Source organism: Lagopus leucura, unplaced genomic scaffold (assembly GCF_019238085.1).
Source record: "Lagopus leucura isolate 7727_CA_CO unplaced genomic scaffold, USGS_WTPT01 Super-Scaffold_100033, whole genome shotgun sequence".
NCBI lineage: Eukaryota > Metazoa > Chordata > Aves > Galliformes > Phasianidae > Lagopus > Lagopus leucura.
The window spans coordinates 4,040,520-4,305,411 of NW_024962282.1; the positions used below are offsets into that span (position 1 = coordinate 4,040,520).

Sequence of the window (264,892 nt, forward strand, 5' to 3'; positions counted from 1 at the left end):
ACTGAATTTGCTGAGCAAGGTTCTATTCTGGCAACATCTGTAGGTCTGAGATGTAGACTTGCTTCCTTTACAGCCAGACAGAAGACTCCAGGGTTAGAATATTCATCTGTGCTCAGCTGACAAGATAATAGTTGCTCTTGAACAGCTATTTGTAAGCTGGGGAGTAAGAACTCAGTTTGGCTTCTAAGTTTCTATTCGTGCTTTGTGCTCATTGCTGTTTACTTAACCTCTTTTAGCTGGTAGATCTTTGTTTGCTTGTTTGGAATAGCAAACCTCTGGAAATACCTAAGATTATATTCTGCTCTTCCTAGATGCTTATAGCTACCCTTACAGAAGACTGAGGCAATCTGGCAGCATGAAGAGGTTAGGGGTAAAGGGATGTTACCCGTTTAATTGCTGTATGAAGTTATTCATGAGCAATCTTAGAATAAAACAAGACAATTCTTTCATGTCACATCCATAGGTAGTAAGTTCCTCTTTTTCTGGAGAACTGTAATGCTTTACAGATTTTCATTGTCTGTGCTCTTGATACTAGTCCTAGTTAGAAATGTAGTGAGTGACAAAGGTAAAATTCTTTGAGAGAGGGGAAAAAACTTTGGTCTATCTTCTAAGTCTAGGAAGTTGTGAAAAACTGCAGTTCAAAGATCAATAGTTCTAATTAGGAATGAGATTCCCATTTCCTTTTATAGTGGAAGTAAGCAAGCATAAATTATTTCTCTGGGGGGGAAAAAAATCCTTGTAAATCCAGACAGCAGTCAGACTGACATGAACTGATAATGGTAATTCTTTGAAATTAGGGTAGGTGCGTATTTCTGCACATAAAAAGAATACTTTGAAGAGGGTAGTAGTGGAGGTAACTAGAATATCATGCTGTTTTGGAGATGGCACATTAGAGCAGAAGACCACACTAATTCCATAGGGAGACCATAAGTATGACCTATCAATGAATGAAAAATCAGACAGTACATTCCCTGTAAGTTTTTCTGTCCTTGCTTTATTTGTGTTCCTCTGCAGGTACTAGCCAGAATTAAGTGCTAAAGGTAAAGTTTATACTGAAACGTACAGTTCTTTTGTGGTATTATGGATTTATTAAAAATCCTATAAATAGAAAATGTTAATTAACTCAGTCAGTAAACTTTCTTGTGGAGGTCCCGTCTGTAATCCCTGAAGGCATTCAAGATAGTGGTGATCGATCATGCACTAACCCTATATGAACTTTGATGGCATAATTTTCAAACAGCCCGAGGGAAGCCCTTTTAATCTCTGTATTTAAGACCCAGGAGTTGAAAGGAAGATAAGCCCTTTACCTTGCTTAAAGTCACATGGAAGCTTTGGCGGAAATTTTTAGCAAGATATTTTCTCCTACTCTTGGCATAAGCTAAAAGCCATAATGCTGCAATAACAATGGCACAGTAGTAGGCACACTAGGCACGTGCTAGGGTTTTGTTATAGTGGGGTGTAAGCAGTGTGATGTGTTGACAAAATATCTGTTAACATTCTTGCTTATGTCAGACCAGGCTAAGAAATGACTGAATTTTCTGTTTGTACTTCCCCTTCCATCTTTTTCTGGAATCCATTCCAGGCCCTGAAGGACTTGGCAGAGTTTTTCTGAAAGAATTTTAAGATACTGGAGTGACTGTACAATTTTAGCATGGAATTCCAGTCTTGCAGCTGTTCTGTGTGACTGTGTAGAATGGTATAACAAGTGAGAATGTGTGGTACTTTGGAATTTGCTTCTCCAACTTCCTGGGATGGGCAACAGCAGAAAACATGAACAAAAGACACTGAAACTGATCTTGTATTTTCCAATTACAAGTGCTGGAATTCAAAGCTCAGCTTATGAAAATTAAAACATATGAAAAGAGGTTTTTATTACAGAGGTTGGACTAGGCACTGTAGCCAAAGTGGGTTTTTTTTTGGTTTTTTTTTTTTTTTGAAGCAACCAGGGAAAAACGTCTGCTGGAAAAAAAAAATTGCTGTGTTCTCTGTATTAGTTCTCATTCCAGTCATTAGGACGTTGTATGGTTTAAAGATAAAGGGAGTGGGTTTTTTTTTTTAACCTCAGCAGATATTTGACAGTGCTCAAGACATTGTATTTTGCCATGCTATATTTGTGTGTCAGAATGTTCTATTCCTTAGTTTATACCTGAAATCTGAGTTGCTTTCATATTTGGGATGATAGCTAACAACTGCCATCATAACAGAATGAAGCAGGACATTCGAGACAAGGTTTTCAGTTCCTGCATATTTGTGGGTTTTGGTTGTTTTTTCGTTGTTGAACTTAATATGTGTATGGGAAAATAAGGACAAGTGGACGATGGCACCCTGGTTATGCTTTTGCTGTATTCTTATTCCTATCAATCCTACAACAACTCTGTGTGTTAGTGACACTATACAGCCAAATACATAATCAGGTATTTCATTTTACTTGGGGAGCATGAAATTATCAGATCACAGAACCAAATAGTTGTATAAACTAGAGCTTACTCTGTATTCTCCAGTTAGTTGTGTTTTAATGACTTTTTTTTTTTTTTGTGTTGTTCATGATATAAATGTTTCGTATACCAGGACAGCCTTTCTCTCCCTCTGAACCCTGTTATTCTTCCCATAAGTCATATCTTCTGTTCTCTGCTTTTAGTGCTTGCTTTGGCTGATTGCTCACCTTTTTCCTTCTGCCTCACTTGTTCTTTGGGACAAATTATGTATGTGTTCAGTAGTTACTCCATTTTCTGTTCTCTTCACTTGCTTCTAGCTTTCTTGAACAGCATTTTCCTCATCTACAGTTGCAACTAGATGAATTGGGGCCAGAAATGTAACTACTTGATGTAGTACTTAGGGCAAGTTTGAGATTTGCTACGTGAAAGAACTTGAACCAGGGAAAATTCGAAATCTGTTATTCATTTATTGAATTATTTAAATCTGCAGCATCTCATCAGTTACTCTTTAAAATCAAACAGCAGTATGAAACGAATGAATTTTTCTTCATCTATCCTCCAGTTTTTTTTTTCATTTTCCTAAGCTTCTTAGACACCAGAGAGCTTAAAATAAGTTCTTTCACTTCATCCTATGTTCTGTCACTCTATTTAGGCTGATATGAATTACCTTTACTTCAAAGGGCTTGCTCTGAGCCTCAGTATTTCCTTATTATCTTGCGGATACCTGAATTGCTTATGCAAACTCAATGCTAGGTAGTGTCTTTTTATTTGACCCTATGTTTCAGCATAAGTGTTTGTGTTACAAACACTTGTAGACTGTCAGGTAGGTGCTGTCAGCATTTTCTATTCTTGCTTGCATTCAGTAGAACTGCTACTGTTTTCTTTTTGATGCAGGTTTTGACAAGCTACTATGGTCACTATTTTTTCATTTCAAATTTGAAACGCATTTCCAAAGGTTCAGATGCCCTTTCTGTTTTTGTTATAATCCTCACTGTATATGCTCTTGTGTTTCCATCTCATTGCCTGCCTGCAACGAACATACCTGACACAGTGTGCACCAGCCTGCACACTTTATTCTTTACTCATCTGATATACTTTCCCTTTCTGTTTACCTATCTTTCAAATTGTAAATTCTTCAGAGTAAGGATGATGAACACACACATATACATTTGTATATTTATATCTGTAGTGTGTTTATACTTAGTGTGTGTGTTTATTAACAGTGGCCATTCTGCATGTGTTGTTACAACAATGCATATTGGATGCCTTTCTCCTCAGATTGAGCTCCCTTAGAGGAGGCAATTCAATGAATAACACACTATTGTCATCCTTCAAAGTTTCCAGAACTGTCAAGTTCTGGATTTCTTCTTTAAATACCACTGGCCTGTTCTGCTATATGCACATGCTCAGAGACAAAGCAGTATAGGCTTATAATGTAGCGAATGCACCAGATGAGTGCATGAGCATCACACAATTCTAATTTTCTATAATAAAAATACAGTGCAAGTTTCCATACTTCCTGTGTAATCACAACAGCTTTAATCTATGGTGGTAACCCTAGAAGAGGAAAAAAATCAGAAGTGCCATAGAAGAAATAGATAACCATGTAACTTCATGTCTTTCTTACTTCTTTCTTCCCCAGTCCAATCCTCACCCAGCAAATAATTTTGGTGTACAATTGTAGCTGCCTCCTGATTTAATAGGAGTAAGGAGTTTTTTTTTTTTTTGGGGGGGGGGGGGGGGAGGTTATTTTCAAAGTCACTTATAAGTTTAGGGTACTCTGCATTTTTTTTTTTTTAATATTTCTATATTGTCAAGAAGGAATTGCCAAGTCCTAGTGCTGTGTTCATTTCTGATTCTAATTCCTGTTACTAGTGCATTATAAAGTCATTCCATTCTGCTTCTTTTATTTAGATAAGCTCATCTCTTATCTTAGCACAGTATAATTTTATTTATATTTCCATATATGTAATATGGCATGCAGTTATTTCCATAGTTAAATGAATTATTTTTATTCAAGCTTCTAGTTAATTGTGACAGAACAGCATCTATATATTTGGAAGGAATATTACAATATCATAGTACAGTCATTATAATGATATAAAGGAAGTACATCTGAAAAGTCATAATCTACTCTTTTTTACTCAGGATTAGTTCATATATTGCTGAATGGTCTGTATAAAGTACTTATATTCTCTATGCCCCATTTTGATCATTGTATAGCACAGATAAATTAGCTAACTATTTCACGAGGATACTATAATGACTAATAAATTATTTAGGCAGCACTTTAAAGCACCGCTATAACTAGGTGATGAGTATTAATGGAGAAGATACTCAGATGCACAAATGGCAGTTGGACACTTAGCAGCCATTTCTCTCTATAAAATTTTTCCCCTGACTATTGGTGCTGTAGTATGGGAGCTGGGGAAGCCACTTAACTTCTCTGCCAAATAGAAAAAAGAATAATGTACTCAAAGGCTTTTAAGCTGCTTAGAGTTTTGAAGTTCTCAGATGCAAGGGGCATGTTATTCAGCTTATGAGAGTTCTTGAAAACATTCCACCCTGTGCTTCATCTTGAGTGACAGGGATGCTTCCTATTCTAAGCACTGACTACTTTATTGACTTAATTATATGCTATGCTCTGAAGCTTTTCTTCAAGAGAACAGGAAATGTGCTGGGTATACGAGCCATGCTGGCTGTAGATGTGACACTGATTAATTCTTCAAGTAATTTTTATGTGACATGTGCCTGCTACGCGGAAAAACTAGTGAGGTCACTCTGAAAGTAATGCCTCCTATTTATTTCTGTGTAAGACACAACAGATTCAAAGAGAAAAATAACAGTATTTGATAAAATAAATTCCCAATTGCAAAATGATGTTTTTGAACATAGTCACCACTGTTACCTATGCGTCTTTGCCAGTAATGAACAAGAGCCTGCATGCTGTGCTTATAAGTCTGCACCAGCAGAGGTGACCTTCTGTTGCACAGCTGCTATGATGGTGCTGATGAAACGTACACCCACTCACTGTGCAGAGATTCACTGATCTCCAGAAACATTCAGGAAGAGATGATGAATGGCAATGTGTGACATTTTTTTCCATATGGAGGAACTGAATCGTAGAATGACCTGGGTTGAAAAGGACCACAATTATCGTCTAGTTTCAACCTCCCTGCTATGTGCAGGGTTGCTAACCACCAGACCAGGCTGCCCAGAGCCACGTCCAGCCTGGCCTTGAATGCCTACAGGGATGGGGCATCCACAACCTCCTTGGGCAACCTGTTTCAGTGCGTCACCACCCCTCTGTGTGGAAAAACTTCCTCCTAATATCTAACCTAAATCTCCCTTGACTCAGTTTAAAACCATTCCCCCTTCTCCTATCACTATCTACCCTCGTAAACAGCCATTCCCCCTCCTGTTTATATGCTCCCTTCAAGTACTGGAAGGCTGTAATGAGGTTTCCCTGGAGCCTTCTCTTCTCCAAGCTAAACAAGCCAGTTCCCTCAACCTTTCCTGGAGAGATGCTCCAGCCCTCTGATAATCTTAGTAGCCCTCCTCTGGACCTGTTTCAAGAGCTCCATATCCTTCCTGTACTGGGGGCCCCAGGCCTGGATGCAGCACTGCAGATGGAGCCTCACAAGGTCCCCCACAAGAGGGGTATGATCAACTCCCTCTCCTGCTGGCCACCCCTTTTTTTAATGCAGCCCAGAACACAGTTGGTCTTCCAGGCTGCAAATAACACACCTTTGCTTCATATACACTTCCATGTCAGATGCCATTTTACCAGACTGCTCCTCTACTGCTATCTGTCACACAGCAACAACATGTAATGGAGTATTGGTGGGAAAGCTCAATCTCTGCTGCCATATCACCAATATCCAACTCTGATGTTGTGGGCCAACATAATAAACAGGGGGCATTAGTTTCAAAGCAGCCCTTGTACAACATCAAATGTTCTGGTTCCATTGTTTCAAAATGATCAGATAAGAAAATCAAGCCAGACATCTTATTTGAATGGGAAGTTAAAAGGATTTCTTAACTACTCACTTAAAATGCACCATATGCATGACATGGTAGCCATACCAATGCTTATTGGCTGTGTACCATGATTAAAGCTAAATAGGACAATCATCAAATGCTAAGGTCAGTTTTTCAAAAATGCCTCAGAAATGCCCAAATAATCACAATCCAAAAGGCTGGGAGCCTTTAAAAAGGGGCTAAATTAGTAGAAGCATCACTATGAGGAGACATTTCCTCAGTATGAATTTTTACTTAGACAAAATTCTACTTTGAGAAACCCATCAGAGATGTTTTCCCAGCTTAGCACAACCTTCTACCTGCTGTCTCCCCAGCATTGCTCTACATCTCCTTGTTCTCTGCAGTCTCTAAGAAAGGAAATGGAAGAAGCAAAGAGTGAGGGGCCAGTGGAAGGGGGGGGACAAGGGATGGGGACAATCACCTCCCTCTTCCTGCTGCCATCCCTCTGTTGATGCTGCCCAGAATACTGTTGGCCTTCTGGGCTGCAAGAAAACACTGCTGGCTCATGTCCAGTTTCTTATCCATCAGGACCCCCATCCATATGGTTACTCTTAATGAGTTTTTCTCTCAGTCTGTACTTATGCCTGCGATTGCCTTGACCCAAGTGCAAGACTTTGCACTTCACTTTGTTAAACCTCACGAGGCTCTCATGGGCCCACTTTTTGAGCTTGTCCAGGTCTCCCTAGATTTTGCTTTCTGGAAGTGCCCTTTCTTTGGTTTATTCTATTAGAAATGTAGATGTTTCATAATAATAAAATAACATAAATTGTGAAATTGCTGTTTTGCCAAAATGGTCAGCAATTACAAGGTATCTCTTCTGAAACAGTAAATGATTGCTAAGTCCAAACAGCTGATGTTCTTGGTCAGGGTCTTATATAACATAATTAGAGATTGAATCCCTGTGTCTGTGCTGGGTTCCTGCCCAATTAGTCCTGTGCAAAACTCTAAACAACTATTTGTGTATCATTTACAAAAATAAGCTGTAGTGGTACAACAGCAAATAACTGGAATTAGGTATGCAGACTTAATGCATTGCTGCAGAGAAATTTTTGGAAGCAGATAATTTTGGCTGTTCAGTGGTTATAGTTCACAGAAGAGTATTTATGAATTGCTTGTGATATGGATGGCAGTAATATAAGTAATCTGGCAAGTCAGTGCACATTAGAAAGCACGAAGACTAAATATAGATGAAGCACTGATCCTTTCACTAGATCATCAGTGTGTATTAGACTGGCTACTTGGAAAAAGAATTTGTAGCAAACAACAATTCATACATATTGTACTATTCTCTCTCCAAATGCACTTGGAAATGCTTCTGGGTATACAGGAGTTTCTAATTGCTTAATGAGAGAGGATTTTAATACACCCCTTTAAACAATTTGTTGGTGAGTTTCAGTGGAAGTCATTTGAATGCATAGGCTGTGTCAAATTACCAGTTTGCAGAAAACAAAAAAACAAACAAAAAAACAAAAACAAAACAAAACAAAAAAAAAAACAAACAAACAGAAAACCCTAAACTAAAATGATATTTTTCTTTCACTTCATGCAAGAAAACCGTCAGCACTGTTTGTGAAGCTGAGTACCTGTGTGAGTGAGGTGAGCAGCACTCGCCCCAAATTATCAAGTTGCCAGAACAAAATGTTTACTCGCAGAAATGTGATGTTACTCCTAGTAGGAGCTGTAAAGACAAGCAAACAGCCACCTAGCTGCCCTCTGAATGTAGCTATTGGCTGTCATACTTGCAGTTTCTAAGAGACATGGAGTTATTGGTTTTCTAATGTGCTACAGGTAGACAGAATGCAGCAATAAGAATCTACAGTGTAATTAGAAATGTATATTCTTTTTACTAAACAAGCTACATTGGATTCACATTTCAGAGCTTTTGCCTTTGGGACTCAAATGAAATAATAAATATCTAGAAGGCTGGATTAGCTAGCTTTCTCAGGGACCAGAGACTAAACATTGTATTTTTCCATGTCCTTGCAAAAATCTGTCAGTTGCCTTAAAATAGACTCTTATGCACTTTGCACATATGACACTTCACTTCCTCAACAACCTGTGTGTGGTAAAGCCCTTGTTGAAAACAAGACAAGGCTGGATGATCCGAGAATCCTTTCTAACATTTAAGAAAGAATCATTACGTGTATTGCAGTAAATTAAGCTGTCATTCCATGTTTTCCTATGTTACCATCCAGAGAACCACAGTTTCTTAATCTGTGTGTGTCTCAGACCCTTCTCCAGTAAAACTGCTTCTCATCTCTCCCTGATCTTAAGGAGTGTGTGTCTACAGCCATTACCGTATATGATTTTCCTTTCTGTTCCATAGCAAATCTTTCTGGCCAAACTAGCTACTGCAGGAGCAGTGAATCTCTGAAAAGTCTTACGTGACAACATGAATAAAACTTCAGCCCCTGCTCAATATCTGGTAGATAAAGAAATAAAGGAAAATATTTTGACCTTAGTGCCAGTCGGTGCCAAAGTGGGCTGTTACTGATCACTGAAACCTGTGTAGAAGATAAAAATGAACTCAGACCACCTGTGAAGTATAAAAAGTGTGCTACCAACAAGCTGATGGATGTTATTTCTGCCTCTGCAGAACCACATTTCATTTTCTGAAAAGCTCTTAATACTGTACATATATACAGAAAGAAAGATTAATTAGAAATGTTATCATACTGAACAATGAGAAGAACTCTTCTTTAATTCTTGTAAATCTAGAATATGTGCTCAAGGGTAATGGCTTTAAAAGAATTCAGCTCTTGAGAAATATCCATTTAGCAATAATAAATATACTGTTGCTTTCTGGATGAAGAAAAAAAATAAATTCTTGAAAACAAATGGAGTTAAAAGCAGTTGTTATGGTAACTATAGCAGTATCTTTACCTTTATTTCTGCTGCATGGTTTGGGAGGGATAAAAATCTTTTGCTCTACTGCATGTGACAGTGGGAATGGGAAACTGGGACAGCCCTTATTGCCCGGTAAATTGATGTGGGTTCTGGTAATGTGTCTCAAGTTACTACCCCTTCCCCAGGGGATAGAGCAAATCTTGTGACTCAAGATGCCAAGAACTGGCAAATACTGGTTCAGTTCCATTTCAGATATACATAAGGGCAGTCCTAGAAAAAGTGCTCAATTCTTTGTTTTTCATTCTCTCATGCATGATATTAAGGTAGCACTTAATAATATAATGCGTTACTGAGATGACAAGCAGTGCATTGGTAGCAGTACTGCTTTTCACCAAGTAGCCAGCAATCTCATTAGAGCTACTTCCTCAGTGTTGTGTCTTTTTTAACTGCACAGGTAAGAAAAATCAGTCGTAGTTGACTAGTGACTTGTATAGTTTGCCTTGGCTTTGAATGGGTAAAATAAAGAAGCATCAAAATGTCTGGGATAGCACTCTAGAAGATGTGACAGATACGATGTTGCACTGTGATTAAGTTTTCTGCATGCCAAAGCACTGATGAAGTATTGATAATAAGGACAATATAGGCTTGAAATTGACGGTGTGGCTTTGAATAAGATGTTATAGCTGTGACTGTGGTTACACTTTCTCATTTATGAGTGTGAATTTTACCTTTTGTTTGTAAGTGCATTGACTCTTTGGTGATCCCTTTCATGAAATTTTCTGTTTTGGCAGTGCTTCATAGTACATAAGAAGGGAAAGTTGGAAAACTCAAACCCTACCCTCAAAGAATAGGAAGCTGTTGTAAAAGGGTTTTCTGGAGAAGCCGCTTCTTTTAGTACATGACTTTCTTGTGGTTTACCTCAATTTGGTTATGGTTGGAATTTTTTTTCAGCACCTGGAGACTGGGTTAAGAACTTGTTCTGTTGTCAGTGATGTGCAAAGAACAATAAGGGCTGCCTATAAATTCAGGCAAACTGCACACAGATTGATTTGGAACACTATTTCCAAATTCCTCAGTACCCAGAAGGCCTGGCTGAAAGTGCATTGATGGTTTCACATACTAAGGGCTCTTATAGCAACATGCCAGCTTGGAAGGCTGTAATTTGTAGCATGGCAAAACGTAGAAGGTATCACAAATATTGTAGCATCAAAAACAAGGTTTTGCCAATCAAGTAAGTGATAACTGCATGGGGTTGTTCAGCATACGGCAGTACCTGGGTTTGTATGCATCACAAGAAATGTCTAAATGGTTGGCTTTCATGGATTTGCTCTATAGCATTTTGATGTATGCTGCAGGAGGTGAAAACACTACAACTGTACAGCTAGGTATGGTTTTTATCTGTGTTTTTTTATTACAATTTTTATAGTTCATGTACTAAAAATTTGGGTAGTATCAGAGCCTATTCTCAGATTGTTTTATAGCCATTTATAGATGCATTTTCCAGATTTCTGAAGAAAATTTGTTCCTTTTTTCTCTGCCTGTGTACTTTTATGCAAAAAAAAAAAAAAAAAAAAGTGGATATTTCCTTTTGTGATTTGGAAAGTAATTCCCCTCACTTCCAATGTCACATAGAAGTTTCAGTTGTCAGGACAGTCCAGGGAATGTGTATGTCCTCATTGCTGTCAGAAAGACCTTCAAATTTCACAACCAGAAAGCAAGTTGCTACAATGGAGGCTCTTTTTAAATGATGTGCAGATCTGTGCTTGTTTATGTTCATCCTTTCCCAGAGCTGGCATTAAAAAGTGAGGAAAGTGCACACCCATAGAATGAGGAAGTGTGATTTGCATTGTCCATTCAGCAGGAGTCCTCCTTCCTTGGTTGTGCATGTTCAGATCTTTCTTTGGCATCACTAAATACAATGCGTTGTTTTCTCTTTGGTTAATGTGCGTAGCTAAGCAAACTAAGGGCAATTCATTTTGCTGTTCTTTTTGGTTAATCAATACTCCAGAGAAAGCCCTCAGCAACCAATTTTTATGGTCAGAAGAGCGTAAGGACTTCAGTTATGGAGCAGAGTTCACTTTCTTTTCATTTTCTCACCGATTGCAGTTGTAGCAAGAAATGCTATGTGTAAGGCCTCGGTAAAGGGCATGGAAAGCTGTGCTGTGTGCTTTCACTTCTCCTTTCTCTTCCATTATTGTATTTTTCTTTCCTTTTTGTATATTTTGATGGCACAGGAGTATTGTATTTGTTCTTCATCCAGTTGATTGCTTTTAATGCAACTCTTGGCCTCGCTGTGGATTTGAAACTTTAAATTGAGGAAGTGTTTAGTGCCTAAGGAACAGTACAAATGAATCATGAACTTAGAGAGAACTCATATTCTAAGCCATTTAAGTATTCCTATCAAGGGAAGAATTGAAAGGAAATGCAAGGAGAAGAATAAGAGCGCAATCAACTACTGTACAGGAGATTTTCCAAAGAGTGCACCTGGGGGTGTTTTACTGGCAATAGTAACTGAAGAAGACTTATCAGATCGAATATGAATCACTGATGACATTTAAAAGGACTAAATAGCTGATAAAGCTGTTTTTGGTCTTACGGCTATATTGGGGAAACAACATTTGGGCTGTATTTTATATGCAGATCAGAAATACATTGTTTCAAAAGCAATGATATTTACTGATTAAATGTGCACGTTCTACATGAAAGCAATGAGTAGCAGATGGCACCAAGTACCTTAGGGTGCTTTGTACAAGTAGGATTGTAGGTAATTTAAGAACTTTAAAAATTGTTGCAACTAGTGATAAAAACTCTATTTTCTATATTATAATCTATCTATATAACAAAGCTATGACTGCCTTGGAAATAATAATCTCATTAAGTAAGTAAAGTAGCAGTAAATATGTATATTGGATTTACATACATGTGAAGATTTTCAAATAACCATTTTGGAATTTTTAGATTTACTTGTATTTAATTGGTTTTGTGATCTTTGTTGTGATACTATTCTTAATTCATTTTTCTCTCAAAATCTGTAATGTTAGATACTTTGACCAAGAAGGATCAATTGGCAAAATTGGAGGTCAAAATGCACTGTATGTAAGTGCTTAGGGAAGAAGTGGTAGTTGTGTCCAATGATATGTTGGAATCATACCATGGAGCAACCCAAATCTATGTCCCCATACCCTGGTCCTGTTCCATCCCTCCTTTGTGCAGTCTCAGCTATGCCTGAATACAGAAGGAAGTGCTGACAGATTACCCTATTGTAGATTCCTACTAGCAGCTTCACTGTTAAAAATGTAAATTGCCAGCCACAATTATAAGAGATCATAGAACTTTGACATCATTTTTTAAATTTTCAGTGAAATATATGCATCAGAGTGTTCTGCGGGGAGGTGTAAGGTGTGACATGTCAGCAAAGCTGCTGGAAAATTCAGTTTTCCTGCACCTCTGACTTGCATAGTAATCCATATTAGTCTGTTCATTCTACATTGTCCCTAACACTGACAGATGTTACATGGAGACAAAAGAAATGTACAGATCAGTAGGCCATAATTAGTAATTATAAGACAGATTTAATAACCATTTCCCCCTGGAAAGTATATGACTATTAAAATGGTCCCACAGAAATTTGCATATTAGAAAGGATGATGGCTCTCTAGCTTATCTGATTAACTGCTAATACTCCTTTTTCACAAAAGGATTTGAAAGTGGTTTCCATGAAGTGAATGATTCTTCCTTGCTTCTGCACACAATCTGAAGTCTAAGTGAATAGATGGGCTTCTGACACTACATCAGTAAACCCTGACTGCTGTAAGCATTTATATGATTTATATGACAGTATTCTTTTCAGATACTTTGAGAGGCTGAAAGCTGCATGTGACTTGATCTCTCTCAGAAAACTTCATTTAAGTATTTAATACCTGTAAGCATCACTTTTAAGAAGCAGAATTATTTAAAATTGCTGCCCTTGTGAGCAAGTACTGATTGTGAGACCAAACGGGCAAAGACATGCTATGGAAGCATACAGTGGTTTAAATATAAATTATTTTAAGCCTGCAGTATCATCTCAAATATTTCTGTCTCTGTGCTATCAAATCTGGGTGCTGAAAACTCTTCCCTTCAACTTTGTTGAATACTAAATAAAAAATGAAAATGAAAACAGTCAGATCACTCTGCTTCCCTAGGCACCATCTACCCGGGAGACACAGAGGTGGCATACATTGCATTTAATAGTAGGCAGAAAGGTTAGATAACCAATATGTGGCCAGCACTTTGAATTGAAAGTAATTTAAGTTTGGATTCAGCCTTCTTAGAATAGGGAAGAAAGACTGATTAGGAAAGAGATACCTGCTTAGAATTTGAAATGGATGCTGATGCTGTTTTTGTGGTATGCTTCTTATTTTTTTTTTTCTTGTGTGATCTCTACCCAGATAAAATAAGCTCTATAGCAAAGCATATGAGCACAGTATGATGTTGAGAAAATTAAATTCATTTTGCTAGCATGAAGGTGATCTTTCTTGATCTCTTAAGCTCCAAATGACTCCTGAATCTGACTATGTATGTTCAGCATAAAAACTCATGGCATAAGATCACTTTTGGCAACTTGCTGTGCACTGGAAAAATTAATTCATCTATTGCAGTACTTGTTTTGTACTTTTTAACTGTTTAAAAAGATGTTTTCAGCATCCAATTTGGTTAAGACCTTTCATGTAGGTTTACAGAGCACGTATGCGTTCTGAACACTACTTTAACAAATGTTTAAAGAGGTTATTTGTGGAGTTGAGCACCAGTTTTGATTTCAGGGTATTTTGGGGATCCAGTCTGACTCCTCCTTGTAGTGTGAAATTGATGCCATTCTTGAAAATCAACATATGAATCCTAATTTACACAAAATGAGGAATCATGACTGTTAATAGCAGGCACAGTTGTTTGCATAGTTTCACTACTTCCATGGAAATGCTTGGATCTGGATTTGAGAAAGAGTGTGCACAGTGACTTTCAGGTAGGGGGAAGCAGCATGAGCTTTTAATTTATGGTTTGTTATCTGTTACTCAAGATGATCAGGAGACACTTTTGGGACTATTTTTAGTTTCTCCTCTTCAATTCTTTCCAGAGAATTTGGAGCTCAAGTGGTAAAGACTTAATCTACAGCTGAACAATTTTTAGAAGAACATGGAAAATTAATAAATAAATAAAACAGTAGATAACAAAAATACGATATGCTGTAAACCCTAATTAAAAAAAAAGCTTTCTCTTTACTCTCTGCCTGGCTGAGAGGTGGCAAACCACTATAGTCTATTCAGGGTTTGAAGACTGGGGAGCAGATGTACTCAGCTGTGGATTTAAACAAGTTGCTGCCTTTAGCCAAGGGGATGCATTTTTATGTCCCAAAAGGCACAACGTCTCCTTGGATTTAGCTGAACAGTCTGACGTCTCTTTTGTGATTAAAGGTAGGAGCAAGAGACTACTGGGTAGCCGTGGAGTTGGACTAATGGGGCACCCTGGATTAGATTTCAGAAGAGGTGATGGTAGGGAAATTTCAGGTGGCAGGGAAGTTTGAGTATTGTAAAAACTTGGTGTGCTATTACTTATAGAAAATCAAGACATCCAACTTGAACACCAGGTACCAAGGATGTCAGCAGAATTTAAAGGATGGATTTAAGCTCCTAGTTCTTCCTTCAAGTCTGATCAAAGTCACCTCCTAAACTCTTGTTCAGTTTTCTTAGAATCATTTTTTCCTTTAAAAGCTGAACAGAAAGTCCACTTACCTCTGTCCTTCTGCAAGTACTATATTTTGTTTTCATATCCTGAGAAGTGTTTTGTTCTCAACTGGAAAAATCTGTCTTAGATGCTACGCACTTTACTTGAAGGTACTTCACTGGAAGTAGCACACTATGATGGGAAATATGTTTCAGTCGTGTTACAAGATGTTTTCAGACACTTTGTGACAAAGATCCTCTTCTGAGCTGCATGATGAGAGTGAATTGAGGTGAAGTAGTTGCTTAGAACAGACAGTGCAAAGCTGCATTTAGTCAATAAGCCAGAATACTTTCCATTGATGTTTCAGAATGCAGCTGTCAGTGGCACTGTTGAGCATTGTTCAGCACTCCTTAAGCGTTTTCATGCTAAAAGTGGTTGTGTGTAGAAGAGGAATTTAAAAACACTACAGCAAATCAGTAGAGAATACAGTTATTCAAGAGCAATTAATGATTGCCTCCTGAGCTAAATCATCAGCACGAGTATTTTGTATTTGTTTTGAGAAGTTATTCTAACTTACTCCTGTGGAAAACTTTTAATGGTCATTCGATGAGCAAAAGTTTAAATGTGAGAAGCTATTTTCTGCTTTTTTGTTTTGTTTTGTTTACATTTAAAGCAGAAGTGGTGTTGAAGGTATTCTGGGCAGCATCATAAATGTTCTAAGCCTTTCAGCTCAGTGTCTTGATATGTCTCTATGGTTGGATGAGAGGTGCTTCAGGGGGATCTTTTTTTTTTTTTCCTGATAAAGAGCCTGTTTGTGAATGTGTATCCACTGGTAGTGTGTGTACACGTGATATCTATCTATCTATCTATAAAAATTTCAATTATAAGTGAACAAAAACCATGTTGCATTCTCTTGATGTGTGACCTTGAATTCTCAGCAGTTCCCTTTCTCTGTAAGTGCCAGGTGGAGCAAAAGATAGCTCTGTTCTTCACTTAACTTGTTTGACAGTGCTGTTTTTTTTTCTCTTCCAAGAGAAGAGATGTGTAAAAGAAAATAACTTCTGAGACCATATGGCTGCATCACTTAATTCTTGGCATCTTTGCTGAAATGAGGGTAAGTTTATGTTACTCTACGCTGTATGAATCCTGTGCTTTTCCTCTGTGATAATGCAGTTTGCTCCTCGTTGATCTGGTCTTCGGGAGATAATTGTCAAGTTGGTCAGTAGCTAAACTTGAGAATGATTAAAAAGGTTGCATATGCCAGGTACTGAGCCCCCTCCAATCATGACCCTGCACATGCTCCAGTGTGCAAGAGGATTGGTTCACATGTGCAACAAATACCTCCTCGTGGAAAACCTCCTGTTTTCTCCTCAGGGTGAAACATAAGGTACTTCATCTTTTCCAGCTCTGGTACCCTGACACTCCAGTTATTGTTGTTCTTTTAGTGCGAGTTTGTACCCAAACCAGCCTAAGGGGCCTCTAAGTTGGTTGGAGTGCAGGTTATAAAGTTGGTCTTCATTGACTGTAATTGCTTTTGCACTGTTGGCTATGCATTTTCTCTGAAGCTAACTATATATAGCAGCATGTTGAACATTCATAATTAACACGCAACATGACAATAACCACTCATTACAAACAAGACTGCTAGCTGATTCTGAATGTAAAGCCAGTGTGCAACACCCAATTTAACAAAAAACCAAACCAAAACAAAAAACCTGTTATAAAAGAGGTTATGCTCCTTACTTCAGGCAACAAACAACAGATTAAAAAACAGAGGAGGATAAAAGAGGGAGATTTTTATATACAGAGGTCCATAATTCTAGTATTGTAGTTTAGCCTGTCATCCCAGTCTTAGCTGAGGTGCAGCAACACAACAGTGCATTGAAACCACCTTTGAAGTCTTAGTGTTGACCTAGATTCTGCCAAAAGGTAAATATTTTTGTACTAAAAATGTTATCATGGAGAGAACTAGGAATGGTATTGGAAGACTTAGCTGTTATACTTCAGTCTAAACTTCTCCTGGTTTTAAGAAGCTACCTTAATATTGTGTTCTTCTTACCTATGATGGAGACAATGTTGATACCAGGACAGGGATTGCTCTCCATGCTTTGCTCTGCTTGCCTTGGAAAGATTTGCCGTGGACACAGCTCGTGTATGTGTCTGTGTGTGTGTGTGTGTGCTTGGTGGCCTATTTCTGTGGGAACTATGACACAAGCAGCTGCTGCTGCCGCTAGGTGAGCTGCTTAGGCACCCCCCACAAGGGGCTGGAGCTCACAGCAGAGCTTCTGTGTCTAATGTCTTCATCTCAAGACTCCAGGAATAATGTTATTACTGCTTGTTTATCAGAGGCAGCAGGAGTAGCAGGAGCACTCTGCTGGGGAACAGCACTATAGAACTTTTTCAGGTAGCCCAAAGCCAATTCCTGCCTTGAGTGCTAGCCTGGTGAGTCTGAAGCACTGGCTGTTTAGTTACTTGCACAGGCAGACAATATCTGGTACAGGCTGTATATGTTAAGCATTGGCTTAGTTGGTCCTTATGTTTTAAGAAAACATAAATGATGCAAAAAGTAAATGTTTATGGCATAGCTATCTATTACCAATAGATATCTATATATCTGTGTTGGGAATCAACATTATTTCCTCTGTGATAAAAGGTGCATGTACCTCCAGGGAACAACTTGCCCCAATTGGAATTTTTCATTGCTCTGGCTCTGTTCTCTTTTCTGGTTGAAGGCAGGTCAGTGCTGAAGCTGCGGAAGCTATAGAATTGTACTTCAGTCCAGCTTGCTGAAGAACCAGTGTACCTTTTGTGTGTTTTTTTTTCATTTGGATCATGGAAAAGAAAATGTGACCCCCTCCTTGTGACTGCCTTCTATGCTGGTTTTAGTTTCTCCTGTATCTTCATTTTCCTGACTGGGGAAGTGATGGTAAGGGAGTTATATTGTTAATGGCCACAGAACTAGCATTGTCTCTGAATCCCTGGGCATGATACATGCAGAGATGCACAGCCACCATTTACTTGCCACGATTTACTCCTTTGAATTTTGGCTAAGGTAGGGCTTGGAAAACACCGATACTTGGCAGCTACTTGTCAGGATGAGACTTTAGTTAATGAAAACAGTGAGAGCACCACTTAATATCTAAGCTGATTACCCTGGAGACAGATAGAGAGTAATAAATAGTATTTGGGTTTTTTTTATTCAATAAAAGCTTGAGTTATAAATATTCTCCATTTGTTTTCTATTTACAGATGTAAAATACTTTAGGATAGCCTACCCATCACCTATCATTCAACACCTCTATAAATGCAATGAAAACATAATTGTAAAATAAAATGTCTATTTCCGGCTCACAAACCCAATTTCCACACACTCACAGAATAAAATCAAAGGGACAGAAAGGAGAGAAAGAACAGGGAGGAAAGAAACGCAGTACAGCAGGCAACAATTCAGTATTTGCTACACAGTAGCAAAAGGAATGGGTAAAAAAATGCAGTCTGTTATGATGACAAGCTTTTCAAGACATTTGTTATAGACCAGCGTTGTCCAGTGCATTTCTGGAGGACGAGTTGAAATCCAAATTCATTTTCATTGTTTTCCTGCAGTTCCAGGCAACGCTTGGATTTTCGGTTCTGGATTGGGCCTCCCTGTAAGCGTGGGGGGAAAAAAGAAGTTTGGGTTAAACACTGTGATCACTCTGCATTGCTACTGCATGACAATATAAATTAGCATTCCAGTGTCCATCTACTGAAGTGCTACTTCCACTGCTTCTGTGGAAAAACTGGGGGCAAGATAGGCAGTGGGTTGGGTCTGTTGTGAATGTTCCTTTTGTCACAGGCTGGTTTAATCTGTAAGACAGTTTAGAATGGTTGCAATTGCTTGGTTAGCATTTCAGCAAATGGAATTTCTAGAATTAAGCTGCATTTCTGGCCATGCTCATTAACAGTGGGCCAAAAGCTTTCCTGTTTGCTTTACTTGCCTAGCTTAGTGGCTATGCTGCACCACTGAAACATGGAAAAAAAGGCAAAAAAAGGAATAATGTTTTGGCTGGGGGTGTCCCATATATAAAGTGCAAAAAAAAAAAAAAAAAAAAAAAAAAAGTTTGAATACTGAGATTAATGGTCTCTTATAAACTTTTGTCGTTAGTCATCGATATCTACTCTTCATTCGTTCATCATGAATGATACTGCCATGCTAAAAGCCCTTCTCTAGCTGCTACTTGGAATGAAAATAATCTTAAATAACTGAGGTTATCACACAGTTACCAATAGACATAAAGAACAATTAAATCATTTTTCTACATTTTTTCCTTTTAGCCCTTTTTAGTTTTTTTTTTTATTATTATTATTGGTTCTTTCATACTCTGTCCTATCTAATAATGGTAACTTGTACACATTATTGTCTGGGAAGTTTCTTCCAAGATAAACAGTAGAATAATTTGCACAGTAGTCTGAAATGCTGTGTCTGTCTCTAGAGGATCTTGGACTTGCAGAATAGAGAATTACCGGCTTAATCTGCAAATCAAAGAATGGAGGGTTAGTCAGTACAACTGCATTAGTACAGCTGAAGTATAGAAAGAATACCTCAGTATTTAATTGCTTACTCGTAAGTAGAGGAAACTGTATGATTGTGATTGTGATTTTAAAAAAAGAAAAAATGAAAACCCAAAAAAGCTGAACAGTTTGTGTCAGGTCTGTGTTAAAGAAAGTCATAAGCGTGAGAGATTTCTCTTCTAATCACAGGGATATTTGCTGTATCCAATAGAAATGCTGAATTTGGTCTTCAGAGAAGGCAGGTCATTCCATTCAGTACAGGTGCTCCATTCAGACAGGTGACCTGAGGAATGTCTTCTCCTCCCATTATATCAGTAATACATTTTGAGGACTTGTTAATGAGGTAGAAACAGGTTTGAAATTTCTAAGATCTAAATATGGCTTGGAGTAGGAGAGACCATATCAGGAATAATCTGTGACATTCAAAACATGAGGCTCCCATAGATTCTCCCTGGTAGGCCTACGTGCAGAATCCAATTTAAACTGACAAGCATACTGCAGCACTCTGTAGATCAGGATCTCTGTAATGAAATGCTGAGTGAACTGTATTTTCCCACTTCTCAATAAGAATTTATTGACGCCCTTACTAATAATGGTAGTTAAATGTGGGTGTATGGTGGCAGCATAAACTCTAAGACATCCATAAGCACTATAATTGTTTGAAATAGACAAATATTTTTGGACTAACTATAATAGGAAATCAGTTAAAGCTTTTTATACTCTCTTTGTTCACTCAACCTCTACTCAAGTGACTTTTTGGCCTTGTAAAGTTCACTGAAGTTGGTGAGTTTTTCAGTTGAATTCAAGGAGCTTTGAATGAGGTCCTACAGAGGTAAAACTCCAACATAATGAATATTTTCTTACTGTCAAAAATAAACTGCTGAAGATTTTTCTATATTTTCTTTTAATTTTAGGAAAGTGTACAGTCTCAATTTTAATGAAAACTGTTGATCATAATTTTCCCCCTGCACAGTCAGTGTTCCACGGCACTCAGGCAGACCACAAATGTGGAACTGGAGATCACAACTTTCTGCCTAAACCCCAAATTTAGATCAACTTCCTTGAGCTTCTAGCTGATGCTGGAGGTGCTTGTGTTTCTATCATTAAAGTTAACTAGTTCTGTACCTGTGCCAAGCATTTACACGTATCAATTAGTCATTTTCTCGGTCATGGTGTCTAAGGCATCCTCAGCTTAGCTTTTGAAAAAAGCTATGGAATGTCTTGTCAGAAAACTAACCAACTACGGGAGTTTGGGTCCCTTCCTTGCCCGCTTTTTGGATCTGTGATATGAATGTAGGTATGGTACTCCTAGATTTTGCCTGTCATTCCCAAGACATAGATTCACAAGCATAAGTGAAAGAACAGTATTCAGTTTCTCAGTTTCACCTAAAGTGCGACAGCTAAGCAGAAATCTGTTTGCTGGTAGACCTTCTCTCCTCTCTGTCCAATGCTGTGAAATGAATTCTGTGGTATCCATCCTGAGAATAGCTTTTAAGCCGATGAGTGAAACTAGTTAGAATGCTCACATCTGGCCTTAATATGTGGCATCCATCCCTTCAGCAGCTTCTTTTCAATAGAAACTAGTGACTTCAGACAGAAAAAGGTAGAGGCAGCTCTTTTTGATGAGCTGCAAAGTGCTCTGCAGTGGCTACTGAAAATCACTGTGCTGAGAATGTTGAAGCCTCCAGCATGGAACATAAAGAGACACCAAAATTAAGCGGTGGCTAATATGTGTGAGCTGAATGTTCTAGAGAGCAGACATGCTCTTCTGTAAGATGAGATGAGAGAAACGTAAAGGCTTAAGTTCCTTTAGAAATAGAACAATTCAGCTTGTAAGAGATGTGAGGTCTTTGCAGAACTATGGCTCAATCCCTCTAAGAGCTTGCAGACTATGCAGCTTTAGTTCCTTCCAGTTAAATGTATAAATAATTTTTCTGAAGTATACTGAGAAAGGTTTACATGTAAAATTACCTCTAATTAGACTATCTTTGTTTTTCCCCCCCTTCACATGGCTAATGCAAGCCTGCTATAGTGGTATTGCTCTATTATTTGTAGGGTAATGACAGCGCACCCACTATATATTGCAAGGTATATTAGCTAATTAATGAGCTGTATAATTCATTGAAGCACATGATAGAGCAACTCCACTGAAAGCAAGTATGCAAGCAACACTCAGCAAAAGCTAATACTACATCTTGCTACTCTGACTGGTTTGGCCTCTGAATTACAGTATTACTGAGCGGCTTCAGCAACCTGTCAGCATTGTGTTTGAACGCCCAGAATCAAACAGACATAAAGGTATTCCTTTAATTAATTATTTGTAACTAGTTAGTGAAACTTGCATAAAACTCTTCACAGTCATATTTATTGCTCAGCAAAATCCTCCCTTGTGATGCTAAATCTCAGAGTAATCAAGCATGGAGGTTGTCTGCCTGTCTAGCTCCCGTTTCCCATCCTAGCTATGAACTCTACTTTCCAAGCCAAATATTCGGTAGATAAGAATAATGTTTTTTAGGATACATAAAAAAAAATTGATTCTGTAGGCTGAAACTAGTTACAGAGAAATTCTGCTCAGCTGAAGAGAAGTAGATTTAGGATCATTGATGATGAGAGGCAGCACAAGGATGGAGAGTTTCAGGTGGATAAATAAACCCAGGTCAAGTATTTTATAAAAACAGATCGAGTGTGACAGCACTACTAAGTTTAACAGAAAAATGTGATGGGCTTTGCAGTGTGGGTTGAAGCAATCCCTGTGAGAAGTACAAATGCTCTCAACTCCTGGTAGCATTAGACACACATAAAACTGATTCAGTGGTCCATAAGCATACTTTTAATGTAAACACCATTTCACATCATGGCAAATAGCTGTTGGCTTGTCAGCTAACTTAGGGTTGCGTAACACATAGTGGAATGCAATAATACTTTTGACTTCCTTTAGAATTATTGTACTTCTCATGCCCAAAAGACTGCTAAGTCTTTCACCAAAGCAGAACTTATCCAGTACTACAATGTTTAGGAGTACCACGTGCTATATCTGCAAACTACAACAGTGTGCAGTACAGGGATGAGCCAACTTCTTCAGTCAGCTGGTCCCTGTGTAGCAGCTATAAATTCTAGCATGCTATTAGAAAGAGTACCATGTTGCAAGTATGTGCTTGTGTATTTCTATGTTAAAGATGGAGTGATAAAAACCATACAAAGTAATTAGTCTTTGCTGGACTGTACTACGTTTGTTTTCTTGTTATGTTTATTGTGTGGGGGTGGAGGCGTATGTCCCAGCATCCTCTTTCCTGTCCTTGGTCTGCAGAGCAGTAGAGGACCTGTAGAATATTGGTTGTTGTGGAACTAAGCTTAGTTGGAAGATTTCACAAAGTTTCCCTAGTAGTTGAACTGCTTGTGATTCAAAGAGCTACAAATGGGACAGAATATCAGCTTTCTCTGCAAATACACGACATGTTAAATGCGATGACTTTTGCAGAGATAGTGCTTGTGCAATCTAACCTGAACCTCCTGCCCCACCATACTATTGCTGCTGCAGCGTTAGCGTTACCTACCAAGTTACACTCAGAAAAACCCTTTAAAACAAAGCAAAGACTTCTCTGACTTCATAACAAGAAAAGTGCATGAGGAAATTTCTGTAACGTATACCTTGCCAAAAGTTCTGAAGTCTCATCTCACGCTTATTTATTTCTCATACTATGTGACAGGCCTATTTACTCAGACGCCATTGTACTACTCAAGGTGTAAAATTGTTCTGATTTCTGGCTGTTTTTAATTCAAATCTACCATTGTACTTACTCTCTCAATTAATTCTTTACAGCAAGAACTAAAAGCAAATTTCTGTTTGTTGTTATTCTGAAGTCTGATTGCCAGAGTTGTGTTTTCAGATATGGACAGAGAAACACAAGGCAGGAAGGAACAGAAATTCCGCTTCACATATTTTGGGTATTTTAAAGGAAGGATTCAAATGTCGGTACCTGACATCATTAGAGTGGAATAAGTAATTCACAGCAGTTAATTGATTTGGTTAATTTAGCCACTGCTTCTGCTTGACAAAGCTGCCAGATGTGATCTGTGATATTCAGGCTTTAAAATAGATTTGATGGGTTTCGTAATCCTCAGGTTCTTGTATTGAGTTTCATATAAAAAAAAAACAACAAGCAAAACATAGGGAAAACAGGAAAGTGAGCATACTGCTTCAGACTCAACCACTGCTTCGTAGCCTAGATAAAGTTCTTAGGTTTATACAGGGTTTTGTCACCTATAAAATGAGGGATATTAAATGAATGCTGTAGGATGTCAGCATTTCAGGATATCAGACTGACAGCTCTGTTTAACAATTTACTGTAAGGTATATCTATTTCTTACACTGTTTAAATCTACTTAGTCTACTGTGTGTGTGCGTGTGCGTCTATATATACACATACACAGAAAGTAAATTCAGTCTTGTATTTTATATATGCTACTAAGATCACTGCATATGTTAGTCTCTAATTTTCTATTGGTGCTTCAGTTGGTGTACTCAAATAATTGCAGGTAGAAGCTCTGAACTTAACTGCTTTGATACATTTGAAACAAAGAATTATGATGGGTGTATATTAAAATAGGTATCTGTTCCAAGCAATGCATCATCCTCTCGCTGGGTAAATTCTTAATGATTGTTAGTAAGCCAGGTTTAGCTTAAAATAATAATAATAATAATAATAATAATAATAATAATAATAAGTTGCTAGAGCTTTAGAAGTCATTTCATCTTTTTTGTGGACACTTTGGTATGAATGTTGCTGAAGTAAGAAAGTGTTGACAGGAAGAAGTCACCAATTAATGACATGGAGCACTATGTGAATTATCTGTATCTGTATGGCTTGGAAATATTGGATACTGAGTTTACAATTTCTACTTGATGGCTATATAAGGGAAATGAGTATATATACATAATGGTATATTTAGGTAATTGCTTCATTCCTTCTGAAATCAAAAGCAGTATGACAAATTTTGTGACTCTTTGGCCAGCAGGTGCTCTGTGAAGAAGTAGACAGATAACATTTGTTGTTCAGATCTTTCAAAATGAATACCAATTAAATATTCCTCAGCAATGAATTTGGTTAGTTGTTGCTCTTCAAAGAGACCTGTTTCCTGTTATATTTGCTTTGACTATCCTGAAAATAAGGTGTACTTAACTGGTATTACATGGGTGAAACACTATACGCAGAAACCTTAAACGTTAAGGAAGTATTGTCTATCTGCTATTTATGTCACTATTTACAATTAGGCAAAGGAGAAATTTTGCCAGACATTATTTTAAAATATGAATTTATTTTTTCAACCCCAACAAAAAATTATTTGCTGTATTTAATCTCATAAACTTTTTTCTTAAGAAAAAAAGTTTTTTTTTCTCCTCCAGCACTCATGCTGTATTGTCAGGCAGCCATCTGGGTACAGGTCTTACATCCATGGTACCGAGGAGTCAGTGTTATGAAACATCCTCTGAAAATGCATCATGCAGCAGTTACATCAATTTAATCAATTTACGTCACGTTTTGTTGTGTTTTACTACTGAGACTTCTAACTGTTCAGTTTTTATATAACCATAAATGCTAGATTTTCATATTGCTGTAACAAATTTTTACTACTGCAGCTGTGACAAATGAAATGATGCAGCCTTATCTGCACATCCAAACTACATTTTAGTAACTAGTGGACTCTGTGATCGTTTTCCATTTTGTTTAAACTAGATTGGTTGCATGAATGTATAGGAGTCCAAGCACAACTATTTAAACGTGGATGTGGAAATACACCATCTTGTTAATTAAAGTATTTAAATAAGAGCAATTAAACTTGGCAGGAGGAAACGCAGCGTCATACAGAGAATGTAATTGGAATGGAAAACAAATCGCAGAAAAAACAGCATAAGAATCAGAAACAGAATGTATAGATTTAAGCCTGCCAGTAATATTTTGCAGGCATAAATCAAACTGCATCACAACATATTATGAAGACCCATCGTTAATAATTAGATTTAGAAAATACTGCAGAAAAATATATTCAAGCCCTGACTGAAACACTTTAAGCTCTTTAAGATGTGATAATTGAAAATTAATTTCACTATAGCAAATGGTGATAAAACTAAGCAAATTGAAGCAGGCTTTGGATAGAATACGTTACCTAGACTGGAAAGATCTTTAGAGATTTTTCAGAAAGTAAAAACATGTCTTTTTTGTCAGTAGTGGCCAGGAAATCTTTCTGTCATACCAGAAAAATAGGTGGCCGAAACACTAACTGTAGGTATTTATTTTTTTAAACACGGGAAAGCATTGAATAATTAATGAAAAATAGTAAAAAAAAAAAAAAAAAAGAGGGTGGTTGAAAAACAGTCTTAACAATTGCAGCAAAATGCAGGTTTTATAGCTGAAAATAGTTTGGCTTGGTTTTGGCAACAACTCCCAGTGATGATATATTTGCATTGATTGTTAGATAGTTGGGATTATCTAATAACAGTGTAGAAAAGGAAGAACTAACCTATGCTATTGATAATGAAGAGCATCACACCTGTGAATACAGCTGCTGTCCTGAATAACAAGTTGATAGGACAATTCATTTAGAAATAAATTGGATGCCTTTTTGAGAGCTGAGAGTCATAAAAGCTGACAGCAGTAAGCTCCAGGATGACATGCTGGTGGGGCATGTTGGCATCTGCTGAATGGTGAGGAATTTAAAAATATACTAAATGAAGTAAAAATTAGATTTTTTTTTTTTTAGTATGTAAATGAAAATAGTGGTATCTGATGTCTGTGCTGGAAAGCTGTGGGAACCTGGTAAATAACCTCTCTAAGGAAAAATGACTGTTAGAACTAATAATGTGCAACTATTGTGACTTCTGTGAATTTAGGAAACCTATCCAATTAATTGCCACAGGCATCAGTGCTCAGTGACTGACTAGACTTTATTTTTAATGGTCTGGGTTACTTTTAAGAGCACTGATAAAAACATTTTTATAGGCACAATGAGATCATCATTTGGACAAAACAAATGGGAGCCTTCATGAAGGGAGCACATCAGGGATCAGAAGTTACTCCCCCTCACAGTGCTACAGTGAGCTTCTGGCTCTGAAGAGAGTTCTTTTCTGGGAAACAGCAAGCATTGATCACTGCTGGAGGCAGTTTGCTGGACAAGGTAATTAATCTAGTTAATTAATTTTCTGATCTCTGATGTGTATTTCTAGGTTCTGCCTTTTTGTTCGATTTTGAAGAATTCATCATTTGCATAGATGTTGCTTTCTAAGGCCCTTTCCATGTTGCTAACTTGTGGAAAATGCTTGTTAACATCTCTTCCCTCCCAGTTACTGAGTGCACAAGATGCAGTGTGACGTTGCTAATGGAAAAAACCCTTTCACAGCATGCCACTGAAGGTCATCCTTGGGAGCACCTTACTACCTCTCGTTCTTTCTCCATTTCTCCATGTGGATGAAAATGTTCTAACAGCATAAAAAGGAAATAATGTCAAGATGAAAAGTTCACATTACTACCACTAGCTTTAGCATACGGAGATAACTAGTTAATCATCATAAACCAAATGAGAAATTCAACGCTGTTAGAAACCCCCAAGATTTTTTTTATCTTTTCCCTTGGAAAGAGATATTTGCCCTAGGCAATGTGCTGGGATGCCTATGATTTAGAGTAACTAAAACAGGAGAAAAAAGGAATTCCTGTTTTTCTCTTTTTATTTTTAAGATGCAATTCTTACTCAAATATGACCTGTTCAGGAAAAAAAGAAAAAAATTGAATGAGATTTTATTTTCTTTATGGATGGTGATATTTCACTGGTTTGGGTTTTCTAATGTGAACCCACAGTGTTCAGGGCTTTGTAACTCATTTCTACCCAGAAACGGAACTGTCTGCATTGTCATTGTATGCTTATAATTAAAGCAATGTCTAGAAACCAGGAAATAAATTGAGTGCCAAGTGAAGAAAATTAAGAAATGAATTTACACTAGTATTTCAATTGATCTGTGTATTCTAACATGGGAATTTAGGTTCCAGAAACCAGGAAGTGATTGGTTCAATAATGCAGAGGAAGAAGCTAGAATGGAGATCAGACCCCAAGAAATCCAGCCACTTCGCTGGGTAAATATGCGTTGGTTATCAGTAAAATTGTACAAAGCATTAGAGGCTTGATCATTCTCTTGCACATCTGTAATGGACCCTGCTGAAACCTTCTGCATTTTTTGGAGAGCCTATCTGGATGTCAGAAACTAGGAATATTGGGTTGGACTAGAACAAATAATTTTTTGGTAAATAACAGTGGTGTTGAATATTAACATGCTAAATATGCAAATAGGCTATCTGTTTTCAAGGAAAAACACAGTATGTGTTAGCTTTCTTTTAAATTAATTCAGCCCAAGCATCTTTAGAGCTTAAATGTAGTTCTCAAGAGAGTAAATACTGCATAATGTGATACGCTGGAAAAGACTTGAAATGCACCTACTAAAAGCTCCTTTTACTGTTGCAGTCACAAAAACTTCTGAGTGGCAAGTTCTACACCTAATTTGCAAAGACTTCAGCTTGCTGCTGAAAAATTACTCCAAATAGAAGGCTAAATATAAAGAAACAAAACCTCTTCTGTGAACTGCATCAACACTGCAAGGAGATTTAATACCATTTCAGCCTGGAGGAGGCTCAGGGGAGACTGCATTGCTCTCTTTAACTTCCTGAAGGAAGGTTGTAGTGAGCTGGGGGTCGGCCTCTTCTCTCGTGTCATTAGTGATAGGACCAGGGGGAATGGCTTCAAGCTACGGCAGGGGAGATTCAGGCTGGACATGAGGAAGTATTACTTTTCAGAAAGGGTGGTCAGGCACTGGAATGGACTGCCCAGGGAGGTGGTGGAGTCACCGAGCCTGGGGGTGTTCAAGGAAAGGCTGGATGTTGTGTTGAGGGACATGGTTTAGTGGGAGCTATTGGGAATAGGTGAACGGTTGGACTGGGTGATCTTTTAGGTCTTTTCCAACCTTGGTGATTCTATGATTCATTTACTAAAACACAGCATTATTTATATTTTTTTTCTGAATGTGACTCTTTACCCTATACATGTTTGTATTTTACCTGAAATCAAGGATTCAAAATAGAATACTTTCAGGTTTTTATATTTCTGAATAATTATATTCTGCATACATAGGACTGAATAGTTTTTAGGATTAAAGCAAGACATAATACAAGAAGTCCTGTTCTAGTGTGTTGGTTTAGTTAATTGAATAATTTAAGCATCTGGTTTTTCTTTATCTCTCCTGCAATATCAAACTCTTTTATTTTTTTAAATAAGATCACAATAACTTTGTGTCCTGAGCTGCCAGGCATTTACCACTACATAATTATATAGCTGCATAGTAATATAGCATGTCTTAATATGGCATATGCAAATTGAGTGTATTTGCATCCTGTGGGGTTTTGAAGTACAGAAGAAATTTAAAATCTTGATAAATTAATCATTTTGTTTTCTATCATACGGCCCTGATAATGGAAAAATCTAAAGAATTTCTGAGGGGTATTTGTTTCCCTAGATACAGCACTACTGCTGTTAATCCCTGTTGTACAAAGACGTCCTTGACTAATACATATAGATTGAAAATTGGGAGTGGACATCAGAAGAAAACTGTGAACTGTTTAACATCAATAACTCCTACTTTATAAACTAGGGGCATATGAAATATGAACTAAGCTAACTCTGTACATAAGCTTCCCATTTAATTCTGTGTGCAGTCTGTACTCCACATTGTTACAGATGTGGTTGTGGGTAATTATTCTAGCTAGTGGTAGTATTGCACATCTTCTTATATCATGAGATAAAGGCCAGCAAGAAAATGGAGAAAAGCTCTCCAGAAAATGCCAACGTCTGTAAGATGAACAAGATGGAAACACTTTCAGTAATTTTAAGGTACATTCTTTCTTTACAGAGCTACACTGAATATCTATTAATCTATAGAATTTCTATTATCTGTTCAACATCTATTTAAATATGATGTGGAATGCTATAAGAATTGAATACATCATTTGCTCCTTCTATCTTCTATTTATCTTCCCACTATAGCTTTTGAAAATTATTACATGGCAACTACAGTTATCAGCCACAGATTTTACTTACAGCCTCTCAAGATGGCATAAACCACTTTCTCTGAATGGGAAAATTTTCTGCAGCATGCTCTTGCACTGCCTGGAATTGCACTTCTTCATTACACGTAAAAGCAATGCAAGTATTGCAGGAAGTTGTAATTTCTAGTGGATATAAATACAGGACAGTGCTGAGCATGTGCTCTTGCACAGCTTCTCCTTCCCAGGAGTCTGTGATGACTTGCCCATCCATATAGGTTGAACCTCTGCTCACCTTTATGTAGCTGGAAATTAAATTAGCAGAGCCTGCTGTACTGAAAAGAATTCAATGTGGAACAGCCTTAGAACTATTTGTTCTATTCAACTCTGCCTCACATCCTTTCTCATAACTCTTTTCTACATAGCCCTCTCTTGACATGCTTCTCACAACAGCAAATAATGACGGCATGGCCAGTCTGGTTAGAAGGATAAAAACCAGTTCCAACCCCACTCACCTAAAGCTAAATATGCAGTTCATTAAGATACTGCAAGTTAGGGAGCAACTGTGGAAAAATATATTCCTTATGCCTTTGTTATACTGCTGGAGGGGCCCTAGTGTGCCATTAGTGTACTTTCTCAATTTTCTACGTGTGTAACTGTTGTCACCCAGGTGATGTATTCAGAGATAAATTTCATGTTGTGTTACAACTGCCTTTCTATCTGCAATAAATCTGAGAAATCAGACTAGGAACTGAGGAATTTCTTAAAAACAAATGCCTGGCTCCAGCATTTAAAATAAACTATTTCTCAGTACAAATAAAAAAGTTAATGGTATCAGATGACTGGTTCAGAATGGCACAATTTTGGCCTTATGTGCTTTTCACTGAAAAGTGTCTCAAGGACTTAAACACCTAGGGACATCAGCCTGCATGACCTACATTTCAGAGTACCTTGTCTGTCACAGGATAGACAACATAAGACAATTGGTGCAGCAGCAGTCGCAAGGATGGCAGATTTACTTAGTGTGTGGGCAGCAACTGTTGTGGACTGTAGGTTTGGACGCTCCCTGCAAGTACTGATTTACAAGGGGGAGACGGCTGCTGCCAGCACGCTGCATGTGCACCTGCTCCTTGCCATAAAGAGCTCACAGGCTACGAGCAGGATTGTTTAGTGCCAGGATGGTGTCACAACCACGGCCTTCAAACCAGGTATCATCCCAGAGTGACTGCAGTAATTACAGTAAGTAAATCTAGAAAATACTGTCATGAATAATACTGAATAGAGAACACTAAGTAGCAATTTAGTTTTTGTTTTCTTAATAGTTCTTGATGCCAGAACAGGCTTCTTGATACCATGTATAAATTTACATTGCAGTAGAATTCCCACCTCTTTGCTTCCATGTAATTCTCGCCCATAACCTCACTGCTGTGTCATTTCTGGTGATCACTCATCTGTTTGCTAAAAGACCTAGTTTTGTTCTGATTAAATGGAAAAGTGGTGAGACACATGGAACTAGGTGAACTGTCAAACCCCACTAAAACTTACAGCATGAAAGTGTTCCCCAAATAAGCACTTCCCTAGGAGGAAGAGACTTAACAGACAACATCAACAACAGAATTCTTGAACACTACCCAGTTGATGAGAGTCTGTTTAGGGCTATCTCATATAATTTGGCATAATTGCAGTTATAAACACTTGAAGAAGCCTTGGAAGCACAAATGTCACTGAAGCTTACGTTGTATTGGATCTTGTTGCATTTAGCAGCTGTACAAAGCTGCAGAGCATGGAAATTTGCTCAGATGGATCCTGAGTATACAAACACAGACCACAAGCTTTGAATGCTCAATACAATTTTCTTCTGTACAGACAAGCTACCACAAAGTCTCCCAAAGGCTCCTGTCCAGTCACCCAGCATGAAGTACCTTATCTGAAAAAATGCATTTTTCAAAAAGCTATACATCCTTCTATCAGATTTCCTCAGATCATTGCTTCACCATGGACTATCACAGTACCTCTCAGAATATTGAGTATACTTTGTAGGAAAACAAGAAAGTATCCTCATTCAAATTTTAAGATACATGTCTGGAATGCAAGGCAAATACTGACTTTTTGTGCTGATGAGGGAAATTTAGATCAGTTGGTTTATCCTGCTCTTGTTTGAAAGTCAGAGAGACTTTCTCATTTTCTTTCTGACTCATTCTCCACTTGCACTGCTGTAGTTTCAAAATTATCTATAGTATAAATGTTATTAATAACATTTGTCTGACTAGACAATCAGCAGAAGTTAAAGCATGCTTACAGATAGGAGACGGTGCTATAAACAGCTACTGCCAGCATCTACATTTTAATTTTTTCACAAATTTCAAGACTACAATCAACAGCAATACTTACAGTCCTGCTTATTTTCAGTTGTTCTGCTCATTGCATAATAGGGAACAGAAATACTGAAGCTTTCAAAATGTAATAAAATAACCTATTCTTTTCAGGCATCTTCCAGAGCATTCACAGAAATGCTTCCTTTCCCCAGACCAACCTAGAACTTTTCAAATAGAATTCATCAAGTGATTATTCTCACTGGTTTTCTTTTGGCTTACAGCGTACACCAGAGGCTGTGTACTGTGCTGTATGTTGAGAAACAACAGCATTTTAATTAGCAGGAGTATTAACAAAATCCTTTTTGAACATCAAACAATTATTTCATTTGTCTCTTTATTTATCATAAGGAAACAACTAATTAACTTTCACTTCTGGGCAGTATTTTTTTTGTAGAAGATTTAAGCACCATCTACAGAATTTAGTTTCATCTCCCACAGCAGGTGCAATGCTATTAAATGGAGTTACAGACAGAAGACTTTTTTTCATTAGTTAAATTATTACATCCTACTACTGCACACCGAATGAGCTCTAATGTACTTAGTGTGACAAAATGGCAGCAGTGTCCTGGAGTAGAAACCCTTCGCTGTCACTAATCAGCAATCATACTGAATATGTAGACACTACTGAAAAATGTTACTGAAAGGCTATCTAAAGAAATACGTTAATTCCACAATCAAAAAATGGTACCAAAAAATCAGGTACAGATACAGCCATTTTTTAGTGAAACATCCCCACCTTACCCTGATTCTGTGGTAAGATAATTGTTAAAATTTGAGAGAAGAAATGAATGAAACTTTGCCCTTAAGAGAACAGATGTGAAAGCTGGGATATCTATCCAGATAAGGCGTTCAAAGTCTGCTACATGAGAGCTCTCTTTTAAAGACAAATATCTGAGTCATGTTCAAGTATAAGCACAAACTATGTTATAGTATGCTTTACTGATCACCATCCAAATGATCTTTGCACAATTAATATACAGAGGTTAAACTGTACTACCAATGTCCCAATATACTAAGTAATAACTCATTAAATCTAAGAAAAAAAACTAATTGGCTAGCAAAAAATACCTTTGTTACAGAAGACATTAAATGCAAGGATAACAATTTTCATAATGTTGAGCCTCAGCGTAAGGGCTTAAATATCACTATGTAGGTTTTGTTGAGAAAAGAGAGCTGCGCCATGTTTCACAGAAAAGGAGCCCTCAACCAGGTGCATACAGTCAAAACCGGAGAGGAGAAAATGTGACTATTCAAACTATTTAGCTATTGAATTTTCTCCAGCAACTAAATCTAGTATTTGTTTTTAGAGAATACTGTAATCTCATTTTATTTGTCGTAAGAAACTGATATGACAGTACCTGATGTGCTAACTCTTAGTTCTTACCTTTAGAAAGTCTCACCTTGTTTTAAAAGATCAAATTTGAGTATCTTCAGCTTCTAGCCGATGGAACCTGTTTTGTCTTCAGGATAACCTGTCTCCTGTGGAAATGCTGATGTGGTTTTGAGTCACCCTGCCACATCCTCTTAGCTAAACTATCATGCTCTGTACGCATTAAATCACAAAGCATGTTCCAGCCACAGAACTAGTGGAACTTTTTCTTACAGTTCTCCCTTATATTTCTAAATCATCTGTGAAGTGTGGGCTTCAAGCCCGGGCTCAGAGTCTCACCATTCCCATCACTGTGAAATCACTTCTCAGATTTTACGTGCTTTTTTTTTTTTTTTTTTTTTTTTAAATATAAAGCAACAAAAAAAAAAAAGAAAAAAAAAGGAATTGCAAAATTTTCTCTTGACAAGATGATCAACTGCAACCCACTCTCTCCTTTTGAGGAGTTGCTACTTCCAAAAAAAAAAAACAAAAACAAACCAAAGCATTTGAATGCTTTACCTTTCCCCTTCTTAAAATAGATTAGCTTGCATTTGACTTTACAAAATCACTTATTTTTAGATTGGGATCATTCTATAACAGTAACCATCTTAGAAGTTTATTAGTAAATAATCCACTGACTTCTCTAGAAATATAATAAAAGTTTTGTATCCTGTTGAGAGTTAACATAGAAATTAAACGTAAACGCAGCTTGCCCACACTGTGCAAAAAAGCCCAACCAAACAAGGATGCTTCTGGTTTGTTGGTAAACTGATTACTCACCTTTCATATACAGAAACACAGTTTTCTGAACCTTCTGTAACGTTTGCTGAATAAGAATTACCTGAGTAAACTGCCAGTAAAGCTTCATTCTCTTGGCTTTGGCGTAATTGCATTCAATGAGCCTGGGCCTGCTGTTCACATCCACCAGGCATCTGTTGTCATCATCGTCAATAGTGGGACTCAAAACACCCACATGGAGCTGCTGATTGCTTGTGTAATAAACATTCTGCAAGAGGAAACACAAACTTGATTTGTGGCCTCTAAAAAGAAGCAGCACTTTCACCAAAAAACACGTGGCAAATATAAACGTGCTGAATAGCAGTAGGCTGACCCTATGGTTACTTTTAAATTGTTTCCATTCATACAGGAGGCAACATAACATTTTAAAATTAACAGTTAACTAACAAACATGGTTGGTAATAGTTAATTACTGAATTTAGTCTCCTATTCAGTCTTGTTTGGTCTGAGCAGATCCTGCAGGGCAGAAGCAAAATGATAGCCCTGACTGGGTGAACTACCTAAATCTGTTTGTTAGCAAAACTTTACAGAAATAGGACAACTGAATGTAATCGTGCTCAGTAGAAATAATAAGCAGGTTGCCATTTACCTTTCAGAGAGCTCAATATACCCACTAAGATCACTTCACTTATCAGTGGCGACCAGTTTAGAAAAAGAAGTGTGAAATTCTCAAATACTATGGGGACAGGCATCTTTCAGTTTATAATCAGCATGTAAAATAAACTCAAACTGAAGCTGACTGAAATGGTTATTCCTTCTAACTGAGCTATTTCAGGATATTTCTTTGCTTATCAAATACTATGGATAATATTATATTACTATAAATATAATTACTGTATATCATAGTATTACTGTATATTATAGCATCTTATCCAATAATATCACATCTTCCAGAATAGAGCCCATTATGCACAGTATTATCATTACTATGTTTATCCGATATCTGTACCACATTATAAGCACCCATCTTGTCAAAATTCTGCTTCAGCTGCTAATGATAAGTAATGATAATGGTAAGATATCAGTTTGTGTAGCTCACCAGACAGCTTTTCTGAAAACTATGAACAACCCCCAGCTCGTTTATCCCATCCCCAGAACAGGAGAGTACCCGAGTTACCATCTCACAATGTACTTGTTAGGTATACATGCGTGACTTTCTTTTAATCATCTTTTAAACTGGCCTACAGGTAAAAGTATCACATATAAAAACCATGCTTGCATTTTCTTATTTTCTATGTCGCCCTATAAAAACGAGTTTTTATTTGTAATTTAAATATGTTTTTATAAAGATGAATGTCCATAGCAGCACTTACTCAAGCTTTTAACAAATATTATTAATTATGCCAGCCAGTCTTCAGTACAAAATGGATAACAAAGCATTTTTGTTTCAAAATCTTCAGAAGACACAGGCAAAACACCTTACCAGCAATTCTGCTCCTAAAATACTGCAGCCTCATCATCAACTAAACCAACAGGATAGAAATGTTGAGATAACCCAGAAAAGTAGTAATTTTTGAACAATCACTTCAGTGCTAATTAGAGTGACTTTGAAATTTTGACTCAGACTTTGAGTTTTGTTCCGCTAGAACGGCGAATGTCTCAGTAGTCACTGTTCAAGGCACTGGAAACTCAGTAGCTAAAAATGTGCTTATTTCCACTGAAGTTAAAAATACTGGCTGTCTGCAGATGGAGACAGTCAAAGGGTCTTTGCACTTTTACTCAGGAAATGAAAGCCTCAGCCAAATACAATCACACACCAGCAGCACACACACACACACATTCCCTGCAGAGCTGCTGAATTTCCACAGAAATAACCTTGTTTTGCTACAGGTATCAGAGCAGATAATAATAAAATAAATAAAAACAACAGCAACAACAACAAAAAAAACCCCCACAAAAATAAAACAATAACACAAAAAAACCCAATTCTCTAATCTGTAATAAAATAAGCTTCCTCCTTATATTGCATTAATCAGCTACAACCCACAGCACTCTGCTATCTGTTTTTTTACCCCGTAATAGTACTGATGCACTATGCTATGTCTCCTGGGCAATGGGAAGGAAGCACCATTTTCAGGAAGTCAGGTAGGTCAAGAAAAGTGAAACTGCAAGGATTCAGTGTTCCCATCAGTTATAAACTCACAGGATTTGTGATTAGACAGGTGTCAGAGCCAAAACACAGCCTGAGTCTTACATGCTTGCACAGCTTTGACCACAGTCCCCCCAGGTGCTTTCAAGGTGGAAGAGTGTAGTTTACACACTGACAGGTTGGCTCTGGAGGCTGCTGCTTCCTTCCTGTGTTCCCTCCCCACTCAGCAGGTCCAGCTGCCTTCTAGAAACATCCTCAGGAAGCCTAGGCTGGCAGCACATTAAAGTAGTGCAAAAGAATTTGTTCAAAACAAAGATTTGGTGTTATTAGTGTAAAGGTTTGCAGCAAGTAAGGGATTAAATTAGTAGAAGCCTACATACCTGGTGCTGAAGAAAAGTACATCAGTTGCCTTCAAAGCTTGACATATATCTCTGCCAAAATCTTTCTGTTTCACTTTCTTGTGGTTTTTTTTTGTTTGTTTGTTTGTTTTTTAAATTTCAGTACAGCTTCATAACTGAATATAACTATTTTTTCTCCAGACAGTAAGAGTTGGTATAGGGGGGTTTTGTTGTTGTTGTTTTTATTTTTTTTCTGAAAAAGCTTTTCCTGCAATTTTCCTCATGCTTTGAAAACTGTATCTTCCAGCTAAAGGACCAGTTGTTCCTTAGTGACTTTTAGGAATATAAAGAAGGCTATTCTGGGCTCAGTGCTTCAGTTTCTGTTTTTATACCACCTGTTACACTCTCTGAGTATCCATATTAAGATAAAATAAATAAGACAAGCAAACAGTGATTGGTATCACATTATTAGGACTAATGAAATATTTCCCAGGTTCTCATAAGGTCAAGAGACAATTTTAGTCATGGTATGTTTGTTATCTGTTCTAAATATTTTCTGTCAAAAAAGACAGCTGAAATACGAAAACACAAATGAGAGGTAGTTAGCAGCTAGTTAACAGCTGCACAGCCTTGGACTCTCAAGACATCCTCATTTCAGGTGAACTGATTTGCTGTAAACCGTATCAGAAAATTCACTTTACAATGCTACAGTGAAAACAAAAATTTGTATACACTTCTGCTACTCAAACCAGCTCCAGAATAAAGGAGAAGAAGCTCCATCCTTTATTTACCACTGGACCAAGCACATCCTTGCTCATTTTGGGTGAAATTAAGAATTTCATCCCTCTTGATGCAAACTCATGTGCAAATCAGCATGGAAGAGCAATAGAAGAGCTCATGCCTGGAGTTGCAGTCTCCCCCGCTTAATTATTGTATTCAGAGCAAAAGTTCATTTAACTCTTCTGTTCTACTTCATCTCCTCCTTGACAAACTCTGCTTTCAAATCTTAACATCTCACTCGTGCAGCCAGTCACCTAACTGCCAAAAAAATTCACCCTGTGCTAAGCTACACTCACCAGGAAACACAAGTGCACAGCACGTGCATGTGCTGGAGAAATAACGTGGCCAGAGCAAAAAGCAGATCTATGTAAGAATGCTCAACATTAGACAAAACAATTCATGATTTACAAAGGTTAGAGCTGGCATAATGCCCACTGAATCTAGCCAACACATCTGACTGTAAATACCTCTTTGCTGATGTTAAAGCTTGTCTGACTAGATTTGGCTACTTCTGTTTACATGGCAGAACCATACAAAGCACGCTTGTGAAAACCCCAGGTAGCTCTGCAGTTCCATCATGAGGCAACAAGGCTCTGCTGCAGCAACCAGTGGCCAAAACTGGGGACACGCCTGAGTGGTACAGATCAGCCAGCAACCTGGCCAACTGGAAACTGCTGTTGTCTTCTCTAGAAAATTACCAACTGGATTTCCATTGCAAATTTCCTGTAGGGCTAGAATGATTTAGAATTTTGGTAGGATACTTACATCATATATACTTTGCTGCAGTGCTGCAATACAGAACATCCTAAATCTGCCATCAGAGCAATGAAGGCACAAGTTAACTTGGTCAAGTTTTCTGCACAGTAAAAATACTTCAAACAACACAAAATCTGCACACATACACACACACAAAAACAACAACAAACGATAGCTCAAGTGCAAGAGTAAGTAAATGAGCTTTGCTTATTAGGACACAAATATATTGTTTCATCTTCACAATGATGTGGTGTGGATTTTCTGTTGATGAGCATTTTGCCCTGACAGGTCAAATTGTTATTCCCACGGCAATTAACAGTGAAATTCCAATGACTTTAAGTGCAATGAGATTTTTGGCTCCAGGTTTATTATTAAATTTTGAAGAGCCCCCAGAGTTGATAAAGACCTCAGAGCTGAACTGGGTAGCCAGTTCCAGTAAATTATTCATAGAAGTCAGTTTATCATGTAGCAAGAAATTTAGCAAGAAGTTACAGTAAGATGTTCAACTTACCACCAGACAATTATCTGAAGGATAAATTGCCAACTCCCAATGGAATTTTAAAGCAATACACACCAATTTTCAGGCTGAAAGCCATTTGTAATCCTTATGGCAATGTTCCCAGATGAAATCGCTCTGGAGAACTGTACATGACTGTGCATTTATGATGAGCAAACGTAACGCTCACCAACAGCAATATTCGTTACCCTGCTTTTGGCATAATAACTATGAGGGATAAGAAGCCCAATTCTTTATTTCATCTTTGAGCTGTAACTTTTTTCCAATTGAATCCATTAAGTCTTTCACTGTTAGGAGTAATATATTAACATAACAGAACAAAAGTCTCACAGCAGATTCATACTGGAGTATAACTTGAGCTAAAGAGCAATCTGGTGATTCCAGTAAATCCAGACTTAGTTATGTTACCTAGTACCATTGATGCTCAAATATTTACATTGTTCCTGACTTTTTTTTTTATTCCCCAGGAGTTCTTGTAACATAAATGCATCTCAATGACAGAACCTTGTTTGCTCAATATGAAAACTCTCCACAGAATTCAAGTTCGTTATGAATAACACAAATATATCACTAGGATCAAAATCAAGTGTTTTTCTATTTATTATTCATGTGGGAAGAGCCTTCTTGCAGAAACCCTACTATAAAAATCAGTGAGTCAAGGAAGAATAGCATCCAGCAGCAGCTGCTATTTCTACAAGCTAGTAATTTCACACGGAGCAGAATTACTCTTTTTAGACACAGCTGGCATGGTATTAGAAACATGAAACTGTTGTGCAAAATTATGCTTTGGAACATACCCTTAGATACTTATACCCTTGTTACTGAGGGCATATAACAAACATCTCGTTCTGTTTATTTAATTCTCCATCTTAAATGCACAATGACCTTCACATTTTTTAGTCAAACAGTTGTGTATAAATGCCCTGATGTACTTATACACTAATTTGTAAGACCTGTTCTGTGCCACAGACACCCAAAGAGTTATCCTTTGCAGTTCCACACACATTTCACATGATGCGACTGGAGAGAGAGTCTGTGCTGTCCCATAACCACAGTCAATAGCATCACTGTGTTTTGTGCTACCATAAAAATCCTACTGTTGAAGGAGTACAAACATAAAAGCACAGGCTGAGAATTACCAAAACAATTCAGAAACGTTCAACCCTTGCCCACAGACCAGCCTTTAGAAGATTCATGTTATTTTTCTGAGGTAGGCTTTCCATGATTACAGCCTCATTATGCAACTCTGAAACAATTACAACCATATTTTATTCAAGTCAAGGTTCAGTTCACTCTGAAACTTATCTTACTGGTGAGCTGACAAATAGCTGTACACCAAAGGTAGCAACAATACCAATCAAGACTTAGACTGTAAAGCAAATAGGAAGGGAACCACTCACTACTTCACTTCACTTTAGACTTGCATCTACTGAGTTAGCCCACCAGCATACTGGTTACTTGATGCACTCACTCTTCTTCATGTGTGTACACTAATTAACTTCCAAACTCCAAGCAACAATATTTGATTACAGTAAAGCCAAGGTGCTTATGAACTTTAAATGATATAGTGTGATGCTTAAAGCCAGAAAAAAATGTTAACATATTATTTTAATAGAAAACAGACTGGAATTCAGAGCCAGACTTTGTCTTTTTAATTTAAATTCATGAACCTATAGAGCAGTGGAATACCTAATGCTGCTGTTGCCTACTCTGGTATTCTACTTTGATTTTATTTAAAACAACATCCATAATCCTTCTTTCTTAAGATCAACTTTTTAAATTGAATAGAACTGCCATTCAATGTTTTTATATATACTTTCAATACTGACTTTCATAGTTTTCTTAATGCTGGTAACTGCTGAATTAATGAGACTTCTATAAAGGAAATTTTGCTTGATTTACTCCTTAAAGCTTCTCTTTGTTTTGCTCTTATTTCTGCAGAACATCTCAATAACTTCTACCAGAAAAGAAAAAAACAAAAACAGAAAAACCATCCTATGATTTTGTCCTATCTGAATTTTCCCTTTCAGTCTCCTAAAAATTCTCTATTTACTTTTCAAAGCTTTCTTTGAAGACTCCTACATAATCTTATTTCTTAGCCTGTTTTCTCTTCCATCCACATATACTCATCTGCAGACAAATTCACTGTCCCCCTATGCACCGGGCCATCCTTGACAGTTGAGTTTTTCTCTTTTTGTAAAAGGTCAAGGTGTCGTTTACATTTCACAGTAAGTTTGTGATTAATTCCTTCAACAAATGAGGGTCTTTTGCATGGCTATTGGGTGGACAGGAGTGAGGGAAATATTTGGACACTGCAGCTTTCAGTTCCTCGGGAACTAAGGAAAGTTACCCTTGTGTACTCACCATGGAGCACGTGGAAGTATTTCTGCTTTTAAACCAAGTTAAACAAAAAAACTGAAAAAAGAATTTCTGATGTTTTAAGTAGACAACATCAAAATCAAAGCTTATAAACTAGGCTACAGGAAAAGAAAACATGCTTAGCTGTAGAGGATGTATTTCAGGCAACAAAGTCTAGCATTTCAACTGATACTTTTCAGTCTTAATTGTTGGTCTCTACGAAGAGACTCACAGAAATTCATGAAATTTTATCCAATCCAACTGTACCCTGAAAGTAAAATTTCCTTCCTGAAACATTTTTAAGCCTTCAAGATTAAATGGAGATATATACACGCAGCCTAAGTGAAATACATCTGAAAAATAGCATTTTTCCTGCCCATCAAGTATCTTGAAGTAGTGTCTCTATTGTTTGCAGGGTGGTGACAGTGAATGATAACCAGGAAGAAAGAAGTCAGCATCTAGAACTTAAATGAAAAGTCTGTAAATCTTGACCTCCTGCAAAAACTAGCATTGATCTTGGCTGTGTTCATGAATAAATTGCAAAGTTCACAAAGTTCTGCAAGGAAAATCGAAACGTGTCAGACCGAAATACTGCACTCATGCCCCAGACATTGCTTCTTCCCTCTGCTCCTCTTCTCCCCATGGTAACAGGAATGAAAAGTATAACCTGTCATATTTTCATCGCTTAATGTATTTGCAGTGTTCATGATTTTTTTTTTTTAAAGGAAAGACAGAAGGTGGCAAAAGGGAGGTGGACATCAGAATCACCTATATAAAAAGATTTCTTATCACAAGAGCTTAACAGTCACTAAAAAAACCAAAAACCTAACTAGAAACAAGCAAACAAATAAAGCTGTTGAAAAGATAGAAAACTGTTTTCATATCAAGCAGGACATTAATGCCCATGCAACTGTTCTAGCTGCAGGAACCCTTACTGTGCTTTGTTTAGTGAGCCTCAGTTCTCTTATGACTGCTACTTCTGTACTGTGCTCCTTGCTTAAATCAAGCTGTAAACCTTGGCAAGAAATGAAACAGTAAATACTCCAATATGCAAAAGCACATTGCTTGGTTGTATACAAATAGTATAGCCTCTCCCACTGCTTTCATTCATTAAGGATTGCTTTCTGGGGCCTTCAGTCACTGTGAAGACCCACATACAGAATCACACCTTGCAGGTACACAGGACAAGGAGAAGAGGCTTGGTATTTCTGAGTAAACCCTTATCCAGTGGATGAGTCAGCAAAGAAAACCAACAACTCAAAAACCGAGTTCTTTGAATGACCTTCAAGTACAACAGAGAAACCTCCAGTGAATAGCTACAAGAGCTATGCTAAACTTCAGGCTGCTAAAGTATCACTGGGCTATGAGGATAAGCTGCCTCCATCACAAAAGGCAGATTAGGTCTTAGATTTTCTGCAGCATTTTCTGCCTGTCTTGGGAGCCTTTATTTTATTATCGGAAGTAGATTATCCTACAAAGGTATCTGCAGGAGAAAGACAAAGAAAAATCCCTCTCTCTTGCTGTTTGGACTTAATATGAAAACTAGGCATGTATGTCCCTCGTAATTAAAAGTCACTGGTTATACACAATAAGACAGTTCCTTCAGGACTCTTTTTAGTAAATCAATTTTGTATAACATCTTTTTTATTGTTATGAAACAACAATTACTTCTTTTAGCAGCTTTCTAGTTTGCATATGAATAAAAACACTAAGATGATTACAATTGTCTATTATGCCATACACTGTTGAGTGATTTGTACTATTTTGCACAGCTGATTCGCCCCAGAGCTCATATATGTCACTGCATGGGCACTCTAGCACTAGACCCTTCCCTCCTTCCCAGGAGACCTTGGGCCTTGACCATAACAAGAAGAAAAGGTACCAGGGAGATACAGCACTGCAGTCCTGCACCACATACTCTTTCTCTTTCCAACCCAACAAGAAGGAAGGTAGCAACCCTCCTAATTCCTAGACTCCCAGCTCCAAGGCCCATGGCAGGCTGTGCTGAAGCTTATCAAAGAGAATATTTGGTACTCACATTGTCTTCTTTCTGCAACTAGTAGAAAGCTAGTGTAAATCCTGGAACCAACAACTATGTCTTGGGTACCCAATGTAACAAGTGATTGCAGATTGTGGGGTCTGCAGCTTCTTGTGGTGGGTTTTGAAAACCCTACCATTCTCTGGTAAACAGGTGCTGACCTCACACATTTTGAAAGGTATTGGATTTTTCCACAACAGATTTCTGCTACACTGAATCTCTGCTTACAATGAGATGACTGAACAGGAAAATCTATTTCACTGTGTAGGTTTCTCTGTATTGCACATGCTATGTTGATCTGAGTGACTATATAAGGAACTCGTGAATTACGTACAGCAAAAGCATGGAAGAGCATTTGCAGATCTAAGTTTAACTCCAAGCCACCTTAATTATGTTTAACTTTTCCCTAAGAACAAAACCAGGTTGGAATAAAATGTCCTATTTTCAGTTAACAAACTGCTTGTCCAGATACCTTTGGTATGCATCTGGAAAACAGAACTACACATTCTTTCTCATTTTGAATTTATTGTTTTCTTCCTTCTACTTGCTCCTTTCAAAACGAAACAAAACTCACCGCCATTGTCATCCTCATAAGTAAAACCACAGGGGAGCAATTTGTTAGCAAAATCCCAGTACAGCTAAGTCCATGATTTGTATTTGTCAGACTCACAGTAGAGAAGAAACTTGGAGAGTTACCAATTACACTAACATCTTATTGGAAATTCCAGATGAAATCTCAGATTCTACTTCAAGCCAACAAAGCTCTTTCCTTCGGAACTAAATTGCACCAGTCCTAAAAGCAGGTACAGTAAAATTTTATTCCTGTAACACTGAAAGAACTTGGGAGATGATTGGAAAGCTGAGGTGAGAAGCTACATCCTCATCTGAGATACAGAATCAGACTAATGTGCCTGACCCTAATACAGCATTGAACACAATCTGAACTGTTACGATCCGAATGCAGAGATTTATTGTAATTTTGTGCTTGTAGTCATTGAAGGGAAGAAAAATGCTTTGAAGTTGAGGCAGAAAAACAATCTGAGTCCATGTGGACCTATCTGTTTTTGCATCAAAAGGAAATGAAAAGCACATTCTCATATCTGATCCAGCTTTCTAGCTTTTATTTTACAAAGCCAAAGAGTAAGCTCCGCCATTTTGTATGATTAAATCTTTATGCATGCAGAACGGCTTCTAAACAGCCTTTTAATATGCATTAATAAAGGTTTTTCACTCAGTTGTTCTATCTTTGGGTAACAGGTCAAATTCTGATATCTTTCCTCTAAGCATCTTTTTATAAGTACAGAGCTCGTCTGCACAAAGGGATCTTTTTAATCAACTGATATTTCTTACATTATTTCCTTTCACTTTCTCTTGTAATACAAAATGTTTCTTATTCACAAGAGTTCTGGTCTTTATTTACATTAGGCATTTTCTTCCCTCCACAACTTAATGTTAACGAACTCATACTTGTTCAGATTCCAGCATCTAAAAATATGTATATTAAATGAGTTCTTACTTAATAAAATTACTACAGACCTTACATTCTCTATAGTGCATGGGTTACCACACTGTTTCCTGCTTGTAAAATGTATCTCTCACTCTGTAAAGCTGCATTTAAAACCTGACTCATGTTTCATGGGTGTTAGCCTTCACTTTGGCATGGACAAAACTCCTTGGGCCAGCCAGATTAGAAATTACAGCTTTTACTCATTGTCCACTGAACCTAAAGTATTCAGTTCATCCTCCACTACTACCTTGGAAGCTTCATCGCAATTACTGTATACACTACTGAACTATATAGTTGCTACTGCTTTGTTCTGAAGATGAAACACTTTTATGGGTTATTCACTTTGGTGAAAGTGAACTTGTTTGCTTAATCTGTAATTTGCTCACTTTAATCAGCTAAAAAACACGTATTAGAAATACCATGGTTACCTGACACCACGGAATGTTTTTCCTGATAGGAACTTTCCTTCAGCCTTGGCCAAACACAGTCATTGAATTCCCAGTTTCTCAGATTACAGTGTTTCTTCAAATGTTATGTGCAGTTACAAATGGAGACTGAAGTGGGCAGATTTATGTTTATTTGAAATGACGCTATAAGTTATTAAAAATATATTCGGAAACCAGAAATGGGCATTCTGCAGCAAATGGTTAAGCTATAATTATTCAGTATGAATAATTTACCACTAAAAGTGGGAAATGAGGTACTTCAGAATATTAACCATGTACATCACACATTGGGCAGATTACTTCACTTGATAGTCGATACTTAAATTTGCCTTGAGTGCTCAAGAAATTCCCAATTCTCACCGTGCATCATTATGCAAACACAACTACTCTTGTAATATGTGATACTGAATTAAAAAAGGCAGTCTTGGAAAAAAAGTGATCTGATTGTTTCACAGATTCTTTAAAAGACCGAGTTCATAGTGACGAGCAAAAGCATAAATCTGATGTTTAAATAAATCCCAATTATATTCCATCTCAGTTTTCTCTAGATTTTGACTTCACATTATTTTAACAAACTTTGTGAGTTGATAAGCTGCAGTGCTATTTTTTCCTTCCAAAATTGATGCCATCAGCAAGTGAGTCATGGAAATCTCAAAATTTTAAGGCTAATTTCTGAGTTTGGAAGCACTAAATATATATGCTGAATAGAATATTCATGCTGAACAAATCACTGCATCTTTAGCATAAAAAGAGCAGTGAAGCTCCAGTGTTCACAATCAATGCAGTACCCAGCCAAAAAAAAAGCTAATATTGTAGTAACATCTGAAAAATTTAAATGCATTCATCAACTTTTTAACTTGGTATGGACAGCCATTTGAGCAGATAGGCTTGGCATAACAGAGGTATTCCTATATACTTTGTTTAATCAACTTACAAAAAATAAAAAAGGAAGGAAGAGGCCACTGATTTCCTGAATGAAAATTACTGTTATTTCTGATCTCAAAATTCAGAGATGGAATTAAAATTCAAAAAAGGTCCTAACTCTAATCACCACTTAGTTGACATGTTAATAGATTTGATAACAAAAAAAGGACTACTGGTTGTCCGTTTTATGCTGCAGGCTATATCCTTCCACCTTCTTATCTCTAAGTTCAGTAACTTTTAATTCATTAAATTACAACTTCCAAAATGCTCTCTGTTTTGATGACTCCAACCACTACTGTCAATGCTTGTGACAGCTAATCATCTGCTTTTATATGACTAGGTATCTTATTCCTAATCTGGATCTAACTGGCTGTAATTACTAACCATTGGTTCTTGAAACAATGAAAGTCTTAGCTTATTAAAGTTTCATATTTCCTTAGAAAAGTCCTTCTACTCTGTACATGTAACCACCTTTAGACTGAAGTCAGCTCTTGCTAAGTGCAATATAACTGCTGATTCCAAATAAATTACTTGTCAAACATAGCTCTTAGCTTACAAATTGATGCTGATTTTTTTTTCCAGCTATTTGTACTATTCAATCGAGATTTTATGTGCAGAAATAATTTCTCAATATTCTTTCCACTTCCAGATTGGACAAATATAGATAATGAACAAAAGAAAAAAAAAGGGTCTTTTTCACAGAAAAACACTGGAAACAATCATTCCATAAACATTTCTGCAGAACAGCCTCCTTTGCAAATGGTGCACAATACAGGAGAGAAACTAGCTGAAATTAAATAGCTAATCAGAATTTGGATGAATGCTGTGAAAGTAATATAGCTCATATAATTACAGAGGGAGTTAAATATGCTTTCATGGGGACTGAATTTGGCTCATGAATTCTAAATGAGCCAGTGGACGACTTCAATTAATAAAACAACATAATAAAATTATGAATAAAACTAAAGAAATTGTAAAGTGGAACACTTTTGTCTACTGTATTAGTTACCCTGTCTAGTAGTTAATCACATCAGTGAAAGAATTTGAGAAACAAAACTCTTCAGACTTTCAGAACTTTGAAGTAAAAAATGATACATTACAACATGAATCAAAAGAATGTTTAAATCGACAGCCACCCAACAACTACTACATCAATCTCCAAGTGCAATACGTGTGTAACAGTAACTATATTGGTTTTCTGCAACAAATGGTTTTAAAAACTGCAGATTGAAAAAACAATTTCCAATTTAAAAAGACATCTTTATAATATGGGTAACTCTAGTAATTGCTATGTAATATACAGATCTACAACTGCGACCTACTCCAAACTAATGCACTTCAAAAATACAAAATGCTCAGTTAGTGCTAGTTTATGAGACTGTGCAGGTACTCAACAGAACTGTTTTATTTTTCCAAATGCATTAATTAAAAACATTTGCACCTTAGCAAAGAAAAGCTTCCCCCTCTTGTTTGGTTTGGTTTTTTTTTTTTTTTTTTTTTTTTTTTTTGTTTTTTTTTTTGTTCGCCCTACGTATTTTAGAGATGAAAATCAACTGAACCTCAGGAATTTTAAAATCTATTCCATCTTTCAGAGAAAAAGTGAATAGCAAATACTTCAACTCAGTACTAAAGCAGCATAAGAAATATCAACAGACTGCAGGTGTATTGCCTACGAAGAGCCACTTACTACATTTTTGTTAAAAGACAAAGAAAAAAAAGCATGATTCTACCTCCTCACAGATCACATCCTGTCCAAGGCCAGATACAGCCATCACCTCCACGTGCGGACAGGAGACACGGCTTCCAGCAGTCCTCCAGCTACTCTGCTGTCAACATTCTAGTACAAATGAAATCTCAGAGGAGCTGCTCTGTCTGGACAAGAGACACACCTGTAAGCGGAGGAAAGCAGACCGCATGCAGGGGAAGGCAGAGGGTAGTGAGAGCCTGTTCCTTGCTGCACTGCAAAGCACAGCAGGCCTGCACACATCCGTTGAAGGGATCTCAAGGTGTCTGCAGCCTTGGTAGGATCACGGCTGATGGTCTTAAGCCAAAGAACACTGCTTCACTGATGCTGAGCTCCAACTTGTATTCCTTCCTAAAGGTATCTGATCCCTCTGTGGCAACCCCTCATTACTTTCAGTAAGGGAAATACCTCTCACTGCTCCATACAGTGCTCATTTGCAAGGAGCCAGAGTGAGATTTCTGACTAGCCCAACTACAGACTCCCAGATCAACATATCAGCCAACCACTGCAGAAGTCAACAGCAGCTTTGAAAACAGAACAGCCAGCATTTTTTGGAGCTGTCAGCTCCACACACTTTGATATCAGCTCACCGGGTATAAATTACTGTAAGCCCACCTGCCAGAACCAAGCCAAGTATGAAAGGCACAGTGAGCTTTAAATGGTTCAGCACTCAGCATGAAAAACACGGGATCTGTATCCAAAATCTAGTGCCAGATTTATCATCTAGGAGCTCAGAAGTATTTCAACTTCATGTTTTCAAGTATTTTGATGTTTTAACTTCTTAAAATCCTTTTGGCCAAAAGTATCCATGAATAATTTGCATTCTACAACACAATAAGAAAAACTGCCAGAAAATGTGGGTACATTTTTACTTCCCTAATAAGAATAGTTTTGAATTATTGTATAACAACAACTCTAATCTTTTCTAAATTAAAACAGTACGTGGAAAGCTCTGATAATTTTAAATACTTGGGCACTACATCTGCTCACAACAGTTTGTTTCAATGACATTTTCAGTGCAGTTTTTTCTTACTATGGACATTCTAATCAACTAGTATTGAAAAAGTAAACTAGAGAGGAAAGTTCTTAGTGCAACCACCACAAGCACAAGCAATCACGATTACAGTTTTTCAGTGATTCAATTCAGTGATGAATTTCAACAAAATGCAAAGATGCCAAAAGAAGACCTTAAGTAGCCTGAAAGACAACTCCTTCAACATTGCACTCAACTTCTCCTCCTGAATCAGCCTCACCTTGTAAAAAATTTTGAATAAATTGTTTCCAGCCAAACTATAGAGGCAGTAGCTGTATGTTCCTCGTCTTGTATCAACAATGCTAAACTAGGATTTAATCATAAAGAAAGGCAATGGAATTCAAGATGAAGAAGATAACACCAGGGCTTAACATAAAAATTAAAACAGTGCAGAAAATATGCAAGATCGTGGTAATATGCAAACACTAAGTGAAAATGCTGCATAAAGTATTTTACAAATTCCATGAGTAATCTTCAAATGGTACAGTAATATCAATGAACCAATATTTCTTAAAAAAAAAAAAAAAACACCAAACCAAAGCAAAACCAAAAAGCTGAAAAGAACCACCAGATTTGTAAACTGCATGGAGCAACAGAAGTGCAAATTCATTCAACCTGCACTTTTCATGCACTAGTATTCTTCATGTTCCCCTGGGTACTTACAAGGTTGCTTAGTACTATCTTTTGCTGACATGATGAATTATTCTTTTCTGCAATAATGTGATGAAAGCTAAGTTTATCATGTCTAGGTAAATTACATCAGAATTTTTGCCAGCTGAAATTTCTATTGCCTCTGCAGAAATCTTCCTTCTCTACTTAGCTTGCTAACAGAACATTTTGATCATGTTTTCTGACATTACTTCTGATCAGCGTCTGCAGTGTTTCCTCCCATTAAAGAGCAACTTATGTGTCTGTATCTTTTAAGCACACCTTGTAACATACATAAAATTGTATCAGTACTCTGCTATAAAACATTAATTAGTACAGCTGGATTAGAAGAATCCTTTTTCTTTTTCTCAGATTGTCATTTCCCTTCTTTTGAAGAGTGGAGGACTGAACAGATACAACATATTCTGGATAACTGTTGTTATTCCTGCGATATGTTGTAGCCCTGAGTTCCATTTGATTTTTTCAAACAAATCATCTGTGGCACTTGCCAAGTTAGCTTTGACTTTTCTGTTGCTTCCACCTGTGCAAAAGAAGCAGTTATTTCTCAATCAAAAAATGCTTATCACTTAGCTAATTTTAATTTTAAAAGACCTCTGTTGCCTTAAAGCCTTTTTGGCTGTAGGTTTTCAAGGAATTTGATTTCTTAGTTCTTCTTTCTCATCTTAAGTATTCATTTAACTCAAAAGAATTGAACTACTTTTTGAATCCTTGCTTTTTTTTCTGTTCTGGAAACATGAATGTCAAGATTACTACTTCAAAACAGGTGACTGCTTTCAGTTCACAGATCTAGTGTAGTATTTTCTTTCTTCTTTATACACAATCACACTCAACAGAGAATCCCATAGACTAGGTAAGAATATAGATTTCAAAAGCATCTTTATACCTTCTATTTCTAGTCCACTCTATGAAATCTTTTTTTCTTCAAAACAAAAGCATTTCTTATAGTTTATAGAAATGCTGTAGACCCCAAATTAAGAAAATCAATGCTACTATTAGAAAAAAGGAACATTTTTCAAATATTTCATTTCACTATAGTTGGACTTTCAATTCCAACTGATAAGTTATCTCAATTCGTATAGACAAGCACAATATTTTACACTACATAATAAAAAAAAGAAAAGAAAAAACAGAATTATGCATTCATTTATTTCCAAAGTGAGGGATGCAGAAGATATTTCCTTTGACCCAGTTCTACACCTGTTATTTCTTTGTTTTGGTTTTCAATCACCGAAGCTGAGCACAGAAAATAACCTCATCTAGACTATGTCTGAAACCTGCAGGAGGATCCCTTGTGCTCACTCTTCTGAAAAGTGTCTTTTACTCTGTGAATGGGGAATGCCATTCATTCATTATATCTGATAAATTAATAAAATGAATACAGGTTTAGTCTCTAGTCCCACTATCATAACTATCTGTGGTCAGCTGAAAAATACAATCTATCCACTCAGACAATTGATGTAGTTATCAGAGCCATGCACGTAGTTCACAAGCCAAAAGTGCAACACCACTGGTCTTTACCACACACAAAGCTCTCTCTTCAATTTTAAGAGAACCTCCACTACATGGAAGTAGACACCACATTTGAATGACATAAGTGACACAGAAGTCTGGTAACTGGTCATGTTACCTGTATCAACATTAAGCCTCTTGAATCAAACCACAGAAAGTACAGAAATACTTTACTAATGGCGATAGTTCAGTATAAATTTTGCTCCAAAACTAGAATTGAATATTGAGAATTTTTTCCATAATTAAACTTAGAAATACATGACTAAAACAGGAAATCCTACCCATTCCAAATTCTATAGAATATCCACACAGCTAGCGAGCTGATGTACCTGCCGCACAGTCTAAAGAGGTAACAGCATTGAAAAAGCGTTTGCTGGACTTAACTCCTCAGGCATACATCAGAATAACTGCAGAGGACTAGCACCAAATTCTGCTTCCATCAAGGTCATAGTTTCTATTAACTTTATTCTGATCAAAATCAGGATTTATGAACTGAAAGAAATTATGAGAAATTTAAATAGCCTCAATAAACTACTCTGCAGGAATACCTTATATAAAACATTAATTGCCATAGCAATTAGGCCCTCTACAGAATATATTTAAAACAAAAATTTGAATTCATAAATGCTTATAATCATCCTTGCTGGCAGTTTCACTGACTCCATGAGTCATTTTATCTTCTATTACTCGTATTTTTACTGAACTGAAAAAACCCAGATTAAATCTTAGCTATTCTATTCCAGGAATGTTTACTGTGCAAATACCTCTGCTCCCAGAAAGCACATCACCTGTGCATGAAGTTAGTGCCCAGCTCTTTCCTCAAGACTTAGTGAACAGATGAAAGGAGAACAGTGAGCCTAACTAACATTGCACTGTTTCAGAATCAGGCAGTTTGTTAAGAGAAGCACAGAGTTCTACACAGGAACATATGAGACAGCAGGGAAAAAGGATGTGCAGCTGTACGAACATCAACTGGCCGCACTACAAAGCATACAGGGCTTAACATAGTGCCAAGCACAGTGTGAGCACACTGTAGCCTGCTGCATGCCCTCCTGTAAGAACCAGGCGGACCAGCTAAGCTGCCACTCTCTTGATGAAGCCACTTAGTATAAACACTGAGGTGCTCACTTCGCCTGTATGAAGAAAGAGCTATTCTCTCTGCCACACAGTGTGACTTTTCATCACAAAATATTTGGGCCAAGACATAATTGGAAGGTTTGCACTGTTCAGTTTCTGTACTTCCACACTATAAAAGAATTATCGCAAATCACATAATTGCTAAATTCAAACCATCATGTTAGTGGGTCCTTAAAAAGAAAGGGTGTTCTAAAGAGCAAATGTGAGATTGACTGCCTTGTACACAGATGTTGAATATGCCTAACATTTACCTCGAAGACAAACATAAACAGCAATCCCATTTGTGAGTGACCGACAGCTGTTAAAACAGCTGCTGTGCTGCTTTTTTACTTCTTAGTAAAGCCTCCTTCAAAGTGTTCATTATAGACATCTCATCTTCAGGGCAGTGATTTTTCAAGTTTGGAGGGTCAGTCATTGATTCAGTTCAGCAGGCTCTGTTCTGTTTGGAATTATTCCCTGACAACCACAAAAACGTGCCAGTATTGGAAGCTGCTAGATGCGGGGCCTTCTGCTCAATGACTTCCTTGCACAGAGCCCTGATACGCAGCACTTACATGCTTTACACACTCAAAAACTTGATCCTACTCGTTTCTAAGAATGTATTTGGGATCTAAAATAATTATTATGTTTTGAAACAAATTTCTGGCTGTAGGAGAAAATGAACATATATTCATCCATAACCCAGCTAAGAATCTGAATCATCACAGCTATGTGCTGCTCTTAAAAACAGAAATTCCTTTATACAAAACTACTTATGACAGCAGTATATTGTGGTGCACTGTTGGCAGCAGAACTGAAACTACCAGGGAAAATCAGGGGCAGTACTCAGGACTTTTGTGATATAATTTTTTTAAAGTAAATGGAGAGGCGTCAGGGGAAGTCTGAATTGTACTGAAGGATATAATCACATTTTATCAATTAACTTCCCGTTACAACATGGTATATAATCTTGGTCAGAGTACTTCAGATACATGGAAATCCACTCCCCTAAGAAGGCAAGGCTATTGTTTCTGTGTCCAAATTCTCTTAATGCCCATTCTGACAAAGCATGTGTTTATTTTCGCAGTGTTCTTAGCACAACGTGAATTTCATTACACACAGAAATGTCAGGAAAATTTTTCACACTGGAAGTGAATTATTACAATTAAGGTTCCAAGAAAACTTAATTTTGAGATGCTTATATTTGTAGCATCTCAATAACCTGAAGATCACATTAGTTTTACTCTAGAGATCCCTACAGTATTCTCTGAAAATAAACTGACCCCAACATATTTGCCAAGAAACCTAAATTATTTGATTAATTGATTAAGTAATTATTTGATGAATTGATTTTTTCTGGGATTTGCAAATTGAACTGATAACTGTTCACTGTTTCACTGACAGTCATTTTTAGTCCTATGTATTTTAGTAAACGAATTAACAAGTATCTGTCTACAAACACTCACCACACTAAAAAAGTACACTGAAGAAAAAATATTTTTTTATGAATACATACCTGAATAACATTTAAAAACAAGCACTCATAAATCATACAAAGAGCTTTTAGAAGTTCAAGAGAATTCTTGTAATTGCAGCTTCCAGTACTTCACATGCTGTGCTTAGAATACAACATTAAGGTTTCAGGTCAGAGCCTCATACAGTGTCAGCTGGTGCAGCTCTGCTTATTGTCATGGCTTCCTTTCCTTCCCCTTCAGTGGAGAAGCAATAATTCACACTGGATAGGGCTGTAGTCATTGGTTTCTGAGTGTCAGTTCTGCAATCTCTTGCAAGAGTATGAAAGGATATGAACTGATGTCCCTTCTCACCTGCATTTTTTTTCTAGTAATTCTTCAAATCTAGTCTTCTGACACTGGCCCTTACCTTCAATTCTTCAGAATGTATTTTATGCTGACTTTCACATCCTTGGATGAGCTTCCTGATTTAACTGCTTACCAGCTGAGAAAGATATGAGCCAGAAGAAATTGAACAAGGGAAGACATGGAACTGCCCATTTTCCCTTCAATCACAAGCACTTTTCAAGGTAAATCTGCTCCTAAAATACCAATTCATTGGCTGATGGTACTTGTTTATTACACAACAGTTATAAAGGCTATAATAATGTGGTGTTTCGTGTACAGCAAAGAAGCTTCCAAACACTCAGGAGTAGATTTAATGCATGTGACACACTGTCATCAGTCTGCCTTTAAGATTACAGGCCTGACTAAACAGTGATCTTAGACAGCACCATACATTCAGGTTCAGGCAGGTCCCAGAATTAGGAAGACAATTCACTGAAGCCTGGGGCATGTACTTTCTGCAGCTTCAAGCAATCATCTTTTCCGTGCAAAACTGGGGCACTGCTGGAAATGGACATCTCTAAGGTCTGAACATGTTACTGACAGTGGCTTTGCTCCTTCCAGTTCAAGCATTAAGAGAGTACCTAAATGCTTTCATTCATGAACCACTTAAGAAGAAAAAAATCCCCAACACCTCACATGTACTTTATGTTTTGTACTGTTCTGCCAAAACTTTTGCTCTGTCTTCCAACTTCTTCCTTTACATTTCTCTCCTCTCACCTTTTTTCTTATAGTCAGTCCACCTCCCAGTTTTCTCCTGCTTTCCTCTATCATCATATGAAAGGGGAGTTTCATCCTCACATCCCTGCAGATATCTCCATTGTACCTTCTTTGGCCAAGTACAACTGTGGGTCGCTATGCTTTACCTCCGAGCTGTTCTCATGCAAGAGTAGTGGGAATCTATTTTAACTATTGCTTTTCACTGTATTACTATTGTATGGGAACTGCTGAGTCATGGCCTGAACCTCAGGTGAGCACCTGAGGCAAGCAAGGGGTCAGCCACAGGAGCACAGGTGAAGGCAATTCTCCTGTGCTACTGGAAGGGATGGAGCCTGGCTGCACCTCTCCTACACCCATTCATGAGCTGACTGCCAGTGGGGAAGGATCTCTTCTGGAGATCCCTCCTCTGGAGTTTCATAATGAGCCCAGAATATGGGTGAGCACTCTATCTATTCTCTTTTGGTATAATAACTGTGTAGCCAAACTCTCTTGTATATTTCATAATTGTAACATAGGTACATTCATTGATTATACAACTATATTCTCAGTACTGTCTGCAACAGATGGAGTATGGGCTTCAACATTAGGTGTGCCGATACTTTTCTTCTTCACTGATGACTTTGGTGATTTCTTTCTTGTATGAAACATGCTAGAAACAAACAGCAGCCACACATACAATTCCATAACTATTACTTGATGTCAAATACCTCATCTAACCTTTTCCCCACACAAATAAGAGTACATAAACATTTGAAAGAAGGCAGAGGAAAGAAAAGGAAGTTACTGCTTACAGCAGCTTAAACAGCAAAGGTGGAAATAGATCTTGGCAGGGAGATATGGTAAGGCACATTTAAGTGCAGCTGTGCAAAGTTCTGCATGCTAGCAGCACATGCTAGCTCTTTAAGCAGCAAGTGATAGAGCTGCAACAGCAAAGTTTTGCACCAGAGCTAGTAATGGTTTCATCAAAGCCTTGACTCATGATACTCAGCATTTTTAACTGATGTGTTCCATAAAAACTGCTAGGTGGGCAAAATAATTCCCTTTATAAAGCATTTTGCCACTATTAGAATAAAGCTAGCATCTTACCAGTATCTTTTGCATTCACTAGCTGGTTCACTAAGATAAAACAAAATATTTTTTCAAATATTTCCAATATGCTAGTGGAAATGCAAATAGCTGCAGCTCTGCTTAAACAAGAAATTCTATACGTGCAATGGAAATCTCTTAAAAGCATGCAATATAGTTTTTGTTAGAGCTATCCTTATTAATACCATAATCCCTCACATAGAGAAAGACTGCGCTTCTCTTACAAAGTTCCCACTGATTACACTGATCTTGCTTGCAACGTGGGTTGCTTATAATGGATTACTTTTATTTTCATTCCTTATAAAGTAGTTAAATACACAATAGTAGGAAGTAGATAATTAATTTTGCAACTATGAAAAAAAACCAACAAAACATTTTCCCTTGCCCCCTTCTCTGTCAATTATTAGCCACCATCTCACTTACACAGACCTTCAGCTGACTTTCAAAGCTAGTTCTTGATCTAGTGAATACTAAGTCTAACTAAAGTGACTCTTTGTTGCTATTATTGTTTGCCTCTTAGCTGTAATTAAATTTTCCAATTGGATTTCGCAAATATGCCTATGGTATGTTGTTATCACAGATGATACGCCAAGAAAATGAAGAAAAATGGCTCTGGCTTCTGGGTAAAATTACACAACTCCTTAGCTTACCCTAAGGACTACCTTAAAAGCATGCTGAAGGCAAACAGTGTTTACTTCATAACTATGTGACAAATAAGACACAGTCCATGCAGTGCATGAGTCTGATGGATTGGATGTTCAAATATTTCTGTCCTCATAATTCATAATTTACTCAAGCATGATGCCACTGAGGATCAATATTAAAGGTCCTTAGTGAAGGAAGTCATTACAAAACACAATTACAGCATGTGTAACTTGGCAAGAAAGGACAGAATTCATCTGCATTTCATCAAATTCACGTTTTCAGCTCACCAGGATATCCAGGTACAGGAAAAAAGATTATTTTTTGTCCTGTGTTTATATCTGAAATGCTAGGATGATTTATTTACTGTATAGTCAAATCACATAACTAACAATTCCAAGGGTAAAACCACATTATTTAAGTGAAGTACAATAAGGGTCCTTTAGAGAAAATGATTATAAAAGGCAGTTGGAGCAAAAAATGATTCAAACTGGAGGCAATTCTGAGTCTTCAATCACTCTCACAAATGTTTTCTTCACAAATGTGTCATTTTTGCTTATATTACTTTCCAGAGTTATATAATTTGTATTTCCATCTTTGACAAGCATGTTTTAGACCATACAAAATGTTATTTTTACTGTCATATTCGCCTAGAAAAGCTTCTACCTATGCCCAGACACTTGGCTGGTTGGGGAGATGCCGTATCTTTAACCTTCCGTTTTCTAAGATATTAAGTACAACTGTTGTGCAAGACAACAGAAAGAATTCAGAGCATATTAGAATTAGTTAATTGTTCCAGCCTGACCAGTTCACTCTGTAGGGCCTTCCTACCTTCAGACAGACTGACATTTCCCCCCAGCTTGATGTTCTCTGCAAACATACTGACGGTGCACACAATCCCCTCATACAGATAAGCAATCAAGATATTAAGCAGGATGCGCCCCAATACCAACCCCTGGAGAACCAGCTGGGGCCAGTCACAAGCTGGATTTAACACCACTCCACCATCACTCTCTGGGCCTGACATTCTAACTTGTTCTTTACCCAGCAAAGGATGTACCTGTCCAAGCCACGGGTTGCCAACTTTCTCAGGAGAATGCTGTGGGAGAGAGGCTTTGCTGAAGGCTAGGTAGGTTATGTCAATAGCCTTTCCCTCATCCACCAGGTGGGCCAGTTGGTCACAGAAGGTCAGGTTGGACCTGCCTTTTATGAACACATAGCAGTTGGACCTGATCACCTGTTTGACTGCATGTACTGTGAGATTGCACTCAAGATGATCTGTTCCATAACCTTTCCTGGCACTGAGGTCAGGCTGACAGACTTGTGTTTCCCCAGATCCTCCTTACAACCTTTCTTATAGACCCTGTCCATAAGTCACGTTGGCAAGTCTCCAGTCATCTGGGATCTCTCCAGCTTACCAGGAAGAATAAAAGGACAACAACAGAGAAGGAACTTCTAAAGAAGAGATTTGACAAGAATGGGGTCTGGTTTTTGACACAGCTCTATAGTGTGAAGAAGTTGTCTGAATTTCAGATTTATGAAAATGAGATGGTAAATATACAGAATCATAGAATCACAAGGTTGGAAACGACCTATGAGATCATCTAGTATCAAGAGAAAAAATCACTTCAGATAACGTATAAATAAATTATGAATGTGCTCATGGATGCACATAAAGTACTTTAAAATGCATTGTTTCATTCATACAATACGCAGTTAAAGAAATGAATGATTTGTTTACCAACAAATACAGGTCAGTGCTGACTCTCCTATTTCTTAAATTCTTTCAAAATGAATAAACAAACTTCTTTTTCAAAGCGCTAATAGATTCTCAACTTAGAGCAGAATTAATATTCTAGACTCCTGTAAAAGAGACACTGAAGGGAATAAAGGAGGTACTTTCACAGGAAGACCATGGCAGGTACAAGATGGCTCTTCTTACACACTCTAGAAAAAGCAGCAGCAACGTATGACATCATGAAACAAACTAACCTGTGGTGTCATTCCATGGCAGATATACATGATTGGGATATTCTCTGTGTCTGGTCCTTGATCAAGGCACAAATCATTTTTCAAGGAATTCTGCAACTAAAACAAACAAAAAGAGATCAAGCAAGACATAAGACCAGAAAAAAAAAGTGCTATGATTGCATTATTTTCTTTGAAATAAAATTGTATGTATTTGTAATATGCAAAAGTAAATATAGTTGAAGTGAAACTCTTTAAAGAAAAAGCACCTGGACTAAGTATTTCCTTGTAGATTGTCTAACACTTCTAATTTCAATAATGTTTCACAATATTTCAGGGAGCATCAAAAAGCCTTCAGAGAGCAATTATCTATATAGAGAAAAATTCTTTATATAAAGTCTCTATATAAATACGTAAATATTAAGTGTTCTTCTTAAGGTATACCCTGTATACTGAGACTTTTTATTTCTTTTTTTAAACCAGCGTGCAGGTAACTGAGGTGTATAGCCATAGTTTTAAACAGACTAATAAAACTGCTTTTTAGAATATCTCGGGAGTGTCTTCTGATTTCTGGAAATAATTCAAATATCCCCTTCTGCTGACGATTAGAGACTACTGGCCAATTGGTATGCACTAGGGCTTCTTTACTCAGGGCTAACCTACCTACAGCAATCCAGCTATGAAAGGACTGCAAACTACTAGTCCCTATATATTATCTCGACAATGCTGAGACACAATTTTCTGTAAGATAAGTGCCAAATTAATGAGCACAGATAGCTAAAAGGTCTCTCTAGTCTGTGATGCCAGAGATGTGGGTTGTAAACCCATAGGCACATAAAAAGATGTACACTGCTATAAGAGAGGTTCAGAGAACACAAAGAAATTGTCTGATGGAGTCTGAGACTAAACGAGCAGTGCTGCCAGCTATGTACAAGGATCTCCTTTGAGAAAAACAACTTGATATGCTTAGAAAGTAAATCTAGAAGTGTACTAGTATGTAAGAGCCGTGGACAAGTCAGAGACTTAAGTTAGTCAGTGAATACATTTAACAATGTAAATTCATCTTCCAAAGAATTCCAGATCTTAACTCTGAACATACTAACTTCAGTAACAGACAATAAATATTAATATTAAAGACAAAATAGGCATTTGGGATCAAAAAGTGACTGGAAAAAGGGAAATATCACACCCATTTTTCAAAACAGTAGAGAGAAAGACCATGGGAACTGCTGAACAGTCAACCATACCATGCGAACCCCAAGAATTTCAACAAGGCCAAGTGCAAGGTCCTGCACGTGGGTTGGGAAGCTGCAAACATCAGACTGAAAGATGAATAGATGTAGAGCAGCTCTGAGGAGAAGGTCTTGGAGGTGTTGGTGGATGAAAAACTGGACATGAGTTGGCAGCAGGTGCGCTTGCTGCATAGAAAGCCAGCTGTATCCTGGGCTGCATAAAAACAAATGCAACCAGCAGATCCAGAGGGATCTGCCCCTGCTCCTGGTGAGGCCTCGCCTGGAGTTATTCCCCATCCCTGCAGGTGCTCAAGGCCAGCTTGAATGGGGCTACTGACAACCTGATCTAATGGGAGGTGTACAAAGTCACAAGACTCTTAGGAACCATCCCCTTCCAAAATCTGATGGCTGTGTCGAAACCCAAAATAAACTTCTGCAATGTGGTTTTAGATTACCAAGGTTTAATTGTAATTATATGGCAAAATATAACCAGATCACCAATCCATTGTGAGGGAAAGAGAAAAAAAATCCATAAATCATTAGTCATTATTGCCATCTGCTCCCTTTTAAACTTACAGCCTTACAGTAAACAGATAGGCTACTGAAACTCGGTATTTGCAAAATTATTTCAAACACAATGCTAGAATCAAGGAACCAGCCTTATGCAAAATACACTAGCTTTTGGCTCCACTGACATTATTTTTTACTAACTGTGAGGGTATTGCAGAACTCATAAATCCTCTTACCTTTGATTGTCAAGCCATTATTTCAGCAGCAACATTGTATTTTATTGTTTTCCTGACAAAAGAAGTTTTAGATTTTTTCTAATTTTGTCAGATCTGCACAATCTAGCAAGAAAATGGGCTCTGGGAGTTTCAATTTCCCAAAATCTAATCTTAACCTCTGAAATAACAAGGAGACAAATCTACATGCTTAGAGCAAACAAATCACTTTCCTCTACAGACAAAGTACGCTGTTGACTTTCTGGAAATGCCCCGCATAACTATTTCTGTGAGCTCTGGAACTGGTATCCAATGGATGTTTCATGTGAAATAGTTGAAGATAACCAATACATGTGCATCATTAAAAAAAAATAAAAATAAAAATCACCAATCAAAGCCATCCTACAATGTTTTTAAACGAAAGGCTGTATATAAAGTGTAGATATCTAAGGCTTTCTGCGCATAATTCTGTCGTATCATATTTGGCATAATCACCTACTGCATATATAGCCTAATATCATGCTAGTATACTGTGATACCTGATTTCAGTGTTTTTTGAGTAACACAAGAGGAAAATGTCACCATTTTAATTTTTTTTATTCCAGATGATCAAGCAATGCCCATTCAGATGGCTTTCGTAGCTTATCAGCATTTTAAAACTAATGGAAATACCATTAATTCAACAAAAAGATTAAGACAGCTCATGAACAGAAGCACTGATGGGTATCAGCAAGCAGAGCAGCTGACTTGCTTGGAAATATCACTCCTCCATGATAAGATGTGGTAAAAGCAGGAAAGCAGACATGAAGGAAGATGAGCGATGTAAGCAACTCTTTTATTATAAAGATTTGGGGATTGCATTTTTTTATTTTATACAGTGTTTCATAAAACTGCAGTGTATTTCATAAAACACTCTATCTATACCAATACATTGCCACAGCTGCCCACTATTTCATTTGTGATAAGACAAATAATGAAATCCAGCCTACTCCTCATATTGTATTTAGTTGATGAGGATGCTGATGGATTGCAGACAGAAAGCTGGACCGTGTGCATCATTATACAGTACCTAAATATTCATTTTCTGCTGACCAGTGAGTTCAGTACTTCTGTAATGAACTCTCCTGATTCTTTTTGGTTTGCATATTGCCAGCAAAGAACGTTCAAAGGCTGATGAAAAAATCTCAGCAGAATATAAGATCATATAGTGCCTACTTGCTGACTTCCATTTTGATATAGATGCTGCTGAATTAATTCTTAGACTCTGCAACAAGTACCTTAGCTATTCCACGCCATAAGCAGATCCACACATCTATCAGCAGCTATGCTTCTTCCTCCTTAGGCCACCATCTATTGATCATAGTACTGCTGAGGGTAACTCCATACAGACTGTGGAACAGGTTCCTTGCAGAGAAATCTGATTTTGACATTGTTCTGAGCTATTTTGGAAGGTAACCATTATCTCATGCATTTAACAATGACCTAAATTGTTGCTGGAACTGTTTTTCTGTTATCTTCAGACTGTGTGAAAAGCCAGCATTATTTCAATTGATCATCAAAGGCATCACTGAACTTCGTGGGGCACATAATCACTTCATTTGCTATAAAAGAGCAGCTGCTCTTGTGGGCTCTCAAGGGACTTCTTTTTGTGAAGGAATGTCTTAAAATCTTTCATTTGTATGTAATGTAAGTACTAAGAGTTACATTTCCTATCTAGAACTTCCACACAAAACAAATTAACATTAAAAAAAAAAACACCAAATTTAATTCATAGGAATGAATTTTTGTGAATATTACACTGAATAGAGAATGTGAAAAGGACATCCTTGCTCTACTTGCTTATTATGCACCTGTATTAACTTTCTGTGCTCATCTTCCATGTCATGTACACCTGTCCTATTCATATTGCAGGTTTTCTAGGAGTAAGAATTGTCTCTGCTTTAATTAGCACACTGCAACTCAAACACGATTTCAACACCGGCAAGGGTACTACTGTCACACAAGTAATGACAATGATAATTCCAAGATACAGACATTTAAGGCTCTGACTACAATATTAAGGAGCCTGCAGTAGAGCCTGCTTTGCTAATTCACCTGCTGATTGCACACCTTCTTACTGACATCTCCAGCATGTTTAAAAAATCATGCCTTCAATATCGAGTGGATTGTGAGCCATTAAACAAACAAACAAACAAAAAACAAGGAAGACAACAATGTACAGAATATCTCAGCATGAGCTACAGTGGAGCAGCAGCCTCTGTCAACTAACCAGCCTAAGAAATTATTTAAGTAGCGACTTCCAAGTTCATCTGGTTCTTTTACTTGGAGCCAGGCATTTTCTTCATGAATTACTTCTACTATTACTCAATTCCACCTCCCACCTTTTTAAAACAGGAAATGTAAACAAGGTTCTTACCACCCCATAGGCGACAGTATCTGAATACATTCTCATTTCTGGGTACACACTGACAAGATACCACCTAAAAGTCTTGCACTGAAGCTTCTTCCTCAGGGCCTTCCTCTCTGAAATATCACCAATATCAATTCCAGAGTCCTGTACATAAAACAAAAGGCAGAAAAAAAGCAGACAACGCATTACAATACAATTTTTTTCTGTATATTTTGACAACCCACTGCAAAGATTACTATGACCTATGATGATTACCAGCCTTTGGTCATGAATTGCTTCTGTTACCCACACACTCTGTAAATGCCCCTAGTAAGTATGATTTAGGTCACCATGGTGAGGTCTTTTACAAGTCTGCTCTGGTCAGTGGAAATACTCCTAATGACTTCAGTGGGGTTTACACCTAGCTTCCAATAAATACAACTGTTGTTTTCTAATTTCCTGGCACTTTCCAAATCCAAAAGTAATTGGCAGTTGGTAGCAAGCTGCCCTGGAAACAACCTTACTGCTGATGTCCCACTGTGGCCTAATCATTAGTATATTACACTTTCTGGCCATTTCTGAAGTCTGAGTTTATTGCTTCACTGCGAAGACCAGAAGAAGAAGCAGAGGAAGAAGCAGAGAAGAGCAGCTCACCTTTGTGAAATATCACTTACTAAATTTCTATGGTAATATAAGAAGAAAACTTGATATTTTTGTTAAAAGCAATTACAGAATGTTCTCTCCCTTAACTTCTATTCTCCTTTACATTTCTAGCTAACTAATTTCATGTGACATACTTCTTAGTAGATCATAAGATGTGAATGTCACAAAGTCCCTGTATGTAAAAATCAATACATCATCACATTAAAATCATGCAACAGAAAATTTCAGAGAGGGAACTAAGTGCAAATCCATGGCTGCTATTTGACTGAAAGTAATGCAAGACATTTTGCTCTACATTGTTCTCCATCACTTTTGCCTCAAAACAAAAACCACAGGATAAATAAACTTTCACTTTAGGGAAATCTTACAATATTTCTACTTAAGCAACAAACTCTAATGGCCATAAATATCCTGAAGCTTTTGTTAGCTACTGATATGATTTAAAAAAACAAACATTGGGATCACTGGATGACCTTGGTCACATATCAATAACATATCCTTACAAGTACCAAGCTTTCTGAGCTGCTAAAGACTTCTTATTGCATTGAGTGAACACTAATTTGAAAAAATTAGGTTTTGCTACAGAAGCATTTTCAAACTAACATGACATTGGTTTTCACATTAGCAAAGTATAATTTTAGTATAATAGGAATAAATAGGAAACCAAGATTTGGAATAAATATTATAGGGGATAATGATTCCTCTCCCCTCAAACCCAGCATCCTTCAGAGAACTTCATGGAAACTACTCCTTAATCTACTATTTTTTTCTGCCTCTAGCAAGTGACTAAACAGAGCAACATGCTGCAGAGTGCTGTAAAACTGATCCCATGCACAAATCCTATTCCATGCACTATGCTGGCTATACTTGCCAGTATATCTGCCACTTGTATGAGGGAGAGGAGGAAACAGGCACATGGCTACAGACATGCAACTTCTGACACTTCTGGCTTCCTAGGATCAGGCACTAAACTGGTCCATTGCATCTCTGCTTCTTCCTCATGCAACTCTGCATGCACCAATGCTCGTTTCTTCAGTTTATTGTACGAGGAAATAAAGAGCATCTGGGGCTTCTGTAATCACATCCTTCCATGCAGCTGGAAAAGAAAAAGAGCTTGCACATGGCATACTGGCTTTATTACCAAGAACAACTGAGTGTATTCCTTCAATGTAACAGCAGGAAAAGGGAAAAAAAAATATAACTAAGCAGAAGACTCATGCATAGCTGTCTTCTGACACTTGAACAATCTCTCCTTGGGGTTTTTATAAGTGCTTTTCCGAATCAATTTATCTAAGCAGTTACAATGTAGAAATCACCACGCTATCTGAGATCTGCATTAGAACCCTTCAGTACTTCAGAATCACACACAGGGCTCCCAAGAGGGCAGTCATAGCACACTGTCAAGTCAAATTCATTTTTATTATCATTGTAAACTTTCAAGGATTAAAATCCTTGGAAAAATTTGACTGCAGGGCTTTCACAGATCTAGGAATTCTTCCATGAGAAAAACAAAAACAGAAAACCAAACAGGCCCTGTAGCTAACATCTTGGAATAAGATATTTCATGAAAAATCACGACTGTTAAAGCTGAATTCATTTCAATTACCTACTGAGTCCATAACCAAGCACAGTTTCATCTGCTTCCAGGTAGGGAATCACTCCTAGAGTTATCCACAGTATTTAGCCATGCCATCTGCCTGTCCTCTCCACACGTCTCTCACAGTGAGATGCACCTTTTTGCCTAAACTGGAGCTATGTTTGTATAGAAGATTTTCACTTCTGTATTTCACTTTCAGTGTAATCTTAGAGCAAACAAAGATTAAGCAGAAATATTAGCACCCAGTCTGATACCTGAATTTGACCTAGTCTATTGTCTCCTGTAGCAATTTCTAAGTGGTGAGCAAACTCATGCTTTACAGGCTTATTTCGGCTGTCAAGACATGTTCCAGAATATGTTTAAAAAATATGTAGCCATGTGTCTTTGTTTTGAAATTTATTGCAATGGACTTTCTGATATGTTGGTACTGACTAGACTCTTCAAATTAACAAGTAATAATAACAATTTTGATACACATTTGTATGTAGATGTTAAAATTGCTTGCCCCTTGGTAGTACTACCTTAAAAATCTGACAGAGTTTTGTCTTTCTCTTACTGAAGACAAATTCAAAGTAAGATGTGTAACACAGATTTGATGCTTCTCTTTTCACATTTCTGCAACTATTAGGTTAAAATCTCCATGCACACTCATCAGTGAGGTTGACAACGAATTAGTTTTTAAGGATAAAGTAATTAATTCTAGAAGACACGGCTACATACATATTTACACATATATGTCAGTATATATGCTATTCTATTTTATGCCTAGACATAAGACTTACACGCATACAAAGAAATCCTAGAATAAAATCAAAACACACAGTAGGAACCAAAACTCAAAGGCTGTAAAGACAAAGCTTGCAAACACACGTCTTTGTGACTCACCTCTTGGGGTACATTCCATGCCATATAGACATGGCTCTTAAATTCATCCATCCAGACTTCAGCCACCCTCAGTGCATTTCTCCGAACGTGAGCAGTTAGATCTTCTGTGTATGGTTTATGTGCTCTTTCAATGTGAGCAATCCTGGAGCAAGGCAGAACCTCAACGCTTCCTCCACACTGCCACACCTAGGAAGAGAAAAGGCACTCTGCTAGCAAGAGGTCCCCTACACCACTGCTGTCCTTTAGAAAACTTACTGAAATTATTTCACTCTATGCTTGTTACTGTTACTGGGAATAACAGCTCAGGACTTATTTGTTGTTGTTTTACGCAGTTGTGGAGGAGATAATTATCACTACTTAAACTTCCAACAGAATTAGCTGTAAGTAGCCCCTCATCACAGTTTTCTTGGATGAATTAAGTTATCTTCAAGACAATTATTTATAATGCACCCACATATAATAGTGTCTGGGCTCACGTTTTAGTGCCTTGCAGGCATTTCTCTTAGATTATGCACAGACTCAGTGCACGCATGCACCATTCAGAATCTGGGGCTAGCCAACCTTACATTACAGGGAAACTATGCCAGGGAAGTTCTTAAGATCACCAAAGTTTCAAGGTCTGGGAAGACTATAAATATAAATATTAAATAATTATAAATAGGCCATGCTTATTTCTTTTGAGGAGGACTGTCAAAGACTAGGAAGTCTAATGAAAATGCTTTATGAACAATTTCAACAAACATTACCTTACAAATGATAATACATTTGTGATGTAGGTTAATATACCCACTCCAATGTGTTTTCCAGTTTTGACCAGTATCACAGTTGAACAAGTGTACATTAAACATCTGTATTGCATTCATTTCTAATCTCCTTTCTCTGTTCTTTCAGCTAACGAGGAAATGTATGCAGCCTTAACAGTCAGTGATGTAGTTGGAACATTTTACAAATATTTTTTGCTATGTATCTCATAATATGTAAATTTGCTAACAAGATCAAGGTAGCCCATTCTTAATTGACTAGTGTATGCTGGTCAGGAAAAAAACATTTATGTACTCAAATCATCTGATCCTGCTCCTGAACAAGTATATCAGCATTCCAGAAACAAGCATGCTCCTCTAAAAAGTGTTTGCCTTTACCGCTAGGAGAGATTCCTGAGGCTTGGTGGTCTATAACAAGAAAGCAAAAAATGAGAATGAAGGTGCTCCTCCCCTGTACAGCCCATTCAGGAATATACATTATTCTGCCTGTCTCTCAGCCGCCAGGGATTTGAGCTGGCAGATCATGTTCTGGAGCTGGTCTCATACCCATCAGGTGTGTCTGTCCTATAGGCATATGCTTTACTAAGGAGGTGCTTTGTTCAGTCATTCATTTTATATATTTAGACATCTGGCTTGAATACAGCATTTAGGCATTTGGCAGCTCCCCAGACCAAAAAATGTGGCATGGATTCAGAATGCGTACAAAGCCTTTTCTGAACTGGTGCCTAATTGCAGTCAGCATATGCTGAGAGAAGAGATAGAGCCTTGGTTTTCAAAGTGCTCTGGAAGATGAGATATCTCATAGACCTATGGCACAGTCAGGAAGGGAACTGAGATGACTGTGACATGTCTGTGTCCAGATCTTGGAAAACTGTAAGAGTAAATAAATATAAACACTACCAACAGCAGAATGAAATTGAGATGTTCATAAATACTTAAAATGAAATAGGCAATCAATTTGGCACAGGAATAAATAATCTGGAAATAGCACTTGTGTTCTTTCTAATTTTCAATCAAAATTAGCAAATCAGTTTAACAAGCTAACAAAATACTAGTTCTCAAGGGTTTAATTCTAACTGGTTCAGCTATAATTCCCTGCAAAGATTAAATGAGAAGTATCATTAGTCTTCACTCACTCAATATCTGCTTTCAATCCAAGCCATTTCTCAGTACAACACTGACGCACAACTATAAATTGTTTCAGAGTTATTCACTGTATACTGTTTAAAGCAGTTTAATAGAAGACCAGAAAGATGTAAAGATGGTAATAAACTTTGCATAGCACGAGGCAATTCACGTACCACATGCCCTGCCTACTCTGCCTAGTCTTTGCTCACTGTAACTAGGGATAGTATTACTCTAAATCCAGCATATTAACAGCAAATCTTTTGTGGGATAGTTGGAGTTATATCTAAATGCCATCTCAGCAACAAACTATGTCAAAAATTCTGTCTATAAGAAGCTGAAATAGGGTCTGAAATAAAAATTTGAAAAGTGCATTCATCTGTAACTTCAGTATTAATTCAGTAATTAGTAGAATCTAATTTGACTTTATAATGAAGCAATAGATGTTTTCAAAAACATCCTGAAATGACCAAGCCTTTCATACCATTTGTAAATAAGATTTTACCCAGTACCTGAATAAAATCCAATTAATCTAACGTAGCAGCCACCTCTTTGTCTCAGACAACTTCAGCCTTTGTTCCATTTTCAAAGACTAACTTATTGCTCTACAAGAACCATGAATTCACTTAAAAACTTAATGCTAAGAACAAGCTGTCAATACAGCTGCTGGCTGAACAGATAGGTTGCACTAAACAACTTCAAAAACAAATTGCATTATTTCTGACCAAAAACCTCCTGCAAACCATGAAATGTCATTAGCATACAGCAAAATTGGACTAGCTGTATATGCTAATAGTTTGTATATATGACGATAAATCCTGTAATTAATGATTTTATTTTTTTTTAATAGAGGAGAACATGAGTAACAAATGTGATCTGACAATATGGGAATGATAAGTTACAGTGTGGACAGTGGTTGCAGTTTTTCACAGCAGTAGGCAAGTAGTGCTGCCCCAGATGTAGGCTACAAAGCCTTGCAGAATTCTAGGAGAGCGAAAGGAGATGCAGTACTCTATAAAGGCAAAAAAGCACAAATCCTGACTTGCTCTGATAGTTAAGGACAAGCCATAGTATTTTTCTCACCCATAGGCTCTTTTTGCCCATAGCATTACAGTATGGTGATAAACATTTTTAGTCCAAATGCTTCATTGTACTTTGAGAGAGACCCGCTGCAAAGAAACGTAGGGAGTCATCAAAGTGGGTTTCCAAATAGCATGATACTCAATAGACTCTGGATTTTCAGCTCTTCAAAATGTGCACAAGATCACAGAGGTTAGCTGACCCTACTATGCTAAATAATAAACACTATAACAAGCAGGATATATCAGTACTAAACACTATCACAGGAATAACTGACTGCTGCAGAAAGTATTAGTTTCTCTTTGTTCTTCCCCAGTTATATTCATAATAAGGAAATCTCTTGCAGTTAGGCCAAGAACAACAATTAATTCATTCTTTCTTCGCTAAGACCAACTGCTCAATTCAGTCTCACCATTCCTATCTCCATTCTCCTTTTCTTGTGGCTACAACACAATAGCTGGGAACATTACACATGGTTGAAACCATCCAAAGAATGGAAGACTTTTCAAGACATTCAGAAAAGGTATAAATCTTACAACAAAAGCTGCAAGCTCAGGGTTTATTAATTAATTAATTGATTTGAACCAACATCTTTTGGCAAAAGACAATTTTTAATTTAAAAAAATATTTTAGTATTAAGAAATATATTTTCTTCAAGACAGTTCAGAACAAAGCCTTTTATAGTGGTGAGATTTCATCTAATGAAATTCTTGTAGACAAGATTGTTGTTAAAGTTAAGAAATAAGAATGGAAACTGAGGGGTCTATCTCTCACACCTTCACACATTTTTTCTGTGAATTCCACAACTTTTCTTTTGCTGCCATTAATAACCTTATTAGTATTAAATAATACTTATTAGTATTAATCTAATTAGTATTCAAGCTTTAAGCATACTGAATAGCACCTTTTCAATTCTCCAGCACTGTTATTTTATGTAACGCCTATAAATAAAGGTTTAAAATTATTGTACTTTGGCTTTTATGTGTTTATTTATTTTACAAATTAGCATCATTGACTTTAGTAGAAAGTCTAAACATAAAAGAGTTTTTACGACTTTTTGGTTTGTTTTACAATAGGCAATGGTTTGAAGTAAAACATTTTGCCTCTGAGCGTTATGTCCCTGCAGTCAGTAACATACTTAATGACAAACCCATTCATAAAGAAACTGGTAGGAAGAAGCTTGAATTTCCTAAATGATTAAAAAAGAAACGTAGCACTTTTTCCTGTTGCCCCAAAGATCATTTACCTTTGGTATCAAGAAACTGTTGGCAATAGTCTCAATATCCTGTAAATTTCTAAACACACATATACACTTTATCATCTTGATACAGTAAATGGCAATCCACATTTCATTCTGTAAAAGCACCAGTTTTCAAACTACACCACGGGGGCTCAGCTTTGCCTTAAGACAAAGTCCTGGCAAAATTGTGCGCTTTTTCCTTAAAAAACAAACAAACAAACAAACAAACAAAAACAAAATGCAATGGACTGCATTTCTGTGGAAATACTCTTAATATCATTGCTGAAGCCTCAGCAATGCAGAAAGCTAGCTTTCCTTTGGAAGATTTTCTTTGTTTTCTGCTCCGGTTGGTGTACTTTGCAAAAAGAATTCTGTTAGAAAAAGAACAAACTCCTTTTAAAGAACACACAATTTCCTTCAGCATGTCTTCAGTGTTTACCTCCAAAAGGTTGTCTGAGAAATAGCTGTATATTCTTGTATTTCCTAAGGAGGTTCATGTATTTGGAATACCTTCAATAAGGTCTTACAGAGCTTCTTTTGCTTAAAAGGATTCTGTCATCACTACCAAAGGGTAACAAAATTCCAGAGCAAAATGCAAGGTATGAAGTCACAGTAGCAGTGCCAAGGTGACTTCTAACACTTAGTACCTTGAAAGTCTAAAATCAGCAGAGCCTACCATCTGAACTAAACAAAGTGAGTGAGATATAATAGGAACATTAAAGAATGCAGAGAATCTACTTGAAAAAGGGAGGTGGAAATCTACCTCCCTTTTAAGTGCTCGGTTGTTGCAGTATATGCACAGAGATTGTTCCAGCTCTAAGCACTGCTTACTATTGATTTATTGACATCACACATTCACACGTGCACTATAATTGTGGCCCTACACCTGTGTAAATTTATGTGCACCAAGTAGCCCCACAGAGCAAACAGAAAACACATTCTTTGCATTAGAAGGGTCAGGAATGCAGATGCAGTTAGTAAAGCACTACAAAGAGAAGCAGCTGGTGGCACAGCACATCACCTGCTGAAGCTGTAAGGGACTGAAGGTGGCACTCCAGTGGGATAGCACAAGTGAGACAATGGCAGAAGCAGAAACACATCAAATTGATTCTTCAAGCATTTTTAAAGACATAAGCACTTATACATCACTATGCTGTCACACCTTACCCATTTCCATCTAAATAATGGCAGTAGTGACAGCTTTTGCATGGCCTGCAGCAAGGACCAGAGGCAGATGACATTCTTACACATGCCTAAAATAATCTGGTCAAAAGCTTTTAAAGCAAATTTCATTCATTCCCGTAAAATATTTTACTAGACAAAGAGTCTACATTTCGATGTGCTTGTGTTTTTAAATTAATATCCTTTAGAAAATCCTTTTGAATTACACTTAAACATATTTGAAATTGCATGTTTAATCAAAACAATTATAATTCCAAAGGTGATTCTTCCCCTGAATATTTAATTTGTATTTCATTATAAAATGATATAGCACTTCCCTGTTAATAGTGTTTCTTTTTCTCTCTTTAATCACTGAGTGCTCTTTTCATGTTGTGGAAGCTTAATCTAATAAAAATACAAATCCTACATGATGTTGAACAGTTTATTAGCATGTACTGCACTCACTAAATTTACACGGATCGTGCAGCTTCTCTAAGAAATGATATGACTTAGCTTGAAACCATCATTTCATTTTGACTGCAAACAAAATTTTTTAATAATTAAGTAGTTTGTTGGGATTTCTCAAAAAAGATAAAGTAATTTCTAGTTTCTGTGAAGTTCACAACAGACGAAATTAAAAAAGCTCACAGATGCCTTGAAGGAGAAAAAAATAGTCCATGTGAATTAATTATTACTATGGAAAAAAAAAAAAAGGCACTAATTACCTTTAACATATGTTTGGGGAGACAATTTAATGCAAAAAAGTAGTTGTAAATCTTGTTAATCATTTACCAACAGCCAATAATGAGGTCAGTGCTTTACAGGCAAGTACAAACAAACTACTACACCATGAGCAGGGTCTGTGAAAGTTTTGGGTCTGCGAACGTTTTGGGTCTGCATATTCGTTTTGGTATCTTAATAGCTAGTTCTCTGATAGCTGGCTGTAGACAGGATAGGGAGGATGGTCACATACAAACTACTGAAATCCATGTGCATGTGGCATACAGTGGGCTTTGAACTGGACCCTGAAAGTTTTTGGGTTGTTATGTATGTTTGGGCATCTGTCCCTGTAAAACTAAAAACTATGCTTGTATGAAATACATTAATGTTTATTTAGGTGCATCTCCATTGAAGTAAGACCAAATAACTGCAGTAGTTACAATTAGTATTCTTGGTTTTGGTTAATGTTCCCCAAATTCAGCAAGAAACCACGCACCTTTTTGCTTATCCCAATGGTCCCAGACAGGGTGCTCTCATTAAATAATTCTGCCCTAGCAGTAGAATTGAATGCAGAGCCCTGTCCGGAGTCACATAAACTCAGAACGTGAGAAATTGGAATATGGGTGGACAGTAAGAAAAAGAAAAAACACTGCTTACTCAAGCCAAGCTTCTGTTTTACTCCCAGCTTCTAGACACTGAAAGGGCTGGAGAAAACAATCATGTCCTTGGTGTACACTCCTGCAGAGCAGAAAATTGGGGTGTAACGATTTCAAGTGACTACCTACAGCCGATCTCAGAACAACACGCAGATTGTTGCACATCCGAGACTGCAGAGAAAGACTTCTTTTAAATTACTCCTGCTGTTTTACTGAAGCCCTTTGAGGTTTTTCAAGACTCTTCTACTTACCATCGTACAACCCTCTCATATTTTCAGGTAAACATACATTTGTGCACTGACAGCTTTATTCTACAGCCAAGATGATAATACAAAATGTACCCTCCCCATAATGTAGAACAACTTTTAAAAGAAAAGAAAGCCCTTTAGCATAACTAGAGCCATAGCTAGAAACTCTCAATTTGTAAAATGTAAATTACCCCTTCAATCTTACTTTTGAAGTCATCCATATTTGTTTCATAAGGCTCATTTTACATTAATAGTGCCTTTACAGAATAGCCTAATTGAAAATGTAAAGATTTTTTCCAATATTAAATTATTTGTTTTCTTCCCCTTCCAGTTAACCATTTCATTATATTCTTAGAAATTGTTGTTGTTCTGCAGGGGTTAATTTTGCACTTATCCTCATGAGCGGTAAAACTTTCACCATGCATTGTTAAACTACCTATGTTGTGTTGCTGTTTGTTAATTGCAGGAAGCTATTCTATGCCTTGCTACAGGAGATAAAACACTTCAGGAGTCACTGAAGTTGTAAGGTTTCATTCTGTTCTATTTCAAATTTGTCTATCTCATTGGCAGGCGCAGTAATTACGTGACATAAATCACAGCATTGTCAAGTTTATGTCAAGAATACAAAGTCAAATAAATCACTTTTCCCCCTAAAAGGTTAAAACAAAGCAAATTGAATAACTAGGTCCCCATTGGCCTGGTATTCACAGAGCAACATATCTCACCAACCTTCACTAATGTTTTTGCCTTTCTTTCACCAACCACAGCTGCACTCAGCTTGATCACTCTTGCTGACCTTGCAATTATCCTGAAGACTTGTAATCAGTACCAGAAGACCAAGCTGAAGGTGCTGTGATGTTTAAAGTATTTGGCTTTTTGCAGCTTCAACCCAAACACCCTAGGTCCTCACTGAATCCATCTTGGTCATCTAACCAGTTATTTTACAGTACTATTCCTTGTCCTCTAACATAGGTCTTTCTGTAATCTTTATTCTATTAGATTACTCACTCAGTCTTGCAGAACTAAGAGCTCTCAACAAAGATTAAATTCCAGGCAGATTCCCCTTCTCCCCCTATCCCCCAAATCACCTTAAAACAACAATAAACCATCTTCTCAAATTATTCCAAGAAATAATACCAGCTAAAATGTTACTTCCACCATGCTGTGACATAAGGCAAAGAGAGATATTCATGAGGCTACTTTATTATGCTCTGAATAAATTGTATATGACCTGAGTACACTGATTTATAAGTGTATATTGACTTAGAAGTGTTTTACTCCTTTCTATTCCACTGTAAACAACAATTTCCTTCCATAAAACATCCAGATGTCTATATTAAAGCTCAGCTAGTAATGTGCAGCCACACAGGCACAACGAGTGAAAAGGCATCTGTGAGAAATCCCCAAGTGCCTCTTCCCCTTACCTCACAGGGTAGAGCAGTGCGACACATTAGCTGGTGCTCTTATCAATCCTTCACTTTCCTCAGGGGAAAAAAAAAAATAAAAAAATCCACTGGAAAACCAGAAATAGTCTCTGTGTATAATTGCACATACTGTAGTTGGAGGTTACCTGCTGGGGCGCTCATGAGAAATATGGGGAAAAAAATCAGCTATTTTACAGGAGGCTTGACACAAAGAAACAAAAAAAGCCACAAAAAAAAATCAGTTCTTGTTGATGTCCCAGCTGACACCTGTCTAGACAGTTTAGAAGCAATTCCTTCCTTTATTCTCAATAGAGGCCATTTATTTTTCTGATCAAACGGCAGCCCTAAAAGTAGAGAATTTTAGTCTATTTCATCTTGGGATTCAGGATGTTAATGTGGTGAGGTCATTTCCAAAACAAAATTAACTTCACCAATGAGAAGCCACTACTGGTTATACAGAGTGCTAGGCAAGTACTTCCACTTATCTGCAATGCCAAGAATTTTTTTTTCTCTTGGTGAAAGGGTGGGCTGTGAAAAGCATTGGCTACTCCTTATAAGTAAAGTTTGGTTAGTATTTAGGATCTTTTTCTTGCAGAGTTCAGTCTAATAATGTTCTCCTTATAATTTGTAAAGTGGATGAAAACAAAAGATTTCTCTGATACATTCTAATGCAAAGGTAAAGAAAAATCACAATTTTCAAAAGGAAAATTTAAGTGTTATCGAAAAGGAGCAACTAAGAATGCTCTTCCTTCTGTATTTCTCGGTTCTCTCCTCCACACATCACCAGCCCAACATTACTGAACAGAATCCAACATCATACACTAAGGACTTCTCCTGTAAAGTGAATCATTCCCCAGTGAAAAGGGCTACAGCCTACTTATTGAAATCAATTTTAAAACATGACTTTAAAACCACAGCAAGTAATGGCAGCTGATAGTGCAAGAATGGGGGACATCTAGATTCATTTTTCTGAAGGGAATTGGGGGAAATATCCACATGGCTCTGTGGAGTGCCATGGAAGGACCCAGCAGCACGGACAAAATGGATGCTATTCAAACCCTGCTGCTCTCTCTCCATGTAAACACAGCCATATGAAAATTTTCCTAACTTTTTCTGCTCCCTCCCAGTTATTTTTACCTCTTGGCATTCCTGCCCCCCAGCTTTCCTCACACGACGGAATGTGAAGCAGCATGGCAAAACATGACTTGATTAACATGGAACATATTCCTGCGGTTAAACAAAAAAGCTGAAATGTGAAGCTTGTCCCTGAACTGCATGTGTTCAGATAGACAGGATACAGTGCAGCCTTTCAGATGGCTGCGCTGGCACAGGCCAAGCAGGGGTGTGGTACAAGCCTAACAGCAACAGGAGGGCAAGCAGGAGGAGGAAATATAAAACACCAGAGCTGTTTAATTCTAATGTGCTGAGACTACAGCCTGATTTATGCATTGTCCAAAGCTTTTCCTTAATGAAAATTGACACCTATTTATATGTAGTATGTTTATAATAATTCATGGTCTATATTAAAAGTACTGACAGGTAAAATTGCTGGAAACTTCTAAGAAAAGAAGGAAAAATTCAAAATGCTTTGAGATATAGATATTTGGGAGCAAATGCAAGTATCTGCACTCGCTCATGAGTATCAAAAAGAACACTTCTACAAGAGCATATTAATAGAAGGAGATTTCAAGTGAAAAACCATAAGGGTACACAAATACTTTGGTTTGGAAATGATTGAAAATGTCAACAAGCAATAGGCTTTTAGGCACAGAAAGGTAGAATGGGCCAACTAGCCAGCAGTCTACCATTATGATCCCAGAGGGGGATGCAGGGGAAATTTCAAAAAGGGAAAACAATTAGATAAATCTAGTTAGAGCTCAATCACCTTGCAATAAACAGAAAAACATAAAGAGGAAGTCACCACAGGCATTTAGAAAAAAATGGATTGGGTAATGGTGTGACAGGCTTCTAATGTTCTTGCTCTGCAATAAAGGGACCATATTACATAGCCAATACCCCAAAGAATTCTGGAACATTTTCTAGTCAAAAAACTCATTCCCACTTCTCTGTCCGTAAGTCTCTCTCCTTTAGTTTTCTACTCCCAGAAAAAGCATCAGGATCAGCTTCACTTCAGCTAAACAAACAAACATTTAGACCAACGGCTAATTAAGAAGGTATATTTATTATAATGCTATTTTATAACAAATCCAACTTAAAATTTCAAGTAGAGTGCCATAATCAGTTTGAACTATAAATGCAATTTTCCCTCTAGGTCATCTGATGCAGAGTCTTGATGTATCTTTCAGTGGGAGAAAGACCCATTCCTTTTCCATTAAAGAGCTATTACACTCTAACAAAATTTTCTTTTACCCATTTAACAAAGCCATTACATTCCTGTGAACATAAGTTCATCTGCATGCACAAAGTCTTTCTCGCACACATAATTACTCTAAGTCAAAGCCCTTGCTTACATTCCCTCAACTCTGATGATGACTTAGTCTGTGACCTGAGGCAAATCACTCAATATTTGTTCCTAAAAAAATGTTTGTCATAACAGAGCATTTGGAAGCTCCATCAGACACGTAGGTTGCTTTAAAAGACAAAATAATTGCTGCAGGCTTGCTCTTGATAGGAAATCTTTTGCTGGTATCTGTAGAAACTGTGACAGGCCTCTAAGATGCCTGCTGAAAACTATTCCTGAACCACCCAGTGTGGGATCTAACTGAATACATCTAATTGATTGCAATGGATTTGTAGAGGCCACTTTGTAGAAGCTTCTGTTTGCAAGTAATGCAAGTCCAAACACAGCCTGAAGGAGAGCCTGCATAAAGATTATAAATCGCAGCCTTATACTCACACTTTGTTTCTGCTATAAATTGACATTTCTTCTCTTAAATAAGCAATGTGATTCCATCTCACCGTCCAAATTTAATCTCGTCCCTTAGAAGAAAACTTAAGTCCATTTGATTGCAAATGATCACAAATAAACACAGTAAATGAATCTTTCAGTAATCTCAGACTGAGTGAGTAAGCGACTGAGCGGTTCAAAAGAGTGCTGCCAAGTCTTGCATCAAACAGCCTGCCTTTGTTTTCTTATGGATCAAATAAATAGCTTTGCAAGAAAATATCTGCTTGAGAAGAAAATACTGTGTTGCTTCTAAGATTCAAAACACATTCCTGTTTTGAAATAATTTTTCAATTCAAGGAAACGGAATTCTATTAACATTAGATTATATATGTTTAATATCTTACAAAAACTATTACAATGCCATAGACAAGGTAAAAACCTTACAAGTTAATACTCCAAATTAGAGATGAATACTGCTGAGAGGAGGAACTAATTCACATCAGAATTAAGTGAATAATCCTCCACTCTAACACCTATTTTCTATGTCTTGTTACTGCTTATCAGCAACCAATGCTTTAGATTCAGTTCCCACTAGTTGGGATGCATATGCTCATGCAATAAAATAAAGTCTCCACTGCATCAGGATCAGATTCCTAGCTCTATACAGTGAAAACTCTGCTAGTTCAACTGAAAACAAACCATTTCAAGATTTCAGAAGACACAGTGATTTCTCCTATATAATGAAAAGCCATCCTAAGTAGCTTTTGCTTCTCAGAAGAATCTCAGCCAGGAGATTAAATCTTATCTCACATTGTTGAAGATGCAGCTGCCAAAAAAGCAAACGGAGAATAAGGCTTTGCCTCTGCACATAGGCACAGAGATATCGGCTTATGCAGTCTTGTAATCGCATGATGCTCTAGGTGGTATGCCTGAGTTTGGCCAACAGTGGCTTTATTTCCTCTGGAATGAAAGTACTATAAGGACCTTGTTCAGCTTAACATGCTTAAGGTAAACAAGTAGCTCAAATGATCCTTGCTCTCGCTGCTGTTTCTGTAGTTGAATGCTACCTTTCCTCATTCTGAAAATATCTTTTCTTATACGCTTATTGCATAAAGTTTCTCAATGAAGGAATTGCTTTCCTGTACCTAAGTACTGCAAAGGGAACAGGCTGCTTGAATTCTGCTAGGAAACTCGGAACGTGGAAACAAACAAAAAAAAATCTACTCCATCAAATGAAAGAATGCAATGCACATCATCCTACTTGCCAGACAGCCTAGACACCAGGCTAGTTTGGGCACACTTGATGTCTGCTTCCCCTCCCCTACATGGTAATGTATAACACACAGCAGAACACAAGGTGAGGTCTGTTGCTTTTTAAACAAAGAAAATAGTGATGAAAAATGAAGCAAACAGAGCAACCTGAGAGCATAATCTTTAAAATGGAAACATTATTTTTTGCACTAATAAAGTACTTGCAACATAGTTTCTGTTGAATAACTACTGCCTTATTGATTCATAGCAGGCTCTGCCTCTGAAAGCAGCACAGAAAATCTAGAGGTAATTATTTGGTACTGCAGAGACAGGTGTGAAATCTCCTTCTGACCTACTTAAAGGAGATCACCAGTAAGGGTGAGTGCTAGGGATGCAAATGAATGACACAGCTGCTGACACTGCAGCAGGACATTCTGAGCAGTCATCTGTATTTTGTCAGGAAACAGTGTATGGCCACAGGTACATACCTGTGAAGTGGAGGAAGAAGCAGGTGACTGAGGATAGGAGCTTGCTTATAAAGCTTAGCAACAGAGGAAATAGTACAATGATTCTCAGAAGCTCTAATATTGTACTATACAGTTACACTCATCCTGGTATTATCTAGGATATGCTGAGAACTGTAAGAAGAGTTGGTAATAACCTGCCGAAATACCTGCTCGGAAATTTGTTTTGATAGAGCCAGGAACACAGATCCAAGTTAGGATAAAGTTAGATGAGGCAGCATACATTATGCTACCTCGCACATTACAATCTGTTACAGATAAAAGTATTTTATGTAGGTCAGGCACTGCTTCGCTGGAGACAGGGAAAAAAGCCATAAGGAAATCAGAGCCGGGCCTTATTCCAATGATCCAGTCTACTCCAAAGTTTCAAATGTGAAAAGATTTGTGTCTCCCTGGTCTTGTCTATCTAAGCACTCTTCAAGAACAACTTCTGCAAGACTAAGTATAGCAGAATAGATAACATATTTCTCACGATGCAGAACCAGATATAACTCCTTACTCTCACATGGAGACTAGTTTTGTCAGTTGAAAAAAGAAAAGTAAAATCAAAGTGACACTAATTTTCAACTCATTGCAACACTGAGCTGTGAAATCAGGTTTCAGGAATAGAATAAGGCTCTCTGGCTCTCACAGCCAAGAGAATGGTGTTATTAAAAGAAGCAGTATTGCATTTCTCTCTCCCTCTCCTTACAACTGTACTCTAATGTAACAGAATGTACCTGCACTTCTTGCAATATCATTTTATCTCTGACAGGTGGTAGGAACAGAATTGCAGAAACCCGAAAGTAAAAATGAGGGGGTTTTTTTGTTTGTTTTTCTCATAGTCTTATCAGAAAATTTTTCACTAATACATAATTATGTATTTTTATTCTGGTAACCAAAATGCACAAAATACAATGGCCCACTAACATTTCAATAGAAGGATTTAGAATATAGTTTTTATAACACACATCATTCCATTTTTCATTACCACCTATCAAGCTAGGAAATTCTTTTGTACCAAAAAAACCTGAAAGATTCTCAAATGGAACAGCACTGTACTTTTGGATGGTATTTAGTTGTGAAGAGAGATAAAAGAGGTACACAAATCACAGGAAATACTACATGCAGTACACAAATGGAAGAAGAAAATGCGCACTTGTGCAACTTCAGTATTTTAGGAGTACCTTCAATTCCCCTACAGAGGGAATGTGACATAAATGCCTGCATATTTCAGTTATCATCTGTGCAGAATTTAGCATTGTTGGCTGTATGAAAGAATACCCATTTCTGTATTTCTATCCTTTACCATATAAACTCTCTTTAAAAAATATGCAAACTTTTGCTCTTTTGAGTTATACTTCATTTTTACATGCATTCATCCCTACACTGGTGACTCCACATTTTTTTTCCTGCCTCATAATGAAGATCTGGTTGTATTTTAAATGAAAGCTACCAGTGTTAGGTGGATACAATTCTTACCCTGATTCCAAGTTCCACATTCTCTCCTCCGTATACTTCCATGCCTTCATCTAGTAAGCCAATCTCTTGGAAATATTCTCGGTCTACTATGAAGCACCCAATTAATGCAGGACTTCTGGAAGAAAAAAGCAGATTAACAGATAGAATACACATTTTCATTATTCAGAAATTGATCAAATTTATCACTGCTGGGTTCAAGAGCATGTCAGATTCTTAGGGAGGTTTTTCTCAAAGAAATTACAGCTTTGTGTTCCAATGTCTTTGACTCTGTAGTGAAATAAGCACTACTGAAGGAAAACAGATTCAAAATGACTGGACAAACACATTCACCAGAACACATAGGATTTACGTTCTCACAGTATTAGATCCAAGAGCCCCAGCTTTGTTTATGGGGCATCAGACATTGTAACCAAAATGTGGAACAGTTTGCTTCCACTAAGTTCTCAAGTTTCTTGTCTGTGATAATTAACAAGGCTACCCAATGATGCACGGTTTTGTGTGTTTGGCCAGAAATGCAGTTCATCTGCATTTAAGAAAACATTTATCTTTAAGCATATTTTAAAGAAGAGGTAATTGCTTGAATAGGAACTTCCAGGTCAGCTTCAATCCTGAATCAAGAAATGCCTAACTTACCAGTATTCTGTAACACCAGCCTATTGTGCTGAACCAAATCTAAACAAGTCACGTATCTTTACCAAACCTGTAAGCTCATTTAGGTCACGACCTGAATTAGCCAACTTCTACTAAGCAGAGCTAATATCAAGAAGGTAAGAGTTCAACTGCCGAGTTTAATTTCACCTGTAGGAAATGCAGAGGAAGAAAATGCCAGGTAGTGTCGACTTCTCACTTGTTTGCCTACTTTATAATGCATATTGACATGAAATAAAATGTATTTTCTGACTATTATGCAGCTATTTGAAACTCTGAGAACAACAGGATATTAATTAGCAGTACACCCTGCCACTTACTAGGAACACTCAAACTGCACTCATCTGCTTTCAAACACTTTACAGGATGTCTTAATCACAATCTGTACAATTCTACAGAAATATATACGTTTCTGCCTTTGATTTGAAGTGCTATAGTACATGCTTCCATGCTTCACAGCAATCAGAACTTGACCTGATCTATCTGAACTATCAGAAAGATTCTTTCTGATATATTTACAAATGAGGAAATCAACTGTTGTTTTTGTTTGTAAAGTATTTTTCAGAATACTTGCTTTTTTAAAAATAATTTTAGAGGCACATTTGAAAACATGACAGATACCATGAATACATGTAGATTTAAAAAAAATAATAATTTTCCAGCACATGCACATACTGTATCTCACTGGAGAAAAAAAAAAAAAAAAGGCTTCAGGGAAAGGGAAAGAAAGAGCTAGGAAACAAAGAAAAAAAAAACAAACAACCAAACCAAACTAAACATCCAGTATTCTTAAAGGACTTTTACTCCAAAATACAAAGTACAGAACTTTAAGATAAAATGGAACTGAAGATTTGCTCTTCATCGAGCATAACCACCTTTCCCTAAAGAATCATCATAGTTAATACATGTTTGCCTCTCCAGGAATTAGTGAAAAATTTCAAAGTATTTTCATATTACTAACACAGTTCATTAAAATGTGAAACACTTCTAATGATGTGGAAATTACCACCTCTTTATGTCTGTGGCAAACCTGTGAATGTTTGGCTACTACTTTTCAATTCCAAGTCCTGTTCAAATGACCGCCAGCTGGGTCAAAGCAGTTCAGTGTGTCTAAGCCAACAACTCCCAGAAAGAGATGTTTGTTTGAAAAGACAGAACTGCTGGATGAAAGATATCCCTTGTACAGACTGTGTGGAATAAGTTGCTACTGATGAATCCCTCATGCAGCCACTGCTATTTAAGGTTCTGCTTTGCAGCTGGTGAAATCAGTCTTCATCCTTTCATTCTGCAGAGAGCTACAGTACAGGTACTAATGACCTCCTTGATATGAATGCCTAGACAACAGAGATGCAGAGATGATTCAGAGGTGTCTATCCTCCTTCCAGAAATAAAAGTATTGTTCTCTGTTGGCCTGACTCCAGAAATGAAAAGCAAATACAGAGGTGGAGTGTATCAAAGTAAGGATTTAATAAGTCATTGATAACATGTTGTCGGTCAGTGAGAATTAACTCCTATGACGTAACAAAGCTATAAAGCTATGTGGCAGTACTATGAAGAATACAGCTGTTAGAAAGACTCTTTTACATAATGCATTTGCAAAGAAAATGTCATTACTGGCCCATTACTACTAAATCAGTAGACAACATTTGGAGACTGAAGGGCTGCTGAGCATTCAAGTCTACTCTTTCACTTTGGCTAAGTATTTAGCCCCATGCTAATAACAATGAAACCTATTTTAAAAGATCTCCTGATAAAAGTTTTCTTAATGAATGTGTAGGGAGACAAGGAGAAATGCAAGAGGACAGCTCAAGGACATCATCTAATTTAACATTACAGTCAGTAAACTTATTACATAGCTGAGACCACTCACCATCTGTCACATCTAGATGAGCATTTCCTGTGGTACACTAATCTGGGTCACAGTTGCACATTACCTTATTGGAGCAGTTGTGTTCTCCAGTTTCCACCATGACTTGGGAGGGTTCAGGTAACGACACCATAGCTCCCAGTCAAACCCTTGTGCTGAGAGGGGATATTCTTCTATTTCAAAATTATCATACTTAATGTTATCAAATGATGGAGAAATGACCCTTTTTCTGTTTTCCTTTATCCTAGAGAGCACTGGTTCAGCCCTAAAAAAGGAAAGAAAAGAAAAAGATGACTATGTCAGTAGAAGGATAGCACTGATGGACATACCAATTTACACTGTGCATTTCAGAAAGCCATTCAGAGCTCTCTTTGCTCTGAAATGGAGATAGGGCAGAGTAAGATCTGCCCCAAAATAACACACCGCGCAGTTTTATCTAGGATGCCCTGTTATTATCATTAATGTTAGCTGGAGAACTGAAGAAATTACTATCTGCATACTACAGAGCATTTACATACTTGCTACCAAGTAACAATAATTTCAGGCTTTCAGTATTATCAAGGGCATGAAGACCAGAGTTAATAATAGATTTATCCTATGGACAGCACTTCCTGCCTTTTTACAATCTTTTTAACTCAAGAAAAAAACAAAGATTATGTCTGGATCAGAAAAGCTCAAATATATTTTTTAGCTACGTGCTACTGTTGCACAGAGCAGCAATGTTGAGAAAAATGACATATCTTTGTTTACACCGTAGAACATAGAAGAAACATTATTTTTTATTAAAAGGAGGTCAATTTCCTTCAGTCCTTTGTCCATAAAGGGCATTACTGGAGGGAGCTGATTTCTGAAAAGCCAAGGCATAGAAAATAGAATTTTTTCTCAGTAGTTTTACAGGCCATTATTTGGATATTTGGAAGCTACACAAATGTTAAGCATTTTCTGTTTCCTGAGAACAATTTAAAATATTGCCCTGAGATATGAAGAGAACTCAAGAAACACAGAGGAACAAAACCTGAGTCATAAGTGTGCTGCTTCTAACTGCAGACATATCCCTCATATCTGTAACTAGCCCACCTTTCTCAGCTTCTTCATGCCAAAATTACCATTTACTTATTTATAAGAAAAAATGCAGCAATACATAATACAGATATTTCAGATACAGGAAAAAGGTGCTCACTTAGCATGCAATTTTCCCATAGAGTTAAATACATTGTAATTACACCTCTAGATAGCACACTGAAAAAATATGTGTATCTAGATTACATTACATAGCACAAATGCATTTTTCATGAATGTGCCCACCTCTGAAACTTTTTATTAGAAGTATCAGAATGCAAGCTCACCCTTTATGTGCAAGAGAAATAGCATTTAGTAATTTATAAATAGTGCTTAGAAACGTGCCTTCTTTAAAGAAGGTACAAGCAGACACATACCATCCCACATTGAATTCCACATGGGCATCAAAGAGAGCAACTACTGGTGCTGTGGCTACTCTCCATCCACTGACTCGAGATCTAATCAGCCCCTCTTGTTTGTTGTGTCGGACAACCTTGATGAAACCAGGCTTACGGGCGTTCACTTCATCAACATACTTCTTTAGTTTCTCTTTGAGTTCTTCTGCACAGAGAAAAGAATTAGATGTTAACAAGAAGCATCAGTTTGCCAACGTGTGAAAATCTGTTCCTCCAGCAAAAAAAGATTCTTCGCACAGAGGAATACTGCATGTTGATTTAACTGCTACGAGCTTTCAAGTTGTCAAATCTAAAAAGAGACAAAACAACAACAAAAAAGCCACCAACAGAAGGACCGCAAATTATATAGAAATAAAAAAATTCCACGTGTAATAATCCAGCTTAAATGATTGCCAGAATCCTGTAATTGTTGAACATTAACATAGATAAAGCCACTAGATAAAGCACTCAGTCACAGTGGACCATAGCTACATAAGTGCATATTTTGTTACCATAGCAGCAAATAAGATAACTATCTCATATTCCCAGAAAAATACGCCAAACTTACTAATACTTCAAGAAGAAGAAGAATAAAATGAATTATTTATATTTTTTCCACTGCTATTTTGGAACTTCAGCAACAACTTTCTTCCTCTACTAAGATCTTCCACAACGTCTGTTGCTTTTTTAGTAGCGTACAGACCAGCAAATACAGAAGAGGTAATCTAATCCTAATTAAAATATGATAACCTTTTTTATCAGCAGTTATTGCATCTCTGGCCTAAAGACCACTGCAAGAGGAAATACAAAAGGTAGAACTCAAATATGCTGTTCAATATTATTAACTGAAAGCACTGTTTACTCCTACTGCTTATTAGCATTTCTATGTTCTATTTACTTTAGGAGAATTCCAAGAATTCCCTCAGCACTGTTAAATGCCCTTTCATCCCAACTTCTCCATAATCCATAAATGTCTGCTGTGAGGCCAAACAATGGTCCATGGTTATGATGTTAAACTGGATATCATCAGATCCACATTCCAAACTAATGCAGTCTTGTCTTTTCTGTGAAATCTTGAGCAAGCCACAATTTCTTCATAAATTAATGAATAATCATAAATTACACAAGCCAGGTATTCTCATCTGCAGTCCTAGTCCTGATGGTTCACAAAGTGAGAGCACACATTACTTCCCAAGTGATCTTAGGAAGCAGGTTTCTCCCCAGAAACATTTGCTTCCCAGACAGCTCTGTTCCTCCCAGTCCTGCATATGTCATCTGCTAGCTACTGAGTTCCCTCTTTCTCTTTCAGTTTCTGGCCTACACCTTCCCAGACAAGCTGGTCAAGCATGGTCTAGTTGTCCTAGAGAGAGAAACTTTTTAACTCAGGCTTTCAAGGCCAAGCTATCCCTTGACTGTAGCTTGTGATGCTCTGACTAGCATAAAATAAAGAAACTTTTCATTACAGTATCCTCCTATTAGCCAGACTAAAAGGCTTATTGTTTTAACTGGCATTAACTGCACAACCTGCTTTTGGCTGCAAGCAGGGAAGACTTATGCACTGAGTCCACCAACTTCTTACCAGCAAAAGCCAATTACACTGGGAACCAGTCACTTCAAGCAGATTTGGACAATATGCACACAAGAATAGTTAATACAGCAGAAAAACAAACAAAGAAACAAACTTTTTTTTTTCAAGCCATGTTAAACATTTGTCCTTTGAAAGGAGACAGATGTTTTCTCTCTCAGTCTGACAAAGAGGAACAGACAAGTTTCACAAGGGATCCTCTAACATAAAGCTTGTTGCAACCCATAGACCTCAATCGGACTACTTCTGAGGGTTTGGAGGGGATGATGATCAAGTACAAGGATTCCTTGAATTTATCCCTCCTTGAAAGACTTGCAGACAACAACCTTGCATGATGCTTTTGCAGCTATTTGCACTGCCACTACAAAGCTGTGTGTGCCATGTACCTTTGCATAAAGGAACCATCTCGCAGCAAGTAAGAGAATACTACAGAGAAGTGCTGGTGTGTACAGTTTTTCATTAAAAATGAACAAGCAAACAAAAAAAAATTAAAATGGAATAATCTGCCATACAAGTCCATGACAGTACTTAAACTACAGCTATGTTTTAGGGATGGATTCAATACAGTCCAAGAATTTTCTACCTCACATTGTTCATTTCTTCTATCTCATATGATTGTTTTACCTATGACTGCATCATCTTGCATAAACAAGGCTCAGAAATGTATGTTAATATGAAGTCCATAGTGCAGAACATTTTCCTACTTCACACTAGATTTGCTAGGTATTGATCAATACACTTTTTCCCTTTATCAAGCCAAAAAAGCCATATTCACATCTCCATTGTGCTTGCAAAGTGTCATATTATTATTCCTTACCTCCAACACACCGAGATCTGTAGCAAGCAAAAATCCAGCAAATCAACCAGCTAAAAGCTGTTTAAATTTGAAAGAATACATTTACACTATTGAAACCATGCCTATCTGAAAACAATCAGCAACAGTTCTACATTCCCAAAATGTAACATGGTGAAGGGTGAATATCAAAACATGAAGATCAAAGTTTTATTCTCAGTGCAAGTGACTGCTCATAGTTTTACAATATCAGGAAGCTGTATTTGCCACAACAATGCAACAGCACTGCTGTCTATCTAATACATGAAAGGCAAGCAGGTTCTAATCAAAGACCTGAAAATCAGTGCTTCTGAAAGAGTCTCTGTTTTCTGTATCATGTCCGTTCTTGGCAAGTGGGCTATTCTTACTCCTGTCATATACATTTCCTAATGTGGACTGACTTCATAAGCTTGACTAAACACAAAATGTTTTCCATAGCTAGGTGTAAGTATGGAAATAAACGGAAATAGAACAGAACTCAGTCCTTGGCTTGCCACCAGCATGACTTTAGCTGCACGTTATAGCTGTGACATTTACTAGGCAGTACTTGCTCTTAATATGCACTACAGCTCTTTGCGAATTAAGAGAATAGCTGGAGACCGTCTCAGGGGAACATTATGGGCTCACCCACGGGGGAATCCTTCTCTGGACTTCATTATCAACCCCAGGAGGCTGAGGAGAGTGCTGGATCTCAGCTAAGCTTCAGTACTAGTCCACAGGAGAGAAAGCAGTATTTTGCAGCCGGGTATTTTCCAGCTTTTGTCATTCAAAACAGCTTAGCCTTGCTTTGCAAAGGCACTCCGCTGAAGGGAGCACTATGCGCGCCCCTTGTCGAACAAAGCCTATACCTATTGGGCAGACTATCCCAGAAGAAAAGAAGTTCTACTAAAAAGAACTTATCATTACAAAAATGTATCATTTTGACTCGACCACAGGATGCTGCAGATATGCAAAGGAAGCCTACCAAGTCAGTTATTACCTGCAGAACATTTGACAGGTGCTTCCTCCTCCTCCCCCTTCCCCCGTGCAGTCTGCATTTTCCTGAGCTTTAATTGAGAGATCTGAGTTCAATTGTCTTTGACAGTTTCAGAGCATTGTGCCCAACTGGAATGAATGATGGAACACTCCCTCTAGAACTGATCGTATAGTTTGTGATGGCACTGATAGTCTTCAGTTATATATTTTTAACCTATGTTCTGTTTCTTTCCACCTCAGATACACTCCATGAATAATAAACAGTCTTTTTCATTAATTATTGTGCTTCACTGCTTTATGCCACCACAGGGGGAAGAAAGGGAATGAGCAAATGTGTCATCTTCAATACACTGTTCATTCAGTTTCTAATTACAAAAACAAACAGGCATATAAAGATAGATGCATTTCCCTTTCAGCACATAATTTTTCAAATAAAGACTCAATTTGATGAAGCTGACTGGGTATCTACAACTGAAGAGAAAGAACAGCCATAGATGACATGTGCAGATCTTGTAAGTCATACACCCAATGACCTGCCTCCATAACATACAGATGTCTGTAGCACATCAGAGCTCTTCTCACAAATGCAGAGGTCATAATTACATGATATAATATTGTTTAATGCTAATGTAACTAAGTTCTAATACTTGCCAGAGGTTGGTTGTAGGTTTCTTAGAAACAATCAAAGATTTTGTTTGTCAAGTTTCTTTATTCAGCATTTCAGTACAGTGCTAATAAATTAATTCATGTTGCCTTGCCTTTTTAGGAAAGCAATTTCTTCAGAAAACGAAAGGAAAAAAGAATAGTGGATGAGGAAAGTGTTAGCAGTGCAACTGTTCAAAACTGTCCAATGCTGCATCTAGTGTAGCTCGTGTGAATGACCAGTCTGGACACAGAAGGGCGACATGGATCACAGTCCTGCCTGCTCCTTGGATGTTGGGGGATTGCAGCAGAAGTTTCATCACGTCTGCCTCAGGGAATTTCTCAGAAGAAAAGTCATCTACAGAACGTGCTTTTCATCCAGTTGCATGCAAGTGACCTAAGGTCTGTGTGCCTCCACTTCACCTCTTGCAGGAAGGTATCAGGCTAGATGCTCAAATGAAGCAAACTGTCCTGGCCCCATGGTACTCTAGCATCCTACAACAGCTGTGGATCTGCCCTAGACTTTAAGTTACTGATACAAAGTTGTGCTATTAGTAATAAATTACTGCCTCACATTCATAGAGGTCAGTTAAGCCTCTTTTTCAGTGGCCTTCCTGCTGTAAAGTGCTCCCATTCTGAGTGCTTAAATGAGTCCTCGCAGCTCTCAGAACAATTACATTTGTAAAATCTGACAAAAAATGCTTTCCTGAGACAGATGCATTTTTGGGACTTTAAAAAAAACAGTTGCTCTTTAGCTGTATGTTTGCCAAGAGAGCTAATTAAATAAATAACTAAAAACTCTCCCACATAACTACGCAGCAGTATATTTTCTAGCAGCTGAACCTCTGGTGTGGCAGAATGCTGCCATCTTGGCAAGCCTCAAGATTTTAACATGAGGTTAGAATTTATTTTTCTGTCAAACATCCAGGAATTTTCATGCCCCTTTTTAACCTTAGCTCTTGGCACAAACATGGCTCCTTCTACTAGGCTTCTGCTCCTCTTCTGCAGTCGCAAGTGAGCAGATAAATCAGCAAAAAGGCACCAATCCCAAAAAGGACCTAATTTTAAACTAAGATTTTCCATCTTCTTTATCTGATCAGTCGTTGCCCAAAATCTTAGCAGCAGGAAGATCTGCTTTCCCACTCTTCTTCTAATGATTTCAAAACCCTTAGAAAAATGAAATGTACTAACATGGATAAATTCCCCTCTGGCAAATAAGGCAAGCCTATTATACCAGGTATGCAGCAGAAAAACCTCTCTTCCCTCTTAGTCACTCTGTAGGCATATAACCTGAATTCATGACAGCAGCTAGGCATGCAAGAAAAATTGGTTGGTACACTTTATCTAATAGGATTGTACAATGTATCGTGTCCCTTATTGTGCATGCAGCTCAGTGCTTTGTTGTTTTTTTTCTTTTTCTCTGGTCCCTTATCTTTCATGCTCAAGTGATCACTTTTCTCATCTCTGTAGTAGAAGCAGATAATTCCAAATGGAAAATATTTATAACCAGATAGAGGCATGTCATTTGTAATGCACCTGTGTACATAGAATGTTTGCAACAGAGGGCAAGAATGCACAAAAATAAAAAGGGCCTGCTGCTCACACGTATTTAATAATCTCATGTTATCTGGTAATAGATAAACCACCCAAGGGAAATTAACATGATGCAAGGAATTGATTAGGACAGACCTCAGAAACAAACAACAAAAAAAAGTACAGTTCTTTTCCTCTGTCACTACACCTAGCTTGTTTTGTTGACAGAGATGTATAATACGATCTCAGAAGTCCATGCTATCCACATGTAAAACCAGATCGGGTAACAAACTTTCAAAAGTACAACCTTTGTATTCAGCAATTCAGAGCCTCCACCATTCCACTAAGATAAATGAGGGCTGCATGAATTCATTCCAGCTCAGACTCTGGACTATAACTCAAACATTTGCTCAGTCTAGCAGATGACCAGCACTGTTGGTCCCACAATAAATGCAGAAAAAAATATACATGTTTCTCCCCTTAGCCTCCTCACCCCTACATGCACGCACACAAACTTTCCTTTCCCTAGGAGAATCCAGCACATTGCTTTCAAAGGGTTTGATGGAGGCTGCTCTGACCTGTTCTTTTCAAGTCCTCTCACAAACATCATGTCTTCCATGTTTATGGAAGGAGCTTTGGTGGACACTTCACTAAATCCCCTCTTACTGTTTTATACTGTCCTGGGAATCTGATAGCATGAGAGCCACATACCAGGGACCAATTCCATTTCAAAAGAGCAACCAGAAAAGCAACAAATGCCTTACACCACAAAAGAACCTTTGTAGAAGAGACCTGTGCCAGCAGCTGTTCCTTGAGTGATCTAGCAGACATGTCTCTTTTCTACACGCTAAATGATGCACAGTTGCAACCTCTGGACAGGAACATGGGATACCACCCTCCAGATGATATTTGAGCCTGGACCAGATGATATTTGAGCCTGGATCTCCCAAATCCCAGGGCAGCACAGTAGCACTGCCTGACTTCTTTTGAGCCATGATTCTGCAGTTTCAGGTATGTTCCACATGGAGTCCAGATAACTTTGCAGATGCAAGAGCTCATTCACATCATTGGATCAAGATTAAGAGCCAGCTGATATCCAAAGCTCTTTTAATGCTAACAGAAATGCTTTACAACAAAGGAATTAAACATGGCCCTCACATGCTTGCACTGAGTATGGAGGAGAGCTTACTAAAGGCAAGCTTTGACAGAAAGAGAGGGAAGGAAAATAAATCTGCTGAAAGGTAAACATCGATTCCAGCTCTTCAATGGACACTTCTGCATGCACCACGACAGGACTTAAAACAAAAGCACAGTTACATTTCTTAGATTACAACAATCCCGAATTAGGAAGTTTACTACTGACAATAAAAGCCATTTGTGTGTGCTTAAACCAGCAACTATGCAAACAAATGCTGAAAGTAGATGAGAAGATACCAAGCACTACAAACAGCACAATTGCCACACAAACAAAGCAAGATTACAAACTCAGGTACATACCTCCTCATGGCAATATGTCAAACCCTTTCAGCAGAAAGGTGTTAGAACCCTCAAAATATCATTAAGCACAGACATATAATTATCTAACCTTAATTGTTCCACTCAATTTGTTGATTGCTGAATGCTTGAATTAATCTTAGCACAAACATTATGCACTCCATAGTGTACGCCTAGTTCCTACTGCTACTGGATATATTACAGCTGCAATAACGTGATCAGAGAATAGTTTAGTCTGGTCAGGAAAAAACACAACCACTGAAATTGAGACATTCATAATGTATGTGATGCAAGATGAACTTCTGGTGTCTGAATACAAGCTTTAAAAGGGGACCATAAAGTGAGAAGCATACAAGCAGAAAAAGCACAGGTTGGAAGTGACATAGAGCATAAAATACACTGCTGAAATTACCACCATCAAAATTCTGAAAGCTCATAATTTCATTTCTTGGTGTTCCCTGAATCATTTGTAAGACGACTTTAAACGTTAGAGAGAAATGCCTGAGAAATGCATTCTAATCCTAGCTGGACAACAGCTGTTTCCAGTAATCTAATTCTCTTTTTTTCAACTTTTTTAATATATAGTATTTAATTCTAATCTATTTCTTGGACTTGTATGGTGCAGAAAAATCACTACTAATCACTACTCAGAAAAGGAAACTAAATGCCTGAAAAAAGCCAGAGCTGACTCCATAAATCTAGAAAAACAACATTTGAAGAACATATTAGAGATACTCTATAACCACAAGACTCATCAAGCTGCCTGCTGTACTCTCCATTTGATAAATCATCATGACTTCGAGAAACTGTGTGGTGATTCACGTTATGATAACAGATACATAAGGAAAACTGCCAATTAAAACACAATAGTCCAAGTGTAACTACTTTATGATTCAGAGGAAATCAGTCACATAAGTTGCATTAAAAATTCAGTATGCAAATACAGTTAAATATGTATGGAATGGAGCTGCTTATATTCCTCTATGGATCAGACTTCACTCTGCCAGCAAGGAAGTTGAGAATAGGATTATGAAAGATTAAACAAAAAATAATCACAAAATAGAGAGGACCTGTGCAATCCATCCCCTCATTCAAAGCTGGTCCAATTAAACAATTTTAAGTATCATTAAATATCACAAATAGCATTTAAAAGGAAGCCAAGTAGCATTAGAAAAGAGTTTTGTGTTTTTGTTTTTCTTTGTTGCCATTGTTTCCCTATATACACTACACAGAAAGATGTCCTTGGGAGCAAACAGCAAAACAGCAATGCTGATGATACTACAAGAACATCCTTGAGAGTCAGGACAGCAATAAAGCTATTTCTCCTTTGAGATCTCACTCTGAGAATCAAAATACAGTTGAGAAACAACAAATCTTTCCATGGTGCTTTTTTTTTTTTTTTTTTTTTTTCCTAATTTTTTTTAACCTGATCTAAATGTAGAATTCCTGCATCTTTTGTTTTTGGTATAAATGACTTCAACCCTATTGGACACTGCTTACACATCAGATGCAAAATGCTGCATATATATTCCAAATCAGCATCTTGCCTGTCTGTGATTATGTTGTGTGTGATCTGCTACTATCTTCTTTCTCAAAGACTGATTGCAATTTGCAGAACCAGGTCACTATAAAAATGCTAATACAGCACCCAGTGCACCAAGGAGAAATGGGGAAAAAGCAAATTATACCTACATGTATTTTTTTGTTTGCTTGTTCCATTTCTATAATGGCTAATACAAACAAGATAATACCAGTTTTAAGTAACAGATTTACAGAGTGAAATATTGCAGTCATGGAAATCAGTGAGAAGCCGTTAAATGCCCTGAATACAACATCATACATGATAACAAGTGCATATATAATAGCTAGCTTAGTGTGGAAGCCAGTTTTCTCGTGCCCTCGTGCTATACCATATAGTCATGCAAAATTCTGCAAATCACAATGGATTTCATCAAGCAGTCATCACAGTCTGCTAACCTACAACAAGCAGCAGCAGGACCTCCCCCATCTCCTATATAGCAAGCAGACAAGAGCCTTCACCATGCATAGCAGAATCCTCAGGGAAATGACACAAGCTTTAAGTCGTATGATTTGAGTAGCTCAGGAGGTACAGTTTTGTGAAACTTCCAACAAAGGACAAAATCCAAGTAATTCTTACTCTTGTAAAACACCTAATCAAGTCAGAAGTGATTTGGTTTCAATATAAAGCATGAGAGTCATTCTGCTTGATTGGCTGATTGGGTTTTGCTTTTCTTTCTTTTTTTTTTTTAAATAATCAACCATGAACATTTTCCAGTTAAAGCAACAAATTCTGGCTTGCTTCTTTCCTAACATATTTGATTACTTAGGAATTACACAGCACAGGAGCTGTGCCATTTAGTAGCTGTGGAAAATCTCTAAATCTGGTAAATGTTATCTCCACGCAAAGAATTGCTTATTATAATAGTATGTGGTCCATTGCTTTCCAAACTGCAATCCTGAAAAGAACGTAATAGCATCCAATATCTAACTTCAGATAAAATATATCAGCATGTAACTGTAGTTTTAACCTGAATAAATAATTTTAAGATTTAGATTAGATATCACAGAAAATTTCTCTAACTGATAGTTTTAATGAAATGTTTAGGTTTTAATTTTCATGTAAGAATTGCTATTGATGCCCTGACTTTTTGCATCAGAAAAACCCAACAATTCAGATATTAAAAGTAACATGGATGGTAACTTGAAATTAAAATTCATAATATCATTTCAATTCAAAATACAAAGGACAACAAACTGGCTATCAGTACACCTCCCAGCAGGGAAACATTGCTCACATAAAACATTTTGTACATATATTATATCTGTGAATCGGGACATTCATGTAAAGAATTTTAAGGTCTTTCCTAGGAAATCTTATTATGAAGAACACTAAATACTGTCTGTGTCCCCAGTAACTAGCCCTGATATGGTCCTGTAGCACTGAAAACCTATCAGACTCCATTTATTATAGAGATTAAAAGTCCTGAAACTATCACCTCCCATCCAATTTTCCAGTATGCCATATGACCTCTGTGAACAAAGATTTTGCACAAGTGCAGGCTAATATCCTTGAACTGGACTTAGTTTTGCAGTGATTTGTAATCTGATTTGGAAAATAACCTGCATTTTTCACAGTAGTTATTACTTGACTTTTCAACATTTAAACCTTTTAGCATCTTCAGAGGAATGCTTCTTGCACAGCTGATGTTCATGATGAAATTACATGACTGAATTCTATCCAACTATAAACATTAAATTCTACCTTGTCTGCATTCTGCATATGTTGCACTGAAAACCCACCAGTCATGCATCTTCAAGGGCCTCACATCAACTATCTTCCCTGATACCACAGTTTACAAACTTGTAAATTATACTCTACATAGCAAACACAACCATGGTACCTGTATTAGAAAGAGTGAAGTGGCCTAAAAACCTGCAGGATAACAGAAGTCATGCCTGATGTTTTGTGAGTCAGACTCATAATGTAACTATGTGCATTTGCACATAGGAGCCAACCAGCCTCAAACATTTTTTTCCAAATTCTAACTCTCTGTCACCAGTGCTGAAGATTACAATTATAGCCACTGAGCCACACTAGAAGAAGACAAGACAGACCAAAATAACATGGGTGCAGTAGCAGGGTATACCTCTTAAAAAGTTTCTCATTATTTTTTCCTCTTCAAAAACAGTTTGTATTTCAGAACTACGTGACCTATAACCCTTAAAACACCTTAGCCTGAAATCTTAAAATAATGTTATCAAGTATATATCATCGGGATTTGCAGATTTTAAACCTAAGGCGGCAATGACAAAGAATTTCCACTATAAGGACAGTCACACTGCAATAGCATTTTTTCACTGGGAGGTTCACTCTCCAGGTTTTGATTGTATTTCCCTGATAAGATCATACTCAGCCAGGCATGTGCTAGCACTCTGGCAGCACTCAATGTCAGAGGACAGGACCTGTCTGTCAGCTGTGGTCTTCAGCATGGGAAGTCGAACAAACACTTTGCTGTTCTGGACTCACACTGTGCACCTTACAGAGAAAGGCTGAGACCTTGGATTCCCTTTGAATTGTTCAAAGAAGCTGACAGGGAGAGCATACGGGCTGCTGTGCACAGTGTGAGCTCTATGACTGAGGAAACATGCTGCAGAGCTTTGGATTAGTGGCCGTTACCTTAGATGCCACTCCTGCCTATCCCACATCCCAGCTTTCCGGCCACAAAGTGACTGACAGCAGTCCTGTCTAGCTGTGCACACTCACTGAGCTAACTTTACTTATCCAAATCATGAGGTATGGCATAAAGACCTCTGAGTTGATTCATACACAGTTATTTCAGCTCTATTTCCTTGACAAATACAGCACCATTTTAGTTTTTCATACATGTACATCATTCTTAAAATATTATTAATCATTTTCATTGAATCTGCATTTTTAACTGAAGCACTATCATTTTAATTGAAGTTACTTTTACAACTCCTCAGCATCCGGCCACCAGACATGATGGTGCTATAAATTGAGATAGGAGGAGCCACTGTGGTGAGAACTATGCAGTGTTGGAACCAAGGAAGTTGACAGGACAACTGATAATGGTTTAACACAAAAAGAGGGCAAATTTAAATAAGATATAAGGAAGAAATTCATCACTCTGAGGGTGGTGAGGCCCTGGAACACATTGTCCAGAGAAGCTGTGGATGCTTCATCCCTGCAGGAGCTCAAGGCCAGGTTAGATGGGATTTTGGGCTACCTGGTCTAGCAGAAGAGAGTCTCTGCTAGTGGCAGAGGGGTTGGAACTAGATGATGTTTAAGCTTCGTCCAATCCAAACCACTCCACAATTCTATGAAGTACAATCAGTGAGGCTCATCTCACTGCTCAAAATTAAAGAAATTATGTCACACGCAAAGATGTAGTTAATCTTTTGGTGTGTTTTAAATTTGTATCTCTGGCTTAAATTTCTAGTCACTTTAAATATTTTACCTGTGCTACAGAGATATCACTGAAGTTGGAGATTTTTCAAGCCTAACAGGACATTGCCCTGGGCAATTTCCTCCAGCTGACACCACTCTGAGCAGTAGGATGGGACCTGGCAGTCCTTTCCTATCTCAGCTATTCTGTGACTCTGTGACAGAGTTCGCATCTGCTTTGGAGAGAATGGATTAATTTTTTTTTTATGCATATATATATTCTGATAAAATCAGCAAGCATCCGCAGAACAAGTGACAAAAATTGAGCAGATGGTCTGAGAGCAATACAGGAATTAGGATGCATATGTTTTAGGCCTTGAACACTTTTGTGAGGTATCCACATCCAGTTAAAATGTCACCAAAATGAACCAAAAAAGATTTTAACAATACAAGACAATGTAAAATTTGGCCAAAAACCTAAATGCACATTTCTGAATGTGAAGAGTCAAGGTTTTAGAACTAGATACCAGAAGTTTCATTTCTAAGTTCATGCTTAGGTGACTGAAAATAAATTTTCAGATTTTCATAGATCCACAGAGATTAAACACAGCAGCATTCAGCAGAATGAATGGTTTCACAGATAGTGAGATAATAGGACAGAATCTACACTTCACTAATACTTATGTAACCCTGCATAACAGTGACTAAGTAAAACCATAAAATCCTTCCACTTGAAAACTACGTACATCAGTTAACAAATACCCATCAAGATGAAGTTGCTCCTTACTGTAAAAGTCTTCCAACAGCAATAGTTGGCTAAAGCTTTGCAATTATTTGTTTGCTGACAGTGACTGAGTAGGCATAAATGAAAAGAAACATTGTGATCTTTTCCTGAAAGAATAAGCGTTGAATGCTTTTACGTATGTTCTCCACATAAAATTCAGATGCATTGCAGAGCCTTAGTGGCATATAGGGCTGCCTCCACTTAAAACCAAGTCTCAGAAAAATTTGCTAGTGTGGACACAGTCAATGGCTCTCAATCATTTTGAACATTAAAACATTCAAGATACTAAAAATATCTCTACTTCTGACTACTGGCACAGTAACATCCACAGCACTGTTTAAGGGCTTTCAGAGAATCCAATTTTTCCATACTTGTTTAAGTCTCCAAATGCTGAGGTCAGAAACTATTTCTATTAGAATAAAATCCACCACAAGCACACAGAGTTTCATACTACTGGTCCCAACTTCCCCACCTTCCCTTCAAAAGGAATAACAGCTCCTGAAATCTTGTTATGAGGGTCAGAAACTATTAAAGATTTATCAGAATGTAAAATCCCTCCCCTGAAAATCCACATGCTGGTTAATCATTGTTTACAATCTATGCCTTAGTGTTCTTCTATTTAAAGTCCAAAATAGTTTAGCAAATATAGAATCAAAGAGAACAGCACTGAACTGACTTCAGGAGATCACCTAGTCCTTCTTCTTGCCCCAGAGCACAGGTAACTATATTGAAAATCATCCTGATACATTTTTGTTCTATCTTTTCTTAGGTTTACTCAGTAAATATTGTCAAATGTTCTTTAGAGATGGATGAAACGAAGCACACAGTAAAGACAAATAAATTAACAGTTCACATTAGTCTGGCACAGTTAAACATCACAGTCATGTATACGGAAATTAAATTTGGGTAACTGTGTTTGAAAACTTAAAAATAACTTGCCTCAGACTAACTACATACAAGAACCGTAAGGCATAAAACAATAGAACTTCAATAAAAGATGAAACTCTCCCCATAACCCTTCACTGAAAACATTTCTTTCTCAGATGCCTAAAGGCCAAGAGGAACTCTTGACTTTTTAGCATTAATAAATTATAACACATTTCAGAAGGAAAATTCATTGCTGTAACTTTGCATTTGGTATTTCAAGATCAAACTTCAATGGGGCAATAGGACGACAGCGAGCATTATCTCCCATCACCGAGCTGGAAGATCGTTCTTTGAACAGAAGTTTACTGGAAAATGCAGTATCATCCCCTGAGCAATACTGAATATCTACACCAGCTACACCAGTATGTAGGGTTATGACAGCTTCAACGATTTGGCAAGATGAATAGCAGGCTATAAACACTACACATTCATCAGTAACATTTACAAAAACAGTTTTTATACAGAGCACAGAATTGTCCAACTGCCAAACCATGGGAACACAACCACCAATCAAAAAAAGGAAAGAGCTAGTTAGAGAAAAAACATTTCAAATACTAAAGTGCAGGAAAAATACCGTTATCACGTTAAGACACAAATATATCTATTTGAACAAAAGAAGGGGGAAAAAAAATCTCTTCTATGTTTTGAATAAGAAAAAAAAAAGTCAAATATATCGCACCACCTGATTCAGGGAAAGATACGATATAGCCCATACAAATCAAACTCTGCTAAAATCAGATCACAATACTGATCCAAAGAAGAAGACTAAAGCTATTTGCATTGATTTGCCCTTCAGATAAAAAAGAATTTGGTTGCATTTTTCTCAATTATATTAAAAAGAATAGGGTTACAAGAATGTGTGGCTCACCCAGTTCAGTTTTCAGAGTACTAACAGTCTCTGATTGGATTTTCATTTTTATTTTCTAAGAATATATCAAATCTGCCATAAACTAGAAGTTCTGTGGAAGCCATGACACTGATGCTCCTACTCATAACTTGCAGTAACAAACAACATTCTCACTGATTGCAGTGGCATTAAGGAGGATGGGATCCGTTACTGCTCACACTGAGCCGAACTCTGCTAAACAGTACCTTACCCAAAGAGTTTCCAAGTGATCTCTCATAACATAATACAAATCACAAAACTATATCACACATATAGTCTTGTAAACAATTGGCTATAAACAATTAGACTTTATGATTAGTGTTCAGCCCTGAATGAATGAAAGAGGACTGTTAGAAGAGTTTTGATTAGGAAGTCAAAAGAGGACTAATTTTTAAGGGAGATGGTCTTGAGCTGACTTTTCCCAGTTTTTGCATCTGTGCCAAGAACAGTGCAATAGCAAATGATTTTACAGAAAGAAATGCCAAGCAAGCATGTTGAGGAGCCTGAAAGCTGACTGTAGGGACAGACCTGAGCATGGAGTGAAATTCCAGAAGACTTCCACAGAGGAACCATGATTTGACATGCACTGGAGAGGCATTTATTTCCCACAGAGAAAGGTATGAATGCCCTGCATGCCTCCCCAGATATCTGTATGCTATGACTCCTTCCTGTCATGGGAAGGCTCACCTGTTCCAAGCAGCTAGATCCACTCCTAGCACTTCTTGACCTCCTGCTATGCTCCGCATGCTCCTGTGCTTGCTCTTGCTATCACTGGGCAGCTCAACACTGAGGCAATGTAAATTTTATCTCTTGGGGCAAACAGACAGTTGGAAACAGAATTCTAGTGAAGTGTTGCCAAATACAATCTGAGTAATCTAGAAAACTTGACAGAGCATAGTTGATGCCTCTTACAACTAAAGAAACAGAAAATATTAGCTTGATTTGCATGATCTCCCAGAATTAATGCAAAATCCCTATAGTTAGAAATTAAAAAGTAGCAGGCTAAGATCTGTTTTATACTCCCTTCAAACTGGCCTTTCAGTCTATATAATTTGCATAATTCTCAGCTGTCACTAATCAAACCACTTTTAGGATGCCACCTAATTTCTACAAGGATTTTGTTGTTAAACAGAGTATCGCAGGCAGAGCTTACCCCTCAGTTTCAGCAGTATCTTTAAGCAAAGGATCTAAGACTCAAAAAGATGCCCCATCATTTCTAAAAGTACAGAAATAAGTATAGGAACATATTTATTTCATAGTTACTGATGTTTTTATGGGACTTTTTAGTCAGGAATACTGAGCAGATAACAGATTAATTACACAAGTAATCAATCACCTGATACTAAAAACAGTATCAAACTTTTAAAATAATACATAAAAGCAGAGGAAGCACTTTTCTCCCACCACAGACAGCACAAATCACAGGAATTTCTATATTAATGGGCGCATATGAAACTGACAGAATTGCGGATTCCACATTGATACAAACCCTTAAAAATTGCAAGAACCAGAAATCTGCCTATTTTAAGTGGAGATGGATAGGTAGGGGAAATTAAACTAGCAGAACAATTCACTCTGTCATCTAAAGCAATCTGCTGAGGTTAAGAAGTTTTTTAGTGTGGTTTGAAACTTATTTGACACAAAATCCATTTCCAGCGTAAAGACCTATGAAGTCAGGCAATATTTAGTGCAAAGTAAGTGATCATTGTTTTGGATTAAATGAATCATCTTCATTTACTGCTCGAATAGAAAGAGAAAAGGTCAACTAGACTAGCAGGGAATAGCACATCCAGAGGGCTTTGCTTCTTTCAAGAAAATAACCCTAAACATACAACACTATGCAGTACCGTAAAAAATAATTCTATCTGTTGAATATGTTTTGTCATACGCCAGGGTACATAAGATTCTATGTGTGAGACATAAATCATATAGCAGTGGTTTTCATGCGACTTTGTGTATTTTGATAATCCAGTCTCAGGAAGCCAAATGGACTACAGAATACACATTGTCTTATGCAGTTAACTGAACAGTTCCTCTGCTTTCCTTCTTCCTGATCCAAAGTTGATTGAAATATTATGCAGCAATCCACAGTTGATTAAACTCAGTTTGATGTATTGTGATCCAATAGGAATATTTTTTCTAGGGCATTTTCTTTAGCAAAGAAAGATCATTAGACCTCTTTTCCATTTTATAATAACTAAGTTTTCTCTCTCTCTGTTCCCAGGTTAGGGCCATAAAATGAAGGTTAGTTTAATAGATCACGTTATTAACTCACTTCCCGTGAGATTTTTTTTCTTTTATATATTTTTAAAAGACCTCCAACTTACTAATTTGTTGCCTTATGAAAAAAGTGATAAAAAATAACACATACTGAACATGGCTAATGTACTGAGTATGCACTCAGAACTATGACCCAGAAGGTAAGTTGTATTTAGGTTTGCACTCATTTTCCTGAAAGTCCCTGCCACTCAGTCCTGAGGATGGAAGCTCCAAGGAGCTGAAACATCCAATAAGAATTAAGATATCAGAGAGGTTCCAGGGGTATTTAGGAATACAGCTCTTTCTTTTAGCAATGATCCATTTCTAATTCAAGGAAGCTAATCTAACATTACCAAAGCATTTATCTCATTTTGCAGTAAGATTTTCTAGACTAGTTACAAGATTTTATGGATAATATTTCTACGTCATAGGAAAACCTACATCACACCACAGAATGCAACCTACTTATGAAAAAGAAAATCATAGGAGGCAAATAGGATTGTTTTTACAATTAGCCCTGGAAGCTAAAACCAGGCAAAACAACTGGGACAGTGCTGATAAAAAATGTATATATACAAGAGAGAAAAAAAAAAAACCCACAAAAAACAGCTTTTTAGATAAAACAATTTCCTCTTTTTTCCACTCATCCATTTTTAAAACTGATTTTCAACTGCTTAAACTGGGAGCGTTCATGTTCTTTAGATTTAATATCATGCCTACATTAATTTCAGCATCATTTTAAGAAAGTGAACTCAAGAAGAGTTGTTTGTGATGGAAACTTGAAAACTGTGATTATTATGCCATTCTCACCTCAGGGACTATGAACGCGCATTTGCAAAACCAACAGAAAACCCAATTCTGTGGTGTGCAGTAAAATGATAATTCCGACTGCCTAAAACTGGATTTAATGATCTGTCTTCTGCCGAACTATTCATTCCTGCACCATGCCTGCAGCTCTGTAGACTATTCCAGGCTGTTGTGCAAACATCTATGAGAGAAACAAAGTGATTCACACTCTACACAATGTATTTTCAAGGATGTAAACTTCCGGTCTTTCCTGACATCAAACTCTTTCCAGAGCTCCTACTGGAGCATATGGCAGTAGAGTTAATTATTCCCATTTCATGTGAATTCAAGAGAAGAGTGATCAGTTCAAGTGTAGTCAGCTGCATAAAGTCCTATCACATTTTAGTATCAACAGAGTATCAGATATTGTAGACCACTATGTTACTGTATAACAACTCATAGAATGGAACTAAAAATACAAATTCTCTTTATTTCATCTGACACACATCTATTCCTGTGATCTATGTGATCATGCTACTGGAATGCCATTGAAATCTACATATGATGATACTCTTTACCAAGTACTGAGGTTTCCTGGAACTTTGCTCTCTTCTGCTATTCTTCTCTTCTGGAAGACATAAGTGCTGAAGCAAATGCACAGACTAGACTAAAATTTCAAAATCCACTTATTTCAGATAGCACTAGCACTGTGTAGTTCTAAAAAAGAAAAAAAATACAAAACAACAAAACAAAACACAACATCAAAACCAAAACACCAGCAAGAAAATATTTTCAGTGTTTTTTTCTTGCCTTTAAGCTGTCTCTGGATCTGCAGAAAGGATTTTTTTTCAGTCATAAAATCTCCCTTTTTTTTTTATGGAGTCCACTATTTTTCTTTCTTATACTAGAGATAAATCATTCCCCTCTCATATGATGACGTTCCATTAACTTCAGACTACCATCTTCTTTTGCGTCTCTCAATCACTTAAGAAGCTGGCAAATGACAATTCTAAATTCCTAATCTCTCTACTGCTTTTTCTGGTGAAAAAGCTCTCCTCAAATTCCTTGTCTAATATTGAACTTGTGCTATAAAGTAGAGTTTCCAAAGATTTGTTTGTAATTGAATGAAAAATTCCAGTGTCCAGCAGTTCTCCAGATTCCCCCATCTGGAAGATAGTGTTCACACTATCTTGACAATTGAAGGTCTCAGCAAGAATCTATTTTAGACACTCCAGAAATAGATATTCTGCATCTTTAGACATTGTACTGCAGGACATGGTTTAATGGGAAATACTGATGATCAATGGATGGCAGGACTGGGTTATCTTGGATCTCTTCCAACCTTGGTGATTCTATGATTCTATCTTCTTTCACTTCTGTCCTTGTATACAATACTCAGCGTAGAGAATCATATTAATGTTATTTCTGCAATATGTTTTGTATATACATCAGAGTTACTCTCAGTACAAAATACTGTTGTGAGAAATTGAGACATTCAAGATGAAGCTGGGCAGGGGTTCCTAGCAACCAGAACTAACATTAGGAATCCTTTTTCATCCTAGGGGAGTTGGACTAGATGATCTTGAAGGGACCCTTCCAACTCAAATGATTCTATGAAAGAAGTCACACAACTTTTGCAACAGCATTTCTTAAGTTTTTCTATTTTTATGCGTAGAAAATGCGTAAATAGAAGACAGTTTCCTTTGAAAACTATGAGATGAGAGAACACATACATATACAAATTGCTACACTATAGTTTCACTTCCATTTCCAAAACTGATTGTCAAAGGCACAAAAAAGTTTCAAGAGTGCAAATATCACTAAAAAGGAAGCTTGGACAACTTATATAAGATGCAGGCTACAGGGCAGTGTTTTAAGCTTGCTCATAGAATAATTAATTTTAAAGCTATAAGGGAGACACAGGCATATATATGGCATGAGGATATAAGTAAATTTTTCGGGACTGATTGAAATGTTATTTAATAAATCTACATCCCCCCACGAATACGTTGCACTTGCTGGTGGTAATAAAAAATAGAAAGCATGTTCATGTACTGGCAAAGGAATTATCAACTTCTTTATTTTCTGGTAAATGAGCTGTCAACTTATTTTTTTATTTAAAAAGACTTCTTTGTCTTTCCAGTTTGTGTGTATGACACGTTGACTGAGTATTGAGATTAGAGAATTATCAGAAGGAATAATTGTTTCATAACAAGTAAAACTGATAGATCTGAGGTTAGCCATAGGACTACCTTTAAGCTTCATAAATCATTACCACAATTTGATTAGATATATGGTATTTTTACAGCTTCATAAAGCATTAAAGCTGTTTGAAGCTCAGCTTTAAAAAAAAAAAATTCAAATTATTTCTCCTATATGTAAATCTGTTACTATTTGTTCAGCTTGAACAGACTGGCTCAGAACATCAGACATGATTAGACAGGCACTGGGCCAAAAGACCGCGTCATTTAGCAGCAAAAGAACAATGAAGTAGCTGACAGTAAGTTATCTGGAAAGAACTGATAGCAGTTTGCAGTTACATCAAGATTTTCTGACAAATGGAAGCAGCAGTACAAAATGCAAATCCTACTGCACATAGGGAGACATCTAGACACCGTATAAGAAAAAAATGTCAAAAGAAAATAATCTGTGATCAAGTCAGTCATCAATTTTGACATTAACAGATATTGGCATTTCCCCCTCATGTTCTACAGGGCTATTTGTCGCTACACTGGATCTATCCACATGCCTGCAATTTAAATTCAATGAGACCTGTTTGGTAATATTAACTATGGAAATTGTCAAAGCATTCATAAAGGCTACAAAATCTGTTAAAGATGAAAGAATTCTTGAGAAAGGAAAAGATGAGAGAAAAATAAAAACATTTTCAATCACACAATTCTGAGATCTCTAATCATTTTAATGCTAAAAATCACAGTCACTGTACTGAGAAGAGGAACGAGGCAGCATTTACTCTAGTGTTCTCACAGTCAGAATGCCATCACTGCACAGAACATCACCTGCTATGCGCATGGGTTGATTTCCTCAGTGCTATTAGCAGAGCTTAAATACTAGCTTGTTCTTGTTAAATTTGACTTCAGTCTCAAACGCTGTGCACCATGTGTGGTTTCTGAATCACAACTGGCATAGGTGATATTTCTTTTGAATTGGCTCAATTTGTTCTTCCGAAAGATTTCGGGGTGCCATTATGCACCTATTTATCACTACACAGAAACTTCATCATCTGACAGCACGTGTGACTGCTCACACTAAGGATTGTGTCTTGAAAGGATGGCAGAACAGACCCAGGGTCTGGGGAACAAGGAAACAGTCACTGTGCATTGTTTACTCTGACCTATATAAGCACACAGTGTACGTGGAAAAGATACGTAATATAAACTGGTAAATGAAGATTCAAGCTAAAACAAAATCACAGTTAAAGAAAGGCCAGCAGAGCTTTGTTTCATTTGCAATGAAAAAAAAAAAATAAAGATATAAGAAAGTTGTTAACTTTGCAGCTGAATTCACCCACAGATTTTCTTCTCTAACTCAATATGCCAGTATTTCTGTCATATATTAGTTTAGATACTGCACTTAACTACATGCCATTAGGATTAAATAGGGTATACAGATACTGCTGAGATGACACATAAATTACTTCCTCCCACACTGAAATCAGATACATTGTTATTCCAATGTTAAAACTACCTTTCATGGCAATGGGCTTGTCTTATTAGGAAAAAAAAAAAAAAAAATTATTATCCATAAGAATGTTTGGAGTTGCATAAAATAACTTTATTTTTCTATTCTGCTGCCTACACTAAACTGCAAGGATGGAAAATACTGCTTTTAGAATGCAAGGATGGAAAATGCAGGATGCTCTGTGATCTTGGACTTCCTATACCTGAACATGACATACAGAAAAAGGTATTTACTGTACTGCAAGACTGCAAGTGTATTAGGATTGAATGAGTTAAATTGCCTTGGGGATGGAATAAAAGATAAGATGACCACATATTAACTTCCAACAATTGCTGTCTTGGGAAAATTCAGCTCATTGTATTATTTGAATCAAAACCTCGGATGACAGGAGACTGCAATAGAAGCTTTGTTGCCCACTGCTGACTTCTGATGTGGACAGAGGTTACACTATCAGTTTGCAAACACATTTAGAGTTTGCTTTTCCAATCACATAAGCAGACAGAACTAGATTGCAAATTATTAGAATAGCTGTTCTTTTGAAATGCTTCTTCCAATAGACATGAGAGTTCCCTGGGATGCACAAGAAGAGGCACACTTAGTTGCAGTAGTTATGCAGGTCCACGTCACCCTCAGAGCAATGGAGCTTTCCAGATCTTCCAGAAAATGACTGTTAAGGACCCTCCACATTAGCAACAAAGAATGCAATAGTTGCTATTACGAAACAAAGAAAATTGCATTCTGGTTACCAAATATCTTTCACATAATTATAATTACAGTGCTAGAAATTGGTTTTACCTCCAGCAAGGGATGCCATCATCCTCTTCCTAAGTGTGACTGAGTGAAAATCAACATTTGAGTCCAATACAGCACAGAGTTCAGAGATAAGAGATTTAGAAACGCTGATCCAAAAGGATACTACGTAATCATTTTTAAATGAGAGCCTCATAAAATGGAAAAACACCACCAAAATGGAGTTGGAGAAAAAAAAATTAGGAAAATGAGAGCATGGTAAAGCATACTATGGAGGAAGGAGCAGAATGCTGCTAGAAGAGTGAAAGCAGGGGTGGATGCATTGATGAATCAGAAGTTTAATTTCTGAGGCTAACAGCATAGGGGAGCTGAATGATAAGAAAAATAGAGAAGTAAAATGTACTTTGTGAAGAAGAGGAGCAAAATATTGGGGTGGAGAAGACAGGAAGTAAATAAGAAGGGAAGACACACTGGAATTTGAGAACACTGAAGAACACAAGCTCATATAAGGAATGATGAGATGTATGGAATGGATGTGAGGAAGTGAACATCTGAAAGGAGAAGTCTGCCAGGATGGAATGAAAAAAGCTGGACTGAGACCAAAGCTATATATTGCCACTGGATGAGAAACAGAAAAAAGGAACATGGGAAGAGAAAAAGACATGAAGAGTGACAAGTTAAAGCAAAAGAGTAGCAAGAATAGTTGAGAAGATAGCCTTCTTTATTGGCAGTATACTTCTCTTTTCTGCTCTGTTGCTTACTTCCTTCTGATATCACCTCTCCATCACCTCTGTCCTTTGAAGAAGCAATTGAATACAGTATCACAATGACCAACAAGAAAAAGGAGTAAACACTCTGAAGCCACTCCAGAACATAATCTCCAGGATTTGCTATCTTCATAATAATCTGAAAATCCACTAACATTAGAGGTTCCTAATTTTTGCCATTAGTTTTGAGCTGCATTATTAGACATCACTGGGGCATGAACAAATGTACAGAGATTTCACCACCTCACATCTCAAAATCAGAACAAGATTGCTCATTCTGCTAACTTCTGCTGGCTGCAGAAATAGACAACCAGAGGACTATGTTTTGCTTGTAGTTTTCTTCCTGCACCTACAGCAGATGGCACACAAACCAGACACATCTCATTCCAGTCCTAGTATCAGCAAAGGACACATAGCAGTAAACATGCACTCGAAGAATTGTCAAAATTGATTTATTCAACTCTTAGTGCTAAAGGTTATTACTATTAAAACACAAAGCAAAATCTAATCTCAAATCTTAAAATGGGCCCAACTTCCTGGTCCTCCTAGTATCTGATTCCTTCCTAGCATTAAGCAGCCATCCTTCATGAAAACATGACTGAAAATTTGCTTATAACAAAGATTTTAGAATTAAGTCCTCTAACTTGTAAGGCAAACGAATCATTACAACTACATCAAAGTCTACACAATGCATAATCCACAGCCTCAAAACGAATGCATGTCTGAATAAAGTTTGGCTTTATCCTTGTTTTTAAGTCACTTATTAGCCCTTTAATTTTCTTAGCATTGAGATAAGAGAAGAACAAGAAGCCAGACAGAAGAACTGAACTGAAACACCAGGAGACTGCTATTAACATAACTTTAAAATTATTTTTTAAATGAACACTCCTATCTAGCTGTTAGACCTGCAAGTAAGCCGTCTTCAGAGAAGGCCGTAGTAGGGAACCTAGCAAACATTTCAACAGTACTTCTGAGATTTATCACTGCTTTTGTAAAGAAAATAAACCAGGCAACCTCATATTCTCAAATATCTATTTAATGTTAACAAAGAAGAAACATGTTTCTAATGAAAATCTTGATCCTGGATGCTTTTTGAAAAGCTTTTTGTTCAGTGTTTTGAGGACAATGATGCAAAGCTCTCAAAAGTGATACAGTAGCATGTGACCACTTTCTACCTCTTTTCACTCATTACCTTCAGCACTATAAATCAAAAAATCTGACGCTCAGCAATTTCAATGCAATTCAATACCTGTATTTAAGGAAGATTCGGGACAAAGAACAATAATGGTTAAACTGAACATGTTTGAATATTTCATTCATTAGAAATGATTCAGAGAAAATGGAAGAAACTTTATGAAAGCCAAGATTCCACTACAACATTTATTAACTTTAATATGGAAAAAAAATGTTGGAGAGAATGATAATTATTGCTATAACATTAAATTTTATCATACATATTCTGGACACATTAATGCTTACTGCCTCCCCACAAAGCTGAAGACATCATAACTCACTACATAACTTCCAGATAGATTTCAAATCAGCTTAAAATACCTTCAGGATCTGCTTGATAATGCAGAAGGGCTCAATGTCAGCAAAAAAAAACCTCAAAAGCCAGGGCAGAACTCCACTGGCACAGGTCAGCAACTCGTCCTCACAGGACAGGACAAGTCAGAGGGTGAATAAAATGCTATTTCAGTCGTCTGCAGCTCAGACAAGGCTTTTTCTAAGTACATTTCTGAGGTCTAATTAACCATTGGCAGGTTTGGGATCACATCCCTGGTTCACATCCCTGAAGTGCATGAAGAACTAGGGCTTATATCGTTTGAGATAAAGGTACAGGCTTTGGCCCCATACTTGAATATATGGCTTCTGAAATCAGCCTTCCAGAATTTTAACAAGCAATCAGTTCTACCGCTGTTCTTTTCTGAAACACTCAAGATTTATTGAAATTGGGAAACAATTCGGGTGCTTGTTATTAAATTTAAAATTTGGACTGAAAAGGGGAATTTAAGCTGCTTTACCAGCATATAATGCCCTCTCAAAAGCAAGAAATCCTAGTGCCCTCTTCTAATGTCAACCACAGTACTTGTTTTTGTTTTAAACCTTTCTGCTATGCAAATCCAACCAAATAGTGCAAGAGGCTCAAAATAAAACATGATCATTTGCACTCTGCCTGATCTTTGTTCTCACTTTCTTCTTTCTAGTCACTTCCCATACTGTGATATTTCTTGTCTGTGAGATCCATGGCCACAGCCTCACTGAAAAAAATCTTACATTAAGGTATAAAAGTTGCCATCCTTGGCAAAAGCATCAGAGCAAACACAGTGCTTATAATGAGGCTTCCCACAGATCTCTGAGAATTCTGGAGCCAGATGCAGGCACAAAGCAAGCTTCGCTTGGTCAGGCCACTTCACAGAGAAACTGAGTAACAGACTTACCTTTCAAGCACTAACAGCCACAAGCTGAAGAGCTATATAAACGAACAAATACTTAAAATGACGCTAAACAAATAATTAGTTTCAGAGATGCTAAAAAGGAGGAAAAAAGCAGAAATAAAGAATATTGTAAAAGTGAATAGTACAATAAATACCTCAACATTTAAATTAATAACAGAAAAGACCCTACTCATATTTATAATCACTCCTCCTACCAAACATCTATCTCAAAATGCTATTACCAAGCCTTCAGCATAAATTCTAGGATAAAGAGAATCTAGGTAGGAATCTATTCAGTAGGAACTTTACCACTGTGGGGAAGATACAGCTGAGGAAGGTTTGGAGAAGTGCCTTAATTTCAGCTGGGATGGAACTGTTTTCTTCAGAGATGCTATGTTTTGATTCTAGGAGAAAAACAGAGTTGAAAACACACTGATGTTTATACATGCTACTAAGCAGTGTTGTACAGAGCTGACGCCATTTTCAGCTAAGGGCCCAAGGAGATGGAAGGGAACAGAATCGGGACAGCTGACTTAAACTGTCCAAAGGGATATTCCATACCATATGACATCAAGCAGAAGGAGTTTTGCAGGAGGCAGGAGTTCTCTACTGCTGCTTGAAGGGCTAGCTGGGTTTTGGTCAGGGGATGGTGAGCAATTGTTTCTGCTCCACTTGTTATAGACATTCATAGTAATTCATATAGACATTCTCAAACCACAGTTTTATCTCACCCCATGAGTTCTACTTTGTTTTTTGGTTTTTTTTTTTTTCCCCAGTTCTCACCCTCTCCCCACTAAAAGAGAGGATTGAGAGAAGGACCATGTGATGTTGAGCCACCTGCCAAGGTAAACCACAGCAAGGATCAGTAGCAAATCCTGAAATATTTTTCTAGGCAACTAAGTACCATTCTGCACAGTGTGATTTTTTTTTCAAGAATGACATACACAACCAAGACAAGGCAGCCAAACCAACAATTATTTTCCTCTCAATTACTGTCTTTCTGTTAGGGGTCAGGAATGTAAGGAAATGAGGTGCTGGAGGAGAAGAAAGGTAGTCCTGAATAAAAAGCACAGTCAATCATAAAAATACCATATTGCATAGTATGAATGCTAGTACAAACACAAGATGTGGCTGAACAGGTCTTCCTGAAAGTTTAAGTGGTCCCTGGGGTTTCTTATTTATTTCAGGTAATAAATAGTATAGAAAATAATTTTAGAAGTTTTTAGAGCAGAGTGCAAGAATCGTATTTGTTAGGCCACTAAGAAAAAGAAATTCAAACTCTAGAAACCTCTTTTTTCAGCCAAATAATTTTTCTTCATCCGTGATCATCTTATGACCAGTTTGTCTGTAAGAGGCCTCAGGCACTGCAGCGCCAATACTCAATCAAATTCACCGAGATCCCAGCATTATAATAGCTGGAGCTCTTCGAAAGATTGCAGGAAGTTTTTACAAACACATTCCAAAGCCCACGACCATGGGCTATGTATTGATATTGTATTGCTAAAATTCTTCCCAAGTGGAAAATCAAGGGCAGCAGTAGCGCATCAACAAAACCATATGTGAAATGCATTGTTGAAACAAAACAAAAATCTGCTCTCAGCTCAAAAATTTCTGAATTATGCATATGTGCATGCACACATGGCAGTTTTGTAAGTGTGGTTTTGTTTTACTTTGCTCAAAGTCTACTGCTTGAAGCAATTTTTCTTTTAATTTTTTATCACATTGCTACACCATAAATTGTGCCATAAACAAAGAATAACAACTTATAAATCCTGCATGCCAATTTACCTTCACTATTTCATGAGCAGGTGTTTCCACAACAGCTTGGGCAGCCTTCAGTAAACCTAAACAAAGCAATACTCACAGGGACTAGAATTACATTTGATAAAACCCAAATCAAATTGTTGGGTTTAGTGCATGCTTAAAGAGTCAGAGTTTTGTATTTTCCTTTGCTGATAGCCACCAGAAAAAGAAATGATGATAAGTATAGCCTGGGAAGGAGATCTTATTTAATTGTTTACAATTAAGTTTCTCTGCTATACAAATCCAACATAGATGTATGACCAGCAACAAGTCACAGGATCTAGCTTCAGGAATGACGTAACAGCTGTAAGGGTGGTAAGGATAGGGGAACCCTTTGTTCAGTGCTGTATTTCAACCGGACAAACTCAGATTTTCTTTGTATTTTAGTAGATCAGAATTACCCCCCCACAGCAAAGTCAAATCATAAAAGTCAATCTAACTATGTTTACTAACATTTCATTGGTAAAGTTACCGGAAAATAGGACTTGTAAATAATGCCCTGCATGGGCTCATTAAAAAAACAAACAAACAAACAAACAAAAAAAACTAGGCAAGCCTGGGCAATTAGAAGTAAGCAGTCCAGTCTTTCAGAACATGGACAACAAAATCTTAATATGGTAGAAAAGCAGCAAGATAAATGTTGCCAATGAAAACCTATGAACAGACAAAACAGAGAAGAGAATAAGAGAAAGAGAAAAGGTATTAGCAGTCTAAAGGAGACGTCTAAGAAACACAAGAACATGAAACCATGCAACTGAAACAGGAAGAGAAGAGAAAGCATAGAATCTTCAAAGCATACTAAAGTACCAAGAACCATAAAGCATCTTAGATCTTTGATCTGTCATTATACTCAAAATTCTGCTTACAAAACGCCTTAAACATAAAGAAACAGTATTCTATATCTGTACATTCTCTTTTTAAACATAGCCAGTTGTGTATATTTGAAGACAAAGCCCAGTTGCGATATGAGGAAAGGAGAAAACACGCTGAAAAGCTCTGAAATGTTAGTGGCATGAATAGGAACCAGACTTCAAGGATTCTTTTTCATGATCCAACTTCTATGAAAGTAAACAACAAAGGACAACCAAAATCTCTTACCATTATTACTGTTATCATCAACTAAAATAATCTCTTTGAGCAGGTGAGCTGGAGTCCGGTCAATAGCGGAATGAATAGAGCGCAGAATCACTGAGAGAGCTTCATTAACAAATATGAATACAATGCTGACCTCAGGAAGTCTGTCAGGAAACGTAAGGTTTCTGCACCTGAAGAAAAAGGTAAAAACAAAACAAAAAAAAAAAAAAACAAACAAAAAAAACAAAACAATAGTGATGTAAACTTTGGAAGTCACAACATTAACATGAATTGCTTCAGAGAAATCTACCCCCTGGTCAAGCAAGCGTCTTTTGTAGACAGTAATCACAAGATCCCTGTGCCTGCTCAGAGCACTGATAGGCAAGAAGGAGATTAATTAGTCCCCCCCCAAAAAAGTCACCTTTGAAAACAATTTCCTGAAACTATCTGCAAAGCCAAAGCATAGAATGAGCTCTCTTTTCCACTCAAGGTCCAAAACACTGAAAAATTAGCTTGCAAACCAAAGGCAAACTCTTGTTTATATGCAGTTCCCAGCTGCAGCTGTTCACATTGCCTTTCTGAACAGAACAGACAAGAATAAATAGTTTGCCCTTTAATTTGAAAAGCATATTCTTGATAGCCAAGTTAATTACTTTTGCTGTTATATCTACCAGTCAAGAAATGGAACTTCTTCAGCTCAAGAAAAACACAGTAAAAGATCCAGCTCCAAACAACACCTTTGATAAAAAAGCTCAGACAGACTGTATAGACAGAAAAAAAAAAAAAAAAAAAAGGTACAAGGATAGAAAACTTATCTGCAAGCTCTGCCAGAAAGTTTCAGCAGAAGGATGACTGCTCTCTTACCCTTTTCCTGCATTTCTATTTACTTATTCTTTCAATAAATACGTACTTTGGCCAAATAATTTTTAAGTCACACTTGAATATGACTCCTTACCTCAATTTCATGTTCAGTTACAAGACAGAGTCACTTTTTTCATTTATTTGTTTTTTAAATATCTGTAGAGTTAATGAATAGAGACAAATAGCATGTGGGCATTCTTCATCACTCTCCAGACTAACAAAAACAAAGTTCATTCAAGATAATTAATTTATAGGTATGTTTTTAAAGCTTTTAGAAAGAGTTAGTGCCCAGGACATATGACATGCAATACTATGGATGTACACACAATATTCAAACTTCTGCTGGCCAATCAATTTTCTCTATTCTAATTTGAATTTGATGGAAATCCCAGTAAAGAAGTCCTTACATGTCTTAGGTACTTTTCTCTTTGCCTCTGTATGAAAGAATTGCTTCTTGTGCTGGTACCAGGCACCACCAAGATCTCCCCAAGCCTTCTGTAGACTAAATAGTATCATCTTAATATGTACACATGAAGTTTCACCTTTTGACATATGAGGTTCCAAATCTTCTCAAGAACAGATAGTTTTCCACATCTGTCTCCTGTACCCTAAAGTGAGTATTTCAACCTCTGAAATAATTTATTAGAAGAAGGTCAGCTTCTAAGGCAAACGAACTCTTAAAGCAGTGCTTAAAAACCTGCCTAGATGACCGAGCAGGGAAAACAGGCACAAATCAACTCAGGTTCAGCGCCATCATAACTAAGAAGAATCTTTGGCAACTGTGAATTTTATGTGCCACAACAGGTAAACAAGATTTTTCACAGAGAGAGTGGTGACACGCTGGAACAAGTTGCCCAAGGAGGTTGTGGATGCCCCATCCCTGGAGGCATTCAAGGCCAGGCTGGATGTGGCTCTGGGCAGCCTGGTCTGGTGGTTGGCAACCCTGCACACAGCAGGGGGTTGAAACTAGATGATCATTCTGGTCCTATTCAATCCAGGCCATTCTATGATTCCATGATTTCCAAGGTGTATATTTCAGGTTCATAGTTGCACAAAGGTCCCTGTAATTACAATCCCATCACAATTTTTAGATGCTAAATCTCATAATTTCCAGGAGATACTAAGTCCTATTACAGACCTAAATCACCAAAGAGCAGATCTGCTCATGCATTCGTATGTGCATGCCATTCTGCATGAACAGAATAAATTGCACTGTAATCTGGATAATGTTACTTTGCACGTGTCATCTCTTACACGTAAGTCAGATGCACAAATCTGCATGGACATAATGAGTCAAACAAAATAATGACTAGCAAAATTGTAGTCTCCTTTACAAGTTCATAAAACTTGCAGATTTCTCCCTGACGTAACAACTGAAATTTCATCCAAATTTTGAAAATTAGGACTCAAAAGGAAAGCAGTATGAACTACTCAGATGTCTTAAGCATCTAGAAATAATTTTCAGTATTAGCCTATAGGGACTCTACAAAACCTGCCATTTCAGTGCTTTTAATGCAGCAAAAAATGTATAGGTACATAAAGGCACAGCAAACAAAGCTATAGTCAATCTTTTATCTATATAGCACAGGCAGTATTGATGTACAAAGAAAATAAAAAGGAAACTCTAGCAAACATGTTAAAACGTCACCTAATAGGCAAAGAGCAATAGTGATTTTGGAAAATATTTTAAATTACAATTAAAGTAGACTGAGAAAATTTCAAAGGATTTACTTCCTCAAAAACTGAATTTTGCCCTCTGTCAATAAAGCCAAGGCTGAAATATGTCAAATACACTTTTGCAAGAAAGTACAGTGACAAATTATATTTAAAAAACAAACCCTTGTTACAGAATCGACCCCCAAAAGCACTTGCCCTACCATAGATTAATGCATAAGCTGGAATGTAACAAAACTTCTTCCATCTATTTAAAAGAAATTACTTGTACTACTTTTCCTACCTGCATTCATTTACATTTTTTCATATTAAATATTAGTGGACACAACTTTCCATTGTTTGGCACCTTATACAAGACAAGAGCAGATACAAAAGTCACTTGACTCCTATTTTGCCTCAGTATACATCAAAAGATATCTGCCTATGATAAATGAGAACAGAGTTAAGCTCCCATCACATCCAATTTTTAAAAAATGCTTTACAAATGAATTCTTTTTCAATGATGGTACACTCCTAAATTGAATTCATGGTGGGTTTTTTTGTTTTGTTTTGTTCTTGTTGTTTTCTTTCTTCCCCCCCCCCCCATCAGGCACATCTATCATCTTTACTTTCAGTGTGTAAAGCTTTAAGAAAATTGCATTTTCCATTGTTACTTTCATGACAGTAAAAATTATCTCCTTTTTTTCTTCTTGCTATTATTTAAACAAATTAGAAATTGGAATTAAACATACCCAACTTAGTTTCTGCACAGAATTTGTGCAGTTTCACAAGAGCATCTGTCTTTGTGGTAAGTTTCATGAGTAATAAAATTTCTTACTTCGGGAATGAAAAAGAAATAGCTACAGGGAAGGGGCAGGTGTGTACATGTATAAAATATATTCCGAATGGAGAAAAAGGGAGGAAATTATGTGGCTCAAATTCTGGCATCCATTAAGCCCTAAGAGGTGCACAGTTGCATGGCAACCAGCAATGTACACGTTTTACAGCTCTGCCTCTGACTCATTCTGAGGCCTTGGACAAACCCCCAACTTGTCCAGGTCTCAGTCACTCCCTTTTGCAAAGTAAGGCTCACAAAGTACTAAACATACTTCAGGATGAGGATTAAGTGTATTTAAAATATAAATTCTAAATATGATTTCAAATTACAATAAAGAGTATCATCGCACTGTAGCTAAATTTACCTCTCACAACTAACCCTGCTAAATTACACCAGGCTAATAACACTAAAGTAACTGTTGTCATGGTTACCAGAAATTTAGAGAAACTCCTGGTGTTCTATTTCAAGCGTAACTCTGGCAGCTGGAGGACAGCATACATTATGAATCTTCTTTCAAATATTTGTCCATGAGAAAATTATATTCATCTTGAATACATGCATTGTGATATAGCAGTTCAGCTAATCACATTAAAATAATTTTAGCATAACTATGGAATAAGAACAACAAACAAGAATGATTCCTGTGTTAATAAATAAATTAATAATAAAAATAATAATAAAAAGTAACAATAATAATAATAATAATAAAATAAGTTATCTATTAGACCTTCTACAAATACAAACGTTACGAAAAAAGTACTTCCTGCAATTTTTTAGAACCTTTTACTTATGTGCCACATGAGTATCACAGTCACCAACAGAACATACTTTCAGTCTAAATCATTAAATTGTGTCAGAACTTCTCTTTTTTACTTTTTTCTTTTTCTTTTTTTTAAATACAGGATACAATGAAGCATATTACTAAAAAAATTGAGGTTAAGGTGTCATTTTAAGAACTTGAGGCTGACACACCTGAAGGCTGTGCTGCCATTCAGTGAGACCTGGACAGGCTAGAGAACTAGGTGGTAAGAACCCAGATGAGGTTCAACAAAAGCAAGTGTAGAGTCCTGCACCTAGGAAGGAATAATTGCATGCACCAGTACAGGTTGGGGGATGGCCTGCTGGGGAGGAGCTCTGCAGAGATGGACCTGGGTGTCCCGGAGGATGACAGGTTGGCCATGAGCCAGCAGTGTGCCCTTGTGGCCAAGAGGGCCAATGGCATCCTGGGGTGCACTAAAAAGAGCGTGGCCAGCAGGTCGAGGGGGGTGATCCTCCCCCTTTACTCTGCCCTGGTAAGGCTACATATGGAGTACTGTTCTCCAGTTCTCCAGTGTCCAGTTCTGGGCTCCCCAGTACAAAAATGACAGGGATCTATTGGAAAGAGTCCAGTGGAGGGCCACAAAGATGGTGAAGGGCCTGGAGCATCTCCCTATGAAGGCTAAGTGAACTGGGTCTGTTTAGCCTTGAGAAAAGAAGACTGAGAGGGGACCTGATCCAGGCCTATAAATATCTAAGGTGTGGGGGGCAGAGTGGCAAGGCCAGACTCTTTTCTGCAGTGTGTGGAGACAGGACAAGGAGAAACAGCCAGAAACTGCAACATAGGAAATTCTGCACAAATGCGCACAAGAACTTCTTTAGGTGAGGGTGACAGAGCGCTGGAACAGGCTGCCCAGGGAGGTGGTGGAGTCTCCTTCTCTGGAGATACTCATGACCCATTCGGACACCTACTTGTGTGACCTGGTACAGGGAACTTGCTTTGGCAGGGGGTCGGACTTGATCTCTGGAGGTTCCTTCCAGCCCCTATGATTCTGTGAACCTATGTGGCAGGATGCATTAGTTTTGTTTTTTTTTAAACTTAAAACCATTACCTTTCACTGAATAAAGCATTTAGAACAGCGAGCTGGGATCCTATGATCTCAAGAAAACCCAGTTTTTATGAACATAAGGAGAACTCTGTACACCTGTTTGGCCAAAAATTGTTAGCCTCTTATAGTACTATGACTGGGGTAATCCTGTGTAAATGTAAATGTATGTCAAGCAAAGAAAAGTCATGTTATAACGAGAGCTAAAGTGAACATGAATTACAACACCACATTTTCTTCCAGTTAAAGGAGAAAATGGAAGTGCAGAAACAAGTGTACAGCATTATTAACTTGGGTTATTATAACAACTTCGAGACTGCAGCCGATTTGCTAGTGATATTAAACACTTCTAGAAGAGCCATTTGGGCAGATGCACCAAAACACAAACCAGAATTATGGAAGGTGGCCACTGCTATGACTCAATTTGAAGAAAAGAACAACCAATGGTAGAAATGAATTAAAGAGTAGAGAATGAACCAGGTATTTTACAACAATGCTGAATAACTTGGTAATTTTAGGACTTCTATCCAAAATAATCTAATGAGAAAAGGACCAGACTTTTGTGCTCTTCATAAAGGAATCCTCTGAAATATCAAGCACCGCATGCAGTGTTTAGATTGCCTATTACAATTAGAAATAACAGAACTCTGTGAAACAAACATGGAGTCATACACATCACTAACAAAGTCCAGTCAAATAGAATTATTTCATGGATACATGATCATTTAAGCTCAATTGAAGTTAACAAATTCCTAACTTGAACCTTACAATTAGGGATCACATGTTTTTCTTACATCAGTTTTAATAAAGGAAAACCTGCAAGTTTATACAGATGCTGTTTTATATACTACATACAGGTCTGCATGTATCACCACAATACTGGCAGCAGCACAGACATTCGGACAGATGTACACATATAAACAGCTTTTGTTCTAAAAACACATCACTCTCCTCAGTGAGCAAAGGCTTCAATTTTCTCACTTCTATGAATATCCTGCATATTCCATTCCGACCCCAACTATGCTTCTCTTCAAGGCCTCTACCATTTTCCCTTGCTGAACTGAGACTCAAAGCAATACAACCTGGCATTGGTGAACCATTTGAAATAAGAAGCACTTACAAAATGATCCAAGCCTTTCTCTGCAAAGAAACAGGGCACCTTCTCTGCTTTTTCTAGTTGCCAAACAGCACTGACTCAGCTGGGAAAAGGGCACATTTGCAGCAAGCCAAATGTTGTACCACAGATTTAGCCATCTCCAAGGAGGAAAAACAATCTCACCCTTAAATTCCCCCCTTCCGGTCTTCACTTCTTCATACAAACACCATTTTTTGCAAAGGGAAAAGATCTTTGGTTGACTGTAGATAATAGTCATTGAAAAAGTTCCTTTAGCCACTCCATTCATAACAAATGTGCTCTGCAGGAGCAGAATTCTGCAACAGAATTCCTCTACTGGGGTTCCCTTATACATCTTTATTTTTCCCCACTACTCTTCACTCCCTCAACATATAAGGAAAAAACAATGTTATTGCTCTTTCACATCTCAGCTTCAAGGCACTGGATCAGGCAACAAGAAATTTACAAACCAACAAAGTAGAATCCTAAACTGCATCCACTGAAAGGAAGATTAGGTACACAGGTTTGGGATCCCTAAATAACCTACGTCTTATTAACACCTTTCTGTTTGATTTTGTTCAACATTTCACTCACGACAAGCTTTGTGGGTGCTGTCTGCCCTACTTAAGGTAATTGAGCACAACAGAACTATAATGAGTATAGAGTATTACCCCGTTCCCCTGCTCAGTAAGAACAATACTGCTTTCCTCAATGCTTCCAAACTCATTAGAGTCAGCACTTATTTGTTACCCAGACACATTATGGGCTAACAGATGGCTATATGGGTGGTAAACAGCAGTGCCCAGCTGCAGTACAAGGAAATACATGGATGCCTTGTGAGAGACAGCATCAGCAATTCTCCCCAGTGTTTTTAAGTTATGCTGATATGAGCACTGTAGACAGAATGAAGGTTACAGCTGAGTCATGTAAGTATGATGTTAAAAGGGGCTACAGTATTTCTCAGTACCAAGAGACTTTGCAGGAACACAAATTTTGACGAGAGATCTGTGACTGCTAGTTATTATTTATCAGTAAAGTCCACTACATTTTTCCTTAAAACTCTTTGATGACTGCACCTTTCTTGAGCCTATTTCTATTTTGGCTTACATGTTGTATTTGGTTCTTCAATTCAATGGTACAGTGTGTGAAGGAGGACTTTGATGTCTTTGATGTAGGATTTTAATACTAGACCAGGCTGCCAGGTTGGATGGGGCCCTGGGCAACCTGGTCTGGTATTAAATGGGGAAGTTGGTGGTCCTGCCTGTGGCAGAGGGGGTTGAAGATTTATGATCCTCGAGATCCTTTCCTACCTGGGCCATTGTGTGATTGTGTGATGTCTTAAATCACACAATTTCTTAGTAATTAAAATTAAAATTAATAGTAATTTCTTGATATTTTTTATTCTCAATATCCAGAAGTACACACTTCTAGGCTGCCTTCTAAAATGAACATTAACACTAAGGAGAAAGCTGAATAAAGTTATGGTGCTCACTTCTTAAAAAATAACAACCTAGAAAATAAGATATATAGGTCCAATTTCCCTAATCTGGGTAAATAAGAAGCTGAAACAGCATGGGCATCATGTCATCCAGATATCTCATGAGTACAGCATAGATATGCAGTCTCACATAGCTGGTACCACAGACTCAGCAATCTGCACAGACTCTTGATGTTTACTTTGTTCTATTACTCTCTCCTCCTTTCCCAATCCAAACATTCCTTTAGTGAAGCTCATTTCATTTCTCTACTACTGCTTGTCTTTTCCTCAATATTCAATCCTTAATCATATTATTGAGTATAAACACCCAAGACTCAAAACTCACACGGCTGAGAAAAGTCACCAAGGTAGCTGCCTCCTCAGTTTCACCTGCTGTATCTGTAAGAATACCACTTCCTTCAGCGAACTCCCCACAAGCCTTTGCTAGGATTCTTATGTCACGCTGCCTAAAGCAGCACTAAGCATTGTTAAATCCACACTGATGATGAGAGTTCTAGAAAGACTTCTCTAAGAGCAACTGTAGCAATGTGTTTTACTGCTTTTCAGTCAGGAATTTGATTAACTCCATCTCCACGCTACTTGCTCCGTGCTCTCTTCAGACTCCAGAAGTGACAAATGTAACTGGCTTTAAAAATAGGTGCTAGCAATCCTAGCAGCAGATAGTTGGGGTGAAGAATATACTCTTATGAGGTAAGAGTTTTCCTGAAATAGTCACATACATGCTCTCACACAGAAGAGAATTTCTATATCAGAACTGGGAATTCTTTTTTGCAGAAGCCTGACTTTCAAAATACCCTGTAACACAGCATTCCACAGAGTGCTTGCTATATATGCAACAAACAGTGGACATGCTACCTGACAATGCATTTCATTTCCTCTCAGTACTAGAATTTGCTACCTTTCAGTGTCAGATTACCCACTCGTTTCGGAACCACAATAAAGGGTAAGGGGAAAAATCTTCCTAAGCTATCATTACCAATCTGACATTTTGTATGTATGTGTCTATAAACATACTGCAATGTCTCGCATGTTTTTGGCAGACAGCTAAATAAGAATTAAAATTTTCACCTAAGTGAGGATCATGATTCCTTTTAAACTGGAATTTCTTTTAAAATACCAATCAAAATTTATTTATTTCAGATAAAGCAACTTTCCACTTTTTCTGTCTTGTTTTATACCCACAATTACAAAAAATATAGACTGAAATCATTCAGAAGAGTCAGTTCTAAAGAGATATAAGAACAGACACGCTTTTATCATTGGTATCTTGTTAGTTACAGATCTATTTTCCCTCCAAACTAGCTTACAATTAAAAAAAATAAAAAGAGACTGCCCTTACAGACAATAAGAAATTTCCTGAATAAAAAAATATAAATATTATTGCATGGACTTTCATTTCCTAAAGATTGCTATTTCAGCAAATATCTACACATATATTTTTTAAATGTGATATACCATCATATATAGTATAGATGTATTTAAAATTGCTGAACTGTTGCCTCGAATGGTGTTCCTATCTTTCTTTTCATTAGCATCACTTGATTTATGGTAAAATATACTGCTTATTAAAACATTTGCTTAGAAGTTAATGAGATCACATTTGACTTGCATTTGGGATTGACAACTTGCTAAAAAGCATGTCTTGATTACTGGTTCAATTCATTAACTGTCCACCCCATTTATTAAGGTTTGATTGTGTTTGTTCTGCTTTTTTTTTTTTTTTTTTTTTTTTTTTTTTGAGTTGCAAAATGACAGTTTTCATTCAACCCACTTCCCCAGAGCTGCTATATGTCTGTTGAAAGGAAAAGATGTACCACCATGGCTGAAAAACAGTAGTGTTAACTGTCTCTATGAACGACCCTACCAGAGCAGGACTCAAAAGCATTAGAGAAAAGGCTGTCCATTCACATGGTCCCATCCATCTCATCTTACCTAAACATTCTGAAATAACAGTGGATGCATTCACACTGCCTTACATGAGTACTTCCCAGTAGAAGAAGTGGCTTTGAGTGAAAGCTGGAAGTTCCACGGTCTTCCAGCTGATACAATTTGTCTAAAATGCATACTGCACCACCGGAGCTCACCAGTCTCATCTGCTGTCTGTTCTTTTATGAGACAGTGCTGGGCTAACAGAGTGGAATTCAAGGACCTACAATGCTCGGGTTATCTCTGACACTTACCCATTAGGTCTAAGGTCAGGCAGGCGCCTGTCCAGTGGCAGGCGATCACTCAGGTACGCATTGTAGCCGTAATACTGGAACTGTTTAAGTGCAATACGTCTGTTTTCAGGACTGAGATCCTGGCCCCAGTGAGCAAAGAGAGATGAGTCAGTGAATGCCTCAGCAGGATTTTCTTCAGGTTTTGGTGGAGCTTCTGTAACAGACAAAACAAAAAAACAATTTTAGACTTACATTCCAAGAGGTTCTAGGGCACATTCGTTTAAAAAGCATAACTAGGGCAAACACCAGGCAAAACAGCAAATGCTTCCAGTTTACTTCAGTCTGTAAGTCTTCACAAAACATGTCCTCACGTGCTTCTTTGAGTCAGTATAACTATTAGTACCTGAGGCTTAAAAGATAAAAATTCAACAAATACTTCTGTTAAAACCAATTTTCTCGTTGCAACAAAACTGAAAGCCAGAACTGATAACTCTGAATGAAATTTCAAAAATATTCTCATCAGAAAATAAGAATATATATATATTCATTCATTTATATGCAAAGATGAACAATTTAATTTCAAACAGAATTACCGTGCTAGGAAAAGGATGAAATTTTGAAGGACATAGAAAGACAGTCTGTACAGGATAGACGATAGTATATAATTGCACAAGAGGTCTGTTCAGAGTGACTGGTAGCACCATCATCTCATCTATCCATCTAGTCCCTCAGCCTTCATTCAGGTGACCATGTAATCCAGCCTAGAGAACCACTTGTCTCTGCAAACACTGTATTATATACAGTACACTGTTAAAGGAATATCAAATGTCTTACTTGGCTTTGATTTGTCATCACAGATATTTTCTGAAAGTCCTAATTATGAACAGTCTCCAACTAAATAAAGACTCATTTCACAAGAGCTGCATTCACAAATGACAACTCATTAGTACTGAACTTCAGAAAAAAAAAAGTAAATATTCAAGTAATTATCGATATTCCAACAGGCAAAACATTCACTGTTGAGTGCCAGGACAGCATCATCCTGCACACCCACAGTCACCTACAGACCTGACAGCTGGCTTAAGCTAGCTACACAGCAACACATAAAGAAAACAGTTTGTGTAGTAACAGTACATACCACTATTATAGCGACTTTCCAAGTGTGCCAAAACCACATTCTTTGATCCCTTACTAAAATGAAACCAAAACACAAAAGCATAAATTGAGCTTAAGTTGTTTGATTTCTCACAATGTTTGTTATTATCCTCTGACAATACTGACAGGAAACCAATGACACTTGCATTAGATTCCAACCTTTCTACTGTTTATTTCCACAAAGAAGTACTGCTTTACAGCCCGAATCCTGGAATCCCTGCACTTCTTCAAAGACATGCTAAATCCTCAGTCAAATGAGACAAGCCTTGCTGCCAAATAGGTAAATGTCACAGAGTAGAGATTTTTACAAGTCTGCAAAGTACATTTAAAAAAACTCAGTAAATTCAGATCACTTTTGGAAGATCCTAACTTAAGAAAGGCAGAATGATTTTAAATACCAGTCCAAAAATCATAGCAGTGGGGAAAGCTGCAGTTATCTTTCTCTATACGTTGACTACTAAGTGACCTCAACAAAAAAAAGCTTGAATTTACATAAGTAATCTTACAAACTATCTTCACATTATAAAAGATACTTTGATTAGGTGCAGCCAGTAGAAATCAATGTTGTTTAGTACTTTGTAAGAGCATATACACATATGCTAGTCAAGAAGATGTGCTATTCAAGCATTTAACTCAGGTCAACCACATACCCAATTTTCCTACTGGAACACAGCCTTCACAGCAAATGGGATTTAAGATAGGATCACATTTAAAGTCACACAAACACTATTAAATACAAATTCTACATAATGAGCTTTTCTAAAAGGTAAGTGGGTTGAGCAACCTGAGTTTTTGGGATGCTGACACTTGTACAGCAAAATAACACTGATTAGAAAAGGAATTTGATAAAGTGGGCATGCGAGAATCTAATGAGGTTTAAGAGGGCCAAGTGCAATGGTTGGGATGATCCCAGATGTGAGTACAGACTGGGAGAAGAATTCATTGAGAGCAGTCATATGGAGAAGAACTTGAGGGGGTCCTGATGGATGAGAAGCTTGACTGAGCCAGCAGCGCGCTCTTGCAGCTCAGAAGGTCAACAGTATTCTGGGCTGCATCAACAGAGGGATGGCAGCAGGAAGAGGGAGGTGATTCTCCCCCTCTATTCCACCCTTGCAAGGCCTTATTTAGAGTATTGTGTCCAAGCCTGGGTCCCCCACTACAGGAAGGATGCAGAGCTGTTGGAGCAAGTCCAGAAGAGGGCCAGAAAGATGATCAGAAGGCTGGATCACTTCCTGTGAAGAATGGTTGAGGGATTTGGGCTTGTTTAGCTTGGAGAAGAGAAGGCTCCAAGGAGACCTCACTGCAGTCTTTCAGTACTTGAAGGGAGCTTGTAAGCAGGAGGTAGACCGACTTTTTCCATGGTCTGATAGCAATAGGATAAGGGGGAATGGCTTTAAACTAAAAGAGGGGAGATTTATGTTAGATCTTTGGAAGACAGTTTTAACTCAGAGGATGATGAAGTGCTGTAAAAAATTGCCCAGAGAGGCTGTGGATGCTGCAGTCCTGGAGACAATTTAAGACCAGGTTGGATGAGATCCTGTGCAACCTGATCTAGTGGCTGGCAACTCTGCCCATGACATTGAGGGGCTCAAACTAGATGACCTGTAAGGTCCCAACCAACATAAGCCACTCTATGATATGATTCTATGAAACAAGATAGACATAAAGAAAAAGAATAAAATTGGACACATCCAGAGAATACAGGTTCTGTATGACTAAGCCACAAACATGCAATACTCACTCAGCAAGTTCAGAAACTTGAAGTTTCACATGCAGTCTTCTCTTTTCCCCAGACTTTCTACATTCATCAGCCTGAGACCCTGCCTTCTACTTATGAAAGGCTAGTAAATTAATACTCCCACAAATTCCATGGTAACTATTTCACATCTGTTAAAAATTAAGGTACAAAAGCGTCCATTTTTTCTAATGTCCACACAGAATTAACACATTCAAGGTAGAAAAGTGTACTGACAGAATTGTGCGAAGAGTTTTTCAAGCTGAGGAAGTGACAGGAACAGTCACTCCCCTGCCAAGCTGCCCATTCTGAGGTCAACACCCTTTCCTCTTCTTCCATTGCTTACAGCACTGACAGGAAAAGTGGCATTAATCTGGATTTCTCCAAATTAAGCATGTTTTTCTGAAGGCTTTAACTTTTATGTTCATATCAGTGGCAGATGACTGGCTGATATAGGATCTGCCAGTTAACAACCACATAAAAGTGCCTCCAAAAAGGTCTGAATAAAAAGTAAGACTTGCTGTAAGAACTATGCACACCCATGCATTTGTAATTGCGTATGAGGACAATTTTCCATGCATTAATGGCCATCTTGGGAATCACTGTATTCAAAGAATTACGTTCACACAGGAATCTATTACATTTTATCTACAAATTCTGTGGCCAAGAGCATTACCTCAAGTGACATATGAAACTCTTGTTGCTTTCTGATTGATAAAGTAGTCAGTAAAATCTAGGTTGCATCTGTAAGACTAAGATTTTCAAGCAATTGAAATCCATGGATGCTGTTTACAAGGTCCAAATATAAACGCTTGCCAAAACTTGAAATTAAAACTTCAAACAATGGAATTAAGCATTCATTTCTGATGACAAAGCCTTTCTTTTCTTTGACTGAAAACTCTTGGGGAAGCGCATTTGTTCAGTGTTTCACTTGACATAAAAACAATTACTATAAGACCATTAGCTGCCTTTCCACTACTCCACTAGTGTATTTTACATCTTATTCTCTGAAAACAGAGCTTGACCTGCAGTCTCCCAAGCAGTTCTTAGCACTTGCTTCTACAATTGCAGAACAATCATGGGAAACTAAGGCTCAAAGGTGAGCCAGGAAGTAGTACTGCCTGAAGCAATACTAAGGTAGGCACATTTATCTGCTCAGCTATTACTAAGAAGGAAAGATCAGTCCCATTTCTCCTGTGGGAAGAAAGCTTATCATCCACAGCACGTTTCTGTACGTGTTAACATGGGGTCTTCACTACCATGACTTTCTACATCATGCAAAAAGTTCTATACACACGTAGAAAGCTGATATAACTCTTAGCAGGCTGACACTTGGCCACTAAATTGATTTACTTAATAATTTGCTCAGAGGTCAGTTGGCTGTACACCTGGGTTGTCAGAAGCAGGAAATCAGAAGATACTGATGAAATCCAGGGTGTATATGACATGAAACCAATCCTCTCTTAGTAACAAAAGCTATTTTTACCAGTAACTGAAGCTTGAATAAACTTGCATTACCTTGCACGTGTATAATGAAACACACACCCACACTTCAAAGTTTTAACAGCTTTCTCTACTGTGCTGGGTATGAACAACAAGGTTTGGGTGGCAGGGGCTGCAGGAGTAGGAAGAGATCCAGGACTGCCCTGTGCCAGACACTCTTGGCTCTGCAGCAGATCCACCGCTGGCCAAAGATAAGCCCATCAGTGATGCTGACAGCACCTTTGAAAAAACGTATCTGAGAAAGGACAGAAAGCAACGAGGAAAAGAGAACAAGGGTACAAGAGAACAACAAAAAAAAATAAGTACTGAGAGATGACCAAGGTCAGAGAATTAGAAATTGCTCCATGGTGGAGCAGATACATCCCCACAGAATCTGCACACCATGAATAAGCTCACACCAGAGCTCAGCAAACACGTAGGTAAGAAGGTGGAGTAAAAGAAGAGAATGAAAAACAAAGAGCATGCACTGAACCTGACCTCCTGTGCTATCTGTTGAAGGGATTGAGCATAACCAGCTGTAACAAGGGAGCTGCAGAGGAGTCTTAAGAGATAAAAAAATCTGGGAAAAGGGGAAAAGAAGAAGTATTTTCCTCCAAGTATTTTAACTTGTTGTGGTCTTCGTTCTCCAATATCCAAGTCAGTAACTACACATTCACGTTAACTGGCAATAAAATAATGCTTTCTTCATAGGGTGTACAACCACACAACAAACAAACAGAAAGCAAAATGTCTATCCCTTATTGTTATCAGGAAACTGCAGACAAGCAATGTGTTAGCAGCAAGACAGACCTTATTCACTCAAAAGTCACGAATTTAATTTACTGGTCTCAGTTGCTATAGTATGCTAGTATATTCCTTTCTCCATTACTTCTTTATCATCCACGTTTGTTATTTTCTCTCAACTCACATTTGACTGTGTCACTTTTCTTAAGGCAACTAATATAGTCAGTACTCAGTACATTATGACAAAACAATCTGATAAGACAGCACGGAATTCAGAATAGGCATTCCTGAATTTACAAAGTATATTTGTGTCATCATTTGATAACAACCAATAAGGGCACAGGATTCATTCTGTCCACTGTGAAAAAACAATTATTTCTGGAGTGGTCCAGGAAAACCACTGAACTTGCAGCAGCATTCTTGTCAAAGGAAAAAAATGAAAATTACTGCATCCAGCAGTAGTACCTTTTAAGTACCTTGGCAAAGTATAATTATTTAACAACTATTTGTATACTGAAATTATTTAATTACATATGACTACTACAACTAACAAATGCATACATTACACTCAGAGTCATAAACAACATCTCTAACAGCACTGATACATCAGTTATGCAAAGATCCATCAGCTACTTTCCTTGAAAGACCCTTTAGTTTTGTTACCAGTCTAACGTTATGTTGCATCAACACAATTCCCATATATCTGCCCTGAGAATGCTGATTCTGTCCATTCATGCTTCCTTATCAAGATCTAAGATGATCAGAACTACAGTGACTGCTTCAAATTTCTGATGGCCGTAACTTATCACTTAACAATTTGCTATGTAATCACATTAACACCTAGAATGGAGAATATTAAATAGGCAAAGGATATTGATAATCTTAAGTGGTAAGTAAGGCACAATTAATAGAAAAACATCTACAAGGAATAATTTTGAAAGCAACATAGCATCTAAACCTGTGATTGTCACTAATTGTTACTATGGCTGTTTGTATTATCTATCTGTGGAAGACTTTAACCTTTAAAATACATCAACCATCCAAAATGCATTTGCAATTATCAACTACTTGGTTTACAGGACAAGTCATAAAGTCAGCCCTGAACAATAAGAGTTCATTACATCCTAAGTCTGTACATTGCATGCGCTTTATCCTCCTCTGTGTTACATAATTTGGACCATCAATTCTAGCCAGTAATAAACTTATTTTACTTTTTCTCTTATTTCTCTTCCTAAGTTGTACATTGCTTCGGTTTTCTCCACTTTATGATCAGTGCCACATTGTCCCTCTGTGATGATATATTTTTCATTTCTTCTCTCTGTGAATTTTCATTATATAAAAATATTCTTATGTATTACTATCAATTTCTACCATCACAAAGCTTTGAAGAACCTAGATCAAAACAGGCAACAGAAAATGGCAAGAGAAACATCTATCCCTAAAGACAACTGGTAAGTCTAGTGAAATGCCACACACTATAGCAACAACCAAATGAATTGCCTCTATCTAATGCTCTCAGCCATCTACCAGCACTCCTGGTTATCTGGAGAGGTCCCAGAGGATTGGAGGCCTGCTGATGCGACTCCCATCTACAAGAAGGGCCGTAAGGCGGATCCAGGGAACTACAGGCCAGTCAGCCTGACCTCGGTAGCAGGGAAAGTTATGGAGCAAATCATCTTGGGTGTGATCACACAGCATGTGTGGCATCCAGGGGATCAGGCCCAGCCAGCATGGGTTCATGAAAGGCACGCCGTGCTTGACCAACCTCATCTTCTTCTATGACTGAGTGAACAGTCTGGTAGATGAGGGAAAGGCTGTTGATGCAGTCTATCTAGACTTCAGCAAAGCCTCTGTCTCACAATATTCTGGGGAAACTGACTGCCGGTGGCCTGAACAGGTATACCCTTCTTTGGGTAAGAAACTGGCTAGTGCCCAGCATGTGGTGGCTAATGGAGCTAAGTCCAGCTGGCGACCCGTTATGAGTGGTGTCCCACCAGAGGTCGGTACTGGGGCCCACCTTAATATCTTTATTGATGACTTAGATGAAGGGATTGAGTGTACCATCAGTAAGTTTGCAGATGATGCCAAGCTAGGAGATAGTGTCAATCTGCCTGAGGGTAGGGAGGCTCTTCAGAGGGATCTAAATAAGCCAGATTGCTGGGCTGAGGTTCTACAAGGCCAAGTGCTGAGTCCTGCACTTTGGCCACAACAACCCCATGCAGCGCTATAGGTTTGGGGATGAGTGGCTGGATGACTGTGAAGAGGAAAAGAACCTGGGAGTGTTGGTTGATGCTCAGCTGAACATGAGCCAACAGTGTGCCCAGGTGGCCAAGAGGGCCAATGGCATCTTGGCCTGCATTAGAAATGGTGTAGCCAGCAGGAGCAGGGAGGTGATCATCCACCTGTACTCAGCTCTGGTGAGGCCACACCTCGAGTACTGTGTTCAGTTTTGGGCCCCTCACTACAAAAAAGACAGTGAGGCCCTGGAGTGTGTCCAGAGAAGGGCAAAGAGGGGTCTGGAGCACAAGTCTTATGAGGACTGCCTGAGGGAGCTGGGATTGTTCAGTCTGGAGAAGAGGAGGCCCAGAGGAGAACTCACTGCACTCTACAGCTTCCTGAAGGAAGGTTGTGATGAGGAGGGGTTTGGCTTCTTCTCCCAGGCAAAAAACAAGACCTGAAGAAATGGCCCCAAGTTGAACCAGAGGAGGTTTGGATTAGATATAAGGAAGAACTTTTTCTCTCAGAGTGGTCAGGCATTGGAATGGCTGCCCAGGGAGGTGGTGGAGTCGCCGTCCCCGGCAGTGTTCAAGAGGCTCCTGGATGAGGAGCTACGAGATATGGCTTAGAGGCTTGTGGTAGTAATGGTAATGGGAGGAAGGTTAGACTACATGATCTTGCAGGTCATTCTCAACCTTTCTATGATCCCAATAATAAATTCTAAAGTTTATTAAGAAATATTATTTGTTTCTAACAGCATTCAGATTTCAACTTAATTTCCTATGAAAGGTTATAACAATACCTTCTCTGAATTGTAAACCTGTTCAAACCAGAAAAGGGCTGCCACAATCATTACAAAGAATCAAACATGCTTTTTATTCCTACCAGCCTGTGAGACTAGTTTTGATTCTATTCCTTATTTGCCAGCAGGGCTTTTCACTGACGTGGCAGTTTCACATCAAAGCTTTGCCACTGTGAAAATACTTTCCATGGTATCTGAAATGTTTTCCAAAACGTACCCCATATACTTTTATATGAATTGAATAAGTGCCAGTAAGAAGAAGGGATAGACAGCAAATCAGCAAAAATGTCCCATTCAAAAATACCCATGTCAGCTAAAGGCCTACAGAAGGCATCAATAATTGAGCAAAGCTACACATGCTCAGGCATAATAGGTTGCTCACAAAAGAAAAGTTAGAGATTATGTCAGGATTTAGGCAGAATGTTCAGCAGTTAGACTTTTGGGAAGGAATAAAATCCCAAATGCTTTTAAGAAACAGAAGTGCAGTTTTGATGAAACTGAAGGAACTGAATTTCTTACACTGTTTCAGCAGCCTTCACATCCTTGAAACAATCATGAAGCAGCAACAGCAATTCTGTGTATTAGATTGTCTCTGCTGCTACTTTGGGAGCTGTTCCAGTATTTTAAGCGCAGCAGCCTAATGGCCTCAGACACTGGCTCTCAGCACTCGGAAAATATTCAGTTTCCTGCAAGCAGTGGCATTTCAGCTTTCTGTGGAAGGAAAGATCCTTCATTCTTTCCTCTTCATTTGCCCTTCATCTATTAGCCAATCTATACCCTCTGGCCACAGCCAACTCCGGCAGATCCCAGACTTGTGCTGAGTCATGGAACTTCCATAAAGATTTTAAAACTATCAAGACTTTTGCACAGAGAAAGATACACAGAACAAGGTCTCACTCTGACAACTTCTGACTTGGAAAGTTGATCCCACGTGGGTCACTGCTATAAATCCTTTACCAGATTAATATATCTCTGAAACAAAAACTTCCTTGTACTTGCAGCACAAGGAAACCCTGACAGGCAACTGCAGAAGCAAGGAGATGCATGGAGAGTAGCATACTTAGAAGATAAAAAGTTGCAATAACAAAGCTTCCCCTCAGAAAGGTTATTTTGTGTCAACTCTTACCTTAAAAAAAACACAGTGCTACTGACAAGGTGTCAACATTCATACCCTTTTGCGCAGAAAAGTGAGTTTTAGTGTTTTGAATATTCAAGTTAAGTCTTTTTGTCAGAATCTAGCTTTGTTCCCAATGAAATAACCTTAATGGAAGGGCATCTAAGGAAAAAAACGAAATATCCAAGTAGGTTAAATTCTGCTACTGCTGCTTACATCTCAGTAAGCTACACTGAAGCTGTCAGGGTTCCTCAAGAAGTCTAACAGTCCTCAAGTCTGCCAGAGAGCCTGTCCATATGGAGTATGAGTATTGCAGCCCTAATTTAAACCAAACCAAACGAGTAAACAGACAAAATGCAGAACCATCCTGTGAGGATTCAGCTCAAGATCTAATCTTTGCATATTCCAGCACACTGTAGTTAGCGTCAACACTGAACAGACAGGAAATAAAACAACAAAAACCTGGAGATTCTTTCCTGAGAACGTGTAAAGAAGCCACAATAATACTATGAATAGAACAACCAAGACGAAGCTTAGAAGATTTTAAAAATAAATGTTGAATGACAGCACATATAGCAGTGAGATTGAATTTTCAATCACAGCCTTCCACCTCATATGAGCTGATTTTTAGCATGTAACTAAAAAGGTAATAAACATCCATATGCTCACAATAGCTAAAAGAACTTCCCGAAAAAGAACTTAAATTTATAAGAGATTCCCTTTTGCACTACTGAGAACAAAAGACCCTCTGTTTTGCTTTTGGTTTTCAGTCCCTAATGGAGGACTAATAAAATCCATCCATTCAAGGTGCTCATGCTGTCTGCAACCCTCCTTGTATTGTAGCACATTCCAGAATGTCAGAAGTAGGTTACTGATTTCAAACTATTTGTAGAACAAAAATAAAAATAAGGAGATATAAAATTCAAAATCAACAACACTGAAAGTTAACTAAAAAGCATGACTATACGAAGACTGCATTGGCTTCACATAGCTAGAAAGCCAACTTCTGCCTGTACATGGTTTTGGATTATATAGAAACCTTCTTGTCTAAGTTCTTTGCAAAAACAAATTTTGTTGAACAAAACCAGCAACGGACCAACGTGGCCCAGTTTAAAGCTACAGCACTCATAGGATACGGGCTAGAATCTTTCACAACATCTTACAACCAAGCTACAAATAAATTCCAAGAAAATAATGAATCTGAATCAGGAAAAGTGCACAGGTATCTTAATCTATATAATTCTTCTCTTACAAACAAGAGTTTGTATTTGAAGCTTTACAATGATCTGAGCTTTATTCCTTAAGCAATGATTAATCAAAATACATGCTGGGATATCAAATTAATCACTGAGCATGTAAAACCTGAGCACAATCAAGGCCAGAATCCTGCAAACAGCATTATTATTTGTAGAGATTTAAAAGCTTCCTCTGATTCCTACAGACATGGGGCAGCCAGACTGCAAGGCCCTTCTTCCCTAATGAGACAAAAGGTAAAAATGTTTTTTTGCCCAAAATTTGTGTTTATAACAATGATGGAGCTTAGACAAACTAAGGAAAAATCACTTGAAGACTAATAAATAAAATCATAAAATAATAACTCATTTAAAAATGAAGTTGGTACACTGGAAACAAGCAAATAGAAACATACCCACTGAAAGTTTAACAGTAGTAATAGAAGCAGTTATCAATGACATCATAATCTGCCTTAACAAAAAGCAGATTTTTTCCCTTAGCTTACACATAGCTGTTTTTAATGTTAACTTGAATTTTTGTATCCATAGACTGTATGGAAAGCAACTGGGAATGCATTCCCAACTTCAGTTTTGTTTTTTTTTTTCCTTTTCCCCTAACTTACTTTAAATATAGTGTCCAGGAGTCCAACTACATAAATAGAAAACAGAAGTTTGCTCTTCCATTCTCAGCTCTCAATTCTATCATAGTAAAACAAAGGATCTCTGAATGAGACAGGTTTCACAGAAATGTAGGACCCAGTGCAGGAAAATGTCAGAAGGCAGCTCATATGCTAAAGATAAGTGGTGGAGATGTCAGGCTGCAAACAGCTTTCACATTTTGACAACTTGGATGTTTGCCTTTTAGTTTAAAAGCTCCATATGTTCTATATAATACATGTGAGTGCTTACCCAGAGAGGGCAGACATTAGCGTGGAGAAATTGGATTTCTTCTGACTTGCCTGTCTTTGTTAACCTAACAGTTCCTAAAAAGTTATTGCACAAAAGTTACTTTACACTGAAGAAAAACGCTTTGAGGATGACTCTCAAAACGCACTAACCGCTAGAGGTCAGTGTAAGGATCAAGAAAATCTATCTTTTAAAGAGAAATCTGAAGCCCTTAAGACTTGCTAAGAATTGTTCAAGAGCTCTCAGAACTGTAAGTAACAAACTTCTAAACTCTTAATTTTACAGTAAATTTTATTACAGTGGTTATTTCCTAAGGGTAAGAAAACACACAGGAGAAAAATAAAACCATCATGATATCGCCTAGCAAACACTAAATTACATTGTGTGTGTGCAAACAAATAATACTTTATAGCAAAAATCTTGTTAAGGGCTCTATATTCCTCCTGTATCCACCAGAATTAGCCTATACTGACCAGAAAACACTGCAAATCCTGAATGTTGTTTTCACTAGCTAACTTCTTACTACTAGTGCCCTCTAGACATAATTATGTCATGAAATGTGTGCTAGAGGATGAATCAGGCTAGACAGACTCCCATATCTTTCTGGCAAAGTTAATATAGTTATAAAACCCTGGGAAACCTGAAAATAGTGCATACATTTTTAGCACAGTAAAAAGACTATCAATGGAAATGCATATTCTGTAGTAAAATCAATTTCCTCTGATAATGCTTAGCAGACAAATGCATACACCTCTCTAACACACACCAATACTACACTTCTAAGCCATTCTGCATCCCTTAATACTTCCATAGACAAAACTTCCGTCTTCTCAAATAGTTAAATGCTGATCTTCAAAACATATAAAGTTATTGAAGTACTAAGTTCCAAATGTTCAGACTTTCTGAAATGCTTTTGAGACTGTACAAAGCAATCTCTCTCAGTATTTCTCATATTCGGAAAACACAGGTTCAGAAAAGCAACACCTAATTGATCAACTAGTACTGGTCATTTGACTAAAGCTTTAATGATTTTTGCTCAAAATGCATTCAACTTTTGCCACAGGACCCCTCAAAGAGCATGGGGGTGAGAGTTTCTGATTATCACTCCTCAGCACTCTCTGCTGTCACAGAAGGCATCATTGGAAATGCCATCAGTGGTCCCAGTGGTATGACTGAGAAACAGACAGAGCCTTCTAACAGCCTGACTCAAAGGTGACATTACATTCTGTAGATACTTCACCTTTAGAATACACAATTATTTCTTCTAAGTTAAATGATCTCATTATCCAAGCGCAGTGTCAATGGCTGCAGTATGAATTAGAACTTTTAATTCCTGTGCCATTAAAATCCTTACCTTTTTCTTTTGGTCTTTGATCAGAATAAGACGTGTTGGTCATGTAATGCCATGAGCAAATTCCAACATAACAAAACCTCTACATGCCATATCCTTCTGGAACTGGCACTGAACGTAATTCTATCTTTTCCAAAGTGCTTTCTCATGTTCCTGTACATTGTGGAACTTCTGTTTCACCATACAAAAAAGAGCTTCATTTTTTTTTAACAGAAGATTATTTTATTCTTAATAGAATGGCCAACAAGTATAAAGATTGTTTTAAATCAGGCTTATTTTGCATTTAGAACTATCAAAGTTGAAATAAGAAACAGTTCAGATTTATTTATTTTTTAATTACCATGCCATATTGACAGCTTAAGCTGTAAACAGAGAGGACAGCTGCCTGGGCTGACAGACTACCTACCTCAGCTCTCTCAAAAGCAAAGAGATAGGTTTCTCCACCAATGCTCCATTGCACAAGGACAAACAACTATTGTCTCTGCCTGAGATTCTCCTCTACGTTCCTGACATGACCTTTTTTAGGGTCTTTCCTTTCCCCTCCTCTTTCCAACAAGCAGGAGTTTTCCAAAAAGGGAAAGAAAGGGAAGAGTGATTTTGAAGAGGAGGTGCAGGAATACGCCTGTGGACCTTTCAGCAGGACTTTCAGGACAGAGTGGACAGGGGAAAAAAAAAAAAAAAGTGGCAGCCATTTCAGTGGGGCAGGATGGAGAGAGGTGGACTTCCAAGCTCCAGACCCCGTGCCGTCTATACCATTCTCAGTAGATTGATTTATATACTAGGGCAAACCAGAGCACACTCACATTTGAAAACATCTGGCAATTCCAGGAGTTAATAAGTAATGAGGTACTTGTTCATTACCTCCTCCTGTCATCATTGCTGAAAAAAATACTTGGATAAACCAGGCACTTGCATACCTCAGTTCCTAACAAGCACAGAGAGATTTAGAAAACAAGCTTGAAGGATATAAATATGTCTGGCAACAAAAAGATAGGAAGACATAAACTCAATAAATACCTATAAATATAAAGCACTCTGCAAAGTCAACAAGATAAACTAAGTTCCACAGTGAGGCTTAGGGCAAGAGACCTCTTAAAGAGATAGCAACATGAGCTCCAGTACAAACAGGGAGAAAAAAGATCCAAAAATGTATAATGACTGCAACTGCATATGTTCCTAAATTTAGACTTCTGTTTATGTGCTTGCTAAAAAAGGAATCTCATCTGCATTTAATGAATAGCAGATAACATTTTTCTTTGGGATTACTGGAGTTTGCATCGGCACAGCTGAGAGGCTTTAAAAGCTCCGTATGGTTCATGTCGTAAACCCAAGCCTGTGCCACCTAAAGTAAACACCACAGCACTTAACTATTTGAAAACTGCATTTTGCCAAAAGCCATTAGGCTATGACCTGAGTTAGAGTCGTATATACAGTTTTTAATTTTATATAAAACTGAGAGGCCACACCAAAAGCAAAGTCCACAAGAGGAAACAGATCTAATTTCCTTCTACACTCACCCAACTCAAGGCACAAAATACATTTCCTCTTTCAGTAATCACATAAAATGAGATTTTCTCTGCTTACTGGGCCGTACTGAGCTTCCTCAGATTAGTTCTCCTTCACCAACTTCCATTCAGTCCTCTGAGGGATTTCAATTTGGTCCCTTCATAAACACAAACACTTAAAAGAGAGAAGCAGCTCACCCACTCAAGACAGCTTTTTCATGTATGCTTTCTGTATTATGATAAACACTGTAAGCTGTTTCATCGCTTCCATCGGAGTGTAACACTGGCATCTAGGAAACAGCCATGTTGATAAGCAGACCTGTGTCTGACAAGGCCACAGTTTCAGAAGTACTTTGCAAACACCTGCAGGTAAAATATAATCTGCTTGTGCTTAGCTCACAGTTTCAGGATTTTTTCCTAAGATACCACATGAGACAGAGGTGAGCTTCAGTTTTAAACGTAACCAGAAGAATTCTGAACAGGGCAGTTTTCAGTGTGCATGTCTGGAAAAGTATCTTCCCACCGCATTTCCTGTTGCTTACTTCACGTCCAAAGCACTCAACATACAGCAGTGTAGTATTGCAGAATAAGCACATTTTGAAGTTTAGATTAAAGTTTAGTTAAAGATTACACTTATTATTATTCATTACCATTATTTTTAGAATAGACTCCTAGGATAGTGTGTATCGCAGGATAATACTGTATAGTGTGATAGAATACCAGAAAAATGTAAGACATCTAATTTTGAATTTGCACATTGTTTTTACGTGTTTTCATGCGTAAGAACAGATTTAATGAATCCTCAAGTTACATTCAAAATGAAATACAATGGCTTTTTTTTGTTTTGTTTGTTTTCTTCTATTTGTTCCACCTACTCAGCAGGTGCTTGAAATCTACAGAGCTTGCAGGTTAATTACTAATGAAACACTAAGGCGGGATTAGCTAATTAAGCTCCATTTGAAAAAGAACGAATGAATCATTTTACTAAAACAGACAGGATATTAACTGAAGGAAGTGAAGGAAGAAATTTTAGAAGCAGCTAGCTCCAAAGAAATCTGAGAACACTTGATGTTACTTTGGAATAGTTATTCAGCAATAAAACCAAACGATTTTCCACATCTACAATGAATATAATCTTTTTTAACAGAAAATGAATACTTTTAACAGTTTATTTCCAATTAATCTTCTCTCCTAGGACAAAGCTGTTTTATAAAATGTCAGAGTTTGAACACAGTTGGCATAGTTCAATTACAAATTAAAGGCTCCAGGAATTTTGGAAACAAATCCTAGCTTCTAGCAACATCTAAGAAATAATTTCTTACTTGGAGAATGGAACCTGGGAAATTTTCACCCAGTCTTTTTGTTGTTGTTTGGTTTTTTAGCCACAGTTGTTTTCCAAGTGCAATCTCTGAAAAACGATTTCAAGCAATTAGAAATTGGAAGGTGATTTCTCTGGCAGTAGAACTGAGGCTCATCACGTTAGTCCTATTAATCACCTACAGAGTTTAGCTGGAAAAGTTTCCTTATATTATGTTTTTCAATGTGGAAATTGCGTTTTTCACTAGGGAGAATCATTCTGTAAGCCTGCTGAAGAGGCATAGCTTTCCCCTTGATGATTTTTGCCCTTGAGCTACAGCATCTGATTTTAGAACACACAAGTGGTATTAGTCTCTCCACATTGTTCACTCAAGACTTTCTCAGTGTGATCTCAATATCAAGAGTCACGTGAATGTTGCTTCTCTGCCCTATAATGAAAGTTATTCCATAGTCATTGCCCAAAAAAGTTTAGCAGGCATACAAGAGAGCAAGAAATTTAACTCCAAGATCACTTTCACATCTTACGGTAAATAAAATAAAATAAAGAACATATCTCCTTATGAGGAGCGTAAGGCTCCCAGACAGCAAGGCCTTTGGTATGCTAGTCATGGCCAACCAACACTTTCTCAAATACTACTATAAAGACACAGAAATCAGTACCAAAGAAACTCCTACAACTGCCATCCACTGTAGTTTCAGAATAGTGGCCTGCTAAGACGTTTGGCAGAGGGGTGCTTCTGACTGTTACTAGAGCTCCTTTCTGCAAGTGCACTCATGTCAATTCAGGAGTTTAAAAATACAAGCAAGTACTAATAAGACTTTTCTCACATAACTGGCATAAGAGTAATTTAAACAGAATCAGAAAACAGTTTTGTATGATTTCTTCTTCAGTGAATCTTAAAATAGAAGGTTCTGTTGCTCCCTGTAAGCATTTGCTCTGATAAAACTTTGTTAGGTGCTTCTCTGCCCAAGATCTAGCAGCTGTGGAGCAACAGATGCCTATTTTTCCTTCATTACTTATTCAGCTTCATCTATCATCAGGATCTCCAGCTCTCTCATGCTCTTTCCATGGAACTGTAGATATCAGATTTCTTCTTATGCCCTCAGTTCCATCTACAGCCAAGGGAGGGCTTGCTAGTCATTTTCCCCACATATTCTTCAGGCTAATTTTATGGCTTATGTGTAATCAATGAATATTAAGATGTTATAATTACAAAATAAACAAGAGAGTTCGACAAAGCAGATTACGATGACAAAAAGAGAATAGATAGAAAGTTTACCCCGTCCTGGGCTCACTTATGAAACTCCAGCAGAGCAGATCTCCAGAAGAGATCCTTCCCCACTGGTAGCCAGCTCTTAAATAGGTTTAGGAGGCATGGAGCCAGGCTCCACCCCTTGCAGCAGCACAGAGAATTGCCTTCACCTGTGCTCCTGTGGCTGACTCATTGCTCACTTCAGGTGATCCATCAGAGGTTCAGGCTGTGATTCAGCAGTTCCCATACACTCTTATAAGTAGAACTTTCCATTTGTGTTCGTAACATAATTTCAGTGTTTTTCTCCTGTTCCTTCTGACATCTATAATACTTGTTACTGGCCTGCTTTTAAAATTCTGTGAGAAATTACAGAGTATAATATAATAGCATAAAAAGGAGATGGAGGTCAGTCCTTGAAAGCACCCAGAGTTGGCACCAAAGGTGGTGACGTGGCTGGAGGTGTATGCTGTGAGGAGAGGCTGAGGAAACTTTTGCCCAGCATGGAGATCTGCCAGTTGGTGACCTTTGAAGGTTCCTTCCAACTGAACTATTCTATTCTATCAGCAGATGGAGAGTGCAAAGTTATTTAGATATCAAACATTTTCCAAAAGATTAAAGAATTGCCTAGACTCCAACGCAACAAGCTACATGCAAGATAGCTTGTTGCCTCAGAAGGAAAAAAAAAAAAAAAGAGCCAATCTGACCAGAACAACAAGCACATCTCTCGCCTGCTGTATCCAGGAAACTTACATAGAGGGTAATTTTCTTCTGTTGATCCTGATAGCGCCTTTCAGCAGTGATAAAGGCAGAAGAGGATTTAATTTTCTACCTAAAATAATTCCTTTATTATCTTTGTGCAACTGAGCACTTAACAGAAAAGCCATAGCGTTCTCCCTGTGGATCCCATCTTCCCCAAAACAGGGATACTGTACTACTTTCCCAGGAGTATTAAAATAAAGCTACATTTTTGAGCTACTCAGCACCAACCATCACTGAAATACCTTAAAAAAGAAAAAAAAAAAAAAAGAAAAAACAGAAAAAACACACCTCTTTCTTCTCACTGGTGAAGACATTAAGAGCGGCCATTTTTCACAAATTCCTCTGCATCAGATAGTTTGCATCTCCAACATCTTCAATTACTTATCCATTCTCTGACAAGAATTTAATAGTGAAGATGTTTGTTTCACTGTTTCCAAGCCACCTGGTCTCTAATGCTATTTATATTACAAGGAGAAGTTTAATACAATTCTATTTCCTTAACTAGTAACAGTGGATTTGTTTTGCTCACGCAGAGAAGAACTAGATTCTCAGATCTTCAAGAGAATGGAATGTGAGGAATATTTAATATTTCAGCAGAACTCTTTTCCCTGTGAGCAGACATGCAGTCAGACATTCATTGTATTAGAGGTGGATAAAAATTTGATTCTTTGAACAGCAAATGTGTAAGCATTAACAGTAGTGTATCCATTCCTGAGAGACCTAATAATACAGTCTGTTACAAAGCAAAAAGGCTAATTTTCAATTTAGACCATGTTACACATAGATCATTCGGTTGGGCAAGATTCTTTCTTTAAAGAAAAATTTCTTCAGCACCTTCTAATGCTCACAAAATGTGTACTTCTTTGCCTAACTATAGCCCATTTTAATGCTTTTTACCCCTTTCCCTTTCTTTCTGTTTCCTTTTTCAGAAGTATGTGAGCCATCTGTGCATCTAGTATGGTCTAATAACTATCTGCAAAGCTGTTTCCCTGAAAGTGACATTACCAAAGCTGGAAGGCTGAACATTACCAGCTGCTTGCTGGAGAGCAGGCTCGCACATTACAAGGTCTCTGTGATTTGCTTGCTCACTGGCCTGTTAAGCAGACAACATAGGAAAATATCTTAAGACTCCCCAAGTCCTACATCTCTGCTCCAGTCAAACATACCTGCACATTTGTTGGTTTTAGAATACCACAGCACAGTATTTGAATTTAAACGCTAACATTCCGGACACTTAACTGAGTTTTACATCTCTCTTTTCATTGAGAGAGTATGTCCACTAGAAGTCAGACTCACATATCAAGATCTTTTTTTCCACAGACTTTTATGAATGGCACTTACCTTAAGATATCATCCAAGATACATATTTTTCATGCATGCTGCACTTGGCTCGTATCTGATTTTTTAATTTTTTTTCCATTAGGGACAAGGAGAAAAGTCCACATCTCAAAAAGGCTAACGTATGTGTTACAGTCTGTTCTTATTATGCCAGATCAATATAAACTTTTCTGAATTTTTATTGACAAGATACATTAATTTTATTTTTATGACACTTGAATAATACAGAAGCATAGTACTATTGCTTCTTTTATAAGATCAAATGTTCAAATGGAAATTCTGCATTAGATTTAGAGATTGATATTAAATACTTGATGTAATTTTTAAACTTCAGTTAGTGAATGTACAAGTGGTATATCTAAAATGAGATGCTACTTATACAGCCATACCACAGCCATACAGTAAGTGCATCTTCAGTAAACCAGACTATTTTCAGAGAAGGGTAACATTGGCATAATATTACTGACATAAAGATGACTTGAAGTTTTGTAACAACATCCAAGCGTTGCAATTGGAGTAAAGACATTTTTGACCCATCTCAGAAAATGTCTTTTCCCCTGTATTTGCAAAAATTACATAAAAATTACTCTAACCTAAATATACACAACAGATTAAGAGGAGTCTCCTATTAAAGCTTTCAGACATGAACACTTGCGGCTTCCAACCCTTAAGAAAAGCCATATTCTAGAAATCAAGATGATAACTTCTATTGAACTTGCATCTCCTATTAATAGCATTAAACCTGGTTTAAGTATCTGGATATCTCTTAATATATCTCTTACGATTTATCACTGCCAGCGAGGCTGTTATCAAAAATAGCTATTCAGATAGAGATCAACTCAGCCCTTGCTTATTTTCAAATAAATTCTGATTTATAAACTGCATCTTCAAAGCAAATACTCCTTAATAAAGAAGATGATAAAACACACAAGGATATCTGAGCATAACTCCTACATTTGCGCATGATTCCTTCTTTTAACATAAAGTAATTGTTCAGGATATCAATTAAATGAACAGCTTTATGTAAAGTATATTCAGAGTACAAAGCTGATTGAGGTGAAATACACCTGTCTCGATGAATATGAGACACACTAACAGAGGGAATACAACTGGGAACTACAGTATTACCCAAAGCTTCGGTTCACTTCTGACTATGCATCTTCCTGATGCTTAACTGGATTTCTAAAGTCTGTCTTTACATGAGCAGCTGTTTGTCCTCTAGTCTTACTTGATAGAATTAAGCACTTTGGATTAATGCTGGCTTTTTTACAGAATTTCCATTCATAAACATAGAATTCAGATTTCTTATTTAATATTTGTCATTAGAAAAGGGAAGAATGAGGAAATTAGATTTTGACATATTTGTCATATAACTTTATTTTATGTCTTCTTGCAGTGATTTCTACCTGCAAAATTTAATAGTTCATTATTATTTTATAGCCACTGAATCTCAAATAGCTGATAAAGATCATATTTCAAAACCTGTTGGCATCCATTTGCTACAGTTCTTTTGGTCCCACCTTGCACCTAAGCTACTTCCAGCTGGTCAGGGGAAGGGGGAAAGAATTAACAGTATTAAAATTGCAGGGTAGGAAACTAGCATCATATCACCCAACATCCCAAATTCTCAGGTGAATTTCCCCCCCAGTCATTATAACGTGCAATTTTTGGTAATAGTTTAACTTACATAACCATGTATGTTAGGATTCGTGTTTTTTTTTTTTTTTTCCTTCATTTTTATCTTTCCAAATATTTAAAATCATGTATTTCCCTGAAGGGAAATAGTTCTATTTCTACATCTAAAACCATTCTCTTTTATCTCAGATGGCACCCAGATTAGGGGTTAACAACACATACTAAATATAAAATAAAATATTTAAATATTAAATGAAAACAGTCTTCACACAAAGTCAAGCATATAAGCAGAGCTCATTGAGCTTGAAAACACACCTCGATTCCTTGGTCTCATTTTTCACCTGTTCTTCCCTTGAACAGCTTTGATATCAGTCACTACAATACACGAAAATATTTCTTCCATGGTACTTCCTGGACAACTAGTTCAGAGGACTGAAGGCCCCACCATGACATTTACAATTTCACTGTAATCACTCTTGATTCTCCAAGATACAGTCAAGTAAAATAAGGATTCCATTCACGGTCAGGGGGGCCATTCTGCATTATTATTCAAGATCAGTACATATGTACAAAGTTAAATCTATGGATTTATTCCCACAGACCAAGAAAACAAATGACACTAGCTGATTTAAAAATAAAAAACTGACTGTAATTTCTCTGTTGTCACAAATATCAGTTTGAACCCCAATCTTTGTCTTAACAGCAAAAGCGAGCAAAACTGTGTGCCAGGGCCAGTTGGTCTCCAACTTCCATTCAGACAAACATTTTTGATGGCAAAGCTTTCCCTTTCTGCAACTTGCTGAGTACTCAGTAGTTGATATCAAACGATTTCCATCCTCTTGTTATGTTTTCTTAATATAGTCCTAGAGTTAAATGTGTTTTTTTGAAGACTATTTGTTCCATAGAAAATTAATTAACTAGAAAATGCAACTTGTAATTCTAATTTGTAATACGTAGAAAAATATGACTATCAAGTTGCCCTTACTCCCTGCTACAGACCATTATGACCATCACCTTGCTGAATGTCAGTTTCCTGTGACATGTATTCATGCCAACACTGAAATGCAACTACTGCCGCACACTACTAGTGAGTGAAAGAGGGGAAATCAGGTGGAAAGGTATCAGAGACTGTTCTAAGCAAAGAAACTACTGTGATGAAAGACACTAAGGAAATGAAATAGATGAGAGCTATAAGAAAATATTGGGTTTTATTGTTAAAAAAAATATCTATTTTTGAGGCTACACTTATATTGGGGGCCTATTATATACCAATTTAAGTAAATATTAATTTAATGCTTAACTGATTAGGTGTAACATAATCCAATACAGTATTCTAATTAAGAAAACTGTTACCTAAGTTTTACAAAATGTAATGTGGAATAGTTAAGGTAAGATGTAACTGAGCATTTCAATCATTTCTACAACTGGAACATTTTTCCAATCAGTCAAAATTCACTGAAGGAAATACATCAATTCAAGTGCTTAGCTTATACTTGGGATTGATTATTTGGATGAAAGTTCAGAAGCTTATAGAAAAATCATTACTTTTTTCTGTAAAATTAAATATCAGACTGCTCTCCTTCATAGATGAGAGACTTCAAGAAAAGCCAATGGAAAATTACTGAGAATTTAGATCAGGTTTTAAAAATTCTGTCTTCAAATTAGGAAAGCGGTTGGCATTCCAGTCACCAGATTTATCAAGCTCATTACTTAATGAGGTCAGTCTAGGCAATAAAACCAAATTGTAAGTCAGAAGAAACAGCTTTTAAGTCAAGAATGTTCTCTGGTGACACACTATTGATGATGATCTTTACATCAATGGCTACGAGAGATGCAAAACACGTACAAGCCAAAGAGTTATCCGGAAGGTTGTAATATCAGAGGTGTACAGTACTCCACAGAATACATAGGAAAGGATTACTTGGTTCTAGCAGTTATTCTAGTGTAATTATCTATTCTGTACCTTACAAAAATTAAAGTGGCCTATAAAAATAAGTATTAAAAGCATTTTCCATGAGATTGATGATGCCATTTCTACCTCTTCTCAAGAGCTCGTAAAGAAACTTGTGAAACAATCGTCTTCCATATTGAGCAACTTGGTGATGATACTGATACATCAGCTTACTAATTAGCACATTTTGCAACTATAGTTATGTTTTGTTTCTTTTAAAACATCTTTGTACAATGGAAATACCTCTTTAGCTCTATTCTGCTCTCCACATGCAATTAAGCCATTAACAGGCTTAATAGAGAAGTGGCTAATGCCCCATGACTGTCAGTATTCAATAATGTGCTGTAACTTTTGGTTAGTCCTGAAGTAGTCAGCCAGTCGTACTTGATGATCTTTGAAGGCCCCTTCCATCTGAACTATTTTATTCTGTCCTATTGCACATTCATTAATTCTCCAGTTCATCATTAGTCTTTCCAAACAGTATTACTGTTAATTTACACTTGCCCAATTCTGACTTGAAAATTTTACTTGATGGATATTATATTCAGAAAATTGACACGTAGTGTGGAAATATTTCATATACTGTTTTAAAGATGTGACATGGTAATAAGTAAGCGAGCTCCACTGAAACAATTAGGTTTTCCTCCAAAGAGCAGAAAAGTTTCTTTGATGTCCTTTGGACATTTCAGTGAAAAGTTCTGCCTGTTCTACTTTTCCTTCCCACCTCTGAATATGTTACTAGGATGCTCTCTCTTCTGCAGGTACTATAGACCCATCTTCCCACAATTATTCCAGCTACTCTGCAGTTTCCAGTTCTACTTCACAGATGCAGTATTTATTTGCTAATAAACTTCCTTGTGCCCTAATCTGAAATTAAGTCCTCCACCAGAAGCTTATCTATTCACAACTACTATACTGTTATGTTGACCTTTTAATGGTTCTTTTCTTTCACGGTCTCATCATGTGTCCTGCTTTTGAAATGCTTCCTGCCACACCTTTGAGGGATCAAGTTCCTATTTTAATACATGCACTTGCTTTGCATACATCACTCAAAAGCATACCTATAATGCACGCAAAAAAGGTCAGTGGCATAAAAACAACACAGGAAATTGATAAAACCTCTATCACCAACACAAAGGGACCCTCTCAATATTCCAGCTTAAAGAAATTATTTTAATTCAGACAAAAGCCTAAACTCAATGCATAAATTACAAGAGGGAGAGGCAAACTGGCTTCCGTTTCCCTTCTGGCTCTGTCTCCTATGACTGCCTTTTCATTAAAGGAACCCCTAGAGAAAACAGTTGTTTGTTTGGGTTTTCTTCCAGTTCTTGTGCAGATTCTTGTCATCTGCAGTACTTCCATATATGAAAAGAAGTGCCTTTATTTCAGCTGTTCCACACGGACAAGGTGTGGCATAAAATGATGAGGATTACCAGCACAGTCCAACTTGCCAGAACACCTTGCCTTCAAACGTGAGCAGAACTTCTGGGGCACCAGTCTGAAATCTGAAAACTCAGTGCAGCTTCTTCAAACAGCCTACCAAACCTCACTTAACAGAACACAGAACTGAATAAGATGATGTATAAGACCACCACGATGCTTTTTAGAGGATCAGCTATCAATTGTTGTTGGGTGCTGTATTTTATTTTTTTAATTCATTACTTCCAGTGATTAAGAACGTAGCTTTCCAAAATTTAAGGCGAGCTTATAAACATGAAGGAACTCAGCTTTTTACATGGGTAGATAGCGACAGAACAAGGGGGAATGGTTTTAAATTAAAGGAGGGGATACTTAGATTAGATGTCAGGAGAAAGTTTTTTGCTGAGAAAGTGATGAGGTGCTGGAACAGGCTGCCCAGAGAGGCTGTGAATGCCCTGTTCCCAGGAGGTGCTAAGGCTGATGTGATGGTGTTTAAGACAAGATATGATGTGAAATTATTTGTATTTTATTTTCTGCCTAATTATTTACATAGCCATTGCTCTTGCTAGCAAACAATTCACACAACAAATGGCTTCCAAGAAGCTGCTGCCCAGCTAAAAATGACAAACTGAGAAGAAGCAACAGCACAAGGAATTTCCAGAATACACTCCTGCTTGTGAAGCTGCACCACAAACATACATCAATTTAGAAGATAAGTAGAAGAAATTGATGCAGGCTAGCAATTATTAAATCTTCCAAAATATCCTGGAGGTCAATGAAATACCCAAAGTGATTTTGAGGTAGTTTTGGCAGCTACGAAACCATCCTACAGTGAGCTGGCACAACAGCAATAGCAGTAACCACAGCAATATCAGGTTTTGACACATTTCAGCACACGCATCACCCCTTGACACAACGTCATCATTTAACAAGATTCTTATTTGCAGAAGAGAATGTTAATCAACTTTAGAGCAACTTGTGTATGTCACCTTTGTTGGACTGCATTCATTTTTGATCCTTTCAACCCATTATCTTCCCACAGTTGTAATACAAGTTTAGTGCTACAGCAGAACAACACTTTCACTTGCACATGCTAAGCTGAATTCACTTATTAACTGTGGTATTATTAAATCCTCACTGTTCAGTGACTTGATTAGGAATGCACTTTGAAAAGTGCTCAGAGGAGAAACAGATTCAAACGCTCTCTTACAGACACAAGAATCAGGACAGAAGTTTAGTTTCTCTTCATCAGATATACATGCTAGCTATCTCTATACAGCTCAACTGTACTTGTGCTCCTAATGACATCCACTGGGAGCAAGAAACGTACAATCTCATACAGTACTCCCTACAGCAAAAGAGACTAAGATATTGATTTTCTACTTCAAGCAATAGCAGATCACCTCAGTTTCCTGCCTAATTCGATCTTTAGCGTGACATAAGTGTTTGCATCTTTACAGCTATTAACCTCATCATAATAAAGCAACTAAATGTTGCTTTATTTTTCATTTTTAATAGAAAGCTCAGTGTTCCTCTAATACTTAAGCTTGTCTTTTAATGGTAAAATGTCATTCATCAGGTATTCAGGTACTGAAAAGAGTTATTCTGTTCAGGATCTATTTTGTAAAACTACAGGTAAAATTGGCAGAAGATTCACATATATTAAGTGATCAAAACACATAAATATCTCAAATGGTAGATCAACCCTTCCAAAACTGAAGTCTACAGTTGTTGCCAAGCTGATTAATATTTAGCACTTTGGTGTTGGCATTGAAAGGGAGTATGTTTAAAGAAAGTTGAAATATTTTAAATAAATACTGTTTCCATTATGGCCTGGAAGAAAGATTTTTCTAATTTAGCTTTTCTTGTTCCTAATATTTAAGTTGAAAAACTAACTCACAGACAGAAACAGAGAAGAAATACTGAAATAGTAAATGAGATACAGCCACTGAAAAGGAGGAGCCTCAAGCACAATGCAGCTGCGCTTACCTAACAGCTCTCTTCTCTATCTGTTGGACCTTGCAAGGCTGTCAAATCAAAATTGAGCAACTTCAAGAAAGATCTAACAGTCTCCTCCATACTCAGAAATCAAATTTGCATATTCACACTTCTTTGTGTGTTTGGTTAAAGCATTATCATCTGTAGTTTTAAGAAGATCAAATGGAATAACAAAGAATTCAAAAGATTTCCATCATCCCAGAGAGTTTACAAAAAGGAAAATGAGTTGTGAGTAGAGCAGGTTATGAATTATACAGTGTTTCTTGATTTCACACACTGAAGAACAACCTCAATCAGATTCCTTGACTTCTAGGAACAGAAATTCTGACTCTGCTTCTTGACAGCCACAGATGGTAGCAGACAGCCTCATCTCAGCACACTTTTCTACAAATGGATTCCTCTAGAGCACGTACCAGCTCCACCCTATCCCAAATTCCCTTACCTCAGCCAGCAAACACTGAACTATGTGCCAGACCACTGAAAACCTATACTAGGTCAGCCTCACAGTGAGAGCACACAACAGTGTTTAATAGCCTAAACTGGGACTGTAGTTCTACTCACAGCATGGCTGTGCAATATCCATTCTTACTTACAGCACCTTCTTAGTTACTATATATACACACTACCTTATTTTTATTTTTCAGAAAATAACTTCCCAGTATGTAAAGCACAATCCTTGAAAATAAAACAATTTCCATCCCCATGAGTAAACACTGGAATTTTCTGCTCTTTTTTTTTTTAGACTATTGCAGCAGTAGTGCTTTGAGCACACTTCCAACAAGGCAGTTTCCTGAACAAAGACCACAAGATACACATAGCTTCTTATTCTATTCCATACTTTCTATGGGTAAAGTATATCTATACTTTACCCATGTCTCTCTTACCAAGAAAAGAAACACCAGTAAAACACGACAGACTTAAGATATGCCCCTTCCCAAACCAATATATCATCACAACGGATCAACACTCCATAGTAACAGACATAGGAATAAGCTTGCAGAAAATGCCTCTGAAAGCTGAGCAGTGAGACTGTTCTCCATTCCCTCTCCCCACCTTTTTTTTTTTGTGTGTGTGTTAAATAATAATTCACAACTCCAGTCAGGTTGACAACTTATTGAAAATTGTTCTTTTTCAGAAAAGTGCTTATTACTGTGTACCGTCTTTATTACATTGATACTGACATTTAACACTCAATAAATCCACAGCTCTTCTGTGAAACTCTGCCTTCAGTTCAGCTCAAGACTCCTTTTCTATTAATACTTGCTGAGATTTTCCAGAGAGCAGGAGTTGGTTCCATATCTGGCACTTCATTAACATGCAAGCCACTTTCATATACTCCTTCCCCCTGGCAAGATGAAGAAAAAAAGCACAAAAAAAAATTCAACAAACCTTGTCCTAGGCATCTTTCACAAGATTTTGTAGCTCTTAACATACAAAATCAAATTGTGTGCCATTCTATTCAACTGTATTTTGCAACTTCTCCATCAATAGTCACTGTGAATTAGAAGACGAATACTGACAGCTGTTCCAAACAGATTTTCTCATGCAAGTTCATCATGAGCACCAATGAGAAATAGTCAGGGGACGCTGCTGACTGCTGGCTGTCTCTCTCCAAACAGGGTGACATAGTAAGCTCTGAGGTAAGAATTCCTACACAGAAGCAATCCTGTATGGCCCAGAAGGCACAGCATCAGCGCACAAAGGCTAGAAGGGGATCTGAGAGAGATGACTTCTACACTCAAATTCAGAATCCTTTTACCTCAAGGGAAACATTCAAATGACTTTCAAGTGGCAATAAAGCTCCTTCAACTACAGAGAGGCTTGTAGCAGAACTTGTTGCTAAGCATTCAGAATTCACCAAGATAAAAGAAAGAAGAAAACTTGGTCAAACCATTCTTTCTCAATGGATACCCTTTTTTAAGGCAGACATATAAAAGGTCAGCAGTCACAGCGATGGTGGAAGCAGTCCACTGCCTCGCACAGAGCACAAAGCAGCAGGATTCTTATTCATTTACAAAGAAATACAGTGGAATAAAAATGAGACCACTGGAGCAATGGAAGCTTCTCAGGAAATATTTCCCACATGTATTTAGGATTTGGAATATGAGTGGCTATCCACACAGAGCAGAGGTTAACAGTGTCCAAGTTGGGATCTCCACGTCAAGCTAGAACAACCCAAAAATAGCAAGTCCAAGGAGAAGAACTGGTTGTTTTTTTTTCTTTTGTTTGTTTGCTTTTTTTAAAGTAGTCCAGATGTATAATCAAAGGGCAGATAAGGATTCAAACTGAAGTTATTAGGAGTAACAGAAGCATGTTGCTAACGTGTGGAGTCAAACAGGACTGGATCACACCATAAGAAAATGCACAATCATTATTCAATTATACAGAAGAAGAGACTTAAATTTTCAGTTTCTCCGCTTACACTCCTTTGACTGCATGATTACACAGTATGGAGACTTTTTTTTTTAAATAGACGTTAGTAAATTTTCTACTATTGATTCTGAATAGATAGCTTCAGTCTCTCATCTCCTCTGTCACAAATTAGAAAACCACACTTCTAGATTCTTAGCTGTTGGATATTTGCACTGTTCCAGCAACTGAAACAGACCGCTTCCTACACAGACTACAAATGATGTGACCCTTCACACAGAGGACAACAGTGAATGAACAGTGAAATGTGACAGCTGATGAATTCCTTGGGGTTAGTTTCCTTTCCATTTCAGAAATGGAGCATATGCAGCGTTTCATGCACGCAGTGTGTAAGAAATAACAAAATCAACCTTTGTTATTTTATTGTGAGACTTCTATTACTGGCAATATTTCCTCTCTCCACAAATACCTAAATGATAACTCCAGCTTTCCTTAAGAAAAGGAAAATACCTAGCAATCTGAATGCAAAGTAAATCTGAGACTTAAGGGAAAAAGCTCACAAATGGAAAAGCATCATGAAATCTTAATGATTTTAAATCATACCTTTTTCAGCCAATCTTGTGATTCAAGAGTTTGACATAAAAATGTTTAGGATCAATAATGCTATACTTACTAATCACAATATTTCATTTTGGCATGCAACTAGCTTACATTTTACACAAAATTTGACTCTATGTTTTAAAGAAATTAAATTTAGCAATATTCCCTTTGGAAGCCATTGTTAGCACTTAGTACATTACATGGCATTAATATGCCATTACTGAGATGCATAGCAGTCACTTTCTTCCTCAGGGAGACTCTGTAATCCATTCTCTGAAACATGAGCATGAACGTAACAGAGAAGTTTTGCTTACTGAGAACTTGTGATCTCTACTATTTGTTCATTTGTCCTTGCCAAAATTATATCTTGGGAAAGGCTCAAATATTTCTTATTTCTCCATAACTGCATAATTCTTCCCTGCTCTCATCACAATAGCACCTTGCTGTGCCTTCCCCTTCTCCCTCCTTTATCCTACCTTAGTTCAAGAGGAACAATGAGGGAATCCTGGACCAAGACGACTGCAATCTTTTGCCCTCTCTGTCAGTTCCTGTCTCATTTTTTCAATACCGTGCAGTTCACAGAACACTGCGCAGGAATACTCTGATTTTCTTCCTCACTATTTGTTATTTACAGTGCAGCATTACAAGGAGTTTGTCAAACAGAGCTAAAGCCATTTTAAAACATCCCTCTGGAGAGGGGTTATAACCTGACCCAAGCCCACATAGCAATCATTATGGGACAGTGTTCAAGAGACCTGATTATTGACCGTAAGAGGAGTCCTCTATCTGTTTCAGCACACTCTCTTCTCCAGCAATCACTCAGTACTGTTTACATTTAAAATCATATTTGTCCTAAAAGGCCTAGAGGCAAATTTATCGGCTGTTTCACCACCACTGTGCTGCTGCTTTAGATGTGTTCTTGTGTTCTTCCTTTTCATTCAATTCAATTTCATAACCTCTTTACAAATACAATCATATTATCATTGCATTTAGCTACAATTTATATACATCATCTGCCTGGTATCCTAGAAATAAGAAAATGGTATGAATTACACAACTGTGTAGAAGAAAAAGATGCTTTTGAATGCAAGCAAGCTGTCATGCCACAATATCAGCAAATCCATTAAATGAATCCTTTTCAATTTTTCATCCAAAAAAAAGAAATTTGCAATAAAAAAATATCTGAAACTTGTGGGAAGTGTTGTAATTCCACCCTGTGTTAATAATTACACTGTCCTTCTCTATTTCTAATAGCTGCCTGCAGTATGCAACAAGGTATAAAGCCAGTATCTACCGGGCTCTGTACTCCTATGATCCACAGCCATAGATAGAAAACATACTGGTCAACATTAGTGCCAATAAATTAACTTATCATTTTATAATTAAAGTAATTGTTCTTGATTAAAAAAAAAAAAAAAAGGATAATATTGTCTTCAAGGAGAGAATGCATTCTATTAGCTCAAACACAGAACCAACACTAAAACACAAGAGAACATAATAAATTAGTTTGATAGCATACTATTAGCATTATTTTTCATTACCTTTAGTTTTACCTTATAAAAGCAATAATTTGTAGGTGCATCTTTCAGCAAGAGAAAGTGATTTTTAGTTTACAAAAAATGTATTAATTACAAATTTCACAGTACACATAACAAAGGCAATGTGCTAACCCTTTGCTTTGAAGTAAGACAGTCCTGGGCTCCCCAGTTCAAAAAAGACAAAGACCTCCTAGAAGGATTCCAGCAGAGAGCCACAAAGAGGATTAAGGGCTTGGAGCACCTCCTGTATGAGGAAAGGCTGAGAAACCTGGGGCTGTTCAGCCTGGGGAAAAGGAGACTGTGGCATCTGATTAAGATTTATAAATATCTAAAGGGAGGTAGGAGGCAAATGAACAAGGCCAGGTTCTTCTTGGTGCTGCATAGTGATAGGACAAGGAGTAATGGCTTGGAACTTGACCACAAGAAGTTTCATACTAACATGCAGGAGAACTTTACTGTAAGGTCATGAAGCACTGGAGTAGGTTGCCCAGAGAGGTGGTGGAATCTCCTTCTATGGAAATATTCAAGACCCTGCTAGACCTGTGCAACCTGTTGTAGGGTATCTGCTTTAGCAGGGGGATTGGACTCAATCTTCTCTGAGGTTCCTTCCAACCCCTGCAATTCTGTGATAATCAAAGAAATAGATGAATACTGATTCTTGCTCCTCATGGATAATAAAAATACTTATTTGACCAATTCATCTTGCTATCATTCAGATAGATTACTTAATACTAAAATTTGACATTTTATCAGAAGAGCATGGGTATGCTCAAGTAATCAAAAAGCTTGACTACAGAAGTCTAACATTGGGGTTCAGACTACATAGCTAGGCAGTTCAGATATCATTCCAACAGTTTTTATCTCCCCTACAGAAGGATATCCAAGAACTAAATTTTATACTTCATGTCCAGTTTCCAAGGCAGACCCTTTACAGTTATATAATTTCCATAGTTTTTGTTGTTTGTTTGTTTTTTGGTTTTGTTTTTTTGCTTTTATTAACTCTTTTAGGCTATACTGTTTGGATTGATTTTTCTAAACTATTTTCACCAAGAACTACGTAAACAAAATTTTCTTCAGGCTGCATATATGTTGCTACAAATAGTCTTTGTTGGTTCTGTCACTGCTACACATAAAGTAGTACTCACCTAAAACATGAATCTGACGCACTAAGGCTTGATTCTGGCCACCACACACATTGATGAAGCCTCCTTTTTCATAGAACATAGAAAACCATCCAAGAAATATATAAGCTGTTAATTTACCAATAGCTACAGCCTATCGTAAAACTTCCAACAGAAAAAAAATGGTTGTCAGGCAATTATGAATCACCAGAATTAATGAAAACTCTGCTGAAATACATTCAGCTGTGATAGAAATCGCTCTTGATAGAGTGAGGTCTATCGATGCAAAAAAGATGTTTAATTTGTAAACTGAAAAACATCAATTTGAGCAAAGTTTCAAACTGAAGTCAAAACTCATCCCCAGAGGGGGGGAAAAAAAAAAAAGATTCCAAATCATATCCCACACGACTGGTTGATTACTAATTGAAAATTCTACTTATTCTCAAACACTCCTTAGAGTTAAACTGCAAAAGCTGTTAAAATTCATTAAAGTTTCTGAAATTTCTGAAAGCTTCTGGCAACGTCAAAATTGACTTCTTCATAGATCTACTCACACAGTGAAAAATATTAAGAGGGAGATGTGTTAGAAGATGCCTCTATATCTATTTAAAAATACTGTAGAAGTCAGCAAAATAAATTTTTACGTGATCAGTAATCTTTAAAAGCTAAATTACAGCTACAATATGTAATGAATAGATAAAACTTTTTGAATAAGAATAAAATATAAAGAAATTATGTTACAATTGCTTGAGGAGACAGAACTATCTGATTTTATGAGATAGCTACCGAAGGCAAATCAGAAGTTTCAAAAGTCTCCTTGTCTTCTAATCTCAAAGTTTCCAAGGACCCAAAGCAGAATTTTAGTAAATTGTAGGCTTGCACATAAAACAGTATTGAGGATCTCAATACTAGTATAATGATAGAACGTCTCAATTAGGAATTATGTACTTTCTGAAGCACTGAAAACACTGCTGCAGGGTAGACATGAGCAGCATAAATTAATTTACAAGTTTTATTAAACAGCAGCATCTCTTCTATTGCCTGGTAGAAACAGTAATGCTGTGCGTTTACAAGCATGCGAAGATTCAACTTATCTGTCCTATGGATTTTTCAAGGTAATGAACCTCACAGAAAATCATCTTTTTTATTAAACAAACACATCTGCTTTGCATAAACACAAACAACTAAAGAAATAAACAAAACAATGCATGCAAAGTGAATTTGATTCTCGACACATGGATACCATATATTTCTCAGTTACTGAGAAATGGAACATCCTCTAGCTCAAATTAAATCATGAACTCTCACACACAAAGAGAAGTAAAGGAAAAGCTATTAGCAAATTTTCAGCTTACTAGTTGGGTAGCCCAGCATCTGCCAACTGGTGTTAATATCAGAGTCCACATACACTATACAGAATGTATCAACTGTATCTTTTGGAACATTTCCCTCCTTGAAAGGTCTAGGCATAACACTGCAGGTCTGTTCTTTCTCTGTAATACAATTCTAAAGATTATGTATTTTCACTAATGATTTCATCTAAAAATTTGTATTATATACGCACTGTTTTAGTCCTTTGTCTCACTTGTGGTATCTTTGTATGCTCTGAATTACCAGCTAATACCTTGCTGATATCTCAAAGCTGAACAAAGTGAACTTTGTTTGCTAGCTTAGGCAAATTCTGAGTTGCAGCTTGCAGTGCCACTTAGATCTAGCATCCTGAATATGTAAGGTTCAATTCAGTGTTGTACTTCAGTCATCAGAAATGCATTACAACTCAGACAGCCCTACTCCTGCCTTTATTTACTCTTAATACAACAGCTCTTCTTCCACCTTAAGAATGTACATAATCTTCTCTCGGGAACTTCACATAGTAAGACAAAACAAATTAATATACTACCATGATTGAGATAGATATATACTACAGTAATACTACCATGATTGAGAGTTACAATGAGTACAGTCTTCTTGTTTTCAGTTTTGCAGCCACAAGCGTAAGTACCTGAGAGTCTCCCTTGCCTAATAAACATTTCACCAAAGCAAAACTGAATTACACAGAGTTATACGGCAGACCAAGTCTGCATTCCAATAGAATATCTCCAGACAGAATCAAAATGAATCCTCTGGGGAACAACAGCTGGTAAAAAACTAATGGAATTTCACTCTCGTGGCAGAAACTTACTCAGACTGTGCCATATGACAGGAACTATGCAGACCTTAAATCCTAGCTAGCGAGACAGGTGAAAAAGAAGAATCTTTTAAGAGAATTTTCAAGTGAATCAAGTGTCAGAGTTCAGTTCTTCAGAGTGAACTGTAACTTCAGTAAATTGGAAAAGTTCACTTTTAAGATCTTTCAGACAAAACAAAACCATCTTATTTTGTCTCAACATAAATGCTACAGATAGATCTCGCTTAATCCAAATGAATGCATCTCTAGAACAGGAAGAGGGGAAGATTTTCACAATGCTACTTTTGTGATAAAGCAGCTGTTTCCTGAGGCAACCATTTTCATAAGATACTTTTTTTTTTTTCTACACCCCTTGTTCCCCCACAAAAACAAATACAACTTTCATTATGTTGAGAGGTTTTTTTGTTGTGGTTGTTATAAAAAATAAAAAAAAATAAGCTGTACTGCCTTCTTTTCATTTCATTTTCAGCAAAGAAATGGGAATATCTATTGAAGAAGCTTGAGGTTTCTGTACAGATCAGTCTATTCATCTTGGTCAGACATCAGGAATGCTGGGATTCCCAAACATAAACTGCAATGCAATCTCCAAGAAGACTAAAAAAAAAATATTGAGATAGTACAGCTTATGCTAGGAGCAAAAACTCATTGCAGCTTTTTGCATTGTCTAACTAGAAGCTTGATCTATTTCTGCTTGATAATCAATGCCAGTGTTTTTTGGCACCGAGAGTCAGATATGCAAAAACTCCAGCTCAAGTCCCAGAACTTTATTTTTATCTGCAGCAAACATAGACTGGGAAACACAAGACTCTGTTTTTATGTGACACTACTAATGCACAAAGTACATGTAACACAACAGTTTTCAGTATTTATAGATAATTATTTCAGAAAAAAATATATAAAATTCTAGTCTTGTACACTGATCTGAAAGAGGCAAAATAAGATACTTTCAGTTTGTCTTAGATGGGAAGGCCATTGGTGTGTTTGTTATAGTAGTGACTCTTACTCTACAGTTTAGTGAGATGGGGACCATTAACTATTCATAATAGAGAAATATTCATTGACAAGAGCTTTAGGAATTAAGCAGAACATCACATGATCTTCTCAGAGCTTTGAGTAAGGCATCCTTCTGAATCTCTGTATTGTAATTTCTTAGTGAGGCTGACCCAAAAGGTCAAAGCATGACAAGTATTAAAGAGGATAATTAATAGGATGCTTGGTTGTGCCTTACTTTATGTTTTACCTTACTAAAAATGTAATGTCTGAAAAAGAGGTCAGTCATAAGCAGCAATGAGGAACTAATCTGTACTCTGTGCTATGGTGCTTCAGATCAACACGGATTACATTAATCTGTGTGACCCGCCTGCAGTGATTCTTGCCACGTGACACAAAATAGTGAGTACTGGGGGTTCCTTCAAGCCTCTGCAAATTAATGCACCCACAGGAGAGGAGGGGGAAAGGCACTCACCACCTCATAAGAAATGAAACTGATGACATAAGACAGATTTCCAAGCAAAGTATATCTTACTGAATTTATATGTCACTTGGGTATGCTTGCACACAAATGCAAGCCAACAATGGCTTGCTTTTATGTCCTCCTGCATACAAGATCCCTTGGTTCTAAAGACAATTGCCATAACAAGCTTTTAAAGATGAAAACATAAAATAGCTTGTTTTCAAAGGGAAGTCTCACCTCCTTGTTGAACGGAAGCTAACTGAAGGACTTTCAAAAACAAATTTTATTCTGAAACCCCAGTGCCACTACTGAATGAACAGTAAGCACCTTTCAGAGGTGGTATGTCAGTAAACCCTTCACTGCCAAAGCTGCAAGGGAGAAAGCCACACATACAAGTGTGCTATTTGGTAGGTATAAATAGTCTTACAAGTAAATGCCATTAAAAACAGGCATAAAAAGCAGTTTACGCTTGCAGCAACGTTCTTCAGTTCCCAGTGTAAGCTTAGTTGGTTTCTCCTAGGCAAAAAGAGATGACTACCTCCTTCTTCATAGAACTCTACACAGCAAACTCTATAACCCAGCAAGTTCCTTACATATAGGTTCACGTTGCAGCGTGAGATTATGGATCTGAGTTCCCATTCTTCAGCGCTCACCAGCTCCCATCTGAAAGGGAGCTAACTGTACAATGTTCTTCCATATTCAGTTTTCTCTAGGATCTAATTCCTTGGATCTCATGTTCCAGATGAGATTTATTTTTAGGCCAGATGACATTTGTTCCAGGAGTCATGATACACAGGGAACTGAAACTACTATATTTAGTATAGTAATAAAAAAATAAATAATATTTACAGAATTTGCAGAGTTGAACACTGAGGTGTTCAGTAATATTTAGTACTGTTTGTCTTACAAGTTAAGGAACACACCTCATATTGTACCATCTATGTGGACAATGCAGGATTCTTCAGATTCAGTATTTATCGGACATCAAGAAAAAACTGGCTTTCTCAGTTTTTCCACTATATTACCCCTCAGTAACATAAGAATATAATAATCACATGAATTAGTGAGAATAAATACTTGATGAACCACTGGGGCTGAAATTCATGCGAACTGCATTCATGTTCAATCCTGTACAGTTTCCATACTTCCCCGTCTAGTTTTCCATTATTATAATTTTCAAAACTCATTATTCATATCCCAGTGCAAAGACAGACAAAAGTTTTTAGTGTGCAAAAAATGATAATGAATTATCTCCTTCAAAATACAAAGCAATAGTAAAACAAAAGACAGAAATTAACAGAACTGCCAATTTTAGAAGACCTGAATCCTGTACTGCCCTGAGATAGACAACTTGGGACCGAAAGATTCGGATGATCTCCTTTCAAACTACTCTTCCATCTAAATGAGCCTTGGAAAACATTTTGATGAGCAGAGCAGGGGGAGAATAGAATTGAGTTTATGAGTTGGCTGTCTTTCCTGCCTATAGCAGGGGGATTGGAACTAGATGATCTTAAGTGTCCTTTCCAACTCAAACCATTCTGTGAATCTAAGTTGGGATTCTTCAGGGGAAAAAAATAATTAGAGACATCTCTTCTAGTTCTCTAACTGATTTTAACATGTTTCTACATTCTTAGATTGTGCAAAGCAGTCTAATTCCTACTGATTCTTTACAGCTACACAGATAAGGGCCTGACAAGAACTTCTTCTACCTAAATAAGTAGCAGAAAAGCTACAGCATAGTAAGTAAAGGGGTTTTATATGCACTGATTAAAAATGAGCTTGATAACTGACTCATGCTCAATAAACTCACAATATGAGTAGTACACCCATCAAAAACATTTATAAAAAATATCGATGCATACATAAGTGTACTGTGCACAAAAACCTATGTGAGAATAGTACAGTACACCGGATCAAATTAATCAGAAGCAATACCTGCTAATTAGATTTCTATCTTTGTGTTAGATAAAGGATATTTTTGTGTTATGCACTTCACTGGAGTCATCTGGATTTAATCAAGCTGTTGCGAGAAGCATTAGAAGACTTTTCTCTCACCTTCTGCAGAATATGTTATTCATAAATCAGACTCATACATAAAAATGATCACATGCATTAAAAACTTTTGTTTCCAACAAACTGTCCTGTGGCCATCTGTCCAGAATACTGATTTTGGTCTAGAAAAGAAAAAGCCAATATGCTCACATCTTTCAGTTCAGTCTGTGTTAATCGTTTCCAAAGAAACTAAAGTAGGTCTGCCTTGTACAATAAATAGTAAAGGAAGTGATGCAGGAACATGACAATTGTAATGCAGCCAAGGATCACTTATGACACTTCAAATTAAGATTTCATTTAGTTAAGCACTTACGCATTTTAATAAACTGCTTTGAAAAAAAATGAAGATGTTCAGATTTCTTAGATTTTCTGACTTACCTATAAAAACATGTTGTACTTTACTGTTTTTATATATTTTGCTCCCAAAGTTTGCATTCAAGAGCCATACTAAATTCTGATGTTGAAAACTTCACAAACAGCAAATGTGCCACATGCAGTTTACTCTTCTTTTAATTAGAGACATTTACGCTTCAAAATGCTTATGTTAAAGCAACATGATTAATTTGCTTTATTAACACACTCATTTTTAATAATTGTTTCAAGAAGACAGGATTGATTACATCTACATAAATACATTTAGCATCAATTGAAATCCATCTTTAAAGGTGAAACTGAGAATGCATTTGACTATGATCTATTAAACATTTTCATGGCAGGTGCCCACACTAGCAAGCAGCAGTAGTTTTAGAAATGCCTCATCTCTCAGCCAGCTTTTGTTCATCTTTCTTTCTTTCCAAAGTAATTCTCGTTCAGACTACTCTAAAATTGTGAAATACTTTCAGATAAAAATACAACTTGGGAGAGGGTAGAGAAGAAGTGCAATGCAATCCTTACCTTTATTCTTGGATGCATGATGCAAATGCAGAATGCTGTTTGATAAATGAGTATGAGATAAACGAGGAACAAGACTCAGCACAAAAAACGCGGCTTGAGATAATATTTCAGAAAAGGAAAACAAAAAAAAAAAGTCTAAACATCAGACCAAGCAATTCAATTCATACTGCACCATCACACACTGTATTTTCTTGCTATGGAGCTAAAAAAGCACTACTATGCTCTATGGATTGCAATGGAACTACTACTATGAGCAAGCACGTATAAAAACATGTTTTCTTATTCCAGCAGTAATTTATGCTCTGTTATGATGTATACCATAACTAAAATATCTCTAAAACACTGACGTCACTGTTAGGCTGTTTAGTCTGGGGAAAAGTAGGCCGATGGGAAACCTTATTGCTCTCTTTCAATATCTGAAAGCTGCTCACAGCGAGAGCGAGGCTGGTCTCTTCTCACTGGTGACAGGACAAGGAGAAATGTCCTCCAGTTGTGCCTGAGTAAGTTCAGGTTGGATATTAGGAAAAACTTCTTTACAGAAGGGGTTGTGAAGCACTGGAATAGGCTCCCCAGGCAGGTGGTTGAGTCACCATCGCTGGATGTGTTTAAAAACACAATTTGGATGTGGTGCTCAGGGATGTGATTTAGCAGAGGGTTCTTAGGGTAGTATGGTTAGGCTGCGGTTGGACACTAAGGTCTTTTCCAACCTGACCAATTCTGTGATTCTATGCCACCAGAGTACACAGTAAGCAGCTAAGATACCCTACAACACTGGAAAGCCAGTAATATACAGTGCCTTCAAACTTTCCTTAGATGGCAGTTTAAAGGCTCAAATTTAATGGAGCTACATGCCTCAAATCAATTAATAACTTCTGAAAACTTGTACCAAAAAAATCAAACTCTCGAGGTTTAAAAATCACTATTCCAATATATTAAGGCCTCAGTCATATACTGTCATTAATAGCAGCACCAGGTATGTAACTGCTGATTAGCTTTAAGCACTTTAGGTGTAAGCCTAACTCCAGAAATTTCTACACCTGATGTCCTTTGCACCACCTGTTGTCATTTAACTCTGCCTGAAGAGACTGAATCATATGCTCTAAGAAAGTATCTGGCTAAAATAAAAGACTAATGCCCAATTACTGTATTTCAAAGGAATTTTTTTTTTTCACTTGAAAGAAAACAATGCAAATTGCTTTGATCTCCAGTCCTAGGGCTTTTCATAATTTCACCTTTTACAATCAAATCATTTTCTCCAAGAAGGCTTATTCTCCCTTCTGAAGTTCTTCAGGAAATTTACCCACGAGTGATTGGAGTCACAGCATAAGTACTCCAACAGCTCTGCATTTCCTGTTAAATAGCACTACAGTTCTATGCCATCTGAAGCAATAACAACAGAGTATGTATCCTCATCAAAATGCAGCATTTTTTTTTAACGGTAGCCTTGCTTATTAATGTCAATAATTAACTACAATAAGTTGTAAAATAGTTCAAACCATATTTTCTACCCAAGATACTGACCTACCCTATCATACTTTTAAATTTACCTTTGTACAATCAATGAATATTAACATGTTATAATTATGAAATAAACAAGTTTGCCAAAGCAGATTATGATAACAAAAGGAGAATAAATAGAAGGCTTACTCCTATCCTGGGCTCACTTACAAAACCCCAGCAGAGCAGATCTCCAGGAGAGATCCGTCCCCACTGGCAGTCAGCTCTTAAATAGTTCTAGGAGAGGTGCAGCCAGGCTCCACCCCTTCTGGCAGCACAGGAGAATTGCCTTCACCTGTGCTCCTATGACTGACTCAGTGCTCTCCTCAGGTGATCAATCAGAGGTTCAGGCTGTGACTCAGCAGTTCCATACAACCTTTTTCTCAGTATTTCTTAAATATAGCCTGAAGAAGCCTTTGTTTGTTTGTTTTTTTTAAAGTAGGCATGTGTAATTTGTGTATTAGGTCCACTAATGAATGAAAGGCAAAGAGGAATGCCGAACAACTTTGAAAAATCAAAGATGTTGTAATACACAAGGTAATTAATCCAACTTCCAAAGAAGCATGTTTCCTGAATAAACTTATGTGCATTTATGGGATATCAGATGCTATCCTGATTTAATCCCTGAAGTATAATTAGATACGACATCTAAGATCCCAGGAAAAGAACAGTTATCTCCCTATCTTTTCCCTACATATATATACATATATATATTTTTTCCTGTATATTGGTTGGGCTTGATGATCTTAAAGGTCTTTCCCAACCTAAATCATTCTATGATTCTAAGATCCTATTTAGTAGCTTGATGCTATTCATGGCACTGCAGCTTACAGAGAACCAATATCTTCATATTTCAAAAACTGTACATTTAGAGCAAGAGATAGAATTAAGTACTAGGAGAGACCATTTCCTTATCACTACTTCCCACAATGAGGCTTGCCTTCTGCGGTAAGCAGCTCTGGGTACTCTCTATCACAGAATCATTAAAGTTGGAAAAGACCCCCAAGATCACCTAGTCCAGCTGTCCACCTACTAATAACATCTGCTAACCCATATCCCTAAGTACCATATCTCCATGGCTCTTGAACACCTCCAGGAACAGTGACTCCACCATCTCCATACCTTGCCCTGATTCGATTAAATTGCAAAGCGAGTAGCTTACATTCTTCTCTGTGAGGTACAACATGGTCCACGTTACTGGATAAATCATTAGTTACTTCCACCTAAATAAATGCCTTCATGTCTCAACACACTAAGGATAGGCCAGAGGCCAGCTGTATAGAGTACTGGTGCTATACTTCATCTCAAAGAGATGGGGAACATGGAGGTCTCTCACTTTACTAAGAAATAATTTAAATAAAAACTTGGGAAAAAAAAGCAAGCCCAAAACTTACTTGCAGTGTTCCTTTAGGAAAATAATAAAAATAATATGAGATAGAAAATAACTAGAGAAAGCAGCCTAAATCTTTCTGAACATATATAGTGTATAGCATTAATATCATGCTATACAAATCTAACAGTAACAATTTTAACAATATCTTTAAGCCTCCTGCTTCCAACAAGGATGATTACAAAAAGTATTTATACATGCTTGAAAAGCAGTCAGGCACGGTAGATATGAGATTTTAACTCTGCAGAGATTTCACAGGCATATCCAAAAACCCCCACAGTTTGACTCTTCATAAAGCAGCTGCCCAAAGACACCACCAGACAAAACTCCCAGAACTGAGAACCCCTTCCTGTTAACTTTGCGCTGTATGTTTTAACCTCTACAATGATCCTCTTCCTTACCTTTGCAACAACAATGCTCAGAAATACTGTTAAGGCACAGTTGTATCTTTAGACATACTCCCTGGACCACGAGGTCCACCATGCAACTCTTAAAAATACAGTGTGCCAGCTTCAGGTTAAACATTTTTCAAGAGTCTTAAAACTTACTTGCTTAAATGTTGTCTTCAGAAATACTGTTATTTTTTTCTTTACCTCACTCCACCCATTAGAACATAAAATTCTAACTACATGGTTCCATTTTGTGCCTTTTTAAAACTAAGATAGGGTTCGAAGTCTAAAATGCCATACTTTAGCTTATTTACTATTTCTGGCATGTCCGCGTTGAACAACTTATTCACCACCAGTGCCAACATGCTGACACAATGGAATATTTTTCTGTGAAAAACAGTAAGCACTTTGTCCCCTGTGTTTATGCAATTAAGCGAATTTTTTTTTTGTTAAGAAAAGTGTGTGTTCCTTCCTATTTCTCAAATAAATGTATTATAAAAGTCACCCAACACAGCAATTCTGTTTTAGTTACAGCACTCAAATAGAGGCCAATAGGCACTAAGGAATGCCAAGCTTTAGGGAGATGAAGCTAAACACAAGCTAGCATCAGGAGAACACTGGCTGAATATCTTGAAGAATAACAAATACATCACTTTTGAAGAACTTTATATGCATACATACAGACATACCTTAATTATCTGTGCTCTGATTAAATATAACACCTAATTATTTCAGTAAGTTCTTCTCACTTTCATTTATGCTTAGTAAGATCAATATAGTTTTCTAGTACCCAGTACATTCACAACAACATGAAGCTATACTTTGATCAAGCAAGATTGCTGCTTATATTTGAAGATGGTGACAATCAAAGACCATTTTCCCTTGAAATGAACGTTGAGGATAAATAATCTGAGCCAGAACTTCAAAAGTCATCTGAGCTGATCATCCAGCTATCCCAGCATGTTCTGTGTCACGCTGAATTTCTGATAGGGTCTCAGCCATGCCCTTCCCCTTAATCTCGAGCCACTGTAATCACATTTCCGATAAGGACTGTTTAATTAGTTCTGGAAATGTTACAGAAATGTAGGGAGAGTAGGTTGGCTTATAATACTCAAGACAGAGTTATTCAGAAATAGGTATTCCCTGCATATAAACTGGCTTGCTGAAATAAGGATCTCAAAAAACAGTCTATGGAAAGCAATGCCCTGACTCCCTTAAGCTGTTTTCACATCAAAACAGCTGTTCTGTAACAGCTGAGTTGCCATCCTGGAATTATTCTGTTTTAAGTGACCTCCATAGTGCCCATCCTGCAGGAATTTTGCAGGAATTGGTCATAATGACAAACAGGACTCAAAGGCTGCTGGAAACGGAAACTCCATTTGGCCCCTTCTTTGCCCCTAGCTGAAACACAAGCATTTGCTTAAGCTTCATAAGAACAGTCCCACAGAAATCATCACTGACATGCTCAGTAACTACCTTTTTCATACATTTTCCTGCTTTATCACAGAAGTGACAAGAATGACATCTGCAGTAAAAAGCCTGAAGCTGAAACAGGACAAACAGTTGCTTGTTATTACAAAAAATATTAAAAGTAAATTAATCCACCCAACCAATTTTAAGTTGCACACTGGTTCTAGAATGATACAAATGGCAGATGGAAAATAGCCTCCATATGTTAATGACTCAAAGCATCACTGTAAACTGTCACTGCTCTAAAAACAAGTGTTATTCAGTATTATAAACAAAACAAAACAACAAAAAAAGGATTTACCATATCAAACAAGATCTTTGGTTAACCAGCTTCAGCATGCTGCCTCCAGCAACAGCAAGGAAATTTATGCTTTGGAAGAAAAACAATTTCTGCCTGTGATGTACCTAGTCAGCCTAGAGTGAACTCCCACTGACTACTGATTTCTTTCTGCAAACGGACCCTCATTCTACTGGGAAATCTTTGCAAATAGAATATACTGGGAGAGAACTACAGTGCAGGAACGTATAGTCTTTCCTCAGTCCAAGGAGTGGTCCTTCTGCATGCTGTGAGTGGAGCAGACGAAATCCAAAAAGAGAGGGTAGTGGCCCAAGACGATTTTACTGCATAGAAGGTAAAAGCATATTGAGAAGAAAAAAAATTGTATTTAGAGCAAAATTCATCCATCAGCTCTTGTCACATAAAACTTACCTATTTCAACTCAGATCGGCGAGGACTAGCTGACATCACAAGCCAAGTAAGCATTGCCAAACTCTGAGAATAAGTATCAGCACCCTTACTACCTGTGCAACACAAAATTTCTATTGCAACTCTCTAAAAACGTGCAACTATCTAAAATTTGTTTCTTATTTCAAATAAGGAATCAATTGAAATAAAACCTTCTAAACTGTTTGATTAAAAGTATTCATTAGCTTTCACTGCAACAAAGGCAAGGTCAAAACTTATATTCCCGTTTATTAGACCAGTTGACTTGTGCTTGACGTGAGGTTATGTTTAACCTCTTCCCTACGCCTGAATGGAGAAAGATGTCTTTAAAGTCTGCCTTCTAGAATACAATTTTCTATACTATAGTGCAACAAGCACATAACAATCAACTGCTTTAATGTGTGACTGATGTAATGCATGATCCTGACTGGCATTGCCTTTTAGATGTTGTAAGATTTTCACTTCTCAGTGCACATGGCAACATAAGCTGAACTAATCAGAGGGTGTTTTCATTTAATCAGCTTCACCTGGCCCAGGAAATGGCAAATATTACTACAGCTTTACCCATGCTGCACATATCTAGTTATTCAGATACAGGGCCATGGCAGCAATGCAGGCATTTAACAACACTGGGAACTCTTATTTGACACAAGCCATAAAGCACACACCAGGAGATATCCAGAACACAGATATATTCACAAAAATATTTCAATTCAAAAATACTGATTAAGCAATGTTTAAAAAAAATCCATCAAATATGAATTAAGGCCTGCAGCAATTAGGAGGATGATATATTTAGATAGCAAATAGTAATTTTGCTCTTCTAGCTATGCACAGACTGCCACTGCTGGCAGTATCTTACAAAGCTGAATCAGGTAGTTAATAAAAGAGGGGAAATGAAAATTGGCCAGCAGGGTTGCTCCTGATGATTCCATCTCAATTAGATGTAATTACTCCAAGATTCTAGCACCAAGTTTGAAGATACAGATCTCCACTAAGTGAATCCAGCAAGCTCACCAGTTTACCTTGCTCTGATGTTTTATGATGCATGCACGCTCTATGCATGAACATTTGGGTGTCTCAGGAAAAGTATCTCTTGTATGTACTGACTGCAGGAAGCTGGCTTTTACCCATGGATGGCAGATGGCATCATCAAAGCAGCACAGCTGTACTGTAAGTAACTCCTACACTAAATGAATTACTGCTAATGGGAGTCAGTCAGTATGAGGATTGAAAACAACAGAATCCAAAGATGAATGGGCAGTAGTGGGGAGGACTAGACTACGTCTCCATCGCACATCCCTGGTAAATCTGCCTAGTGTGAGTATTCCCAAGCTGAGTAGATCTCATACTACCAGCAGGAGGCAGGGCGTTCAGGAACTTTATGAGACAGGTGGGCTGGAAGTCCTAAGATATCCCGTGTTTTTTAGCAATATAGACAAGAGCAACAGAGAAACGCTGTGTCACTGCTAATGCAGCATAGGATACTTGTACTCCAATTTTAGTACTGCAAGGCATATGGAGAAAGTTCTTAACCACTGCTATGAACACAACATTCTGCTGGTCTCTCAGGTACAGAGGACACGATGCAGTTGCCTCAGTGCTACACAGTGCACCCTGCCAGCTTCCTCCCGACAAACAGCCTGTCCTTTTGCCTGCAGCATAATGCTAAGCCCCTGGCTCTCCAGGCAGAACAGCCAACATCAGCATAGAGGAATCTGCCAGTAGACTTAAAGAGAGTCTGATGTTTCCAGTGCGTCACAGAAGACCTTCTGCAACATCAAAATCCAGTTTGTATTTCCACAGAAGACAGGTTGAAAGTGAACACAATCCTCAACAGAAAACAGCAATGCCCTGCTGAGTAACATGCTCTATATGTATATGAAGCATCCTATTCAGCACAGAGATGACCCAACTCTCTGACCTGCAAGGACAGCAGTTGTTTGTTTTTGCTATTAATGCATCTGATTTCCATTTGAATTTGCAGGTTTCACCCATTCATTAGCTACTTCTAAACATGATATTAACATTGCTATTACATTATAATTTCATGTAAGTGACAGTATTTTCAAACATTAACTTGTCTAGAATCTTGAAAGTGCATTCAATTCTTGGCATACCTTAAGAATACTGGATTCTAAAACTTCTCCGTTAAGAATTTCCAGACTTAAACTTGAAGGATGAACTCATTAGAAGACTAACTGCCCTTCTAGCTACAGGAACAACATAACTTCTCCTAAGTTAAAATACAGTACATATATTGTTATTGATTATAATATTATGTTCTTCATTAAAAATGACATGCTGAAGACTTTTAAGTAGGCTGATCAAGAAATTATCTGTGATCTCTTTGTAAACCTCCACAATCACAGATGCCAAAAGACTTGCACTGATTAATCTTAACATAGTCAAGAACACCTTCAAGTTGAGCATGCATCTGAAGAACTAACCATTTCTAGCTTATAAAACGCATGAAAACAAATTCTGTACACACTGAACAAAGAGATTGCATCTTGAGAGGTTTTTCACCAAAGCTGATTGAATAAACAGAAATCCATCTAACAGAAAAAGCAGAGAGAGATCTTTTAGGAAATGGAACAGATTTTTCAAACTCCTCCTTCCCATCACTCATCTCACTGAAAGGATACAGGATTCAGTAAAGATTGAAGCTTTTTATAACAATGTGGTGTCACAAACTAGTATAAATCCAGAGTTGCTTGTCAGTGTTGTAAGTTAACATAAAAAGTTACTATTGCAACTAGAGCCTAAATCCATCCCCTACGTGACAAGGAGGTTATGCAAGGATTCAGTACTTATTAGCACTAACAAGAGGAATAGAACTGCTTCCTGGCTTTCATCTTCCCACTTGCCTCATGAAGTATGAGTAATCTAGCAGACTAGACTGGTAGAGGTCACAATTTGGAAACAGATTCTCAGGCAAAGTCAAAAACACCCTCAAAAAAACACTGAAGATGCAAAGTGTCTGGCTTCTAAGCAACCCTTGCCTACAGCAACAAACTTTGACCATTCTCTCTCCACAGGCACAAAAGACAGCATCACAGTTCTATGATAGGATAGAGCAAATTCCCCAAGGCGAACTGCCATACATTCAGCAAATACTCTAGAAATCTTACAGTCTGTTTTTCTCAATGTGCAGTACATTTTTGTGTGGTTCCACCATTCCTTACATCAAAAAATATTAACATATTAAGCACTTCTTAATGTTAAATCAAATGAAAGAATAGATCAAAGAAGAAAGTCCAATAATTCACAAGTCCTATATGCAATCCAAATGCCAATGGATCAGCACATGCCCTTAGTCCACTGCTGCAAAGAACAAGCACTGAAGACACACTGCACTATTGAGAAAAAGTACAGACTGCACATTCTTGAAGAAATGGAGGTGCATAAACTTCTTGCATTTTTTATTTTCAAACACCAGCAGCCTGAGCAAGAAAAGTCAAAATCTTCTTGAAAAACACAACAGGCCTAGAAACGAAGAATGGCTGAAGATCTTAACTACACAATATTCAGATCACCTGTATCTTCTCATACAAATCACAGGAAGCTGTTGTGCCTTAAAAGGTGATCCTATGGCTGCCCAGAATACATGTTATTTCAGTGAATCCATACACTTCCTCCTACAATTCTCTAAGCTCCCAGATTTTATACAGCTTATTTGCTTTCTGTCTACACAAAGAATAGGAAAGAAATGTGCCCTATGAAATCAAAGGTTTGATCAAATATTTGGTTAATGACCCCTACATTTCCACTTGTATGTGTGCATAAAACTAATTAATATACTATCTATTTCTTTGTATTTCTCCACAAAATTTAAAAGCTCCTTTTTTAGTCACATTGAGAAAAGGGTTAAGTAGAATTTGGCACATCGATATGAGTGCTAGGGCTGCAAACACACAAATGCATGGGTCGTTTGTGGAGTGGGGCAAATTCTCCACACTTACCTGTATGCTCTAATTTGTCTGTTTGTTATTCCAATACCCAACAAAAAATAAATAAATTATAATCTACAATCTACAATGTCATTTTGGTCATAAATTCCACAATCCGTACTTCTTGGAGATGCAGCACATATTACCTGCACAGCCAATCCCAAAGGATTTCTAGCACTGCTACAAGGAACAATCAAATCCTAAAAACAATTCCCTACAAGTACTCTAGGAGGAACATATCTGTTCACTTAGAGGTAGATAGTATTAATCAAATTATTTTCTTTTCCCAAGCTTACATAATACCTCTGAAAAATGAAGCATACCTGTGAGCTTCAACATCAAAATTGTTTAAGATTGAAAGATAAATGTAGAAATACTCATACTGGTCCTGCTCTCTTATGATACCATCTAAAAGAAACCTATGATCAAACCAGATTTTATGTGTCAAATGAGATGACAGGATAATTTTTTCAATGCTATAGCTGGTAAATATTCTAGGTGCCAAATACAATGAGTACTGATATTTGATCAGCAAGTCAACAGTTTCAATCAGTCTGGGAATAAGCTGCAGAAAGTATCAATGGTAGGTACACAGAAAGACTTCATATTGCCTCTGTCTCAGTTCTGCCAATCTTCAATGGCACGCGACCTATCAGTTGCCTGGAAAACTTTTCCATTAAAAGAGAGGAAATGAAAGCTTCTCTTTCAGATAGTGAGATTCAGTATGTGACAAGATAGCTGGGAGAACTTGAAGCATGCAGGGAAGAGCAAAAATGGCACGGAACATCAGAGGGAAGATACAAGCCACAAGCACACAGGATGATGGCTGAGAGAACTGTCAGATATAAATCATTGCTATACTGCAAGAAGGAACATGAGGGCACACAGGAGAAAAAGAACTTGAAAATCTCTAGCACTGGCCTGAGCAATAACTTTTGTAACTGTTGCTCCCTGCATCTAAATCTATGAAATAATATATGCTACCCTTGCCTCATGTCACAGCCTGCCCCATATCACAGCCCACAGATAAAGGCAATAAGAACTTTGACTAGAGTGAGGCTCCTCAGCTTATTCAGTAAGTCATTGTTTTCTCACTTATTCGAAGTCTCAATTTTATTTATAATTTTATTTATAATTTTAGTTACAATTAAAATGCAAGTGTCTATTGCCTTACACATACCTTTTTATTGGATTATAATGATCATAGAATTATTTGGGGTGGAAGGCACCTTCAAAGGTCACCTTGTCCAAGTCCCCTAGAATGAACAGAGCACCTACATCTCGATCAGGTTGCTCAGAGCCTGGTACAGCCTGACCTTGAACATCTCCAGGGACGGGGCTTTCATCACCTCTCCATGCAATCTGTTGCAGTGCCTCACCACCCTTATTGTAAAAAAAACTTCTTCCATATAACCCACCTAAATCCCCCCTCTTTTAGTTTGAAGCCATTTACCCTTGACCTGTCACAGCAGACCCTGCTAAAGACTCTATCACTTTCCTTCTTATATCCCCCATTTAGATATTGAAAGGCCACTATCAGGTCTCCAGAGAGCCTTCTCTTCTCCAGGCTGAACTGCCCAAGCTCTACTCAAGATTAAAAGAAGGGGAAAAAAAAAAAAGAAAAAAAAAATAGGAGGTGAATAAAAAGTCTGCCTCCAAATCAGGGTACCCTGGCATTAGTAGCACTACTAACGACACATCTGTATTTACAGCAATATGTCTGGGGTGAGATTACAAAGACTGCATCAAGGAATCCCCAACCTACAATTCTGAACTTCCACTGAATCTGATAAGAAAGGTCTTGCTGCAGTCAGAACTTCTACATATCTCAACAAAAAAAATCAAGAATTTGGGTAAACATAACTTTATCCACACCCAGTATCACTCTTGTTAACACTTTGATTCCCACCTTTTTACAATTTAAGAGATACAGCTGACTACTTTTACTGACTATGAAACAAGGGGTGATAGTGGGGCAGAAACAGGCAGTGACTTGTGTAGTCCTACAGTAACTCCACTCCAAAACCAAGAGAAGTCTGCCTCTATCACCTCAGTCTTTCATGTTTTAGAAATTTTGTCATATAAACTGCTAAAAATGCCTCATCAATCTGTTTCCAGGTGAAGTGATCTGGAATTAGGAAGAAAAGTTTCAGATGTGCTATCAACAGCTGCTGCTGCTATGAGGGGAGGGACATATAACCTATTTTCTTATACTAATCTAAGAACACCCTTTACCTGAGAAACACAGTACTTCAATTAAGCACAAAAAGAAATTTTCTGGGTTCTATGTATTAAGTCCCCAAACCCACCATTGACTGTTAAATTCCACTTCCTGCACAGCAGTTCTCTCATTCTACCCATGGTTACACTGAATCCCTCAACCTGCAGTGTATCTTAAGCAGTCTTTTCAAGGCTTAATCAAATCAGCCTGTAAATTCGGCATTGAACTTATTCTTTCTACTAGAGAAGCCTTTACTTAAGGGCAAAAAGCATCAAGGACTAAAGTTCAATCTAAATAATAAAAAAAACCATACCTGTCATTGGCTTTAATCATTAAGTTTCAGTCTCAAAAATGAATTTATTGATCTAAGCTTCAGACCTTCGCATCTTGTTATGTCTTTCAATGAATGAATACACAATTACCTCTCACTCATTTATACACTCTGGTAGAGGATGGTAAGGTCATCCTTTAACCTGTTTTTTAGTAAACAGACTACTCTTCATGTCTCTCACTTCAAGACACATTGCTAGTCATGACATCCAGGCCTTTCATAATCTCTTACATCAACACAGCAAATAACATTCGACAAAATCAACCTTGATATTATAGCTTCACCCTGAAGAAGAATGTTCCATAAGCAATACCTTGCATAGCAAATATCTAGCTCTTCTTGTTCCACACACCTGACCATATGTATTAAGAGAAAGTAAGAACAGACAGAAGTTTGACTTTCATTTATTTTTCCTGGTAGCACTCCAAAGTCAATGCCTGTGTTGGAAAGAAGAAAAATAAGCTGAATTCTCTACTGACCAATGCGTCTTCAAGAAAATCATTAACTAGATTTTGATTGCTGAGCATTTACTGTAGAAGGTGTGCAAGTCAGAAAAGAACAACCTCACCTGCCAAATCAGATTTTTGGCACTGTACAATACTGCCACTATAATAAGCCACAGTTGTTACTTGTGAACCCTGCAAACCTGGGTCTGGAAGTGCCTGAGACAAATGGGACAGGAAAGAAAAAAAAGAAAAAGGTGTGTATGTTGATGACTTGGTTTTCAATCCAGCAAGTTCTAGATCCAAATATAGCCACAGAGGACAGCTTACTTCATCCCCCAAGTATAAAAGCATTGGCTTCATAAGAGGCTGTATCACATGCATCAAACCAGGGACATGGAATTCAATCACAGATATTTGTCTGGGCTACTGGACAGCCTGCAGTTTGAAGTGTTCTTCCTGTGCACAAGTTCAAAAAAAGCAGAAGAGGTTCAAGAACGAAGTCATCCCACTACCGAGTTTAATACACTCTGTCAGCGTGCACAAGCCCGATAACCTGAAAGAAAAACTTGCTAATTCTGTGAAGTAAGAGCTGTGTTTTGGAAGAGGGAGCTTGGTTGACTGTCCATATACTACTTATTTAGCCATCTGCCTGTTTCAAAAGTCTCAGAACGTCTGTTTTCACAGCATTAGAAGTAATGTTTTCAGGATCTGTGCTGCATATAAAACTCAAAGATGCTGAGGTTGTGGCCTCCTAAAGTTCTGTGGTTCAAAATCATAATTCCCAATTGAGGGTAAGCAAAAACCTTCACTCTTCTTCAGATGTCCTTGCAGATGTCACCACCAAAAACACGACACAGGTGCCTCTTACTTTGCAATGTTTGCTGCAATTGGAAAGCCTCATGTGAAGAAACAGAAACGGAAGGCAGCTTCCAAATCTAGACAATTCCAAAATTTTGCTCTGTATTTAACAGCTTTCACAAAACCTATTTGTTAATCTAATAATCACAGATACACCTCCTCAAACACATTTTTTGCCTCCATAAAAAAATTTTGTGAACGCATTCAGGAAAAAAATGTCAACTTTCCGTACTTTTCATACTGGACTCTCCTGCCAGCGTGTCTAAAGCACACAGAATTCTGTGTGCTCAAAAAGTATCCTCTGTAAGAGCTGTATGCAGCAGTAACAGCATGATAATTAAGGTTCATTCCTTCTGCCACTGAGAATTACCAGATGTCACCACCAGAGGTAAAAATCAAATTATATTTAACAAGTCTAATAGCTATTGGCCTTCAAGTCACTCTTCAGTATTTTCAAGGCACACTAAACAAGAAATCTCAAGATTTTTCAATCAGGTAGTTTACAATTAGGCACACGCACAAGTTCTCTGCTGGTCAAAAGATTTCCTGCAGCCTGACATTATGTGCACGTAAATCAGAGGACCTTTCCACTATTTTCTTAATTTTACTTAAAGACATGAGCATTAAGATACTTACTTCTTCTTGAAGATGAAAACATTTGCAACACATGAAACGATATTAACTCAGTACTTGCCTTGAAATCACACATATGATGATGCAGGAACAGTTAAAGTTTGGAGTGGGACCCAACTACTTCACTATTTGCTCTCCAGTTTTCATGAATACGGTTATTCTTACAAAAAAGCAGCTTTGCTTTCACTGTAAAACTGCCTAATAGTTGTAATGAGACCCAACAAAATCTCTTCCTAATAATTCAAAAACATACCTCTTCCCTTGCAGTATTTTCCACTCTTGGAGAAATTTAAAATCCAAACTAATGGAAGGAGAGTATTGTTTTGCTGCTGTCGTTAATGCAACCTTGGAAACAAACAGCTTTTGGTCCTTTGCTTTGACTTGCATCTCTCTTATTTCCATGTAATTTCCTTACTAGCAGTTTTTCTTCTTGTTTATTAAGCATCCAGTGACAATAAACCTTTCTACAGCTTCTGATGTCTCTTAAATGCCATGTTTATAAATGTAACTGCAGGTAGAAATTACTCATGCTACCTGTCCCTTCTAATGTAAGGCTGCCCTTTAAATGTTTATTCTACCTTAAGTTCATCCATGCTCTGGAAGTTAACGAGCCCCATTCCTTTCTGCAATGTCTGTTTTTTATAGGAAGCACCTAAGGAACTTTTGTGAAGATTGGTTGTGTTTAATAAGAACCATAACCTTTTGCCAATTTGTGTGTTTTAAAACAGAGGGAGATTCTTTTCAGCAGTTGCATACAAGGTGAGATGGCATACAGACTAATTGACATGTGTTGTTTGTTTCCTATACTCAAAATACAAACAGTAATAAAATTTCAAGCATGTGACCTCTACTTCTAGGGCAATTTACTTTCAGCAGCAACACAGCATTGTACTCTATTGGGCCTACCGAACGCATGCATTCAGTAAGTATTCAGCAATGCCTGTTTAAATCTCTTGCACACAGAAGAAAGTCAAACAAGGTGGAAATTCCATTAATTTTTCTCAGCAGCAGTAACACATACACTCTCATTCCATATTTGTTGTCCAGCATCTTTGAAAAATAAAAAAAATTCAAAAACTAAATTTTTAATATCTACTTCATTTACAAACAGCATTCACTAGTACAAATGAGAACAGTAACTGCATCCACACTGGAATGTGTCGAACGGATGGAAGCAATACAGCTAGTGCTCAAGTCCATGCTCTATTTACGTGCCTGTGTGTCTCCAGGAAGGGCAAAGAGACTGTGATCCAACAATTTTACTTCATTAGTTTTTATGCAACCTTCTTTAACTATCAGAAAAGCCTTCAAGTAGAAAAATAATTCAATATCTGGGGGGATGTGAAGGGTGTTTTCTATAAGTTGTGGCCAGTACAAGGAGTCACACAGCGTGATGTTGCTCCACTGAAAGACACCAGGATTACTCGTACTTAGTACCTGCTGCACCTTGAGAAGCCGTTCATCTTCCTGCCTTCATATTAGGATTGTACTCATTGTGTATGTGCTTGGAAGGGCAAAGAAATGTCCTATAGGCTACTATGATCAAGCCTTAAGAATTCCAGTGTACTATTTAGTTGCTGTTGTAAATGAATAGGGTTTCTGAATTGTTTTGCAAGGGGACTAAGACAAGCATCAAAGAGCAGATTCAGATTGGGCATAGAACCTCCCAGTCAGCTGAATTGCCCTTATTTCCCTTAGTTCTGAATCAAAAACATGGAGACAAATTTTGATTTAAGTTACATTTGTGCAATCATATTCATTTCAGTGGTTTCACATGGAAATAATTATACTAGAATTTTGTTTTGCGCATAAAAATCTCAAAATAAATTATTTCATGTGAAGGGCAATCAAGGAAAACTCATTTTAAAGAACTATTTTGATAAGATGCTATTCTACAGGAATAACCTTACGTTCTCTGATGGTTTTTTTTCCCACTGTTATTTTGACAGACATCTTTGCAGACTGCAGGCTGCCTGAGGATACATACATCATGTGAATAACTCCACTAACATCAGAAACCTCAATGGCAAACATGTGACTAAGACAATGAAGGTACTCATTAGTAATCCATCTTTATCTTCTGGAAAGCAAAGTGTGAAAAAGCTAAACAAAAGCTCTAGCCCTTTGATGTAAATTTTAAATAAATATGACTGTATCTTTTCAGGTCGATACAAAACTATCAAGAAGGTGCTGGTCATAATGCATATCACAGAGAACTAGTGATAACGTGATGCACATCCTCCCACACATGCCAAGGTGCCTTCCTCATTTATTTAGCACTGGTGAGATTATCCTGTAAGCCAAACTGAACATCTCAGCCACAAGGCTGACAAAAGCATATTGAGAACACAAAAAAATATATATACCAAAACCAGAAAGTCCATTTTTCCCTCTCTATAGAGTACAAAAGGAAGCAAACCCATTTGCAAAAATCAAGATACAAATCACCCAAAGAAAAGGAAAAGTTACATACCTGCCAGTGTCAGAAAGACACTTTCAACTTTTAAAAGGTCCCTTGGTACTAGCTTAAATGCAAAGTTGGCAGTCTACATTGCAGCAAGAACTCCATGGGAGCCGTTATAGAGATTAATACTGCAATAATGACAAAGAAAATGAAAATGTGTTCTATGCATGTGTGTGTGAAATAAGAAAAAAAATACAGGTGCCTTGACCTGATAGATGTAATCACTCTCTGTTTTTAAGACTAGTTATGGATGCGGAATTGAGGGTTCAATATTTAATGAGTAAATCTAGCTTTGCACCTGAAATTCATCAGTCTTACTTGTACAGCGGTAACTCTCATACGCACTTGGTGCAACCTAAATCCAAGGCTATTTATAATTTATTAGAGAAGAGATTAAATTGAAACAATCTCACACACACACACACAAAAAGCAAACAACTTGCTGGAGAACAGTTTGTTGAAATCAGTAGTAATACAGTCTCAGGCCCTTTGCCCTACATACTCTTTTATCTGTCTATGACTTTCCAGGAAATACATTCTCTATCTGGTTTGCTACACTGCTGTTAGTGAAAATATATTGTTAAAGTTCATAAAAGGACCTGCTTGGTTCATGCAAAGAGCCAAAAATATATCACAAACATGAGAAAGTAAATAAAATATATAATCCATATGCAAAGGATCAATTCCACCTTCACCATCTCTTGAGAGGTGGGCATACTTAACAGAAAACTTGATTTTGCTTCAGTAATTCAGAAGATGAGTCAAGTAAAGGGTAAAGAAGAGGAATGAGTCCATAAAGAACTGAACTAATGATGTCTCAAATCCCATCACCTTCTTTTCAGTATTCGGATTCTCTAGTGATGTACAAGCTTTAGCTAAGTGTCCATACGGAGTGGCTGTAGATATAAGAAGGGTTCAGCATGAGCTCACACTACCACACAGCTTCCTGCACTAGGGCAACATTAGGAAGCATCTCATATCATCATATAATGTGTTATGTAGTTAGAGTAATATCAGCTTTACAGACTGAAAGAAAATAGCTAAGATATCTAAGATATTCTGCACCCTCTTAAACTCTGATATAGATGTCTGTTCAAGGGCACGAGGTGGTTAGAATATCTCTGTCTTCTACTTATATTTTAAGCAGATCAGAGCAACAACTCTTGAAACAGGAAACCTTAATGTACATGGTAATTGCATTTGAAAAAGTGAGATTTAAGATCAGAGCTGAAGGTTAAGTAAATGCCTTCTCTCCTCTCCAATATCCCCTATAGCTATGCCATTAACATTTTTCATTTTCCTGATGTATACAACTGGTTAAGAAAGGTATTTAAAGGTCCTGAGGCCAAGGTAAGAACAGCAAGTCAAACTTGAAGGAAAAAAAAAAAAACAGTTCAAAGGCTTGTCGCTTTCAGATGAACCTGCAGAAAATAACAAGACATTCAGCAGAGAAATCCTATTATGTTCCAACATCTTCAGTGTTCAGTGTTATCTCTAACAAGCTCCGTGTGTGCTGCTGGCTCTCATTTCCAGACTTCTCACCACTGGTGACACACGCATTGAACACTACAAAAACAACTGTTGGAAACTCAAGACTGTCAACTGCAAGCAGTAGACACTGCAATAACACTGCAGCACCTAAATATTTAGCTTAGTCTGAACCAGTTTGCAAGCAGGTAGCCCATATATTTTAGTATCACCCAGAGTCTTATCAGTCAATCAAACAATGGATTCTAAAGAAATAATGATCTGCAGTCAGCAGTGCAAAACAAACCAGCTTTCCCTAAACAAAAAGTGAATCAAAACAATTGCTAAAAACTTGAAGACATCATTTTTTAGTAGCTGAAGACATGCTGAGAAAATAATGACTTTAAGAAGCACCTTAATAAACACACAGTCTGAGAGGATGGTTTTTCATTATTTCCCTTGCTTTGGTGCTCCAGACCAGCAACCCACTCCATACATAACAGTGACAAGAAATACCTTCTGATCTTTCAAAATTTCCAGCAGAAGTACTGAAATACCATTAATGCTGCATAATTACTACATTCCAAGGGCAAAAGTCACCTAAATGGTGGACATGGATTAGTGCATGCTGGGGAAAATGCCTTGCTCTCCAGCTGCCTAACTAGCCCAATGGCTGCAGCACCACCCTCTGTGGAAAACTGCTAGCTCTGGGGTGAGACACAGCTGGGTTGGTTAAGTGGGTACAGTACATGGCTGCTTCCAAGTCATCAACAAAAAAGAGTAGGAAAGAATAAAAAATACACAGACAGGAAAAGGAAATAGGTGTATCTTGAAATCACACTAGATCTTACATTTTCTGTTTTGTCTTTGCAGACCAAAGCTAGGAATAGTGGGGAAGAGCAAAGGCGAGGACAGAGCCTTTATTAGATAAATAGGTGCTACAGGAAAAGATATCAAAGAGGAATTAACTCACTCCTCCCAGTAACACTTTGGAGAAAGGGATGAGCTTCCCCATTCGTACCTTTGTCAGCAACAGCAAAGGGTGGGGGAAAAGAGGGACCTGTGCAGACTCAGATTGCATGGAAGTATCGTGGAGACAGAAGGGGTGGCTCTAGACCCCTCTCCACCCCCCCCCCAAATTCAGGTACTCATGTACTCACATAGCTCACCCATTCGTTCAGGCTGTCACCTTGGAATTCTTCTACAAGTGGCCTCTGAAATAAGATTTTTAGTACTACAAGTCAGAAGCAAAGAAATGGAGATGCATCGGACTAATTAGACTGACTAAACACCACAAACTGGTGTCATGATAAAATCTGGTGACCTTAATAGTAACAGAAGATAAATTTCAGAACAAGCATCATTTGAAGTGCAATTAGGCTGCACGTCTCCTGCTTTTCTTAAAAATGAGCAGCACTACCCTGTTATTTCGTTTAGGCTATGGTTGCTTGTTGCCAAAACTTATCCTTGCACGGGACACACAAAGTAGGAAAAGAATTTCTGTCAATGAAAAAATCATAACATAACACCTCCTCAATTATAAATGCAGCTTTTCATTATCTCAACTGCAATAAAATGTTACAGTCAGTGCTACTTTTTCTTTCCTACACTTTGAAGTATGAAATGACACAACTTTTCTCTTCTGACTTCTGTTCCACACTTTTCTTACGTACCTAACACTGCTGTAGCTGGGCAGATTGCATGCTTACTGCAGTACTGCCCCTAAAATACATCAATCCTGTTCATTACAGTTTTCATTTATATTGTTTTTACTTCTAAGTTTAAGTTTTAGACTAATTTTTGAAAATATACATCAAAGACACCTTACTGGCACAAAAATTTGTTTTCACTGAAAGTTAAAAAATACGCACCACTTGTGAATACATACTCATAATTAACAAGCCTCTCCTAAAGTAAATCTACAATAAATTGGCATGACAACACTTTTACCTACAGTATTTTCCACAAATAGTGTCAACATAGCAAGGCTTGAATGGAAAATGGATATGAGAGGAGGGAAGTAATCTTGAAGAGATGAATGTAGCGAAGTGTAAATTCTCAGCACTTTACAAGAGGATCAAGAATTCAAAGCTAAATGTACATATGTTTCGTATCATTAGGCCATGTATGGGGATATTTATGAGCTAGATATATGCTAAGACAGTTCAGCACATTCTCTGTTTTCTAAAAGCAATAGAACTGGGAAATTCAAATCCACAAAGAAAAACAATTTTCCTCCAGGCCCTTTCATATCTTTGTGGCCTTCTGCTGGACTCTTTCCAGGAGATCCCTGTATTTTTTGTACCAGGGAGCCCAGAACTGGACACAGTGCTCCAGGTAAGGCCTCACCAGGGCAGAGTAGAGGGGGAGGATCACCTCCCATGAGCTGCTGGCCACAATCTTTTTAATGCGCCCCATTGGCTTCTCAATGAAACTACTACTTACTTCAACTTTTTTGCTATCTTTTATAAAACTGAATGTACATTTAGATTAAATATGTACAAGTGCATTACACAGTAAAAACTCAAGTAGGCTAAGTATATTCTCCACAGGAAACCTTTTAGGTTTATCGTCTCACCTAGAAAAATCTCATGGGGGGGAAATAAAAAAACCCTGATTTATCTAGTTAGTTTTCTGACTGCTCTTCTTTTTGGCAAATATGTGTCCATTCTTTCCAGCAGAGAGTAGGTTATATAAAAAGAATACGTAAAGAAATGCAATTATGAAAAGCAAAAATAATTGAAATCACAGCTGTAAAAAAAGCCATTTGAAATAAAAGTCTAACACCTAAGAAAGACTGCAGCTTAACTCCACTTACTCTACATTCCTAATCTTCAGATATATTTGAGATTCACAATTCTGACCATGTATCAGAGTACATAGTAATGTTCAAGAGTCACTGAGAAAGTAACAGCAAATCATTTTTACATAATATGAAATATCATCAAGAAAACCACACCAAGGAATGAGTCACCTTCATCTGCAAGCCATCCTCAGCTATCAAGGCTAATGTTCATTATACAAAGAAAAATACAGTATTAAAGATGTATTTGAATTATAGTTACTTTGAGCAAAACGTGAATAGGTGCAAGTCAGATTCACACGTCACAAGCATTATACTAGTGACTAAAAAGAAACCAACCAACCAAAAAAAAAAAAACCAACCAAATGATTTCTTAAATTTCCTAAATGAGATCAGTGAAGTGCATTTCTATTACCTGTTAGCAAAACTTGTACAAAATATCACTCAGAACTCATTCTGCAGCTGAGCTGCAGCACAGCTTTAGAGGTGGCTTTCCAGTCTGATTCTAGAGAACCACAGACCTCAGAATTTACTTTGCTGCATATCTTAGTTTCCATCATAATATAGTGAGAAGTCAAAATAACACAACCTTCAACGCAGCTGCTTTGATAAAACTGTCAACGCAGCATATGTACTGCTTTGCTGATATTCTTACAAAGTCAGAGATGTTGTTAATGTGCTCAAATCTTACATAACAGTCCAGAAATTATGGACTGACATGATTTCATGTTTGTGAAATTGCACCCATTCACATTAGCTCTACATTTGGCATACATCTGAATGCTGCTGTCTCATACAGCTTTCACATTTCTGCACAATTTGCCTTAAGAATATTTTCAAAATTTGATGAAGTTTCTGGGATTTATAATTCTTCAAATCCTGTCTATGTGGATCACCTAAATTTTATCACATAGAGGTAGTTTCTAGCAGCTTCAAGTTAATGAAACCTTAAAAAATATTCCTGAAATTGGTGTTGCAGACCCTATTCTTTAAGTAGAACTCAACAGGACTTGTACAACAAAGGCAAATTAAATCCGAACGGTTGGACTGGGTGATCTTTTAGGTCTTTTCCAACCTTAGTGATTCTATGATTCTATGAACTTCCTATACTTGTTTGTGGCCATTTCCCCTTGTCCTATTACCACACACTGAAGAGTCCTGCATCATCCCTTTGCCTCCTGCACCTTGGATATGTGTAGACATTGACCAGATCCTCTCTTAGTCTTCTTTTCTCAAGGCTGAACACAGGTTCAGGTTGCCTAGCCTTTCCTTATAGGAGAGGCGCTTCAGGCATTTTTAGCATACCTTTAAGTAATGAAGTGAGCAGAATCTTTCCCAAGCATCCCTAACTTGTAATTGAAATTCATTTCTGAAGCCTCAGACATAGAACTTCCGTAGATTTCCTTCGGTAGAAACTTGGGATAGATGTTGTAAGCTGAGCACAGACTGCCAGAACTAGTGAACAGTTACAGAATTATCACATATTTCACTGAACAGTTTGGAAAAGTTTAGCTGACAATACAGTTTCTCTTGCTTGCCAACTAGGCGGTGGGGGCAAGGAAACAATAGGCTGCATCTGTCCTCAAATTCATAAGTGTGGGCATCTTAGATGAAAGTCAGAGCACCTAAAATATATTTCAGCAGGAGGCTGAATTCACACAGTATTACAGTATATCTGATTTAGGTATTTACCAAGGGCATGAGCTGAGAAAAGTTCCTATTTCACACTAGTGATTTCTGCAGCTCTCATGCCCATGCAGCAGGCTTCACACTGATGAAATGTAATGAAAAGTCTAATAAGTAAAGTGCCCTGCTTGTCAAACACTATATAGCTGGTCTAGTCTGTCACCAGTCACAGTAATCCAGGGTTCTGACAGGATGTCATACCCTTGACAAAAACAGAGAGAAACAAAGAATCTCTTGGCACTTATACATCACTTGAGTAGCAAAATGCACTTTTCTATATTCCATTTCTATAATGGAATTGTACCCGTGTTGTCAGTCACAAACTTACAGATATTTGCCCTGTAGGTGGATACACAGAAAACAGTGTATTTTAAACAGCTATTATGATTAATACTTAAGAAGAGACTTGAATCTAGAATATAACAAACCCATGAGAAAAAGTAAAAGTCACACATAAGGGAGCAGCCACTGTAGGGGAAGTGCTCCAGCCCTTTGTGTCCACCTGTTTGCTGCCACAGGAATGAAACATCAGATCCAATGGATCTACAGACAGAAATGGGAATTGCGTCTCAGGAAAAGATGATAAATATTTGACAACTTCTGTAGTGCTGTGAACTCACAGGTCATGCTGATGATTACTGGAAGAATAATAGTTGGTTAGATACATCACTGTCTGGGTCTTATTTTTGAGCCTTGATATATATGAGATATATCACTGAATATATGACAATTTAGTACATAACACTATATATCTGAAATAAATTTAAAATTGCATTCAATTACTTTGGCAGACTGGATTCAATCCATTACTGTAAGGATACAGCATTTAGAAAAAGGAAACATGGCCAAAACATTTCTTCAGATTTGTCTGCATAGGCTTTTTATTTTGCTTTTAAACATAGAAAATACAGTCAATGAGAAGAATAGGCAGGCATAAAGGGTGTCAAATCCAACAGAAAGTTCCTCTTCAAAGACTTATTCTGTTACATAATTCCCATTTTAATGCCAACATAACAGGCTGTAAATACAACAAAAAGGGAGCTCATAATCAGAAGCATGAAGATATTTTCAAATGGAGGGCTGCCACTCTTTTTCCTTTTTCTCTCTCTTTTTTTTTATACCAAGTTTTTTATTTTATCTGGATGTATGCATTCACTATGCCAAGTGAGCTGAAGTAATACAGCAATTAGGAGATATTTCACTTACCACAGGAAAATTATTTGCTTTCAGGTGTCATGTCAGAAGGAGATGGGTAATAAGTGAGAGGAGAAGTGAATACCAACCTTCCCAGACTTATTTTTCCAAAGCAATGAAGATTTTCCTTTAGAAATATATGGAGTTGAGCTAGGAACTTAAGAATCTGCATAATCATTTCCCAGCAGGTAACACACTATAAAGTATTATTGAAAAATACTTAATATAAAAGTTTATTTTGTTGGAATCTCTGAAGAGCAAGTCACAGCAAAGATATATGAGAGATGTCACTATTCATAGACACATTACATATCCATAAATGAAATGAGGAAATATGTGAGAAGTTTGGTGTACATAAGTATTTGTACATATTTATATACTATATACATGTGTGCGCATAACATGAGGAAAAGTGAAACAAAACTGCAGTGCAACAAGCAGTCCTTTTCTAAGGAAAAGGCCAAGAGGTAAAAAAAAACAAGCCCCAAGAAAATCTAAAGAAAAGCCTCAGCATATTTTTTCACACCATTGCATTTGATTAGCAGTGCAAACAACTGCATGTAGAGAAAAGGCTGAATGTGGAAATCAATATTCTCAGTCAAAACAGTAAGGAGAAACTATCAGGATTACAGAATGCAGCTGAAGTACTGTATATTAATTCAGACACGCTGCTGTCAGTGTCCAGTGACACTGAAAACAAGGATTGACTTGTTTTCCTCAGCGCTGTCAAAGATTGGCTGTATTTTACCTACCACTGTGGATCTTTGGGAAATATTCTTGCAGCATATCTTTTAGTAACTCCAAATCTGAATAAGTCAGCTTTCCAGTAACTCACAGTAATAAACAGAATAATTCATTGGAATATATAATAAATATTGCTTATAACAAAACATTCTACTTATCCTGCCTGTAAGCCTGTAGTATAAATATCCTAATATTTCATTAATCAGACCACAAATTATATCATCAGCATCCTCCTCAAAAAGCAAATCCAGCTGCCATATGATTAGTTTACTCAAGATGCCAGATGGAACTTTCTATTCAATTTGCTTTCAAAGCAGTATCCTGACTCTACATGCTGCCTGGCACTTGTCAGCTTAAGTCTCATGAGAATCTCATGTGATTTCACAGAACTCCTAATGATTTCATATATGTAAGTCTCAAGGATCAATTTAAATACAGCTACAAACATACTCAGTGTATCTAGAAAGATTCACATCTCTTCAACTGCAGAAGATGACCCCTCCCCCTCTCCCCACCCCAAAAAAAAAGAACAGTTTAACTATTTCAATTAATCTTTTCTGTCCTCAGAAGCTGAAAAAACACTGCTTACAACACAAAAGTGATTTGGCTAAGTCAGAACATGTTATTACAATGGTATTTTGGAAAGAAAAGTAGGGGTCTCAATGAATTGAAAAACTACTCCAGTTTCATTAACATCAGGATACAGGTTGAAAGGGACTTTGTTTCTGGTTTTGTTTCATTTTTAAACATTGGTCTAATAATGGTTGCCTTTCAAGTTTGTTGTGCATACTCTCATTACTACTAAAGAAGAACAAACAAAAAGAACAAACAAATTTTCATCTCTTGCCTACTCACTCCACTCCTCTTCCTTTTTTTTCCCCTACCAATATTTTGAAATAATACAGCAGTCAAGAAGGCTAGCAGTAGGAAGTTAAATAATGCAAAGTATAGAAGTCCTTTTCTCCTTAAGTCTGCAAATGAACTGTTTTGCACTTTTTCAGATGAAAAAGTTGGTTATGTTATAAGGCAATATTATAAAACAGCTTCCATTATCACAGTCAACTACAGAGAGCAATTCTGGCTACATTCTTTCCCTTGGCTTATTTGACACTTCCTTGTTTTTGTGCTTGGCATCATTTTGATTTGTTCGATAACAATGCTCTTCTCTCTCATCTTGAGGGGGCAGGATACAACGCCCTGCCTTCATTCCTATCTGAGCAAACATTCAGAGCTTTAGTAACACTGAAGAAAAAGAGATGCTCCAAGCCTTGGCGCTCTTAAATAACTGTAAATTGTAAATACAATCCCAGTTGTCCCTACATGATAGCTGCCATTTTCTCATGCTCATCTCTTTGAGTCATGAGCTGTCAGTGTTATACAACAGGACTTCCCAGGTTATTCAACAAGACCTGGACAAACTGGAGAGCTGGACAGAGAGGAACCTGAGGAGGTTCAGCAATAGCAAGTGCAGAGTCCTGCACCTGGGAAAGAACAACTGTGTGCATCGGTACATCTTAAGGGCTGACCTTCTGGAGAGGAGCTCTACAGAGAAGGATTTGGGCATCCTCATGGACAACAGGTTGGCTGCAAGCCAGCAGTGTGCTCTTGTGGCCAAGAGGGCCCATGGGATTCTGGGGTGCAAATGAAAAGAACACGGCCAGCAGGTGGAAGGGAGTGATACTTCCCCTCTGATCTGCCCTGGTGAGGCCAAATCTGGAATATTGTGTCGACTCGCTAATAAGTAGTATTTCTCTGCCATTACTTGCACTGCATTGCCACCCTTTGTTGGCAGTTAACCTGATTTCATAGATTTTTTTAAAAAGAATACATACATGAACATACTAGAATTTCCATGTCAGTTCTAAACTACTCAGATAGAGCTTCTGAAAGCAGAACAAGGATTAATTTCTCCAGTAGCAGACACTGTACTCCTCTTGGCCTCCCTCAAATGTACAACTGAGTCTTTTCTTCCAGGTGATACTGCCACAAGAAAATGACTGTAAATCGGTGCAGACCTAAACTGGTGGAATGAGGCTGAAAAATAACAAACTTAGTTCACTAGGCCACAGATTTCAAAATGCAGCAAAGCACATGAATAACCTATGCTCACTACTCTGGCTCAGTTTGCAAGGCTTAGCAAGGAATTGGGTTAGAGTTATATAAACCCTAATTTATGAAGGATTTCAGCCTCATTGTTTGGTTCAGCTAACACAATTACAGAAGCAGCTTTGTCAATACACTGAAAAGATTTACTCTTTGCAAATGTTCCCATTGCATTTAGAATCAGAAGGGAATTAGGACAGAGACAAATTAAGCCTCCTGTGTAGAAGTTTCCAATAAAGACATAGAGATGCAGAAGACCATCTTCATGCTAACTCACCAAGGATAAAGAGGAAGTTGATTCTACTAAATTTACAGTAGGAAAAAGATAAAACATGTTCTTTTTTTCCTCCCAAGATCTGTTATTTACTCTGTTGACTGAAATGCAAGAGTTATGAAATACAACCTTTCAAAGGTTTTAGTTAAATTCGCCAAGATGAATGTAACTGGTCATTTACCTTAAGTGTTCCAAGTAACCTAACCAATTGACTAAAAAACATAAAGAACAGAAAGGCTGTGGCATTCTTGGCTCTCATTGGTCTGAATGTCTCAGGAATCATGCAAGCAAGAAGCATGAAAGGGAAAGCCCAAAATTCTCCTGTACAATATAATGCTAGGCAGCATTATATGGCAACTTCATTACTATGTACATAAAGCCCCATGGGATTTTCAAACAAGGTATATACTCTCTGGCAAAAAATGTCTGATCACCACTGAGTATAGAAAAGAGTAATCACAGCTTTATCCCTTGTGACTGAACTTTATAAACTGCAAGTGTATCCTGGTTTTGGTTGGAATGGAGTTGATTTTTCCTTCATTGTGTCTGGTATGATGCTATGCTTTGGCTATCATAGAAAAACCATGCTGATCACACACTGATGTTTTGGTTGTTGCTGAGCAGTGTGGCATAAAGCCACAGACATTTCAGCTTCTCATACTGTCCTCCAGCAAGAGGTTGGGGAGCAAAAACACGCTGGGAAGGGACAGAACCAGGACAGCTGACCAAAACTGGTCAAAGGGACACTCCATGCCATGTGACATCGTGTGAGAAGACTAAAAAATGGGAGGAGCTACCCAGAATGAGCTGCTGCTTCTCTAGGACTGGCTGGGCATCGGGTGGTGATCAGGGAGCAATTGCATTGTGCATCATTTGTTTTTTAAATATTTGCATATATTAAAAAATTATAATTACTATTATTTCTCTCTTCCTCTTTTTCCCATAAGAAAATAGTTTTCATCTGAACCTACAAGTCTGACTTTTTTTCCCCCAGTTCTTTCCCCCATCCCACTAGGAGGGGTGAGTGAGCAAATGGCCGTGCAGTGCTGAGCTACCTGCTGGGATAATCCATAACAAAATGTCTCCTCAGTTCTCCACCTTCCACTTGTTCAAGGCTCAGTCTATTTCACAGCAAACTGGTGCTACATTTTTACACATCCATGGAAGTCACCAATACTTCCAATTAACACAGAGCAGTAGTTAGAACAAAAACATTGCTTCATACGAGTATGCCTTTAAATTTCACATCTGCTGCATTCAGATGATGGTCATGCATGCATAACCACCTGGCATGCCTCTTATTTGGGGCCTAGAATGTGCTCCAAGAACACAGTCAGTCTTAACAAAACATTATAGCACATTAATGATGAGTCTCTTGAGTGTTCTTTCTCAATACCTAAGAGACACTTTTCAGTTGTCTATTAAATATAGCTAGAACTTGATTTCCACTCTTGTTCTCCAGTTTTGGTCATAGCACAGTTCTTAATGATTACAAAAAAATTCACCTGTAACATACCTAAATCCATCTCCTTTTCAATCATTACATTCCTACACTGTTACTATTATTTTGCAATCTGAATCATATGTAATAAAACTTCGGAGCCAGAAGACTTAGGGGTATAAATGGCAAAGTGAAAATAAAGCTGAGAGAAGAGCCAGCAATGGACCACAGTAAAGGCACACCAGTGAGTCCCTGTAGGATACACACAAGAATTTAATATTCTTTCACAAGAAAAAGTAAACATCTTACACGTGGGGAGCTCAGGCAAAGAGACCATGGACCTTCAAAACCTATGGCAGAACACAGAACTGCCACAAGTCTGAACACAGACTCTGTTATCACTTGAATGGACATCTGAGGCTCTGCTTTTAGATCTTCAAAAGTTTTCAGAGAAAATAAAAGATATGGAATTCCTGGAAATTACTGAGAAAAGTAGACTGGTGTATTAGACAGCTATAGGAGTATTAGCAAATATGGAAAGTAAAGACAGAACAAAAGAAAAAATACATGTTGCTTTGAGCCTATGATGCTTGGATTTAACTCCAAAAAAAAAAAAAGGAAGGCTTAGGGCTCTGGGTCAGTGCAATGGAATGCTGTCGTTATGCCAAATCAATTATGGAACCAAGAAACTTGGTGTCTGCTCACATCAAATCGTACTAAGCATGCATTTCACCACGGGATGAAGTTCAGCTGTTTATTTTACAAAGCAACGGCATTTTTTGGAGTTATGTACATACTGATAAAAACATTGTCTGTTACAACTTCATGCAATTTCATGAGTTTGAAAGCTAGTAGAAGGCAGCAATCAACTTGAAGAACTAATACGCTTAAAACACTATGAATAAAATTATCTTCCAAGAAGAACAAAGCTCTGACTCCATTTTTATTTTAAATATGACTGTCTCTTTGTTCTCAGAAATTTGATTATTTCACTATCTTGTGACTTGCTAAGGCCTGCAATTTTAGCCACATAGACACATTCCAGATATAACATGGAGATAATCATCAGCAAAACATACAGATGCTAAAATGGAAGAGAAAGGAGATATATTAAGAGTAAATAAATATGAGAGAAGAGTTGGTAGGACAAAGAAAAAAAAAATCATTGGATTAAAAAAATAAAATAGTGAGCTCTTCTTTCAGCATTAGGAAAACACATTTTTCAGAATGTTTACAATGTAAATGGAGGTAGTAGTGCATCAGGAGTCTTGAAGAAGTGTTAACAAGTAACAAGAAGAAGCATGGTTGAAGTATAGAAGGAGTTTAAATCTAGGCATCAAATTGGGACACGTGAGCCATTAACCAAGCTAAAATTTCATTTCCAGAAGCCAAGCTTTCCTTTGAAATACTGCAGTCTTTAATACAAGCTACTTCAATTTATTCTCAGAATTTTTAGCTTGAGGACTTACTGATGTCATAGCTTTTTTAAAATTGGTATCTGCACGGCAAAGTAATAATGCCACTGCAGCATAAACACTTGCCAGCTAAACTGATGGCTCTTCAAAGATGCCTCTGGACATCAGTCACAGAAGAGCTAAATGCATTTGAGTTAAACTGAGTTCCACAAATGGGCCGCACAAAGAGCCCAACATATACAGTCAGCAACTCCTATCAGCCTAAAGTTTCAATGCCAGCAAGATTTAAGAAAGTAAATTATATATCAATTCCTACAGTTTGCAAATTATTTTATTTAAAATAAATACTCAGTAAGAATCTACAAACCACGTCCTAAATGTAATTTATGCATGCATCTTGGTTTGTCAGTCATACTAGTATACAAACATCAGCCAAGCATGCATGTAACAAAACGTTGGTGCTATATAAGCAGTCTTAACAACCACCATGACTTTCCTAAGCTAAATAGAGATGTAAATGTAACATGTGTTGACTGATACCAATGGCTGAGTTGAGCAATGGCAAATACACATTTTCAATTTTGATACCAAAATACACCAGCTTATGAATCTGCAAAGAAGTACAAAACCCAAATTAGTAGTTTCTATCACAAATACTGAATAATTTGCTGCAAAAAAATCCCACCTAGTGAACTCAACTGTTCTGAATTTTCATTTTTAATGTCTTCTATTTCAATAAATGAATACAAATATATATATATATACACACACCATTTTGTATTAAATTAGCAAGTTCTCCACAGTATTATAATAAGGAAATGAAAGGATTAGTGTAGCACTCTGCATTTTCATATTTCTTGTCAATCGCAGTTACTGCATCACATGTGAAACGAGGTCACCTCAATCAACTCCATTCTGAGAGACTTTATCTACTTAAAAACTTACACTAGGCTATTGGGCTTTTCAGTGGTAAAAGAGTTAGATAGCAGTATGGGAGTCAACTGCAACACTCAGCGGGGGAAAATTCACTAACTTCAGTTATTACTAGCAAACTAAGCTGAACACTCAAAGAAAAATTTCTTTCTGCCAAATTATACTATTTTGCACCTCTTTTAAAACAATTTGCCTTAAAAGAGATGTAAAGTCAGAGGAGTGACATTGGCTGGCATACTGTAAAAAGGTATAAGACAGCAAGCAAAGGACTGGGTACCACAGTAATAAAGCAAGAGACTGAACATGCCAAGCAGAATTTTGAATGGAAAATATCTAAAAAGGAATTTTTCTTGCATTCTGACACTGAAAATTAAAAAAAAAATGTATGTTAGTGTAAGATGGAAGCAAAAAATACTAGAGAGGCAAAGCATAAGTGGCACCAAACTGAAGATCTCACTCATCAGGCAAGCAAGAGAAATGTCTCATTTTGCAAGAGTGAAGCCTAACTTATAGGACAAGAAGTTGCCCATAGGCAGCACTGGTTTTTTGCTTTGTGTACGTAGGCAAAGGCAATTTTCTTGCTCATCTTTATTTAATATAGTAACATATCAAATTATTCCATATGACTGCAAATGTCCAGAGTCCTACTTATTGTTATTAACCATCCTTAATGATCACTGTTAGAAAATTACTTGGAAAACTATGAAAAATAAGACTAGGGCTACTTTGAAAGCAAATATACCTCTGACTCACCTAACCAAAGCAGAACCTTAATATTTAAAGTTCTTTCCATTATCCTGATCAGCTCCATTACAGAGAGAGTAGATGCATATCTATTTCTTCACGAAAACAAACTCCTACTATGGGAGATCACAGTCACTCATTCACCTGTTTTAATTTGTTTAAATGATGGTTGAGTGATGTATTTATTTGCAATCATCTTTTGCTCCCAGGCATATCAGCATTCAAAAGGAATGCTGGATAATGTGAAAAAATACGTAGCAGTTTTAAAATACAGCATTTTAGAAACCTGAGTTAATGTAATTAATAACTGTATACAGTATTTTTTAAAAAAAGAATGTATATGCAGTGTAAACTCCTAATTAAACAAATTAATGTTGCTACACCATCACTGGTATTTTATATGGTTCAGATACAGCAATCAAAAATATCCACTGTAGGGATGTAAGAACAACACCAAAGCAATCTACAAAGCAAAATCATTCTGTACTTTTAATAGGCTGCCAATGCAAACAGCTTGCTTTCTGTAATATGGAGTTAGCTTCACAAACACAAGCAGAAGATTAGTTGCTCTATCATTAATCTGATGCCCTACAGAAATTTTCTCTGTGTGCAAGTTGGTAACAAGCTAACAATCTTGCTAAAGAAAAACCAGAAAACTGCTATCAGTTAGTATAAAACATTTGCCACATTTGGAAAATAAAACAGGTGAAGATTCAAGTTACATCTCAACAAAACAGAACTTCACCATTTAGAGAAGTTCTCAGTTTGACAGTAATCTATTACGTCCAAGAAAACTTCTATTACGTCCAAGAAAACTTCTTAGCTTAGTTCAAAATGTGCATTTCAAGGCATGGTTCTGAAGATAAAGCAAAGGGAGAGGGTGAGAGGCAATGGAATATCAGATGACATAACAGAGCATAAATCATTTCTTTAAATAGTTTAGCAATGCCCAGATAATTGCAGAAAGTTTAGAAAGCAGCAGAAAAACAAGCCCACTTCAGCATGATTATGGTTCCACAACATAAGATAGCTCAAAGGTAGAGAGAAGAGGGTGACAGCAATTAAGTGTAATCGACCTCAGAATCCAGAGACTTGGATTCAATTCACAGCATTTTTATAGACATCCCCAGGCATATGCCTTCCACATCCATACATCTGTGCTCCCTATGAGAAAAACAGCAATAAGCAGTGTATTCCTGTTTCAGGAGGAATGGCATGAGAATAAACACATTAGCAATACACAAAGCATTTGGACATAATAAAAGTAAGAGTAAATAAATCCATGATCGGTTTTGCACATCCATAGCCCCTCTTTCCCTTCCTGCACGTTCAAATAGTAGGTTTTCTTCTAAAAGTAGGTTTTGAATAGATGTTGTCTCTCTAAAAACAGAGCACAATTCTTCATTGTCCTAATTGCAAATATCACTTCAATTCATTTTGATATTTTCACTACAGAAAAAGACAACACAAATACACCAACGCCTATTTCTGCAATAGCTCAAGCAGCCAGAGAACCAAGAGCTGTTTTTGGTGTGTTTGCGACTCCCAAACAGCCCTTGGTCTCTCAGAAGGGGATACATCTTCTCTTCCATCGTTCCCATTAAAAGCACAGCTGCTTCCAGCAGTCCGGGACCATGACTGCTTCAAGCAATCACACTCAAATCTGATCTTCAAATATATGGGCCCTGTATTTGTTAGGCTGACTTCAACTTTACACAGCAAGTATTACATGAATATTTTCAGAAGCCAGACTCACAGAAGTTTGCTGACACAGCCACTACAAAGCCTGATCCATGACACCTTTTTCAGCTACCATTTTTAAATGTGAAGTGAAAACACACATTAAAAGAACCATCGTTCAGTGGTGAGTTGACAAAGTGGAAGAAAGGAATGCCATTCAGAGGGACCTGAAAGATAGGCCTGGGTGAACCTAATGCAAAGTGCAAGGTTCTGCACTTGGGCCGGAGGAATCCCAGGCATCCATACAGACTGGAAGGAGACTTCAGAGAAGCCCTGCGGAGAAGGACCTAGGGGTCCTGATGGACAAAAAGCTTAACATGAACCAGCAATGTGCTCTTGCAGCTCTAAAAGCAAATGGAATCCTGGGCTCCATCAGAAGAGGGTTGGCCAGCAGGGACAGGGAGGTGATTGTCCCCCTCTATTCTGCTCTTGTGAGGCCCCATCTGCAGTACTGCGTCCAGCTCTGGAGCCCCCAGTGCAGGAAAGACTGGGAGCTGTTGGAGAGGGTGCAGAGGAGAGCCACAAAGATGATCAAGGGACTGGAGCACCTCCCCTATGAAGGGGAGCTGAGGGAGCTGGGCTTGTTCAGCCTGGAGAAAAGAAGGCTGTGGGGTGACCTCACTGCAGCCTTTCAGTACCTAAAGGGAGCCCACAAACAGGAGGGGAATCAACTCTTTGAAAGGGTTGATAAGGGCAGACAAGGGGAAATGGTTTTAAGTTGAGGGAGGGGAGATTTAGATTGGATGCCAGGGGGAAGTTCTTTACAGAGAGAGTGGTGAGGTGCTGGAACAGCTGCCCAGAGAGGTTGTGGATGCCCCGTCCCTGGAGGTGTTCAAGGCCAGGTTGGATGGGGCCCTGGGCAGCCTGGTCTGGTATGAAATGGGGAGGTTGGTGGCCCTGCCTGTGGCAGTGGGGTTGGAGATTCATGATCCTTGAGGTCCCTTCCAACCCTGTGATTCTGTAATAATTGGGCAGTGTTGGACTGTAGCAGCTGCCATTTTGAGATTCCTAACTTAATTAAATAGCATGCAATCACTTGTAAGGAGATATGAATTATCTTAGAAAATGATTTTATTTTGGTTTTACTGCTTTGGCAAACTGAGAAATCAGATCCAACTGTTTTACTGAATGGACTTGGGAAGTAAGTGTTTTTTCAAAGGAAATAAGCCAAAGAGAGAGGTTACTACTTCCATTGTATCATTATTAATAAATTCAAGGAAGGAAAAAGCTTGACTATGTTTAAATGTCAAGGAAAATTCAGTTTTTTTTTTTTTTTTTCTTGTAAAATGTTGCCTTTATTCTTGTTAACATAAGTGGCATTAATTGGCACAAAATAAAAACTAGTTTTGATTATAACAGAAGTGGCATTAGTATCTGCCTAACACAGTACAAATCATTGAAATCAGTATGCACAGTAATGTCGAGAGTGGTAACTACAACCTCAGACCTTTGTTTAGTAATACTGAGGGCTTTTCAAAGGCAGTTTTCTCTAAACCCTGCCTATTCCTTGTCTTTTTCCCAGTACGTGATTTTTTTTTTAGTCGAATCTTGCAAGTTTTTTAATGCAAATACCACTGCCATCTGCAGTGGAAATTGTACACTCATAGAGATTGAGGATATTTTTAGTTTGGTTTTAGAACAGTCTGAATTCCATTTTTCGGAGTTAAAAAATGATAAAATCTATACAGCTGGGATGTTAGACACCAAGAAATCTAAGAAATAATTTATTTTATATTGAACCTAATAATATTTTATTTGCAAACATTCAGTACAAATGAAATAATCTTAAATTTCCATAATTCAGTTTTCTAAAGAAGTGCAGCCTTGGTATCAAGGGCAACACAGGGAACAAACAGGCAGGTTTGTTTGGATTTGATTTTGTACAGGGTGTTCTACTGATAAATGAGCAAACAGGTAATCTGGAAGCAATTATTTCTAGCACAGGTAGAGGCTGTTTAAATATTAAGAAGACACCGGCTGAACTCAGCATGCGGTGTTGAGATGCGATCAATCATCAACACACAGGCAAGGCTCCGCAGTTAGGAGCGTGTTATCCTGCATCCAAGATGTCAGTGAAGATGTTCAAGCTCGGTCTGTGATTGTAGGAGCTGAGCTTATGAATGTTTTCCCTTGCTGAAGAGCTGCTTTTCTTTCATGATCTCTGACCGATTCTGTTCACATTCTGTAGAAATTACTGGATCTTTCTGGTCACCTGTTGCCTAAGGTGACTGTTCTATTGGGCTGCTGCCTGTGTTTCTCTAGTATTTCTACTTTGAAATACTGGCAAGAACTACATTCTACTAGCAAGAACTAAATCATTCTATACTTTTTCTTGTGCGTAAGCTTGGATTAAAATGTTGCATTGTGTTTAACAGCTCTGAAAGTGTGGTCGTATTATGGAGTAGGCCAACATAATTATTTCTGTATTGGTACTGTATTGGTAGATTGAGCTTTGAATTGTACTGTCTTCCTGTTCATGTATATCAGTTAGAGTTAAGAATCCCTTCCTCTCATATATATATACATTGAATTCAGGTGCATGCATTGATATTCACTCACAAGTAGATTAATGCCAACATTATACTGTCCTACCTGGCATCTCTGCATAATTAATGGAAGAAAAAAAAAAGGAATTGTACAGTGGAGCTCTGTTTGGAGTCCCCTAAAATTTAATCTCTACGTTTATCACCATACATTCAATTTTATCTCAGTCAGTAAACAAATCCTCTTATTTCTAATCGTCGCCATGTAAAATTACTATTTTCCCATAAGTCTACTCTAAAGCCAACAGAGTGAAATTCTCTGAAGTTTAAATGCTTAGTAAATAATTATATTTTGGCTGGGAATCACAGACTAAATTGAGGGGAAAATTAAAGGAACTAACTTGTTTAAGTTGGATAACATTTGTGCATGTGCAGTTCTAGTTTTCACTAGGTGGTACTGACACTTGATTTTTAAATCATTATGCATATGTGTTTTAATATCTATTTTTTGACAAATACTGTGACAAAGACTCAGGTTTTATACCACCTAGATTCTGCAGAGAAAAAAGCAGTGCTGTACAGGTCTCTAAATTGTAACACTCTACAATCAATAATGTTGTATATATATCAGGCGTTTAAATGCATAAATAGCTTGTGTAACTTCCTTGAAGCTGTCTACAATTGGCATCACTTTTTTTCCTGATGGGAATTTTTCTTAGAAGAATCATAGAAGTTGTTGTGAGTATGTCTGTCCTAAGGTCAGGAAAGTGAGACAAGCTGAATGAAAGTAATTTGGTGCTTGCTGTAAAATATGCTTCTGTAATTTGACAGGAAGTGACACGTAAAATTCTACTGGAGAAGTAGGAAGAGAAAAGTAAATTAGTATGGACAAACATAAAGAAAAAAATGTGCAGAATGCTTCACATAGAATTGAAACAGCATTTATTTTGGAAAAAAAGGTATCAGAAATTGATCCTTTCTTGGGCTTGTTTATAATTTGAAGAGGTAAAATGCTTTGCTGCTGCCTTAATCTTACTTCAGTTTAAAAAAAGTATAAATTATTTTAAAGATGACAGAAATCTGCTGTCCTCTGAGTTTCTTGTCTTTACTAACATCAACTCTTCAACAAAATAAGATTTTAGATATGTTGTGTTTTGTACTTAGATCACGTTTGGAGGTCTGAGGAGAAAAGAGATTAACAGTACAATAAAGGATTTTGCATCTCTGTGTGTGTGTGTGTCTTTATTACAGTCTATTTCCCTTTTTCCTTCTCTTGAGCTAAATGATCATTGCAGCATCTTGGTCACAGAACATCTAATCCATGACTAGTTTTACTGAATGATTGCCAGCAAAATCAAGCAAGCCCTGTAACTTTTCCTGATTAGGATTCATTTCACTGCTGTTGTCTGTCAGAGTAAGTGCTGCATTTTATTCCTTGGTATTCCAAATCTTACTGTAATGAAGACTGAATGTTTAGGCCTCTTATGTTTGTCACTTTCCAGTAGAGAGAGACAAGTGCATGAATGAGGTAGGAGATTGGGACATTGGGACATAAAACTTATGTTTTAAATTTTTCCAAGTTGTCCTCCTTGGTTGTGTGGACTGAGAGAGTGGAAAAATGGACCCTGTGGTGTGATCATCCTCCCCTGATGCAGCTCTTATTAGTATCAAGACCACATTTCTATTTAGGGTTGCCCTGATTCAAGCCTAATCCAGAACTCAGTGAGAGATTTTTCTCAGCTATAGTCTAACTTAAATTTTTACAGTATCAAAATCAAACTCTGAATCTCACCTAAACATGCTCTAAAGTAGAGCACATGTCCTCCCTGGCCCTGGGGAGCAAATTTGAAATGTTAATTTGCACAAAATCTATGGAGAACAGGAAGTGTAGTGCATCACTACTGCTTTGTGTGCACTCCATCTTTTTAATATAAACAATACTTCTCTAAAAGTTCCCCTAATTTGGCCAGGATAGTCTTTTAATGAGGAGACTTAATGAAATAACTATGGCTAGACAAACACTAAATGGAAGTATCTGCTGACAGCTGTAAATCCAAAAATTTGAGTGGTTCTTCATTCAAATTAATTTGAAATTTTTATTCAGTGAAAAATAGCATAACAGCCTTAAGTTCAGCTGTTGATCTGGAGTTTGGGGATTGGTTTCTTCTGCTAGGTCTTCCTAATAAAATTCAGATTTTGCCTGTGAGAGATATAGATAGATTCCATGGAAAAAAAAAAATTCTGGAAGCAGTGGCCCAAAACAAAGCTCAGTGATTTCTTTGATGAAAGATCACAGAATGGGCAGGGTCAGAAGAGACCTCAACAATCATGAATTGCATGCTGTTTAATTAAGTTAGGAATCTCAAAATGGCAGCTGCTACAGTCCAACACTGCCCAATTATTACAGAATCACAGGGTTGGAAGGGACCTCAAGGATCATGAATCTCCAACCCCACTGCCACAGGCAGGGCCACCAACCTCCCCATTTCATACCAGACCAGGCTGCCCAGGGCCCCATCCAACCTGGCCTTGAACACCTCCAGGGATGGGGCATCCACAACCTCTCTGGGCAGCTGTTCCAGCACCTCACCACTCTCCCTATAAAGAACTTCCCCCTGGCATCCAATCTAAATCTCCCCTCCCTCAACTTAAAACCATTTCCCCTTGTCCTGCAGTTATCAACCCTTTCAAAGAGTTGATTCCCCTCCTGTTTGTAGGCTCCCTTTAGGTACTGAAAGACTGCAGTGAGGTCACCCCACAGCCTTCTTTTCTCCAGGCTGAACAAGCCCAGCTCCCTCAGCTCCCCTTCACAGGGGAGGTGCTCCAGTCCCTTGATCATCTTTGTGGCTCTCCTCTGGACCCTCTCCAACAGCTTACACTGCACCAGCAATGAGAATATCAACATACAGCAATCAGAAGGAAAGGAAATGAAAGCCATGATTTTACTTTGTCTGTAGGGGCATTCATTACAGTTCACTTCAATTTTGAAACTCAGAAATTGTTCATGCTTAGGTATTGCTGGGATAAAAATCTCAAGGCCTTATCATCCATGAATATTTCTGCGCCTTGACAGGCAGCTCGCAGAACTTAAAGGAAGGATGAAGGATGAAAGGAAAAGTGTAAAAGACATTAATCTAGAGAAAAACCCACTAGACAAGGTCAGTACATCGATCACTGTCTGGCTATGGTGAGAAATTCAATAAAGCCAGAGGATAGATTTTTGCAAATCCCCTGATGTTTGTAAAATCTTTCATTTCAATAACAGTTTATTTGTTATAACAATTTTATGGTTATCACAATGTAAAATGCTCTGTAATGAAGTCATACACACCTGCAGCTGCCAGTCTTGAAATAACCAAAACAGTTTGCTGATTTTAAACAGCATCAAAACTTGGTGATTTTACAAGGTTTTAATTTAAAAGCTCCAATTGTGCACATTAATTTCTTAACACAAAGTATTTGTTTATATCACGATATTCTCAGAAGTCTGCATAATATTTGGGAACATGCTTATTCTTCACGTATGGCTATATCTCTGTAGAGTTGCTGCTCCTCCTTAATGTCATAGGCAAAGAGAATAGCTTGTTTCTGGACTCAAAGTGCCAAAAATCCCGTATCTTTTTTCCACAGAGCTTGGAATAAGCTTTAAACAAAACAAACCAAGAAATTTAGCAATACTTTCTCATCAGAAGCAAAGTTTTAACACCATAGTTCATCCCTAACAATCAAAATTCCAAAAGCAGTACATTGCTGTATCTTCTAGGAACAGGCAGCCCAATGGAGAAAAAGGTTGTTTTGGTAAAAAAAAAAGGTCCAGTATCCTAATATAGATGCACAGTTATTGCACACACAAATTTTTCTCTCTAACTCAAACTAGCAGGCAGAAAACCTCAATTGGGTCAATGGGGTAACAAACAAGAAAAGCTAGAATTTAATAATCTGACCTAATCAACAAAACTTTTGAAATTAAATGAGGTCATGATGCCACATATACTGCATCTGCCCCTGAAAAACAGGCAGACTGTTTGTTCTCTATGGCACTGGTTACAAATTTCTTGGATGGCCTTAATTTCACACCAGCAAACACAGTTACATAGATGGTGCTGGTGATTTATTTCCTCCATTAGTGCATTTAATACTGTTGAGTTTGTAACACCTTGAATTGAAATAATTCAGTACTGAAGAAGTCCTGGGGAAAAATAAATGGATGCCAAAGCCTGCATGCTCCCAAACTTTCAGATTAAATCTTAGGCAGCTTAAGGACAATCATCTGTGCTGTGGCCACATATGATAAACTCAGAGAAGACTAAAATTCCATTTGAATCACTTCCTTCCATGACATCCATAAAATAAATATTCTTACTGAATAGCAAATGAATCCTATGACAACAAAGAGTTCTTTTATGTTGATATCATATTTTTTTAACCCTACAGTTTACCCATTCCAAATTAGTATCCTGTATAAGCAGCAACTGTTTGTGTACAAGCAGTTAAGCAGATGGAACCAAATGGCTTCACATTGCCCATATGCCTCCAAGTATGCGTCCACTTAACCTGAAAGCATTCAATGTGCAAGAAACTTATCTTTCTGTTTTTTACTTTCTTATTTTTGTTTCCCCTTGAATCTTCCTAATTTCAAATGGAGCCATTCTAGAATGAAATATAATAACATAAGTCTGAGACAGAAAAACTTTAGAAGGGATCTTCAGGGAAATAAAAAAGGCAAAAGAAATATTTAATAAAAAGGCACTGAGATGAGACTTTTCCGACCTTCAGACTCTCTCATTCCATAATCATATCAAAAATTGTAATATGACATGGCCAAGCAGGTAACAAGCTGTGACAACCAACTGGCAGCTGTGCATAATACTATGCCATTCTAAAGCACAGGTCTTATTACATCGTCTTATCATATTGGCCCAGCACATTGTATAGTTTCATTTTCTTATTAAAAATCCATATAGAAAGAACTTCACTAAATCTGATCTTCCTAAATTTCAGGCTCACACTGTCATTTCTGGAACCACCTTTCTCAGACTGCATTGATTTTCAAGGCCTGCTTATAACCTGACAAACAGGAGCCCAAACTAGCAGGCTAGCCTGCTGGTACAGCACGCTGCTGGACAGACAGAGATGGTGCCCATTAGGAAAGCTGCCTACTGAGGAGCAGGCCTGGTCAGCCCAGGCACACAGCAGCACAACACAGTCACTTCTCCTGGTATCACTGCTAGCACAACTAGCCCAGCTGCCCTAATGATCACTGCATGCTGCAGACAGTCCACAATCTCTGGAAGCAGGTATTAACTGTCTTTCCTGAGTGCTTCAAATGATGAGCCCTGACCTAGTTAAGGTTTCAATTTACCACCACGGAGATGACTGCAGTATAAAATCCTGATAATTAAAACAGCAGATTGATTTATATCCAGCAAAATGTATTACTAACTATGTACACTAAAATGTATTTTTTCACTTGATCTCAAGAAAGTTGGAGACTATTTTAAAAAATTTTAAATATGCTAATTACAGTGTATCTCTCTGTTTCGTGGGTTTTTCCCCTCCTTAAAACAATACATACATTAAAATGCTAGCGTATGCCACTGGCTTGAGGAACAGCTGCTTCTTTGATCCCCAGTGGCTAAGAAATGACACACTTAACACTACAGCTTATCAGAGGTTGGTTCACACTTCAACCTTTCTGTGCCAGTTTGGACTTAAGATGAAGACTTTAAAGATCAAAAAATTTCCATAATCTTTACATTACAAATTCTTTCTAAGAGGCAGCACTTAAATGCTTTCTTTTTCCTTCCATTTTGTATCTTTTCCTGTTTTAATTGACAAACCATTTAGGATCTGTGAAAGGCATGAGAGCAGTAGCCCTACAAACTCTGGTCCAATTAAGCTGTTTTCAGAGTGATTTCCTTTTTCTCTCCTGATTACATAAACAGATGATGGCAACCACCCAAATTGCATTAAGGGTACACGTAACAGCCAAAATCTGCTTCCCACTGAAGTCAAGGGTCTTGATCCCTTCTGTTTTATATTTTTACTTTTCCCACATAACCGGAGAAGGGAAATGCTTTAACCTCTTACGTATATCCTTTCCTGCAAAAGCAATCTTGTTGGTAAGGGAAGTGGACTTCAGCTCTATGCCACAAACCAGAAGCTCACACTGGAAATGCAGCAGAATGCACTGCTGCTGTCCCTGCCATACAACACACAGATTTCCTGTTCTTCATAACTTCTGTAATCAAAACACTACACAAAACCCTCCCATCTATTCCATTATTAGTTCTTCATAGTATTATTTTGAGGGTGGGGTTGTCTTGGGTTCCTTTTTTGTTGTTGTTGTTGTTTTGTGTTTTTTTTTGGGTTTTGTGGGTGGGTTTTTTTAATTTTATTTTTTAATTATTACTTCTACTATTTTTTAAGATACACCATAACCTAACAGTAAGTTTATAACAGAATAATGCTGAGTTGACCCCAAGGCTACCATAATATACCTGTTAAAACCAAATTTTCAACTACCCTCTTGCATTAAGTTGGGAGCTGCCAAACTGTTGCCACTCTACTTGACAGCTTCTTAGGTTTTGAAGGATTACACCCACCACAAAGCTCTTATGCATCTAACTAATTACAAATCACACAACAAGCAGCGCCACAACAGCTTTAGGATTCAGAAAACTACAAAGAAAAATTTGTGCCATGTGCCTGATGTGTCATTTCTTTGATGTACAAATCTGTACAAAATAAATAAACCCAATTTACTACTCCATTAGAACCAGCAGCCTGAAGAAGCTAGAACCAAAGTGTTTCTGTAAACTACTTTTTAGCACTCATAATGGCTTATTGCTCAAAATTCCCAAATGACAACAGAAAACACTTACTATAGCTCTTATATGAATTAAAATATCCAACCTGCACAGGAACATGTAGCTTGCTTGATTTACGTATTATTTCCTGGTCCAGAATCTGCAACATTATTACAGTGTGTATATGCCACTGTAAGTCTAACACTTAAGAAGGATTTATTTAATCAGCCTTAGTGTTCCAAGCAGAAAGCTCATTGCAATGAAGACAATTAACTACTAGTGAAACTATGGATTAATATAGATGCAACTACAATACACAGCCATTATGTCAAAGCATTTATGCATACACTTTGTAGGACAAGTACAAATTAAAGTCAGAGAAGGCATTTGACAATGAAAAGAAATCTTCCTTACAAGTTTCAGTAAATTTCTTATTATTTTCCCTTTGTCAGAGGTTAATTTTCTCATATGCAGATGGAAAAAAAAAGGATTGTTTTACAAAAATATAAGAGAAGAAAATAGAAATACATAATGAAAGTTTTCTCAGGACGTAGTACAGGAAGACTTCAACAGTAGCCCGTGTTTCCTATCTTGCAAGAGAGAGGTTTGTTCTCTCATGTTTTCATGTCTACCATCAACAATATTAATCAAGCTAAAACACTGATACAAACATCTTGGGACTGTATATATTTTAACACTAGCCAACCTAAAAAGGTTACAAAAGTAATAGAATGCTGGTTAGTTGGAAAAATCAACACCATGCTAAAAGACACAGTGTAAGACTTGTCAGCCTTCGTTACATAATTAGCTCCACTGATTTCAAGAGATTTAGACTAATGAAGCTTTAAAGGAGGATTCACCTCATCTAATTGTAAGCACGCAGAAAGTATCTACAAGTGAAATGGTCATCTTAAGATCCTTTTGCAATAAGCATCAACATGCAAGTTACTCAACCTCAGCTCTGTGTATAGCTTAAGGAGAGAAGCAGCTGTTTTTACAGACTAATCTAGACTTACATAGGGTTGAGCTAATTTTACATCTTTACAGGGAGTCATGACACAAATGTTAAGTCTGGATCCTTCTGCCATTTTCCATAATGCTCATGTAAGGAGAATGGAAGTGAAAAAGAGTGCTGTGTAGAATTCACTCCAAAATAATTAATATAGTGCACAGGCTTCTTCCTTCCTTTTCTTCTGTGAACCAAGATATCTTTGGGTGGGAAAAAGGATAAGCAGAACTCACTCTACAAATGAGGACAACTATTTTAAAAGTATTCACTTTGGGCTTTTCTTAGCTGAACAAATTTTGTTGCTCCTTCGCAAGAGCACCTCCATAGAACTGATTTAAACCAGAAATGTTAAAATTATCAAGCAAGGAAATTAGTTATTCAAGATAAATTAACTACATGTTAGTGAGACCCACAGTTTTCCAAACTGCTAAGAAGAAAACATGTAAATGAATTTGAAATAGTTAAGATTAAAGGCAGTGTATATTTAGAAGTTAATCTTTTGGAGTTTCCTTTCCTTAGTTTCTTGGTGTTTGTTTGTTTTGTAAACAACAAATAAGGTTTGGTAATTCTCTTGACCTTTCCCATCTTATATCCTTTCAAGTAACATCCAGCCACACAGAGCAATGTTCAGCAGACTTGCATACTGTATTAACACATCACTCCCAAGAACTTTAGCACCGAGTTAAGTTTCAGTCTCACAGAAACCTGCAGGAAAAAAAATTTCCAGTGCCAGGACTTCCTGATTTCCTTATTTCTTCTTACTAGACAACATCATCTGATGTAGAAATATAATCTTAATTCAACGCTTGTATAGAACACCAAATAATGATAAGCCTGATGGATGCAAGCAATAAAATGAAAGTAACTAAACACATGCCATGCCCAGAAAACTGTTTGTAGCTTGGGAACAGTTATATGAAAGAATGACTTCCATACATTCAGGCAGAAGAAATTCAGTTTCCAAAAGCCATCAGGACAGGCCCTGGGCAACTTGCTGTAGGTGACCCAGTTTGAGCACAGGGTTTGGACCAGATGACCTCTGGAGATCCCTTCCAGTCATCAACCATTCTGTGATTCTGAAGTTAGAAAGTCATCTCCAGGTTAAATGTACCAAATATCTGGCCTTCACTAAGTCAAAGGCTTGAGATGAGAAACTCTTAGCAAAGTTTATGGATTTATGCTGTTTGGAGTTTGTTTTGTTTTGTTTTGTTTTGTTTGTTTGTTTGATTTTGTGTGTTTGTTTTTGTTTTAACTTTTCCTTGAGTTGCCACTGACTCAATCTCCAGCAAAATTTCAAAAGATAGCATGGTAAGACTACTGACTTGATTCAGTAAATGTACTAGAAGGAAAGCAAGCTCCTAGTAAGTATTTTTCTCCATTTTGTTGTAGAAATACATTTCCTCTTAGTTGCACAAGAAAACAAACAAGTAGAAAAACCGCATTGGAATTTTCTCTGAAGATGACTGTTTCATAAAAACATATCTGAACATTTATCTAGGTCCTTTTTTACACAAGGATTAGCATATTTTTGCAAGCAGAAGAGCCAGCATTTGCCCTTTCCATCTTAGCTGGCACACATTGTAAGCTGGTCATCAATTCCACTGTCAAAAGAAATTTTAACTATGTTTTATACACACATTAATTTTCTTATTTTTCCATGATTGAGAAAGAAAATATTATACATTTACTCATAATTGTTCTCATTTAATCCAGTGGGCAGCTCAGCATTACACAGTCATTCTTTCACTCTCCTTCTCAAAGAGATAGGGGAGAGAATCAGAAAAAAAAAAAAAAGTAAAACCTGTGAGCTGAGATAAAGACAGTTTAATAGGTCAGAAAGGGAAGGAAAAATAACAACAGTGATGAAAGAATATACAAAACAATTGATGCACAATGCAATTGCTCACTGCCTGCCAATTCCCCAAGCAGCAGCAGCCACCTCTGGCCAACTTCCCCCAGCTTTTACAGTTCAGCATGATATGGAGTCGTTCTTTGGTTAGCCTGAGTGAGCTGGCCCAGACCTATCACAACTCCTCGTGCATGCTCAGCCTTCTCACTGGCTGGACTGTATGAGAAGCTGAAATGTCCTTGGCTCTGTATAAGCACTGCTCAGTAATAACTAAAACATTGGTGTGTTATCAAGATTATTTTTCTCCTAAACCCAAATCACAGCACCAGCCACTAAGGAGGAAGTTAACTCTATCTCATCTGTAACCAGGAAAACAATAATCTGAAATATACAGAATAAATTACCCAACCTTTTCTGTAGTCATAAAAACTCAACAGTCAACATTCCATCTGTAGCTTTCCAAAAAGTACTCAAGAAACAGTCTACAGGCTGGTCTGGAAAAACAACGTGGTCAAAGTGAAATTCGTTTCCATTAAACGCATAATGGAGCACATTACATTAATCTCACTCATGCTGACTATTTCCATACAGATCTAATCAGTAGAGCTACAGAATTAAGAAGAATCTCAGAAAGAGTCAAGTACTATGCAATTCAAAGAAAACATAATGAGAAGAATTAAAAGAAGGCACTCCAAAAGATATTGATGACCCTAACCCAGCATTCTGGAAGTCACAACACAGAAAGTTTACCTTATGTTACTTGGACAAACAGATAAATTTAATAAGTAAAATTAAAAAAAAAAAAAAAAAAAGGAACTCCATGTTGAAGACTTTACTTAGTCCCTATTCATGAAACAATATCATACTTCTTAAATGAAAATGGCACACGACATCTAGAGATATCCTCTGCATTTACAGTATGTTTTATACTGAGAACAATCTTTGTGGAAAGCAGATCAGTATACAGCAAAGCCCTGCCAGTTCAAATGTAAAGAGCACCAAACCCTCCAATAGTTTGGCATAAGATCTGAGCAGCGACGACATAAGAACAGGTAGCATAGAGGATTTTCATTCACAAAATAGATCAGAAAAAAGAATGCTTTGAAAGCTTTCATATTTAGGATCATTTTTATAAAATACATGAAGCTTTGCCTCACCTTTGGAGAGTTCAACTAGACTATGGCTACAGATGAACACCCAGGTTTTTGTCACAGTTGCAGGGAAAAGCATAGCAAATAGAATGTATCATTGGATTATTTTTTTTCCTCCACACATCTCCATTCTGCTTAACTCTTTGTTATAACAGCAGTCAGTTTAGGGGTAATTAACTAGAGTCTGCTTGAACTGCTTGCTGATCTAATTTCTCAGGTTACTGATACAGAAGACCCTCATTCTAAGACACATTACCTTTCTACTGCAATGCTGTTTTAAGTGGACCTCCAACAGTGTGTGTATATATATATATATATCTGCATTTTACTTTTAGTAGGGAGTCGTGTGTGATGCAGAATACATTTGCCAGATCAGAAAAACCAAATGTGTGAAACTAGATGCTTATATTCTGGAGTGTGACTATGGGAGGTTCTATCTGCTGAGGAAGAAATGACTATATGGAATAAGAAATTTCCAAACTCCCTTCTCAATGAAGCCCACTTGTTAAACTCCCTGAAGACGTAAAATTCCATGCAGGTTTGGTGTAGACACCTTCGATTTGGAAATATTTCTGGTGTAAACCTGCAGAAGAAAAAGCTGAAACCCAGGAAGTTGTTTGTAATTTAATGTGTACAATAAAGTCAGCTGAAGAGTCAGCAAGCAGCCTGAGTCATTCCACTAGAAGGAAAACATTCAAGGAACAGAAGCCATTAACTTCATGTTAACATTATGCTTAATGGCATTAAGATATTAACAGAGTAAATGGTAACCCAGCCTCTCTGTAAGTTTTACTGCAGTTCTAGATAAATACCATCTTAATGAGATAAAGGAATATGGGCCAGCATTTCAAGGATGCTGGAAGCAGCATGAGGAAGGAAAAAGTTCTTGCTTTTAAGCCTACGTTAAGAAACGTCTGCAAAGAGATATTTATAATTAAACAAAACTTGTGAGTTGTAGAAATAATCATTAAGATCAGACACTTCTTATAAAATTGGCAAAGATGGGTGTATGGGAATGCTGAATCACAGCCTGAACCTCCAATTGACCACCTGAGGTGAGCACTGAGTCAGCCCTGGGAGCAAGCACAGGTGAAGGCAATTCTCCTGTGCTGCCAGAAGGGGTGGTGCCTGGCTGCACCTCTCCTAGACCCCATTTAAGAGCTGACTGCCAGTGGGGAAGGATCTCTTTTGGAGTTTGCTCCTTTTGGAGTCTTCTCAGTGAGTCCAAGACAAGGGTAAACTTTCCATCCATTCCTTTTTAGCATGATAACCTATTTAGCCTAACTTCTTAACTATAACATCCATATATCCATTGATTATACAATGGGTTTTGGAGATTATGTGTTCACACACAAGAATTTCTATTTACACTCCTCAAATCTGTCATTATCATATCAGATTAATGCTAACAGTCTTTCCAAACTGCGGTTTCTTAGAGTGCTAGAAGCCTAAAGTCATTTATAAAATATTCCAAGCTGTCTACAGTAATTCTCCCTTTTGTTCCTCCAGTAAGGATTTAACAGCAATTGTATTTCAGTAAACTACTTTTGAAGATTTTAATGAATGACAAATCTTAAAAGAAAAACAATTGCTGGCAGTTATAAAGTATATAGAGAATTCTTAACAGCCCATGAATTAAAGTGCGTTCCACTGCAACAAGCAGCAACTTGCTCTAAAGAACAAGAATTCTTGCTCACATATAATACTATTACAATTCTTAAGATCTGCTCATTTTACTGTGAATTTCTGGATTTCATTTGAGGAATTGGTGAAGCCTCACCTTAAGTACTGTGTTCAGTTTTGGGCATCTCTGTACAGAAAGGACACTGAGGTGCTGGAGCAGGTCCAAAGAAGGGCAACAAGGCTCGTGAAGGGCTTGGAGAATGTGCCCTATGAGGAGAAACTGAAGGCACTGGGGATGTTCAGTCTGTGGAAAACGAGGCTGAGGGGAGACCTTATTGCTCTCTTCCAATATCTGAAAGATGCTCACAGCGAGAGCGAGGCTGGTCTCTTCTCACTGGTGACAGGACAAGGGGAAATGGCCTCAAGTTGTGCCAGGGTAAGTTTAGGTTAGATATTAGAAAAAAGTTCTTTACAGAAGGGGTTGTTAAGCACTGGAATAGGCTCCCCAGGGAGGTGATTGGGTCACAATCCCTGGATGTGTTTAAAATGTGTTTGGATGTGGTGCTCAGGGACATGATTTAGTGCAGGGTTGTTAGTTAGGGTAGTATGGTTAGGTCATGGTTGGACTTGATGATCTTTAAGGTCTTTTCTAACCTGAGTGATTCTATGATTCTATGGCCTCCTAACAAGTTAAAACTTTTGCTATAGCACTAAATTTAAAGTACAGGAAATCCTAGAAAGTACATGCTTTAGAAAGCAACCATATGATAGATTTTTTTTAGAATCTTCAGTCACCATCAAGACAATTCACATCTCTACAGCTTCCTAGCTGAACTTCTGCTAATGAAATGTGAAGTAGCAGATTTGAAAGCACTAGAAACTAATGGCTTATCAGAGTTTCCCCTACTATGCCACGTTTTGCAACTTGCTTTTTCTGAACAGCTGCTCTCAAAAAGAAACACAGTGCCTTTCTTGTAAATTCTTATTTGTTATTTTAAAAGGTTAAGAATTGTCCAATGGAAAAAAAAAAAAACAAGAAAGAGTAACCTCATCCAACCTAGTAACAGCAAAAAACACTAGTGTCAGTCTCAATGAACATCCTCAGTGGTTATACACAAAACCATCATGAGGTCAATTAGCGGTTTACCAGAACACTTAGCTTATAATTTGACGCTGAACAAGAGGAGACTAACAAATTATCTGTCAAAGAAAAGTGCTAATAGAAACAAGGAAATAATTATATTATGAAAGGAAAAAGAATCACTTAATAAAGATGTAACAACACATCCTCCTGCTGCAAACATTGTTTCAGCAACTCTCTTCACTATAAGGGTCTCCAAATATAGTCAGGTTTCTGTGTTTTGTTTCATAAAAATATTAATACATGTACCAGTTATGTATCTCAAACACAATTTGCTACATAAACATAATGATTGATTGGATTTGACAAGCCTCATTCTAGAACAGTAAACACTGAAGCTTTTGTTTGAGGATATTAATCAGTTCAGCAAGCTAAATGTGTCACCTGTGCCAGAATGAAAGAAAAATCATTCCCACCTATTGGCAGAAGAACACCAGTATGGAGGAAGAACCATTAATTATAAGTATTAATCCTGCTATTCAGAGAGGCAGACTTTCACCAGACGCTCATTTTCCTGGATCTGATCGCCCTATTAGCAATAACAAGTCTGCTCCAACTTCTGTGAATCTCCAGACTGAAACCTTGAATGGCTTTCTGCAAACTAAATACTGCAAATCCAGAAAGTTTTATAACCTTCCTCCGGTCTTGTCCAGGAGCCCATATTTACATCTCAAAATACTGTGCAAAGAGGATGCAGACTTCACTGAAAACACCTGTACGTGCTATAATGCTCAGCCTTAAGCTGAGAATAACTAGAAAACACAGGGGTGAGGCAATAACATGTCAAACTTTTTTAACTGCATCTTGGCCAGGAGCAAGCATTATTTGTGTTCTTAACCACCCCCTGAGCAAAGGAAGGTAAGAACATTACCTGAATATCTGTTCTGAAGTTCAGGTTCCAGTAGAAGCACGAATGATTATGCAAAAATCAACTGACAAATTTAAGTGGTGAAGTAGTGATCTGAAGACAAAACGATGTCCTTATCTGAAAAAGTCTCATGTGTTCTGAGAGGGTAAGGATACATAACTAGACAATATGAACATAACTTGGACAGTGAAAGAAATGATCTCTAAGAATACAAACACTGAAATTTTTATCTGTGGTATATGTCTAGGACCACACCATGAGGGTTTACAAGCCACACATAACACAGAAGTAGTTCTTTCTTCTTAAGTGATACACCTGGACATTCCTACAGCCATACAAATGTTTTTAAAAATACTCTGCAGACCACTGAACAGAGATCTAAAGATTTTATTTCTGAACTAGGTCTTCTGAGGTTTCATACCTGCTAAATAAGCATATACATTTTTACACAACTATAAATATTCACAAGGACTTCACAACACTTTCTACATAGAGTGATTCTCTTCATTTCCCAATCTTATCTTCTGTTTAAGAAAACCCATCTCCTTCCAGACTGTGTGAATATATGCTATATATGTATACATTAAAGTGCTCTAGCCTGATTATTGAATTCCAGTGAGACCATTACGATTGTAGATCTTCACTGTCACAGGAAATTCTGAAACTGAGGTAAAGGGATGCCCAGCTCAGAAAACATTATTCACAGTATATGAATATATGAAGATAGCAAAACGCATCTCTTTTATTATCGCTGCTGCTAATTTTGCTGTGTCCCAGTTTTTCAGCCATTTGCAATCAGAATTCAGTTTAGTTCTTAAAAGGCAAATGCACTGCAGTACTAACTATGAAGTTTAGTCTCACTAGGAGAATGAATAGTCCCTTTTCTGCATAGCAGTTCTTTTCAAGAAGCATAGAAAAGATACTAGGACATGTCAATGAGCCCAAATGAGTCCAAGAATCAATGACAGTTTCCACGTGAACTTGCCTCTGTGGTTAAGTGAACTCCTTTGAAGACTTCACAATGTCTAGGAAGTTATGGGGAGTGAGGAGCAGGGGTTCTTTTCCATATACATATTCTGGTTGCTAATAATAATAAATGCAACTTTTCAACTGGCACAAGGAGAGAACCATAGGGATATAATTTTTTCCAAGATTTTTAACTTCTCATCAACTTATCTACTAGTTTCCAAAGCTACCAGAAAGGTAGACTTCTGAAAGGAACACAGTTTTCCTAATCAGATTCAGAAGTAAAAGACAGAAGGAAGGGGATCAACTTTTCACACGTGACCCAGTATAGTGGTTGGTATTCCTGCCCCTGGCAGAGAATCAAATGGTCTTTGAGGTCCTCTCCAACCTATGCCATTCCATGATTCTATGAAAGATGATGATATAACCAAGCAGATACTTGATTTTTCCTTTTAATATCAATCTTGCATTAGCATCAATAGCATGCACTAAAGGAAATTCAGTAAGTGAGGCCTCAAAGTGACTTGAAGAAAAAAAATTGAATAGAATCTAAGTGACCTATGGAAATGAGATTTACAGGCTTTTGAAAAATATTATACTGAAAGCCTGCTTCTCTGACAGCTGTGAGTTTTGTCATCATCTCTAATTTGCAAGGTTTTTTACTTACACTGTCTGTTGATTTGACTACACCTTTTTGTGTCAGGCAAAAGACTGTATTGAAACATGTCAAGACAATCAAAAGCCGATTTAAAACATAAATTAATTCATGAAGTTGTATACACCGAACAACTGGGAAAACAACTTGCAGTCAGACCTTGAAGTATTTGTTGAAGAGGATGCCTATGAAGAGCTTAAAGACTGAGTGAGGTACTCAAAGAATAGCATTCTTCAAGAAGCAGAAAGAAAGATTGCTGGATAAACAGACTGCTTTCACACTTCTGGAAAGCGAGTTACAGCAAAAGCATAGAGAAACTAACCTTGTATTCAAATAAAGAAACAGGAGTTTAGAATTGTAATTAAAACAATTAATATTAACAAACTCCAAATTCAACTCGCACAAGTGTGGAGAACTATATGCATACAACCCAGACAAATTTATTTGACAACATCAAAATAAAGTCAACTGGTTCATTTATGCATAAATGAGTTCATCATCCTTAATGGTGTGCAGGGAAAATGGACAACTGCGCTCACTGGCACATAAAGCGTGGCTCCAAATGAACCCACATCTATCCTTTCCCTTTCTCCCATTTTAGAATACCAGCAGCTTGCAGGTTAAGCAGCACCCAGCTCTACATGGCAAAGAATAACAGAGTAAGAAGGAGCAGATTTTTCTTACATTATATTACTTCAGAGAGTTCAGATATTTTGTCTGGAAGAGAAGGTACCAAAAAACAGCCTGCGTATGTATACAGCCTGCTTATCTTTGTGAACAGAACAGAGATCTCACTATTTTGGATTTCTCTGATTTGAAAGTAATCATTAGAAATAAAGAAAATACATAGAAGAATTAAAATTAATTTGCACAAAAGATTCACAGAAAGACGTTCCATTAAAAGTCAATACTATGAAAAGATCATTGTTCAGGTTCCTTTGACGTGATCCTTCAACACCACAGAAGAAGTCTGCCATCACATGCAAGGTGTAACCACTGCTTCTGAGTTCTGGTAAATAAAGCGGGCAAAGATGATGGGGGAAATTGAATCTTCATTCCCACTTAAGCTTTTTGATGTTACGAGCTGTCATCAAGATTTGGCTTATTATATGTTTTAACACATCTTTCTGACAGCCATTTAGACGTCTTTCAAAATCTCCTTCCTGGTTTCAGTTGGAACAGAATTGATTTTTTTCTTCACAGTGTCTTGACATTAGAAGAAAAACAATGCCAATAATACAACAATATTTTTAGTTGTTGCTAAGTGGGGCATGGGGACAAGCCGGGCATCACTTGTTTGCAGTAATTATCATAACTAATATCCTGTTTTCCTTTCCTGTCTTAGAAAACAGTTTTTGTCTCATCTCACAAGTTCTATTTTTCACTGTTTTCAGATTCTTTCCGTCATCTCACTGGGCGTGGGGGGAACAAATGAATGACCATGTAGTGCTGAGGTACCTGCCGAGTGAAACCATAAGGATCTCCTTGTTTAATCTTCCCTTCAAAGAGACAGGCAGTATAGAAACTCCAATGCATTTGGATGAAACACCCAATGACTGAACTTATCCTTTCTTAACCCTTCTATATACAGGTTCCTCACATCCAAAAACTGGAAACTCTTAACTTGCTACATATAGGTCCACAAGGTTTAGAGTAGGGCAGTCATTTTGAAAAAAGTCTTCAAAACAAACAAACAAACAAATCACTGTATTTATACAGGTGCACAGTTGAGTGAACATAAATGCCCTACAAGAGGGAGCTTTGGTTTATTTTCCTTCTTAAGAAACAACTAAAACTTGCAGTTTATTATGTTGAAAACTGGGTCTTGAAAATGTATAAATTAATATACACTTTACATATTAATATTGCCTCTCTTACTTTTTTTTAATCATAGATTCACTCAAGTTGGAAAAGACCTTAAATATGTAAAGAAATAATACTTATTTTAGTGAAGTGAGGTGGATTTTTCCAGAGTTTACTTTAAACTCAGTGGAAAGGGTATTTTTTTTTTCCACCTTGCATTGAATTGGCCCTTGTAGGTAAATTGCTTGAATAAGCCCTGCTTGTTGAATGATAATTGAATGAGCCTAGGGAATTTTGCCAGTTCCAGGTGCGTGGGAGTTAGGAGAAAATAACATCTGTTCTCATCAAACAGCAGAAAGGCAAATTACTAGTCATCCTTAATAAATCTGGTGCAGGAACATTAAATAGAGAGTAAAAGAGATACATTAAAAATGATTTTTTTTAAAGCAAAAATGTATTCTTTCTATTAACTTAATATAGCAAAGTTATGCTGCTACATCCTACCTTATCATCTCATCACTTTTTTTTCCTGATGGGCTTCACAATGTCACAATTTGTCATTGTGGTTAAAAGTTTTATATTGTTTGTGCTATGTTCATTGCCAAAACAGCCAGACAGTTATGCAGCCATATATTGACACATGCAACAGCCTTGCTAGCTAGATATCCAAGTGTAAGTTTTAAAAATAGGCACAAGGCAGAGATCACACTGCCAAGTATTTGTCACTGCCTGTAATTGACACACTATTTTATATAACCCATATAATAATTATATTACCTTTTATACTTGATGATACTTTAATTCTTCCTTCTCATCTTCTTATTTATGCTTCAGCCCCAGTTGCCCAGTTGTACACTTGGAGCTGCTCTTTTTGTATCATCATAGGCACAAGCAAGTACAATACAACCTTTCTGATATCAACCTGGTCTCTGGATAGCCAGGGCAGAATTCTGAGGCTCTGGATTAAACAGACGGAGGAAATTACTATTTAAAAATGAACAAAAATCAGTTCTGCACAAATCATCCCTCTAACTTTGAAGCCTCCCAACATCTCAAAAGTATGAATTACTGTGGCATAGCAATGGCAATAATTTACATTAGCTCAGTAGAAAGAACTTAGAGCATGAATTTCAGGTACATTCATAATAACTGATAACTCAGTCCAGGAAGCTTCTGTTGTGTGAAAATAAAACAAAAACGTTTTGTCTTCCTCAATAGCTGGTTTTAAACATGAGGTAAAAATCTTAAGACACAACAGTCCCTACAAGATTTGAATTTTCTCTCTTGTTGGAGACTTCATATGAAAACTTCAGCGCAGCCACTCATTGCTAAGGAAGATAATAAAGAATGATTTTTAAAAAAATCATTGGTAATGATGAGAATTATTTTATTCATTACAGATCAAGGATTGTGCCAGTTTTGTATTTACCATCTACTATGTTATCAGAATTTGAGCAGGGGAGGAGGAGGGGTGGGAATGAGGCCTACTCTAACTACACTTCAGTCCATAGGGTTAGTGACTGTGATCAGCGTTTCACCACTGATTGCAAAGCAGCAATCAGGGCTAAATGCCTGATTAGGCATCAATCCCTGTACTACCCATACAAGTGAAAAACACACAACCACATGCAACAGAGTTTGTAAAGAAACTTTTATACTGTGTAGTCCAGACCCTGTGTGCTTTCTTTGCTGAGTGTGAGTGACTCCTTCCCTACCTTACAAAGACAATAATGGTTTTGTCCAGGAATAGCCAACTTTTACAACACTGTGTCAGAAACTTTCGTTTTCCTCTTCATTTCAAAACACAGGTAAGAACATTCTTTGAAATATATTAGACTAAACTTTGATTTTTATTAATTCTTGGGTACACAGCCAGTCTCTTTTTAGTAGACAGTTCATCGCTTAATGGCTCTATGAGGGCAGAAAAGCTTTAATCAACAGAAGCAAAAAAAGTTGAGAAATTACATGTGATTTTACAAAAATCAAAGGCATTTCCTGCATATTGTCAAGCAGACAAAAACACGTTGACATATTCTTACTGTAAGCAGCCAAAGAATTGTTTCAAACCTTACAACTATATTACACTTCCTTTTCTGTGTTTTCAACTCTCCCAGCTTCCTCACAACAAGGATTTTTCCTCTTTCATAAATTTACAGCATCTCCAAGAATTATTTCTTAATTATGAGAAGATAATCCAAGGCTGAATGATTTCAAATTTACTCTCAAGAACTAGACTTGCAATGTAAGAAGCTCTACCTTTGCTTACTTCTTGAAATAAGAAATCAATAAATGTGGCTCTCAGTTCACTCTACAACCCTGCAGCAGTCAATCATCCTGCAACAGGCCGCTGCTAATAAGTAGTGCAACACGGAGGCTTTGCTCTATCCATCAGCTAATTAAGCAGTTACTGTAGGGAAGAGTAACAACAGAAAACCTGACTCTAACACACTTCAGGCAATATCTCTATCCTTTGCTTTCCCAGGCTACAGAAGTCTGTTCACACTGCCACTGCACTGAGGTACTGTGCAAACATGCTCCCACTTTCTCTAATTAAGTTCTTGCTTCAGTGGCTCTATTACCACTTACAGACTCCTTCATGTCAGCTCAAAACAGACAGTGGTGAAGATCCTTCCCACCTTTAACAAAGGACATCCAGACCCTCAGTGTAGCCTCCTCCACCATCCACACATTTATAGACAGACATAGCAATAGCATATATGTCAAACATTCATGTATACATCTCCGTATTTTCTTACATGCATTCCTTTCACTCAAATGCAAAGATAGAATTATGAAGGTGTTTTTTAACTGTTTAACTTGCCAGAAATAAGTTGTATTCATTTACGTTATGGAGAAATTCTTTACAGTGAGGGTGATGATGCACTAGAACAAATTGCCCAGAGAGGTTGTGGATGCCCCCTCCCTGGAGATGTTCAAGGCCAGATTGGATGGGGCTGTGAGCAACCTGGTTTAGTGGGAGGTGTCCCTGCCTACAAAAGGGGGTTCAAACTAGATGATCTTTAAGGTCCTTTCCAAAGCAAACGATTCTATTAGTCTGTGTTGATAGATCTGTATTCACATGAAATATAACACAGTATTACCAAGATGAAAACCCATGTGTCCTAAAAGCATTCCTGTTCAAAAGTTTGCACTTACAGAAATTAAAGTTACAACCAAGAATGATCTATCTAAATACAAGTCTTTGGTCATTTTGCCACCACTTTTTTCTAGTCTTGCTTCTTTAAGCGCATATGCTCATTTAGTCTTTCTGGCATTATAAACAGCTTTATACATGTATTTGGAATTTGTTTTATTTTTTAATTTTGGGGGGTAAGAGGAGGTAGAGTGGGTTGTTTTTCAAGCTTAAGAATTTGAAATTTAATTTGAACTTACACAGCTTTACAACCACAATAAAATATTAGCTAAATGCAAGCTTAAAATCTGTTACATCCCAGTTTAATGATGTCGTAATCCTTTATGGCTGACATCATGTTGTAAAGTCAGGGTGCTAACTGCTGCCTCTTGAAAGACAAGAATATCAAAACAATACCTGATAGTAAGCTGGAAAAATCAATAATGATACAATTTTCATGCCAAAAGCAGTGTTTTGCTTATGAAATTCTGACCACATACAGTCTGAATATTTTTTACTTAAAGAGACTACACATACTTCAGATTAAATAGTCTGTTTTAAAGTATCTACATAAATTGGACCAAATGAATTTAAGACTTGTATTTGTGAATCACTGGTTTTGAAGGCAAAAAGAAAGTCAAAGGCTTTTAGAACAGAATCAGAAGTGCCACATTGTTCCTTCAACTCCATAGAAACTCAATGTCTTGTTTCAGCAGATTCAATAACATTAGTGGAAGCTATTGAGTTTCTATTTAACAGTAGTTTCATATTAACTAAGAAGGTATAGAACCATCACATACTCTTAAGTAGCCTTCAGCTTCTGTACTTTTCTCCTCCTCAACCCCTCCCATCCTTCAAAATGTTACACATGAAGTAAATACATCTAATAAGAAATACCACAGAAATGACAGCATACTACTCTCTACTCTCCCCACCCTTCATGAACTGCTTAAAGCATTCCTGTCAGCACAAGTTGAAGGGGGAAATGCTGTTATTGCAATCTCACACGTGGCATGTTCATGCAATAGACAGATGGTTAAATTAAAAATACCTCCGAGAAAAACAGATAGAACAACACCATCTTCAGAACTATGCTGTGCGCCCTTTTGCAAGTCCTATTTATCCTGCACACACAGAAATCCTGAAAGGTGTTTTCTCTATCCATAGCTACTGCCATTATAATTCTATAATGGATAGGTACAAACTCACTGAGTGCTCTGCTGGAGAAGTTTATCTGACAGCCTTTTTACCTGCAGCGTGCCAAACCACCTTGCAAAGCCTTTGGCAAGTCATGACTTGATGCAGAAAGAAAAGCTTCAAAGGAATGTGAATCCACCATGAAAGTGGGGACCAGTAATTCACTGCATTACTTGGATGATTCATGAAACAGATCTCTAGGTAGATCCAGGTAACAGACACAGTTCTTTTTCCAGCCTAAAAATCTGTATTATTTTCCTGAAGTCAAGTCCACAATTGCCTTCTGTCTATGAATATTATCCGTATTAACTATGATGAAGAAAGAAAAAAAAAAAAAAAGAAAAAAAAAAGAAATACTCTCACTTTTTCTTACACTGTTCAGAAAGCTGCTTATAAAAATCCTCTTTTCTCAGAGATCACCTGTGACAGCTCCAATAAAGGAAAAATCCAAACATTCACATTTAAAACATGGGAGGAAATTTAGACAAGTGAAAAAAAAAGCTATAATAGGATTTTCATACTCTGTCCCACATTACTAACAAAGTCACCGAGAACACAGATTTCCAAATGAACCAAGCAGAGGATTATACAATTATGTGCTATTTTAGGTATGCTTATTATAACATACATGTTGGAAAAGATATTTGCCTCATACTTCAGAGCTCACATCAAACACAAATTAATATCAGTCAGGCCCAGACCTACAGCAGGAGAGCAGACATGGCTACTGCCCAACAGTGCCGCAGTTGGGAGCGGGATTCATATGCTCTCTCTGAGCTACTACAAGTGGGATAAGAGAAGTCCTTTTGTTTGAGTCATTAAAGCAACTCAGGCAGTGATTCAAACCTGTCACCAATTATCTGAATCAATCTGCCATATTAGTTCTCTATATTCATCTTCTCTGCCTTAGCTCCTGCTGGCTTTCATCCACAGAGACTAGAATCTCTTCAAGGCACCCGTTCCACTACACCTTTGTACACAGTGCTGACTGCAAGACAGCTGAGATATCGACCATCTGCCACAGTGCTATTGTAATAGGAATAATATATTAAGTTTCACATAATTTCAGTAGAGGAAATAGTAAGAATTCATTACAGACTTGAAAAGACAAAGTCTGGCATTATAAAGGCTGACAATTTCAAGGCAGCAACTTGGGCCCTCCATCTCCATATTTCAAAAAAAAAGCAAAGAGAATATTCTCATTTGTTTATTTTAAAAGCCAAATAGAGGAGGCACTGAAGAGCTATAATAATTACAGATGTGTGTTTGGCTCCTAAATATTTGCCTCAAGAAACTCAGGATATCATGCCATAAATAGCATTTGTTAGAAAACATCAGTCAAGCAGAGAAAAGTAACGAAGAAAACAGAAAAAAAAATGCTATTGCACAGAGAACACATCTGCCCAGTAGAACTGTATAATTGTATAACTGTACAAAGAATAGATGTAGCGGCAGCAGCATAAAGACAAAGCACTAAGTTTCAGATAACTGCCAATTTCTGTGTTTGTCCAAACCATCCAAGCACACAGCCTGTTAATGAGCTATTTCTTAAGACCTCAGGAAAGAAGTCCAAAATTTGCTAAAGAGGGACCATGGAGATAGCAGTGGAATACCAAGGGCAGCACAGAAAGATTCCTCAAAAGATGATGGAAGTAGTACTGTTCTTTAAAAAAAAAAAAAAAAAAAAAAAAAAAAAACAAGAAAGATCAGAAAACTATTTTAAATTCAAACCAATAAGGGAAATGATAGGAAAAACAGTCTATCAAGCAAAAGAATTTGTTGCAGTGAAGGCATTACAAGATAAAAACTGATTTTTCACTTCTGCATTAGAACAAAATTTCATTTCATTAGAAGTGGGTTTGTCAGTTACAGACCAGTAAATTACTTCACCTATTCTCAGTAGTCACACAGTATCTGCTCAAAACTAGAGAGCAATCTGAAAACATCACAGCACTCTGCACGAGGTCCAGTCTGAGCCAAGCACATCTAACAACATAATCTTATCGCTGTTAACCACCTAGAGATGATTCATACGCTGCTACATCCTGTCATGCTCCACACAGTTAACAGTTGAATAACAAATTCTTGGGTCATTCTAATGGCAACTGAAGATTTTCTGGTACCCTTGGGGAAGCAGCCCAGCCATTTTCACCACTGCCACAGCTGTCTCAATATCTGAAAGAGCATTCACTTTTTAAAACCCTAGTATTTTCTTTATGTACCCCACTTCAGACAATTCAGATGGATAGCAAGTATGTTTTTACAGTATAAAGTCAACAATAAGAGCTTTCCTCAAACAAGAATTAAATCGTGTCCTTGCCAATGACAGAAGTAATATTAGATAGGGAGTAATATTAGATAGGGATAGGGACAACTTCATCCTCTTGACTGTAGAAACAATGAATACCTATTGTATAGATGTAGCAGTCTTTTCCTGAGCTAGTGAACAAGAACACTTGTATCTCATCATACAGCTGCCTCAACTCCAGGCTCCTTAAAGCAAAGGCTCTTTGGAGTCTTCGGCCTTGATGGAAGTCACCTCCATCCACTCTCTTTGCATGTCTTTGTAAGCAACAACAGCAAATCAGCAGATCAGAAGTAACCCCAGCTCACAGTATGCCCAAGTGGTAGAATGGCTATTACAGTTATTACAGAATGGTTATTATCTTAAACCAAGTAGTGCCCTGACAGAGTGTGATACTAGGGCCAAGCTCATTTTCTCGTAGGTCTTGCTTCACATTTCTTTTTATACATGTTCATCTATATTTTGGTCACAGACAAAATCATTCATTAGTACTAAAAAGAGAGTAACATTCTAACAGAAACACAAAACAGGTAAGTCTCCATCTCAGCACCGCTGCAGGCTTTTTGTGTCAACTGGAGCAACGTTTCCCTGAGTGATACCTACCCAAAATAAATGAAACACTGAGCTGAGTCCAGAGCCTCGAGCAGAATTGCTATCACTGTCTTTGCACAGCCCATAAATCATCTGCTCAAAGACCATGGTACAACCCAATCATCACTAAAGCTGTGCCATTATGCAGAGATAACAAACATCTACAAAAATAAACAGTTTCAGACTGAAAAGGCAAATCCGTCCAGCTTAGCAATAGGAGAACTTACAGAGAGCACAGAGTTTCCAATCTCTGTTCCTGATATAATATAATATACATTAGCTTTTTGTTAAGATTTTGTTTTCCCTCTCCACCTACAAAGCTATGAATTTTTTTTTTTCCTGGCTCAAAAAGCACAATTAAAAAAAAAAGAAAGGGTGTAATAGTAATACTAAATTATCAAGTTGCAGTCAGTATAACCAATGTCATTAACTCTTGAGTATATTGTCCCTGAACTATTTGAATCTTGAACAGTGCTTCAAGTAAGTCAGACTCTTCTACCTGAAAACACTACGTTAACGTCTTATTTAGTGCATCCATCCCTAATAATGAAAAGTCATTGAAGATAAATTCAAATTAATCTGCACTGGCATGCAACAATCTAGAATGACTTGGAAAGTCATGGCCTAAGGAGAAAAATTTAATGAGATTAATCCTGCACGTCTTACATATCCAAGTAGTTTCTTCTTCTGCAATTAGTTACACTGGGACAGTAGGTCTCTTTGCTGGTATATATATGGTAAACATAGGGTCCTCCATATTGGAGCAAGAGCCACGTTCCCAGAGCTACTTACAGTCTACTGCTGATTTCTTTCTCAGAGTAAATATACCACACTGAATGACAAAAAATACCTAGATGTTTTTGTGTTTGAGAGAAATAAGCTGGAGGAAATTTACAATTAACAATTACCAAAAGGAAACTACCATGAAAATAAGAGATAGGGTGCAATCCAGCAAATCGAAACAAGCCTGACTTCAGTGAATCAACATAGCTAACCAGGCTGCAAAGGAGAGCCATACAAAGCAGATGTTTGAGACCAATAAACAAATAAAAAGCAGACATTGAACATGATATTAACTTACCCAAACCTTTAGATAGCTGAAATTAAAAGTCTGGGTTGGTTTAGTTCCCAAATTCAATGTTTCATTTCTGAAACAACTCCTTCCATTCTAATACTTGTCCAGGAGACAGGGAATGAGGAATGAGTCACACCCTGGAGATCTCTGCCTTCCCAAGTGACCATAAGAGAGTGATTAGGACAACTAACAATAGCTGAAATAAATTCACTGAGCAAACCACTCCAAGCAGCAGGCTGAGAAATAACCTGTGTCTCCTCTGTTATGAAATTTCCCAAGTTAGTGCGTACAGTTGTTGACATGCCATTTATTTATGACAACAGATGCTGCACAAGGCAAAGATGAGGAATGAAGTTCCTAGTAAAAAAACAGATGCCTTACTACCCATCTGTTGGTCTTAACTATGAATTCAACTGGTCCAGAGATAAACCACGTATTTGCAATGCAACTTTAACTTAGATCTACTATTAATTGCATGTAATTCATGATTTTCTTTAGATTCCTCAAGTGGTGAAAAAGTTGATTTCATAGTCCAAATTTTTAAAAATAATGCTGAAATGTAAACATCTGATTAAAACTAGAAAGCTGAAAAACATAAAATGACACTGCATAAGATGAACAAGAGAGCAGGCATGAGGTATCTGCTTAACCATAGCACAATTTTCCAAGAAAAATGTTCAACTCATCATCTGTGACAGCCTAAAGCTAGGGTGCAGAAAACATTTATTACTACCTTATTGTTAGTGCTGCTCCTCTTGTCCTTGTTAAAATATAAGCATCTGATCAAGAGCGTCCCTCCTGTTCACACAATCTTCCAAATGCTCACACAACTTAGGGAAGTTTTTTGTTGACAGAGCCAATACGTGAGGCATTATTAAGATGAATTATGTGTTTTGATCTGTCTGAAGCACTGTTACATTGAATAAGATGGGTACAGTTTTAGAGTTTAGAGTTTTCTGAATTTTTCTGAACCAGAACGTTCCTTGTGAACATGGCATTGGGCACAAACCTACCCACCTGACCTCTTCCTCATTTTCCTTTGCACACACACACTCAACTCATCTCAAAAAACACTACCTTGTTTGCAACTCAAAAGGCACTGGAAACAAAGCTTCCCTCAGCGGGTTGCTTGCTAGAATAAAGTGTACACCCCCTACTACAGCTACAAGGAAAAAACATTTTAAGTACTGATTGAGTAACATTCAGACAGAATTAACAACACAGTCAGTACAACACACTGCTGTAGAAAAATATGCAAGACATCATCACTGTAAAATGGTGAAGATGGTAAAGCGATTTGACCAAAACTATCTTGTAAACTGGACAAGCAAAGAATTCAAGATTCCCAGGCTTAAACACCAGTCCCAGCATCATGCTTCCACTCCACAAAGTACTTCTTGCTGCGGTCTATATTGCTATTCAGACTGCAGTTGCCACCAATCCTGCCCCACAGAGCTTAGCATGGAAGTCAGTATACCAATGCATGACTCCTGCACAGCATGCTCATAGACTACACAACAGAAATTAATACATAAGGAGGAAAGAAAGTACCATAAAGGCAGAGAAAACAGTTAGCAGCACATGCTCTTATTTCATTAATAGCACCCAGAAAACATCCACAGAAAAATGATTGCCCTTAAACATGTGCAGGAGTGGGGATACACAGAGCTATAAGACGTGCAATATGGCAGCTACGCCTAATTTCCCATTCTTGGCCAATACCAGTACCAGCAGTTCCTTCTCCATTCTGTCCTTTCTGAATATGGGGCATACATATTAGTCGTGGCATTTTCTCACCATGAAAATGTCTTAAAATATATTTATTTTTATGTCTTAAAAACTATTTACTTTAAAAATTGTTTTATATGCAGCCACCTCTTATTCCTTCTCGTTTTTGGGACAGATGATACAATATCCTAAGATTGTAATGCATATGCTACAAGAATTCCCAGATGCCATCTAATTAAACAATTCAATCAGAAAACAAATTAAAAATTAATATTAAAGTAACCTCATGTGTAAAATGCTGCAGTTAGAGCTTGCTTGTATTTGCAGGATATCCCAAAGAATGTGATTCTATTACCCTTGCTAATTCTGTGCCTGTTCAGCACTGCAGAACATCTGAGCTATTGACACCTTCCTCCAACATTAAAAAAAAAAAAAAGTGGTACAAGCAAAACCTTTGCAGCAAACTACAGCTAATTCTCATTATCTAATTCACAACCATCATAACAGCTGATTTACACAACTTATGACAACGAGTCCCAAACTTGTAATTTCTTAAACGTGACTGTCAAGCTGATGTGCTTGAAGTACTCCTTCCAGTGACTTCAGTGAATTTTGCAACGTGACCCAGAAGTCAGAGCATCTCATAATACTGAAGCAAAACCCAATTAAGTTAACATCTTATTCTGCTATCTCCGGCAGATAAATTTCTTGTGAACCTCAGTCTATGATTCGCAAAAGTATAAGCACAGGAACTCAGCCAAGGGATAACAGACAGATATATTTATTTACTTTTAGAAGTGTTTTCAATGCGGTAGGATAACTTGGTAAATTCCATCTCCTTCCCCTCCTGCCCCCAACTATTCTCTCATATTTATTACCAAGCTGTTCACTTACATATTTTTAGAAGATTCTCTTCAACATTCATGCAAAGGTTTAAGGGAAATATTTCCTGGTTTGTTTTTTACATAGTCAGAGAAAGTCAGTAATCATGTTTATGCTCTATTTCAACGCTACACCCTCTCCTGATTTAAGTATCCCTTTCTCCAAGACTCTGAGAAGAATCACTGTTCCAAGTGACACGCTGATATGGAGACTGTGATTTTCTTTGAAATAAAGCTATCAGAGCTTCACAACAACAAAACAGAATTATGCTCTAACTCTATACAGAAAGCCAATGAATTTTCTCTCTATAACCATGGAAAAACTGCTGCTTTCATACATGCTTCCACAGTGCACTCCACTGGCACACACACAAATTTTATTTTATTTTTTTTTTCCTTTTTAAAATCAACTTCAGTGTTCAAGAAAAAAAACTTGAGAGCATGAGAGAAAATTAAACTTGCAGGTACTGCTATAACTCATCCTACTCCCCCTTCCTTCCCCACCCCACACACACACAACACTGTGAATGTTATTGTTTTTTAGTGTTCTTCTGTTGTTGTTTCTTTTTCTAGTAATTTACCCAAAATTGTAGGACTATCTGAGAAATGAAGGCACAGGCAACATGAACCGTAATGCATCATATTTTAAGAAGTGCATTAATACAATTTGCAGCACTAAGCAGAAGCCCTGTTCACAAGGGAACAGCCAGCCTGCCCGCTCCACCCTTCTCAAGGCTGCCAGAAAACCAGTTGGCCAAAGCAGCCCGGAGGCAGGTGAACTTTTGTGCACTGGTGTCAGGTATCCTTTACCGTGTGGTTTGCTTCTGCCTTTGCAGATTTAGGAGGGATTTGAATCTTCAGGAGAGGTTCTGCAGAAATATAAAAAGATGGTCCCTCTGGAGCTCACATTCACCCTCCACCCTTCTTACTTTCCAACACACTGAGCAGACAGGGCGACTGTACAACACCAAGCCAATGATACAGTATCTAAACATCGCCCAGCAAAGTCATGTAAAAGCCCCAAAGCTCTCAGGAAATTATCAGCATCATCTCCCCCACCACTTGCCTACCTCAACTGGTCTCCCAAAGCTCGCTTTGAAAGGAGATCAAACTAAAAAGGCATTCCACAAGCGAGAGACTGTCCCAGTTAAAACCCCGAGCGGCCCCAGGCGCTACAGCAGCACTAGTGGAAAACCCGGAGCGCAGCCGGACACACGCACACGCTCACACGGGAGGAGAATAAGAACTGCATTCGCCTTTTGGAAAAGAAAAATCACAACTGCAGAGCGATGACAGCAAGATGAGAAGATGCTCCCCCTGCACCTCGCGCCCACTCCCAACGGGGTGAAGGCGCCTTCCAGCTGGCAGCCCCGGGCGGAGCGGCAGTGCGGGCCGTACGCCCGCGCCGGGCACCGCCACACACACAGAGCGGAGCCCCGGCCGATTCCGGCCAGAGGAGCGGTTCCCCTCCGCTCGCCGCACGACCGCCTCGCCTCGCACACACAGACGCTGCCCGAACGCGGCGGGAGGGGATGGGAGACCGCATACTGAAAACAACGGGGTGGGGCGAGGGGGAAGGCAACGCGGGGATTAGGAGTAAGGTGGTACCTTGTATGTGCTGCTTGATGACATTTTCCAAATGGTCCAGCCTTTCTATAATCCGTAAAGTGTCCTCTTTGCTTTCCTCTAACTTTTTTTCTGAGATCGGCTCTTGCACTTTCACATAAACGCTGGCGATGTAGTTGGTGACCCAGCCCACGTACAGCAGGCAGACGATGTTAGTCATTCCACTCAAAATCACGCAAGTGGACACTAAAGTTTTGGTTTTCCTGGTGCACACCATCCTGAGATCGCTCCATATAGCTCCAAAAATCCTGCGATCCAAAATAAAATAAAATAAAATCAACTGCGATGAAAACAAATCCTTTCCCTCTTTCCCCGAAACGGTGACCTCTCAGAAGTCAGTAAATTTCCACGCCAAAAGTTCTGCGATCCACAGAAGAAAAATATTTGTCGCCTACCTAGGAGGAGAGGTGGGGGCGGGGAGGGCTGATAATTAGAATCCAGGATTTTAGCACACGAAAATAGCGCTAAATAACTTTGCGCTAGCGGCATCGGCGGCAGAGAGCAGGGCGTGCCGACCGCCCGGCTGCCGCCGCTCCCTCAGGCACCGATTCCCACCGCGAGCATCACGGCCGCGAGCAGCCGAGTGCCCAAATGTTGCAAACTTTGTTCCCTCCGACGCCGCTTCCCATCGCGACCGCCCGCAGCTCCAGAATCAGACCAGGGAAGCGGCTCGCCGAAGAGCGGGGCTTGCTCGGCCGCGGATTGACAGCCCCCTCCTCCAATAAGGAGCCCGCTCCGGCACGGCGGCTGCTGCCATCGCTGTATGGCCGCCGGGGAGCCGCGCGGGCGGGGTTACAGCGGGGCCCACCTGCTCTCCATACACACGCACACGCGCACACACACACATACACACACGCGCGCACACGCGGGGACGGCTGCTGTCGCGCTATTTCGGGAGCCGCCTGCAAAGAGTCGGTAGACTAGATGGGAAACAGCGGACAGGGAAACAGCGGGCAGCTCCCGTTTTGCCGCTAGGTGCGTGCTGTGCCGCTTGCCTAGCGAGAGCAGCCGGTATCATTAAGATATATGATCACACAGTCATCCATTTGCCCCGAGGGGGCGAAACTGTAGGAATTCCTTTGGCTCATCCGAGCTACTGGTTCCATAGCTCCAGCCAGCCAGCGACCACCCAGCTGTTAGAACAGCTTTGCCTTTGATCCACCTGCTGTCTGTTCCCCCACCCCACGCAGGGCTTATATTATTCATAGCCCACTACTGCCTGCATCCACAGCAGCGAGCCTCATCACTTCCACGAGAGTACACTCCATCACAGCACATCCTGTCCAGAATTTGCTTCGGCATCGGTGACAGTACCAGTAAGTCCCAATTTACCTCAGTATATTCATGCTTCTCCACCTCATGTCTTACATTTACTACTTTTTGAAGTATGCCAGGAGAAGGGGAAAAAAATTCCTCTCAACGTGAAATCATGCTGGTTGGAGTGAAGGTATATGGTAGTTGAATATTTTCTGTTCCTATTAAATAAGGACTTCTGCAGCAAGGAGACTGTTTTCTTATAGCACTAAGGCTATCCTGTTTGCGTGCAGAAAGCACAGCAGCTTGCAGGACTCACTGCTATGAAGCATACATTAGCTTCCACCCTCCACAATATCCCAAATGTATCTTTCAATATCTCATCAGAAATAAAAGTAGGATGACTTGACTTAGGTTTGGGGTTGCCATTTTTAAGCAAACAGTAAGACCCAGAATTCAAGAGAGAAGGCAAACAACTGTCCTGCCAAAAGGCAGAATGGCCTCTTCCTTTCCGTCAGTTGGTACTCCATCAGAACAGAAAGAACCATGGATACTCAAACACATACAAAAGCCCGTGAAGCTGCAGTACACTCTGCCAATGAAGCTCAAAAAACAGTTTCCTCAGTCTTCTAAGCCTCTGTGAAAACCATCTGAAATGTGGGCCAAATATGAACATTTCCCAGCAAAATGCTAAGGGAGGCTAGCATGACAAAACTTCTTTGGAAATTACATAATAAAACTTAAGGCATTTGAATGTGAATGTAACACGTCCACATGTTAAGGAAAAATATTTAAGAACTACAGAAGTTGCAAGACAGACAAGTCAGTGAACATTTTTAAGCTTTATAAAAGGCTAAATGTTGTCAGAATACACTAATTCAGCTCCATCATGTAAGTTAATTGTTCTGCTTGATCTGCAATTAACATTTTTCTGTAGCATCATTTATTTCCCTGTTTCCTATCTTTATACTTCAGTGTTACAGCTCCACATCTGGTAGCAAACCTACTGCAGTTAGAGCACATCAGTGAAGTCTTCAATAGTGTTATCTACACTTGCTTTAATCTGTTTCAATTCTGCCTGCAGTCACAAAATAAGAAGTTCTTCAGCCATGGCAATTTAGACCGAATCCAAGACTTAGCCTTGAACTTCCCAGTGTAAGGCAAAACTTCTCTAAAATCACTCCAATTAATGGACAAGTAATAACCATTAATAAGTTATATTTTGCACAGAGGTTTATAAAATGTTAACAAACAACTAACTGCTTTTACAAACAAATGTGAGCGGCATTTGTTACTCATGACTGTCAGCAAATCTGTAGGTGACATCAAGGTTTCAAAAAAGATGGTTAATGTGTCTCTCAGCTAAATTGGTTGCACATAACAGCACATAACCAATTAACACTGTATCACACTAACTATTAATAGTTCATTAGGCCTTTGCCTCCCAGTGGTGTTCTGATCATGTTTAAAACAGTTTCATTTATAGCTATGTTATCCCACTACCAAAGCTGGAACTCCTCAACAGCAGAACAGTCGCTTGCTGTTTCCTCATTTGGGCCTACATTTCACTACAGCTAATGTTACAACTCCATTTGACTTCGTAGCAAACCCTCTGCATGCTCTGTTAAAAATATATCTAAAATACAGTGTTTTTCAATTATCTGGTTTTTGCACTGGTGTCTTCACAGGTTTATTTTTGATTGGCTTTTTGTTTGGTGGGATTTTCAGTGGTTTTTTTTCTTTGTTGTTATATTTACATAAACTTGAATATATCTACGAGTCTGCTGTTGAGAGAACAATCTTTTTTGTAATTTTGATTTATTGTGTAGTATCACAAACCAGAATTTCTGCAAGGCTTTATATAAATATACAGACAGTCCACTTTTTTATCTAATTGAAATGAAAATTGAAAATACCCTCAATAGGAGAAAAGATGTGCTGCCAGCCTCAACAGTAGTCAGGGAGAAAATGACAAGTGGATTAGAACATTTGACTTATGAGGAAAGCAGAAGGTCTAAGAGTTAAGTTAAGGTTAAACATTAGTGGTGTTTTTGAAATGTCTGTTTCAGGTGTTCAAGCTTGAAGCAGTACAATCTACCATGCAGGTCATTAAACTATAAGTCTGATTTTAACCATGTCCTGATATTGATCTGCTACGTCATGCTATGCCAATTATTTCACTGTTGTTTCACTTGAGATAGTGGAAAAAAATAATTTCTTATTATCTGTATACATCACAGGCTTCAACACGAATTGCCCCCCAAACACATGACTACAGTAGACACCATTTCAACCAGTGCTAAAGAAATATTAACCTCATAAGCTAAAAAAAAAAAAAAAAAAAAAAAAAAAAAAAAAAGGAAGAAAGACAAAGAAAAAAAGAAATACAACCACCACTTACTGCAATTTAAAGCACTCTGTAAATATATTCATTAGTATAGTATATCTTACCCAGCATAGTAGCTTAGGGAATGAAAAGAACGGAAAGAAAGATATGCTAAAGAGCTAAACTTTTTTTGGTGGACTTTGACAGAGGCTAAAACACTTCTAGTGCTAAGAGGGTCATTGAATAAAGCAGTAGTTATTTACATCCCGTCTTACAAAATCAGGTTTGCACCTTGTTATAAGCCAACAGAAAAGCTCAACTTTTAGAATTATTTTGACTGCATTCTATTCAGATTCTTAGCCAAAGTTCAATTTGTGAAGATATATTAATTCAGTTTATGGAGACATCACAGAATCACAGAATCACAGGATTGTAGGGGTTGGAAGGGACCTCCAGAGATCATCGAGTCCAACCCCCCTGCCAAAGCAGGTTCCCTACACCAGGTAGCACACGTAGGCATCCAGGCAGGTCTTGAACATCTCCAGAGAAGGAGACTCCACCACCTCCCTGGGCAGCCTGTTCCAGTGCTCCGTCACCTCACTGTAAAGAAGTTCTTGCTCACATTTGTGCGGAACTTCCTATGCTGCAGTTTCCAGCCGTTTCCCCTTGTCCTGTCTCCACTCACCACTGAAAACAGTCTGGCCTCGCCATTCTGCCCCCCACACCTTAGATATATATAGACCTGGATCAGGTCCCCTCTCAGTCTCCTTTTCTCAAGGCTGAACAGACCCAGTTCACTCAGCCTTTCTTCATAGCAGAGATGCTCCAGGCCCTTCACCATCTTTGTGGCCCTCCGCTGGGCTCTTTCCAAGAGATCCCTGTCTTTTTTGTACTGGGGAGCCCAGAACTGGACGCAGTACTCCATAACTCCAGAGTACTCCAGTACTCCAGAGACATAATCTTTGTTATCTAGTCTGAGCAGAAGTTCCTGCCCTGTTCCTTCCCGTTCCCCCAGAACGATCACATCTTCCATTTGGAAAGATGGCAGAAAATCCCAAAGGCACACAAGAAGTTACACTGCTTTTTGCACTGTGGGCTAAAGTGACCAAAGCCTCAATTATCCTGAGCAGGAAGTGATACTATTTTGACATTGTGATGTCCAGGTCTGCATGGACATGAACCAAAACCTATCTAGCTCTTGAGCACAGATCTGCCCCTTTTGCAGATGAGTTCTTTCAAACACTTCAAGATAAGAAGCTGTTTATTTAGATGGTGCTTTCTGTAATTTGTAAGCAAAGGCCACGAGCTCAGCCCCAGATAAATGATCTGGTAATCTTTGGTATATGTTGCACCTAGTCATCTCTCTCACTAAGTTTAAACCAATCTTAGAACTTATTTCAAATGATTTTAAATTTAACTTAAGTTATAAAAAGACATGTGGACATCACAGAGGTGATGCATGTTATAGAGGTAAGTTTTGAAGTAATGGATCTGTTGTATGAATGTTGTAGATAATCAAGGGGAAAAAAAAAAAGAAAAACAGGAAAAAGGCTGAATGGATGAAAAGTGAGATGAAGGAAGACAAGGTAAACAATACTTTGCTATACTGGGACACACGATTACAGTCTTTGCTCTTGTGCTTTTTTTCCCCCCTCCTCTTCCTCATCTTTTTTATTTTTTCTCATGCTTTTCAGAATCCATGCTCGGTCTCCTTCTTTTCTGCTGTTCCCTTTCAACTTTCCCCTCCTTCATTTGAAAATTAGTAAGTTTACATTCGTTTTGTTACACATTGCTCCTTGCAACATAATTACGAACCATCAATTTCTTTAGGTTACTCAGGACTTCATATTTTTCACTGCTTAGCCAAGACTACTCAGCAAAGTATCAACTACAACGAGATTCAACCTCCTATGGCAAAACTGTAGCCTCCCAAAGAGAAAAGGTAATGAGGTATCAAGAGTGCAAGAGAGACTGGTACACGTCTTCCTCTGCTGCCTCACTAGATTCACTCCTTCAAAGGTATTTCTCATCATTCTTATACAGTTGCTATAAAAACTATGTCAGTAGGTTTTGTTTCAGATAGCATTTTCCATTCTCAGTGTTTGCTGGGCTGATATTGTCCATTTCTCCTTGCAAAATGGATTACATGACAGCCCAGACTGTTGCATTATTTCATGTGCTTTCTATCTTGTTCTCAGCTCCTTCCTTCTAATTCCAGCCCATGTTTCTGTCTGAATGTCACCAAGCATCAAGTTAGCCTTCTCAGAGTCACAAAGACCTTTTGCTTCGTATAAAGCTCAGTAATAAACAAGGTGTAGATGTGGATGTCTTTTTAGGTGTAGGCTCCCTCACATGCTGGTATTTCAGCAACTAGTCACTCGTGGTCATGACTTCTGCAACCATGTGCAGTTAGCTTTAGGACACGATGCAGTCAATGATTTGGTATAATGTTTTCATGCTTTTCTGGTCATCTCTGCATATGTTTACAAACACAGACCTACTCAGGACCATCATTTGTGTTTTTTTTTTAAACAATCTAACTAACATTCATTCCTATTCTCTGTTCATTTTGTCTTAACTAATCTTTAACGAGCAAATGGAGTTCTTCCTTATTCGCAGTATTAAAAACCTTCAGAGAACAAACTCATGGGAAGGCTCTGTAGCTCTACTACCACCGAAATCCAATGACACCCATTTTACCTTTACTTGAAGTTTCTGAAAATTTCAGTAAATAGTGGAGTATGGCTTCTTTTTTCAATTACTCATAAAAAGACCTAATAATCTAGACAGAATTTAGAAGAAACAATCACTCTTCATCCTAAAGAAAAAGGGCCTTTCTCCTTAGAAAGATTTTTGTTTGTTTCTGGAAGCTTAGATCTTCATTTTGTTTCAGAGGAATGGCATTCCGTAGCTTTACAAGAGAGTCCTAGGTAATATAAATCACTACTGAGTGATTCTGAGGGATAGAATCTCAGAAGCAACTAACTCTGTGTTGCTTTTGTTTGGTCGGTTTTGTGTGGTGGTTCGTTTTTTTTTTTCCCCAAATTCATGTCCAAGCATGTAATTCAGCTGAAATATGGATTCTACACTTCAAGACTACTGATACAATTTCTTAGATAACATATTATTTCATCAGATATTGCAGCCACAGCCTAAGCAAACTAACAATTTAAGTTGATACAAGTAGAAAACATTAGTAATTTTTTTTTCTGTTTTAATTAAGTAGCAGAAAAATACTCCAGTTTTGGGAGATGTTGGGATTTTTTGTTTGTTTTTATAAAAAGTTTGACCATGCCCACCGTAAACTCTTCTCTGAGCTATTCACTGCATACAAAATAAAGCAAAATCCTGTACCAAAAACCACACAAATGATAAAACTCCTTGCATCACTTTAAAATGAAACTTGCTCTACAACAAGTAGTGTTTTAGTTTCTTTTTTTTGGTATTATAACAACTTTCACAATATGAGAAGACATGGAAGTTTTAATTTGATAAGGCCTGGAACGTCACACTGGTCTGGGCTGCAAGAACATCTAGTAACATATTAATATTTCCAGTAGACTTGTTCTTTTGTTTCATAAAGGGAGACAACTACGAAAGTTATCTAAATGAGCCAAGGGGAAACCTGCAGAGAAAAAAATGGATTGAGGCCAAAACTTATTTCAACAGCCACTACAGCTCACTTGGTATATGATTCAGAAATTAATAGTCTTTAGTATTTAATGTGGCACTCCTGATTTCAGAACTGCAAAAGAAAATCATAAAAATAAACCTTGACTTTTTTTAAAATAAAAAGCACTGATTAAAAAAAAAAAAAAAAAAAAAAAAAAAAAACACCTAAAAAAACCAAAAAAAACTCAGGCACAGTTCCAGTCAGATCTCTTCCTTACTAAGTAACAATATTCCAGATGGTATATATTTGAGTCATACTTGTACACTCATGATTTGCAGCAATCACTTTCCGTGCATTTATTTCCTATGTGGAATACATATGTTCTATGGCCTTTGGAATAACAAATCAAGCTCACTCTTCTTCTCTTACAACCATTCAATAGTACTAAAGTATGGAGTTTGAACATGGCAGTAACGTTCATTTTTAAAGAAGTCCCTTATCTCAGAATGTCATGCTAGTGTAAGCTTACAACAAACACATCCTCTACCAGAAGGTCAGAAAATGACCAATGACGATACAGAACAACTGGCTTCCACACTGGGTCAATGTGCTTGTATCAGTTAAAGATTTAAAGTTCACAGTTTACATTTTCAGAATCTGTGATCAACGCAGTAAAAAGGATCATTAACCTACCCGTGAGGCAGCGCTGTTATGAGAGAAGGACAGACTGACACGTGTACTGCGGTGGAGAGCAATTTACACCTTAGTCCTGTGACCTGGCTGCATTGCTTGGCACTGAAGTGGCAGGATACACCTACTGGGAAACTCCTGATGTCTACTGTGACCTCTTCAGTTGATTCTGGGTGGCTATATTGTTATGAGTGTAGTCATAATTCAGCTCCTTGTCCAATAAACACAACCAGAAAATAAACCTTATTTAGATTAATTGAACTCCAGCTGCAGAGCAAAATGTATTTAACTTTCCTGACACAGAAGCAGGGAAGGAGTTTTACATCTGAACTTACATGAAAGGTATTGTATTTCCAGTTTTAAAAGATGAATATAAATCATGTGACATCTCATGTCTTGATTTAGGACATCCACAAAAAATGGCTTAAATCTATTTAAGATTGCTTGGAAGTAAATATTTCAGTTATTCTCTAAAGGCTTAGGTTTTCATATAATGCGGCAGTGTTTTTTTTATTTTTGTTTTGGATTTTAAAAGGTTGAAAGAGAAACTACAGCTTCAAATGTCTATCTGTCCCCCAGAGTTGTAAACTTGTTCTTGGATTAGTTTCTCTCCAAAATATGTCATTGATTCTTTCCTCATAGCAGGCACATTTGTTAACAATAAAGTGATATAGCTTTCTTTTTATTTCATGGTAAGAATATCAAGTAGCTTAGCAGTAATACAGCATCAAGTAGAGAACATTAAAAGTACCACTTAATGAGAAAGGAACTAGAAGTTAGCGTGACTTGTAGTCCAAGTAAATGTTGATTGATAACCAAAGCATTGTAATTAAAATGCCTTTTCCCACCAAGTGCATGTTTTCTATGGAATAGCTTAGAAGAAACAACCCAGCAAGGTAAAAGCTTTACAGTCAGATTTTGAGACTAACAGTTTTTCTCTTGGTCAAAATTGTTCTAAGGAAGAAATGAACATTTCTCAATAAGGTGCTCACTGTATTTGTGCTGTGTGTTGCCTAAAGTTAATGACTTTAAAGGGATAATGTAGTTATTTTAGTCATATTGGGAGTTCTTCCTCATTTTTTTTAAGCTGATTTAAACAAATGAGCATCTTCTCAACAGCACACATCCATTAATGTGAAACATTTTCTGCTCCCTATTGTCTAATGTAATACTACTACCTAGCCTTTATCAACAAAGTGATTTTTTGTCTTGCTGTGACAGTAGTAATGATAAAATTTTGATCTCAGCTAAGATGTAAGCGATTCTGTTGCATATGCCCACACATCAGAGGAGAAAGAGGATTCTTTTTTCTTTCTGCTGGATTGATGTATGTTGCCTCATTTAAGCAAAACAAAAATAATGAAGCAACGTTGGTGTGGTACAAGTTTTCCTAGGCTCTTACCAGACACAGAGTACTGGAAAACATGTTTTAATAAAGGAAGCTTGCAAGCTTATTTTACTCTTCCTTTTGTGCTTGTCACAACTGTTAAGATATCACAGAATCAGAATCACAGAATCACAGAATCACCCGGGTTGGAAGGGACCTCAAGGATCATGTAGTTCCAACCCCCCTGCCTAGCATACACATAGCACCAAACATACACATTTAGATCAGGTTGCCCAGGACCCCGTCCAACCCCGATATTTTGTTTTAAGGAATATTACAAAACAAAAAAAGGAAGAACCATGAATACTCTGCTTTCTCCAGGAGAACTGCCTTTTGCCAGAGTTTTCTGGGGGACTTAATACTTAAATACCCTTACATCATCAAGGGTAGTATAACTTCTATGTTTCAGCCTCATAAAAAGCCTAACAACTGAACTCAGAAGAACACTGAGATATTACAGAATGATGTCACTTTGACATTTTCAGGAAAATGTGAGCATTCTAAGTTATACGTATTGCAGAAAGAGCATTGTCTCTAAGTTCTTCTTATTGCCACAGAATGACTTAGCAATATTTTACCAATAGATATATAATTACAAAACACTGACATTACAATATGCTGAGTGATTTAAGTGTGATCCAATTGTAAGAATGGAGCAGAATGCACTTACTGGTGTGTAAGTGGATCAGGTGAGATAAATGAACAGTAATAAACTGCTATTCAGGTTCTGAATAGCAAACACAAGGCAAAAGAATGAACTGGTGGTAAATTTGACATTACAGCTACCTATTTTTCCTTTAATCAGAAATGGGAGTTGCAGCTGCTGTTGCTCTTAGCAGCAGGCCACGTGCTCTGCAGCCTGGCATCACATAGCTCTGTGGATACCTTACAGAAATATTATTTGACTAATAGATTATCCTCAGCATTTTAATGAAATAATTCTTGGCTAGTTTAAGAGAAAACTGGTGGAAGTTGCTTGTTTTGGGAGGAAAAAATGCACGGAACAGTTTTTGTTCTTCAGATCTTTTACAACAGGAAGTAAAATAAATGAGGAGCGCTAGAAAATGGACAGCGAGTTAGATGCTTCTCTTCAGCAGCTCCAACGGTTTCTTCCCTTCAGAGAATAAATAAAGCAGGCATTCATTGTGTCTTGTGTCACTGGATAAACACATAGTATTAAATGTAAAATATATCTGCACCTTGTTTTTCACTCTCTTGCAGGTTGAGCTGTTTTTCTGCCTTTTCTAATAATCCTCTACCTTCTGTCTGCCATTTGCTTTTTACTTTCCTCTGCTAGAGCATAAAATGTTATCTGTGTGGACTGTCTACCATGCAATGGAATGTGAATCTTCACTCTATACTGTCCTGTTCCTTGGGGACTTCACTTGAGAAGTCCAGATACGGGAGGAGGAGGAAGGACTATCATTGTTATATCATTGTTATATCATGATATCATATATCATTGTTGTGTTGAGGGGCATGGTTTAGTGGGAGCTATTGGGAATAGTTGAATGGTTTGAATAGGTGAGCGGTTGGACTGGATGATCTTTTAGGTCTTTTCCAACCTTGGTGATTCTATGATTCTATGATTCTATGATTGGGAAGTTACTGGTACTTCATTTTTCACTGGCAATAGTGGCTCACCAAGAATTTGTACTAATTCCCATAAAGTAAAGCAACTCAGATGCTTAGCTGATAGAGACTCATGTCTTTTATGGCTTCAACAGAGTTTCCCTGATTTATTTCAGTTAATGTTCTTTGCCCTTCTCACTATTGTGTTGAAAAAAGTTGTTGTGGTTAGCAGTGCTTTACGATAGTGCTTAACCTGAGTTCCTGCTGTGAAGGTAGCACAACAGTTCTGGCCTATGTTTACGGCTAATACAATCATATCTCACCATGAGTTTTATGTTAAAGATAAATAAAATGTGTTTTAGCACAATGCTTTTTGTAGACATTGCACATCATGCCTAAAGACATATGTCAGATGCGCTAGTTGATGAAGATTTCAACTTTTCAGTTTCTTTAGTCAGAATGTTTTTGGCAAGAAGCTGATGGAATACAATCATACCCAGGAAAGAGTCGAACAAAATCCACGTTGTTAAGCTGGGTAGTTGAAAATGCACAACTCTATCTGCTAAGGAGAAAGAGACCTGGTGTGCTTTAAACAGATGGCACCTTGCCCTTAAGCCCCTGTTGTCTTGTTGCTTTTTTGAAACTCAGGTTAGCTACAAGTAACAGCACTCTGTAAAGTGTCTGTCATCTGCGTGGCTAAAAAAATAAATACTCTCCAAGACTTTGTAATAAGTAATAGACCGAGTTCTTAGATTTTGAATACAATCAATTAATTTGCTCTGACAAAGTGAGGAAGCAGACTAGCATCTCATACATGGACAATTAGATTTACTAGAACTATTAAACATCTTCTAGCTGTTGACATTCGTTTCTTGATACCACCTCCAGATTAATATTACAGATGCAGTACATAAACTTATACTTCAGAGTATATTTAGCTCATGAAAAATCCATGATAAACTCATTGTGCTATTGCATTCATTCTTAAAGTCTGCAGTTTTTGATATTTGATTAGCAGGAAAGGTTACAGTAGTTACTTGAGCACTCATCTTCTATTCTAAACTGCCAGAAATGTTTTTCGGGAAATTTTCTATAGGACAGAAAGGAATTTGGAAGGAACTGTTCCAGCACATATGAAGAAAATACTGTAATATGCAGAAGGGTAAACTGAGGCACCTATGCAGGGAAATTCACCTGCTTGCTTTTCTAGAAAATCTTGTTGTATTGTTGGTTGGTGGTGATTTATTCCACAACTGGTGTTAGCAGAGGCAAGTAAACATTCACATGCTTTTCTGCATTGAGCCTTCTAAAAGTAGGGGATTTTTCTTTTTAAACAAGCTGTTAGTGTACAGACTACTTAATATTGGCAAAGGAATAAATTGATAGGGCTTTTTTACATTCAGAATGAATTTGGCAAAGGACGGTAGCCATAATGACAATGCGAGTCGTGTTTAGTTTTGAAATTGTCTAGGGAAGACAGCACAAGGAAGGCTGAAATCATTTGAGCACATAAAAATAAGTGAATAAAAATGTGTTCTCACAGTGCTACAGCTAAAAAAAATTAGACTGAATGTTTTCATGATTTGTGACAGTATAGTTTTAAAGAAAAGCTGAGTTACCGAAGTGGTTGGTATCTGTTAACAAAATATGTTTTGTTGCTCTTAACTTGGGCTGGAGAAGCTGCAAATTGTGTCTGTGTTGTGCTGATAAAAAGTAAAGCTGTAAAATAATATATAAATAACGTTATAACTTGCAACAAGTGCAACTCAGTGGGCTCAGAATTAACTGTGTCTGAAGCCAGTTTCCCCATGGAAATCTTCCAGATTATGTAACAGCATTTTATTTCTGCCTGTTTTACTGTCAGCCTTCATCCAGCATTCTCCCTTGTTTCAAGTAACTCTCAATCACTTCAATGTGCCACCTAGAGATTCTGCACAGTTAGGGCAGTACTTTCAACTGTGTCATAACTTTTCCCTCTAAAATTCTCACACTTTTTGGTTTCATTTCAGGCTTTCACACTTACATCAGCAATCTGATCTTTTTATTATAATCCATATCTCGCTCCTCTCTTCGTTTATACAAATAACTCTCACTTATGTTCTCTCCCTTCCCCCTCCCCTATTACTGCAGTCTTTGTGAGCAGGTAGTTATTTCTTCAGTCAGTGTTCAAAGGCTGTTTCTCCTTTGGTATATGGGAACTCTCTGCTGCTAATTGTGCCAAAATGATACAGAGTAAAAGACCTGATTTTTCAGAAAGACACAGATGCTTTTACAGAAGTAGATGCTAAGATTTTCATCTAAGTCTGCTACACATAACCACTGAGTTCTATAGACGTATTCCTGCTTCATGCTTGAAACGTGAACTATTCATGCTTCCACAATTTCAACATGCTGAAGTGTTATCTGTAGTCTGTGTTGAGCTTTCTTATGTCTGCCCTGTGTCAAACAACATGTATTGTTGTTTGTACATAGAGATGTATTGCACTGTGGTTCTGCAAAAACATGACAATTATTTCCTATCTGGTCTCAAAGGATTGTTTTAAGTGTTATTTAGAGCTTTGAGACCAGAGGAGATGGAAGACCATGAAAGTGCACATTACATCAAGATTTAGTTCAGATTGGGTGCTGGGGGTGTTGAAGTTTGCTTGAAATTCACTTGAATCTTCCACTGAATTGTTTGAGCAGGGCTAGAAACTTCTTGCCTTGAATATATGGGGTGAGAGAAAAAAAGGCAAGAAGCATTAAGGATTATTTATTTAGTGGAGGGAGAGCAAGAACTGTTTCACAACAGCAAGAATGGCATGTTGGGAAAACCCTATTAGATGCCACCATTACTGATCTCAGCAAAGTTTTACACTGCCATGAACAACTTATTCTCTGTGGTATTTATTATACATCAATGATACAAGGTAGGTATGTTTCAAAACATTCTGCAACAGCAGAGACAGAGGGTAAAACTCTTTGGTCACTGTATATGCTGACATAGCCTTGTTAATCATACTGGACTGTGCCAATCTTAAGTGAGGGGATCTTTTCCCCACTGTGTTTGTAGGGTGTCTGAACACTTCAGAGTTAACCAAAAGTTTAATAGTGCATTACCCAAATGCCTCTTGAACACTGGCAAGCATAAGGCAACAATCACCTTTCTCTGAAATCAGTTCCAATGTTTCAACATCCTCCCAGTAATGGAATTTTTCCTCATGTCCAGTCTGAATGTACTTTTTACACTGGGTAGCCCAGAACTGCACCCAATTCCACACCAAGGCTAAACACAGTGGGATCACCTTCTCTGACCAGATAGCTATGCTGTGTTTAATGCATCTCAAACTACTGTTCACCTTCTTGGCTGCCAGGACTCACTGCTGGCTCATGCTGAGCCTGCTCTTGACCAGCACCCCCACGTCCCTTACTGCTGGGGCTGCTCTCCCACCACTTGTTTCCCAGTCTGTGCCTGTGTCCAGCATTACTCCATTCCAACTGCAGCACCAGCACCTGCCCTTATTGAATTTCATGCCGTATCTGATCACTCTATCAATCTATATCCCCCTGTAAATTCTCTCATCTCATCCCATTCTTCAGAAAGTCAATAGCACCTTTCAGTTTAGTATTTGTCAGCAAGTTTGGATACATTCCACTTCTGCATCCAGATCACTGACAAAAAATATTGAATCAAACTGGCCCTAGAATTGAGCCCTGGGGAACGTTGCTGGTGAGACTGGCCACCAGCCAGAGGTAGCCCCATTCATGACGTGACACTGAGCTTTGCCACTGAGCCAGTTCATCACTCAGCATAGTGTAGACACACTCAACTCACAGTTGAGCAATTAATCTAGAAAAACTGTGAGGGGCAAGTATCAAAGGCATTACTAAAATCCAGAAAAATTTAATCTAACTTCTTCCCTTAATCAGCTAAGCAGGTGACCAATCACAGAAGATCAAATTACTAAGGCAGTACTCGTCATTCATTAACCTATGTTGACTATTCCTGATAATAGCTTTGTTCTTTTAATGGTTTTCAGTGGAACCCTGGATAATTTTTTCAATTTTTCCAAGTACTGAGATTTAAAAGTCTGCATTTTCCTAGGTTTTCTCTCAGTCTCTATCAGTCTCTTTTTGGAGACTGGTATAACACTGGTTAGTTTTCAGTCAGCTGGGACCTTCCCAGAATTTCACAACTTGTTGAGAAGGGTCCATGTAATGCCCACTAAATGTAATACTGTGGAGTGAATATCAGCAGGCTCTGTGGACTTACAAACGTGAAATTAATTCCTTACCATTTCAGAGTCCACAAAAAAATGTCACTGCTCCTCCAGTCACAGACAGCCCGAGATATATCAATACTAAAAATGGAGGTAAAAAGTCACTAAATGCCTCTGCCTCTTCCTCATCCGTACTCATTAGGCAACCATCTTCATCAGCTACCAATTCAGTGATGTGCTTAAACCCTCTCTTGCTGTTGGCATAGTTAAAAAAGCCTTTTATGTTGTTGCTTGACCACCAAAATGGCCAGTATCAACTCAAGTTGAGCTTTGCCTTTTCGTGTTTTCTCCCTGCAGATGCAAATGGCAGTCTGTAATCTCCCTGTGAATCCTAGCATTGTTTCCAGAGATCATATGTTTTGTTCTCCAGAAGAAAGTTCTGGCACCGAAAATCTTATCTGAAACTGTAGAACTGGCAAATAAATTGTGAACAGTCTGTCTTCAGATTACTTTCAAAAAGTAACGATTTACTTTAAAGTCTTTTATCTCCTCCCATTCCTTCTCTTTGACCACTCCCTGCCTCTCCCCAGTAAGTATTCCCTAAAGTTTTAAGGTTTTTAATGAGTTCCAGCCAGGCAGCTAAATCAGATAAAACCCAACTAGCAATTACTATGCCAAGTTGGAGGTAAATTAAAAAAAGAAAAAGAAAAACCTTCAAGCTCTGCAACTACAACTAGCTATTTTTTATTAGTGAAATACGACTCTGACATTGCTATGAATGCTTTCTTGTGTCATTGGCAATAGAAATCTAGAACCCCTACTGAAATTTTGTTAGATACCATTGCAAAAAGCTGCTTTCTTCTGTTTCTGCATGATAAGTATCTAGCAGAGCTAAAAGAGAACACAGATGGAGACTAAAGGCTTACCACCACTAATTCAAGCTTCACTGCTGTGGGCTTTGCTGAGCATTTCATTAGACTGCTTTCTTTCCAGTAGATTAGCACAATGAATCTACACCAGAGACTGATAATTCCATTAACTACTTGAAGCTGTTGGGTTGGAACAGGAAAGATTTGACAAAATTAAATTAGAGGGTGTATATTTACAAAGTGTTTTCTATTACTGAAGAATGACTGAAGGAGTGCCATTCATTAAAGGAACATATTGGACAGTAAATGTTATTATGTCTATTCAAGTCATCACGAAACTAAGGTTACACCTTTGTCTTTCACTGGTTACAAGAAAAGTCTTAGTCTTATAGCACTATCTTCCCCAGAGGACAGTTTTCAACACCCACATGTAAACATTAAATCTGTGTACGCTGGCTGTAAATATTGCTTTTTTTCTCTCCTAGTTGCAGTTGGAAATATAAAGTTGTCTTCAGACCAGCAGAATTGTTTGACAGAGATTTTCAGTCTTGTTAAATCTGAGACTGCCCTGAAGCACCAGTAAGCTAATTTAATAGAATGTCCTCTTTCAGACCAAGCTTCCAGTGATTCAGTTTAAAGCAATGACTCTTACTTTTTTACATATTGCATTTCTTTTGTGACAATAAGGTACATATTTTGGGACTTGCCCTCAAAGAATAAGGAGTTACAAAACTTGCAGTGAATTTGATCAAGAGAAGCATATAATTACATCCAAATTGAATACTAAATACAACCATACTTTTAATTTTGTAAGCTACGTGTTCAGGAAAAAAAGTATTCATTTTCATCATTTTGACTGCTCACATTACTGTGCAGAATAGGTTCAAAGAACATAAAGGATCTAGCTCTTTGTTCCTTTAATTAATTTTAGGTTCATAGTAAGAGCTGACCCTAACCTTCAAATCATCATAGCTCAACTTAGTCTTCTTAGCTTGTCACAGGAACTCTACTCTTCTTATTTAAAATAAATGGAAGAATGAACATCAATCAGATATCATGCAAGTTAGACTTTTCTCAGCACTGACATTAAGACTCCCCTTCCTCTTTCTTCCGAGGACATTTTGACAGATATCATAGGCAAAACAGACCATAAGTCTCTAATCTTATACTGCCCTTTTTACTATATTGTGAAGTCACTATTGTACGAAATGACATGTAATATCACAAGTAAAAAAATGCTGAGGAATTTTTCCAAAGAAAAGGAACAAGGAGTGACTTCTGTAGCTCCAGTGCATGTGTTCATCACACATCCACAGAGCACTGAAAAAATTCATCAGTGCAGATGACTTGTTATTTCATGTACCATGTGTATGCATGTACATTCACATACATTATTCCAGCATTGCTGTTGCCAGAGCATACAGGAAAGGTTAATCCACTGCAGAGCATTGGCTTTGTCTCGGATACAACAGGGACAGGTTGTTTTGTGCTTATAGATTACAACAAAATGAACATTCTCAGATGCCATTTCTGAACATGCAAAGTTTGATTATCTGTTTGGCACAATTTAACATGAGTCTCTGAAAGGCACTCTATCTTTCAGAATTATTAATGTTTCAGATGTTGGCTTTTCACTATTGCATATGTACTTCTAAACAGAAAATGAAAAAACCAAAAGCACTAATGAAATTCATTTAAATACTGAGTAGCTGATGATGATTGAGTGTATATTGTGAATAGCTTTGTTACAGTTTCAAATGGTTGGCAAGAACCATCCTTCTTTTAAGAAGAAAGCTTTTATGAATTCCTAAAAGTGATATATATACATATACTATGCTTGGAAATTCTCATAGTATAGACAAATGCATTTAATGCAGCTAAGCCCATTCTCAATAGTATGGCCTAAAGCTCCTCTCATCAAAAGTCCAAATGCTGTCCAGAAAAGGGAAAATTTAAACTCCCTGAAAGCTTTGGGTTCCCAGCCTTCTAACAGCCGGAATCTAGAAGCAATATTTGCAGCTGGATACAGCATCAGTACAACCATTGTCAGCTTAGGATTCTATAAAACAAAACACACATACGCTAATGTACTTCTACAAATTCCTTTAAACACCTTCCTTACCAGCAGTAATGAAGAAAACATGATTTCCCTGCATTCTAGGACCCAATTTTGTTAATAAATCCAAATAAATCTAGTACTAACCAGCAAAATGTAGAGTTAGTTTTCATTGTTGAAGCTGCCATAGAAAAACTGACTTACAAAAAAGGATTGGTAGTTAGCCTCCAAAACAAATGAAAATTCCACATCAGTTAAACTCAGGATGGCATTAATCACCTGAGTATAGTAGAATTGACACAGAAGTCCTCTCAAGCAAATGAGCATTCTCACTGCTAATGCTGACAACTGTGCTCTTGCATTAGTTTTTATCACTTTGTTACCACATTGTGCTATATGACTGGGCACGTTTTATACACATCAATGGTTTATGGGCTGATCTGGCCCAGTTCTGTGACTAGCAGGATGGAGGGACCCATGGGTCTGTGCCTCTGGAAAGGGGAAAATAAAGGGAAGAAGAGATGGGCCCCAAAAATAATAGCGGCAACAATCTGAGGAGAAAGAAACTAGTTTACTAAATCAGACATTGGAACGCAAGATAACACACTATACTAAACATAATATAATAGAAATAGAATTGGAGCTGATAAATCAAACATAATAAGAAAGAGTTCGACAAAACCAAAGGTCTTACACTAATGCTGAGGCCAGACTGTGGTCAGTATGAGCAGCAGGGAGGAGAGCCCAACAATCGACAAGGGGAAAAGGGACATCAGGTGACCTTGCCAGGGGTTTTATCTCCTCTGTGAATGCAAAGTCCTCTAAGGCATGTAGTTGTTGTTCCCTTCTGGGGCAGGTACCTTGACCTGGAACGTTAACTCTTTAACTCCCAGTGCACTACATGATGCTATGAAGTGTGGAATACCAATAACCAAAAATCATAAAACCGTAACAATACAACTGATCCCAGGAGAACCACAGCAATGCAATGGAACTTTGTGCAAGAGAACACAGATCTCTGGAGATAAATAAGTGCCTCAGTCACCAATGCCTGATGAATCAAAACTTCAGATGTTGCCCATAAGCACATCTCATACTCCAAAAGTAGACTTACTTTAGTTATTCCCTACTGGCATCCAGAGGCCAGATTAACATGGACAACTGCTTCTTGTCAAGAGGAGGATATTACCACAGCAGTCTTCTTCAGACAGGCACATAGAAACAGTGCAAAACCTAGCTAGAATTACTGGGCTAAAATGTGATCACTATGTTCCATGGAGAGCTCAGTCAGTGATAAAGCGGAAAGGATAATTCAAAGTTTTAAAAGCTTAGTAAGCAAAATACACCAAGAATCTCAATTAAAATAAACAGATGCTTGCTTTACTAAGAATCAGGATAAGATCTTCTTCTTAGGAAAATACTAGATTGTGTATGGAATACTCTATCAGTGTATAGAAGATGAAGGTGATACTCACTTCCTTGGGAAGAAAAAATTTAAGAATGTTATATCTCAACAGGCATGCCATTGTAAGCTCACCTTTACACATGTACCAACCTGGAGATTGGGTGTACCAGAAGACATGGTCAGATTAATCATTTGTTGTCAGAGAGGTATAGAGGACCCTTCCCTTACTCAACACCTACGCAGCAGGCAATCTTAACGTTAAGCTGGCATGGATCATCAAGCAAGAAGGACCATCACATTTAAACTGAACTTGGGATTCATAATGCTTTGGGTTCTATGTTTTCTTGTGGCAATGAGTGGTGCAGAGCTTGATGAAAATGAGAGGACAAGTGAGGACTTCAGTGAAAATTTGGTCCTGACATTACCATAAGGGCTTAGTAGGATATGCAGGCTCACTAGTATCCACATAGTGTAATTATACGAAGTCCTTTACGACTTATAAGTTGTATTAAAAAATACGCTGAAAGAAGTATATAAAAGTAGCCAAAATAACTTAGTACTTCCAAAGGGGGAAAGTGATACCTGGCAATTAATTCATAGAATTCAACAAACTGGCATCCTGTTTTGAGAAAGTTATTTTTCTTAGACATGCCTAAAAGCAGAGTCTCAATGTTCCACAAGCTGTGAGGAGGTACACTGTTCCCCGCTAGGTTTGATTATATAGGCACTATAATGAAGTTGAGGTGATAATTAGAAACTTAGTTAACATCCCATTTTTTTTCTAAATAATTTCTTGACCTAATGTAGTGCCTTGGCTGGATAGCACTTCCCAGTGGAATCCTACAACAACCAAAAGCCACTTGCGAAAAACCACAACACGGCGCATGTATAGTATTAGATTTTAATGTGTACAGCAATTCTCCAAATAGGCAGGAACTTTGTGGAAATCATATGAATATTCACACGTTGCATGTACACGATCTGTGTCCTTTAGCTTCACTGTGTGCTCACTAGGAGGAGCAATCTCTTATGCACGTGGTGCTGCAGTAAAGTAACGTCAGATTTCTAACTTGTCATTCGGATTGGTGAGTTGCATTCCTGGATTTCAGAATTCTTTAGAACTCTGTTTTGTACTGTGACTATCTAAGAATCATCCTGCCATGTAGTACTGGAGCTTCATAGAGAAAGTTTCAGGTAAGTTTGAACTCCTACAAAGAAAACCATATCCGACAGTTATGAAATCAAAATGATCCCCCCCTGGGGATTTCTGGAATTCTGGGAATTTTCTGGTTTATTAAGCCTAAGGTATATTTTACAGTTTAAGAATGAAACAGTATCATTTCTTCCATGATTTTCCCAGCATGCTTGGAAAGTCTCATGAGAGGATTTTGCCTTCAAAAGCAGCAAATGAAAAAGTCATTACTTTAGCAGTCTATAATTAAATGGCAATTACACACTGACAAGCAAGATGATAGCATTTCATTGATGGTTTTAAAGTAAACAAAGACAGAAACCCGAAGAATTTCCCTATTATTGTTTTAGTGCCGAATGCAGAACTCATTTATTGACAGGCATTTTCTCTAATAAATATTAAATATGATAAACATCACCTCTTCAAGTTACCAAAGGCTAGCTCTTCTATCAGTTGTAGACCAACTGATTGGCAGGTAGGTGGTGAGAAAGGGTATGAAATCTGACTGACAGATCATAGTCTCCAAGCCAGATCAAATTGATCTGACCAATACAGATCAAACTCTTCAAAAAACAACTGTAACACTTTGATACACCTTTTCTCCATCTAAAACCATCTCTTAAAGAAAGCTCCTGAGTTACGTCATTGCTGCCTCCCTGGTAAAGCATATTTCAATTATTATGCAAGTCACAGAAGTCTATTTTAAGATTATTTGCTTTTATTACAGTTCATACAGAGGAGTCTCTCTCCTGACATTTAAATAATGCGTCTACATCTAGCAGGTTTGTTTTCCTTCCAGAATGTTAATAACTTCCTGAAAAATAATTAGGAAAACTTGAGTAGAACGAGCTAGAGTTATGCTGATGGCCATATGTACTGTTAGCAGAGCCCAAGGACAATACCATACTAAAAAAATAAAAGAAGAAATTGTAACTGTAGTAGACTAAGCAAGTCAAATGAGAACGTCTGCATGTCTCATTTTCAGGTCAGCACATAGCCTCCAAGCTCTGTTTCTTCTTGGACTAATGTGAATATTCTAAGAATTCAGGCATCCTTGGTAACCTCCAGCACACCAACTAGAATCCAGCTTCTGGAACAAGGGAAATATGACTGCGACTTCTTGAAGGAATATAGTTACTATCAGACTGATACTCCTTCAGACATGCAGATAAAAGGATCTTACTGTAGACAACTAATATACATTCTTCAGAATGCTAGAAACAAGGATTATCAGTAGCATCTATGTCTCTTGTACTCCTCTCTCCCTACAGGCATTTTTCTGGCTAGCATCTCAGTGAAGAGATCCCATCTGGAGAAACATTTCAAGAAGCAAGCAACAGATGTATCCCACATCCTGACAGAGCATTTCTGAATGTTACCAGTTAGCTGGGAGGTTTCTTGTTAAGAACAAAAGCCACTGCCCAATCCTTTTGCAAATTCTCTGCAACTGGATGGCTCATACTGACAAAAACGCTGCAGAACAATTATCTTAGCAGCATAAGGGAATAGATCAGTTTTATATGGATTCAAGCCAATTTGTGGAGATTCATTTCAAATAATCTCACGTTCAGTTTTATGACAAACTATGACCTCCAGGCCTTGCAACAGCAGGTGGTCCAAGCAGGCTGAGTAAGGAATATTTAAAAAAAAAAAAAAGAAGAAGAAAAGAAAAAAAACCACCATAAAATTAACCACCATAAAAAAAAAACATTTTTCTATCTCAGAGTTTTGGTCACTTGCCCATTAAGCTCTCAATTATTTTAAGTCATTGTTATATTAATAAGAAGGTATTTTTATTACTAAGATAAAAACTCGATGTTTAAGTGCCAGTTTACGGTGTTAGGAAGAACAGAATATCAGCAATTCGCTGAAAGATGAAACATTAGAATTCAACATATGCTGCCTTCTGAATGCAATCAAGATGACCTTATCAAAGCCCAAAGATGTGAAACTGAGCAGATGTCACGCTCACAAGAACACATGAGGTCAAAAACAGTTGCTTCCTAAAACAGAGAAGGACTTGATCAAATGCGTACCAGCAGCCAAATGGAGATGGATCCTTCCTTCAAAGCAAGAACACTGTATGCATGGTAGCAATTGACAGTAGCAGCACTGGCATCACAGGTGGTAGTCAAGTTACCCAGAACTTTGGCAACAGCAGGAACCTCTTATAGGGAATCCCGGAGTACTTTCATGCTCAGTATTTTGTATCAGTGCAGTGGGGCTAAAATCTGTAGACAGCTTGCATTCTGTAGATCTACCTGCTTTTCTCGTCTTTGAGTGTGAGAAGACGAGAGCTAACTTGGAAGACAAACTTTGTGCCTTTTTACGATTTCTGCCTCTGCATTTTGTGCCAGATTTCAAGTGTTTCAAAGGTGCACTACTACCTCAATGTCACACACTTGTTTTCTGCCAGCGGCAGCATGGACTTCTCTGCAAGCTTAGGCATGCCTTAGCTGGTATGAGTGATGACTTGCATAATTTGACCAGTGTTTCGTGCTATTTCACATGTATATATGACCTCGTAATCATGAAGGCGCTCCCCTATTTTAAGGAGATAAAGTCAACACAGAATGTCACAAAAACTTAAAACATTTCAGTGCTCAAAGGCAAAGTTATAATTATTTAGGTAAGACAAGAACACTGCAAAGTTCTTAAGCTTTAAAGAAGTTCCACAGTTTTGTGTAGCTAAAGCCAAGAACTAACAACCTGAACACTATTTTTAATAACCATAAGGTGTTAGCTGAAGTCAAGGATGAATATAGTGGGTACATTCTTTAAGGAATCATCAGCTGACAACTGCAGCTGAAGCTGTTATTCAGACAAGTTGCTCTGGCTATGCAAAGCACACAGACACCTATGAAGAGGCATATTTTAAGAATATTTTTATATATGCATTACAATAAAATCTGTGGATTTAAGAACAAGCATAAATTAAGAGTATTAAAAAAATCGTTTGTCATGCTAATGTGTGATACATATAACATTCCTAGCATAGTTTGTGTCACTTACCCACAGAAGAGATTATAGTCTTCATTGAAAGTGGAAAAAAAAAGCCTAATTTGACAAATGCAGGTATTTTTATTATTTAAGTGAACCATTACTGCTTTCATTACCAAAACCTGTTCCAAGATTTTTGAAATTAGAAGCACCTTTCCACCTTGGAAAGTCGAAATCAGATCTATGGTTTCACATTTCGCAGTTCCACTTATTCATACCTGCAAACTTGCTGATGTTGCAAGGTCATAGGTATTACAGCCACCTTATTTGCTGATCTCATGCAAAGTGCACATGCTTGAGAAATACATCACACAAATAATGCCACGAAGATAAGTTTAAAGCCAACAGAAACAAAGAATACAGACACAGACAAGTGAATTGATACTATAAAAATTTAACATTGGATATATTATCTTTTTTTAATGTTGGCTATTATCCCCATACTGCACAGAATCACAGACTCAACGAGATGGCAGGGATCTCTAGTCTTTAAGTCCATCTGCTCCAGCTCTTGCTCAAGCAGCGGCAGGAACACTTGGAGCCAGCTGCCCAGTACCACATCCAAGTGGCTTTTGAACATCTCCAAGGAAGGAGACTCAACAATCTCTCCAGAGGTGTCACCTGATCAGTGAACAAGTGCTTCCTGATGTTTAGACAGAGCTTTTTGTGTTCCAGTTTGCCCCCGTTGACTCTTATTCTTGCACCACTGACAAGAGTTTAGTTCTGTCCTCTTTGCATCCTCCCTTTAGATATTTATACATATTGCCAAGATCTCCCTTGAGCCTCAGTTCTCCAGGTTGAACAGTCCCAGTTCTTTCAGCCTCTCCTCAGATAAAGGTCCTTTACTGTAGTCCTACATTGGACTCTTTCTGGCATGTCGACGTCTCTCTTGTGTCAAGGGGGCAGAACTGGACACAGTACTTTAGATGCAGCCTCATCAGTGCTAAGAAGGATGACCTTGCTTGGCCTGCTGGCAATACTTTGTCTAATGCAGTCAAGAGTGCCATTACTTTTCATACTAGCAAGAGCACTCATGAGAAATAACATACCTCAGTAACAAAGCACAATAGACTGAACAGTGCTCTCTTAAGCCACCAAGAAGAGCTATACTGTATATTATACCATCCTATGCTCAGTTTAAGTTTCACCCACAAAGTCAAATTACACAGAGCAAATCTTACCTTAGAGCAGTAGATGCTATCTTCAGCAGTAAAACAGCTACATTTTATTTTAGAATCTTAATTACAAGAAGATACAAACCTAACTTACCTAACACACCCAGGAGGGGAGTAAACTGTTCAGAAGGGCTGATAACAGCAGGACTAGGGGAAATGGTTTTAAGTTGAAGGAGGGAAGATTTAGGTTGGATGTTAGGGGGAAGTTCTTTACTAGGAGAGTGGTTAGGCCCTGGAACGGGCTGCCCAGGGAGGTTGTGGATGCCCCGTCCTTGGACATGTTTAAGGCCAGGTTGGACGGGGTCCTGGGCAACCTGATCTGAATGTGTATGTTTGGTGGCCCTGCTAGGCAGGGGGGTTGGAACTACATGATCCGTGGGGTCCCTTCCAACCCGGGTGATTCTGTGATTCTGTGTGATTCTGTGTAACTTACAGTATTTTTCACTGTTTCTGGTAGTGCTGTAGGTCACAGCAGAAGCTCATGAAACAGCAAGTACATATATAGAAGCCTGAACAGTAATCCAAGCTAACAACAGTTGATCAAGCATGATTATATGTTATTGCAGAAGCAAGTATTTAAATTACTCTAAAAAGCCCCACTCTTTGTCTGAACACACTTCACAGCTTCCCCCTTCCAACGAGAACTTTAAATAAGTTCTGCTTTCCTAGTATTACACATTTAACTCACACCCCCCCATGTTTTCATTACCAATTTAGTGCTAGAAAAACCATGGAACAGGTAGGGTTATAAGATCTTCCAGAACAGTCAAAACAAAGGGAAAGGAAGTGACTTTTAAACTATGGTAGACTCCTGTTGGCCAATCCATAAAGTGATGGACATCACAAGTGATCTATTAATCAGAAATAGGAAACTGTCACTTCAGTTTTACATTCCATTCAGTTTTACATTCTGGAAATTGTTGTCTATGTCTTTATTGTTGCTATTTGTTTCAAATGTCTACCATACAGTTACAAAAAAAAAGTATGACAAAACACAAATCTCAAAGGCTCATTCAAGCAATTATCACTTTTAAAAAATGTGTATGGCAGGAAAGATCTCCAACCATAACAAAGTTTGGTACAAGTTACAACACATTTTTCTTTGAGTTAGTTTATAAGAACTGCAGCAATAGATACAAAACCTTTCACTGCCTCGTTTTCGTGCAAAATTTCAGTACCAAAACAAACTCTATGTCAAATCTGCTGTTTGGACATTATCAATTAACACCTCCTTTGATGTCACTGGCAGCCCAAATAACTAATACTGAAGCAGTGAGGGGGGTGAAAAAACACTCCTCCTCCTGCTTCGCTGTTCACACTTACACATCCTGAATTTCTCAAGAGAATATAAAGAGAATGAATGAAAGGCACCTGCAACATGGGAAGCCAGCATCCCTGCCTCATTGTACACAGGTCCCAGCTTCCCAACCTTCTTCCAGAGAAGATTTAAACTTGTATTCACCAATGTGTATATGATGCTTCTTTAAAACAGCTACAATAAGTGTTTTTATCTCAACCTAAGGAGGAGTTTTTAAGCATAGCTACAGTTACCAAAGGTAGAATAAAGTACAACAATTTGTGTTCTCAGTTAAAGTTGCTAGGGAAACCTAAAAGGGTGTGTAAAAACCATGTTACAGTAGATAAAGGTATATAAATAAGCAGGGACAGAGGTATGAAAAAAGCAATACAAGATAGGAAAGGTGCTTAAAAGGGAAAAGAAAAAAAGCTTGCTTTAACAGTTAGGATTTCTAACCTTAACACTCTAATCCATGCTTTCAAACAAACATTTTTTCTCCTCAATAAGAAAAGCAGCCCTTTACCTACTGCTAAAGAGATCCCAAAGATAAGTTAATTTTCCCCTAATTTATTATCTATTCTAGCACCATAGTTGCCTTATCCAATTTTTCCCAAAGACTGATGCAGGTGCAAGCATTTTTCTGCAGCCCATAATAATGACAAAGATCAACTCATGCTTTGCCTTGTTATTAGGTTCTGTTATGTTAGTGGATATTATATTGCTTTAAGTTTTGAAAGGTTTCTGAATTTTGATAAAGCCATTAATCACAATATGACTATGTTAGTCCAGACTGCAGGGCTGTCCACGACAGTGCTGAGAATAGCTGATCTTCAATAATTATTCTTCCTCGCTTAAAACTTTCCTGTACAGATTTTCTCTGCTTAGATAGTAGCTTTTTTCTTAAAAAAAATATGGGAGATGAGGAGCAAAGTAAAAGTTTGCAGCAAAATCTCTTCTCAAAAAGTCAGAATAGGGCTGACCTTATGATCTCCTCAGCACCTCATTATTTTCTAACTGATCTCATATCCTAGTGAGTTCAGTGGCAGTTGAAAATATTCAACATCTGGCAATACTTGGACTTAAATGTTGCAAGACACTTGAAAAATTCACAGATGAGACACAATATAAGTAGCTCTGGATTCTTCACCTCTCTCTATGGTTGCCTGACAATGAAAACCTTCTGCTGACTGCAAGTACTAGCATACTCTTTGCATTTACTAAGCAAAAGGCTTCTTTGTAAATAGCTTCCAAAAGGTCACCACCCACAGAAATCAACTTGCTCAAAAGAACAGTTTTGCAGCATTTGGCAAGCTGCTTTTTTTTCTCACATTCCTGTCTTCACTTACCTCCCAAAGTTTTCAGCTTTTGTATTTTGGTCACTATTCCAACTGGATACTAGACATTATAGGGAAGTACATCTCAAAGATCATGTACTTGAGAATTATTTTATTTTGCACCTCACCACCCACAAAGTTCACATGCAAGCCTATATGTACATCCAATATAAAGCACAGATACTGGGCTACGTATGACCTGAAGCATTCTGAAACTCTCAGAAAATGAGAATGTGGTGTTGGGAATTAGAAACAAAGGCTGAATCCATTTCCTTCTTCCAGGCAAAGTTTGCATACTTTGCAACAGAAGTATTATTTTAGACGCCCAAAGTACGGAGATTACTTATCCCTGGATGAAGAGCACTCAGCATTTCAGAGGATTAAAGCACAGCAGGGGTTAACTGCAATGTACAAGAGCACACAAGGGTCACAAGATAACTGGACGGCTGGAGCATTTCTCCCTTGAAGATGAGGTGTGTGAACTGGGCTTGTACAACCTGGAGAAGAGAAGGCTTTGGGAAGTAGTAGCCTTCCAGTAGTTGAAAGGAGCCTATAAATAGGAGGGAGTGCAACTTTTTACACAGGCAGGAAGTGCTAGGACAAAGAAGAATGGTTTTTGCACTAAAGGAGGAGAGGTTCAGATTAGATATTAGGAGGAGTTTTTTCACTCAGAAGGTGGTGAGACACTGCAACATGTTGCCCAGAGAAGCTGTGTACAGCCCATCCCTGGAGGCATTCAAGGCCAGGTTGCGTGGGAGCCTGGGCAGCCTGAGCTGTTGGGTGGGGACCCTGCCCATGGCAGAGGGTTGGAACCAGATGGTATTTAAGGTCCTTTCCATCCCAAGCCATTCTATGAAATAAAGTTACAGTCGATCTTTCAGAGTGTCAAACAGGCTGTTTGACAAGTACCATGTCAGCAACAGGCTTACAGCAAGACCAAAATTGTACAAGTGATGTACACGATTTATCACAAGCATGCAACAGTCAAGTTCAGTGCTCTTTCACAGAGTAAGTACCACAGCTGTGCTCGGAAACGGGCAATATAATTTCCCAAGTTTATTTAAACTCTATTAGTTGTGCCACATTTAATCTTTAAGGTCTTTTCCAACTTGAGCAATTCTGTGATTCTATTATTTGGTTTTTCTTCAAGGAGCCCCTTAGTAAGAGTTCATTTTGTAAATCTCCAGCTAGCCAGCTTTGGATTTGCAGGAAGAAGGAAACATTCTTGCTTTGCTTCATCATACAATCAAGCCTAGTATTAAATTGCTTTTTCACTATTAGTAACATTCATACAATTTAACCAGTGCTTAACCAATACGACAGTTCAAACATAGATCCTTCTCTTATGGCTGTGATTCTGCTCTCAGGCAGCTCTGAGTATATTAGCTGCTGTGACTGGAAACAAGATTAGGTCTTCTGCCCATAACAGAGTCAAAGCATGTCCTTCCTGCACCGTTACAGTAGGCAATCTCTCAGGCAAGCATAAGCTGTATTATGATTGACTCAATTTAGAATAAGTGCAGGTGATAAAAGATAGGTGACAGAAATTGCCTGAACCAAGCTGCCATAGGATCAGGCATCACGTGTTGAATAACAGCTGTGACCCAACACCCCTATTCCTTGTGTGGAACTTCTGTACAAGCATTACAACCTAAGCCCATATTTAAAAGGTCAGAATAACATGAAAGCCAACACTAAAACATTATTTGCATATCTCCCAGAAATATAGGAAAAGATTAAAGTAGCTTAAAACACAGAGAAGATCCAATCCTTGATAACCGCCGAGTTAACCAAAATCAAGATGCGCTCCATATTGTTATACCTCTGGAATGTGAGCTTTACTATCTGGAAATCTGCCCACCAGTTATGCAGTTCATGCTTTCATAACAGCAACAACAGCCAAAAAGACAGAAAAAGAAACCTGTATACTTTCATCTAGAGCAGCGTGTTTATAATAGCAAAGTACTCTTCTTACAAGTCAAATCACTGAAAGCTACACAGAATCAAGCAGAGACAACCATGACTGTTCTTCCTCTCATTTCCCTTTCTGAATAAGAAAACATGTTGTTCAGAACAGTTTCTTAAATATGAAAAAAGAGGAAGATAAGAACAGATCACTGAAGCCTTTTTGGTTCTGAGGCTCTACCTCCAAGTACCCACGCAATCTATGAATAAAACTAACAGGCTCATAAAGTGGCAGAACATACGAGTCCTAAAACATGCTCCTGTAAATATAGGCTAAAATTAGAAAAATAGCATATGGCCAATCATAGCGCCACTGAAAATACACCAGCTTGTTTTTAAAAGGTTGGGTTAATCTTTAAACTAAGATTTTAGAGTTGGGATAGTTTCTCTACAGCAGACAAGAAACTCAGTTCAAACACAACCATCCAGATTACTTCTAAAAATTGACTGTACACCATTAGTTGCACTTTTTTCTTGGCTTTGTCCTCACTTCAGAAGTCTGCTTTCAGTGCTCCTCTGACAGTCATAACTACATTCTCACTACATACCAGTTTCTCTTGCTAGGCAGGAAAAAAACCTCTTCACATCCTCCTTCCGCTGCAGCACATTCACCCAGTTCAGTATTTGGCTTCATTTCAGGCATCATAAATTCCTAACCTCATAGTGCTGTCTGTCCCTACATTTGAAAGCAAAATCCTTCGTAATGATCTAATGCAGAGTATTAATTTGCATTTTAGGCCACATCTACATTAATAAGAAGAGAATAAGGACAGGAATAAAACTATTATGGCTACCTTATTTTTAGTACCCTTGACAGAGGCTGAATTCAGGCAATTTATTGTAAGCTTCCTGCTTAGGAAGAACAACTCGTTTAAACTGCTCACTACGATTTTCTTTATCATGATCAAGTTTTGTTGTTGTTGTTTTGGTTGTTTTGAGAGAGAGAAAGGGGAGGAAACAAATAGCCTTCCATACCCACTTTTCTTCTCTGTCAAGCCTGTTAAAGAATTTCAAGTAAGTAGGATAGTTCCCTTCTCTCTAGAAAACACTTTTTCACAAAGACTACTTTCAGATAAACTCAAGGCGTTCCAAAAACCACTGTAGGCAGGTTGATATTATCATCATGTTTTTGTACGAGGACAAAGACAACACGTTAAAGCTTTGCTTTAAGGTTGTGATCAAGTGCGTTCCACTATTGTTAGGAACCAAAGTGCTTATGTCGTTCATAATGGCGTTCATGTAAGCTCTTCAAAAAAGCCTTGCTTAAATGGGCCTTTTACTTATGACCTTAAAGCAGAGCAGAATTATGAACAGAAACCAAACCCAAAACCCGGATGAGGAAAATCGTATGCCGCGTCTTGATTTTGACAGAGGCCACGTTCTCACACGTCGCAAAAACACTGCTTTAAGCAGTTAGAGACGGACGAAGATCGACACGCAGCGCTGAGCTGCCGCAGGCGCTTCCTCACATCCCCCGGGGCGGCCACCCGCCGCACGGAGCAGCGCGGCTCGGTCGGAGCGTTCCCAGCGCAGCCGTCCCGCACAGCTCCGGGCCCAGCTCCCAGAGCCCCGCAGGACGCTCCCAGCCTTCGAAGCAGCCAAGCAGGCACAGGGCCTGGAAAGGTACAACAACCACAGGCAGCTCCCACGTCCAGAAAAAAGCCTCCCCCCTCTTCCGTCACACAGAGAAGCCCACTCCACCTACCAGTCACAATTCCAGGTTGCGCAGCTGCTTTCTCTCTTACGGGTCAAAAAGTTCCTTCTGGAGCTTCCGATAAAAGGATACGTCTTTTATTTTATTTTACTTTCCACGGCCACAAATCTTTCGGGAACAAAAAAAAAAAAAGAAGAAATTTCTCCTCACGAGCCGCCCTGCGGAGGCACCGGGGGGTTCTCTGTGTGCACCAGGCGCGGGCGGCTGCATCCCAGCTGTGCTCCTCGCGCCCGGCTGCACGCGTTGCGCGCCTGCAAACGGCCGTCACCTGCGCGAGGTTTGCGCGTAAGGCCGGCTTTGCCCTCGGCGCTTCTGAATTCGGCGCTGCGCTGATCCACCGCCCTGGCACAACGCCGTGACCTTAACGGGCTGCTTCGTTTGCTAACACCCGGACGCAGGCGATGGATATACGGCGCCTTAAAGCCTTCAGCTGCTAATTGCTGCAGCGCTTGTGCTTTCTATCGCGGTCTGCGCGTTCTGAGAAGGCTTTAACAATTGTGAAAGATCGCTTTTAAACGCTCTCAAACAGAAAAAAAAGATGCACCAGGGAACTTGGAACAACAGTAAACACAAGACCTATTTCCCAGCACAAAAGGTCTCATGAGAAGGGGAGAAAGGCTTTCGATTGTGAGAAGTAATGACAGAGAGAGATGCCACTGCGACCACCGCTGAAAGAAATTTAAGGAAGAATGAGAAAATTGAAGAAGGTGGCTTTTGGGCAGCATTTCGCTCGCAGGGTTCCATCCGAGTGGATCGATACGGTACTTATTGTCAGCACAGCCTGTGACTTACAGCTGCTGCTGTTACAATGGATATCTCCAACGCTGTGTTTTGATCTTTCCTTTTAAATTAAAATTGGTGTGCAAAGACTGTAGTCTGAGTTGGAAACGCGGACATAAACACTGCAGTGCTATTTTTCTCCAACACACTAATTGTGAACGAGGACCCTTTGGGCAGGGAACTTTATCATGTTCTGAAGGCCAGCCCTAGCCTCAGTTCCAACCTACTTCCAACACAGTTCCACTCCTGTGCTTCTAGTGCCAGCACATTTGCCCATTAACCTGCCATTTATTTATTTGTTTGTTTATTTGGCTTGGGGGGTTGGTCGAATTTCACCATTATGTGATATAAATGATAGAGAAAGCAGATGGAAGAAGAGTGGGAACCGGACTCTATATTTAAACAGTAGCACAGAAGCCGGTTGTGAAACTGTGCTTTCTCATTCCTGCAAAGTAGGAAATAATTTGTTAAGGCAGCTGATGCCTCTCATTAGCCTACCTAATGCGGCTGGGAATAAAACTAACAGTTTCAAACACTCAAGCCAATCTTTGAGAAACCTATCTGCTGAGGAATGGTTTTGTCAGAAATGGTCTGCACAGCACTGAGAAAGGCATTTGCCTGTCAACCAAACAAAAAACGTTGATAATCCTTTTGGCCAGAAAGCAAAAATGACCTCACAGCTTTGAAGCTGGAGGATTTCTTACTTCAAACAGAGATTACAGCAAATTTGCAACAGAATATTCTTGATCTGACTTTCTAATACACTCTCCCAAGAGATTCAGATTCTGTCTCCAAAAGCAATAGGCGAGTGAAGAGAGCATCTCCTCTTCTGATGCTAAGCAGGTGAAACAAACTTATGCTAATGAGTACATACTGGGTGTTACCAACTTGCTTGTATTTTCAAGAAGGCTGTGCAATGGGATAGAAAAATGCATGATTTGTAAAGGGTGGGAAAGCTTTGTTTTGGTTAAAATGCTATGATGTTTAAGACATAAGCAGCTTCTCACATAAACTGTCTGAAATGTAGTGAACTCTGTTCTTCACTGAGTGAGGTGGTGACTACTGTCTCACAGGGAAAGTTCTCACCAGCAGCCTCTAAGTGCATGAAGCTGTTCTCTCAGATACTCAATTTTATCTCTCATCTTTTGCCTGTCCTCAAGGTAATCTGTTCCTCTTTACTATATTACAATTCTCTTGCATGGTAACAATGTTTCCCAGCTGTATGTTAATAGCAAGTTTCATTACCAAATTCTTCATTATTGCACAAATGTCATCAGTGAAAATTTCACATACACTTCACCCCAATAAAATCCCTTTTAAGATCTCTAGTGGCAAACTCCCTCTAGCGTGATAATTCCACTTAAAATGCATATTTCCCCTCCCTACTATGTCATCCATCTGAAATCCCAAATTGTCATTATAATATCCTGTGAATGATTTATCTTTCTAAGCACAGAATTCATAGTGCATTATAACACTACAGTGAGAGACACTTGCAAAAAGGTTTTGCCAAATGCAGCAAGTTTACCCTAACATAGCATGTAAACAGGAAGAAAATTATGACCTAAGACAATAATAATTTACCAGAGAGTAAAAGGAAAAATATTTGAACTGTATCAGAATCAGACAATACAAGATAAACTGACCTCAAGTGCAGCAGTCTGAGTAAAAGCAACAGAGTAAAATCAAAGAGAAAGTAATTGCAGCAACAACAAAGAGATAGCAAAATAGTTTTCATATTAATTTATGAGAACATAGTAAACAAAAATTATTGGATTTTTTCACAAAGTAGAAATGTGTCTATGTAACACATTAAAATACAACAGTTAATATTAGTCATGAATTAGTCATCTGCATTAATCAAAAATAATGTTTCATTATTAACCAAAATCAAGCAAAAGTCCTTCTTAGACATGCTTGCACGCTAGCTAGCACAACTACTCACAGGCTTGGTCAGCTGAGGGAAGGAACATTTTTGGTCCAGTCACTGCCTGGGTCTTGGAAATGATGTGCATGCAAGTTCTCACCACCAGGATGAATCACAGAGCTGGGTTATCTGGGACCCTGAAGCACAAAATGAGTAAGACTTCATCACTTACTGCATGACAAAATCATTCAAAGTCCAAAATACATCAGATTTAACAGCTACTACAAAGATGCAGGGGAGACTGTATCCTGATACTAGATCAGGATCTTCTTCCTCCCACCTTCCATGCTACCCTCTCCTCATTGCTCACTCCTGGGATATTCAATGAAGAACCAACTTCCCTTCTCCAGTCAAGAATTCTATCATGTTAATCTTGGCATCAAGCCTTATTTGTGGCTTCTTGTACCATATCACCTTATTTTCCCTGCTTACATTGTTCTATTCATAACAGTTTTAAAAATTGTATTAATAGAGAGTTATATTAATAAAACACAGTTGTTTTCACAGGGTCAGTTTTTCTTTCTACAGTGTTCTGTAAAAGGTATCTGGCAAGTTTACTTGGGTCATCTTTGTAATGCAAGAGTACTGATGTTTCTGCATAAGCTTTACAGATCATGAAGAAAGTAGCAGAGGCAAGTTCATGTTCATCAGTTTAACAGAGACACACACAGTAAGCTGGTCAGTCTGCCAAGTTCTCAGTATGAGTGGTGACCAATCAGTATGGTGCCAGCTCTGGGATTACCCCCAGCAGATACCAGCAAGAGGTCTGCTAATCCCTCTTACTACTGAGGCCATTTATGTAACAGCAGGAGACAATAAAGCATCGTGTATAAGCAAAGTCATTTACAGAAAGCAAGGAGACTTGTTTACAGCTACAGAGCAGTTTCTCACAAATGAGTTTCTTCTAGCTACATGCAGAAAACCAGAGCCAGCTTCTTGTATTCCCAAGCTAATAGCCCCTTCTCATGGGGCTAGTTGCCTGTTTAGGCTATGATCTGTATTTTTCCACATAATCTCATCCCAAAAACACTGTGCTGGATGAAATAGTAAGTAACTGCATAGATCAGGCATAAATGTATGCAAAATGTGTATGGGAAGCTTTATTTAATTTGCTATTCTGTATATTATATATATATACACTCATATGCATCTAAGTAAAAGAAAAAACAGCTATAGCAAAATAGCAAATAGCTATTCCATAACAAAGAAAATTAGTAAAACACTAAGAAGTAAAAAGAATACGGTATCAATAAACTAAGATTTTTTTAAATATATGTTCATAAACTACTAGAAAATAATTTACAAGGATATGGAAAGTGTAGCCAATACTGAATTGGAAAATGCCAGATTAAGCTTGTTGCATATTCATTACAGTGTATATCTTTATTGTATGCACATATTCTATTTCTTCTACATTACCCATTTTTACTTGGGTTTAAGACAGATTGCACTCTTACAGTGCTGCTATCCAGTATTTGGTTTTGTTCTTATTTGCTCATTGGACAAAAGCCAGTACTGTACTCAGCACATACTATTCCAGTATTGCTTTAAAGGAGAAATATTGGACTTCAGTGGCTATAAATCTTCTTCCCTCTCTCCTTACATGCAAATGACTTCCTAATGAAGACAGGACACGTCTGTCCCATGCTGTAGAGCATAACAGTTAACTCCACCATTCCAGAGACTTGAACGCAAATACAACCCTTGCTGCCCATACAAGAGGATGAAGTAAATGCAAACACCCCTACAGCACCATAGCCCTAATAAACCCTGAATGCCCAGCACAACTAATAGGAGCTGACATGTCTTCCTGCTTGCAGTGCTGAACATAGCTGAGATCTCTCCATTGTGCTGCACTGATATGGAGAAGGTTGATGGGCGCTTAGTTTTGAGACTCATTACTAAGGGGAGATCTACAGAAAACATCATGCCTTAAGCTCTACGACCATGCACCAGTTTGGATACCACTGACACCTCAAAGCAAAACATTTCAGACAATAGCATGGAACTTCTTGCTTAAATGTCTGAAAGCCAACAGTAAATTACAGTATCTGTGACATCCAACAGAAGGAATAAATTAGCCTTTTCTTCTTCATAGTGCTGAACAGTAGGACCACTAGGATTTTAACTCAATCAGGCATGGAAAGGAATGATAGCAGACATTCTGTCGCATCTATATTGGTGATATCTGTATTTCACATAGTCAGTCATTAAAAATGCTTGAGTTTGTTTTTTAAAAAAGTAGGGTATGGAATGCTGTGTACATGCTTAATGTATCTTATTAAAATTATTAGTTAATACATGTTAATTGACTAATATATTAATAAGATCCTAAACAGCAATTAGTATATTTTCATGCATTACTCCATTACTCCATTACTATCATGAATACTTTAATTTACAAGTATAATATAGTCTGGAAATAGCTACTGCAAATGAAAGGCTGTATTCTGGATATGCTAAGAGAACTAAAGGTCAGCCCTAGCATCCAGAAGATCCTGTTTACTAATTCATACAGTGTTTCACAGGCATGGTATAAGGACAATAGTAGCTTTTTAGCTTCTTGGTATTCTGCAATGGTGGAGAGTTATTGGATTTTTCTCACTCATCTGTCATGCTCTAAGGGTTTCTTGATCATTAATGATCAATAGATCAGTTTAGACGAGAATGATAATTCAGCAAATTGAAAAATATATGTTTCCTTGATGGGTCAATATATTAGAAAAAAATGAATCCAATATTTAACCCACTCCTGGGTAACAGATGTAGTGTCTGAAGAGCACATTTTAGAATTTCAGAGATGCTAGCTTTGGCAATAATTGAGCACATATTTGGTTTGTTCATGGTTTTCATAGAATCACTAAGGTTGGAAAAGACCTAAAAGATCATCCAGTCCAACCGTTCACCTATTCCCAATAGCTCCCACTAAACCATGTCCCTCAACACAACATCCAGTCTTTCCCTGAACACCCCCAGGCTCGGTGACTCCACCACCTCCCTGGGCAGTCCATTCCAGTGCCTGACCACCCTTTCTGAAAAGTAATACTTCCTCATGTCCAGCCTGAATCTCCCCTGCCGTAGCTTGAAACCATTCCCCCTGGTCCTATCACTAATGACACGAGAGAAGAGGCCGACCCCCAGCTCACTACAACCTCCCTTCAGGAAGTTATAGAGAGCAATGAGGTCTCCCCTGAGCCTCCTCTTCTCCAGGCTGAACATTCCCAGCTCCTTCAGCCTCTCCTCATATGGCCTGTGTTCCAGACCCCTCACCAGCTTTGTTGCCCTCCTTTGAACACGTTCCAGGGCCTCGATGTCTTTCTTGCAGTGAGGGGCCCAAAACTGGACACAGTACTCGAGGTGCGGCCTCACTAGTGCTGAGTATAGGGGAACAATCACCTCTCTGCTCCTGCTTGCAACGCTGTTTCTGATGCAAGCCAGGATGCCATTGGCCTTCTTGGCCACCTGGGCACACTGTCGGCTCATGTTCAGCCGAGCATCAATCAATACCCCAGGTCCATTTCCTCTACGCCGTCCTGCAGCCACACTGCCCCAAGCCTGTAGCGTCGCCTGGGGTTGTTGTGGCCGAAGTGCAGGACCCGGCATTTGGCCTTGTTGAAACTCATCCCATTGGCTCCAGCCCAGCTCTCCAGCCTGTCCAGATCCCTCTGTATGGCCTCGCTACCCCCAGGCAGATCCACACTTCCAGCCAATTTGGTGTCATCTGCAAATTTACTGAGGGTGCACTCGATGCCCTCATCCAGGTCATCAATAAAGATATTGAAGAGGACAGGCCCCAGCACCGACCCCTGGGGAACACCACTCACGACCGGTCGCCAGGTGGATTTGACTCCATTCACCACCACTCTCTGTGCCCGGCCCTCCAGCCAGCTCCTCACCCAGCCAAGAGTGTACCCATCCAATCCTCGGGCTGCCAGCTTCTGCAGGAGAATGCTGTGGGAGACAGTGTCAAAGGCTTTGCTGAAGTCTAAGTAGACCACATCAACAGCCTTTCCTTCATCCACCAGATGGGTCACTAGATCATAGAAGGAGATGAGGTTGGTCAAACAGGACCTGCCCTTCATGAACCCATGCTGGCTAGGCCTGATCCCCCGGTCATCCCACACATGCCGCATGATCTCCCTCAAGACAATCTGCTCCATAACCTTCTCTGGCACCGAGGTCAGGCTGACAGGCCTGTAGTTCCCCGGATCCTCCTTACGACCTTTCTTATAAATGGGAGTCACATTGGCAAGCTTCCAGTCTTCTGGGACCTCACCAGTCAACAAGGAGCACTGACAGATGATGGAAAGCAGCTCGGCTATCACCTCCGCCAGTTCCCTCAGCACTCTCGGGTGGATCTCATCTGGCCCCATCGACTTGTGACAGTCCAGTTGGAGTAGTAGATCTCTGACTGTTTCTTCCAGAATCACAGGGGGGTTAGTGTGGTCCCCAGCCAAGATTACCAGGTCAGAGAGAGGAGTATCCTGAGGATAACTGGTCTGACTTTTAAAGACAGACGTAAAGAAGGCATTCAGAACTTCTGCCTTTTCCTTATGCTCAGTGGTCACATTCCCAGCCTCATCCAGCAAAGAGTGGATATTCTCCTTTGTCCTCCTCTTACTGTTAATGTATTTATAAAAGAGTTTCTTATTCCTTTTCACCCCAGCGGCTAGGTTAAATTCAAGCTGGGCTTTTGCCTTTCTGATTTCACCTCTACACATCCTAACGACTTCCTTATGTTCATTCTGAGTGGCCTGTCCCTCTTTCCACAGGCGGTAGGTTCTCTTTTTCTCCCGGTT

At 37.9% G+C, this 264,892-nt stretch overlaps 1 protein-coding gene across 2 annotated transcripts; it reads right to left on the reverse strand.

Moving 5' to 3' along the window:
- Positions 1 to 18,201: 18,201 nt before the first annotated feature.
- Positions 18,202 to 227,018, reverse strand: GALNT18 (polypeptide N-acetylgalactosaminyltransferase 18). Of its 2 annotated transcripts, XM_042882083.1 has the most exons (12): positions 226,734 to 227,018; positions 226,321 to 226,586; positions 122,418 to 122,610; positions 112,436 to 112,602; positions 84,230 to 84,413; positions 82,861 to 83,058; positions 80,279 to 80,393; positions 65,780 to 65,965; positions 62,662 to 62,799; positions 58,316 to 58,411; positions 34,239 to 34,403; positions 18,202 to 18,668 (listed from the first exon to the last, which is right to left on the reverse strand). In XM_042882083.1, the coding sequence occupies exons 2-12, from the start codon at positions 226,553 to 226,555 to the stop codon at positions 18,522 to 18,524; spliced, it is 1,824 nt and encodes a 607-aa protein (XP_042738017.1). In that variant the 5' UTR covers positions 226,556 to 226,586; positions 226,734 to 227,018; the 3' UTR covers positions 18,202 to 18,521. The 2 variants fall into 2 exon arrangements, with proteins under 2 accessions (XP_042738017.1, XP_042738018.1); XM_042882084.1 differs by lacking the exon at positions 226,734 to 227,018 and having other exon boundaries at positions 226,321 to 226,727.
- Between the last annotated feature and the right edge of the window lie 37,874 nt (positions 227,019 to 264,892).

What these genes read in the sequence shown, in the direction of transcription:
- GALNT18 (XM_042882083.1), bottom strand. Translation starts at nt 226,555, where the DNA reads ATGGTGTGCACCAGGAAAACCAAAACTTTAGTGTCCACTTGCGTGATT. An exon ending in CCTGACCTTAGACCTAATGG is followed by an intron (nt 112,603 to 122,417) that starts GTAAGTGTCAGA and finishes CTTTTTCTTCAG; the next exon opens with GTGCAGAAACCTTACGTTTC. An exon ending in AACACAACTGCTCCAATAAG is followed by an intron (nt 80,394 to 82,860) that starts GTAATGTGCAAC and finishes TTTTTCTTCCAG; the next exon opens with AAGTCCTGCATTAATTGGGT.